Source organism: Heptranchias perlo, chromosome 4 (genome assembly GCF_035084215.1).
Source record: "Heptranchias perlo isolate sHepPer1 chromosome 4, sHepPer1.hap1, whole genome shotgun sequence".
Classification (NCBI taxonomy): Eukaryota; Metazoa; Chordata; class Chondrichthyes; order Hexanchiformes; family Hexanchidae; genus Heptranchias; species Heptranchias perlo.
In genome coordinates this window covers 67,539,286-67,827,643 of record NC_090328.1, presented here as the reverse complement: position 1 = coordinate 67,827,643, position 288,358 = coordinate 67,539,286, and the positions used below count along the sequence as shown (strand labels likewise).

The window sequence follows — 288,358 nt, the reverse complement described above, 5'->3', positions numbered from 1 at the left end:
AGCATGGAGGAGAGGGAGGGAAGAATGAGTGTGTGAAGGGGAGGAAGAAGACATTGGGAAGGGGGGAGGTGGAGAGTAAGGGAAAGAGGGTAGGAATGAAGTGCTGAGGAAGGGCAATTCAGATTAGCAGGGTTAATGGTATTGAGGCATGGAACAGCCAGCCATGGGTGGAGGGGTTTGTGTGGATGGGACATGCAGTCAGGAGGGGTTACTATATAAAGGGAAATGAAGCGAGGTGGCCTTTCGGGGAATTGCAGCCATTGTGTGTGTGTGGGGGGGGGGGGGGCGGGGGGGAGGGGTATGGGAGGTTGGGGGGACAGGGAATGGCAGACATCAGGTGGGTTGCAATGGGAAATGCAGCAAGTGGGTGGAAGGAGGTTGAAATATTGTTCAATGGTGGGAGAGGGAGTCAAAATCTTGTTCCGGAGGGGTTGTGGACAAGATCCTGTTTAGCTGGTGAGGTGGTTCAGGGCTGAGCTGTAGTCTGGGAAGATTGTGGCCTGAAATCTTGCTCAGCAGGGGAGGGGAGGGGAGGGGAAGAGGAGGCCCAAATCTCACTTAGCAGAAGGGAAGGGCAAGGGATTGGGAGACACAGTCTTGCTCGGGAGGGCATCTTGCTCAGTGGGGCAGATGTCTGACACATCTGCTCATTAACAGATTCCTCCTTCTCGCTTGGATAATTTTCAATTCTTGGTACTGTGAATTTTACCTGAAAGCTTGGAATTCCTACATGTTGGACTGTTACGTGCTGTTAGGTCTGCCACAGTTCTAATCAATTGTCAGGTTAAGTTATGCTTACATTATCATCTACAAGTGCAAAACCTTTAGAGTCTTGAGACAGCTAATTTTTTCTATATATGGCATTACATACAGATAGTGAAGGCTAATTTGAATTATTGAGGTCAAGTAGGCTTAGAGAGACGAGGATAATGAAACCAGTGTGTGGAAGCAGGGATAAGGGAAAGCAAAGAAGTAGGAGGTGAATAAGAGAGGGAGATGGGCCAGTGGATAATGAGGAGGGGGAGGGTGAGGTAGGGTTGGGGAAAGGAGGGAGGCAGGTGAGTAGGGGAGGGGAGTGGGGAAGTGATGCGGAGAGGAAGGGAATGCTAAGGAAGAGGAATTCAGATAAGTGGGTTAAGGGGATTATGACATGGAATAGCCAGCCAGCGGGGGGAGAAATACAGCCAGTAGTGGGGGTGGGGGTGGGGGATATGGGTGATGCTATGGATGAGATCTGTAGTTGGGAAGGGTTCACTGTAAAAATGGAAATGATATCCAGTGAAGGGGCAGCTATTCCATTTTGTATGTTTGTTTGCTGTGGGATCTGTGATTCACCATTAAGTGGGTGGAGGGGCGTTACTGTTGCCTGGCAGTTCGAGTATGAAGTTTGCAGTGCTGGAATTTAGACTATGTGCAAGAGAAGATCTGGTTTGCTGTGGAAATTTTATTTCATGGAGGCAGGAGAGATTATGTTCTGCATGAGAGGTGGGGGTTGATCTCAGCTGAGGTTGGGATGTTGGGGTGCAACTTATGGAGATTGTGGGGGTGGTTGGGCAACATAATTCAAGTGCTCCTTTGTATCTTTCTATCTTAACGGTTTTGTTTCCTTGCTATTGTGCTTCCCCACATTAATTAATTCCTCCAGCTCAAAAGCTGCATGATGGTGTTCTTCCATGATGATCACTTTATCCAGGTCATAGTCATCACAGTCTTCTCCGTGATGAATATTTACTACAGCTTCATAGTGCTCGGCGATGCTTCCCCATGATGCTTACCCCAGCTTGAAAGCTGCTTGACAGTTGCTTCAGTATGCATGATACATTGTTCCACTTCTAGTGCTTCCGAACGGTCTTCTGTCTCCAATCATGTTTGCAAGTCAGCCACAGTTGCACTTTCAGTGGATATTTTTTTCCTGCTTTCATTACCTCTCATTTGTGAGACCAGCTTTGTAAGATTCACAGCTACACTTTGAGAGATATGCATTTGTTTTGGCAACTTTAATTTCACTCTGAATTAATGGCTATCAAATTCAGACTGCACACGTTTTTTAATATTGTCTGATGGATTTGATGGCTCCTGGGAAACTACAATCATAGAATCATAGAATCATAGAAGTTACAACATGGAAACAGGCCCTTCGGCCCAACATGTCCATGTCGCCCAGTTTATACCACTAAGCTAGTCCCAATTGCCTGCACTTGGCCCATATCCCTCGATACCCATCTTCCCCATGTAACTGTCCAAATGCTTTTTAAAAGACAAAATTGTACCCGCCTCTACTACTGCCTCTGGCAGCTCGTTCCAGACACTCACCACCCTTTGAGTGAAAAAATTGCCCCTCTGGATCCTTTTGTATCTCTCCCCTCTCACCTTAAATCTGTGCCCCCTCGTTATAGACTCCCCTACCTTTGGGAAAAGATTTTGACTATCGACCTTATCTATGCCCCTCATTATTTTATAGACTTCTATAAGATCACCCCTTAACCTCCTACTCTCCAGGGAATAAAGTCCCAGTCTGTCTAGCCTCTCCCTGTAAGTCAAACCATCAAGTCCCGGTAGCATCCTAGTAAATCTTTTCTGCACTCTTTCTAGTTTAATAATATCCTTTCTATAATAGGGTGACCAGAACTGTACACAGTACTCCAAGTGTGGCCTCACCAATGCCCTGTACAACTTCAACAAGACATCCCAACTCCTGCATTCAATGTTCTGACCAATGAAACCAAGCATGCTGAATGCCTTCTTCACCACCCTATCCACCTGTGACTCCACTTTCAAGGAGCTATGAATCTGTACTCCTAGATCTCTTTGTTCTATAACTCTCCCCAACGCCCTACCATTAACGGAGTAGGTCCTGGCCCGATTCGATCACATTTATCTAAATTAAACTCCATCTGCCATTCATCGGCCCACTGGCCCAATTTATCAAGATCCCGTTGCAATCCTAGATAACCTTCTTCACTGTCCACAATGCCACCAATCTTGGTGTCATCTGCAAACTTACTAACCATGCCTCCTAAATTCTCATCCAAATCATTAATATAAATAACAAATAACAGCGGACCCAGCACCGATCCCTGAGGCACACCGCTGGACACAGGCATCCAGTTTGAAAAACAACCCTCGACAACCACCCTCTGTCTTCTGTCGTCAAGCCAATTTTGTATCCAATTGGCTACCTCACCTTGGATCCCATGAGATTTAACCTTATGTAACAACCTACCATGCGGTACCTTGTCAAATGCTTTGCTGAAGTCCATGTAGACCACGTCTACTGCACAGCCCTCATCTATCTTCTTGGTTACCCCTTCAAAAAACTCAATCAAATTCGTGAGACATGATTTTCCTCTCACAAAACCATGCTGACTGTTCCTAATTAGTCCCTGCCTCTCCAAATGCCTGTAGATTCTGTCCCTCAGAATACCCTCTAACAACTTACCCACTACAGATGTCAGGCTCACTGGTCTGTAGTTCCCAGGCTTTTCCCTGCCGCCCTTCTTAAACAAAGGCACAACATTTGCTACCCTCCAATCTTCAGGCACCTCACCTGCAGCGGTGGATGATTCAAATATCTCTGCTAGGGGACCCGCAATTTCCTCCCTAACCTCCCATAACGTCCTGGGATACATTTCATCAGGTCCCGGAGATTTATCTACCTTGATGCGCGTTAAGACTTCCAGCACCTCCCTCTCTGTAATATGTACACTCCTCAAGACATCACTATTTATTTCCCCAAGTTCCCTAACATCCATGCCTTTCTCAACCGTAAATACCGATGTGAAATATTCATTCAGGATCTCACCCATCTCTTGTGGTTCCGCACATAGATGACCTTGTTGATCCTTAAGAGGCCCTACTCTCTCCCTAGTTACCCTTTTGCCCTTTATGTATTTGTAGAAACTCTTTGGATTCACCTTTGCCTGATCTGCCAAAGCAATCTCATATCCCCTTTTTGCCCTCCTGATTTCTCTCTTAACTCTACTCCGGCAATCTCTATACTCTTCAAGGGATCCACTTGATCCCAGCTGCCTATGCATGTCATATGCCTCCTTCTTATTTTTGACTTGTGCCTCAATCTCCCGAGTCATCCAAGGTTCCCTACTTCTACCAGCCTTGCCCTTCACTTTATAAGGAATGTGCTTACACTGAACCCTGGTTAACACACTTTTGAAAGCCTCCCACTTACCAGACGTCCCTTTGCCTGCCAACAGACTCTCCCAATCAACTTCTGAAAGTTCCTGATGATGCTTTTAAGAAAGGAATACCTGGGGATAATTCAGGGTATAGTTTGAGGCTGTGACATAACGTTAGATGCTACCCCAGTGTCCTCAATTTGTCACATAACGTTATTTTTACAGTACTACCTACAAACTCAGAAGCTTTGGAATCCTGAGACCACTCACCATTTTGAATATAGAATAGATAATAACTGATATTTTTGTTTATAATTGTGTTGATGTCATAATATTTGGCAGTGATTAATACCTGAGAGGAATTAGCACATTGAAGAGAAATGAATAAGCAAAATAATAATGACATTGTTCATCAGTGAACAAATGCTGGAAGATAGAAGAAGATAGAAAGCAAAAATGAAAGCAAGCAAAAAGTTAAAAATTAGTAAACATAAAGGTGGCAGCAAAGAAAGAAATGGGTTTATGGTACATTTGCTGCAAGTACAAAGTTAGAGATTATATCCATTCCATTAATGTACAAAGGATTTAGATTTTTTCAGTATCACATAGTGAAAAGTCTTTCTATGTGACAAGACATTCATGTCACGGACTAATATGCCTGATGACTTCTGTCTCAACAGTACGACACCCCATTTTCAGTAAATTATATAAATAGTACTGCCATCTTCAAAACATAGCTAGTTGCTATCTACCTTTTGAAAGGGATTTTCCACCTGGTGTGAAAGGGAAGTGAACAGTATAAAATTTATCACAAAACTAAAATTGGCAGCTAAAACTGATACAAAGACATTTTAATGCTGTGAAACTATTCAGAATCCTCAAAAGGAAAATCAGGCCTATACTGCAAGGATTGAAAAAAATAGAATGACTTTATTGTGTAACTGTCAGATCATATCCTTAGTGATTTCTACTTCAAAACTGCCAGCTGTCATCATTGTTCCTTGGCTAGTCTGCACAGCCCTAGGCTGTCTTTGCTAGGCTTCATATAGTTTGGCGGGGTATCGTTCCAGTAAGCACTCTGTGGTACTTCATCATATGTACAGCCATTGATGTGGGCACATAAATATAAAGAAACACAATTACATTCAGGAAGCCCTTCATTGTTTACCCAGATTATTAGAACTCAGGGCTACAAAGAGGTAACTGAATTTAGGCCTTTAGGATCCTAAATATTCAACTGCTTCAAAATATTAACATTTCAATCGCAATTCAGCCCAAGTCGCTATTTGATGAGTTCAGTGTGAGCATTTTATGAATTATTGATAATTTTATCATTTTATAAAGATTTGTAAAATTAGATGTTATGACTTTAAATTTGTCATTTGAAGGTTATTCTTCAAACAATATTGTAACTCCTGTTGTATCACATAAACTCTCTGAGAGAAAATAACACAATGACAATTAGTAGAGAAAAAATCAAGCTGGAACTGATCATACTGGTTGCGTTTCTAAAATCAATGCAACAGTGCCTTTGAATCACCTGAACAGCAGCTTCCCTGGAATGTCACACTAAACAGTCTATTGTGCAAACATCTTGCAACAAGATGATTAAATATGGAAGCCTTTAAGGCTCAAAACCTACAGGCGACTGCAGTTAAATGAGTGCTAAATCTGCTTCTAGATTTCCTTGACTGCAGCTAAGGATCTTTATAAGCAACATCCAAAATCTCAGCCTCCCGACTCCTACTGCCCATCTTTGGTGGGAGTGGGAACAGGAACTGGCAGTGATCTGGGGAGCTGAGACAAAAATGGCTATTTTGACCATGATTAACATATATTGCTGAGGCTCGTACTTGTATCTGGCAGGATCGAGGTCTACACAAAACTCGGAATGGGTTGGGCTTTGGCATTAATTTGGCATTTCAACTATATGTGCTATTGTGGTCCCTCTACTGCCCCGTTTTTAAGTGTAAATGGGACGGTAGGGACATGAAAATTGCCCTGAAGTGATTTAGCCCACATGTTAGAACATGAAACTATAAATCATTATAAAACTGACATTTGTGAGTCTGGTATGATCAGGTTGTGTATTTTAATATTTTTATTCAACTCTATGAGCTTCTACATTATCACATTAAATAAAATAATATTATTATCTCTTTTTTATCTATGTTTTGTTCCCACACTTTATTTAATATATCTGCATCTGTCAAGATTGATAACTTTCACATAATCATTATTCAACTATTCAGGTGAAGGAATTTTTCTATGATTCTCAGTTCAATTCTGCGCACTGGCCCAGAAAGAACTGTGCTGTACTGAGGGAGTGCCGCACTGTTGGAGGTGCCATCTTTCAGATGAGATGTTAAATTGAGGTCCTGTCTGCCCTCTCAGGTAGACATAAAAGTTCTCATGGCACCATTCAAAGAAGAGCAGGGGAATTGTCCTGGTGTCCTTGCTAATATTTATCCCTCAACCAACATTACTAAAACAGATTATATGGTCATTATCTCATTGCTGTTTGTGGGACCTTGCTGTGCGCAAATTGGCTGCCGTGTTTCTCGACATTACAACAGTGACTACACTTCAAAAGTACTTAATTGGCTGTAAAGCACTTCGGGAGGTCCTGAGGTCATGAAAGGTGCTATATAAAGGCAACCTGTCCTTAGAATTTACTCCTTTAAGCCCTGGCATTAACCTGGCGAATCTGCACTCTACCCCCTCCAAGGCCAATACATCTTCCCTAAGGTTTGGTGCCCAAAACTGAACATAATACTCCAGATGGATTCTGACCAAGGTTGTGTACAACATAAGCATCACAACCTGACTTTTGTATTCCAAACTCATTGAGATAAAGGCCAACATTCCATTAGCCGTTTTGATTACTTTTTGTACCTGTGGACTAGCTTTCAATGATTTGTGTACATGGACACCTAAATCCATTTGCTCCTCTACAGCTCCTAGTCTCTCACTATTAAGAAAATATTCCAGTTTGTCTTTCTGAGAGCCAAAGTGGATAATCTCATAATTCCTCACAATGAACTCCATCTACCATAGTACTGCACACTCATCTAATCTGTCTGTGTTCCTTTGTAGCTTCCTGTTCCCATTATGCAACTTACTATGTCTCCTAACTTAGTGTCATCGGCAAACTTGGATATACAACTCTCTATTCCTTCATCCAAGACATTGATACATATGGTGAAATGCTGAGACGCCATTACAGATCCTTGGGCAACACCATCTGTCACATCCCACCAATCAGAGAACATTTCCTTTTATTCCTAATCTCTGTCTCCTACCTCCCAACCAATTACCAACTCATGTCACAAGGTTACCTCCAATTCCATGCACTTTCATTTTTGCTAATAATCTCCTGTGTTATCAAATGCCTTCTGAAAATCCATATAGAAAACATCCATAGATATTCCTCTATCCACCATGTCAATGACCTTCTCAAAAAATTCAACCAGCTTAGTCCAACATTAACAATTGTACACAAAAATCCATGCTAACTCTCTTTGATCAGCTTATATTTGTCCAAGTGCTCAGTCATTCTGTCCTTGATGATGGATTCCTGTAACTTCCCCACAACTGATGTTAAACTGACAAGTCTGTAGTTACCAGGTTTCTCCCTCCCTCTCTTAAATAATGGAGTGACATTTGCAATTTTCCAATCTATGGGCATTATTCCTGAATTTAGAGAGCTTTGGAAAGTTTGACCTGCAATTTCCTCACCTATTGCTGTTAATACCCTGGGTGTGAACCATCAGGTCCTAGAGATTTGTCTATCTTAAGTCCCATTATTTTCTCCATTATCATATTTTTATATTAAATCCACTAAGTTCCACCCCTTGACTTATTTTTAGATTCCTATCTACCACTGGTGTTTTGTCCTCTTTCTCCACTGCGAAAGCAGAAACAAAGTCTTTGTTTAACAAGTCTACCATTTCCTTATTGTTCATTATAGTCTTGTCTGCATCTGTTATTGGGACCACATTCCCCTTTACCACTCTCTTTTTCTTAATATATTTATAAAAACTTTTGCTGTTAGTTTTGATACCTCTTGCAAGTTTTTTTCATATTCCTTTTTTGCACCTCATTAATATCTTTGTATCGCTTTGTTGTTTTTATACATGTATGCAATCAATTGAAAAGTGCTATATAAATGCAAGTTTTTTTTCTTTTAACATCACTTTCCATAATCTCAGTCTCAAGTTAAAAAACTGAAACAATTGTGAATATTTCTATTTCCAACATTAGCCACACTGTAGCCTCGCTGAGTAAAGCAACCAGTTTAATACCAAACTAGGGGCAGTTTTGTGTTGTGGGCACATGGCCATTTAAAAAACCCTAGGCTCTTTAGACATAGGACCTTTTATAGCCAACAGATAGAAGAATTGTTTATCCCATTGTTCTGGGTAGGATTTGAACCCAGGCTCGGTGGTAAAAGAGTAGAGTGCTAATGCAATACACAGTCCCATCCCATAACCGATCAACATTGATCATTGGTCAAAATGCACTTCTACCAGTCAATCATTACAAAATATGCAAGGTTTAAAGTTCAGTGTGATGTTCTTGAAAGTGTTGTACTAGAATCATGCAGGAACTAAAATCTTCTGCAAAAATGAACAAGTGTAATCTTCCAGAGTGAATGAGTTAAATGTTTATTATCTTTAACTCTTGTGCTTGCAGAAAATGAAAATATAGGAGAAGGAGAGGAGAAAAATTTGTAACAAGATTTTGACAGTAATACCACAAAATATATGGAAAATGTGTAGCCATTACACTGCAATAGCTCAATGTTTCTTCATGTTTTTTTTTAAATCACTGTAGGTTCCTCTACCTGCTGAGTACTTCATGTTATTAGTACTTACATTTAATAAGTCTTCCAACAGTTTGCTTCTACAAAACATGGTTAGATGTATGTAGACAGAAACAGTGAGTGCATATTATGCACTGCCTTTAGCAAATTATATCCATCAATTCACACCTTGTTCATCATAATTACTTGTAAATCAAATGTTTAAGCTCAACGGAATGACAAGTTTCTAATTTGAGAAAACAGTTAAACTCATTAATTAGGGTTCTTTGTGCATGCAGTTGGCTATGGAAAATTAGTGATTTATCTGTTATTACCCAGTACAAACAAATTGAAATCATGTTGTGCAATAACAGTATTGAAATTATTAATGTATTTGCATGAAATTATTTTGTTAAATTATTTAATAGATGACAAAGGAATTTAATATTGATATATTAATATATTCATTATTAATATTACACTGTATGTTTCCATCCATGTTTTTGTGTTTCCAATAATTATCAGGACCAACTTTGTGAGACAGATGCCTTGTTACAGGTGTTTCCGGCTGTTCCTTGTTATTATGTGACTGCCTTCATACTAACATGACTGACTGAGATTTCATAACTCTGTAGAAAACACTGATTAAGAAATATGGGAAAACGCATTGCCCCTGACATGACTTAAGAAAGAAAAATGAGAAAAGCCCTTTCAGCCCAAAGCATGCTCCTTTCTTGCCCAATCATGGACTTAACCCAATTTATTTACTCTCCTGAGGAAAGATCCTGCCAAAATTCTCCTCGTCTCCAAAAGCAGTCAAGCAAAATTCCAGAATTTCTCTCCAATATTAAAGCCTATGCTATCCATCTATGTCTGGTTGAGTTCCATGGTATAATATTCCCATAATCCCAGTAGCTCAGAATATTTGATCATCATATGTCAAGAATTCTGACAGGTGTGAGCACCTGAGGAAAAACAAGACAAAAAAATTAGCAAGAGAAAAATATAGATAGATTAGAGAAATAATTGTAGTTTGACAGACAAAATATCAGAAATAAACAAGGAAAAATCAATGAAAGCAGAAAAAAACCATTGGAGGACTATTGGCATAGTTTGCCAACTATTTACAAATATGCAATGTAACAAGGTCATTTGAATCACAAAGATATCACTCACATTATAAAAATGTCCTAATGTTGCTTGTTTGCGACATCGTTGCTAATGGTGCTGGGTTCACTGGACTCATTGGAGACGATTTTTATGCCCTCACCGCTCTGGTACTAGACAGGAGCAGTGCACATCTAGTGCTCTGCACCTGTTCAGGCCCAGAAGAAGTAGTATTTCCTGTCTCGGGCAAGTAGCATGGCCTGCCGGCATCGCGGCACAGGCCCATCCCCTGACTGGGCCTAGAACCAGCAAACGAGAGAAAAAAAGTTCAAATAGAACTGCAGGCCTCTCAGGCCTGAAGACCTACACAATAAATTAAGACTTAACTTATCTCTCTAGCCTGCTACAGGACACTGCCCACAAGGACTGGAAAAAGAAGTGGAAGGCCAGGAATGCCTCATCCTGCCTCATTATCATGACATTGTTAGGCGTGCAGGTACAAGCTCAGCTCCATCCTCCCCAGAGAAGCTCTGGAAATCCTAGGGCAACATAAAAGGGTTGCAGACCCAGTGTTATGGATCTCTGCCCCCTTTTTCCTGGTCTTTGCCCTGGGGAAAAAGGTCAGCAAAACTGTTTCTGTTTCCTCCCTAAAATGGTAACAACCTCCTTCAAAAGATAAGAGAAAAGTTAAAGAAAAAGGAAAATAAAATAAATACTGAAGCAAAGAACAGAATAAATGTAAATGAGGAAAAACAATATCTTCATTGTGTCCTGGTTCACAGCCGAATGGTCCATCTGGTTTTATTCTTGTTATTCTTTGCAGTGGTTTGATACAACTGAGTGGCTTGCTGGGCCACTTCAGAGGCAGTTAAGAGTCAACAACATTGGTGTGGGACTGAAATCACATATAGGTCAGGCCGGGTAAGGATAACAGGTTTCCTTCCCTAAAGAACATAAGTGAACCAGTTGAGATTTTTGATAACCTCAACTGGTTCACCAATTTTTGATAATCTGACAACTTTATGGTCACTATTATTAATATCAGCTTTTTATTTCTAAATTTTTTTAAAAACTGAATTCAAATTCTCAAACTAGTACGGTAGGATTTGAACCCATGAGGCATAATTTTTACTCCAAGCCGCGTAACCCAACTGTCCGCAGATATTCACGTGGGAAACCCGGAAGCAAATTGAGCGCGTCGCAATCTGCGATCAAATGAAGGTGAGTGTTTGAGCTCCCGGATTTCCCACTCATCAGGGAACATGATTGACAGGCTGGCTGCCTGTCAGCAGCAAAAGGGGCGGCAAACGGAGAGGGGGTGGGAAGGAGAGGAAGATCATCGGGCTTGGAAAAAATCAGAGGGTTGGAGGGAGTTGGGGGGACATGGATGACATCGAGGTGGGAGATGTCAGCCAGCTTCAGACATTGTCGGGCGTGGGGGGGGGAATCAACCAGCATCGGACATCGTTGTGTGGGGGGGGGGGGGCAGCTAGCATAGGACATGGGGGGGTGGGGGAGGGTCAGCCAGTATCGGACATCGTGATGGTGGGGGGTCAGCCAGCATCGGACATCGTGGAGGTGGGGGGGGGTCAGCCAGCAAAAGAGATTGGGGGGTGGTTCCCAGCATCGGGGTGGGGGGGAGGTTCGGCCAATCGCGGGGGTCCTGTCGGCCAGGTGAGCTTGTTGGGCCTGGATGAAGCACTCCTGCTCTTCCGGGCCCACAAGCAGTGCAATAAAGGCACTCACCTCATGGATCCGGCCTTTCCCGCCTGCTTTCGGCTGACGTGAATCGGAAGCGATGGGAAACCCGAACAGGTGAGGTTAAAATCATTTCAGTTTTCAAATGCTCAAAATATTAAGTACCTCAAGTATCTCAGTGAGGTACATTGCCCTTTTAAGTATCAACCCGCTGGCTTTAAGTGAGGTCGGGACTTCCTGGTGTCTGTTCTCCACACGCAGATAAACCTGCCTGGCTTAAACCCAGAATCAAGCGTGAAGGAGCCAAGATGCGGTCCCGCTCCGAAAACTCCCCACCCACCCCCCAACCCACCCATTCTTGGGGGTTAAAATTTACCCCATGTTCTCTGGATTATTAGTGCAGTACCTTAACCACGTACCCATTATAGGTTGCTTTTTGAGGTAGCTTCACATTTATGTTTTGTGATTATGATTAAAAGAGTAGTAAAGAAATAGGGATTTTGTGCAACTTTACTGATTTATTCTTCAGAACTCTGATGGAAGTATCAAAAAGAAATTGGGATCTAGGGAGTAGAATGATGCACTCTATTAAAAAAATAACTAAGATAAATCTCCCTACCCTAACTATTAGATTTCAACGGTCCTGAATCAGAATCTCTGTAGTCTGTAGGGCTTACAATATAGAAAAGAAATAACAGAAATAGGGTTCAGGATATTTATAATGGACTCAATGAGAGCGTACTGATTAATGGAATCATCTTCCCTCCCACTGAGCTGGAGAAGTGTGCCTGACAAGGATCTCCAATCATCCTGTTGTTGGTTTTTATTCTGTCCCTTGGGTATCTTTCTTCAACTGATAGATTTTGCTCTGTGATGCAGGCTATAACTATTGGAGATAGCCAATGTGAATTCTCAGTATGTTTACAGAAAATATCCTGTTCCTTTGACTCCAGTTTTTGAAGTAATTCAGAATTGTGCATATTTTTCATTCTACATGTTCAGCTGAGATAAAATTATCTGCAGGACCTGCTTTTACTTTCTCATCTTTCTTTCAAATGACCTAGGATATAATTAAATACTTCAGGATTTTAATTCCTCAAAATATGGATATTATTGTTAATACAAGCTGTGAATTTTAATCACTAACACCAAAAATCTCCCTGACAATTAGATATTTATTTTTACTTTCTTATTATGAAGAAAATAAATATTATTTTATAAATAAATTACATTGCATCAAGGTTAAGCATGCCCATTTCTGATAAGATTCTAAAGAGATTAATCATCTTGTGAAGAAACTATTATGGCAGGAAGAGGATGTAATAATGTTAATTAGTATCCATCAATTCTTTCTCTATATAAGGTGACATACCTTTAACAGATTTGAATAACAATTAGACCTACTATTTGCCATAGAGTTAAAATAATGATAAATCTTGCCTTTTGCAAAATCTTGCAGATTTGTGGACGATAATGTTTAGGTCAATGCTTTTGCACTCGGATGGTCACATGCTAAAATAACAAGACCTCTAAAGTGATTCTTGATGACAAAGATAAATTGGTTACTAGAATCTAGACTTCTAGTTTAGATGGCAAGACTGTGGGTCTTCAAAAGCCAAAGTCCAAACAGTAATGTTAAAGTACACCAAGCAAAATGACAGCTGTTTTAACCCATACTCCTCAGTGTAAATGAAATAACTCTTCAGACTCTATCTACGCAGCCTGTGATAAAAATGTACTTTTTGTTTGTGTTGAATGTTTTAACTAGTTCAGGCTTATCACTAGAAACAGTACTGATGGGGTTAACTCAGTTTTCTGTGAGCATTGCACAGAAAATACACATTATATTATTGCAGATGAAGGTCAATTAATATGCATCATATGGTGGCCCCTGAAACATAGGTGTTTTCTCATGTTAATGGAGGTTGGGTATGAGACATTTGGTTCCATTATCACAGATAGGTCAGGGCGAGAGATAAACAGTACTGTCATTGTCAAAGATTGCCTACATTCATTATTGATGAATGGTTATTTGTTCTAATGTAATTATGAGAGATGCAGCCATCTTCCTGCTTTTGTTTCAGGATGGCTGCGGGGGTAGACCCCAGCCACCTGGACACAGATCAAAGGATAGGCCACAGCCAGGGGTGATGGCTTTGATTGACATGTCTGTCTGAGGAGAGGAGTGAGTCCCTGAGTGGCTGAAGTCCTCTGGCAGACAATTTAATGATGTGGAGATGCCGGTGGTGGACTGGGGTGGACAAATGTAAGGAATCTTACAACACCAGGTTATAGTCCAACAGTTTTATTTGAAAATCACAAGCTTTCGGAGGCTTTCTCCTTCGTCAGGTGAGTGTGATGAAGGAGAAAGCCTCTGAAAGCTTGTGATTTTCAAATAAAACTGTTGGACTATAACTGGTGTTGTAAGATTCCTTACATTAGACAATTTAATGGTCTTTCTATTACAGAATTATGTTAGACAGTCCACTGTCATCTTCAGTGTTGCAGTCAAGAGCTACACAGCTGTATATTTTCAAATTCAGTGCCAGACTAGCTAGTGAGTTAGGCTATATCGAGGTATGTAAATAAACCTGTACAAAGTTTATGTTTAGAGAGAAAGTGAGTGACATCTTTATGATTTTATATATTGAGGACAGTAGAGTAATATATATTTCTCTGTATTGTACTCTTTACTGTTTATTCATCTGGCTCACGTAGATAAAACCACTTGTTCATTCAGAAAGCTGAATTTTTGGTCTAGTAAGTGTGAATATCCAGTTGCCTTTTGAAGAGAGGAGAATCAAGTGGCAGCAAATGATACATTCCAGTAGCTGGTGTGCAGAGTAGGATTTTCTGTTACAATCCCTGGATCGCACTATCATTTATATAGACAGTGGGGGGAAAAAAGGTATACTGTAATTGGTGGGGACACAAGGTCTGCTTTTGGGAGGGCCTGGTAAATCTAAGAAAATATGTGGTGAAATAACCCAAAAACATGACACAGCCTCGTGATAGCGGTGTGCCTTATTCATTCTTAGCCGAAGAGGGGGCAGTTAGTCTTATGATGGTAATTCTACTCAAGTTCCAAAGCACCACAAGTGATTTTTATCTATTTTTCTTGGTGCAGGTGAATTTACTCCACAACCTTGTAGATTAAATTAATCTACACTAGAGGATATAAGTTTTTAAAAATCCAATCATTAGAAAATCTAGACTTCTGGTCCTAAATGCTGAAACCTTTGAACACAGTGGATGTCCAAAGGGACTTAGGGTTTCAGGCACATAGATCATTGAAGTGTCATGAACAGGTGCAGAAAATAATCAAGAAGGCTAATGGAATGCTGGGCTTTATATCCAGAGGACTAGAGTACAAGGGGGCAGAAGTTATGCTGCAGCTATACAAAACCCTGGTTAGACCGCACCTGGAGTACTGTGAGCAGTTCTGGGCACCGCACCTTCGGAAGGACATATTGGCCTTGGAGGGAGTGCAGCGTAGGTTTACTAGAATGATACCCGGACTTCAAGGGTTAAGTTACGAGGAGAGATTACACAAATTGGGGTTGTATTCTCTAGAGTTTCGAAGGTTAAGGGGTGATCTGATCGAAGTTTATAAGATATTAAGGGGAACAGATAGAGTGGATAGAGAGAAACTATTTCTGCTGGTTGGGGATTTTAGGAGTAGGGGACACAGTCTAAAAATTAGAGCCAGGCCTTTCAGGAGCGAGATTCGAAAACATTTCTACACACAAAGGGTGGTAGAAGTTTGGAACTCTCTTCCGCAAACGGCAATTGATACTAGCTCAATTGCTAAATTTAAATCTGAGATAGATAGCTTTTTGGCAACCAAAGGTATTAAGGGATATGGGCCTAAGGCAGGCATATGGGGCCCGAGGTTAGCAGGGCTGCGGGTTCTTGGCGGGGGGGCTATCAGGCGCGTGGGTAACGCGCCCGGTGAAATTAGTCAGCTTCCCGCGCGATCATAGCAGACAATTGACTAATTGGATCCACTTACCTGCTCCTCCTGGTTCCCCACTGCTGATCTGCGCATCGGGCGGACTGCGCATGCGCAGTAAGATCTGTCAGCTGGAGGCGCTCTATTTAAAGGGGCAGTCCTCCACTGACAGATACTGCAACAAATAGCAAAAATTACAGCATGGAGCAGCCCAGGGGGAAGGCTGCTCCCAGTTTAATGATGCCTCACTCCAGGTATCAATACATGGGGTGAGGAGGAGGGGGAGGACAGAGATCTTCCTCCTGGTGGGCGGGAGGAAGCGCCCTGCCTCTGCCACCAGGAAGGCCTGGCTCGAGGTGGCAGAGGAGGTCACCAGCACCACCAACATATCGCCCACCTGCATACAGTGCAGGAGGTGCTCCAATGACCTCAGTAGATCAGCCACAGTGAGTACACGTAGTCTTTCCCCTACACTCCGTCTGCCACATCACTGCCCCCACCCCACATCTCCTTCGGCACTGCCAACACTACTCTGACACATCACCCCTCATACCCACTCAAACCTCATCCTCATCTTACCTGCACCTACTCACCTCGCCAGTACTCATCCCGCCACCACCACTCAACCCAATCCTCATACAATCTCATGGCTCTATCTCATACTCACCCCCTCGTGCATCTCTTTCATGGCCAGCCTCACTCAACCTGCCACTACCTGTGCTGCAGCCACAGGGCATGCATCACATATGTGCAGTAGGCAGCGTAAGGCAAATGTGTCGTCAGCATGAAGGGGATGCACAAGGGTGTTTGAGGGTTTGTCATGGGTGTTACTTATATTGAATTTCTGAACAACTCACATTACATATTATATTGGCATCACTACTGCCATGTCTTCACGAATCCTGTCTGGTTCGTGCAATAATGCCCGCTCCTGAGGATCACTATGAGGACCCACAACTGATGCCACCCATTGTGTCACTGCAGAGTGGGTGTAGGTGTATTTGCAGGGCTCTTCTGCGCAGACGACTGGGAGACATCGGCGATGTCCCCGGTTGCACCCTGGAAGGATGCGGAGGAGAAGTTGTTGAGGGCAGTGGTGACGTTGACAGCGACAGGTAAGAAGATGGTGCTCGGGCCAGCCAGGAGCAGCTCGGCATGAAAGAGGCTGCAGATGTCCACAACTACATGTCGAGTGACTCTGGGCCTCCTTGTGCACTGCTGCTCAGAGAGGTCCAGGAGGCTGAGCCTCGGTCTGTGGACCCTGTGGCGAGGGTAGTGCCCTCTGCGATGTATCTCTCTCTGCCGTTGCCCTCCCTCCTGCTGTGCAGGTGGATGTGTCACAGCACTCTGTTGTGGAGCTCCTCGTGTCAGAGGTGGACGGCGTGGATGGCGAGGCTGGTGAGGCTGGTGATGCTGTTCGCCCCCCGAGGAGGTCATGACTGCAGCTACGGTGGCCCCCATCTGCAAGATGTACATCTGAGGGGGTCCGCAAGGTAGGTACATGTCTCCGGACCCCGGGGTAAGTGTGCAGGTTGGTGACTTTGACTGTCAGGAGGAGGGTGGTGGAGGCCAATCTTTGTCCCAAGTGACAGAGTGGCCTCCTGCAATGGGTGAGGGTCTCCCCTCCCCCCCCCCCCACCTGTCAAATGGACCTTTGCAGCTGCCACAGGCTGACAGCTGCAACACGTCCATTTGACCTGGGACTGTTTCCCCCAGTGTGGGAAACAGTCCCACTTTGTACTAAAATCCCACATAATCCCTTAATCAGGTCAGTTAATGACCTGAAATACCTAAATAAATACTGTCAAGTGGCATCCCGCTGGCTTTAATTGCCTGCGGGATTCCCACCAGCGGGGGCTGCGCGCGCACGCCGGCGCGTCAGCGGGGAACCCGGAAGTGCGCGGGTTCGGGGCGGGCTCCGGTACCGCGCCGGGATTCTCCGATTTTCGGAGCCCCCCCGCCAGGAACGCACCCGATAGCGGGTGCTAAAATAGAGCCCATGGAGTTAGATCACAGATCAGCCATGATCTTATCAAATGGCGGAGCAGGCACGAGGGGCTGAATGGCCTACTCCTGTTCCAATGTTCCTATGTTTCCTCCAAGTCTGTGCTTGAAGTTTGAGTTGACCCAATTGTTTATTCCTATTTCTTGTAACCTGTCCCAGAGTGGCACTCCACTGTGCTGCCCTATAATTGGAAATTAATTTATAACAACCAGCTCCTAGCATCCACAGAAAATTGGAAATATCATCGCTCATGTAACAAAGTTTTCAACATTTATACCAGCTAACTGACTAATTCAGCTGTTGGACAAGGATCATCGTTACAGGTGCATCATGTTAACCTGCTAGTTTTTCATTCACTTCTCTTCTGTGGCTAATGTATTTCTGGAGTGTACATCCAGCACTAGGAGAATTTCAGGTTCCTGCCAGTAAGGGGAGACCGGTAATTCTGATGGAACATAATCGCTTCATAGGGGGATTTTGGGGCCCCTTGGAAACACGATGGAAGTTGCTCTTCAGCCCCTTTTATAACGGGGCTGGTAAATACTTCAAAAATGTTTTAAACCTTTGGGGACCCAGATCACAACCCAGGATTGGGGGATGGGGCGGCGGTAGATCCCATATGTGCTAGTTGACAGACTGGAGCACTTGCTTTCACTAGATGTACCGGCCACCGGTGAAATCCCAGGCTGGAAATGATGAAAGTCCGATCTGGACGTCCCCTCCATTGGCCATGTCCCCATCTGACGTAAGTGATCTTATGTGTGGCATTCAGAGGCTCCATCCAAACAAGGCTCTGTGGAAAATGGCGGGGAAGGCTGGGACTTGACTAATTTCTAATACTTTTGTCACACTCCTGCCAGATCTGTGGCAGGAGTGCTCCAGAAGGGCCACAGAGTTTTGGACCCCTCAAATCATGTCTCACGAATTTGATTGAGTTTTTTGAAGGGGTAACCAAGAAGATAGATGAGGGCTGTGCAGTAGACGTGGTCTACATGGACTTCAGCAAAGCCTTTGACAAGGTACCGCATGACAGGTTGTTACATAAGGTTAAATCTCACGGGATCCAAGGTGAGGTAGCCAATTGGATACAAAATTGGATTGACGACAGAAGACAGAGGGTGGTTGTAGAGGGTTGTTTTTCAAACTGGATGCCTGTGTCCAGCGGTGTGCCTCAGGGATCGGTGCTGGGTCCGCTGTTGTTTGTTATTTATATTAATGATTTGGATGAGAATTTAGGAGGCATGGTTAGTAAGTTTGCAGATGACACCAAGATTGGTGGCATTGTTGACAGTGAAGAAGGTTATCTAGGATTGCAACGGGATCTTGATAAATTGGGCCAGTGGGCCGATGAATGGCAGATGGAGTTTAATTTAGATAAATGTGAGGTGATGTATTTTGGTAGATCGAATCGGGCCAGGACCTACTCCGTTAATGGTAGGGCGTTGGGGAGAGTTATAGAACAAAGAGATCTAGGAGTACAGGTTCACAGCTCCTTGAAAGTGGAGTCACAGGTGGATAGGATGGTGAAGAAGGCATTCGGCATGCTTGGTTTCATTGGTCAGAACATTGAATGCAGGAGTTGGGATGTCTTGTTGAAGTTGTACAGGGCATTGGTGAGGCCACACTTGGAATACTGTGTACAGTTCTGGTCACCCTATTATAGAAAGGATATTATTAAACTAGAAAGAGTGCAGAAAAGATTTACCAGGATGCTACCGGGACTTGATGGTTTGACTTATAGGGAGAGGTTAGACAGACTGGGACTTTTTTCCCTGGAGAGTAGGAGGTTAAGGGGTGATCTTATAGAAGTCTATAAAATAATGAGGGGCATAGATAAGGTAGATAGTCAAAATCTTTTCCCAAAGGTAGGGGAGTCTATAACGAGGGGGCATAGATTTAAGGTGAGAGGGGAGAGATACAAAAGGGTCCAGAGGGGCAATTATTTCACTCAAAGGGTGGTGAGTGTCTGGAACGAGCTGCCAGAGGCAGTAGTAGAGGCGGGTACAATTTTGTCTTTTAAAAAGCATTTGGACAGTTACATGGGTAAGATGGGTATAGAGGGATATGGGCCAAGTGCAGGAAATTGGGACTAGCTTAGTGGTATAAACTGGGCGACATGGACATGTTGGGCTGAAGGGCCTGTTTCCATGTTGTAACTTCTATGATTCTATGATTCTATGAAATCTTTTTATTGATCTCTATACATTCTGGTGCTGTTCAGCAGTCAAAGGATTACATTTATTTGTCATTCTTAATATCTTTCACATGCAACAATGCCGGTATCTAAAGTTCAATTGGATTTGGTCAAACTAAATATGACTCATGACAAATTGTAATTGTTTTTAAACTGTCTGAGACATTCTGGAGGTAATTTTAACCCCCAAGAACGGGTGGGTTGGGGGCGGGTGGGCAGTAAAAATAGTGGATTTTTGGAGCGGGACCGCATCCCGGCTCCAACGCTCCCACTTCCGGGTTTAACCCAGGCACGTTTGGATGCTTGTGCGCAACAGAAACACGGAAGTCCCATCCCCACTTAAAGCCGGCGGGCCGATATTTAAAGGGGCAACGTACCTCATTGAACTAGTTAAGGTTCGTAATTTTTTGTGTATTACAAAAGTAAAACAACTTTAACCTTACCTGTTCAGATTTCCAATCACTTCTGATTCCCGTCAGGTGAAATAAGGCAAGAAGGGCCAGATCCATATGGTGAGTGCCTTTATTAAACTGCTTATGAGCCAGGAGTAGGAGCTGTGCTTCATCCAGGCCCAACAAGCTCACCTGGCATGACATGACCAAGCAATCAGTCGACCACCCCCTCCCCCCACAACCTGATGCTAGACCCCCTGATCTTCTGTTGCTGGACATCCCCCCCCCCACCCCGCCCCGATCTTACAATGCTGGACCCCCCGACCTTCCGATGCTGGACCACCCCCGATCTTCCGATGTTGGACCCCTCGATCTTCCAATGCTGGATCCCCCCCCGATCATGGACCTCCCCCCCCCCCGGTGCTGTTCCCCCCCAATCTTATCCAAGGCCCACCTGTGTCGTCCACGTCTCCCAAGACCCCAACACCACCACCCTTCCAATTTCTTACAGGGCCCACGATCCCTCTCTCCCTCCCTCCCCGTTCTCCGATTCATGACCCCTTTCCCTCCCAGCAGGCACCAGCCTCTCAATCTGGCTGCCTGGCGCATGGAGAACCCAGAAGTACAAAGACTTACCTCCAGTTGAGTTGCAATCGCAGATTGCGACGCACTTTGGATTCCGGGTTCCCCATGGGATTATCTAAAGATGGGCTGGGATCCCAGCTCCCAGCTAAAATCATGTCCAGAGTTTACAACCCAGTTCTTGGAGCTCTTGGGTTGATCTTTTAAGGACAATGAATTCAATATTAAACTCAATCAGAATGGATCTGCCACTGTACATATTCCTAATTGCTGCTTGTATCACTGTGACCATTAGGGGTTTAAATGTCAATTAAAACACTGCCCTTAGCCACTAATAAGTACAGTAATAAGTCCCCATACAAAAATGCAACTATAATTTTAAAGTTAAAAGTGTTATTTTGATCCCTTTTCTGATTCTTTTTCAGTCAGCTTCTATTAAAACTGATTAGGGAGATTAGAATAGCCTATAGGATTGGGATACGTGTTGGTCTATTAAAACAGTGAAAAGAAAGTTTAAAAAAACACAACTTTGGTGGAAGTTCACTTCAATAGAAATAAAAATCGGGAGTGATGTGTAACGGGCGGCTGATCCAATATCGCCCATTTTCCACCATCCCCAAAATCAAAATTACCACCAGAGGGTAGGGTATGGGATCAGAGAGGTCTGTATACCGAGTGAGTGTAGCTGACGATATCAGTTCGAAAGCAGTTCCTCAAAGATCAGCACCTTCCCGTTCAGCTTCAGCACCAGTTGTATTCAATCACATGTAGGAAGTTTTCTGTGAGTGATGCAGGGAAGCAAAGTGCAATTAGCAATCATGCTTGTAAAAAAAGGTGGAGGTGGAATTTTTAGTGCAGTGGTCCTGGTGGGTAAGCTCATACGCAAATAACATGCACATTATTTGTGTCCTGACAGTCCTGACCAAGAATGTACAATATTGGCCCAGAAATTACTGTCAAAATAATGGAGAGGCTAACGCACCCACTGTTATTTATGTGCAAATCGCACAGCAACTTCAGGCGATGGCAGATGTGCAGTTAAATGCAGAAATGGAGAAGTTGCTGTCCGAGATGCGCTGCTCCATATTAGCTTTGCGTAAACAGCATCTCATTGTCTGACTCATCATTGAAATGCATTGAAGGGGGTGAAGTTCCTGTATTTGCATGGTAGATACGAACTAAACTCAGCACAGAAAGTTGGGCTTATCCATTTCAGACTAAGTACCCCTTTTTTAACGGCGAGAGAAGTATTGATTACTACCAAACAACCTCTCTGACACTGAAAAATAGCTATTACAAATGTGGAGTCTCGTTTCTTCAGGTTTTAATTTAATCTCTCTCTTAATCCAATCTTTCTTTCCCTGTACATGACTTGACATTGAATTGAATTCACTACTCTAACTTACATTTCCTTGATCAGACTCTGTTCGCTTCATTTAACAATTCTTCAATCTGATTGGTTAAGGAGATACGTAGTTGCTTGCCCTGTTCAGACAGATCCCAGATGCCCTGTAGAGGGCGCCTGGTCGTTTCCATCTTGCACTTTAAGCAACTTCCAGTGCAAAATCTCATGGGAATTAAACAGGCAAGGGTAAGTCTAACTAATGGCGGATGTTGTTCGTTGACTGGCTACAGCAAATTCTGGGCCATTATGGTAAGTTCATCAACATTTAACAAAACCATTTTAAACAATCCTCTGTTTTAGAACAGTGATGGCATGCAACCAAATGACCCATCAAATCCATTCCTTGCACAGATTGACCTGGGTTTCCCTGGACAAACCCACCTGACTTTGAGTTGCATAGATGTGATCTGGCAAGGAAAATGGGCTGGGGATACCTTCCGCTTATACCTGACTCCAAAAAAATGACCGCTGTGATTTTCCTTCGCTGACTGGGTTTTAACCTGGACTGGCCTGCCCTGTGCATGCCCCAACACACGTTGATGAAGGTGGAAAGGCGTCGTTTAGTAGCCCCCTGTATTCCTGTGATTGCACCTAGTTCCTGCCCCGAGAAAGCACTATGGCTCCCCGCAGACCCACCAGCGCAGAGGCACAGAGCACTGGAATTTTATTGAGCGGCTAGATTCTCCCAAGGACAGGGTATCATTGATGCTAACCATGTGACATTAAAGGGACCAAATTACGATGCTCTAAAGTTCATTAAGAGGAAGGGTTTTCATTCTTTGAATGTGCAGCTCATGAGTAATGCTAGTCGTACATTCTGCATGTGAATTCATACTATTCTGAAAGCATCCGTGATTCTTTTGTTCCCCAATAATCAATGATACTTGCATTGTTCAGCCAGAACTGTATGTCAGGATGGTTGCTTGGAGACCAAGGTTAATCTCTTCAACCATGGCTGATGACACCACTGTATCATCCGGAGACTGCGAGCAACAGCACGGTCAATGAAGCCTTGAGTGCTACCTGCATCATTATTGAACAGACCTTCGGTATTCTGAAGTCCTGCTTCCATTGCCTGGTTGGCACAGGGGGACCCCTACAGGACAGCCAACATGGGTTTTAAGAATTATAGTGGCATTCTGCATGTTGCATAATTTTACAGTTAGGAAAGGAATGGACCTTCATTCTGCAGATAAAGATGAAGGCCTTCAATCCCCTCATCATGACGAGGGCACACAGGAGAACGAAGAGAGGGCACAGGACAATCCGTTGTCAGCTGCATGTGAGATTCAGAAGGAAATTAACAACTGTTTTCAGTAGAAAGGATGCACCCGCTCTCCATAGCCCATAATACTATTGAGATTTTGCAATGCTCAAAAATAACCAGAACTCAAAGCTGCTGTACATTTACCATCCTATCAGGGACAGGACACTTACAACCATTCATCAACAAATAAAAAGAGAATCAAAAACCAACATAAAAATAATCCAAAACACACCAATCTGCCACAGATTTCCACATTTACTGATTGTCTCTTCATTACTACCATTCAAGACTGAGATGAGGAGAAATTTCTTCACACAGAGTTTTGTGAATCTTTGGAGTTCTCAACCCCAGAGGGCTGTGGATGCTGAGTTGTTGAGTATATTCAAGGCTGAGATAGATAGATAGATTTTTGGACTCTAGGGGAATCAAGGGATATTGGGATCAGGCAGGAAAGTGGAGTTGAGGTCAAAGATCAGCCATGATCTGATTGATGGCAGAGCAGGCTCGAGGGGCCGTATGGCCTATTCCTGATCCTATTTCTTATGTTCTTATGTACTACTTATATCTATTTCTTCCCGCTGTGCCTACCGCTTGTGCCTAAAACTCGTTTTGCATGTGATCCAAACCTCCAACTCCTACATGGTACTATCTCGATGTGAGGTTGATGGCTTGGACTGTACTGATGGAGCCTTGAGGGCTGAGGTGGCACTAGTCTCAGTGACGTTGATGTCTTTGGAGGACTTCTGATGTGATGTCGCTTGTGCTCCATCCTGTGGTGATATTGGAGGGAGCTGGTTTGATACAGCTGCATTGTTACCGTCATGAGAAATAGAGATATCGACAAACACTCCTTGCAGCCTCTAGCCAAACTGTTCCAGCACAGCTACAACACTGGCATCTACCCGACAATGTGGAAAATTGCCCAGGTATGTCCTGTCCACAAAAAGCAGGACAAATCCAATCCAGCCAATTACCGCCCCATCAGCCTAATCTCAATCATCAGCAAAGTGATGGAAGGTGTTGTCGACAGTGCTATCAAGCGGCACTTACTCACCAATAACCTGCTTACCGATGCTCAGTTTGAGGTCCGTCAGGACCACTCGACTCCAGACCTCATTACAGCCTTGGTACAAACATGGACAAAAGAGCTGAATACCAGAGGAGAGGTGAGAGTCACTGCCCTTGACATCAAGGCAGCATTTGACCGAGTGTGGCACCAAGGGGCCCTAGTAAAATTGAAGACAATGGGAATCAGGGGGAAAATTCTCCAGTGGCTCGAGTCATACCTAGCACAAAGGAAGATGGTAGTGGTTGTTGGAGGCCAATCATCTCAGCCCCAGGACATTGCTGCAGGAGTTCCTCAGGGCAGTGTCCTTGGTCCAATCATCTCCAGCTGCTTCATCAATGACCTTCCCTCCATCATAAGGTCAGAAATGGGGATGTTCGCTGATGATTGCACAGTGTTCAGTTCCATTTGCAACCCCTCAGGTAATGAAGCAGTCCGTGCCCGCATGCAGCAAGACCTGGACAACATCCAGGCTTGGGCTGATAAGCGGCATGTAACATTCGCGCCAGACAAGTGCCAATGACCATCTCCAACAAGAGAGAATCTAACCACCTCCCCTTGACATTCAATGGCATTACCATTGCCGAATCCCTTACCATCAACATCCTGGGGTTCACCATTGACCAGAAACTTAACTGGACCAGCCACATAATTACTGTGGCTACAAGAGCAGATCAGAGGCTGGGTATTCTGTGGCGAGTGACTCACCTCCTGACTCCCCAAATCCTTTCCACCATCTACAAGGCACAAGTCAGGAGTGTGATGGAATAATCTCCACTTGCCTGGATGAGTGCAGCTCCAACAACACTCAAGAAGCTCGACACCATCCAGGACAAAGCAGCCCGCTTGATTGGCACCCCATCCACCACCCTAAACATTTGCTCCCTCCACCACCAGCGCACAGTGGCTGCAGTTTGTGCCATCCACAGGATGCATTGCAGCAACTCGTCAAGGCTTCTTCGACAGTACCTCCCAAACCCATGACCTCTACCACCTAGAAGGACAAGGGCAGCAGGCACGTTCCCCTCCAATTCACACACCATCCTGACTTGGAAATATATCGCAGCTCCTTCATCGTTGCTGGGTCAAAATCCTGGAACTCCCTTCCTAATAGCACTGTGGGAGAACCTTCACCACACGGACTGCAGCGGTTCAAGAAGGCGGCTCACCACCACCTTCTCAAGGGCAATTAGGGATGGGCAATAAATGTTGACTTTGCCAGCGACGCCCACATCCCATGAATGAATTTTTTAAAAGCCCATTTATGTTGGGCATGGGCTCAGTTGGGCTAATGTTCTGTGTGAGAACAAAGCTGCAGATTAGAATAGTATAAATCCTGTCATGAAAGGCCTGAGGTAAGGAGCTCCTGAAGGAATCTATGAAAGCAGTTGTGGTCACCACTCCAGGAGCAGTGATCATCCTTAGAACCTCCTCTAGGCAAACTTTTGCTGCAGAACTCTCCTGGACTGTCACAATCCGGAGATGGTTGTGCATGCCCTGGCATGCCTCCTTCATTGTGTTGAAGGTGTGGGTCATGGATTCGTCCAATCTATTCACTATGTATAACAACTGAGAGGAAATTATCTCCACTAACTGTACATGAAATTTTGAAGGCTGGGCCCATGTGACCTGGGTCCCTATGCTTCTTCCTGAGGCCAGATGTTTCTGCCTCCCCCCCCTACCCCTACCACCCCAGAAGAGATGGTTGGTTGCTCAACATCACCTTTCAGTTCCTCCTGCTCACTGGTCCTCTGTGTTTCGCCCTCTGATATACCCACTGTTTCCCGAGTAGATGTATCTGAGCTAGTTCTTGAATAAGGAATGTGCCATGATGGAGTTGCCATACCACAAGGGGTGCATGTAGAGCCCCTACCTGTCGAAGAGACTGGAGGGTCCGTTAGAAAAGTGGTTGCCTGGTTGCAGGGTGGGTGACGGGTCTCCTAGAAACAACTTACAGGTTCCCCCAGCAACTCCTCATTGAAATATGTTTAAAAAAAATTGGCAGTCCATTTTTCAGGGCCCCAGGCCATGATCCCGGCCTGGAATTCCAGGTGGGCCCCACTTCTGTCATTGGTCAGTCTGGCATGTCTTTCTCTCAACCCTATGCCATGTCCCCCTGAGAACTGGAAATGTGGAAACTCCTGTTGTACTGAATCCCAGTTCACGCCCCCGGCTCCTGGCCCCTACCCTTCTGGCTGGTGGCCTTGGTTAGGCCAGGCAGGGGCTTCTCTCCAACATGCCATGCAATTGTAGGCTGGGACCCAACGCACCGGGTTCCAGCCTAATTTCCAACCCTCCCTGCGCGAAAGGCTGCAAAAGACAGGGTACTACAGGCAAACTGGTTCTATCCTGGGCTGTAGGACAGGAAGAATAGGGATTATTGTTTAGTTGTACTGATTGAACTAAGCGAATCTGATCATACCTATTGTTCTTTACAATTCACCTTACTTTAGAACAAAGCTGCTTTGATTCGAACCAAGCCTCTCCTTATCTTGTGTTAACTTGTCCCCCTCAGAAAGATTAAACAAACACATATGAAAAAGACAAGGGTATCTGGTCCAGATGGCAAGGGGGAGCTATTGTTACATCTCGGGTTATGCTATCAGACAAGTAGATAGATGGCAGTGAGCGTCAACTCCCATAAAAGTAAAACCAGAAAACTTTAAATGCTGAAAATCTGAAACAAAAATAGAAAATTCTGGAAAGACTCAGCAGATCAGTCAACATCTGTGGAGAGAGCAGAGGAATTAACGTTTCAGGCGCAGACTCTTTGGGCATGACTTTTACTTGGAGACGGGAACTCAGCGGTGGATTTGCGAATGGGGAAACCAGAAGTCAAATGTGCGCGATTAAATCTGCAATCACAACTCGATTGCAGGCAATTATCTTCCAGGCTTTGCGTCTCCAAGCTGTGCAGTGGGCCTACTGCACGTCCCAATGATGCGATTTAAAGCCCACTATTTAAAGGGCTAGTCCAAGAATGGATTTTGAAGGAGAAATGGAGTCCAGGAAAGCAAAGGCTGCCCCTAGATTTAATGATGCCTCCCTGGATGTACTACTGGCTGCAGTGAGAGCAAGGAGGGAGGAAATGTTTCCAATGGATGGCAGGAAGAAACCCGGCTCTGTAACCAAAAATTCTTGGCTGGAGGTGGTAGAGGAGCTGAGCAGCAGGAGCACAGTCCCTAGGTCTTGGGTTCAGTGCAGGAAGCATTGTAATGACCTAACCAGTTGTTGATTCACCCACATTTTGTGTTGTTCCAACACCACCCCCCCCCTCCCACCTCCACCACCACCATCACGGGCAGCAATGTGCGCGGCTGCTCTGGCGATGGGTTCCCTATCTTCATTTTCCTCCTCCTCAGGTGTACTGTGGAATAGATCCATTGTGCCCTCCATCCTGAATTTATCAGTTTGAGGGGCTCCAAAATGTAGGTAAATTTGTGTGAACACAAGAATTCTCAGTCTCAACAAAGAAATCTCAGTCTAAACACGAAGAACTGCCAGTCAAACATTTGTCTGAGGGAACTGAGTGCCCAGCTGCAATAACTCACCTTTTATTGAGATGTTTCAATCACTGGTTTAAAGGTCCAAATGAGCTTCTGCTGCAATTCGCCTCCATTTCAATGGCATGTTTCAGAAGTCACGGGAGATATGCTCAGGCAAAATTAAATCTGTTTCTGCTGCAGAATCCACAAAAGGTTAAATACCTAAACTGTTTCAACTACCTGAATTGGCCCTTTAAATATTAGCCCGTCGGTTTTAAGTGGGGATGGGACTTCCGTGTTTCTGTTCCGTGGGTGCATCATAACGCGCCCGGGTTAAACCCGGAAGTGGCTTCATTGGAACCAGGATGTGGTCCCGCTCCAAAAACTAACTATTTTTAATGCCCACCCGCCCCCAACCCACCTGTTCTTGGGGGTTAAAATTACCCCCTTTGTTTTGACTAGGGGTTTGTACCTGAAATGTTATTTTCTCTGTTCTCTCCACAAAGCCTGCCCGGCCTGGTGAGTATTTCCAGCACTTTCTGTTTTGGCTTCCAATAAAAGTAAAAAACTCAGATCATTTATGGGAGTGACTGATGCAACTGGCCCCGAGATGGTATCTGCAGTAGACCCGAGTTTGTAACAATCAGCCTTGAATTTGACTTTATATGCAGTTCATTAAATAGCGCTAAATAAATATTTTTATATACGGACAGAACCTTCAAAATGTATGGCAGTATATTGTACTTTTATATAAACAAAGTTGCTATCTTATAGTGACATTTCTTCCTAAAGACTGTTTCATCAAATATGAAACAAATTTTAGAATGGCAATTCTATTCAAATAAAAATTGCAGGACATCAGCATTTTGAAGGGCAGAAGTTGTAAATCCTTGATAAGTGAATAAGTTGAAGAAAATGAACTGTCATTCATTTAATTTGTTATATCCTTTATCTCTCTACTCTTTTTAGTTCAGCAAGGCTGAGCCAGTGATCCTTTGCTTTATATCAGAGCAGCACAGGTTCTTTTTGTGTCACAGGATAAAATATATGCTGAATGTGTAAGTAAGCCTTTATTGGTGAAATTATAGAATGTACATTCCGATAGTCAATCTGGGAAGTCATCACCCAATCGAGCACTTAACTTTTATTACCATTTGTCTAATGCCATAAGCAGTGGTGATCCTCTGGTTCAGTCAAAGAGTATTTGTAGTCACCCACTGTCCCTTTCACCCCACAACATCACACTGAGATTCAAGTCAGTTAAAATGTTCTTTATTTCCCTAAAATATTGCTTTCTTCTTTGCTGCTGAAAGGCAGAGACTTACAGATACATCTGGGACTCATTCTTTGTCAGCATAATACTGTATCACCAATTTGTATCTGATATTAGTTTTCTTTTGAATGATGTGAAATGTAAGTGTGATAAATGGACACTAAAAGCTAAAGGGCTAGAAACTGGTGTGTGTTGCGTCTGTTTTTCGGGCGTAAATGGGCTCAGTGATGATGAATTTAACAATGCAACGGCCAGTGCCTGATCTACACATCCATTCGGGCCACTGCTAAATTCATCAGGACCTTTTTTATGCAGCCCTTGTGGCCGCCTGAAACCAGCACAAGCCTCATTTCAATAATGGATTCATTAGGACTAGTCAGACTTCACGTTGCAGAAGCTCGGCCTATTTTTTCTGCATCTATAGCAGCCTAACCAGCGGTCCTTAAAAGGTCCACTGGAGGCCATTGAAGAAACTGGCAGGAAAATGTTTTATACTTACCTCAGTATGGAACCAGATGGAGCAGAAGTGGTCCTCCTGCCTCTATATTAATACTGCGGGCAACTGCTGGTCTTTGATCGCAGCTCTCCCATTCTCCTCCACCAGACTTCCCAAGACTTACCTGATGGCCACTGCTGGCAAGGCCCAAATTGATCTGAGCTGACAGCGAGCTGCCTCTGAAGGATCGAAGACCCCGGCCTCTGACCCGATTATTAAGATGAAGCCCCAGGACCAATTTTGGGAGATCCTCAGGGCGGCCTTTTTGTCAGACGCTAACCAATTTCGACTCCTAAAAATCATATTGCAAATATGCTGATATAGCACAGACTGTCCCCACAAGTGAATATTGAAATATTACTGCTGTAACATTTGTTAAGTTCAGTCATGAAGAAACTAGAAGATGTCAGAGCTTAAATATATATATGTTTTCTTCACTGCTCAGCTGTCTTAATGAACTGTATGCAGTTGTCAATCATACAAATATCTCTCAGGTCAGAGGGAAGAGTCAAGGAGCTTCCTGTTCTTGACAATGGAAACAAAGTTACAATGACATCAAAGTCATAGCATCTTATGTGTTCCACCACCAGCCCTGAGAAACCCACTCGGGAGGAAGTAGTTAGAGAATCAGAAGAGTTTGCACTCCGAGCACCAGTGAGCAAGAGGACCTGGGAGTGGAAGAAAAGAAGTGGGTCATTCATCCATCCAGAGTGGAGAAACACCCACCCTTGGCTGAGGAGCCAAGCGAACCAGATCTCAGGGGCCCAGTCTTCAAGAAACCAATGATTCAGGAGCATTGATCTCATGTGCAGGCAGTGGAGATGTTTTTCACACATATAGTTGAGATGATGGATAAGCAGAAGTCCACTGCACACATCTGCAATGGAATGCAGAAAGTTACACGTGCTATGCAGAACACCCTGGAGAATGTGGAAGCCCAGGAGATTTCTGCGACATCAAGGCACCAGGAGGAGGCACTAAGGATATTGGTGACTTCCAGAGTGGCAACTACCATTGCTTCATTAGATGTATTGAGGGTCAGCCTTAACACAAAACTTCTACAGGGCTTCAAAGACTTAATTGGAACTATTTCTCAACTGGTATAATATCAAGAAGAGAGAGGTAAGGGCAGGAAGTCCCATAAGGGAGTGGTGGAAGCTATCTGGAGGGAGGTGATAGAGGCAGTCAATGCAACCTGTACTACCCCAAGAACTGCCACACAGTGCAGGAAGAGGTTTAATGACCTCACAAGGGTGGACAAGGTAAGTCTGTTGCCAAAACACATCCCTTACCATTCACAGAGACTTAACTCAGCTCCTTGCCTATCATACTCTTTGGGGTAGATTCTGAGGCTGTCCGCCTGACAGAAATGTGTCCATGGCAGTCGTCCCCCAGGTCTACCACTGGGCAGTTGTAGGCCGAGTTAAAATGCAAATCGGGGTCATATGACATACATGAGTTCTGATGAAAGGTCATCGACCTGAAATGTTAACTCTGTTTCTCTCTCCAGAGATGCAGCCTGACCTGCTGAGTATTTCCAGCATTTTCTGTTTTTATTTCAGATTTCCAGCGTCCACTGTATTTTACTTTTGACATACGTAAGACCCTGATTGCTATTTTAGGACAGTTCTGGGTGGAGCTTGCTGGTTATCCAGCTGAGGAGCCCACAGGTAAGTCTGTGATTATTTTTATGTGGCCGGGAGGAGCAGGAGTGCTTTTCAAGGCTCCACAAAACCAGCTTGAGCCACTGCCATTGCACACCCCCCCAACCCCCCACCCCCCGGAGGTCCGGCTGGGCTGCACGATATTGCGTTGGCCCAGGGCGCTCGCTTTTCATCTGCAACTGCCAGCCTGATGTTACTGTCACTGTCTCTCTGGAGAGTGTCATTCAGCCTGCTGCCTAAGACACGTGAAGGAGCTTTAGATATGGGCAGGCATGCCTTTTTTTCATTCGTTCATGGGATGTGGGCGTCACTGGCGAGGCCAGCATTTATTGCCCATCCCTAATTGCCCTTGAGAAGGTGGTGGTGAGCCGCCTTCTTGAACCGCTGCAGTCCATGTGGTGACGGTTCTCCCACAGTGCTGTTAGGAAGGGAGTTCCAGGATTTTGACCCAGCGACGATGAAGGAACGGCAATATATTTCCAAGTCGGGATGGTGTGTGACTTGGAGGGGAACGTGCAGGTGGTGTTGTTCCCATGTGCCTGCTGCTCTTGTCCTTCTAGGTGGTAGAGATCGCGGGTTTGGGAGGTGCTGTCGAAGAAGCCTTGGCGAGTTGCTGCATTGCATCCTGTGGATGGTACACACTGCAGCCACAGTGTGCCGGTGGTGAAGGGAGTGAATGTTTAGGGTGGTGGATGGGGTGCCAATCAAGCGGGCTGCTTTATCTTGGATGGTGTCGAGCTTCTTGAGTGTTGTTGGAGCTGCACTCATCCAAGCAAGTGGAGAGTATTCCATCACACTCCTGACTTGTGCCTTGTAGATGGTGGAAAGGCCTTGGGGAGTCCGGAGATGAGTCACTCGCCACAGAATACCCAGCCTCTGACCTGCTCTCGTAGCCACAGTATTTATTTGGCTGGTCCAGTTAAGTTTCTGGTCAATGGTGACCCCCAGGATGTTGATGGTGGAGGATACGGCAATGGTAATGCCATTGAATGTCAAGGGGAGGTGGTTAGACTCTCTCTTGTTGGAGATGGTCATTGCCTGGCACTTATCTGGCACGAATGTTACTTGCCACTTATCAGCCCAAGCCTGGATGTTGTCCAGGTTTTGCTGCATGCGGGCTCGGACTGCTTCATTATTTGAGGGGTTGCGAATGGAACTGAACACTGTGCAATCATCCCCATTTCTGACCTTATGATGGGGGGAAGGTCATTGATGAAGCAGCTGAAGATGGTTGAGCCTAGGGCACTGCCCTGAGGAACTCCTGCAGCATTGTCCTGGGGCTGAGATGATTGGCCTCCAACAACCACTACCATCTTCCTTTGTGCCTTGCACTGTGGGAGAAAGGTATTCGGAAACTGGTTTCTCTGAGACTGCTGTTTCCTTGAGATGACAGTCATTTGAAGCCTTTAAGGCTCCAGGGTAACCATCTCAGCCACCCATTGTTCAATCTCATCTCACTCAGGGAGCACCTCATAAGTGCAATAGATTAGGAGCATGAGCAAGTTGGTTAGCTGACACAAAGGGTAGGCACGTGTTACGATATAGTTGTAGATGGTGATTGGAATTTTTGGCACATTTTGTTGAAAATGTTGTTCTATGAAGTAAACATAACTTCAGGTTTATTTCTGCATATGCTTTCACTTTTGTGGGTTTAGGATGATGGCAGCGGAAGTGTAGACTTCTGTCTTATAAAAGAACTTGGCCGAAGTCTTTGACAGTGAGGGTTTGGGAGGAGAACAGGCAAATGTGAAGTGACTTTATTGGTTCAGTGAACTTTTATTTATTGAAAGTATTGGGCTATCAGCTGCACCTTTCTTTTTCTGGCTGTACTGTCCCACATTCCCTCCTTCTTGTGCACTTGTTTCATGTTGTGGGGAGAGAGGTCCTTCCACCTCCTCTTCATCGCCCATCGCCTTCAGCTTCCTAAAGCAGCAAGCCTTTCCTCATAGCGATAATATGCAGAATGCAGCAAGCTACAATGATTCCAGACACTTGCTGCGATATATTGCAGGACTCTACCAGATTTATCCAGGCACCAAAAATGGGAATTTAGAATTGCTATTGTTTGCTCCAAGACACTTCTTATAGTAGCATGGGCCTCATTATATCTGTTGTCCCCATCTGCCTGTGGGTGCCTTACTGGATTCATTAGCCATGACTGTAGGAGATACACATGATCTTCAATCAACATCTGGAGATGAGGCTCCAAGTCATGAAGGTTGATATGGTGGACGGTCACATGATGAAAGCATCCTGGCAGCTTCCTGGATATCTGGCATTCATGTGCAGGACAAGGTGATTGGCATTGTGCACTAGCTGGACATTAATAGAATGAAAGCTTTTTGTATTCATAAAATCAAAGAGGTTGCATATGGGGTATTGATTGACACATAAGTTCCTTCAATTATGCCTTGCACTTCTGAGAACTCCGTCAGTCTGTAGAACTGGATAGCTCTCTTATTTTTGTTTGTCTGCTCCCATTGGGAAGGATATTAATTCTGAAGCCCTCCTGAATAGATCATCAGTGGCCTTGTTGATTCAGTGGTGAGTAGCTGCCTGCAAAAGTCACCAAACGCTGCCTGGAAGGATCTAGTCACAAATAAACTCAAAGCAGCGGTGACTTTGACTGGTACACACAATGCTGTTCTCTGGTTGCAAGTGGGCTGCAGGTCTTCAGCCAATAGTTGACATATTTGCCCAATAACCTTTGGGGGCAGGGAGAGCACAGCCTTCCGATGCACTAACAGTCCAAAAATTCTAAGTAAGATCTTCTAGGTCTGTAGACCCTGGTGAGTAGGTATGTGCTTGTAGGGCAGAGACACCTTCTGTGATGCCTGACCCTAAGCACCACCAATCTATCCTCTTCCGTGTACTCACCGCCTCCTCATAGCAAAGGATTAGAGAAATTCCCATTGGGAAATCCATGTGCCCAATGCAAAGCAGTATTTTGAGCAAAGCTGAATAAAACTAGCACAAAAAAATTCCAACTGAACTTCCAAACTACTGAAAAGATCAATATGCAAACAAAATAACACCAACCTTCAGGAGCAACATACAAATGGCCTCCTCAATGTGATGTCCACTTCAGGGATACTGTCCTGCAGTGCGTTATTTGAGGCGGGTTTGGAGTGAAAGTTGGGTAAAAACACTGGAGGGGCTAACCACACCCTCTTGACTCTGTTTACATTAAGTGGATTGGACTTCTGCTGGGGACTGACATCCTTTTTGAAAGATGATTCAGGTGGAATTTTTTGGGAAGTAATTTTGAGGCAATAGCCTCTAAGAACCCATTTTACTCCATTTACCAAAAATCCAGACCCAAATGTTATTTTTACCACTCCTGTAACTCTTTTTAAAATGTTGTGGCAGATACAGGGGAGCTACTTCAAATTCTGACACCATGTGGCATTTGTTATTGTCAATAACAAACTAGAAAAGACTTCAGAGCTTAAAAACACTGTTGTTTGTTGCTCAACTGTTTTAACTAACTACATGCAGCTGTCAATCACACATACATCTCCAAGTTGGAGGAAACAGTCAGGAAACTTGACTTTGGATACAAAGCTACAATAATATCGATACAACTGACAGGAACTGAGCTTATCCAAAACTTTCCATTGAGGTGACAATATGAATGGAATATGACTGCATGTCTATTATTAATCAGATTCCCTAAGTACACAATATCCTGAAGTACTGTCAGAGAACCCTGCTTCCATGCCTTTTCAAAATGACATCAAAAGCCTGGGGAGCATGGACTGCTGCAATATAATGAGCAGCAGAGGATTTGTGAATACTATGGTTTGTCATATAAATTTTGTTATGCTTAAAGCTCAAACTTCAGAAAATAATATTCTGTATCACAGACAAGGTAATTGGAAAACAGGAGGTGTGCATATTTGACATATATTGCAGAAAATTTCAGTGAAATTTATCGAATATGAAATATAAATAAAAAAGTGGCACTTACCATTTTTAATCAGTTGGTAATCATAGTTTTAAAACAGTTCCAGCCGTGCTCTTAATAGCCAAACCCATTGAAATGGCTTCAGCATCACTTAAAATGGCTGACTGAAGTGTCTGAAAAAAGTTGCAAGTCAAAGTAAAATGCCAATGAGTGTCTGACAATTATCTTTGCAGTTTCAATCAGTATGTACCCACAGTTGATGCCAGTCTACTAGTCAGATCCATCAGTCAATCATCTCAGTGTATACCAATTAAAAAATGAATCATTATGCAGCTGGAGTGACTGAATAGCAAGCAGGTTCATTTGATGCTTCTTATAAGTGTTGATCCTTAATTAACATTCATGTTTTTTTTTTGTTCGTTCATGGGATGTGGGCGTCGCTGGCGAGGCCAGCATTTATTGCAGATCCCTAATTGCCCTTGAGAAGGTGGTGGTGAGCCACCTTCTTGAACTGCTGCAGTTCGTGTGGTGAAGGTTCTCCTACAGTGCTGTTAGGAAGGGAGTTCCAGGATTTTGACCCAGCGACGATGAAGGAACGGCGATATATTTCCAAGTCGGGATGGTGTGTGACTTGGAGGGGAATGTGCAGGTGGTGTTGTTCCCATGTGCCTGCTGCCCTTGTCCTTCTAGGTGGTAGAGGTCACGGATTTGGGAGGTGCTGTCGAAGAAGCCTTGGCAAGTTGCTGCAGTGCATCCTGTGGATGGTACACACTGCAGCCACAGAGCACCAGTGGTGAAGGGAGTGAATGTTTAGGGTGGTGGATGGGGTGCCAATCAAGCGGGCTGCTTTGTCCCGGATGGTGTCGAGCTTTTTGAGTGTTGTTGGAACTGCATTCATCCAGGCAAGTGGAGAGTATTCCATCACACTCCTGACTTGTGCCTTGTAGATGGTGGAAAGGCTTTGGGGAGTCAGGAGGTGAGTCACTCACCGCAGAATACCCAGCCTCTGACCTGCTCTTGTAGCCACAGTATTTATGTGGCTGGTCCAGTTAAGTTTCTGGTCAATGGTGACCCCCAGGATGTTGATGGTGGGGATTTGGTGATGGTAATGCCATTGAATGTCAAAGGGAGGTGGTTAGACTCTCTCTTGTTGGAGATGGTCATTGCCTAGCACTTGTCTGGCGCGAATGTTACTTGCCACTTATCAGCCCAAGCCTGGATGTTGTCCAGGTCTTGCTGCATGCGGACACGGAGTGCTTCATTATCTGAGGGTTTGCGAATGGAACTGAACACTGTGCAATCAACAGCAAACATCCCCACTTCTGACCTTATGATGGAGGGAAGGTCATTGATGAAGCAGGTATATGGAGTTAGATCACAGATCAGCCATCATCTTATCAAATGGCGGAGCAGGCACGAGGGGCTGAATGGCCTACTCCTGTTCCTATGTTCCTAACTGAAGAAGGTGGGCCTAGGACATTGCCCTGAGGAACTCCTGCAGCAATGTCCTGGGGCTGAGATGATTGGCCTCCAACTACCACTACCATCTTCCTTTGTTCTCGGTATGACTCCAGCCACTGGAGAGTTTTCCCCCTGATTCCCATTGTCTTCAATTTTACTAGGGCTCCTTGGTGCCACACTTGGTCAAATGCTGCCTTGATGTCAAGGGCAGTCACTCTCACCTCACCTCTGGAATTCAGCTCTTTTGTCCATGTTTGGACCAAGGCTGTGATGAGGTCTGAAGCCGAGTGATCCTGGCGGAACCCAAACTGAGCATCAGTGAGTAGGGTATTGGTGAGTAAGTGCCACTTGACAGCACTGTCGACGACACCTTCCATCACTTTGCTGATGATTGAGAGTAGACTGATGGGGCGGTAATTGGCCGGATTGGATTTGTCCTGCTTTTTGTGGACAGGACATATCTGGGCAATTTTCCACATTGTCGGGTAGATGCCAGTGTGGTAGCTGTACTGGAACAGTTTGGCTAGAGGCATGGCTAGTTCTGGAGCACAAGTCTTCAGCACTACAGCTGGGATGTTGTCGGGGCCCATAGCCTTTGCTGTATCCAGTGCACTCAGCCGTTTCTTGATATCACGTGGAGTGAATCGAATTGGCTGAAGACTGGCTTCTGTGATGGTGGGGATATCGGGAGGAGGCCAAGATGGATCATCCACTTGGCACTTCTGGCTGAAGATGGTTGCAAACGCTTCAGCTTTGTCTTTTGCACTCACGTGCTGGACTCCGCCGTCATTGAGGATAGGGATGTTTATAGTGCCTCCTCCTCCCGTTAGTTGTTTAATTGTCCACCACCATTCACAACTGCATGTGGCAGGACTGCAGAGCTTTGATCTGCATTGATGTGCATTATTGTATCCTTACGTTTGTGTTTTACTTTAAAAAAAAGTTTATGGGGTTCTTACTGCTGGACAATATGGCCACAATGGCCCGTGATTTTCCTTAAAAAATCCATACAGTCTGTGTCATCCTGGCATTTGAGATTATTTTACCACTGATCCTGATTATGGCTTATCAGGGAAAGTGTTGACATTTTACTCTTGATCAGAGTATTATAACTTGGTGTAAAAAGCTGCAATTATTAAGTAGCAGTTTAAATGTTGTAAGTCAACAAATTGATTATTTACTGTAAAATCTTCTTAAGGAAATGTTCTTGATACGTTAAACAAGAATTAGAGCTTGGTACTTGGTTATAACCTCTACAGTCCTGAAATTGCAATATGAGCAAAAATAGTGGTGCGCCCTCCCATGGCACACCTGTGTTGGCGGCATGGAGGTTTTGTCTTCTCATATTTTGTGAGATTAGCCCCTCTTCTCATTTTAATAGCCACCCTATGCATGAAAAATAGACAGAGGGCCTAGCCAGCAGTTCAGTTGACTGAGACACAGCTCTTCAAGGGCTGTTTCTCACCCTTAAAGGGCTGGTGCATTTTTGACATGGCAAAACTGTTATGTTTCTGTAATAACTAATGATTGCAGTTTCCAGAGTTTGTATGAATGTATCTTGAGAGAATATATATATGCTCCAATAGTAATAATGTCTACAAAGGTACACTTATACTTTGTACTCCTTCTGATATCAGAAAAGTTCTTCATTTGCTCCCAAAATCTATAGACATGAGAGCCTGCATTCATTCTAATTGCTTCCTCTACTCCGGCAACTTGCACCTCTGAATTCACTTGTTGTTTTCAAGATTGTTGGAAACCTTACCCAAACTTGCAAAATTCAGTGTGATTTAAATATGTAAAGGAGGACTAGTTATGGAACAGAGGAACACAGAAACAGGAGTAGGCCATTCAGTCCCTCAAGCCTATTCCGAATGCTCAAACCATCTCAGAAAATCGAGTGCAGTTAGAAGTGGGCTCATGAGGTCCAGTACTCAACTGTATGACCTTCATCACAGAATACCATAAGCTGCAAATGAATGAAAACACGTTGCTGTAATCTACTAAATTTGTCTAAATTGCTAGTCTTGGCAATGGTAGCAGTAGTAGTGTGACATCTTTATATTTGGCATAGTTTGGGGGGAGGGGGCAGAGGTTTGTAATTTTAGTCTATGTGCCATCAGCCATTCTAAATTAAGATATAGAAACTCTTTTAATGCACTTGTATGCCTGAAATTCTCAAAGCAATATAAATGTAGCCATTGATTCAATTACACAGTAGGAATAACATTGAGAGATTGAATTTCTAACTAGTAAAGTTGAGTGTCTAAACTGTTCATTTAGTGTCTGTTGGTACTATATGAGTAAGTTTGTAACTTCTATCTTGCCAAAATGAAAAGAAAGGATGTTCTATAAGTATCAACAACTGTCCAACAATGGTTCTGAGGCAACCAAATATCTTCTCAACAATTCTTACTCCATATATCAGTTGTCACTTGAAATATAAGATTAGAGTCATAAGAATATTATATTTGGGGGTGGGGGGGGAGGACAGAGAATACTTTAGTACTGCTCAAGTTGAATATTAGCATCAGGCCTTTCCATGTCAGGTGTAACCGAAGGCAGACACAGAGTAAAACTTTCCTAACTCTGTCCCAAGCATATGCCTTAACTCCAATATCAGAAGAACAACCCTGTGAAAAAGTAAAATTTTCACCCAATCATAAGTCAGGACATTTCATACATTGGTTTAAAACAGCTAGAGTTAAAATGCAAGCTGTGTCCCCTCATATAAATTTCAAAATGGAAGCTAGAAGGTAAGCTGTCTACTGGGCCAAGCTACCTTGGTGATTCTGAATACAGGAGCTTTGTTTTAGGTACTAATTCAATTAAATTACATATGATCAAAGTATTAGCAGGTTAATGAGACCTGGATAAGATGTGAACAGCTGCCGCTTAGCATGATATGCAATATTGTTTAACATTCTGTCATTAATGAAGGATGATTAGCAGGTCTAACTTGTATTTGCTTAAGAGTGGGGAATACTCCCATAGGCTTTTGTTCTGGCTGGAATATCTGTGGGCGTACTGGTAATTCACATTATCCACATACACCACTGCATTGTGAAAGTCTGTGAAAGACTGGCTTAGGTTTGGACATAATTGCAAACTAAATATGCCTGATCACAACTTTCAGGAGAGATAGAGCAAGAAACTGGGGATAGGTTGCATTATTAATAAAGGATTCTATCACAGTATTAGCAAGCAAGGATGTTCCAGAGAGTTGTGCTAAGACACAATCCATATAAATAGAGTTAAGGAATAGGAAGGAAAATGGCATAATTCTTGCCATGCATCATAGGCTACTAAAGAGTGAAGATTATATAGAGGGGAGATCTGTAAAAAGTTCAAAGGGATATGTAAAAACAACAGTAATGTCATATTGAGTGATTTTAGCTATCCCAGGACAGAATGGAACAACAGTAATGTATGTAGAGAAAGTGGAGAACAATTTTTAGACTACATCTAGGACTGTTTTTGAGATCAATATATTTCTAGTCCAAAAAGAAAGAAGCATTGCTTGATTTCGTTCTGAGAAATTAAGTGGACCAAATATCTGATGTGAGAGTAGAAGAACAATTGGGAAATAGTGACCACAACATAGTTAGGTTCAATGTAAGCACAGAAAAAGATAATGAAGAGTCAATGATGAGGATGCTGGACTGGAAAAAGACAAAGGGATTTAGCTCAAATTAACTGAGTAGAAAAGTTTGCAGACAGGACAATGGACCAGCAATGTGGAATCTTCAAATATAAGATGCATAGTGTACAAAGTAGATATACTCTTGTAAGGCAAAAAGGAGGTGCATCAAAGAATAGAGTTCCATGGATAAATAGAGAAATTAAAACTGAATTAAAACTTAGAATGTAAGGTGTATGACAAAACTAGGACTAACAACATCTAAGAAATTCATGAGGAGTATAGAAAATGCACTGGGGGGATAAAAAAGGTGATTACAAGGGCTAAAAAGGAATATGAAAACAGGCTAGCAGATATATAAAAGGAAATAATAAAGGCTTTAATAAGCATATTAAAAATAAAAGAATAATTAAAGAGAGGGTTGCACCATTACGGATGAAGGGATAAATCTAGTTGTGGAGCAGGAAGACTTGTAAATACATTTTTTTGGAAAGTTATATAATATAGCTACAGGAAACAGGCTGGCCACAGCTGTAGAATTGTATCTTAAATGCACTACAGAAAGGAGAAACAAATCCCTCCAGTGAAAAAAAATCACAGTATCCTAGAAATTACTGTTGGCAATATTAGCGGATGCACTTTTAACACATTCGGATGACATTCCTTTATACTATTTTAATGAAAGCGTTTGTTTTAAATGAGATAATATCTGCTAAAAAGCAAAAGAATGTCATATGAACAAACTAAATGTTGGCCTGCTAATATTACTAACAGTAATTTCTAGCTGAAGCTGTATTCCCCCACAATATATCCAGCACAGGATTCAGCTGATAGAAGATTTTGCTTGCGTGGGATGTTGAAATGTACCAGTTTTTAAGTAAATGCGAATTCCACTTGGACACTTTTATAAACCAGTAACCCCTTAAATTTTAATTAGCAGTGATTAAAGTTTCAAAAATAATATAATTTGTTCTCACAATAGATAGAATATGATAGAATTTAACATTCACATTCTTTCGTATTTTAGCTTTGCATGGCAAGAAGATGGACCAAATTGAATTTAAGCAAATTGTATTAGATTACCTCAATGAGATGGTCTTATCTGTAGCTTTTCTGAGCTTCCATCTTTCTTCCTATTGTCACCCTATCGAACATAGTGAGGTTCCTGTTACCAAACCTCAGTGCATGCTAAACTTCCAGGAATAGAATGGTATCATACAGTGAGAACCACCTTCATCAGATCATATTAAATATGTTTATAAACACTTGTTATTCTTCAACTTAATTCCCAGAAACTTGAGCAGCCTTCCAAGTTTAAAAAAAAATTCAACAGCTAGGATCAAATTAAATATTAAATTCAATGTCAATAGAACCGGTGTTAGGGCATGGTGACTGGATTATTTTCAATGAAAGAAGGAAGTTTGTCTCTGAAAGAATGAAAGTGTCCAAGATGTCATCCAAAATATTTGTTATAGTACCATCTACCTTTTATGTTTGTATTGGCACAAAAAGCACAATTTCTCCTTCTAGAGCACTTCTGTTAATGCTTGTTAACAATGATGATATTGTGGCTGATGACAAATGCAGCTGTTGCAAGAATGTATTACTTAATATATATGGATCAAATTCCTAGAACATATGCCTCACCCTCATATTAAGGCTTGGAGTCAGAACACTATCTTTCTCACAAATAAGGAATAAACATGCACCTGCTTCAATAGCAATTTCTTCCATTTGTTTCTTATTTGTACTTTAAGGGGGGAATTTTAACTCCCAAGAATAGGTGAGTTGGGGACGGGAGGGAGCTTTTTCGATGGTGACCGCTATCCGACTCCAATGCGCCCACTTCTGTGCATAGTGTGGGGATGCTTGGATGTATGCACGGAACATACTCACTGAAGTCACGTACCCAATTAGTGTTGGCGGACGGGTCGCTAGTGGGGCAATTAGCGTTGTTAGGAGGATTCAAGTGTTTTTTTTTAATTGAATTTAACCTAACTTCAAATTTCATTTCTCCAGCACAGCTTGTTGGGGATTCAGAATCTCACCAGTGAAAATGAGGCGAGAAAGGCAGGATCCAGGAGGTGAGTGCCTTTATTGCGCTGCTTGTGGGCCAGGAGAAGCAGGAGTGTTTCCTCCAAGCCCAACAAGCTTTCCTGCGGTGATTGGACCTCCACGATTGGATGCCACCCCCCGCCCCCCGCCGATGTCCAAGACCCCCCCGCTTCACCTCCGATCACCAACTCTTCCACAGACCCGATCACCAACCCTTCCACCGACCTGCTCACCAACTCTTCCACCGACCCGATCACCAACTCTTCCCCCGGCCCGATCACCAACTCTTCCGCCAAACCCGATCACCAACTCTTCCCCCAAACCCGATCGCCAACTCTTCCCCCGACCCAATCACCAACTCTTCCACCGACCCGATCACCAACTCTTCCGCCAAACCCGATCACCAACTCTTCCCCCGACCCAATCACCAACTCTTCCCCCGACCCAATCACCAACTCTTCCACCGACCCGATCACCAACTCTTCCGCCAAACCCGATCACCAACTCTTCCCCCAAACCCGATCGCCAACTCTTCCACCGACCCAATCACCAACTCTTCCCCCGACCCAATCACCAACTCTTCCACCGACCCGATCACCAACTCTTCCCCCGACCCAATCACCAACTCTTCCACCGACCCGATCACCAACTCTTCCCCCAAACCCGATCACCAACTCTTCCCCCGACCTAATCATCAACTCATCCCCCGACCCGATCACCAACTCTTCCACTGACCCAATCACCAACTCTTCCACCGACCCGATCACCAACTCTTCCCCCAAACCCGATCACCAACTCTTCCCCCGACCTAATCATCAACTCATCCCCCGACCCGATCACCAACTCTTCCCCCGACCCGATCACCAAATCTTCCACTGACCCGATCACCAACTCTTCCACCGGCCCGATCGCCAACTCTTCCCCCAAACCCGATCACCAACTCTTCCGCCAAACCCGATCGCCAACTCTTCCCCCAAACCCGATCACCAACTCTTCCCCCGACCCAATCACCAACTCTTCCCCCGACCCGATCACCAACTCTTCCCCCAAACCCGATCACCAACTCTTCCCCCGACCCGATCACTAACTCTTCCACCGACCCGATCACCAACTCTTCCACCGACCCGATCACTAACTCTTCCACCGACCCGATCACCAACTCTTCCACCGACCCGATCACTAACCCTTCCCCCAAACCCGATCACCAACTCTTCCACCAACCCGATCACTAACTCTTCCCCCAAACCCGATCACCAACTCTTCCCCCGACCCGATCACCAACTCTTCCACCGACCCGATCACTAACTCTTCCCCCAAACCCGATCACCAACTCTTCCCCCAAACCCGATCACCAACTCTTCCCCCGGCCCGATCACCAACTCTTCCCCCGACCCGATCACCAACTCTTCCCCCGACACGATCACCAACTCTTCCCCCAAACCTGATCACCAACTCTTCCCCCGACCCGATCACCAACTCTTCCCCCGACCCGATCACCAACTCTTCCCCCGACCCGATCACCAACTCTTCCCCCAAACCTGATCACCAACTCTTCCCCCGACCCGATCACCAACTCTTCCCCCAAACCCGATCACCAACTCTTCCACCGGCCCGATCATCAACTCTTCCCCCGACCCGATCACCAACTCTTCCCCCGACCCGATCACCAACTCTTCCCCCGACCAGATCACCAACTCTTCCCCCGACCCGATCACCAACTCTTCCCCCGACCAGATCACCAACTCTTCCACCGACCCGATCACCAACTCTTCAACCGACCCGATCGCCAACTCTTCCCCCAAACCCGATCACCAACTCTTCCACTGACCCGATCACCAACTCTTCCCCCGACCCGATCACCAACTCTTCCCCCGACCCGATCACCAACTCTTCCCCCGACCCGATCACCAACTCTTCCACTGACCCGATCACCAACTCTTCCGCCAAACCCGATCGCCAACTCTTCCCCCGACCCGATCACCAACTCTTCCCCCGACCCGATCACCAACTCTTCCCCCGACCTAATCATCAACTCTTCCCCCGACCCGATCACCAACTCTTCCGCCAAACCCGATCGCCAACTCTTCCCCCGACCCGATCACCAACTCTTCCCCCGACCCGATCACCAACTCTTCCCCCGACCCAATCACCAACTCTTCCCCCGACCCGATCGCCAACTCTTCGCCCGACCCGATCACCAACTCTTCCCCCGACCCGATCACCAACTCTTCCCCCGACCCGATCACCAACTCTTCCCCCAAACCCGATCACCAACTCTTCCCCCGACCCGATCACTAACTCTTCCACCGACCCGATCACCAACTCTTCCACCGACCCGATCACTAACTCTTCCACCGACCCGATCACCAACTCTTCCACCGACCCGATCACTAACCCTTCCCCCAAACCCGATCACCAACTCTTCCACCAACCCGATCACTAACTCTTCCCCCAAACCCGATCACCAACTCTTCCCCCGACCCGATCACCAACTCTTCCACCGACCCGATCACTAACTCTTCCCCCAAACCCGATCACCAACTCTTCCCCCAAACCCGATCACCAACTCTTCCCCCGGCCCGATCACCAACTCTTCCCCCGACCCGATCACCAACTCTTCCCCCGACCCGATCACCAACTCTTCCCCCGACCCGATCACCAACTCTTCCCCCGACCCGATCACCAACTCTTCCCCTGACCCGATCACCAACTCTTCCCCCGACCCGATCACCAACTCTTCCACCGACCCGATCACTAACTCTTCCCCCAAACCCGATCACCAACTCTTCCCCCAAACCCGATCACCAACTCTTCCCCCGACCCGATCACCAACTCTTCCCCCGACCCGATCACCAACTCTTCCCCCAAACCTGATCACCAACTCTTCCACCGGCCCGATCACCAACTCTTCCCCCGACCCGATCACCAACTCTTCCCCCGACCCGATCACCAACTCTTCCCCCGACCAGATCACCAACTCTTCCCCCGACCCGATCACCAACTCTTCCCCCGACCAGATCACCAACTCTTCCACCGACCCGATCACCAACTCTTCGACCGACCCGATCGCCAACTCTTCCCCCAAACCCGATCACCAACTCTTCCACTGACCCGATCACCAACTCTTCCCCCGACCCGATCACCAACTCTTCCCCCGACCCGATCACCAACTCTTCCCCCGACCCGATCACCAACTCTTCCCCCGACCCGATCACCAACTCTTCCACTGACCCGATCACCAACTCTTCCCCCGACCCGATCACCAACTCTTCCCCTGACCTAATCACCAACTCTTCCCCCGACCAGATCACCAACTCTTCCCCCGACCCGATCACCAACTCTTCCACCGACCCGATCACTAACTCTTCCCCCGACCCGATCACCAACTCTTCCCCCGACCTCATCACCAACTCTTCCCCTGACCCAATCACCAACTCTTCTCCCGACCGGATCACCAACTCTTCCCCCGACCCGATCACCAACTCTTCCCCCGACCCGATCACCAACTCTTCCCCCGACCCGATCACCAACTCTTCCCCCGACCCGATCACCAACTCTTCCACCGACCCGATCACCAACTCTTCCACCGACCCGATCACCAACTCTTCCCCCGACCCGATCACCAACTCTTCCCCCGACCTGATCACCAACTCTTCCCCCGACCCGATCACCAACTCTTCCCCCGACCTGATCACCAACTCTTCCCCCGACCCGATCACCAACTCTTCCACTGACCCGATCACCAACTCTTCCCCCGACCCGATCACCAACTCTTCCCCCGACCTGATCACCAACTCTTCCCCCGACCCGATCACCAACTCTTCCACTGACCCGATCACCAACTCTTCCCCCGACCCGATCACCAACTCTTCCCCCGACCAGATCACCAACTCTTCCCCCGACCCGATCACCAACTCTTCCCCCGACCCGATCACCAACTCTTCCCCCGACCAGATCACCAACTCTTCCCCCGACCAGATCACCAACTCTTCCCCCGACCCGATCACCAACTCTTCCCCCGACCCGATCACCAACTCTTCCCCCGACCCGATCACCAACTCTTCCCCCGACCCGATCACCAACTCTTCCCCCGACCAGATCACCAACTCTTCCCCCGACCCGATCACCAACTCTTCCACTGACCCGATCACCAACTCTTCCCCCGACCAGATCACCAACTCTTCCCCCGACCCGATCACCAACTCTTCCACTGACCCGATCACCAACTCTTCCCCCGACCCGATCACCAACTCTTCCCCTGACCCGATCACCAACTCTTCCCCCGACCCGATCACCAACTCTTCCCCTGACCCGATCACCAACTCTTCCCCCGACCCGATCACCAAATCTTCCCCCGACCCGATCACCAACTCTTCCCCCGACCCGATCACCAACTCTTCCCCCGACCCGATCACCAACTCTTCCCCCGACCCGATCACCAACTCTTCCCCCGACCCGATCACCAACTCTTCCCCCGACCCGATCACCAACTCTTCCGCCAAACCCGATCACCAACTCTTCCCCCGACCCGATCACCAACTCTTCCCCCGACCCGATCACCAACTCTTCCCCCGACCCGATCACCAACTCTTCCCCCGACCCGATCACCAACTCTTCCCCCGACCAGATCACCAACTCTTCCCCCGACCCGATCAACAACTCTTCCACTGACCCGATCACCAACTCTTCCCCCGACCAGATCACCAACTCTTCCCCCGACCCGATCACCAACTCTTCCACTGACCCGATCACCAACTCTTCCCCCGACCCGATCACCAACTCTTCCCCTGACCCGATCACCAACTCTTCCCCCGACCCGATCACCAACTCTTCCCCAGACCCGATCACCAACTCTTCCCCCGACCCGATCACCAACTCTTCCCCCGACCCGATCACCAACTCTTCCCCCGACCCGATCACCAACTCTTCCCCCGACCCGATCACCAACTCTTCCCCCGACCCGATCACCAACTCTTCCCCCGACCCGATCACCAACTCTTCCGCCAAACCCGATCACCAACTCTTCCCCCAAACCCGATCACCAACTCTTCCACCGACCCGATCACCAACTCTTCCCCCGACCCGATCACCAACTCTTCCCCCGACCCAATCACCAACTCTTCCACCGACCCGATCACCAACTCTTCCCCCAAACCCGATCACCAACTCTTCCCCCAAACCCGATCACCAACTCTTCCCCCGACCCGATCACCAACTCTTCCACCGGCCCGATCGCCAACTCTTCCGCCAAACCCGATCGCCAACTCTTCCCCCGACCCAATCACCAACTCTTCCCCCGACCCAATCACCAACTCTTCCCCCGACCCGATCACCAACTCTTCCCCCAAACCCGATCACCAACTCTTCCCCCGACCCGATCACTAACTCTTCCACCGACCCGATCACCATCTCTTCCACCGACCCGATCACTAACTCTTCCACCGACCCGATCACCAACTCTTCCACCGACCCGATCACTAACCCTTCCCCCAAACCCGATCACCAACTCTTCCACCAACCCGATCACTAACTCTTCCCCCAAACCCGATCACCAACTCTTCCCCCGACCCGATCACCAACTCTTCCCCCGACCAGATCACCAACTCTTCCCCCGACCCGATCACCAACTCTTCCCCCGACCAGATCACCAACTCTTCCACCGACCCGATCACCAACTCTTCGACCGACCCGATCGCCAACTCTTCCCCCAAACCCGATCACCAACTCTTCCACCGACCTAATCATCAACTCTTCCCCCGACCCGATCACCAACTCTTCCCCCGACCCGATCATCAACTCTTCCCCCGACCCGATCACCAACTCTTCCACTGACCCGATCACCAACTCTTCCCCCGACCCGATCACCAACTCTTCCCCTGACCTAATCACCAACTCTTCCCCCGACCAGATCACCAACTCTTCCCCCGACCCGATCACCAACTCTTCCACCGACCCGATCACTAACTCTTCCCCCGACCCGATCACCAACTCTTCCCCCGACCTCATCACCAACTCTTCCCCCGACCCGATCACCAACTCTTCCCCCGACCCGATCACCAACTCTTCCCCCGACCCGATCACCAACTCTTCCCCCGACCCGATCACCAACTCTTCCCCCGACCTGATCACCAACTCTTCCCCCGACCCGATCACCAACTCTTCCACCGACCCGATCGCCAACTCTTCCCCCGACCAGATCACCAACTCTTCCCCCGACCCGATCACCAACTCTTCCCCCGACCAGATCGCCAACTCTTCCCCCGACCCGATCACCAACTCTTCCCCCGACCCGATCACCAATTCTTCCACCGGCCCGATCACCAACTCTTCCACCGGCCCGATCACCAACTCTTCCCCCGACCCGATCACCAAATCTTCCCCCGTCCCGATCACCAACTCTTCCCCCGACCCGATCACCAACTCTTCCACCGACCCGATCACCAACTCTTCCCCCGACCCGATCACCAACTCTTCCCCCGACCCGATCACCAACTCTTCCCCCGACCCGATCACCAACTCTTCCCCCGACCTGATCACCAACTCTTCCCCCGACCCGATCACCAACTCTTCCACCGACCCGATCACCAACTCTTCCCCCGACCCGATCACCAACTCTTCCACCGACCCGATCACCAACTCTTCCCCCGACCCGATCACCAACTCTTCCCCCGACCCGATCATCAACTCTTCCCCCGACCCGATCATCAACTCTTCCCCCGACCCGATCACCAACTCTTCCCCCGACCCGATCACCAACTCTTCCCCCGACCCGATCACCAACTCTTCCCCCGACCCGATCACTAACTCTTCCACTGACCCGATCACCAACTCTTCCCCTGACCCGATCACCAACTCTTCCCCCGACCCGATCACCAACTCTTCCCCCGACCCGATCACCAACTCTTCCCCCGACCCGATCACCAACTCTTCCCCCGACCTGATCACCAACTCTTCCCCCGACCCGATCACCAACTCTTCCACCGACCCGATCGCCAACTCTTCCCCCGACCAGATCGCCAACTCTTCCCCCGACCCGATCACCAGCTCTTCCCCCGACCCGATCACCAACTCTTCCACCGGCCCGATCACCAACTCTTCCCCCGACCCGATCACCAACTCTTCCCCCGTCCCGATCACCAACTCTTCCACCGACCCGATCACCAACTCTTCCCCCGACCAGATCACCAACTCTTCCCCCGACCCGATCACCAATTCTTCCACCGGCCCGATCACCAACTCTTCCACCGGCCCGATCACCAACTCTTCCCCCGTCCCGATCACCAACTCTTCCACCGGCCCGATCACCAACTCTTCCCCCGACCCGATCACCAACTCTTCCCCCGACCCGATCACCAACTCTTCCCCCGACCCGATCACCAACTCTTCCCCCGTCCCGATCACCAACTCTTCCCCCGTCCCGATCACCAACTCTTCCCCCGACCCGATCACCAACTCTTCCCCCGTCCCGATCACCAACTCTTCCCCCGACCCGATCACCAACTCCCCCCCAAACCCGATCACCAACTCTTCCCCCGACCCGATCACCAACTCTTCCCCCGACCCGATCACCAACTCTTCCCCCGTCCCGATCACCAACTCTTCCACCGACCCAATCACCAACTCTTCCCCCGACCAGATCACCAACTCTTCCCCCGACCCGATCACCAACTCTTCCACCGACCCGATCACCAACTCTTCCCCCGACCCGATCACCAACTCTTCCCCCGACCCGATCACCAACTCTTCCCCCGACCCGATCACCAACTCTTCCCCCGAGCCGATCACCAACTCTTCCCCCGACCCGAACACCAACTCTTCCCCCGACCCGATCACCAACTCTTCCACCGACCTAATCATCAACTCTTCCCCCGACCCGATCACCAACTCTTCCCCCGACCCGATCACCAACTCTTCCCCCGACCCGATCACCAACTCTTCCCCCGACCCGATCACCAACTCTTCCCCCGACCTGATCACCAACTCTTCCCCCGACCCGATCACCAACTCTTCCCCCGACCGGATCTCCAACTCTTCCACTGACCCGATCACCAACTCTTCCCCCGACCTGATCACCAACTCTTCCCCCGACCCGATCACCAACTCTTCCCCCGACCCGATCACCAACTCTTCCCCCGACCCGATCACCAACTCTTCCCCCGACCCGAACACCAACTCTTCCCCCGACCCGATCACCAACTCTTCCCCCGACCCGATCACCAACTCTTCCCCCGACCCGATCACCAACTCTTCCCCCGACCCGATCACCAACTCTTCCCCCGACCCGATCACCAACTCTTCCCCCGACCCGATCACCAACTCTTCCCCCGACCCGATCACCAACTCTTCCCCCGACCCGATCACCAACTCTTCCCCCGACCCGATCACCAACTCTTCCCCCGACCCGATCACCAACTCTTCCCCCGACCCGATCACCAACTCTTCCCCCGACCCGATCACCAACTCTTCCACCGACCCAATCATCAACTCTTCCCCCGACCCGATCACCAACTCTTCCCCCGACCCGATCACCAACTCTTCCCCCGACCCGATCACCAACTCTTCCCCCGACCCGATCACCAACTCTTCCCCCGACCCGATCACCAACTCTTCCCCCGACCCGATCACCAACTCTTCCCCCGACCCGATCACCAACTCTTCCCCCGACCCGATCACCAACTCTTCCCCCGACCCGATCACCAACTCTTCTCCCGACCCGATCACCAACTCTTCCACCGACCCGATCACCAACTCTTCCCCGACCTGATCGCCAACTCTTCCACCGACCCAATCGCCAACTCTTCCCCCGACCCGATCGCCAACTCTTCCCCCGACCCAATCGCCAACTCTTCCCCCGACCCGATCACCAACTCTTCCCCCGACCCGATCGCCAACTCTTCCCCCGACCCGATCACCAACTCTTCCCCCGACCCGATCGCCAACTCTTCCCCCGACCCGATCACCAACTCTTCCCCCGACCCGATCGCCAACTCTTCCCCCGACCCGATCGCCAACTCTTCCCCCGACCAGATCACCAACTCTTCCCCCGAACCGATTACCAACTCTTCCACCGACCCGATCACCAACTCTTCCCCCGACCCGATCACCAACTCTTCCCCCGACCCGATCACCAACTCTTCCCCTGACCCGATCACCAACTCTTCCCCCGACCCGATCACCAACTCTTCCCCTGACCCGATCACCAACTCTTCCCCCGACCCGATCACCAACTCTTCCCCCGACCCGATCACCAACTCTTCCCCCGACCCGATCACCAACTCTTCCCCCGACCAGATCACCAACTCTTCCCCCGACCCGATCACCAACTCTTCCCCCGACCAGATCACCAACTCTTCCACCGACCCGATCACCAACTCTTCGACCGACCCGATCGCCAACTCTTCCCCCGACCCGATCACCAACTCTTCCACTGACCCGATCACCAACTCTTCCCCCGACCCGATCACCAACTCTTCCCCCGACCAGATCACCAACTCTTCCCCCGACCTGATCGCCAACTCTTCCACCGACCCGATCGCCAACTCTTCCCCCGACCCGATCACCAACTCTTCCCCCGACCCGATCATCAACTCTTCCCCCGACCCGATCACCAACTCTTCCACCGACCTAATCATCAACTCTTCCCCCAAACCCGATCACCAACTCTTCCCCCGACCCGATCACTAACTCTTCCCCCGACCTAATCATCAACTCTTCCCCCGACCCGATCACCAACTCTTCCACTGACCCGATCACCAACTCTTCCACTGACCCGATCCCCAACTCTTCCCCCGACCTAATCATCAACTCTTCCCCCGACCAGATCACCAACTCTTCCACCAATCTAATCACCAACTCTTCCCCCGACCCGATCACCAACTCTTCCCCCCACCTAAGCACCAACTCTTCCCCTGACCCAATCACCAACTCTTCTCCCGACCGGATCTCCAACTCTTCCCCCAAACCCGATCACCAACTCTTCCACCAATCTAATCACCAACTCTTCGACCGACCCGATCACCAACTCTTCCCCCCACCTAAGCACCAACTCTTCCCCTGACCCAATCACCAACTCTTCTCCCGACCGGATCTCCAACTCTTCCCCCGACCCGATCACCAACTCTTCCCCCGACCCGATCACCAACTCTTCCCCCGACCCGATCACCAACTCTTCCCCCGATCCGATCACCAACTCTTCCACCGACCCAATCACCAACTCTTCCCCCGACCAGATCACCAACTCTTCCCCCGACCCGATCACCAACTCTTCCCCCGACCAGATCACCAACTCTTCCCCCGACCCGATCACCAACTCTTCCACTGACCCGATCACCAACTCTTCCCCTGACCAGATCACCAACTCTTCCCCCGACCAGATCACCAACTCTTCCACCGATCCGATCACCAACTCTTCCCCCGACCCGATCACCAACTCTTCCCCCGACCCGATCACCAACTCTTCCCCCGACCCGATCACCAACTCTTCCCCCGACCCGATCACCAACTCTTCCACCGATCCGATCACCAACTCTTCCCCCGACCCGATCACCAACTCTTCCCCCGACCCGATCACCAACTCTTCCCCTGACCCGATCACCAACTCTTCCCCCGACCCGATCACCAACTCTTCCCCCGACCCGATCACCAACTCTTCCCCCGACCCGATCACCAACTCTTCCCCCGACCCGATCACCAACTCTTCCCCCGACCCGATCACCAACTCTTCCCCCGACCCGATCACCAACTCTTCCCCCGACCCGATCACCAACTCTTCCACCGACCCGATCGCCAACTCTTCCCCCGACCCGATCGCCAACTCTTCCCCCGACCCGATCACCAACTCTTCCCCCGACCCGATCACCAACTCTTCCCCCGAGCCGATCACCAACTCTTCCCCCGACCCGATCACCAACTCTTCCCCCGACCAGATCACCAACTCTTCCCCCGACCCGATCACCAACTCTTCCCCCGACCCGATCACCAACTCTTCCACCGGCCCGATCACCAACTCTTCCCCCGACCCGATCACCAACTCTTCCCCCGACCCGATCACCAACTCTTCCCCCGACCCGATCACCAACTCTTCTCCCGACCCGATCACCAACTCTTCCCCCGACCAGATCACCAACTCTTCCACCGACCCGATCACCAACTCTTCGACCGACCCGATCGCCAACTCTTCCACCGACCTAATCACCAACTCTTCCCCCGACCAGATCACCAACTCTTCCACCGACCCGATCACCAACTCTTCGACCGACCCGATCGCCAACTCTTCCACCGACCTAATCATCAACTCTTCCCCCGACCCGATCACCAACTCTTCCACTGACCCGATCACCAACTCTTCCACTGACCCGATCACCAACTCTTCCCCCGACCCGATCACCAACTCTTCCCCCGACCCGATCACCAACTCTTCCCCCGACCCGATCACCAACTCTTCCACTGACCCGATCACCAACTCTTCCACTGACCCGATCACCAACTCTTCCCCCGACCCGATCACCAACTCTTCCCCTGACCTAATTACCAACTCTTCCCCCAAACCCGATCACCAACTCTTCCACCGATCTAATCACCAACTCTTCCCCCGACCCGATCACCAACTCTTCCCCTGACCTAATTACCAACTCTTCCCCCAAACCCGATCACCAACTCTTCCACCGATCTAATCACCAACTCTTCGACCGACCCGATCGCCAACTCTTCCACCGACCTAATCACCAACTCTTCCCCTGACCCAATCACCAACTCTTCTCCCGACCGGATATCCAACACTTCCTCCGACCCGATCACAATCCCTTCCCCGAACCGATCACCAACTCTTCTCCCAATCCAATCACCTCCCCTCCAATCTTCTCCATGGCACACGATCTCTCCCTCCCTCCCTCCTCTCCGATCACTGGCTGTGGCCTGCGACTGCAGGCCTTCTTGCCCGCTAGCCTGTTAATCAGGCTGGCTGCTGGTTGAAAATCCCGGAAGTAACATTTTTATCCTTCAACTAGGTTGTAATTGTAGACTCCGACCCATCAGATTACTTCCAGGTTTAGCATCCGATAATCTTCCCTCCCGCTCTCTTCCCGGCTCCATGTAAAAATCATGCCCTAAGTATCTGCATTGGTTACAATTTGTAAATGAACTGTCTTAATGCAAACAGTATTTTGCACTAGAGATCAGCATTTGTGGATTACAGCAGAGCTACAGTTCTTAGTGGGGAATGTAACCACAGGTTAACATTTACAAACCGACAACGAGTTTAAATGTGTATCTAAAAAGAATTTTCTGAATTTTGCAAAACTGATTTGAAATCAACTCCAAAACCTTTCATTGTTCAGTGCAATGGGGGAAATAAACAATTGGCAGACAGGGAAGGGGAGATTTTCCTCTCCCATGCACCCAGGCATTGACTGGTTGCCATGTCCAAAGCAAAGGAAGAAAGGGCAGAGACCCATTACACCAGGTTTCTACCTGATTTGTGTTACCCCAGGATTTCTGGGATTTGCCCTAAAGGTGCAGGAGGCTGCGTCCATTCACTTCCAACCTTATTTTGCCCAGGCACACCGGGTGAGCACCCATTGGAAGGTGCTCAGAAGATGCAGACATTTGGCTTTGCCCCCAACTCCTCTCAGATTGGAAGATCTGAGCTGGGCTGTTGTTTTTGGACAGCAGCCAAAAGGCTCAACAGTCAGCAGCCACTATGCTTCTGCAGGCCTGATATTGGACAAGTTGGTTGTTGACCTGAATCTGGAAGTACAGGCAGGTTTAGGTCATCTGTTCTGACGTTGCCACCTTCCACACCAGTGCTCCTGACATGTCTTCCTTTTTCCTCAACCAAGGATTCCCCTCCACCGTGGTTAGCAGGGCCCTCAATCGTATCTGTCCCATTTCCCGCACTTCTGCCCTCATCCTTACCTCTCCCTCCCAGATCCATGATAGGGTCCCTCTTGTTCTCACCTTCCACCCCACCAACCTCCACATTCAGCGTATCATCCTCCGCCATATCTGCCACCTCCAGCGTGATACCACCACCAAGCATATCTTACCCTCCTCTCCCCATTCAGCATTCCAAAGGGACCATTCCCTCTGCGACACCCTGGTCCACTCTTCCATCACTTGAACACCCACTCCCCTTCTCATGGCACCTTCCCATGCAACATCTGCCCTTTCACCTCCTCCCTTCCCACAGTTCAGGGCCCCAAATACTCCTTCCAGGTGAAACATGATTTACTTGTACCTCTTTCAATTTAGTATATTGTATTCACTGCTCATGATGTGGCCTCCTCTACATCGGGGAGACCAAACGCAGATTAAGTGATCACTTTGCTGAACCCTCTGTTCAGTCCGCAAGCTTGACCCTGACCTGCCAGTCGCTTGCCATTTTAATTCTCCGTCTCATTCCTACTCTGACCTCTCTGTCTTCAGCCTCCTACATTGTTCCAATGAAGCTCAACGGAAGCTCGAGGAACAGCACCTCATCTTTCGATTAGGCACTTTACAACCTTCCGGACTCAACATTGATTTCAATAACTTCAGATCATAATCACTGCTCCCACTTTTTTGGACAGCAGGTGATTGTAATTGTTCTGATGTTGCCATTTACAGCTCCTCTAGTCCCATCTTTTGTTTCTTTACTTGTCCCATTACCACCCTCCTTGCCTTGCACCATTATCCCTTTTGTCATTTAATGAGTCCTGCCCTCCACCTTATCGCAAACCTTCCCTTTTGTTCTTCCCCTCCCCCCTTCCCCTCCCCCCCCCCACCCCCGTTCTTCCTTTGGCTCTGTACTTTCTTGTAAACTGTTAAATCTCTAACTTCTTCCCAATCTAATGAAAGGTCATCGACCTAAAACGTTAACTCTGTTTCTTTCTCCACAGATGCTGCCTGACCTCTTGAGTATTTCCAGCGTTTTCTGTTTTCATTCTCCCGACCGGATATCCAACACTTCCTCCGACCCGATCACCAACCCTTCCCCGAACTGATCGAAGGCTTAAGGTTTCAACTAGAATTGCTCAGGCTACAGCTATGCTGTCACTTTTGCAGTGATGTGATGTGGTTGATTTCAACAACTTCAGATCACGACCACTGCTCCCACTGTTTCGGGAAGCAGGTGCTGGTGATGGTTCTGCTGTTGCCATTCACAGCTCCTCTAGACCGATTATGAAATGAGTAAAAAGCATTGAATAATAACCTTGGGAGATTTCAACTAACCCCCCTCAAATAACCTGACAAGAAGAGGTAAGGAATGGGCGATGGAGTTTTGTACAGTGTGTACAGGACTCCTTTCTTACCCAGTATATGAGAAGCCGAACAACAAAGGAATCGCTGCTGGATCTAGTAATGGGAAATGAACCAGAGCAGATAAGAGAAGTAAGTGTAGGGGAACATCTGGGCAATAGTGATTATAACATAATAAGGTTGAAAATAATGATTGAGAAAGAGGTAAGTAGACAATGACCAAGGTAATAGTTTGGAAAAAATCTAATTTTATGGGGATGGGAATGGAACTAGGGAAGGTAAACTGGGAAAAAAAATTGTCAGACAAAGAGATAGAACAGCAGTGGGAAATATTTGAAACGGTGATCAATAGAGTTCAGGAGAAATATATTCCTCTAAAAATCAAGAACAAACTAGCCAATAATGAAACACCATGGATGAATAAAGAGATAAGGGTAAAATTTAAACTAAAGGAAAAGGCATACTCTAAGCACACAGACAATAAAGGAGAAGATGACAAAAGGGAATACGAAGAGGATATGAAAAATGTCAAAAAAACAATCAGGAAGGCAAGGAGAAACTACAAAGTTAAATTATCAAGGAATATAAAAAGAAATAGTAAAGTATTCTACAGACACATAAATAACAAAAGAAAAATCAGGATAAGGATAGGGCCACTAAGGGATGCACAAGATAAACTCACAGATAATGATAGTGAAATGGCAGAAATATTGAAGAGTTACTTTGCCTCAGTATTTTCCAGGGAGATTAAAAAGGTGGGCATGACATTATGGGCATTAAATTGGGCCGTGTAGTGCCCGTTGTTTTGGCGCTACACGGCCTCTCCGACATCCACGATGGCGCCTTGGATGCGCAAGCACATTTCCAGCGTGACGTGCATCAGACGCCATCTTGATATAGGAGTTAGCGCAGGCGCAGATAACGAACGCTGGAATTACGTAAAGTAGGGAGAAAATGGCTTCAGTCAGTGTGCCATGCTGATTTAAAGTGATAGACACCATTTTGGGACTTAACGCTCAACTCAACGCACAGTCTTAACTCCGACCATCTGAACGTGTCTTAGAGTGCCTGGAGAACCCCCAACCAGCGTTATTTAAAGGGACCATGCAGGATTTACTGGTTAGTGGCTGGATTATTGCTTCTGGCTGCCGAGACATTTGTAACTGTTTTTGGAGGACTCCTAGACTTGAATACTAGGACACGGGGACATAGCCTAACATTTAGAGCCAGGGCGTGCTGGAGTGAAGTTAGGAAATGCTTCTACATGCAAAGGATTGGAGACGTTTGGAATGCTCTTCTCAGACAGCAGTTGATGCTAGCTCATTTGTGAATGTTAAATCTGAGATTGATAGATTTCTGTGAACCAAGGGTATTAAGGGATATGGGGCTAAGGCTAGTATATACAGTTAGGTCACAGGTCCACCATGATCTCATTGAATGGCAGAACAGGCTCAAGGGGCTAAATGGCACTGCCATTTGCTATGTGCCACCTTCTCCTGCAAGAAAGCGGGACGTGTGACTGGGTGATGTGCCTGTCATGGTTAAATAGCTGCTAGTGTGTGTGGCCTGTGAGTTGTGGATGAACGGCTTGAAACAGTGGTAATTGTAAGGGTGAGAGGAAGCATCTGGTTGGAAGAGTTGAGTAATGATGGAAAGAGTGAATTTGTTGGCATGTGGGTGATGGGGGGTGTAGTGCGTGATGCAGTGGATAGGAGACGGCACTTGACAGTTGACCTCACTCACCTTGACCACTCATGTCAAAGCATTGAACTTGTTCCTACACTGCATCCGTGTTCATGATGCTGTGCGCCTGGCATTGACTTCATTCCCCGCTGCCTCCCACTGCCTTTTGGATATATGTCTGGAGGGCCTCTTGCCCCCCCCCCCCCTGCGGATATAGGATGCCCCTCCTTCTGTCCACCTCTTGCACCAAGGTCTCTAGTGCCTCAGCAGAGAACCTTGGTGCACGCACTCTCGCAGGCCTGGTACCAACTCAGATCGGCAGATTGGTGAGGTCTGGCGGGCAGATTGGAGGATGTGAGATTTAGTTGTGCGCAACCTTTATTCAATGTTTTAACATAACTCATCAGTGTGTAAACATAGGGATGGGACCTGCATCTGTGTTTTACTTGTGTGATGTCTGGTCTCCGTTCAGACTCAGTGCAGACAGCAGCCTGTTATTTTCAGCAAATAACATGTACCAGCTACCTTTAAGAGATTTCTAAGAAACTTCCTCCATTTAAGAGTTTGAGCTCCCCTGGTGGTGAAAAGTGCAAATTGCACTGATTCCACGTGCAAGGCCGGAATGGAACACTGATTGCAGGTGAGTCCTCAGGTGGGCCGAAACTTGTGTCCTGCCTGCGCAGGGGCCATTGGGTGTGGGGTAATAGCGGATCACGCTACCTACGCCCAAAAATGGCCCCTATCCAATTTTTCCCCCTATATCTTTTTTGACCTCTTCTTCTGAAGACATTTAAGTTGTAAAGGGGGGAGGTAATCAAACTTAGAGAGGATAAAGCCGCTGGTCTGGATGGATTGCATCCGTGCATATTAAAAGAAGTTAGGGAAGAGATAGCAGAGGTACTATTATATATAAATAAAAATTCATTAGAAAAAGGAATAGTGCCAGAGGACTGGCGGATAGCTAATGTGATGCCTATATTTAAAAAGGGAGATAGAACAAGTCCAGGGAACTATAGACCAGTTGTCTTAACGTTGGTGGTAAGAAAGATAATGGAATCTTTACCCGAAGATGGAATAGAAAAACATTCTAGAAAACGAAAATATAATATAGTCAGCACGGATTTCAGAAGGGAAGGTCATGCTTGATCAACCTTATTGAGTTCTTTGAAGAAGTAACTGAAAGGGTAATGCAGTAGATATAATATATTCGGATTTTCAAAAAGCCTTTGATAAGGTACCGCATTGTAGACTCATGACTAGGTCAGAGCATGTGGAGTCAGGGAACAGGTAGCAGAATGGATAGTAAGCAGGCTATAAAACAGAAAACAGAGAGTAGTGGTTAAGGGTAGCTACTCAGATTGGCAAAAGGTTGGAAGTGGTGTACCGTAGGGATCGGTGCTGGAACTACTGTTGTTCATAATTTACGGTAACAATTTGGATTCAGGAATCTAAAATACAATTTCAAAATTTGGGGATGACACTAAATAGGAGGGTGTAATTGATACAAAGGAAGAATGCGATAAAATACAAGAAGACATTAATAAACTTGCAGAATGGGCGAGTAATTGGAAAATGAATTTCAATATAGATAAGTGTGAGGTGGTGCATTTTGGCAGGAAGAATAAGAAGACCACATACTCCTTGAATAGGCTAAATGGGGTAGAGAAGCAAAGGGATCTCGGGCTGCAGATACACAAATCACTAAAAGTAGCGACACAGGTTAATAAGGCCATAAAAAAGGTAAACCAAGCACTGGGGTTCATTTCTAGAGGAATAGAATTGAAAAGCAGAGAAGTTATGTTAAACTTGTACAGAACATTGGTTAGACCACACTTGGAGTACAGTGAACAGTTCTGGTCTCCATATTCTAAAAAGAATATAGAGGCATTGAAGAAGCTGCAAAAAAGATTTACCAGGATGATACCAGAACTGAGAGGTTATACTTATCAGGCAAGATTGAACAGGCTGGGGCTCTTCTCTCTAGAAAAGAGAAGATTGAGGAGTGACCTGATAGAATCTTTAAGATTATGAAAGGGTTTGATAGGGTGGACGTAGAGAAGAGGGGGGTTAAATTGTTTAACCCCCGAATCCAGGTGCGGGCATCATGGTGTGCAATTAACCCACGCCCGGTGGTTCCGATGCAGGCAGCATGAGACATTTGTTCTGCCTCCTCACTTACCTCATCGAAGCGCAGCAATCAGGCCTAGGTACCATGCACCAGCTTCGCACTTCTCACCAGCAAGGGTGGGGGGGAGCCAAATATTGCGTGATTTGCTCGCACCTCTTAAAGGTAGGCTGCACTCCTAAAGGCAGCCTGCACCTCTTAAAGGCAGCCTGCACCTCTTACTTGCAAAAAATAAGATAGGGTCCACATGGAGTCTGAATGGAGATCAGACATTGCACGTGTAAAACATAGATGCCAGTCCTGTCCCTATGTTTACAAACTGTTGAGTTATGTTAAAACATTGAATAAGGGTTGCGCACTACTAAATCCCACATCCTCCAATCCAGACCTCACCAATCTGCCGATCTGAGTTTGTACCAGGCCTGCGAGAGAGCGTGCCCCAAGGTTCTCTAATGAGGCACTAGAGGCCTTGGTGCAAGAGGTGGACAGAAGGAGGGGCATCCTATATGCACAGGGGGTCAAAAGACCCTCCAGACATATGCTCAAGAGACATTGGGAGGCAGTAGGAGACGAAGTTAATGCCAGGTGCATAGCACTACGAACATGGATGCAGCGTAGGAAGAAGTTCACGAGTGGTCAAAGTGAGTGAGGTCAAAGGTCAAGTGGCATCTCCTACCAACTACACCACTAGCCGCATCCACTGCTCAATGCACTACACCCCCCATCACCCACATACCAAGAAACTCTTTCAATCAGTACTCAACTCTCCGAATCAGATGCTTCCTCTCACCCTCACACATTACCACTGTTGCAAGCCGCGCAACCACAACTCACAGGCCGCACATACGGCAGCTGTTCAACCATGACAGGCACATCACCCAGACGTCCTGCAGGAAACTCACCGACACATTTCTCGCTTTCTTGCAGGAGAAAGTGGCACATAACAGGAGGCAGCAAGTGGCAGTGGCATTTAGCCCCTCGAGCCTGTTCCGCCATTCAGTGAAATCATGGTTGATCTGTGACTTAACTCCATACACCCACCTTAGCCCCATATCCCTTAGTACCCTTAGTTCACAGAACTCTATCAATCTCAGATTTAAAATTAACAATTGAGCTGAAATCAATTGCCATTTGCAGAAGAGCGTTTCAAACTTCTACCACCCTTTGCGTGTAGAAGCATTTCCAAATTTCACTCCTGCAAGTCCTGGGTCTAAATGTTAGGCTATGTCCCCTCGTCCTAATATTCAAGTATAGGAGACCTCCAAAAACAGGTACAAATGCATCAGCAGCCAAAAGCTATAATCCATCAACTAACCTGTAAATCCTGCATGGTCCCTTTAAATACCACTGGTTGGGGGTCCTCCAGGTACCCTCAAGACATGTTCAGGTGTTTGTGGTTCAGACAATGCATTGAGTGGAGCGTTGAGTGCCAAAATGATGTCTATGCCTTTAAATCAACGTTGCACACGCATATTCTCTCCTTACTTTACATGCTGCCGGCGTTCGTTATTTGTGCATGCCTGAAACCCTTTACCAAGATGGCATCTGGCACATGTAAAGTTAGAAGCATGCGCATGCATTCCAGACGTCATTTTGGAACTTCGGGAGGCTGTGTAGTGCCTACACAACAGGTGCTACATGGCCCAATGTTTCCACTTGCAGTGGAAACCAGAACTAGGGGCCATAAATTTAAGACAGTCACTAATAAATCCAATAGGTAATTCAAGAGAAATTTCTTTACCTAAAGAGTGGTAAGAATGTGGAACTCGCTACCACAAGGAGTAGTTGAGGCAAATAGCATAGATGCATTTAAGGGGAAGTAGATATGCACACAAGGGAGAAAGTAATAGAAGGATATGCTGATAAGGTTAGATAAAGTAGGGAGGGTGGGGGCATGTGTGGAGCATTCACGCCGGCATAGACCAGTTGGGCTGAATGGCCTGTTCTTGTGCTGTAGACTTCATGTAACTTGATGCTGCTGATGATAATGATGATGGTTTTAGGTGCACATCAACATGAAAGGGACAGTATAACTTTGGAATCAAGTCCAAGACTGGGAATTTTCTTCGAAATTCTCCTGTTCCGCTGCTGTAACTTTACTAGAAGTGCCGCAGAAACTCTGTTTACCTGACAGAAAATTGCCAGCCTTGGTCTAACTCCCATGTACAGTGAAGTCAAGCACTCTTCAGGAGGCCCACACACACCATTCGGGTTTGACACCAAGCGAAGTTTAACTCCAATCCAGTGTGAAACTGGATTTAATAAGTGCTCGACCATTCTGGGCATCTTACAAGCTTGGTATTGAGTCTTGCTGCCTACTCTCTCCTAGCATTAAGAAACAGATGACAGGGAAGCAGAGTTCTGCATATGAAGGTAGGCAGACATTCCTGCATAGCGCTCTCTCCTGGGGTGGATAACCTACAATATACTCCAGTATTACCAGCTGCTCTTCACACTCTACAACTAGCGGTCTCAGACTGGGCATGTGATGTAGCAACAGCCAAAAGTAAAAACAATTTGATACTGTGCTCAGTTCTCATTCCAAGACATGAGGGAAAATCAGACAGAGTAGTCCATTCTGGAAGATAGTTCATCCCTTGTAACAGCTACTTGAACGGAGCATTGGTAGAAGTCTGCGAGAAGGTTCCTACCAGCCAGCTTCACAGCCAAGGTGTGCAGTCAGGCAGACTGAAGAACAAGGATATATTGCAAGCAAAAACAATTACAACGTTTTAAAGAAAATTGCTTCTTTGCTAAAGGTTTTACTCTAGATTCTGATTAGAATGCTGTTGGATTTTGGTTTCGATCTTGCACGTTATACTTTTTGCTGTGTTATTACTGAAACGTACATCTTGTTATAGCGCACAAAATACTTAGCTCCTAAGCATTTTGTTGTAATGAGGCTCTGATATGTTACATTTACAACATCACAATCAGAAGTTTAAGGTGGTTAAATTGGGCCGTGTGGCGCCCATTTTTCAGGGGCTAGATGGCCTCCTAATGCCCTGAAATGGCAGACAGGAAGCGTCCATACACTTCCGACTGGAAGTGCGCCTCCTGCCATATTGGGTAAGGACAAACAAGAAGCGTCCTTTACCCACGCCTGAAGCAGACATTAGCCCCTTTGCATGTGCAAATAAGGGGCCTAACGCCTGCTTCTGGTCCCTGCTGAAACTTTGGTTTGCCCTAAGGCAGCCAGTGCCAGCGTTCAGAGACCAAGAAAAATGAAGAATATAGAAAGTGTACTGGGGAGATAAGCAGGCAATATGAACATACTAGCAGATAATATAAAAGGAAATAAAGTTATTTTATAAGCACATAAAAATTAAAAGAGTAGTCAAAGAGAGGGTAGGACCACTCAAGGATGAGAAAGGGAATCTAATTGTAGAATATCAAAGTATAATCGAGATATTAAACATTTTGGCCTCAAATTTTATTGTGGGGGGGGGTGTGGGGGGTGAGCCCTACCGGAGAATCCATGGACGTGGAGGCCCTGCTGATCCTAATGGCAGAGCCTCATTTAAGTAAAACCTTCAAGCGTCCTACCCAACTCCTGGGCGTCTTCTGGCCAGTCAACTCTTCCCACCATGGTTACAGTGTGAGGGACTCTCCCTGCCTTGACATTAATATTACGCCGCAGCTCCGGAGACGTCATCGGGCCGTGAGTTTTGCATCCTAAGTAGGTCCCGGGCTATTTTTAGCGGCAGCCTGAATCACTACCTTTAATATTACAGCAGACGGGAACATGGCGGGATTTTTAAAGATTTTAACCCGTCACCCAACCCTTTCCTGCCCATTTGGGGAGGGGCGGGGTGGGGCGGTGCGATTTAAATTGTGGCCTTTGCATCACTTTTACAAATGATGGTGAAAGTGAGAATGTAGGTGTACTAGAGGAGGATGTGGAACAATTATTAGCGACAACAGTAGAAAAGGAATTGATTCAGAAAAAAATCAGCAGAGCTCAAGACAAATATGTCACCAGGTACTGATAGCATGCACCCAAAAACTAGAATCTAGGCCATAGTACCTTACAATACAGAAGGAGGCCATTCAGCCCATCATGTCTGTGCCGGCTCTTTGAAAGAGCTATCCAATTAGTCCCACTCCCCTGCTCTTGGCCCATAGCCTTGCAACTTTTTTCCTTTTCAAGTATATATCCAATTCCCTTTTGAAAGTTACTATTGAATCTGCTTCCACCACCTTTTGAGGCAATGCATTCCAGATCATAACAACTCGCTGCGTAAAAAAATTTTAGTCAGAGGATAGGCAGCAGAGCCTCTGGCTACAACTTTTCAGTCCTCATAAAATATGTAAATGATGTGGTGGGACTGGAGAGTAGCCAATCTAACACCCTTGTTCAAGAGAGAGAAGGATAAAACAGGAAACCGTAGATCAGTTAGTCTAAAATCAGTTGTGGGCAAACTCTTAAAATCCATAATTTGAGAAAAAAATTTGTGAGCATTTAGAAATGCATTGATTAATCAAAGAGAGCCAGAACATATTTGTTAAAGAGCAGTCATGTTTGACAAATTTAAGAGTTCTTTGAAGTACTGATTGATTGGATAGATAGAGGAATGCAGTAAATGTAGTGTGTGTTGATTAACAGAAGGTGTTTGATAATATGTCTCACAAGAGGCTTGTTAGAAAAATTCAGGCATATAAGAAAAAATATAGCAGCATGGATAGAAACTTAGTTGCTAAACAGGATTAAATCACTGGGGGAAAAGATGGCCTAGTGAGCGACAGGCCTGTCCAGGAAAGGCAACGGGAGGTCCAGGCATTAAAATTGGCTGAGTCTTATTAACATGCTGCTGGCTGACTTCTCGACCAAAATGACTGGGAAGTAGGCGACAAGCAGCGGAATGTCGGGTGACCCGCCAGGCCTAAAGATGTGTGGGGGAGGGGGGGCGGAGATGGGGTTCTGGGGCGGTCAGTGGTTCAGGAGGAGAGGAAGAGTCTGGGCAGGGGAGGCCTACATTTTCCTTTTAGAGTCCAGAGGAGCATTCCTGCCCCACCTGGCCCCACAAAGGGAAGTTTTAAACTAACCTTACAGGGACTCTCCATTGCTCCGACCAGGTTGATGCGGCCTCTGTGTGCGTCCTGATTCCTTCTGAGTTAGCATGGAATAAGACTCTGATTTGCATGAATGTATGAGGCTTCCGCTTGACTCAGACAGGTGCCTCATATGCCTGAAAAATCAGGTAGGTAAAAATCCCAGCTGAGCGGGAATGGAGTGAATATTTAGCCCAGTCTATTTTATCTGTGCCCCCCCCCTTACCTGGTTTCTGCCAGGTGAAGGGAGCTAAAATTTCCCCCAAAGAGTTCGGATCAATGCCTGTTTCTTGAATTAGAGAAGCATTGAAAGTGCTACCCCACGGGTCAGTGCTGGGTCCACTAATCTTGAAATATATAGATTTGGACTTGGGTAGAGGGAACACAGTCTTGAAATTTGCTGACAATACAAAAGCGGAGAGTTTGGCAAACAGTGAGGAGGACAGGGCAACATAGATAGGTTCACACAATGGATAGACAGGTGGCATAAGCAATTTAATATGGATAAGTATGAGGTAATACAGTTTGGGAGAAAAAAGAAGGAATTGAAGTATGCACTTAATGAAAAGACAATGAAATTCCTCCCCATTTTTTGTGTTACGACATACGACCTAGAATTGGTGCAACACTGGCTGACAAATTGGCCAGAAAATATTTCCGAAGTTTATCGTCCCAAAAGCCATGCACCTGAGTTTCTGATCTTTAGGCTTCAGCATGATCTGCCCACCGAGTCCCCAAGGAGCTGATTTAAATTTATTTAAATGAGGGCCAGTTGCTTTGTTATGCCAAAATCCAGGAGGTCATGCTTGCAATACACTGGGGTAACTTAGAATAGGATACATGAGGATATATGCACTGTGACAAATTTATTAGAGTTTTTTGAGGATGTAACTAGCAGGGTAGATAAAGGGGAACCAGTGGATGTAGTATATTTGGATTTTCAAAAGGCATTTGATAAAGTGTCGCATAAAACGTTGTTACACAGGGTAAGGGCTCATGGGGATGAGGATAATATATTAGTATGGATAGAGGATTGGCTAAAGGACAGAAAACAGAGAGTAGGGATAAACGGGTCATTCTCAGGTTGGCAGACTGTAACTAATGGGGTGCTGCAAGGATCAATGCTTGGGCCTCAGCTATTTACAATCTATACTAATGACTTAGATGAAAGGACCGAGTGTAATGTATCCAAGTCTGCTGATGATACAAAGCCAGGTGGCAAAGCAAGCTGTGAGGACACAAAGAGGCTGCAAAGGGATATAGACAGATTAAGTGAGTGGGCAAGAACGTGGCATATGGAGTATAATGTGGGGAAATGTGAAGTTATTCGCATTTCCCCACATTAGGAAGAATAGAAAAACAGAATATTGTTTAAATGATGAGAAACTATTAAGTGTTGGTGTTCAGTGAGACTTGGATGTCCTCGTACAAGAAACACAAAAAGTTAGCATGCAGGTACATCAGGCAATTAGGAAAGCAAATGACATGGTGGCCTTTATTGCAAGCGGGTTGGAGTACAAGAGTAAGGAAGTCTTACTACAGTTGTACAGGGCTTTAGTGAGACCTCACCTAGAGTACTGCGTACAGTTTTGGTCTCCTTATCTAAGGAAGGATATACTTGCCTTGGAGGCAGTGCTACAAAGGTTCACTAGATTAATTCCTGGAATGAGAGGGTTGTCCTATGAGGGGACGTTGAGTAGAATGGGCCCATACTCTCTGGAGTTTGGAAGAATGAGAGGTGATCTCATTGAAACATATAAGATTATGAGGGGGCTTCACAGGGTAGATGCTGAGAGATTGTTTCCCCTGGCTAAAGAGTCTAGAACTAGGGGGCATAGTCGCAGGATATGGGGTTGGTCATTCAAGACTGAGATGAGGAGGAATTTCTTCACTGAGAGGGTTGTGAATCTTTGGAATTCTCTACCCCAGACAGCTGTGGATGCTGAGTCATTAAGTATATTCAAGGCTGAGATCGATAGATTTTTGGACTCTAGAGGAATCAATGGATATGGGGATCAGGCGGGAAAGTGTGAGGTTGAAGATCAGCCATGATCTGATTGAATGCGGAGCAGGCTCGAGGGGCCGAATGGCCTACTCCTGCTCCTATTTTTAACGTTCTTATGTTCTAATACTTCAAGTGTGTGTCTAATCAAGGTTCTATACAAGTTTAACATAATTTCTTTGCTTTTCAATTCTGTCCCTGTAGAAATGAACCCCAATGCTTGATTTGCCTTTATTATGGCCTTATTAACCTGCATCGCTACTTTTAGTGATTTGTGTATCTGTACCCCTGAATCCCTTTGCTCCTCTATCCTGTTTACACTATTATTATCCAAGGAGTATATGGCCTTATTCTTCCTGCCAAAATGCATCACCTCACACTTATCTATATTGAAATTCATTTGCCAATTAGACGCCCACTTTGCAAGTTCATTAATGTCTTCTTGCATTTTGACGCATTCTTCCTTTGTATTAACTACACCCCCCAATTTGGCGTTGTCTGCAAATTTTGAAATTTACTTCCGATTCCCGAGTCCAAATCATTATTGTAAATTGTGAACAGCAGTGGTCCTGGCACCAATTCCTGTGGAATACCATTTCCCACCTTTTGCCAGTCTGTGTAGCTACCCATAACCCATTAAAGGTTTTATTTGAAATAAATATGAATGAGTTAACTATAAATCTTTTTTTTTTCTCAGAAGAATACATTTTAGACTATAAAATATATTAATAAAAACATATTTGTACACATCACATAATTTGCTTGTGTTGCAAGCTGTATAATAAATTCAGCATTCATAACAGCAATATCTACTGGATAATTACTGTTGGCAAAGCCCTGGATTTGTTACCCCTCTCCATCTTCAAGACCAGAATAAGGCTGTCACTAAATAACACTGCAGATGTTTCAATCTGGTAGTCTGCCATAGTTTCATGAAAGTACAAGAGCATTAAAATGATGGGAAATGTAAACAGTCTTTTTTAACTTTCAAATCAGTTATGAGATGTTCACATGCACAGCAATCTCCCCTAACAAGATGTTCTAACCCTTTCTTTGTACCTCTCTGAGCAAAAGAGACAGATTTGTGTCCAATTGTGTCAAACTGGAGGGCTGTTTTATGCTGTGGATTTATGTCTGAGATTCAGATTGATTAGCTCATGCTAACTAAAAAAAACCTTGATGTGGAGATGCCGGTGATGGACTGGGGTTGACAATTGTAAACAATTTTACAACACCAAGTTATAGTCCAGCAATTTTATTTTAAATTCACAAGCTTTCGGAGACTTCCTCCTTCCTCAGGTAAATGTTTCAGGACCTCCTTGAAGCCTACGCATTTATACATATAGAACAATACATGGTGTTTACAGACTACCGTCGAGCAGAAATTGACAGCCAAGCTCCGCACCCATGAGGACGGCCCCAACCGGGATCCCGGGCCCATGCCACGCCACACGCCACCCCACCAGCGAACAAATGCCACCTGTTTCCAATACAATGGGTCATTTGCTGGCTCTCTCTGCCATCCGGAAAAAAAAAACCTTAACAGCTATCAGAGAGGAGGGGAGAGGAGGCAGAGAGGAGACAGTCTTCTTGTTAATCTGAATGCATTTGCACCATACTTCACAAGTAATAATATTGTATTCTAACACACTTTGCCATCTGGTAATCTATACACAGAAAACTAAAGCCTAATTTCAATTCATATGAGAAATTCATTAGTTATGCAAGTTTTATATCAAAATTGTTTTAAACCAAATGAGAATATGTATAACATCCCTCATTGTAGATCTTATACAGTAATATTTTTTTCTGGAATATTAATAACTGATTTTCAGCATTTTATAATTTGATTACTGTTACACAAATCTCTACTGATCAATAGGAAAGAAGAGTCTAATGCAGTTCATTATGTTAAGAGATGATTCTTAAATTACATTCACACATGCACAAGATTAACAGATTATCCCCTATCTGTTATGGAGACAGTTAGATATGAATCACTTGCAGGCTTCAATTCTAACCAGGTGTTCAATATGAAATAAACAGGAAGCAAAAACAAAGTTTGCCATTTTGATTGTGCATGACAACTTGATTTGGTGCCAAGGATCTAAAATGTGGTTGGTCACCTAATTAGTTATCTGATTAAGATTTACATATCCATTGAAATGGTCAGGATGAGGTTTATCTCAACGTACACATTCTTTGGCTCTTTATAGATGTTTGTTAGAAATTTCCAAATTTATTTGAAGAAAGTACAAGATTGTTTTAAAAATACCATATTTTCACACTGCAGTGTGATAGTGAGCCATATAGACCAGGTAGACACCAAACTGTTTTTGGTTGAGCTAACAGCTCTTAATCTGGGTGCTTTGAGTGACACTGTTGGCCTCAGTGCCCTGGGTTATGGAGGGGATAAATCAGCAGGGTCCTGCTCCTGAATCATATCCAGTGACCCCTCCTGTAAAGCACATATGTATTGATGTTGGTTGCGAGCAGGATTGAGCTTGGCTGTGATGCCCCTCGTGCTATAATTTCCCGCTCACAGTTGTTGTCTAGGCTCGCACATGAAGAGCAGCCATTCAGGTGAGGTCGCAGAGGGCTTCTGTGGAATGGGACCTTAGACTGACTCACCACCTTGAGGAAAGAAGAGGAGAAACTTGGGGAAGAAAAGACAATTTTTGTTACAACATGCGACTTGTTGTCCTTACTCACTTTTCATCCTTCCTTGTTAAATATAATTTATAGTTTCAATATCAATAGAATGAAAATATTTGAATGTAGGAGGCAGCCACCAAGCCTACCATTTCAGACAGACTGACACCAGCACAATTAATCATGATGTCTACTGAGAAAAATTAATAGAAAAAAAGAACTTGCATTTATATTGCGTATTTCATGTCCATCCCAAAGCACTTTACAGCCAATTAATTATTTTTGAACTGTATTCACTGTTGTTTTGTTGGCAAATGTGTCTTCCATTTTGATGCAGAGAAAGGTCCCATGAACAGCAACAAAAGGAATGACCAGTTAATCTTTTTTGCTGGTGATGTTGGTTGAGGGGTGAATGTTGGCCAGGAAACCAAAGTCCCCCACTCTTCCTTGAATAGTGTTGTGGGATCTTTTGGGCTCGATTTTCGCACCCCCCGATTGGGTGCGTTCGTGGCGGGGGGGGGCTGCGAAAATCGGGGATTCCTGGGGCGGGTCTGGAGCACGGCTCCAACCCGTCCCCTTCCGGGTTCCCCAGTGACGCGCTGACATGCGCGCGCAGCCCCCGCATGTGGGACTGCGGCCGGCAATTAAAGCCGGCGGGGTGCCACTTAAAGTATTGATTTAGGTATTTCAGGTCGTTTAGAGACCTGATTAACATGATATTTTAGGAGGGGTGGGATATGCAAACAACTGGGACTGTTTCCCGTACTGGGGGAAACACTCCCAGCTCAAATGGACGTGTTGCAGATATCAGCCTGTGGCAGCTGCAAAGGTCCATTTGACAGGTGGTGGGGGGAGACCCTTACTCATTGCAGGAGGCCACTCTGTCACTTTGGACAAAGTTTGGCCTCCACCACCCTCCTCCTGACAATAAAATTCAACAACTTGCACACTTACCCCGGGGTCCAGACACATGTACCTACCTTGTAGACCCCCTCAGATGTACATCTTCCAGATGGGGGCCGCCGTAGCTGCAGTCATGACCTCCTCGGAGGGCGAACAGCATCACCAGCCTCACCGGCCACGCTGTTTACCTCTGACACGTGGAGCTCCACAACACAGTGCTGTGACACATCCACCTGCACAGCTGGAGGGAGGGCAACCGCAGAGAGAGATGCGTCGCAGAAGGCACTACCCTCGCTACAGGGTCTACAGACCGAGGCTCAGCTTCCTGGATCTCTCTGAGCAGCAGTGCACACGGAGGCTCAGAGTCACTCGACATGTAGTGTTAGACATCTGCAGCCTCCTTCATGCCGAGCTGCTCCCGGCTGGCCCGAGCACCATCTTCTTACCTGTCGCTGTCAAAGTCACCACTGCCCTCAACAACTTCTCCTCTGCATCTTTCGAGGGTGCCAACAGGGACATCGCCGAGGTCTTTCAGTCGTCTGCACAAAAGAGCCCTGCAAATACACCTACACCCACTCTGCAGTGACACAATGGGTGGCATCAGTTGTGGGTCTTCATAGTGATCCTCAGGAAAGGGCATTATTGCACAAACCAGACAAGATTCGCAAAGACGTGGCAGTAGTGGTGACAATATAATATGTTATGTGAGTTGATCAGAAATTAAATATAGGTAAAAACCATGACAAACCCTCAAACACCCTTGTGCATCCCCTTCATGCTCACGACACGTTTGCCTTACGCTTCCTACTGCACATATGTGATGCATGCCCTGTGGCTGCAGCACAGGTAGTGGCAGGTTGAGTGAGGCTGACCGTGAAAGAGATGCATGAGAGGGTGAGTATGAGATAGAGCCATGAGATTGTATGAGGATTGGGTTGAGTGGTAGTGGCGGGATGAGTACTGGCGAGGTGAGTAAGTGCAGGTAAGATGAGGATGATCTTTGAGTGGGTGTGAGGAGTGATGTGATAGAGTAGTGTTGGCAGTGCAGAAGGAGATGTGGGGTGGGGGCGGTGATGTGGCAGACGGAGTGTAGGGGAATGAGTAAGTGTACTCACTTTGGCTGACATACTTAGGTCATTGCAGCGCCTCCTGCACTGTATGCAGGTGGGCGATATGTTGGTGGTGCAGGTGGCCTCTTCTGCCACCTCGAGCCAGGTCTTCCTGGTGGCAAAGGCAGGCCGCTTCCTCCCGCCCGCCGGGGGGAAGATCTCCGTCCTCCCCCTCCTCCTCACCCCATCCAATGATACCTGGAGTGAGGCATCATTAAACTTGGGAACAGCCTTCCCCCTGGGCTGCTCCATGCTGTAATTTTTCCTATTTTCTGCAACATCAGTCAGTGGAGGACTGCCCCTTTAATTAGGGCTCCTCCAGCTGACAGCCTATGCTGCGCATGCGCAGTCCGCCCGCTGCGCAGCTTTCCAGCGTGAAACCCGGAAGCACAGGTAAGTGGCTCCAATTAGCCAGCGATTCCATACAGAGCACCCCGATTTCACTGGGCGCGTTACCCACACACCCAGTTGACCCCCAGCTGCGAACCAGCTGCCCTGCTAATATCGGGCCCTTTATGTCCACCTAAGGCCTCGGTTTAAGATCACATCCAAAAATCTGCATCTCCGACAGTGCATAACTCCCTAGTACTGTACTGAAGCATCAGCCTAGATTATGTGCTTATGTCATGGAGTGAGATAAACCCACAACTGTCTGACTTAGAGGTGAAAGTGCCACCATGAAGCAAAGCTGACACAGTAACTTGGGCTTTTAAAAAAGATATTATTCAGCAGTTGTAATTTTTTGTGTGTACGTATGAGTGTGTGCGTGTATGTGTCTACATTAATAGCGTCTCAGTTCCACGGAAGGAAACAGTGCAGAAATTAATCTAGCTTGGGAATTAGCCAATGTTCCTTATGTTACCGGCTGCTTATCAGCAGTGTATCAAATAGGCATTTTATCCTTTGTACTCAGATTATTTCATTTTTATTTAAAGGTTCCTGTAAATACAACTTCCTGACAACTAGCTAAAGGTGATATTATTAACAATCAAAACAGTCAATATTTTTGGTTTATTGCATTCTGGCCCATTCGCAATGTAAGGCCTAGAAATTCATGTGCACCTATTTTTGGGTGTACGGAGGACGTTAGGGGGGCGGGGGGAGCACAGGCGCAGAGTACGATCCCTGCCCCTGAATGGTGATGCCCAAGGCATCCCTGATATTGGGCATCGGGCCTCATTTCTGTGGAGCCAGCGAGCAGGGCAGAGCTGCCGGTGAATTGTAATTGAAGATTGGGCAGCTGTTGGCATCGCAGCAGCCCTCAGGTAAGTGAGGAGGGGTGGGTGATCAGACCTTAGGCCAGTGTGGGGAGGTGGGTGTGGGGAACGATCAGGCCTTGAGCTGGAGTGATTGGTGACCGGGAAGGGGAGGTGACCAGTGGCCGGGTTGGGGGAGGGGGGTAACGGGGAAGGTCGATCGTTGGCCCGGGGTAAAGGTAATAGTAGACGACTGGGTCGGTAGCGGTGGGCGATCGGGTTGGTAGCAGCGACTGAGATTGGGTGATCGGTGACCACAGGGGGCGGGGGGACGATTGGTAGCCAGGGGGAGACCAACCTGCATTCTTTTAATGTGGGGTTGGGGGAGCACTCCTGTTCCTACCGGCTCCATATTTAGGTAAGTATGGGGGCCTTCCTGCCAGCTAGTGCCACATTGTGCTCTGCGAGATCAGCACGTGGTGAGAAATGCTAGAGTGATCAAAAATCAAAAATGGGTCCTGCAAGACACAGGACCTTAATTTAAATAGTTTTTTTTTTATCCGCTCATGGGATGTGGGCATTGCTGGCAAGGCCAGCATTTATTGCCCATCCCTAATTGCCCTTGAGAAGGTGGTGGTGAGCCGCCTTCTTGAACCGCTGCAGTCCATGTGGTGAAGGTTCTCCCACAGCGCTGTTAGGTAGGGAGTTCCAGGATTTGGACCCAGCGATGATCAAGGAACGGTGATATATTTCCAAGTCAGGATGGTGTGTGACTTGGAGGGGAACGTGCAGGTGGTGTTGTTCCCATGCACCTGCTCCCCTTGTCCTTCTAGGTGGTAGAGGTTGCGGGTTTGGGAGGTGCTGTCGAAGAAGCCTTGGTGAGTTCTGAGATTATGCTGGCCTTTAAATGTTCTCGACGGGCGCTCCTGCTGCCAGGGCATCTACCTTACGAAATGTGTGTATGCTTCTTGCCCACCATATTGGGAGCCTAGTAGGCCATTTAGTGCCCGAAAAACGGGTGATGCATGGCCGAATTTCCGGGGCTAAACATTTAAAAGTGTTGAAATAAAAGTGTTTTCCAAGGAAATTACCTGAGTGTAACAAAGCAATTTTCTATTTGGCAGTATAGCGGGTTCGTTTGTCGTATACAGTGGCAGCCCCTGCATTATAAAAGATAAATGATTACTTTAAAAAAAATGTCATGCCATTACCCGTGGCAGAACTGATGTGCAGATTATAGTGATTCAACTGCAAATCATGGGCCAGATTTCTCTAGCTCAAGAGGTTTCAGTTTAAACAAATTTTATTTTATTCATTCACGGGATGTGGGCATCGCTGGCAAGGCCAGAATTTATTGCCCATCCCTAATTGCCCTTGAGAAGGTGGTGGTGAGCCGCCTTCTTGAACCACTGTGATGAAGGTTCTCCCACAGCGCTGTTAGGTAGAGAGTTCCAGGGTTTTGACCCAGCGACGATGAAGGAACGGCAATATATTTCCAATGAAGGAATGGCGATGTATTGATGAACAGAGTGGGGCTGAGGAAGAGGACTTTAGGAAAGCCTTCGACAAGGTACCACATAAGAGATTACTGGAGACGATTAAGGGGTATGGATTTAAGGGGAGATTAGCTAACCGGATTATAATTTGTTTAGAAGGGAGAAAACAGAGTAGGAGTTAAGGACAGTTTTTCAGAGTGGTTGGAAATGGGTAGATGTGTTCTGCAGCCGCTTCTGATCACTGTGTATATCAATCATTTGTATATAGACCTAGAGGGAGTGGTATCTAAATTTACAGATTATACCAAAACAGGGGGAATAGCTAATTCTTTAAAAGCCCAAAATAAGCTGCAAAGGGCTACTGATAAGATGGGGGAATAGGCTAAAAGTGACGGATGGAATTCACTATCGCAAAGAGTGCGATGATACATTTTGGAAAAAAAGTACCAAGAGTTATACTCTGGATGTAGGCTTGATGCTGTAGAAGAGCAGAGGGATTTGGGGTAAAGGTTGACAGGACAATAAAGGCAGCACCGCTGATTGATAAAGCCATAATAATCAATAATGGATATCTAGGTTTTATCACAAGAGCTATGGAATATAAAAGCCAAAAGATAATGATGAACCTACATAAAAGCTTATTAAGATCTTAGTTAAAATATTGTGCACAGTATTGTGGTCCACGGTATAGGAAGGATATTAAGGCTTTAGAGAAGATACAGTACAGTACAGCACAGATTCACGAGGATGCTGCCTGGTCTGAAGAAATACAAATACAAAGAAAAACTTGTAAGATTTTTTTTCATTAGAATGACGCATTTTAGAGGCAATATGATAGAAGTGTTCAAAATTATAAAAGGATGGGACAGGTTGGATTGAAGTAGATTGCTTCAAGTAGTTGAGGGGTCTAGAATGAGGAGACATAGAGACAAAATTAAATACAAAAGATTTAGAACAGAGAGCAAGAGAAACTTTTTTTCACAGAGTTGTGAGGCTGTGGAATTTACTTCTAGAGCTAATGCTTGAGACAGAAACTATATCAACATTCAAGATTAGATTGGATAGGTGGATGAAGGAAAGGGGAAATAAAGAGATATATAAACAGGCTGGGTAAATGTGATTAGGACTATTTGCTTGTGTTAAGAGTAAATGCTGACATGGACTGCTTAGACTGAATGGCCTGTTTCTGTGTTGTAATTTCTATGTATTTCTATACAGATGAATGACCTTTTCTTCAACTGGGTTACATTGTTACCACCAGTTTTGCACTTTTGGAGGTAGCAGTTTTAGAGCAGTCCATTCAGCATCGTCCAGTTATACTGCCAGCTCGGCATCTTGCTTTGGTCAGGCAAGGCATGAGAACAGCTTCAATGACCACGGTCCAAAAGATGGCAGTGGACTCTAACATTAAAAATTTTTAAAAGTTAACTATTGACATGGGTAGGGATTTGGTTAGGAGGTAGAAGACAGAGAGTAGGGATAATGGGTGTGTACTCAAATTAGCAGGATGTGACTAGTGGTGTCCCTCAGGGATCAGTACTGGGGCCTCAGCTTTCCACTATATTTATAAATGACTTAGATGAAGGAATGGAAAGCCATATATCCAAGTTTGCTGATAACACCAATTTAGGTGGTACAGTAAATACTGTAGATGGGAGCAGGAAATTGCAAAGGGACATTGATAGATTAAGTGAGCGAGCAAAATTGTGGCAGATGGATTTCAATGTGGGGAAGTGTGAGGTCATTCACTTTAGACCTAAGAAAGTTAGATCAGATTATTTTCTAAATGGTGAGAAGCTAGGAACTGTGGAAGAGCAGAGAGATTTTGGAGTCCAAGTACAGAAATCACTAAAAGCTAGTGGACAGGTACAAAAAATAAGTTAAAAGGCTAATGGAATATTGGCCTTTACCTCAAGGGGATTGGAATACAAAGGGGTGGAAGTTATGTTAGTTATATAAAGCTCTGGTTAGACCCCATTTAGAGTACTGCATTCAATTCTGGGCACCGCACCTCAGGAAGGCTATATTGGCTTTGGAGGGGATGCAATGCAGATTCACCAGAATGATACAGAGGCTAAAAGGATTAAATTATGAGGATAGGTTGCACAGACTAGACTTGTAGTCCCTTGAGTATAGAAGATTAAGGGGTGATCTAATTGAGGTGTTTAAGATGATTAAAGGAGTTGATAGAGGAGATAGAGAGAAACTATTTCCTCTGGTGGGGGAGTCCAGAACAAGGGGGCATAACCTTAAAATTAGAGCTCAGCCGTTCAGGGGTGATGTCAGAAAGCACTTCTTCACACAAAGGGTAGTGGAAATCTGGAACTCTCTCCCCCAAAAAGCTGTTGAGGCCAGGTCAATTGAAAATTTCAAAACTGAGATTGATAGATTTTTGTTAGGCAATGGCATTAAGGTGAGAATCCAGAGTGAAAGCTCAAGGTTATGCTCCCAGCATTGGAGTGTAGCAAGGTGATGATGCACAGGAGTCCAGACTCAGAACAGATTGTGGAGGGTTGGTGGAGGAATTAAATTTATGTTGAAACAAATCATTTTAAATAAGATATCCTGTTCCATTAAATGTGAAACCATGATTTGATCAATCTTAAAATATATAAATTAATCATTTCATTGACTGAAAAATAATTGTTTATAAATGTTGGGTTTTACCGTCTAATACGAGTGCGGTTTATAACTGTCACCTGACCCCAGAGATTAGATTTCCGCCTTGAAATCACTTTCTGGTATCATTTTTATTTTCCATAATATATACTGTTTCAGTTGTACGTGGGAATGTTTCATTCACTTTATCCAGGCTTCCTGGTGGCTGTAGCAGCTGTCAGTGAACGCAACGTCCTTGACATGTGACAACATCTACTCATGGGTATTAATGGTCTGTCATGTTATTACTGCAGATTTATTGAGAAATAATCTGAAGTTGATTACAGGGAAACTCTCTGTCAGTATAGATTACAGAACATTAATATCCAGAGAACAAACAAAGGATATTTGTTGGGAAATTGCTGGATACAGAATTTGCTTCCTGACTAGGAGGATTTTTTATCATTTATGATTTGATAATATCCTGTTCAGAAGTGCAAAGAAAAATTGCTATACTCAGTAGGGAAATATGAAAGCAGGGAAATAACCTGGTTATCAACATACTTTCTGTGTAATGAAGCACTGAAAATGAAATGTCACATAGATTGCAAATGCAAATGATAGATTTGTGTGATAACATTTTATTGTAACACATGCATGTGTGACTTTTTAAAAATCACAATCTGTACACCCACTCATTGCATGAAACCAGTTAACAGACAAATCACAACAGTGCATGGTAGCAACTACTAGGCTAGCTTCGGCGGTACGTGGATAATAACTTTTACTATTGTTACAATGTCAATTAACTTTACATTAACACAACAGAGATCTCTTGACAAAAGTATGCAAGTAAAACATTTTTTGTTGTTACATAGGATTTTAACGTCAGCTTTTATTTATCCTTATGCTAACTTTGGGACCAATGCAGTTCACCCATAACCTCCAATCCCCACCAACAGTAATATCCAGAATGTTTTCCCAAATTATTATAATAATTGCAACAATACTTTTAAATCTACTTGCGCAACCACTGTCACAAAGCTTACAAGCATCATATATTGATCTTAAATCTTTAAACGATGACTCTGTTCCTTCACTAAAGAGGAAAACAAACTATAATGTGTTACCATTATCCTTAAGCAGGTGATTTAAAAAAATGTTGCACTCAGATTCAGGCTTCAGTTTTGGCCCAGTTTTAGTGTTCAGATAGATAGAGGCCAGAAGCAGAGTTTCCAGCTTCTAGTTGGTCTTCAAGCATCTTCCTTCGTATGCTCATATTTTCCAGACAGGCATGAACCCTGGAGAGCTTGTTGGTAGTCATGTGTTACTGGACACTTTACATTTAATGGCGGAAAGATGTTAAAGATACCACTCCTGTGAGTTGGTAACACTGGTTGATATTCAATTCTCGGCAGATTTCAGAACTTCTGTTGCTTCTTGGGTTAACCAGAGCTAGGCATTTTCAAACAACTGAGCACTGATGAACAGAATCACCTCCCCTCAAATGAAGAACGCTTAAAAGGGACAAATAAACATCTGTTTTTCTTGGTTACATAACTGACCTTCCACAGAGTCTGTGCAACAAAACCAAGCGGAGAATAATGAGTATAACTTGTAAATAAATATTGGTTGGCAGCTAACATTTATTAATTTTTAATTTATTTTTCATATTTACTTTTTATTACTAAATCTCTAGCTTGTGAGTGACTCACTTGGGGTGGGAGACGGGATTAACTGGGAGGAGGTTTTGGGTGGGCGGGTGGGCGGGGGAGGGGGGACAGGACAAGTATCAAATTCATTTAGCAGCATCAGTTTGAAGCCTGGGCTATTTTAACTCCTGGGCCTCATTTGCATCCCAGCGGCCAGCTGACCACTCTAAACAGGTATAAAGGGGCAGCTAGCCAGCTTTAGGCAGATCAAAATTGCGTGGCCCTGAGACCGCCCGCCAGCATCAAGGTAAGTCATGGATGAGGGGGGAATTGGGTGAAAAGGGGGTTGAGCCTGGGGAAGCAGAGGCCCAGACTTTTGTTGTCGGGTCTGGAGGATTCCTGCTCATTCGAATTGCTCAATCGAAGTGCTCATTCTGGCCTCACTAAGGAAAGTATGTGACTTAGCTTAGAGCACCTCCTCTTCTTCCCTGCTCACTAGGCCTTTAAAATGCCATTGGGGTCCTGATAACATAGGACCTCACTTTGCATAAATTAATGAGGCTCCTGTCTGAATCAGGTGGGCGCTTCAGTTGCCTAAAAAAAAGGGCCCAGTTAAGATAACGGCAAGTGAGAATCAAGCAGGAACGGGGCAGTAGGTTTTGGCATAATTATGTTAACTGCACGTCTACCCTGTCCCCGCTGCTGCCGGGTGGGTTAGAATTCTCTCCAGTGTTTTTATTAATAATGTGCTTTCCAAAAGACCACAAGTTAAAACGGTATGGGGGATAATATGCAGAGCTCTCAATAGTTTCTATCACATAGCAGGCCACTCCTATTTTATTGCTTTTTCTGCTCGGATAGCAAGTCAGGAGGCTTCAGAACATGGAGAACAGCTAAACATGACAGCAGCAGAAATATGCAGAAACTCGAAGGAAAACCAATCCAATCCACAAGTATACCAGCTATGGCACTGAAAGTGAGTTTCCCCAAGACTTCAAAACTTGCCAGAAATGTGTAATGGGTGGCCTGCAAAAAAGAATGGGATATGTGGAAAATATTAACATTTCATCACCATCTGCTATAAAAATATTCTGTATAATATATTAGGAGCATCAACAATGATTTTACAATCTGTGCTTTACAAGAAATATCTATCTATAATATATTAAAAGTCTTGCATCTAGTACAAATCCTTGTTTGTCACTTACTTCCTGTCGTCGCAGTTTTGCTATCATATCTTTCTGTAACATTTTTGCCCTAACACTTTGTTGATTGACTCCAAATCAGAACCCCAGAGGTAGAGAATGGCTAGAAAACTGCCAATAAGAATCTACTAAGGTGTTATGAAAATAACCAACCCCTGTGGTCAGTCCGGAGAACCTACCAATTAAAAAAAAAGGTTATGCCCAAAGGCCAGCTTATCTTATGACATGTACGGTTCCTAGCTCTTCAGTTCTGATTTGCTGCTGCCTTACTTTGAGCTAATCAGCAAAATGTAACAATGAAAGTGTCCTGCAAAAGTGTGATGATAAGAGTATGACAGAAAAAGTGTGACAATCACATCACTAACAGAGCTTTTTGAAAAAATCTCAGCTGCCATTTTTTTCTCAGTAACTGAAATTTCTAGGACAGGATTTCTGCCCGAGTTACACCAGCTCCCCTGCATAACTCCAGCAGAATGTAGTGGGAAATTCTTTGTGAGTCCCTCTGCTGGATCCATGCTTGGCTCCACCATTTATGGAATTTTCTGGTGCAAATATGGGATGGGGGGGGAACCATACAATACTTACACCCAAGTATAAGTGGGTGTATTGTAATGGCTTATAATAGACAGGAAATATATCATCCAACAGATTCCCCATCATTTGCACACTAGCAACACTGAGCACTAGGAATTACTATGTGTTCCTGGCATGCAGGATTGCTATAATGGCAGAGAGGATTTTAAAATTAAAAAGCTGTCTCAATCTAAGCAATTTATCAGGTGGTAATTGACTGCATTGTTTAAGCTGTTATTTTTTTTTAAAATCTAAAAATGTTGTTTTGATTTCAGGGCAGCCTCCAAGCCACCAGCACGCAACCCTACGGGCTGCTCCAACCATTCCCCATCTGCTCCCTGGCTGGAAACATGCAAAATACTTAGACCCTGCAAAATCAGTTGAGGTCAGGGAAGGCCAGTGGGGTGAGCAGAACACCCACCCACGCCAGGATGCGCCAGACTCCATCAGAGCAAAAAATCTTGGCCTCAAGGAGAAGGCTCACCGCCACCTTCTCAGGGCAACTAGAGATGGGCAATAAATGTAGCCTTGTCAGCGACATGCAAAGAACAAATTTTTAAAAATGAACAAAAGGTTTTAAATTAAATTTTAAAAATGACATATTTCTCAATAACATGATTAAATTTACCCATGTATTGTCTTTTAATACCTTTATTAAAGTGCTTATTTGAAGGCCTCAGCCTCTCACAAAATCTTGGGTTTCGACTCGATGGAGCCAATTGTCCTGAACTTTGGCCATTCCTCAGGCACAAAGGTCAGAAAGAAGGGATAGAACAGGGCCTACACCTGCAACAGGTGCAGGCCAAATATTCTCATCTAAATGAAGTTTGAGGCAGCGTACTCAGCTCTCCTGCGGTTCATTCAGTTGGGAACCCAGACACGAGGTGCCAGAAAAAGATGGCAGTGTTCTTGTACTCCTTCAGATCAGAGAGTCTCATGAACCAGGCAGCAAGGTGAAGAAAGCCCAGAAAAGTAAGTGGCCTCCTCGTTTCTTTGCAGGGATCTATTGAATCCAGGCCTGATAGGATGTTTGGCTGCTGTTCTCCAACAGCAATCAGTAAAGCCCAACCTCAGCAGCACCAGAAAAATCAACCCTTATATTTTTTCCCAGAGGTGTAACTCCCTGATATTGCATGCACAGTTTGTACCCTGGATGCATCAGTTACATTTAGATAGTCTAAGCGTTACAATGTTTTTCTCTCAATTTCCAAAAATATCTGTTTGCTTTTTGAAGTTATTTGAAGGAAAGTTCAAAAGCTTTCTTCACTATTTTTAAACAGGGATGTTACGTGTGTGAAAAAGAGGTGAGAACACATTTCCACGTTAAAAATGACCATTGTTTAGAATTCAAACACAGAAAAAAGCTACATTCAATTAATGTCAGAAAGCATGTCAAGCTGAGAGGGAAGAGAGAGTCATGGAGACAGACAATGTCTTTCTTCATCCTAAAGTGAGTTAAGAAAAAAATGAAATGAACTTTCAAAGTTTTGCAGGTAAATAGGCTCTGATAAGCATTGCCTATGTTTTGTTGCTAGAAAATGCAAACATTCTAATTTGTGACAGCTATGAATCAGACCGAGAGAGACAAAGGGCTCGATTTTACCGTCGGGTTTCCTGTGGGTTTCCAGCGGGCGGGCCCCGAAAATCCCGATATCCAGTCACGTGACGGGATCCCGCCACGATCCCACCCACTTCCCGGTTCCCCGATGACGTGCGGGGGTGCGTGAGTGGCCCCCGCTGGTGGGAATCCCGCAGGCAATTAAAGCCAGCGGGATGCCACTTGAGGTTATTTATTTCGCTTGTTCAGGTCATTAACTGAACTGATTAAGGGACTGTGTGTGATTTTGGGGAAACATGGGTCTGTTTCACACACTGGGGGAAACAGTCCTAGTTGAACTGGACGTGTTGCAGCCGTCAGCCTGTGGCAGCTGCAAAGGTCCATTTGACAGGTGGTGGGGGGGGGGGGGGGGGGGGAGTCCCTCACCCATTGCAGGAGGCCGCTCTGTCACTTGGGACGAAGTGTGGCCTCCACTACCCCCCTCCGGACGCTCAAAGTCACCAACCTGCACACTCACCCCGGGGTCCGGAGACATGTGCCTACCTTGCGGACCCCCTCAGATGTACATATTGCGGATGGGGGCCGCCATAGCTGCAGTCATGACCCCCTCGGAGGGCGAACAGCATCACCAGCCTCGCCGGCCACGCCGTCCACCTCTGACACGTGGAGCTCCACAACAGAGTGTTGTGACACATCCACCTGTACAGCAGGAGGGAGGGCTACCACAGAGAGAGACGCGTCACAGAGGGCACTACCCTCGCCACAGGGTCCACAGACCGAGGCGCAGCTCCCCGGACCTCTCCGAGCAGCAGTGCACACGGAGGCGCAGATTCACTCGACATGTAGTCGTGGAGATCTGCAGGCTCTTTCATGCCGAGCTGCTCCTGGCTGGCCCCAGCACCATCTGCTTACCTGTCGCTGCCAAAGTCACCACTGCCCTCCACAACTTCTCCTCCGCATCCTTCCAGGGTGCAGCCGGGTACACCGCCGATGTCTCTCAGTCGTCTGCGCGGAAGAGCCCTGCAAATACACCTGCACCTACTCTGCAGTAACAAAATGGGTGGCATCAGTGGTGGGTCCTCATAGTGATACCCAGGAGCGGGCATTATTGGACACAACAGACAGGATTCGCGGAGACATGGCAGTGGTGGTGCCAATATAATGTGTGATGTTTGTTGCTCTGAAATTCAATATAGGTAACACCCATGGCAAACCCTCAGACACCCTTGTGCATCCCCTTTATGCTCACGACACGTTTGCCGTACGCTGCCTACTGCACATATGCGATGCATGCCCTGTGGCTGCAGCACAGGTGGTGGCAGGTTGAGTGAGGCTGGCCGTGAGAGAGATGCACGAGAGGGTGAGTATGGGATAGAGCCATGAGATTGTATGAGGATTGGGTTGCGTGTACTGGCGAGGTGAGTAGGTGCAGGTAAGATGAGGATGGGGTTTGAGTGGGTACGAGGGGTGATGTGACAGAGTAGTGTTGGCGGTGCCGAAGGAGATGTGGGGTGGGGGCAGTGTTGTGGCAGACGGAGTGTAGGGGAAAGACTACGTGTTCTCACTGTGGCTGACCTACTGAGGTCATTGGAGCGCCTCCTGCACTGTATGCAGGTGGGCGATATGTTGGTGGTGCAGGTGACCCCCTCTGCCAACTCGAGCCAGGCCTTCTTGGTGGCAGAGGCAGGCCGCTTCCTCCCGCCCGCCAGGTGGAAGATCTCTGTCCTCCCCCTCCTCCTCACCCCATCTGATGATACCTGGGGTGAGGCATCATTAAACTGGGAGCAGCCTTCCCCCTGGGCTGCTCCATGCTGTAATTTGTTCCATTGGTTGCAGCATCTGTCAGTGGAGGACTGCCCCTTTAACTAGAGAGCCTCCAGCTGACAGATCGTACTGCGCATGCGCAGCCCGCCCGACGCGCAGACCAGCAGCGCGGACCCCGGAGGAGCAGGTAAGTGATTCCAATTAGTGCATTGCCTGCTACGATCGCGCGGGCAACCCACTAATTTCACCGGGCGCGGAGGCCACGCACCCGAAACCCAACCCGCCGGAAACCCGCAGGCCTGCTAAAATCAGGCCCAGAGAGTCAGATAGAGAGAAAAGACAAACACAGAGAGACACCACTAGGAACAAATCATAAAACATAGAATTCAATTGTTTGCAGAGATTTATCAGAAATTTACAAATCATTGTCAGATGCAGGACCTCCACTCCCCTCAGTACTGTCAGCCCCATGCCCTCCCCTCACTGCTGACACCAAAAATCCACCAATGAGCCAAATCCCTGATTCCATCCCCAGTTCTGCCAAACGTTTACGCTGTCTTTCTGGGGTTTCCGTGTACCTTCTGCTGGCTTTCCTAGAATCCAGCGTTGTTATAGTGTTAATGATGAGAAATACATTGTATGATGTCTTCATGTCAGTAAGGTGTCATTTGAATATGCCCATCCATGTTAGGGCGGACATATTCAATGTCCCTTGTCACATCCAGTGGAAAATCCTATAAACAGCAGGGGGCCATAAGGAGCTGGAAGAATGGCCTTGATGTTAACTTCCTCCCAACCTGCCTGAACGAGGCTGGGAAACCAAATCAACTCCAATGAAAAATCTCCCCTCTAGTTTAAATATTATTTTACAAACGTACCCACGGTAAGTCGTGGATAAAGCAGCTTCTCCCATCAGAATACACAATTCATAAAATATGCCTCTAAAGCACATGGACGTGTACATGCAAATACATAGAAGTTGAAATACGGAACAGGCTGTTCAGCCCAACCAATCCGTGTCACCATTTACCCCCATATACCAATTTGAGAATTTGAATTCAGTCCAAAAAAACTGGAAATAAAAAGCTGGTATCAATAAAAGTAACCATCAAGGTATCAGATTGTTGTAAAACCCCAACTGGTTCATTGATGTTCTTTAGGGAAAGAAACTTGCTATCTTTACCTGGTCTGGCCTATATGTGACTCCAGTTCCACGCCATTGTGGTTGAATTTTAATTGCCCTCCGAAGTGGCCTAGCAAACCATTCAGTTGTTAAGGATGGGCAATAAATGCTGGACTTGCCAGCGACGTCCACATTCGGAAAATTAATTAAAAAAAATTCCACAGCCTCACAACTCTCTATGTAAAGATGTTTCTTCTGCTCTCCGTTCAAAACCTTTAAATTTCTAAATCTCTTACATTTAATCTTGCTGACAGAGCAGCCCATTCAGACAATGCAAGTGTGGCGCAATGGGCCTTAAGTGGGCCCAAATAAAGTGGGTCAGACAAGTGCCAGGCAATGACCATCACCAACAAGAGAGAGTCTAACCACCTCCCCTTGACATTCAACGGCATTACCATCGCAGAATCCCTCACCATCAACATCCTGGGGGTCACCATTGACCAGATACTTAACTGGACCAGCCACATAAATACTGTGGCTACAAGAGCAGGTCAGAGGCTGGGTATTCTGCAGCGAGGACTCACCTCCTGACTCCCCAAAGCCTTTCCACCATCTACACGGCACAGGTCAGGAGTGTGATGGAATACTCTCCACTTGTCTGGATGAGTGCAGCTCCAACAACACTCAAGAAGCTCGACATCATCCAGGACAAAGCAGCCTGCTTGATTGGCACCCCATCCACCACCCTAAACATTCACTCTCTTCACCACCGGCACACCGTGGCTGCAGTGTGTACCATCCACAGGATGCAATGCAGCAATTCGCTAAGGCTATTTCGACAGCACCTCCCAAACCCGCGATGAAGCGATCTCTACCACCTAGAAGGACAAGGGCAGCAGGCACACGGGAACAACACCACCTGCATGTTCCCCTCCAAGTCACATATCATCCCGACTTAGAAGTATATCGCCGTTCCTTCATCGTCGCTGGGTCAAAATCCAGGAACTCCCTACCTAACAGCACTGTGGGAGAACCTTCACCATACGGACTGCAGCGGTTCAAGAAGGCGGCTCACCACCACCTTCTCAAGGGCAATTAGGGATGGGCAATAAATGCTGGCCTTTTCAGCGACGCCCACATCCCATGAACGAATAAAAAAAAATGAAGAGGTGTCTATTCCAAATTGGGGGTACAGGATCATTTGCATGTTTGTGGAGGGTGAATCTGCCCTGGTGGAGGAACAGAATATCGGAGCAGTGCAACGCTGCTCCGGCAACAGAGAGAATTCTTAGGAAGTACCCGACATAGTAGAAAGTTTAAAAAAAAATTTTGCTCCTCAGGGCGCAATCGAGGGTTTTCTTCGAGGTAATCAATCCCCTTTGGGCTCGATTCAATGTGGAAGCAACAGTTGTGAGGCTTTTTCTGGGGCCTCATTGAGACGAAAGTCCTGAAGCCTTTAAAGAGCATTCAGGGCGGATTTTCCCAGGAAAGCCTGGGAACTCTCTCAGACATGCCCCCTTAACAGGGAGAGGGTGAGAGGAAGAATTTACTGGTCTCTTCTCCATGGGGTTGAATCCCCATGGCAGTAGGTTCCACCCCATTTTCTGGCCCACGTCTGGCAGTCATGCCGAAAAAGCACTCAGGGCCCAAAATTTTGTCTCTATGTAGCTTCATGTAAGTCTGTACACCTGTTAATAGTTTTCAAAATACAACAAATAAAATGGTGATGAAAAGCATGGATCATAAATAAAGCAGAAAATCAATCAGAACATCACAAGATTCCATAAAGCCTGAAGGTCAATCCAACATTAAAGTAAATGGCACCTCTCATAAATCAATTTTCTAAAAGAAGACTTGGTTAACTGTACTAAAATATCTTTTAGAAACCTTAAAATTATTTTGGCTGGCATTTATATGGAATTAAAACAATCTCCATTTTAATATCTCAGTTCTTGTAATGATGCTAGAACAATAAAAAAAATTTAAAGGATATTTATTGTTTAATTAGGAGCTGTGCTTTATGAACAAAAAAAGTGATTGATATAAACAATTTGTTTACTTCTGAGTTAAATATAGGCTGCATATTATTTATCTCCACCTAGTGGTACTGCCTCATAATATAATCAACATTAACTCAACTATAAAAATTAGACATGTACCTCTGGTAATGTTTGCTCAAATGTTTGCTCAAATATCTTGACCAGAGATTCAACAAGTAATATTTTCTTGCTTTTTGCCTGTGGTTATTGATCTGTCTCAGTAGATTTATATTTTGCCTGCATAACAACAATAACAGCACTTCAAAAGTAATTTATTGTGTGATGCACTCCTTTCCCAATGACTCAGTTGGTAAGTGCATTGCCCAGTATGGAATTCAGACATACAGACCAAGTAGGTCCCAGGATCAATTCCTTGTTCATTTTGAGTTAGCTGATCTCAGACAGTGTGTTAGTTGGAGTACTACTGGGTTGGAAAGGGGGAAAAAGAAATTACTCAGTTTTCCTGTTCCTGATCATTATCCAGTAATTGGTGATACAAAGTACACCTATATAGATGTTAGCTGAGGACAGGACTGGTCTGTCTGTGATGCTCCCAACAGTCAAATTGATTGCTAGTACTCACTGACTAAGCTCATGCATAAAGAGCACCTTCATCACAATGACTGCAGCAGTTCAAGGAAAAGGCCCTCCAGCACCTACCAACTTTTCAGGGTAACTAGTGAGGGGCAATAATTGTGGCCTTGCCAGCACTGCCCACATCCTAAATCTCATGGCATCAGGATAAAAAAAGACCAAATACACCTCCTACTGCTCCCCTCTCAACTAATGAATCAGTAGAGGTTTATGCTGAGTTGGAAGAAGCACTGAGGGAATCAAGGGCACTCCAGTTGGGGTACTTCAATGTCCACCACCGAGTGGCTTGGTGGTAACACTACAAATCAGGCTAGCCAAGTCCAGAAGGACATAGTTGTCAGACTAGGCCTGTAACCAGGCAACCTATTAGCAAAAAACCCATGTATTAATTTGTTTGAAGACCAGTAAGCAAATGTAACAAATTGCTCAAACAGATTTCCAAATCCTTTCATCTGCCACTTTTTTCTCAGTACCTGAAATTTCCATGTCCAAAATAAGTCTTTAAACAAAATAAAAATATCAAAAAGTTACATGTCACAGTACCATTATTAAATTTAGCCTTAGAACTGTTGTTGTGTCTTTCATTGTCTTTATTAAAGTTTTTACTTGAAAGCTGCAATATCTCTCAAAATCCTAGCCTTGCAGTAGATATTTTTCCTACAGCTATCACAATGGGCCTGGAGGCTGCAGTTGGAGCATGTTGATCAGGATTGTCTTTATGTTTGTTCTCAGGATGTGGGTGATGCTGGCAAGAGCATATTTATTGCCCATCCCTGATTGCCCTGTAAAGGTGGTGCGGGGCCTTCTCTCACTATACAACTTCTTCATGGTACTACAGGATTTGAGAGTTCCTTAACTTACTCCAAATTATTTGAAAATCAGTTGGACATTACAAGAATAACGATGTTAATATTCAAAGTATCACATACCAACCCCAGCCTTGTGGTATAGTGCCAGCTTCGCTCAGTAGTAGCACTCTCACCTCTGAGTCAGGAGACTGTGGGTTCAAGCCCCAATCCAGGAACACAATCTATACGGTTATTTCAGTGCAGTACTGAGGGAATGCTGCATTTTAAGAGATGTCATCATTCAGGTGATCTGATAAACTGAGACCCAGTCTACATGTTCAGGTGAATAAAAAATTCCAATGGTAACATTTGAAGAGCAGGAGAGTTCTCCTGGTCAACGGTTTTCCCTCTATCAATACCAGTTTATGGGACCTTGCTGTGTGCAATTTGGCTGCTGATTTAACATAACCACAATGAGTACACTTTAAAAATTAATTAATTATCTGTAAAATGCTTTGGATCATCCTGAGGACATGAAAGGTGCTATATAACTGCAAGTTCTTTCTTCCTTTAGTAGAATTTGTTTTTTCTATTAAAACCTGATAACTTTTATCTGAGGCAAACTATACAAATTTTCATGATTGACAGCAAATTGGCCATTCACAGCTTGTCAGAAACAAGCTGCAAAATGAAGTTTAAACAATGTCTTCAGTAAAGAATACGTGAGTGAGCATGCCAGCTGTGTTTTCTGTTCAAATTTAGAAGCATGAATAATTATTCTTTACAGAAAATGTATTCATATTTCTTAGTACAATGATGAATTGAGACTTTGCTCAATATAAAACTATTACTGTTTGTTTTTTCTAAGTTTATGAAAACAAGATGAATTTGAGAAGTTTTTAATAACTTATGTTTCATATGAAAGCTTTTATCAACTTATTCTTTTATTTCAGAAACAGAATCTAGCTAAAAGCGACAAACTGACAGGGAAAACATCTGATTTGAGTACCTGTTTTCTGTTTAGTTTTGGAATTCTCAAATCTAAAAAAAAAGCACTATTTACATAAAGATTGTTTTTACAACTGCAGTTGCTAAGGGAAACACAAATTAATTATTTTCCAAATTCTTTTATTCTGGCGATATGTACCTCTCCCCAGCTTCCACTTGACAACAAAACATGGATGTTTCACAAGGTAGTTTTTGATACAAACGCTTTATAAAACAGCCAGTTATTTATATACTGTTAACATGTGGAAACGCCAGTTTATTTATTTTCCAAGAATCAATTAAAAAAGCACTTACTTCAGTATCTCTGGGGAGATCGCTTACAAATTTGTTTTCAAATTCTTCTCCCACCCTGTAAAACTTCAGGACCCTCCCCATATGTTGCCAAATCCTGCAATCCATCCCCAAAACCACCAAAATCTAGGTTTCCCTTCCACAGTGCTGCCAGATCACAGGATCCTTACCTCATTACCATCAAACCGCTGAGCCATTGCCACAATTCTACCAACACAAAGGATTCCCTTCCCCCATGCTTTACCCCAGGATACTACAGCAGTGTTGCTAAACCACAGCATCACCCACTCACTGCCGCTGAACCTCAGGATCCTACTCCCCTGTAAGATAATGGGAGTTTTCCAGCCCCATCTATGAAACAGTCCATTATATTAGAGTTCTTTTCTGCATGCCGACCACTGGCTGTTGAAAAGAGATGACTCTCTTTGGCACAGATTCAGCATCCGATAAAATACAGTGCCTCTCTCTTTCCATTAAGAATCAACATTATAGGTAATAAAGTGACTACATCTGGATGCAATCATAATTTTACACAAAAATCAAATTGATTCTATCTGAGTTGAGGCATATTGGTTACAAATGAAATTTAATGCAATGATTTCAAGATCTATTTTCTTTTTTAAAAAATAAAGATACATACTACTTGAATACATAGAGTATATATTTAGCATCTATATTAAATTATAGGACCAATATCCTGATTGGGGGAATAAGCAGTGCTCCCGGGTATCGAGAGTGGTCTCCCAATCCCTTCAGATTCAGGGGGAGGGGTCAATTCATTTAAGTAATTTTAATACAGCTCCTTGCACATTGTCCAGGTATGCAGGGAGTGCTATAGTGACAGGTGGATGGAAAATGAGAAGTGCAGTAGCTTTAAAAAGGGCTGCTGTCCTTAAAGTACTGCTGATTAATTTTGAATACAGCCTGACTTATTGCGGTTAAGATGATGTCTGGAGCAAGTGCAGCAGAGGAAGGTAGAAATTATCAACTTATTCTTTTATTTCAGAAACAGAATCTAGCTAAAAGCGACAAACTGACAGGGAAAACATCTGATTTGAGTACCTGTTTTCTGTTTAGTTTTGGAATTCTCAAATCTAAAAAAAAAGCACTATTTACATAAAGATTGTTTTTACAACTGCAGTTGCTAAGGGAGAGTGTCTCACCTGAAGCAACGTGCGGGGAGCATGGCAGAAGGTGCCCCGCTATGTTAATACAATCTCCCATGTCTGTAGGTTATAGGAGCAAAAGAGAAAGAAGTTCTCTGGAATGAGAAAGACTGCCAATGTAGCATTGACTAAAGTGTGTCCACTTAAAAGAAAGGAATGCCTGTACTATGCATCCATCAAGCACTCAGCCCACAGCATGGCGCCACATCAGCATTGCAGCTTGGAAAGCACTAGCCCCACTCCTTACATCTCCCGCCCCCCACCCGGTAGCATGTCTTTCAAGCTCAGCTACAACATGGTACTGGCCAAAGAGAAAGGCTTCCTTTGCTTCACAGAACTGTTGCATGTTTTGGCACCAAGTAATTAAAGCTCCTCATAGATACTTGCATGTTCTGTGTTTATCCCTTCACATCTGGTGGAATGTACACTGGTCAGCGTGTTACATCCTAATGCTGAAAGCAACTGTTTGGTCTATTTTGAAAGGAGAAAACTGCCTACAACCATTGAAAGAACCCACACTGCTGGCAGACCAACCAGCCTGTGTCATTTCACTTAATAATTTGGAGGGCCAGCTCCTCATACTGAGGTAGATGCCAAGAGGCATTGGGTGAGGGAGAGCTTAATGGTTTCCCAACAAGAATTCATTTCAACTTTGTCTTCTTGCCAGCTTTTCAAATTCACTCAGGGGATCATACTAATCACATGTACCCATGAACAGCATGACACTGTACTGACCTTGCTACTGTGTGCAAAGCTATTTGCTGCATACCCCATGCTAACACATTCCCTTTCTCTTTGTGTAGGGGGTTCCAAAGACGATGCAGATGGCACCAGGAATGAACAGGAAGCTGAGCATCTGTGAAGCATTCCTTAGCACTCGTGCATCGTCATGGAAAAATCCACCGGTAAACCACCCAGTACCAGTGAGGAGAAGCATGGTGTGATAATAGTTAAACCACAAGAGGAAGAGCTAGGACCATTTGTTCAGTCTGCCGGCTCCTTCAAATAGTGCTGGCACCATGGGCTGATGCTAGATGAAAGCATCATGGCTGTTGACAGGATACCATACATTCACCTGCATTATTCTGTTCTTGTGTTCTGACATCACCTGCAAGCTTATAGAATAATAGTCTGTCCTATTCATATATACCCCTTTTTGTTAGGGGCTTTGATAGCTACAAGTGTGCCATCAATAAGGCTATGTACTTTAGAGAAGCCTGCCATCTGGTAAAAGTGCTGTGCCCTCTAGTGCTGTTGTCTCTTTTCCATGGGGACAGGGGCAAAAATATTGGCAAACAAGGCTTCTGTGACTTCCTTGATGCGTCAATGGACCGAAGTTTGACTAATATGGCAAATGTCACCAGTGATGGCTTGAAAGGATCTGATGGTGTAAAAGTCCATGGGTATTTTCACAACAATCAGCAGGCCGGCCCAGTGTGAGATCTTGTCTACAAGTCAAGCTCCATTAGGCACCATAACTCTGTCTCAGCCTCTTTTGTAATGTGGAGGCATAAAGGCAAGTCTCCTCAGATATGGCATGTAGGTGCACCAAAGTCTGAAAATATGTCACCAGACATGTTAAGTGCAAGCACACCCAACTTTCTTCCCTCCGCCTGAAGTCCTCTTTCTCCTCCAAATCCACAACAGCCACTGGCAAGGGCTGATGGAAGCCTCAAGCTGAAGTTGGCAGGTGGTGGTAGTGACAATACTTTGGCTGCAGATCTGTGCAAAAGGAGTCCGGGTATAGCAGAAAATATGTAGCAAATGCCAGAAAATCTGTTGAACAGGCAATAATGCAGAAACAGCAGTATGGCAAGGCAAATCAACGGCACAAACCAAGCTTTCAAAAACCAACCAGTCCCAGTCCTACAGCAAACAACTTGGATCCGCCCAACACCCATTTTAAATAGACGAGCAATGCAGAAAGAGTGGACCAGCAAGTAAAGATGGGGAATGTGTTGTGGGAAATGCTTACATATATTGAAAGGAGTTTTGGAGCTATAATGAGGCCTGTGCAAGCTTTTAGCACGACTTCAAAAAGATAACCATTAAATTCTTCTGCCGCAGAATTCGGAGTGTGGCACCCCAGACCTACCAAGCTGATTCCACACTGGATGCAAGGCGACACTCCACGCATGTGACATTGGGGAATAAACTCATATTTTTATTAAAATATTATCTGTAGTGCCAGCTTGGCTCAGTTGGGGGCACTCCTGCCTCTGAGTCAGAAGGTTGTAGGTTCAAGCTCCACTATTTGAACACATAATTGTAGGTGCTACCTCAGTGCAATACCGACAGGTGCTGCATTGTTGATAAGTGCTGTCTTTCAAATGAGATGTTAAACTGAGGCCTGGCCATGCTTGCTCAGGTAGACTTAAAAGATCCAAAGCAACATTAGCAGAAGAGCAGAGAGTTGTCTTGGTGAGCTGACCAACATTTCTCCCTCAACCAAAAGCAGATTAACAGGTCATTTATCTGTTTGCAGGATTATGCTGTGCGCAAATTCACTACTTAAAAATGACTACACTTCAAAAAATAATTCATTGGTTGTAAAGCACTTGGGGGTGTCCAGAGGGTGTTCTTTATGTAAATAGTTATTCACCAAAATTAAAATGATTCCCATGGCAGAAGCAGTAATACATATAAAATGTTTCTTTTTGATTACTGCATTGTATATCTGGAGAATGAAATGCAGTTAAAACAAATTGATGTATAAGCAAGTTCATGTCAATACCCTTTTAAAAATATGACAGCACAAATTTACTATTTATTATCTTTATCAATTTATTGGGATCACTTGTAATGAAACTAAGGCATTCAATTTTGAAATTTTCAGACTTTAACTTTGTATTTTAACAGGTATTGGAAACAATCTTAAATACATCAGATCCTATTGATTTCCTTTTCTACACAATACTGGCAGAAGAGTATGTAGCAAAACATTAAACAGACAGGCTTATTACAGCTGCAGGGTTTTGATGAGACATCAATTCTGTTTCTCAAATTTGTGCTCGCAGTGTTTCTCAGTTGTAAAGGACCCATTGGACAGGCTGCCACTAATTGTGGAATATTTTATATACTGAAGTACAGGTGTCCTGGACAACAATTATCCCTCAACCAATCAACAACAACTTGCATTTATATAGCACCTTTAACATAGTAAAACGTCCCACGGCGCTTCACAGAAGTGTTATCAAACAAAATTTGACACTGAGCCATATAAGGAGGTATTAGGACAGGTGGCCAAAAGCTTGGTCAAAGTGGTAGGTTTTAAGGAGCATCTTAAAGGAGGAGAGAGAGGTAGAGAGGAGGAGAGGTTTAGGGAGGGAATTCCAGAGCTTAGGGCCTAGGCAGCTGAAGGCACGATCGCCTATGGTGGAGCGATGAAAATCGGGGATACGCAAGAGGCAAGAATTGGAGGAGCGCAGAGATCTCGAACCACAAAAACAGATTAAGTGGTTATTTATCTCATTGCTGTTTTATGGGACCTTGCTGTGCACAAATTGGTTGCCATATTTGACTACATTACAACAGTATTTACACTCCAAAAAGTATTTAATTGGCTGCAAAGTGCTTTGCGACATCCTAAGAGCACGAAAGGTGGCTATATAAATGGAAGTTTGTTCTTTCTTTACAACAAAATAGAATTGGAATTGTTGAAATTTTATATACGGTAGAAAAGTATAACTTGCTATAACTAATTGGAGTATTTCAAGCTATTAAGATATGAAGTACATTTGGAATTGTGTTCTATTGTCATATTCAACTGAAATTTATGGGTTAAGAATATCAAAGTATTGAACCTTGTCAGTCATGTAAAGTTTTTAATTAAATACATGGAAGCAATTTAAACATCTCTGACATGAGCACCTACTTTTCAAGTTATTTTAATTAACTTTTATTCAACTTATCAGAAATTTCTTAAAATTCTAAACTATTCCAATATTAATATCAATACCCTAAACTAGAATTCTAAAGCCTTGTGAATAAATTGTGATTTATTTTTTACATTTTCATGGAACCGATATGCATAAGTATAGTGGTGTAGAGTTTCCTTTTTGGGCACAATAGGGAAATTGCGCCCAAGGTTATGCTGGTTAGGTTACAGTACATGTTTCCGATAAAAATTATTTGCATAATCAATGTAAAATCTTCCATGAACCAGCACAATCGGGCAGCGTAATAGAACATAATCATTTCTTTTTCTTTCCATTAAAAAGTATTCATTGATGTATTTAAGAGTGGTAACCTGGTCCAGTTTTATTAATATAGCTGAAAATGGGTTTATCACAAAAAATAAGCGTTTTTAATTAGAGTGTCCAGTCCTCCACCTGTAAATAACCTGATTTAAAATCACTGAAAATGACTTAAAAAACTATACTGAACAATTTACTATTTTCATTGGTGCACATTAGTCAGTTTCTTAGTAAATTAAATATTTTTTGATTTGAAAAAACTTTAAAAACATGCCTATTAGTGCCTGTGCTCTTAAGAAAATGAGCACAATTTGAAGAGCCTTCCCTAACCACCGCAATTGGTGGAAACGCGCAATGTTGACCTGGGGGGGCGTGGCTAGTTTTGTGGGCGGGGCCTGATTCGGCTGAACTGATCTTGAACCAGCATAAAAGATCGCGGAAACTCGAGCGTGAATTATTTTGGGCGCAATTCATGTTTAAAATTCCTCGATATTTTGCACTGGTTCGGCCGATTCCGCCCAGATTGCGCTGATATTACTAGCGTAAACAAGCGGAAACTCGGCCCCAGTGTGTTCCACGACTGAATAACCAAACTTTTCATCAGTCATGCAGGTTAAGTAGCAATTTAGCTACTTCAGAAATGTGTACGGAGCATTCTTACAGGTGTATTATGATTAGCTGGTTTTAGAACATAAGAACATAAGAAATAGGAGCAGGAGTAGGCCAATCGGCCCCTCGAGCCTGCTCCGCCATTCAATAAGATCATGGCTGATCTGATCCCAACCACAAATCTAAAGAACACAAGAAGTAGGAGCAGGACCCGGCCACTCAGCCCCTGGGCCCGCTACACCACCCACAGGGCATTGACCGATCCGAACTCAGCTTCATGTCCAATTTCTTGCCCGCTCCCCATAACCCCTAATTCCCTTCACTTCTAGAAAACGGTCTATCTCTGTTTTAAATTTATTTAATGATGTAGCTTCCACAGCTTCCTGGGGCAGCAAATTCCACAGACCTACAACCCTCTGAGTGAAGAAGTTTCTCCTCATCTCAGTTTTGAAAGAGCAGCCCCTTATTCTAAGATTATGCCCCCAAGTTCTAGTTTCACCCATCCTTGGGAACATCCTTACCGCATCCACCCGATCAAGCCCCTTCACAATCTTATATGTTTCAATAAGATCGCCTCTCATTCTTCTGAACTCCAATGAGTAGAGTCCCAATCTACTCAACCTCTCCTCATATGTCCACCCCCTCATCCCCGGGATTAACCGAGTGAACCTTCTTTGTACTGCCTCGAGAGCAAGTATGTCTTTTCTTAAGTGTGGACACCAAAACTGTATGCAGTATTCCAGGTGCGGTCTCACCAATACCTTATATAACTGCAGCAATACCTCCCTGTTTTTATATTCTATCCCCCTAGCAATAAAAGCCAACATTCCGTTGGCTTTCTTGATCACCTGCTGCACCTGCATACCAACTTTTTGATTTTCTTGCACTAGGACCCCCAGATCCCTTTGTACTGCAGTACTTTCCAGTCTCTCGCCATTAAGAAAATAACTTGCTCTCTGATTTTTCCTGCCAAAGTGCATAACCTCACATTTTCCAATATTATATTGCATCTGCCAAATCTCCGCCCACTCACCCAGCCTGTCTATATACCCTTGCAGGTTTTTTATGTCCTCCTCACTCTCTACTTTCCCTCCCATCTTTGTATCATCTGCAAATTTTGATATGTTGCACTCGGTCCCCTCCTCCAAATCGTTAATATAGATTGTAAAGAGTTGGGGACCCAGCACCGACCCCTGTGGAACACCACTGGTTACTGGTTGCCAGTCCGAGAATGAACCATTTATCCCAACTCTCTGCCTCCTGTTCGATAACCAATCCTCCACCCATGCCAGAATATTACCCCCAATCCCGTGATTTTTTATCTTAAGTAATAATCTTTTATGTGGCACCTTGTCGAATGCCTTCTGGAAGTCTAAATACACTACGTCCACTGGTTCCCCTTTATCCACCCTGTACGTTATATCCTCAAAGAACTCAAGCAAATTTGTCAGACATGACTTCCCCTTCATAAAGCCATGCTGACTTTGTCCTATTAAATTATGCTTATCTAAATGTTCCGTTACTGTCTCCTTAATAATAGACTCCAAAATTTTACCCACCACAGATGTTAGGCTAACTGGCCTATAATTTCCAGCCTTCTGCCTACTACCCTTTTTAAATAACGGTGTTACATTAGCAGTTTTCCAATCTGCCGGGACCTCTCCTGAGTCCAGGGAATTTTGGAAAACTATCACCAAAGCATCCACAATCCCTACTGCCACTTCCCTCAAGACCCTAGGATGTAAGCCATCAGGTCCAGGGGATTTATCCACTTTGAGTCCCATTATTTTACTGAGTACCATCTCCTGAGTGATTTTAATCGTATTTAGCTCCTCCCCCCGTAGAGCCCCCTGTTTGTCCAGTGTTGGGATATTCTTAGTGTCCTCTACCGTAAAGACAGAAACAAAATATTTGTTCAGCATTTTTGCCATCTCCATGTTTCCCACCACTAATTTCCCGGTCTCATCCTCTAAGGGACCTACGTTTGCCTTAGCCACCCTTTTTCTTTTTATATAACTATAGAAACTCTTGCTATCTGTTTTTATATTTTTTGCTAATTTATTTTCATAATCTAACTTCCCTTTCTTAATCAATCCTTTAGTTACTTTTTGCTGTCTTTTGAAGACTTCCCGATCTTCTATCCTCCCACTAAGTTTGGCTACCTTATATGTCCTTGTTTTTAGTCAGATACTATCCTTGATTTCTTTACTTAGCCACGGATGGCTGTCATTTCTTTTACACCCTTTTTTCCTCAGTGGAATATATTTATTTTGAAAGTTGTAAAATAACTCCCTAAATGAACACCACTGCTCATGTACCGTCTTACTCTTTAATCTATTTTCCCAGTCCACTTTAATCAATTCTGCTCTCATACCATCATAGTCTCCTTTATTCAAGCTCAGTACGCTTGTTTGAGAATCAACCTTCTCACCCTCTAATTGGATATGGAATTCAATCATGTTGTGGTCGCTCGTTCCAAGGGGATCCTTAACTAGGACATTATTAATTAATCCTGACTCATTACACAGGACCAGGTCCAAGGTTGCCTGCCCCCTTGTAGGATCAGTTACATACTGCTCAAGAAATCCATCCCTGATGCACTCAATGAACTCTTCCTCAAGGCTGCTCTGCCCAATTTGATTTGTCCAGTTAATATGATAGTTAAAATCCCCCATAATTATCGCTGTTCCCTTATTACATGCATTTTCTGTCGTTTCCACCAATGCATTTGTGTTTCACAACATTGACTGCAGGAAAATCTTGCCCAAGCACCATTTTAATTGGCGGCTGGTGAAATCCCCCCAAAAAAGAGGTCAATAACTCTTCCATTTTTCTTCCTATGACCTTTTTCAAAAAAAGAGGAAGCGATCTCCTCACTGAATTAACTGTGGTTAACAAAAAATAACTGCAATGCTCTTTTTATTTTCTTGGCAGAAGTCTGCACACGAAGTACACTGATTAGCATCAACTTACTGCAACAGTAGTTGATTTAGAAAAAAACAACTTACTTATCTGATTATAACTATGTAGGAATTCCTATTATTTCCTAAGCATGGCTCCAGCACTTGAAGAGCTACGTTCGCTGCAGCCCATTAACAGTACTGCGCTGTTATACAATACAAAGAGGAGATGCAAGTCCAATTAGTATTTTTAGTTACATTAATGAATAAGGATTTTTAAATGAAAATGTCAGTGTGACAAATCACTGCTTAATGTTACACATAACACTGGCCATAATTGAACAGAAAGAAACCTCTAAAAGTGACAAAAGGATACTTAATGCTAACAAGATGTTATCTGCTTCTGGTTCAGAGAGAAGAATTCTGCCACAAAGGGCCTTTGGTTTCTATATCAATAGCTCGGTACCATGTGGTGAAAGACTAGGCTGAATTTCTTAAGGCAATTTTTCCTCCACACCTTAATATTCAATTAGCCGGATCAGAATTTAAAAAAAATCTTTTATGCTATTTCACAACTTGGAAAAAAGGATTACGGTTTCCACAAACATGTAACGTATCTCATTGCACTCTTAGCTGAAATGAAATCCTAGTATTCTGTAAGGTTAAGAGTATTCTGGCACTTACTTCAACAAAATTGGTAAAATAAAATGAGAATTTGGTCTGACTAGATCATGTGCTCTGAAGAAGCATAACAAACCTCAATGATAAGAAGCCTTTTTTGATGTGGATAGTAATGAACAATCTATAGTGCATTTTAATTGATCAATTTTCCTGACATTGGATGTTGCAACAAACTTATTCAGGTGAGGGGCTCACTGAGAAGCAAATTATTTCCAATTTATAGTGTTCATTATCAGCTTCAATGAATGGATTTCATCCTGCAATTTAGGCAAAATAAAGTTCTCTATCATAATGAATGTCAAGAGATTTCTGAAATAACATCACTAACATATTTTGTAATGCTACATCTGATCTACCAGTGGCCAGTTTTTAAAATGCCAAAGTGAAGTGTAGTCAGGAACTAATATCCCCATTCCCCACCAATTCAACTGATGTATTTTAAGTAATCCATCCATTAATTCAATGTCTTTTTGATGTATGTTTGACAGGGAGATGTACAGTCAAATGTGAATGAGATTTATGACACTGTTATGCTCAGGTATCATTTGAGACTGGTACCTGCTTAGAGCCACATGGAGCTAACAAACCAGAGGTCCAGATCACTCTGTGGCTAGGGTAAACGGAGCTCATCAATGTCCAACAGGCAGGTATATTTTTAATAATGTAATAGTGAAATATTAACAAATAAATATTAAGCCATTGCCTAGACTACCTTAATTTAGACAGCTAGAAACGAACAAGTTAACACCTATATTAGCAATGGCTTAAACATTTTTTTTATTAACTTGTTGATTTCTGGTTGCCTGTAATTGGAGTTATCTAAGAAATGGCTTAAGAGGGACCATTTGCTCCAGACGCTCTTGTCTACTCTTCCATTACCACCACTTCTGGCTGTCCTTCCCTTCGTATTTTTCCATGAAACCATAACAAATGCAACATCTGATCATTTGCATCTTCCCCCACCATTGTCCAGGGTCCCAAACACTCATTAAATGTGAGCCTGTACAAGGTACAGTTTTGTCTACTCTCACATGGCTGGGATACAGATACCCTGGAGAAGGCCCAAAGAAGAACAACCGGAATAATACCTCGACGTATGGTTCCTAATTGTCAAGGTAGGCTCAGGGCTTTTTCATTAGAGAAACATAGATTTCAAGGGGATATGAGTGAGGTTTTTAAAATTGCAAATAGTTTCTGAGCGAGTAGTTCGTTATATTAGCTTGATAGGAAGGGAAGGATAAGAGGGCATCAGTAGAAAATACACAAACGTAGTTAGGTTAGAAGACAGGAAGTTTTTTTTTAAAAAAGTGTCATCTTTCTCTGGAATAGATTGCCAGAATATACGATGACTCTCCGTTCTCTTCCATCCTTCAAAGGGGAGCTGGATCAGTTCTTAATAGTGGAGGACATCTTGAGTTATAGAAGGTAGGTGGTGGGATAACTGTAATTATTTATATCAGTCACCGTGATCTCCTGGAGCTTACTTGATTGCCTTTGGAGGTTCAGAGAGAAATTTCCCAGAGTTTTTTTCATAAATTGGCCTAAAGTTTTTACTTCTTTATTTGCCTCTCTCAGGAGATTATGAGGCTGGTCCATGAAACTTGTCCAATCTAGACATAGTGCAACCCACTGGGATGCACATAGATTGCACTTTTTCAGGATGGGACAGGTTTGATGGACCAGTTGATCTTTTGCTGTCCTTTTTCAAATGTTTGTCACAGAGGAGATCATCAGTGTGTGAATGTCAATAGGTAAAGAAGGACCAAGGGTGGAGCTAACAAAGGAAACTACCATTATGATTACAAAAACAGTAAAATGGTTTGCATTTTAAAGCAGCAGCTAGCAAAGTATACAGTATATCACCGCTGATCTGAGTGCTTTTGATCTAATTGAACAGCTGTTTTCCAGGTTGGAGGGAAGTATACAGTGCTGTCCCCCAAGGGTCGGTATTGGGACCACTGCTCTTTTAATGACCTGGACTTGGGTATGGGAGGAATAATTTCAAATTTTGCAGATGACACAAAACTTGGAAATGTAGTAGCAGTGAGGAGGATAACAGTAGATGTCAGGAGGACATACAGACTGGTGAAATGGGCAGACAACATGCAGAGAAGTGTGAAGTGAAGCCTATTCTGAGAAAGAATGAGGAGAGGCAATAGGGGGATGCAGGATTAGAGAGATCTGGGGTTCACATGCACAAATCTTTGAAGGTGGCAGGATAAGTCGATAAAGCTGTTAACAAAGCATATGGGATCCTTAGTTTTATAAATAGAAGCCATGATGTGGAGATGCCGGTGATGGACTGGGGTTGACAAATGTAAAGAATCTTACAACACCAGGTTATAGTCCAACAATTTTATTTGAAAATCACAAGCTTTCGGAGGCTTTCTCCTTCGTCAGGTGAATGTGGGAATCCTTGAACGTTTCGCATTTATATTCAGAGAACAATACCTGGCGAATACAGATAATCTTTCCAACTGCCCGTTGTCAAGGCAATCAAAATGTTCAGACAGAGAGGTGTTACCTACAGGACCACCGAATATACAAACGGCCAGAACACAAGACAGAGAGAGAGAGAGAGAAACATCCGAAAGGAAGAGAAAGACAGAGAATGACCCGTTGTATTAAAAACAGATAACTTTTATTCGCTGGTGGGGTTACGTGTAGCGTTACATGAACCTAAGATCCCGGTTGAGGCCGTCCTCATGGGTGCGGAACTTGGCTGTCAATTTCTGCTCGACGATTTTGCGTTGTCGTGTGTCTCGAAGGCCACCTTGGAGAACGCTTACCCGAAGATCGGTGGCTGAATGTCCTTGACTGCTGATGTGTTCCCCGACTGGGAGGGCACCCTCCTGTCTGGCGATTGTTGCGCGGTGTCCGTTCATCCGTTGGCGCAGTGTCTGCATGGTCTCGCCAATGTACCATGCTCCGGGGCATCCTTTCCTGCAACGTATGAGGTAGACAACGTTGGCCGAGTCACAGGAGTATGAACCATGCACCTGGTGGGTGGTGTCCTCTCGTGTGATGGTGGTATCTGTGTCGATGATCTGGCATGTCTTGCAGAGGTTGCCGTTGCAGTCGGGGAACACTTCAGCAGTCAAGGACATTCAGCCACCGATCTTCGGGTAAGCGTTCTCCAAGGCGGCCTTCGAGACACACGACAACGCAAAATCGTCCAGCAGAAATTGATAGCCAAGTTCCGCACCCATGAGGACGGCCTCAACCGGGATCTTGGGTTCATGTCACGCTACACGTAACCCCACCAGCGAAAAAAAGTTATCTGTTTTTAATACAACGGGTCATTCTCTGTCTTTCTCTTCCTTTCGGATGTTTCTCCCTCTCTCTCTCTGTCTTGTGTTCTGGCCGTTTGTATATTCGGTGGTCCTGTAGGTAACACCTCTCTGTCTGAACACTTTGATTACCTTGACAACGGGCAGTTGGAAAGATTATCTGTAATCACCAGGTATTGTTCTCTGAATATAAATGCGAAACGTTCAAGGATTCCCACATTCACCTGACGAAGGAGAAAGCCTCCGAAAGCTTGTGATTTTCAAATAAAATTGTTGGACTATAACCTGGTGTTGTAAGATTCTTTACATTTATAAATAGAGGCATAGAGACCAAAAGCAAAGAGGCTTTGCTAAAACTTTATAAATCATTGGTTAGGCCTCAGCTAGAGTATTGTGTCCAACTTTGGGCACCATACTTTATTAAAGATATCAAGGCCTTGGGGAGGCTGCAGAGATTTACCAGAATGATACCTGGGATGAGGGACTTCAGTTACGTGGAGAGACTAGAAAAGCTAGGATTGTTCTCCTTAAAGCAGAGAAGGTTAAGGGGAGATTTAATAGTGGTGTTCAAAAATATGAGGGAGTAAAATACAGTAACTAAGAAGAAACTGGCGTGTGGTCAGTAATCAGAGGAAACAGATTTAAGATAATTGGCAAAAGAACCAGAGGGGAGATGAGGAGACATATTTTACGCAGTGAGTTATGATCTGGAATGCACTGCCTGACAGGGTGGTGGAAGCAGTTCAATAGTAACTCATTGGGGAATTGGATATGGATTTTAAAAAGTAAAATTGGCAGGACTATGGGGAAAGAGTGGGACTAATTGGGTAGTTCTTTCAAAGAGCTGGCACAGACATAATGGGCCAAATGGCCTCCGTCTGTGCTGTAAGATTCTATGATTCTAGTCTGCATAGATCACTAATACAACTGGGGATGACAGCATTGAAAAGAACACTTCTCATTAGTGTGGGTATTAGCACAATCATTTCTTAGCTTGAATAGCTCAGTTTGAATGCTTTAGGTGGTACTGCATGAAAGAATGCATGGAAGAGCCAACTCTGCCTGAATGACCACACCCACCAAGATTCCACTAACCACTTCTGCAGGCCCTACCTGACAATGACCATAGCAGTCCAATCTTTCAAGGTCTGAGTCATCAGAGAAGCAAATGCAAACCTTGCCATATGGTGAAAGGATGCCTGTGGCTAATATGTACGATTGATGTAGCACATTTGGACTGTAAGTCATTTGTGACCTGAAACTTAGCTGTACCTCCTTGCAGGTATGCTGCACTGATGACCTAGGGGAGTATCGAGGAGTGGTACAAAGGCTGCCCTCCTCATAAGCAACTTGTGCAGCACCACTTTGACTTCAAAAGCCATCAAACAGAGGGCCAGGTGCTGGGATGCTCCATCACATCGCCTACATAATTTGGCCTGTTAGTTCTTAATCTCCTGCTCCTTCAGCCTCGTCTAATGGGTTGAGATGCTTTTTGAGGCACTCCTTATGCTTTCTGAATTTGTATCCTCCCTATTGTGACACTCCACTTTATTTGACCCCATCCCTTTAAATTTATCTTAGACGGCACTGTCACCTTCCACCACTAGTGTGTATCCTGGACCTGTTTGAGTCTGCACCTGGTGCTGTGAATAATAATGCAAATGAACTTACACTAGAGAATTGAGAACTATTAGCACTTGACCTTTTAGGCAAGCTTTGAACTAGTCCTTAACCATTTTGACGAAATATATTTGATATTCTATAGAGTACTTCAAATTCTCAGCAATCACGCGTGAGTCCTAACAAATTACTATTTTTTTTTATTCATTCATGGGATGTGGGCGTCGCTGGCAAGGCCAGCATTTCTTGCCCATCCCTAATTGTCCTTAGCTGTATTTGGTCCCAACTGGTTTGAAGCACTCTACTGTACTATTTTTTTCTTTATTAACCTTGGTGCAACAACAGAACTGTACATATTTATGTTGTTAGGTGGTTAATGAGCATCAGTACTATCTATTTTAGTTTGCAGAAATACCAGTTACAGTTTGCATTTGTGTAGCAATGTCAATCTTGATGAAACATGCACTATTAAATTATAATAGCTACTGCTCGCAGAAGTGGTGAGCTAGAAATTATTTCAAATGACTTGTAGTAATTCTGCCACAATCATTAACCTACATGGCGAACACCCATTGCTGTACAGAAAGTGAATCAGCTGAGTAAAATTAAAACCACATGTTAGAGAATCAAAATAGGATACCAAAGAGTGATTTTAAAAGTGTAATTTAATCTGTAAGTTCACATTACTTATAACATAATGAGATCGCCTGAATCTGTCGACGAGATTACTGCCAGATATCACTACAGCTACTGAGCAACACCTGACATCACTAGTGGAACATGTGACGATGGCAATTAGGTTTCAAAGTTCCAAGCCACAGATGTTGTGGTATCATGGCTGGCATGGAGCTGCACCAAATTTAAAACAACAACCATTTATTTCAACGTTTTGCAAATTTTGCCTCCCCGTATCCTGCTACCATCTCACATTTGCCAATGAACATGATTTCAACCGAGTTTGGGTTGTCTGGGTCTGTGCTTGTTATCAGAAAACAGTACTGGTTATGGAATGTCATCATAACCATTTTTAACCCCTTAACTGCACCATAGAATATTTCTGTTTTGATGTATTAAAGGGTCAAGATTGTTTTTCGCACAACATACTGGTAATAACATCAGGCCAGTGGTCACCAGCTGCATTTTAAACTAAAACTTGCTAAACATACAACACTGGAAGCCTACACTCAAACCAAACCTTCAATTCAATTCCTTAATGGCAAGATAAAATGTAAATAGCAACATCTGCCCACAGCACTGTGACTGCGCTGTACTGTAACAGTATCCTATACAACTGTGACCACGGCTCCCAGTTTCTCCTCATGCTCTCTTGTCTCTCTGCCACCGTTGACACCACTGACTACTCTACCCTTCTCAAACATTTCTTTTCTGCAGTCTCTGCGGCACTACTCCCTCTTGGTTTGATTCATGTCTATCACAATGCAGACATTGAGTCACCTCCAATTGTTTTTTGCCTTCTACACAGTCTCTTCTGGTGTACCTCATGCAGTCTACATGTGCCCCGACTTCTTCTTCACTCACATGATGCTCCTTGGTAATATTATCCAGAAGCATTGGGTCAGCTCCCACATGTAGGCTGATGACATCCAGCTTTACCTCCTTTGTCAGTCCAAAGGATGTTGCCACATTTTCCAACTGCATGTCTGACATTAAGACCTAGATGAACCAAAATTTCCTTCAGGTTATTGTTGGTAAAGCCAAAGCCAAATCCATCTTCTTCTGGCCCTTGACATCACCTTTAGTCATGACTCCATCAACCTCCACAGCTGCCAACTCACAGTCAGCAGATGCAGAACCTTGGGATACTGTTGGACCCTAAATTGAACTTTCTCCCAAAATCCACTCCATTACCAAGACAGTTTTCTTCCAGCAATACTGCCCACCTCCATCCCCTCTTCTCTCCCAATGCCACCTCAACCTTAGGCCATACCTTCATCACCTTGAGGCTCGGTTTCTCTACTGCTCTCCTAGCCAGCCTCTCTGCCTCAGTACTCCACAAGTTACAACTTATTCAAAATGCCACAGTCTGTGTCCTCACAATAACCCAATCTGAAGATTTACCTCAGCCTTGGTCCAAGCTCTGAACAGATTTCAAACCGATCCAGATAGGGATCACATTCCAGGTGGCACATGCAAACCTGCATCAATGTGTTTTCTTTTGCAGGTGAATATAAATGAGAAAATGTTTTTCCACTGATCAGTGAGAGTTCGATCAGTCTTGAGTCCTAGCAATATCACTTTGCTGAATATGTCATCCTGTTAGTTGTGAACTGCAATCTCTATCAGGTAAAGACTTAGGGACTAGATCCGGAGAGAAAATTCTTCCATGCATCACATAATCCATCATTTGTAACACTGCAACAAATATGATTTTCATCAGCTGGCAGTCTTTGTAGCTGCAGAGACAAATTTTGCAGTTCTGTACATCCAAATCTAATGTACATTGTGAACCCTCCCAGCCACTTGAACCAACTCCAGATTCAGATGTAATGTGAAGTATCAGGGTACATCAACTCCACATCAGTATACAATGCATTTCTAGCATGGCAAAATTGGTGTTCATTTGGGATTTGCTGCATCATGCATGTGGTGCAGGCCAGTTTTCATTCTGTGACCTTGCACATGCGTGCCTGTTACTATCAGCAAACATTGTACTACATTCAATTATATTAATTCAAATTTCCCGCTCCACATTTGTGATGTTACAAATTTCCTTTGGCATAAATGTACACATATTAGGGTAGAAATTACTGTCAGAGATATAATCATACCAAATTCCTCTTCGCTATTTTCAAAGAGGCATTAATCATTTAAAATAAACGGGTTAATGTCTTCATTCGAACAGCAGAGAGAAGAATGCCAACAGTAATTTCTACCTACTAATATTTGTGTTATAAAGTTTCAATTATCTGCCAGGTGCAAAGCAATAGGAATGTACAGTATACATTTGGAACATGTCCATATATTTCCGTGCACAAATGTTGAGACACTAGGGGAATGGGAGCGGGAGGAAAATTTCTGAGTTAAATCCTCAATGCTTCCATAGCAGGTTGCTCTCGGTAAAAAGAAAAAGGCCATGACTGTCAACAGGAATTTACAATTATGCGATGCAAATAAATTCTGATGCAGGTGCCCCAGGAATAAATGTTTCTTTCTCTAGCAATAACCAATATTATATGATATGAGCAATCACATATTGCACTTTATCTAAGAATTCAAATCTGCTGGGGTCTCATTAATAAATACCTTACATGATGCAACAGCTCACGCTACCAGGAGAATAAACTGGCACCTAAGCCAGAAGGGATTATGTGAGAACAATACGCATCATTCATTGTAAAACAATTTGGAAAATGGAAAATTCTCAATTTCATAAGGTACGGCTTCTGTAGAACAATACTACATGCACTTCATCTTGCTTCTTATTTCATAGTAGACAGGGGAATGCGAGCCTGCATGAATACATTTAAGTCACATAATAAAGGCTTTCAGCCATTTTTAAACCCTATTGTGGTCAACTTTTTCAAAATTCTTTGATTTCCTTTATGACACTCCAATTTAAGCAATTTGACCACTTTAGGACTTGACTTCTTAAAGGTTTCTCGGTGAGGTTTACTGATCAAGAAAGCCAAACATCTGAAACAGGTTAATTCTGTAACTCACGGTCTTTTACCTCGGTTTGGCATCTAAATTTTAAAAATCATTTATCTGAAACAGTAGACAACCAAACAAAATCTATTTCTCTCACTCAGCACATAAAATCTTTTATGCTCACCAGCTCCTTCCCTCTCACTGTCACATGTCAATGCAAGATACACTGGAAATTGTTACAACAACAACTTGCATTTATATAGCGCCGTTAACATAGTAAAACATCCCAAGGTGCTTCACAGGAGTGTTATCAAACAAAATTTGACATCGAGCCACATAAGGAGGTATTAGGTCAGGTGATCAAAAGCTTGGTCATAGAGGTAGGTTTTAAGGAGCGCCTTAAAGGAGGGGAGAGGTGGGGGAGTTTAGGGAGGAAAATCCAGAGCTTAAGGCCTAGGCAGCTGAAGGAACGGCTGCAAATGGTGTAACGACTAAAATTGGGGATGCACAAGAAACCAGAATTGGAGGAGCACAGAGATCGCGGAGAGTTGTAGGGCTGGAGGAGATTAGAAATAGGGAGGGGCATGGCCATGGAGGAATTTGAAAACAAGGATGAGAATTTTAAAATCAAGGCGATAAATTCATCCTTCAGGGAAGAAAATCATTTTAACAGATGGTTTGTGTGTGAGATTCAGACTCCGGACAACAATTTCCGTTCTCTCACCCTAACCACTGTGCACATGACCAGCTGAGGAATGCTTTAAAAAAAACACTTCAGTTTCTTAATGCATCTGTGTGCGCATACAAACATAATACTAGTGCATAAATAGTTTAATTTTTAATTTTGTGAATGCACAGCAACTTTATAAACTTCCAGGCTTGAAGGGAGCATTAGCATAATGGGAGGGAAAGAATTTGTAGGAGGCAAAGTGACAATATCTTTTCCCCCTAGCTGCTGGCTACTAAATACACCATGATAGAAAGCAGAAGGGTGTACTAAATGGAAAGAACTCTGACAGAGAGATGGGTGACTTGTAATGTTTGCCAAGAATCTGTTCTGTACTGGATTATGATCCAGCAACAATGAAAGAACAGCGATATATGTCCAGGTCAGGATGGTGTGTGATTTGAAGGTGATGGTGTTCTTATTGTACAAGATCACTGGGGCACATTGCCCCTAAGAGGCAGGCCACTGGTGTGGGCATCCCAACCTGAAACTTTTAGTGGGGTTATTATCCATGGGAATAGGGATTAGGCTTTGTCACCCACAAGCCATCTCCTAAAATGATTTTCTTCCCTGGAGAGTTCGGGGAGAGCTGAATTTCGAAGGATGAATGTATTGCGACAGTTTCCAGTGTATCTTGCATTGGCAGGTGGGATCCTTTGCACGTTGTCACACACAATCTGTATATTCAGGGCGTGGAAGCCCTTCCTGTTGAAGTAGTCGAGGGGATTTTCTGTAGGAGCTCACAAAGCTCACCATTTATTGCACCTTGAACCTTGAGAAAGTCAACAATCCCATCAAATTGGATGGCCCTATCAGTTGCTGCATTGTTGTGATGACAAAAGTCTTGAATTTCCCTGCTCTCCTGTAAAGTGCATCTGGCCACCTAGCTGAGGTTACAGAGAACCCCCCGGGGTTGCCTAAAATAACTCTGTGCCATAAAAGTTGAGTGCAGTCGTAACCACGGACAGCAGTGCGAGCAGATAGCTGCAGGTCCTCATACAGTAAGTGGTAGAGCTTTCCTATTGCATCTCTGGTGAAGGGCACTCTTCTCATACAAATCTCCTCACTAATACATTCAATAAAGATTTGACTTCAAGACTTCAGCGTCTTTCAAAAGCTTAGGTTTAGATTTGATATTTTTGCCCAGAGAAGTGACATTGATTGTGCAGACTGAACATGTGCAGTTTATCTAATTTCCCAGGATGCACGAGTATCATTCAGTCAGCGAAGATGAGGAATACTTTTTGTTTAGCTTCTAGCAGTTTCTGCTCAAACACTTTTCAAAATTAGAGGATAAATTTCAAAAGCTTTACTAAACAGAAACTGTGTATGCGTCTTGTGAGAGAAAAAAAACAAATACACCTGCTGTAGGCTTTGTTTTCTGTTCTATAAATTTTATAAAGAGAAAGATAGACTGGGGTCAGAGACAAAGGGCATGAGAGAGAGGGTTGAGGGGGAGAAAGAATGTATAATGTTAGTTCAATTAAAAAAAAACACCAGTTGAATTTTGAAGCCAACAAGTTATCCTATAATTATCCTGTTCTATTGACAGTTAGAAAAAGTCAATGCTAATTGCGTACATCCGTGAGACAGAGGTGTGGAAATTCCTGTGCCCTGCTCCATCAGCGTAAGTGTGGCGGAGTACAACTCCTACCCAACTTTGCTCAAGGCCGGTGACCGTGTCTCAAATTATGGTGATGGGGTCATTTGCACTACTTCCCAAGGTCAAAATGGGATGAAGAAAAAAATATATATTTTTCAACCTCTTAGGCTCTCATTGGAGTGACTCCAACACAGAAGGTGATCAATCCCTTCCAGGATCAATTACCTTACTCTAATAAAAGTTTGAGGGACATGCCAGGCCTCCACTGGCATGTGTTTCTTGAGGCCTTTCAAGGGCATAAAGGCAGGACATTCCTGAGGAAGCCTGAGAAACTGATCCAATGTGTCCACTTGACATAGGGAGGGGAGGCAGGCAGAGGATCATGGTTCATTTGTAATATAGTGGAATACAAGCAGTCAAGATCCAGCCAATAATCCAGGCCCCCTCTGGTGTAACTGCTATATATGCCTTTTCCAGCCCCAGGAATTATGGTTCCAGAGATTCTTATTTTTAATTGGTCCACCAGTGTGGCAGCTGCTCCAGAGGGCTCCCGTGAACTTTCAAAATCATCAACAAGCATCAAGGTGCACGGCCAAAGAAAGTTTAGACAATAAATAGTGTGTTGTGGAACAGCTCCACTCCAGAAGGAATCCCACAATCCTAAAGTTCAAACTAAAGAGTTTTAGCACTGCCAGATAAGCTTAAAATATGGAGCTTGATTCTCCAAAGCCTCCAGAAACCATGAAGTTTCCACAACCAGATATAATAACGGGGAGCAGGCAAGAAAAACGGTTCAATAACTCTAGGTATTTTCTTAAAGTCAGTACAGGCAGAAGTAGACTTAAAAGGGACAGCACTTGAAAAGTCAAAAGTCAAAGGGGTGCAATGAAGAGAAACTGAGGAGAAAGAGAACACTTGTGAGAAGATGATAAAAGGGACCACTCATAACAACCCAAAATAAATAATAACTGAGGAAAGTAAAACGCAAAACAAAACATCCTTGGGAAGTAAAAATTAAAAATGGGAAACCAGATAGAAGTTAAAAAAAGCCGAGCCAAAATGGGGGCAGAGAGAAATATAACAAGAAAGTGAAATAGTCTGGATAAGTATCACTAAGATGAACACCATGGGCCCGATATTACCAGGGCAGTGGGTTCGCGGCGGGGGGGCGATTTGGCGCGTGGGTAACACGCCCGGTGAAATCAGTCTGCCCCGAATGCAATTGCAGGCTAATTGGATCCACTTACCTCTTGTTCCAGGTTCCCCACTGCTGATCTGCGCTTCGGGCGGACTGCGCATGCGCAGTAAGCTCTGTCAGCTGGAGGAGCTCAATTTAAAGGGGCAGTCCTCCACTGACTGATGCTGCAAGAAATAGGAAAAAGTACAGCATGGAGCAGCCCAGGGGGAAGGCTGCTCCCAGGTTTAACGATGCCTCACTCCAGGTATCATTGGATGGGGTGAGGAGGAGGGGGGAGGACAGAGATCATCCCCCCGGCTGGCGGGAGGAAGCGGCCTGCCTCTGCCACCAAGGCCTGGCTCAAGGTGGCAGAGGAGGTCACCTGCATCACCAACGTATCACCCACCTGCATACAGTGCAGGAGGCACTGCAATGACCTAAGTAGGTCAGCCAAAGTGAGTACACTTACTCATTCCCCTACACTCCGTCTGCCACATCACCGCCCCCACCCCACATCTCCTTCTGCACTGCCAACACTATTCTATCACATCACCCCTCACACCCACTCAAAGCTCATCCTCATCTTACCTGCACTTATTCACCTCGCCAGTACTCATCCCGCCACTACCACTCAACCGAATCCTCATACAATCTCATGGCTCTATCTCATACTCACCCTCTCATGCATCTCTTTCACGGTCAACCTGCCACTACCTGTGCTGCAGCCACAGGGCATGCATCACATACGTGCAATGGAAGCGTAAGGCAAACATGTCGTGAGCATGAAGGGGATGCACAAGGGTGTTTGAGGATTTGTCATGGTTTTTACTTATATTTAATTTCTGACCAACTCACATAACATATTATATTGGCACCACTACTGCCACGTCTTTGCGAATCTTGTCTGGTTTGTGCAATAATGCCCTTTCCTGAGGATCACTATGAAGACCCACAACTGATGCCACCCATTGTGTCACTGCAGAGTGGGTGTAGGTGTATTTGCAGGGCTCTTTTGTGCAGACGACAGAGAGACGTAGGCGATGTCCACGGTGACAACCTGGTAGGATGCGGAGGAGAAGTTGTTGAGGGCAGTGGTGACTTTGACAGCGACAGGTAAGAAGATGGTGCTCGGGCCAGCCGGGAGCAGCTCGGCATGAAGGAGGCTGCAGATGTTCACGACTACGTGTCGAGTGACTCTGAGCCTTCGTGCGCACTGCTGCTCAGAGAGGTCCAGGAAGCTGAGCCTCAGTCTGTGGACCCTGTGGCGAGGGTAGTGCCCTCTGCGACGCATCTCTCTCTGCGGTTGCCCTCCCTCCTGCTGTGCAGGTGGATGTGTCACAGCTCTCTGTTGTGGAGCTCCACGTGTCAGAGGTGGATGGCGTGGCTGGCGAGGCTGGTGATGCTGTTCGCCCTCCGAGGAGGTCATGACTGCAGCTACGGTGGCCCCCATCCGGAAGATGTACATCTGAGGGGGTCCGCAAGGTAGGTACATGTGTCTGGACACCGGGGTAAGTGTGCAAGTTGGTGAATTTTATTGTTAAGAGGAGGGTGGTGGAGGCCAAACTTTGTCCAAAGTGACAGAGTGGCCTCCTGCAATGAGTGAGGGTATCCCCCTCCCACCTGTCAAATGGACCTTTGCAGCTGCCACAGGCTGCAGCACGTCCATTTGAAGTGGGAGTGTTTCCCCCAGTACGGGAAACAGTCCCAGTTATTTGTAAAATCCTACCCCATCTAAAATATCTCGTTAATCAGGTCTGTAAATGACCTGAAATACCAAAATAAATAGCTTTAGTGGCACGCCGCCAGCTTTAATTGCCGGCGGGTGTCCCACATGCAGGGGCTACACGCGCATGTCAGCGCGTCAGTGGGAAACCCGGAAGTGGGCGGGTTGGAGCCGGACTCCCGCCCCGCCTCGGGAATCCCCGATTTTTAGAGCTCCCCCGCCAGGAACGCACCCGATCGCAGGTGCTAAAATCGACCCCCATGAGGTGTGTTTGCTGTGAGATACTCATGAATGTGAAAGCCAGATACAATAGAGAGATGAAGAGATGTGAAAACTATCTGTTAATCAGTAAGTGTAAAGAAAGACTTATGGCCTTAGAGAGCAAGGTACAATAAAGGGGAGATGTAGGAAAGGGCTCTTTCAGGCCAAAAGGCAATCCTGGAGACTCCAATGAGGGAGGTACATCAGGACTACCCCATACACGGGAACAGGCTGTGATACGGTGCAGCACTCAAACTGCCAGCACAGGGCATAGTTAATCTCTCATATGTTGAAATGGTGCAGCCCACCACAAATGATAAATGGGAGACGGACATTAGCAAAGATGAAACCTGTTCCATTCAAACGCAAGAATGCAAGGGGCAAGCGGAGATCCAGTCCGAACACTCACAAGTTGCACAGCCCAATAATAGAACAGACAATAAATAGACCTGCCCCCCACCACTTGACAGACCATTACATGAACTTCAATCCATTAATAGAGAACCTGTTATTGCAGACAGAAACCAATATCTGGCGATTGGATTTCAGTACGTGGGCATGGAGCAGTTGAAACACATAATTGGGATAAAATAGCAGCCATTATTATGTGAATGCCTCCCACAGATGAACCCCATCAGATCAACGGGTCACATTTGCTTACAATGCAAATGTCCTTTCTCTAAAAGGTGCTACAACAGCCTGACCTGTGATTTCTTTCTGTTTGCCTCGTAACTCAGCTGTTTGCTGTGGAAGGTCTTGTGTCTTTCTTACCCTCGCCTTCCTTTCCTTCTACTCGGAAACTTCCCCGTGATTACCCAATCCATAAGAAGGTTTACAACCCAACCTTCCACCTAAAGTTGTTGGACTCTCATCTGTCATTTTCAGAGTTCAATAAACAGTTTTTAGTCAATTTATCCATCACCTTGAAAGCTCTACTGATGCTTTTAAATCGTTGATAAAGATCGTGAAAAACAATGGTCCTTCCACCCATCCCCGAATGACTCCATCACTGGACAGCACCCACTCAGACCTTCTACTGTTAATAACCACCTTCTGTCTACACAAATACAATCAGTTACTTATCTAATCTAAAATCCACCCATCAATCTCCAAGACTCAACGTTATTTAATAGGCTTTGTCAAAGGCTTTTTGAAAGTCTAGATACACAATGTTAATCAGGCTTCCAACATCCACCAACTGTGCAACTTCCTCAAAAAAATTCAACCAAGTTGGTTGACCTTTCTTTTCCAGAAGCCATGTTGAGATTCCCCTAAGAACCCCTTCTCTTTCAAGTTGGTCATACAGTGCATCTCTCATGATCCCTTATAGCAACTTATTTATAAGCGAAGTCAAACTAATGAGCCTATAGTTTCCTGGTTCTGACTTATTACCCTTTTTAAATATTGGTACCACATGGGCTTCTCTCTAATCCAAACCCTAGCGAGCTATAAAAGCAAGTGACCAACAGAAAACAGCACCCATTTCTTTCAGTACTTTAAGGTGAATGCCATCAGGACCAGCAGCTCAAACTGTTTTAAGATCACTAATTGTAGCAGGCCTATAACCACATCTAATTTAACACAGTCAATAACAGCACCAATCTTATGTTGTATTATCAGTAGTAAAGATTGTTGCAAAGTAGCCATTTAAACCTCTGCCATATCTTGGAACTCCACCTGAATCTGCCCTGTGGAATCCTTCAATGGCCCATACGGTCTTTAAAGGCACTCTGATTTCTACCATAGTTGAAAAAACCTTGCTATTACTACCACAGCTAGTCGCTCTCGCTACAGAGGAGCATAATCCAACATAAAATTGACACCGAGCCAAAGGAGACATTGGGACAGCTTGGTCAAGGAGGTAGGTTTTAAGGAATGTCTTAAAGGAGGAGAGAGGTGAAGAGGCAGAGAGGTTTAGGGAGGGAATTCCAGAGCTTAGGGCCTCGACAGCTGAAGGCATGGCCGCCAATGATGAGGCGAAGGATGTCAGGGATGCACAAGAGGCCAGAATTGGAGGAACACAGAGATCTTGGAGGGTTGTAGGGCTGCAGCAGGTTACAGAGATAGGGAGGGGCGAGGGCATGGAGGGATTTGAACACAAGGATGAGAATTTTAAATTTGAGGCGTTGGTGAACCAGGAGCCAATGTAGGTCATCGAGCACAGGGGTGATGGGTGAAACTCAAGCCTTTAATATTGCACTTTTTTGCACGATGAGCCTTGACCCTTTACTTTGGTTTCTCAATTTGAAAAAGAATAGTTCTATAAGTTACTGTAAAACCATATGACTGAAAAGCAAGCATTTTACCAAATTTTGGACAATTAAGTAACCATGAAGGATTTGATTCCTCATAACATGATCTTAAAGTAAGGGTAAGTTTTTTTCTCATTAAAAAGCCAATTTGTTTTCATGAGGAAACCGTGTGAATTAAACAGACTGACTGCATTGCGATTCTCAACGTTCACCTGGTGAACAGCATTTCTGTTCCAAAAAATCCTGTAAAATTGCACACGTCTGTAAATTGTATCGCATAGAATATGCATATAGCATAGAAATACATCCCTAGGATTTTTAAATCTATGCGTCAAAAGCTATAAATAAAAATAAAAGTGCTGGAAACAGAAAAAAGGAAAAGACAAAATATAATGGCAGTAGTATAAGGTACATTAAGAAGTGGCTGCATCTGACAGTGGTTGTAGAAAATGGGCATTTGTACAGCAAAACTTGATGGCAATGGGAAAGATACAAACGCAGATGGTAAAGCTCTTGAACAACCCTCTACACCCGCCCCCCTACCCAAAAGAGCTGCAATTTTTGCAAAATAGACAGCTGGGGTGTATATATCATTTGAGATTCAAATCAAGTGGATTATGGCCTTTTCCAAATCGGTCAGCTGTGCAACTTTAAATAGGCTTTTATTTTTAACAACCTGTTCTTATAACAGGGCAAATTGGCATTGATGTTTATGACAGAGAAAAATTGGAACAATAAAAATAATAGTTTGATCTAAAGAGTATGTCTCAAGGACCAGATGTCTCGTTAAGAGTAATGAGAATCGCCTACTCTAAATTTTACATGTAGGGAAACCTAACTGACACTGAAATACTATATCAGGTTGGTAAAATAATGACCATGTCACAAAAGTACACCAATTTTACCTGTATTCTTTCCTTGGCCTTCTGGGTGCACAGCATCATGATACTAAATGTCAATGTTGTTATCAATCCGCTGAGAAAATGCTGTAAAATAATACTTAGCACAGCTGCACCTAGGACAAATACAAAATAAATTGAAATTGAAACTTTCTGACATCTTATTGATGTGTTGCGACATAACAAGGGGAAGAAGCATGATAAGAAACCGCTCTACTGTGGTACATTAAAAAAATATAGTCAGGAATATTGCCTCGAAGCAAACACCTGCTTCTGCTTTGAGCAGAAGTTCAAAAATATTCAAATCTGGAATTTCTGCTGCTGCCGTTCAAAAACAAAAATACACTATAATTTCATTACAAAACTGGGAATTGATTCAGGAATTTATCCAATTAAATTCAAACTATAATAAAGGTCTGATTAACATTGTCATACATGGGGAAGGGATTACGTTTCATGAAAACCTGAATGCCCAGCAGCAGCATTTCTGTCATGTCATTTAAAATGGAAACTTTTAAAAGAAAATGTAACAAATATTTCCATTGTTGTCTTACAATTATCTTAACTTATGATTAGAGAAATTGAGTGACAAACTTAATCTGGTATTAATCATTACATCACACTAACCATATGGAATTTCCAATTAATTGGCGGGGGAGTGGGGCTAGCTGGATTGCTCTTGCATAGAGCCGGTGCGGACTTGATGGGCCGAATGGCCTCCTTCCGTGCTGTAACCTTTCTTTCCATTCTATAATAACTTATTTTTATTAATATTTTACATTGCTATCAAACATTACAGGACTATTTTCCAGGTGGCAGGTACAAAGGTCTTTTTTCTGAAGTTTAGACTATTTTAAGGGAAATTGGTTAGTCGAATTAAGATATCTAACTGTACAATGACAGCAAGAATCACGGTTAAACACCACAGAGCTGGAAGGCAGACATCTGAACTCCATAAAGACGGGTTGATATTTTCTGTCAACCTCCTAGTTGGAAAATTGGACAGAGAGGCCTAGAGATTCCCATGAAGTTGCAATGGTGGGCAGGACTTTCACCTGTCTCTTGGTTGCCCCCTTAACTCTGACCCATTTTCTGCTGTCAGGGGGCACCGGGGCTATTTACAGCACCACTGGGGCTGTATGCTTCTGAGGGGAGGAGGGAAATCACTGTGGCAAGGCAGTAAGTTGGTCCGCAGTTCCAGTCAGAGATTTTTTTTTAAACTGAAAAATTTGTCTATTTACAAATACGGTGGTTTCCCTAATGCGATCGATTGATCTTTGCTAGATTGTGTAAGGGAAACTAGCCATTTAAAATTCAATCACCAACTCTGTATGGCCCATAACAACGCAAGGTGCCAGGGATACATCGGTATCTCTTGCACCCAGTATCGCTAGCATGCAAATAACAGAAAATACATCATATAACATATTCCCACCATTTACGTCCCAGAAAATGTCAACCCATATTCGGGTGAATATGTTATAAACCAACATCACTTCTGGCAAAAAATTTCAGAAGTGCTGTCAGGGTTCAGGCTGCTGGCAGAATTTTCCTCCCCTGCTCAGCCAGGTGACTGGCATAATGAGACAGGAAATTTGGGGTTAGAATGTCTAAATCACTGCAGAAGTCAGGTGGACTGTAATTTTTGGCTAATCAAAGAGTGAAATGATTAATGTCAGATTGTTCCATCGTAGCATTGCAATATTTTGAGCATGAGAAATCTATTGGCCCATGCAGCCTCAAATTAGCTCAAAAATGTAGACTGATTCTGCTAGAGGGGTCAGGGTAAGTTCACGTGATTCCAAAACTGATGGCACTGTTCCAAGAGAATACTGAGCCTTTGGAGGACTGAATGACATTGTGTCATAACCTCAAATGCCCAGGTATAGAAAGAAACAAGGTGGAGATTAGTAGTCATTATAACACCACATCTAATAGCAAAGAAAATAATTGTGTTCAACAGAAGCAACAGATTAGAAGTAAAACAAGTGGGCCACAGATCTAAAAACTATTTAGCAGCAGGAACCAAAGTCTTCAACTTTTCTGTTAAAACAATCCATGTGTTGGAAACCTTCAAAACAGGTTACCTCTATAACTCTTGATATGTTTTTCAACATTTTTTATATTTGTAAGGTGGTATTTAGGCTTTTTTTGTTGAAAGGCAAGGAATACAGTACATATTTGTATTAATTAGAACAGTTTCTATTTATCTGTCAAAATAGGAAATGTTTAAGTTAGATACCCTCCTAATTTTCAGATTTCCTTCTCTCCACAAATACATTGGACCTTCGCAAGTTAAAAACTATTGAATCACTCATCATCCCAGACTTTCAGGTCAAGTGATATGGCTTAGTGAAAACATACAAACTGCTTCAAGTATGTGTATCAAGAGAAACCTGATGGGCTTTCCCATGGTCTGCTGGATTATTGTAAAAACCCAACTGTTTTACTAATGTGGACTGGCCTACATGTGAATCCAGTCCCACACTACATGGATGACTCTTAATGCCCTATGGGCAACAATGGATCAGCAACAAATGCAGCTTTGCCAGCTTCAACTACCTTAAAAAAAAGTTGTCGTCAATGACTATTAATACTCACATGAAAGACTACAAAACACCTTAATCTAAGCAAACTCACGCTTCACAGTCAATTAAGTATTTTTGAAGTATTGAGAAACACAATAGTCATTTGCATACATCAAGGTCCCACAAACAGTAATGAGATAAATGACCAGATAATCTGTTTTTAGTAATGTTGATTGAGGGATAAATATGGGCCAGGACACCAGGTTAACTCCCTCGCTGTTCTTTGAATAGTGGCTTGGGATCACACCCGAGAGGGCAGATGGGAGTTTACTTTAACGTTTCATCCAAAAGACATCATCTCTGACTGCGCAGCATTCTCTCAGTACTTCACTGAAGTGTCAGCCTAGATAATGTGCTCAAGTACTGGAGTAGAGTTTGAACCCACCATCTACTGACTCAGAGGCAATAGTGCTACTACTGAGCCAAGGCTGACACAAATATTATATCACAGAAACAGAACATCAATAGCAGCACATTCCCTAATGCAGGTGGTCCAGCCTCCCTCTAAGCCTCCAAATCAGACGGAATAATATAGATAGTAGGATTGAAATTATAGTAATCTGTCACTTCCAACAGCAAAAGTCATTACTGTTTATTTTTTGTGTATTATATTGTACTTTACAGGTTACTAAGCAATTTAAGCACCATTCTTTACTTGAATGCACCAAATTTTGTCAAACAGTGCACAGGTTGAACATTAATAACAGCATCTTCAATTAATTTGTTTTGTTGGAAAATCTTACTGCACTTTGAAGAGATCCACTGGCAGACAGATATGGAAGGAGAGTGAGGAACAGAATGACAAAAACCAGTCTGAAGCTCTTTTTTTAAAGTGTTATTTTCTTCTCACCCTTCCTGCCAGTGCTGATTCATGCTGGGAAATGGTTCCACGATGCCAGGTGTCCTCTCGCTAACTCTCACAATTGGCTATTCTTCATGTATGAGCCCAGATAATGAGGACCAACAGGCTATTTGACAGAGGAGGGCAAGACAGCTGAACCTGATCCTGTCCTCACCCAATGTCCACACGCATGCACTTTCCAGTAGTGGATATTGGATAGAAGTCAGGAGTGGGAACCCTGGATGATTTCCTCCCCCCACTCCTTTGCTAAACCAGGGGTATTGAGGGCAGTTGTTGAGCATCTATCACATTCTAATTGAGATCAGAAAATTCAAACATTGAGGATCAAAACTCCATGGCCTAGAAATTCAAGCGGGCTCATTGTGGGCACACTGGGGGGCACAGGGAACGATCCCTGCGCCTGAATGATGAGGGCCGTGATGCAGCTGATATTGGGCCTCGGGCCTCATTATCAATGAGCCGGTGAGCTGCGGACACCTAATAGGCATCTGTAGCTCGCCAAGCGCGGGGGGGGGTGGGGGGGAGGGAACGGCCCACATGCTTTGAATGTGTGGTCTGTATATTTTAAAATCTTACTTTGATGGTTGCAGCTTAACAGGCGGCCCCTTTAAGGACTGCCTGCCAGGTCGCCTGTAGACCTGGCTTTCCTAAGCGCCGTCTGTCTGAGGGCAAACGAATCTTGCAGAGGGGCCTCAAACAAGCATTAGACCCCTTATTTTGCACATGCAAGTACATAACACTTGTTTCACTGGTTTCAGTGGACACTGCACGTCGATTTTTTGGCCTTTAACAATATGGTGGGCGGCACTTTTCCAGCTCGTAATAAGCGTGAACTTCCTGCCCGCCAGATTGGAGGCTTCGGAGGCAGTGTGCTGAGCGGACGAATTTCTAGGCCAAAATCTGTTTAAACTGTAAAGCTGTATCAATTTTGATACAGATCTACTGTGAGTACATTGGTAACAGTTAGGATGTGAAGACTTAGTTATGCATTTCTAAACATAATGCACTGACCTAATTTTCTAGATTAAAAAAAGGCAACAAACGAGACACTACAATGATTTGAAAAGTCTTTTTTAAAATCTATTATCAAACACAAAGAATGGAAGTCTCTTCATCACCTAGCAGCATTTATTTAGATTTGTATTCCGTTTCACTCTGTAACAGATATTTTAATCCACAGTACATAACATGAATGATTCACACCCTAGCTATGTAATTGCCTCTTTTAACCAGTCCAAAATTCATGCAATTTCTTCAAAAGGTTTTGAGATGAAGCATCTATACTAGTTTTATTTTCTATTAAGATAAAATTAAAAAATGAGTGGCAGAGCCACAGAGCCCAAGAAGGTCGCAGGTTGATCCCTGGTCAGTGCTAGGTTAGCTGATCTCATCTGGAGTGGCAGGAGGTGTGCTACTCATGGCCTTAGTGCAGCTGGGTTACAAAGCAGAAAATTGGCCAGAGTTCCCATTCCAGTGACACTGCTGGATGTACACGTGTGTGGACGTCGGTCACAGACAACAGACTTGGTTGTAATGCCTCTTGTGATTGAGCAGCATGCTGTCATTCACTGTTGAGGCACGCATGAATAATGGCCACTTGAGTGAGGTTCCAGAGGCCACCAGAACCCACTGAACTATAGCCCAGCTGGGAGTGATTTTCGTCTGCCTTGTTCACACTGAAAAACATGGTCAAGCTTCATCATCATTGAATAAGTGAGCTGCCAGCACTAATCACACTACTTATAGGCATCTCACCATTTGGGAAGGCAAAAAATTCAGAGGGACAATGATTGTGGGATTGCAGTAGCACTTTAAAGGGGAGAGCTGGAAAGATTAGGGAGTTAACGGAGCAGCTTATTTCAACATCAGAGAAATATAAAGAGCCTATCCAGCAGCAAGAAGTTGAAGTTAAGGAAACCTTAAGGCTTTAAACTGCCAAAAGAATCAAGGAAAAATGTCTTCCAGACATTCTTTCTGCTTTCCCTTACTGTAGCTAATGATCCCTTTAAGTAGCACTAGAAATCTGTATCAGCCATGATTTGTGGCCGGGTTGAGGAAGTGGCATTGGCAGTGCTGATTGACATGAAAATTGCATTGAGGTCTTAACTTTGTCATTTGATCCCTTTCAAAAGGCGTTTGATAAAGTACGACATAATAGACTTGTTAGCAAAATTGAAGCCCATGGGATTAAAGGGGCAGTGGCTGCATGGATATAGAGTCATACAGCACGGATAGAGGCCCTTCGGCCCATCGTGAATATGTAATTGGCTAAGGGACAGAAAGCAGAGAGTAGTGGTGAGCGGTTGTTTTTCAGACTGGGAAGTATGCAGTGGTGTCCCCCAGGGGTCGGTGTTGAGACCATTACTCTTTTTGATATATATTAATGACCTGGACTTGGGTATACATGGCATAATTTCAAAGTCTGCAGATGACACGAAACTCGGAAATATAGTAAACAGTGAGGAGAATAATAACAGCCTCAAGGGGCATGATTTTAGCTTGGAGCTGGGAACCCAGCGCGTCCATTGATATTCGCGTGGGGAACCCGGAAGACAAATGAGTCTGTTGCAATTTGCGATCGCAAATCAATTGAAGGTATTTGTGCTTCCGGGTTTCCCATGCGCCAGGCAGCCAGATTGACAGGCTGGCTGCCTGTCAGAAGTGAAAGGAGCCGTGAACCGGAGAAGGGGGAGGGAGGGAGGAATCGTGAGCTGTGGAATAAATCAGAGGGCTGGGGGGACATGGACGACATCGGGTGGCCTTTAGAGAAGATTGGGCGTCCAGCATCAGTAGTAGGGTGTAGAAATAGAACAGCTCGTATACAGGGACTAAAGTATTTGGTGGAACTCAGATCTGGCAGGTTTCTGCTCCATTTACACTCAATCAGAAATTCCGATCTGGGAGAGGGAGAAGAGTAGGCAAGTCTTCCATCTGTACCCTCTATGTCCACAGCAAGTTTTGGGGAGTGTTTGGGGACATTCCTGAGCTATCCTAGAACTCCATTCAGTTTATCTGATTGGCCCAATGGAGCCCACCACAGTTGAAAGCAGGCGTGGATTCCGCACTGGGTCTTCCGAAGACCTTAAAGATATTAAAGAACAAAGGTAATCGATCCTGGAGGAGATTGATAACCTCTCTTCGATCGATTAAGCGTCCCATCTATTGCAGAGAGCCACTTCGGTCTTCAACTGGCAACTCAGGGTGGATCCTCTGTTGTGGCTCTACAGACAAGGGCCACTACCTGAACATTGGGATGGGATAAAAGGCCTAAACAGTCAACGAATGGAAGTACTGCTACATCGCACTTCTGGCGGTGAAGCAGGATCCCAGAAATTTTGGGCTTTTTCTACTCTGGATTTTCCTGCCGCCATACCTTACAACACTCTTGACTCCCTATGCCTTTAAAGGTATATTCAGTAGCCTTGATATCTAGATAAGTTTTTGATAATGTAGTCAGGATAACCTTTCTGTTAATTATTTTAGCTACAGAATTTATACTATGCCTGTTACATTTTGGGGTTTTACACTATATGTTTCTCATGGGTTCAGCATCCTCAACCACTCCAGTAAACGGCTTTTGTGACCCCCACGATCCAGTGTGCTTTTACCTGCCCAATATCAAGGTAAACAACAGTGAGACCCAGGAATCAAATTGCCACTGTATGCCAGCTTACTGGAATGTACTATGCCCAGCCATGTCATGCTCCTCATTTTTGTTAGGCAGTTTGGATATACACTCGACCCGGCTGGCAATCAGGCTATAAGTCTACAATTTACTTCACACTAGATGATTTCCTGTGACGTTGCACATGGGGAGCCAAGATCAAGTGCAGTATTCTAACCAATCAGGGTTAGAGAGCGGGGCATAACTGGATCAAAGTGGGGAAAGGGGGATCCAAGATAAGGGAGGGGAGAGTGGATGAGGAGGAGCTGGGAGATTAAGAAAGAATGTCAGGGATGCAGAGAGCAGAGGATGGGGGAAATGGATCAGTGAAGTAGAACAGGGTAGGGAGTTGGGGATGAGGGAAAAGGGGACAGGCTGGGGACCACGTACAACTTAGCGAGGGATTATGGGGCCAGCAAATAGGATTAGCGGGGAGTGTGAACCATGGCTACTGGAGTCTCTAAACCGTCAAGGCCAAAGAAGCTGGGGCATGGGACCAAAAACATAACTCAACGAGGTGGGGGAAGGGAAAGAACGTAAATCATCTGTTACTGTTAGGCTGGTGGCGGTCTATCGTTGAAAGCGTTATTCAGCAGCAATTTCCATCTGTATACCAGGGGAGGGGCGGCGTTACGCCAACTCCTGGGGATAGCTTTCATGGGCATAAACGGTTTCAGCTACTCGGCAGTCAGTGGACCAATTAACACCATGCCCAAGGGCATTTTTAATGTCAAGTGCAGGGAGACTCCATGTTGTTATACCGTATAAGCTGAGAGGTGCAGTTCCATTGAGCAGGCAAGAAATTGGGGGCAGGATCTCGGCTTGCAATTATTAACTAATGTCAGCACATCATAAAGTAAAGGTGTATATGGAAAAAAATGATCCTAGTTTAAAAAAATAGAATATTGTATTGTTTACATTTTTGAAATTTCACAATAGCCCAGTCAAAAATCAAATGGAGATGGAAATATACAAATCATTAGCTATAACCCACATTTTCGTTAATATTTCAAACATACAAACTCCTTTGAGCACGCACTTACCTTCTGTATGCTATACAGGAAGTGAATAAAAACTTGTCAAAATTCTGACGATTGCTTAAGGGGTGTCACATCTCTTTTGACAAAGCTATTGAAATAAATAGCACATTTACTGCCAGTCATGACATGAAAGATCAAACCGTTTTTCTGATCTTGTTTATCATCCTTGGCATCAACTTTGATGCTTTGTATGACCTATTGGAGTTGTCTGCAAATAAGAGCAGCTTCTTGATACTCTTACATTAAATCCTTCTCCCAAGTCAAATTGTAACCATTTTTTTGACATTTGTGTTTCAAAGTCTTTCTTTAGCCACCTTATTTGCAAAACAAATAGATTAAAGAAGTCTTTCAACTGGCTTTTGCACAGACAGCAAACAAACAAAAACAACAGGATAAGTCTCAGGAGTAAAAGCTGTAGTGAAAGAGGTCTGTGCAAAACAGGACACTATCTTTTTGTCAAGGTTCCTAGGCTGTATGTCCATCAATGACAATTCAATTCAGGGACACATAGCAGATCTGTGCTTTTTAAAAAAAAAATTTAAAGATATTGTTTACAGCCCGATTAATGCTGTGCATCTGTGAACATTTTTTAACGTTTCAAATACTTTTTGTCACCTGCAATTTTTGGTACATAACTTTATTTTTATACCATTGCATTTACTGCAGTGAATTTATGAATCTTGTTTGTCAGTGTGAGAGTTATTTAGTAACATTCCTCAACCTTCTCCAACTCAATCCCTTGCTTACTCATCCTCCCATTCATTCACTCTGTTCTCTTTCTTCGGGTCTGTCCTCTCATTCTAGCAGAACTTGTTTCTCTTTCTCTCCTCCTACCTATTGCTGGGACCCAAAATCACTGTTGGAGCTTCAATTAACAGCAGCACCAATATTACAAAATCAACCCAAGAGCCCAGAATTGCTGTTGATGTAAAGGTTTATGCCGACGGCAGTTGTGCAATAGTAGTCAGCAGTGTCAAAATTGCTGAATGTAACTTTGAAGTGTGGACACTAATACGCTCAAATCATCCATGGGGGTAATTCAGCTGTAGATTGGGTACTTAAGAGGAAAGCGCCCCATATTGCAACAGTAATGCATCACTGGTGCAAAGTGTTCATCTTGCACAAATGAAACAGGTTTTGCATTATAGAATCATAGAATCATAGAATCATAGAAGTTACAACATGGAAACAGGCCCTTCGGCCCAACATGTCCATGTCGCCCAGTTTATACCACTAAGCTAGTCCCAATTGCCTGCACTTGGCCCATATCCCTCGATACCCATCTTCCCCATGTAACTGTCCAAATGCTTTTTAAAAGACAAAATTGTACCCGCCTCTACTACTGCCTCTGGCAGCTCGTTCCAGACACTCACCACCCTTTGAGTGAAAAAATTGCCCCTCTGGATCCTTTTGTATCTCTCCCCTCTCACCTTAAATCTGTGCCCCCTCGTTATAGACTCCCCTACCTTTGGGAAAAGATTTTGACTATCGACCTTATCTATGCCCCTCATTATTTTATAGACTTCTATAAGATCACCCCTTAACCTCCTACTCTCCAGGGAATAAAGTCCCAGTCTGTCTAACCTCTCCCTGTAAGTCAAACCATCAAGTCCCGGTAGCATCCTAGTAAATCTTTTCTGCACTCTTTCTAGTTTAATAATATCCTTTCTATAATAGGGTGACCAGAACTGTACACAGTACTCCAAGTGTGGCCTCACCAATGCCCTGTACAACTTCAACAAGACATCCCAACTCCTGCATTCAATGTTCTGACCAATGAAACCAAGCATGCTGAATGCCTTCTTCACCACCCTATCCACCTGTGACTCCACTTTCAAGGAGCTATGAATCTGTACTCCTAGATCTCTTTGTTCTATAACTCTCCCCAACGCCCTACCATTAACGGAGTAGGTCCTGGCCCGATTCGATCTACCAAAATGCATCACCTCACATTTATCTAAATTAAACTCCATCTGCCATTCATCGGCCCACTGGCCCAATTTATCAAGATCCCGTTGCAATCCTAGATAACCTTCTTCACTGTCCACAATGCCACCAATCTTGGTGTCATCTGCAAACTTACTAACCATGCCTCCTAAATTCTCATCCAAATCATTAATATAAATAACAAATAACAGCGGACCCAGCACCGATCCCTGAGGCACACCGCTGGACACAGGCATCCAGTTTGAAAAACAACCCTCGACAACCACCCTCTGTCTTCTGTCGTCAAGCCAATTTTGTATCCAATTGGCTACCTCACCTTGGATCCCATGAGATTTAACCTTATGTAACAACCTACCATGCGGTACCTTGTCAAATGCTTTGCTGAAGTCCATGTAGACCACGTCTACTGCACAGCCCTCATCTATCTTCTTGGTTACCCCTTCAAAAAACTCAATCAAATTCGTGAGACATGATTTTCCTCTCACAAAACCATGCTGACTGTTCCTAATTAGTCCCTGCCTCTCCAAATGCCTGTAGATTCTGTCCCTCAGAATACCCTCTAACAACTTACCCACTACAGATGTCAGGCTCACTGGTCTGTAGTTCCCAGGCTTTTCCCTGCCGCCCTTCTTAAACAAAGGCACAACATTTGCTACCCTCCAATCTTCAGGCACCTCACCTGTAGCGGTGGATGATTCAAATATCTCTGCTAGGGGACCCGCAATTTCCTCCCTAACCTCCCATAACGTCCTGGGATACATTTCATCAGGTCCCGGAGATTTATCTACCTTGATGCGCGTTAAGACTTCCAGCACCTCCCTCTCTGTAATATGTACACTCCTCAAGACATCACTATTTATTTCCCCAAGTTCCCTAACATCCATGCCTTTCTCAACCGTAAATACCGATGTGAAATATTCATTCAGGATCTCACCCATCTCTTGTGGTTCCGCACATAGATGACCTTGTTGATCCTTAAGAGGCCCTACTCTCTCCCTTGTTACCCTTTTGCCCTTTATGTATTTGTAGAAGCTCTTTGGATTCACCTTTGCCTGATCTGCCAAAGCAATCTCATATCCCCTTTTTGCCCTCCTGATTTCTCTCTTAACTCTACTCCGGCAATCTCTATACTCTTCAAGGGATCCACTTGATCCCAGCTGCCTATGCATGTCATATGCCTCCTTCTTATTTTTGACTAGTGCCTCAATCTCCCGAGTCATCCAAGGTTCCCTACTTCTACCAGCCTTGCCCTTCACTTTATAAGGAATGTGCTTACACTGAACCCTGGTTAACACACTTTTGAAAGCCTCCCACTTACCAGACGTCCCTTTGCCTGCCAACAGACTCTCCCAATCAACTTCTGAAAGTTCCTGTCTAATACCATCAAAATTGGCCTTTCCCCAATTTAGAATTTTAACTTTTGGGCCAGACCTATCCTTCTCCATAGCTATCTTAAAACTAATGGAATTATGATCACTGGTCCCAAAGTGATCCCTCACTAACACTTCTGTCACCTGCCCTTCCTTATTTCCCAAGAGGAGGTCAAGTTTTGCCCCCTCTCTAGTCGGGCCATCCACATACTGAATGAGAAATTCCTCCTGAATACACTCAACAAATTTCTCTCCATCCAAGCCCCTAATGCTATGGCTGTCCCAGTCAATGTTGGGAAAGTTAAAGTCCCCTACTATTACCACCCTATTTTTCTTGCAGCTGTCTGTAATCTCCTTACATATTTGCTCCTCAATTTCCCGTTGACTATTTGGGGGTCTGTAGTACAATCCTATCAAAGTGATCTCTCCCTTCTTATTTTTCAGTTCTACCCATATGGACTCAGTGGGCGAACCCTCGGATATATCCCCTCTCACTACTGCCGTGATGTTCTCCCTAATCAAGAACGCAACTCCCCCTCCTCTCTTACCTCCTGCTCTATCTTTCCTATAGCATCTGTACCCTGGAACATTGAGCTGCCAGTCCTGCCCCTCCCTTAGCCATGTTTCATTGATCTTTATTATTTTCTAGGTTTGGTAGGACTTGGGGTCTACTTTCAGCATCGTTACAGTCAAACATCTTACATTAAGTATAACAAATACGTCAAAAGCATTAATATTTGTCAAGCTCAAAATGCTTGCTACTTCAATGAATAGCAGGCAAGCAAAGCCACTCAGCAACATTAGTCAAACAGCAGGTCCTCGTCCTTTTCTTCTTCAAGTATCAATGGAATTGGAAGAAGAGGGCCAGCAAGATTTGTGTCATCTGCAAATTTTGAAACTGTGCCCTGTACACCCAAGTCCAAGTCATTAAAGTATATCAACAAAAAGCAGTGGTCCTAGTACCGACTCCTGCGGAACACCACTGTATACCTCCCTCCAGTCCAAAAAAACAACTGTTCACCACTACTCTGTTTCCTGTCACATAGCCACTTTCACATCCATGCTGCCTCTGCCCCTTTTATTCCATGGGCTTCAATTTTGCTGACAAGCCTATTATGTGGCACTTTATCATACACCTTTTGAAAGTTCATATACACATCAAACCTCTCTGTTACCTCATCAAAAAACTCAATCAGGTTAGTTAAACATGATTTGCCTTTAACAAATCTATGCTACCTTTCCTTTATTAATCCATACTTGTCCAAGTGACTATTAATTTTGTCCCGGATTATCGTTTCTAAAAGCTTCCCCACCACCGAGGTTAAACTGACTGGTCTATAGTTGCTGGGTTTATCCTTACATTCTTTTTTGAACAAGGGTGTAACATTTGCAATTCTCCAGTCCTCTGGCACCACCTCCGTATCTAAGGAGGATTGAAAGATTATGACCAGCACCTCTGCAATTTCCACCCTTATTTCCTTCAGCAACCAAGGATGCATCCCATCTGGACCGGCTAACTTATCTACTTTAAGTACAGCCAGCCTTTCTAGTACCCCTTCTTTATCAATTTTTAGCCCATCTAGTATCTCAACTACCTCCTCTTTTATGGTGACTTTGGCAGCATCTTCTTCCTTGGTAAAAACAGATGCAATATACTCATTTAGTACCTCAGCCATGCCCTCTGCTTCCATGCGTAAATCTCCTTTTTGGCCCCTAATGACCCCCATCTCCCCCCCTCAATCTAACACTTACCTGATCATGTCCTCTTCCTGGTTCTTCTCCTGTCCGACTGAAAGCCAGCCTGTCAATTAGGCTGGCCTGACCGTCGGGAAACCGGCAAAAAAGAAAAAAACAACATCCTTACGTCAAAATCGTAAGGATGTCCGGGAAACCCATACTTCCGGGTCCCCGTCAGAAATTCCAAATCCCCCCCCAACCCCACCCCCGGGCTAAAATCAGGTCCAATATAAATTAAATTATTATAATAAAGTTCTGATTTCCATTATGAATCTATTTTGACCTTTAATGATGCCAGACCACACACTGTTGAGTGGGGAAGGGTTTATATAAAAGAACTGGTTCACATATTGCCAGATTAACTAGTTACAGAATGTAGCACCTCCCCCTAAAACAAATAATATATCTAAATATTCAAGTTGTTGTTAATAATGTGCTTCAGATTAAGTAAATATGTTCAATACTAAATTGATTCAACATACCTTTCATTGTCAAGGATTCACTTTGAAACAGAAGGAGAAGTAACATCTGGAAACTCAAATTTGCAATGCGCAGGAAGAACAGGATCATAATAAGTGAAAATGCACTGTAATTAAAAACAAATTACATCCAAGTAAATATACTTTGATCTTGCTGTTTGAAGAAGACACCTAATTTCATACAACAGATTCTGTACAAGGAACTCAAACATATATAAGCTGAATTGTGTTTACATTTATAATGAAGTTTTTATATGTTGAGAAATGGGAAAGAAAATAGTTTCACCACTGCATCACAAAAAGTCACATAAAGTGATGTCATTAACATTTATGATGAATTTACATTATTATAGTGCAATTTTATCGACCTTGCACTAGTTAAATCTGTAATTGTACGAGTGGAAATAGAGATAAATTTTAATTCAAGTCTGGTCTGGGTAGACTAAAAAAAAAATCGAGGCTGTTTCTTCCGCACCCATCAACATATGAAATAATGTTCCTGGCAGCTCATTAGAGCTAGTTGGAGATTTTTATTTTGTAGCAGACTTGACAAAGACCTTGAAAATGTGATTAGCCAAAGAATCCAAAAGTGCAATAGCATAGGTTATGCTGGCTTCCTCTGCACAGATCCACTGAGGTCAGGGATAGTATTAACTAAAAATGGGACTTGTCCACTTTTTGTTCAACTGTTAAAGCAACTTTGGGATTTGGAAGAAATATGAATCCTCCAGTAGAAGGAAATTAAAAGCATTTTTATTTTCTCACCAGAACCTCCTGTTGATGGTTTTCGTGTTTTATAGAGAACAAAAAAAATCATTATTTAACTTTCTTGGAAACTAGCCACAAGTTGAGGTGAAACATAAGCTATCCCAGCATTACTTCAGCTAATTGATTCCTTGGAAGCATAGTACATCCTCTGGGATGTGTCTCTTAATAATCAGTCCCTCAACAAGATAGGGAGCACAAGTGGTTAGTAATTAATAGCCAGTAAATGTTTTATTTACAGTTTACAAATCTGCACTTGCTTCCTCAGAAGCATCACCTTAGATAAGTTCTGATAGCTCTAAACAGGAAAAGCACTGTGGGAAGTATACAAGTCTGTAGGCAGAATGCAAAGACTGGCTCTAGTTTGGGGGTACAAATTAAAGAACTGAAATATTTTGTTACACGAGAGAAATTTTGTATAAAAGGGAGGTCAGTGGTTAATTGGTGAAGCATATCAAATTGTGCTGGATCCTTGTCCAAATTTGCTTTTAGAAGCATGAAACTTAATGAAATTAAGAAAGAGCAAGAAACTCTATCTACTAAAAAGAGTTAAACTAAGGTGAATGGACTGGGCTTCAGTTAAGTAGCTTAAGAAACTGTAACCCAAAATTTTCAGTGCAATGCTGATAAAACTACTAAAGGTAAAACAGTAGGCTGTCTCAGCAAAGTAACTAAATGAATATTTCTGTGAAATGAGGACTGGAATGTTTTCTTTCCACACCCATACCATTAGTTTTTGTTACTTTTCAAATGTAAATTACTTCTTTAAAAATTCATTCTCGGGATATCGTCGCCTCTGGCAAGGGCACCATTTATTGCCCATCCCTGTTAAGGAGTGGATGTTTAAGTTGGAGGATGGGGAGCTGATCAAGTGGACTGTGATGATGGGGACCTCAGGAGGAGGAAGCAGAGTAGGATCATCCACTGTTCTTCCAGGAGGTGTTCATGGAGCCTCCTCCTCCTATTCATTGCTTAATTGTCCACTACCATTTGTGACTGGATGTGGCTGATCTGTTGGTTGTGGGATCGCTTACCTCTCTATAGCATACTGTTTAGCATGCATGCAGTTCTGTGTCTTAGCTCCACCAGGTTGGCACCTCATTTTCAGGTAAGCCTGGTGCTGCTGCCGCATGCTGTTCTGCACTCCTCATTGAACCAGTGTTGGTCATCTAGCTTGATGGTGATGGAGGAGTGAGGGATATGCCGGGCCATGAGGCTATAGATTGTGGTGGAATAGAATTCTGCTGCTGCTGATGGCCTGCAGCGTCTCATGGGTGTCCAGTTTTGAGCTGCTTGATCTGTTTTTAATCTATCCCACTTAGTACAGTGGTAGTGCCACATGTCACGATGGAAGGTGTCCGCAGTGTGAAGACGGGACTTGGTCTCCACAAAGACTGTGTGGTTGTCACTCCTACCAAGGACAGATGCATCTGCAACAAGTAAATTGGGGAGGACGAGGTGATAGAATCATAGGTTACAGCATGGAAGGAGGCCATTTGGTCCATTGAGTCTGTGCCGGCTCTATGCATGAGCAATCCAGCTAGTCTCACTGCTCTGCCCTATCCCCGTACCCCTGCACATTTTTTTGTTTCACGTACTTAACCAGTTCCCTTTTGAAGGTCATGATTGAATCTGCCTCCACCACTCCCTCGGGCAGTCCCATTCCAGATCCTAACCACTCGCTGTGTAAAAAAGCTTTTCCTCATATCACTTTTGGTTCTTTTGTCAATCACCTTAAATCTATGTCCTCTGGTTCTTGACCCTTCCGCCAATGGGAACAGTTTCTCTCTATCCACTCTGTCTAGATCCTTCATGATTTTGAATACCTCTATCAAATCTCCTCTCAACCGTCTCTGTTCCAAGGAGAACAATTCCAGCTTCTCCACGTAATTTAAGTCCCTCATCCCTGGAATCATTCTAGTAAATCTCCTCTGCATCCTCTTTAAGGCCTTCATGTCTTTCCTAAAGTGAGTTGCACAGAACTGGACACAATACTCCAGTTGTGGCCGAACCAGTGTTTTACAAAGGTTCATCATGACTTCCTTGCTTTTGTACTCTATGCCTCTATTTATAAAGCCCAGGACCCCGTATGCTTTTTTAACCGCTTTCTCAACCAGCCCTGCCATCTTCAACGATTTGTGCACATATACCCCCAGATCCCCCTGTTCCTCCATCCCTTTCAGAATTGTGCCCTCTAGTTTATATTGCCTTCCTCATTTTTCCTACCGAAATGCATCACCTCACATTTTTCCACGTTAAACTTCATCTGCCACTTGTCCGCCCATGCCACCAGAGTGTCTATATCCTCTTGAAGTCTATCGCTATGCTCCTCACTGTTCACTACCCTTCCAAGTTTTGTGTCATCCACAAATTTTGAAATTGTGCCCTGTACTCCCAAGTTCAAGTCATTAATATATATCAAGAAAAGCAGTGGTCCCAGCACCAACCCATGGGGAACACCATTGCACACCTCCCTCCAGTCCGAAAAATAACCGCTCACCACTACTCTCTGTTTCCTGTCATTTAGATAATTCTGTATCCATGTTGCTATTGCCCCCTTTATTCCATGGGCCGCAATCTTAATAGCAAGCCTACCATGTGGCACTTTATCAAACATTTTTGAAAATCCATATACAGCACATCAACTGAATTGCCCTCATCCACCCTCTCTGTTACCTCATCAACAAACTCTATCAAGTTGGTTAAACACGTTTTGCCTTTAACAAATCCGTTCTGGCTTTCCCTAATCAATCCACACTTGTCCAAGTGACTGTTAATTCTGTCCCGGATTATCATTTCCAAAAGTTGCCCCACCACCGAGGTTAAACTGACTGGCCTATGGTTGCTGGGTTTATCTTTACACCCTTTTTTGAACAAGGGTGTAACTTTTGCGATTCTCCAGTCCACTGGCACCACCCATGTATCTAAGGATGTCTGGAAGATTATGGCCAGTACTTCCGCAATTTCCCCCTTACTTCCCTCAGTATCCTAGGATGCATCCCATCCAGACCAGGTGACTTATCTATTTTAAGGACAGCTAGCCTTTCTAGTACCTCTTCTTTCTCAATTTTTAGCCCATCCAGTATCTTAACTATATCTTCCTTTACAGAGACTCTGGCAGCATCTTCTTCCTTGGTAAAGACCGATGCAAAGTACTCATTTAATACCTCAGCCATGCCCACTGCCTCCATGAGCAGCTGTCCTTTATGGTTCCTAATCGGCCCCACCCTTCCTCTTACTACCCGTTTACTGTTATCATGTCTGTAGAAGACATTTCGATTCCCTTTTATGTTGGCCGCCAGTCTATTCTCGTACTCTCTCTTTGCCCCTCTTATTTCCTTTTTCACTTCCCCTTTGAACTTTCTATATTCTGCCTGATTCTCACTTGTGTTATCAACCTGACAGCTGTCATATGTCGCTTTTTTCTGCTTCATCTTACTCTCTATCTCCTTTGTCATCCAGGGAGCTCTGGCTTTAGTTGCCCTATCTTGTCTTCACCCGAATCATCTCCTCTTTAAAGGCCGCTGTTCAATTACAGTTTTCCCTGCCAATCTTTGATTCCAATTTACCCGGGCCAGATCGGTTCTCATCCCACTGAAATTGACCCTCCTCCAAATGAGTATTTTTACTTTAGAGTGGTCAGTGTCCTTTTCCATAACTATTCTAAACCTTATGATACTAGGATCGCTGCTCGCCAAATGCTCTCCCACTGACACTTGCTCCACTTGGCCCGTCCCATTCCCTAGAACCAAGTCCAGCAATGCCTCCTTCCTCGTTGGGCTGGAAACATACTGGTCGAGAAAGTTATCCTGAACACATTTCAAAAATTCCTCTCCTCCTTTGTCCCTTATATTATTGTTATCCCCAATCCATATTAGGATAGTTGACATCCCCCTTCATCACTACTCTATGGCTTTTGCACCTCTCTGTAATTTCCCTGCAAATTTGCTCCTCTATATCCTTCCCACTAGTTGGTGGTCTATAGAATACACCCAGTAATGTAATGGCATCTCTGTTGTTCCTTAACTCTAGCCAAATAGATTCTGTCCTTGACCCCTCCAGGACATCCTCTCTCTCCAGCACTGCAATATTCTCCTTAAATCAATACTGCCACAGCCCCCCTCCTACCTTTCCTGAACACCTTGTATCCAGGAATATCTAGTACCCAATCCTGTCCTTTTTTGAGCCAGGTCTCCGTTATTGTCACAGCATCATATTCCCATGTGGCTATTTGTGCCTGCAGCTCACCAACCTTGTTTACCACGCTTCATGTGATCACACACATGCACCGCAAACCCGTCTTAGACTTTCTTGTACTCTCTCTTGGTCTGACCCCATCTAATACCATACTATTTTTTACTCTAGGGCTATCCTTCTCTCCTGATCTTTTGTGCCCCTTGTTTCCCGTTTCCAATGCTACATCCTGGTGCCCATCCGCTGCCAAATCAGTTTAAACCCCCACCCACAGAACTAGCGAACCTCCCCGCGAGGACATTGGTTCCAGCTCCGTTGAGGTGCAACCCATCCGGCCTGTATAGGTCCCACTTCCCCAAGAACTGGTCCCAATGCCCCAGGAATTAGTGGTATAAACTGGGCGACATGGACATGTTGGGCCGAAGGGCCTGTTTCCATGTTGTAAACTTCTATGATTCTATGATTCTATGAATCTGAAGCCCTCCCTCTTGCACCATCTCTTCAGCCACGCATTCATCTGCTCTATCCTCCTATTTCTATACTCGCTAGCGCGTGGCACCGGGAGTAATCCGGAGATTACTACCTTTGAGGTCCTGCTTATTAAACACTTTCCTAACTCCTTAAACTCTGCCTGCAGGACCTCATCCCTCTTCCTACCAATGTCATTGGTACTGATATGGTCCACACCTCTGACTGTTCACTCTCCCCCTCCAGAATGTTCTGCAGCCACTCAATGATATCCTTGACCCTGGCACCAGGGAGGCAACATAACATCCTGGAATAACATCTGCAGCCGCAGAAACACCTGTCTGCTCCCCTAACTATGGAATCCCCTATCACTATTGCTCTCCTGACCTTTCTCCTCCACCCCTGGTGCTATGGTCAAGTAGGTTATTCCCTTCTGTTGGTTCTCTCACCATTTGCTGCTTGCCCAGTCTGGCAGCTGTATCCTGCAGGACTCAGCCAGCTCAATCAGTGCTGGTACTACCGAGCCATTCATGGTGATGGACATTGAAGCCCCCCACCCAGAGTATATTCTGTGCCTTGCCACCCTCAATGCTTCCTCCAAGTGGTGTTCAACATGAAGCAGTATTGTTTCACCTGAAGCCATGAGCCTTCATGCAGTCCGGAGTTAATGTTGAGAACTCCCAGGACTACAACCATTCGACTGTACACCAATGTGCCCCCACCTCTGGTGGGTCTGTCCTGCTAGTGGGACAGGACATACCAAAGAATGATGATAGAGGAGTACTGAGGAAGTGATGCAGAGTCAGAGGTGCTGTCTTTTGGACGAGACATCAAACCGAGGCCCCATCTGCCCTCTCGGGTAGACGTAAAAGATCCCATGGCATTATTCGAAGAAGAGCAAGGAGAGTTCTCCCAGTGTTCCAACCAACATTCCTCCCTCAACCAGCAGCACTATAACAGATTATCTGGTCATTTATCTCATTACTGTTTGTGGCTCTCGCTGCATACAAATTGGCTGCCATGTTTGCCTACGTATCAACAATGACTACACATCAAAATAATGCACTGGCTGTGAAGTGTTTCGGTGCGTCCTGAGGATCTGAAAGGCACTACATAAATGCAAGTTGTTATCTTTATCTTATGGATAGGTTCCTAATTATAAAACAATACTTACTGCATCACAGACAAGTTGATATCTGGATATGATCAGATAGCTTGGTCCGTGATGAGATAACTGTCCAATGGTAGTGAGTCTCAGTTTGATGTGAGAAAATCACGTCAAAAGACCGCCCTGGTCATGCAACCTTGTTACAACAACAACAACTTATATTTATATAGCACCTTTAACATAGTAAAACGGCCCAAGGCACTTCACAGGAGTGTTAACAAACAAAATTTGAAAACGAATCACATAAGGAGGTATTAGGACAGGTGACCAAAAGCTTGGTCAAAGAGGTAGGTTTTAAGGAGTGTCTAAAAGGAGGAGCGAGAGTTAGAGAAGCAAATAGGTTTAGGGAGGGAATTCTAGAGCTTAGGGCCTAGGCAGCTGAAGGCATGACCACCAGTGGTGGAGTGATTAAAATCGGTAATGCACAAGAGGCCAGAATTGGAGGAGCAGAGATCACAGAGGATTGTAGGGCTGGAGAAGGTTACAGAGAAAGGGAGGGGCGAGGATATGGAGGGATTTGAAAACAAGGATGAGAATTTTAAAATCAAGACGTTGCCAGACCAGGAGCCAATGTAGGTCAGCGGGCATTGGGATGATGGGTGAATGGGATTTTGTGCGAGTTAGGATACGGGCAGAATTTTGGATGAGCTCAAGTTTATGCCAGGTCTTTAAAGCCAGTTATCAGCTAATCAGATGCCAATTTCTTTGGATGTGACCCCCACCTCCAATGTAGGACCCAGGAGGTAGTGAAAAACAGGTCAGTGATTTAAAGGTAGTTGTTTTTTTAAAAAAAAAGACAGAATAAGTTATATTTACTAGGAAGAAAAGCACAAAAAGTTAAAATAAAAATAGAGGAAAAGCACAGATTGGAGAAGATAAGACAGCAAGAACATAAATGTTAAAAAAAAAAGTTTTAACATTAATTTCAGTAATATAACGATAATAATATAGTTCAGGCCTTAATTTACACTGTACATGTTCAATGTCGGAGTGAAGTTGAAGTTGCTTCGCGTCAATATTAAACCTGTAGTTTATGTGTACCCTTCAACACCAGCATGAGTTGCAAATTTTAAAAATCAGCCAATCCATACTGCCTGCAATTTCTCTGGACTTGACAGCACTCCTAGGGTTGAGAGTATTTTAGTAGCTCGAGAAATCCTGTTGAAGCTACATTGTGATGTCACTTTATCACTGAGATGTTGCACCAATCATGAAATTATAATTTTAACTTCTGGTATTTCCTCGAGTGTAATACGGTTTACACAATGAGGACAGTGGGAGAAGAAAGATGGCCCAAAAACTAAGGAATGGTCAGAACTTTGAGTGGCAGCCTCAAAAAGAAAAGTCTGAGAGGACACCTCATTGAGGAGCATCAGATAGTTAATGAGACAAAGAAAGGAAACCTGGAACAATATTTTCAGATATACCAGAGCAGTAGGATAAGAGAGCACAAGTTCAGAGTTGTGAAGGGCAGATTTAGGACAGGTATAAGGAAGTATTTACATAGAGGGTGATCAACAGGTGGCACAAGTTGCCTGGAAGACTGGTTGAGGCCAGAACATTGGACTCTTAAGAAACAACTAGATGCAGTAATAGGAAGCCAGTACAGTTGGTATTCTGGAAGGGTCATATGAAATGGGCTGAAATGCTTCTTCATCTGAATTTGTCATGTGATCTAGAGCAGATTCCATGGCTCCTCATCATGTTTTTAGTTTATATCACACATGAATTAAAATTAAAAATGATTGAAGTTGGATGTAAATTTGTAAAAAAAACTAAAATAATTTGAATGTTGCAGAACGGATCTGCTGACAGCACTGTGAAACTTTTCTCCTCCCTCAAGTGCTGTCACTTCTCGGTTGTGACACCATTTTCAAAAATAGAAGTGTATAATATAAAGTTACAAACTAGATAACTTCTCAAAAGAAAGATTTACATTTGTGAATTATAGGATGTGAAACATTTTGGCTACAACACACCTAGAAATTTAAGTAAATGTTCTCCAGGTAAACATTGCCAATAAATAAAACAGGACTCTGTAGTAAACAGGTTATTGGCAAATGTCTACATAATGATTATGTCGCTGGTGGGACCGTTGTTCTTTAGGTGCTGTGTGCGCTTGCAATGCAACAAGCTAACCTCACGTTAAAATATAATGAGCTCATTAACAAGTTGGTGCCATGCGTGAAGCACGGTACATAATTCACTGGCAGTGTACCAGGGACAAGGGGGCAGATTACCCAGTGCCAGCAGCACTTAGGTTGTCCCTAAAGCTGACCTGATACTGTAGAGTTGAAATGACTGCAGCAAGGACATGAATCAAAAATGTTCCATTCCTGAAAGCAGTATCAAAAGACCTATAAATAGTGAACCATTTTTGGCATTGAAAGCCATCCGTCAACCAAGAGTAGCACTCTTTGGATGGAGGAGGCTGAAAGAGTGCATACATTCTCTCATGTGCCTTTAACCTGGGCCCAGGTGAGGAAGACATTTGCTGGTCTCAGGAAGGTTGCCACATTTTCCTTAATTCTATAATGTTGCCTTTCACTACATCTTACCTGCACTTGACTATAAGCTTGGTACAGTATCACAGAGGGGAAATGATAACAGTTCATCTGCTTTCCAAAAGCACATGGATGTCTGTGTTTCCCCAAGGTACTCTCTACTGCCGCAATGTCAACGTATTTGCCCTGAGGCCCATTAAATGTGGCCAGCATCAAGCATGCTGCCAACATAAGGTGCAACATGTCCACAGACTCACATATTGGGCCGATGGACTGGTTGAGACACATCTTCCCTCATATTCTTTTTCTAACATATGTCCCTTTACTAATATAATATAAAATAAAAACAGAAAATGCTGGAAAAGCTCAGCAAGTCAGGCAGCATCTGTGGAGAAAGAAACAGAGTTGAAGATCAGTACACAGTTCTGACGGAAGGTCTTCAACCTGAAACGTTAACTCTGTTTCTTTCTCTACAGATGCTGCCTCACTTGCTGAGCTTTTCCGCATTTTCTGTTTTCATTTCAGATTTCCAGCATCTGCAGTATTTTGCTTTTGATTTAATGTCCCTTTACTATATACTTGCAGGAGAATTCTTCATATAACATGCGGCATTGCATGCTAACCAGAGGGAGTGCGCTAATCTACAACCCTTAACTCCTCTTGAGTAGAGGGTCCTGGTTGCAGAGGCAATAGAGAGAGAGTGTGGAGAGATGCAAGAGGCTGGATTCTTCCAAGGAATTATTGGTGACATTTGCCATATCACTCAGTTTTCAGTCCACTGATGCATAAAACAAGCATCGGAAGCCTAGATTGCCAGAGGAAATACTTTCATTAGTTTCCCCAAATACAATCGCACCTGCCTTTCCTCCCTCTGCATGAACTCCGCCTTCAAATCCACCACCAGCATTGGAGTGCCCAATGGAATCGCCATGCAGAACACTATGCTTGATGCTAATAAAATCACTGAAATTGGTAACTGTGCTGTGGGAAAAAGATATCTGCAAAAGGAGGCTTGCAATGCAAAAATGCAGCAGCAAATGTCAATGGTAAGTAATGCACCAAAGATAATGAAGATACAGCTATGTGAAAGTAAATTAAAAACCAGAGCCCCAAAATTCCTGGGCCCTGGTGATGCAAAGTCATTGTTATCCAAGTAGGCAGGGAAGGAATTTGGGGTCAGACCGGTTATGCTGGGGCTCTACCTGTTTTTTGACCCATTTAAAATTCTTCCAAAGTAGCTGTAGGCTCTTTCTGCGTCCAGTTCCTTCCATGGAGACATCACAGGAAGAGGCCAGGCTTGCGGGATGATGTCACCGCTGAAAATCCCGCCAGTACTGCCTTACTTGCCCCCAACATTATGTACACCAGAAGCAGGAATGCTGGTGATCCTGGCTGAATTGTGGCCAAAGTTTCTTTCTAAGGCACAGCAATTGATTGGCATTGGGAAAGCAGCAAATTTGAATTGTTGCTACTTTTTAAACTTTTTTAAAGTCTTCAGCAAGCACAGCTGATCCACTTATGCTGTAGTAAAGTGCTGCAGTGAAATTCCCCTCCTTCCCAAGGGGAGCACCCCAGTAACCGGCAAATGGTGTCACAGGATTTGCGATGTAGTCAGGGTTGCACCAGGGGGTGGGTGGTAGGTCTGCCCCCAAAAGGCCTATCCACAAATTTTTCAGCTCAAATTTTTAAACACAATGCTAAACCAGCATTTAAAAGTCAAATGATTGAAGGCCAGAACAGCAAATCTCAGCTGCATCCATTTAAGTAGGTACGCAGTATAGAAAGAATGAACAGGTGAAAAAGATTTTGGAGTGGGACCAATTCATATACAATTGCCTAAAATTAAGAGATTAAAAGACTTGCATTTATATAGCTCCTTTCATGACCTCATGTTATCCCAAAGCACGTTATGGCCAATGAAGTATTTTTGAAGTGTAGTCACTGTTATAATGTATTCTCTGCACAAAGCCTTCAAAAACTAGAAAATTTTGCAACCTGCTGAATTTAATGAAGTGCAATACACATTTAGGCCTACTTGCATGATTCAGTGAGCCATGCTCTGTGCGCACAACATCAATAAATTGAAACTCAAAACATCTACCAGGGTAGCAGCATAAATGTGCTATTCTGGTAGTTGCTTTGAGGGCCAGTTTATTGATGGGTCAAAAAACAGCTAGAGACCCAGCATAACCAGTCTGACCCTAAATTCCTTCCCTGCCTGCTTGGATAACAATCATAGAGTGAAACCCTTATCTGTTCATGAAAAGTGGCACTGGCCACATATGTGACATCAATAATACCTTGCACATTAAGCAATTCAACTTGCCAGAAAAAGTGCACAGTTCTTTTGTGTTGCTAGCTGTTTTTCATAGGGAATTCATAAATTTCTTTGGTCTGGACAAACAAGGCATCTGTTACCTGCATGATGCAACTGTACACTGCAGGTTGTAAAATTTGGCAGATAGCTCCTGCTGTTGCTTGAATGAACTCAGTAGCATAAATATTCAAGGTAAGGCGCCTTGGCATTGAAAATGCATTGTGGAGCCATCAGGTCATACATGTATATAATGGACCTTAATGATCCTGGCACATGCCTAATGTTCAAGCTCTCAGCACCACAGTTACCTCCCCAGTAGATTGTGCCATGTTATGTGCAACAGGGTATGCCACAGCCCTTATGCCCAATGATATGAATCTTCTGCAACCAATGCGCAATGGGTACACAGCATCACATGATTGGCTTCATGATATTGCTTATGTATGACCCCGCTCCAGTTTCTTTTTTTTGCTTATCAACGTTATCCCTTCCCCTCTGCTCTCCTAAAGGTGTCAGCTCCTTGCTGGAGTCATACTTCGGTTTGTAGTCATTCTTCATGTGTGAATATAAACAGTGAGCATCAGCAGGCTATTTGGGGCCATCACTGCCAAGCATGTCAGTACTGATGACCACATGCGTGCACACTTCCAGCTGGGGTTTTCCCTTTCTTAAGGCCAATTGTAACACGCCTACTGCAGCCCCAGCTGACAGCAGCTAATTCAGCAAGACCACAGAGAGAACCTGGGACCTTCCTGACCTGTACAGCTCAACTACCTATGGCCGTAACTAGCTGAGCCTTCTGACAGCTGTCTCTCCTCTTTTGAATTTAATTCAATAAGTCAATTCAAAAATGCCTCTAATTAAACTGAAAAAAGCCGAGCAAAGTCCATTAGTGCAAACTATTCTCACCTTTATTTTATCAGTATTTTTTTAAGTCTAAATGTCACTCAAGCAGATGCAGATTTCAACCCCATTTTCTAAACCCTTAGAACATATAAAGTGTTTGGCAGCTCCTAGCAGGATAAAACAACACCATTCTCCTGGTCATCCAATTTTCTCAGACTAGAGACAGTTATTAGTTTGTAGGCAGCATAAAGGAACTTCTCATCTCAAACCTGCTAGCCTTAATGTGCTGTTAATGATTAGCATTCTTAAAGAACCAAGAACACAAACAGGGAGAGAGAAAAAAAACTGCAAGTTACAGATGGACAACTGCAATTATAATTTTTGCCATAAAATTCAGATGCATTTATTAAACAGCTGAAGTTTACAACTCGCAAAAATAGAATATCCTTCATCATAGAGCCGAGAATGAAAACACATGCACACCATGCTTCACTTTAGTCTGAAAACCGCCATGTATCGTTCTATCCCTGTACAGCAGGGACAAAATAAAGAATTGAACAATATTCAATACTTTTATCAGAATAGCTAATCACTTTCCCCAATTTATAATTTTGGGTAAGAACTGAATATGCAGATGTGGAGATTTTGGCAGCCTTATAATATCAGATCAAAGGCTTTATATGCACTGGAATTTCATTTCAACTTAACTTGTCACACTACATCGTAAGAATAAAATCTGAATCTAATATTGCTGGAAAGTAAGGTATTTATTTTACGTCAATCAAATGCTGCAGCTAGCAAAGTTGAAAGTCAAACGTAGCTTTACAAGAGATGAAATGTATTGAACACTAACATGAATAATATAGCAAGGGTGCAGCACTTTCTAATTCTTCAAGTGAGATGATAGCTAATAAAACAAGGCATAGGAGTAGTACCGTACAACCTACTGATCTAAAAAGGACTCATTTTCAGGAATCTGTGACCCACTTTTGCAGCACTCCCATAATCAGTTTGCCACTCAATGATATTTGACATGTCCCACAGGTTTACGGGGAGTGCCAGATGCCAAGTCTGTCCTTCCGTCCGATTGCAATGCCAAGCTGAAATAACATTTTTTCCTGTTGCAGTTTACTGTTCTCTCAGCAGGTTTTACACTTTTCATGATACAAAGGTATAAAAGAACTACTGTACCTGCTAGGAGGTCAGAATAAATTTTGATGTCAATCCAGCAATTGGCTCATTGCAGAGATCGGGGAAGTGTGGACTTGACACCTGACACTCTTGTCATCAGAACACAAGAAATGTTCAGGAGCAGATAAAGGTCATTAGATCCAGCTAGCTTGTAACTTTCTATGCCACAATTTAATATTGTTGTGATATGAAAATGAGTGCAGCAACAGTATAAGGGGTATCATGATATCAATACACAGGAGGGCCATTTAAAGATTTAATACATTTGGTAAGTTTACAGATTTTTTTTAAGGAACTAGCAAATACTAAAGTAATGCACAGAGATACAATTTTCTGCCAGTTATGGCTCAAATTATTGAAACCTTGGAATTGTCTTTATTTCCTTCATTGAATCCTTTCCACTGTCTATATTTTTGCAACAGTACAGTCTCCACAATTGAATACAACGCAAAAATATAGACAGTGGAAGGATTCAAAGAAGTAAATATTCCTCGTGCGCTCTCACTAGTCATTATACAGTATATCATTTCTATTTGAATTATGAATCTACCTATACACCCAAACATTTTATTTGCCTCTCCAGCTGTCCTACACTGTGATGATACTTTCAACGTCTGATTAATTATTCTGCCTTGATTTATTTCTTGACTAGATTTTTAAATATCCATATTCACTGTCATTTGTGATATATTTGCCATGTTGCAAAATCACTGCGGATTTTTTTAATGAATGAAATTTTATTGCAGATTGGATATTCAGGCCAACATACATAGCATCAACATTACAAAGTATGGTAAAATGTTCCAATGTGACTAACTTATTCCCCCACACCTCCTTCCTCTGCGCAATCACACAAAAAAACGAACCCATAAATAAATTATCTTTTTAAAATCTTTAGCAAGGCTACTTATAAACATTATGATGAACAGCAAAGTGTATCGATCTTAAGACTAGTTGCAGGCACACAATTAGTACTACTACATCTTATCACTACCCTTTTATATAGCAAATAACTTACAGTTTTCCTTTTCATCCCATAAGCTTTCACATTGAGGTGAAGACTCTTGAGGCATCTTAACAATTGTCCTTTTAAAGTATGGAGATATAACATGCTCTATATTACAATAATCCACCAATTCTATTATATTCGTAAAGAATTCCAAATGCAAAAATTCCCAAATTGATATTTTATTAACATTAATTAATGAATTTTAAGACAGGTGACACAATATGTGAATAAAGATTATATATTATTTTTCTTGTGTTTACTCATGAATAAAATTATTAATTCGATGAACTTACTTATACTTAGGCATTAATAAGCCACCAAGGCATGATCCAAAAATAGAAAATCCCATCGCAACTATCCCATTCCAGAGGCCCAGCTCTGCCGGAGAGAAACTGTTCTCCAGTAAAAACATTGGAAACATGCTCACAGCACCCTGTTCTCCTGAAAATAGAGAACAAAGTTGATGCACAAATCAATAAAATAACATAGTACTTTGACAATGTAAATGAGAATGTGTTATGGCATGAGGGAAAGTATTCTAACATGTTAAAACATTGGTTACAACCTGGATCCTAGAATTCATTACTGTTCTGAGATTGCGGACGTATATATTATTTCCTAATGAGATTTTTGAGTCATCTTTTTTGCCTTTGCAGTTTAAACTGTGTGTTCATTGGGGTGGGGGTGATATCTAAAGCTACCAGCCAATCAGAACCTTCTTTTTCATAATCTAACGAGAAAAGAACAACAGATGCTAGTGTGGCCAGCCTGTAGTTTCCACATTTGTGTTCCCTGAATGTCCATATATTCTTGGCTAGCTCTGTATCCCATATTGTTCTGTCAACCATGATTACAGTTATTGATCTTTATTTGAACTCTGCCAATTTTTCGCTCAGTCTTAAATAAAAATACTGGGAACAATTTAACTTCACACAGAAGAGAAAAGTAAATTGCTAGATCAAGTACAATTGTGAAGTGTAACAATTATCTCCATAGAACAAGTGCAGAGTTTCTTTTTTTTCCATGCTAATTTTTGTGAATTTTATGCACATCAAGATAAAGGATCATAATGCTGAGGCATGGTACAATGTCACATTTTGGGCACACAGCATCAAGCATCCACAAATGAAGTTCCCTCTAATTCACCACAACCTTAGAAAAAACATCCCTATCGTAGTGTGTCATTTTCCATTTCAACAGTATTTTCTTTTATGGAATAAGATGGTAATGGAACTTGTATCAGAGCTGGCATAACAATAAATCAGTATAAAATGAAAGTATCAAAAAATTAAATATAGTTTAAATTAAGTTAATTATACTCTCTTCCAAAATTCTGTCGAATTCTGGTTTTCTGGCAAACCGAGTTATTAGGGCGGTTGAAAAGGCTTTAAACTAAATAGAGGGGGGGGGGGGGGGGGGGGAGGGTTCAGATGGGGTGAAGTTTAGATTGATAAAAAGAAAAGACAAGGAAGTAGTACAGGAAAGTGATGGGGGTAATGATAAACAGTGTGTGTCAGGAAGGGACAGAGCATACAAACATAAGAGTGCACTAGCAAATGGGACCAGGGTAGGAAGGAATGGTAAAAAGACAAAACTAAAGGATCTTTACCTGAATGTGCGCAGCATTCGTAATAAGATAGATGAATTGATGGCATAAATAGAAACAAATGGGTATGATGTCATGGCCATTACAGAGACACAGTTGCAAGGTGACCAAGGTTGGGAGCTAAATATTCAGGGTTATTTAACATTTCTGAAGGATAGGAAAAAAGGTAAAGGTGGTGGGGTAGCTCTGTTAATAAAGGATGAAATTGGTAAAATAGTGAGAAATGATCTTAGCTCAGAAGATCATGATGTCGAATCAATTTGGGTGAAGGTAAGAAATAGCAAGGGAAAGAAATCACTGGTGGGAGTAGTATATCAGTCCCCCTAACAGTAGCTACACTGTGGGGCAAAATATAAATCAGGAAATAAGGGGGGTTGGTAAAAAAAAGGTAATGCAATAATCATGGGCGATTTTAACTTTCACATAGATTAGGCAAATCAAATTGGCAAAAATAGCCCTGAGGAGGAGTTCATGGAGTGTATTCGGCTCTGTTTCTTAGACCAATATGTCGGGGAACCAACCAGGGAACAGGCAATGGGTAATAAAGCAGGAATAATTAATGATCTCAAAGTAAAGGATCCCTTGGGAAGCCGTGATCATAACATGATAGAATTTCACATCATCCAGTTTGAGAGCAAGGGTCTTGGGTCTGAAACTACTGTATTCAACTTAAATAAGGGAAATTATAAAGGAATGAGGGAGGAATTGGCTAAAGTGGACTGGGTAAACAGATTAGATGGTATGATGGTGGATAAGCAGTGGCAAACATTTAAAAAGATATTTTATGACTCGCAACAAAAATATATCCCTGTGAGAAGGAAAAACTCTACAAAAAGGGCGAACCAACCATGGATAACTAAGGAAGTCAAGGATGGTATCAGGTTAAAAGAAAAAGCATACAACATAGCAAAGATTACTGGTAAGCCTGAAGATTGGGAAAACTTTAAAAACCAGCAAAGGATGACTAAAAGAATAATAAAAGGGAGAAAATAAATTATGAGAGTAAACTAGCAAGAAATATAAAAAACTGACAGTAAAAGCTTCTACAAGTATATAAAAAGGAAGAGGGTAGTTAAAGTAAACATTGGTCCCTTAGAGGATGAGACTGGGGAAATAATAATGGAAAACAAGGAAATGGCAGAGGAATTGAACAGATATTTTGGGCCCGATATTAGGAGGGAGGCGGGTTGGCGCGCCCAATCAATTCGGGGTGCTCTGCACGCAATCGCAGCCTGATTGAAGGTACTTACGCGTGCTTCCGGGTTTCCCATTCCAGACCTGCGCAGCGGGCGCACTGCACACCCGCAGCACAGGCTGTCAGCAGGAGAGCCCTATTTAAAGGGGCAGTCCTCCAATGCTCCTCCTGCAGCAAAGAACCAATTTTGAATCATGGAGCAGCCCAGAGGCAAGGCTGCTCCAAGGTTCTCTGACTCCTCACTCCAGGTGCTGCTCGATGGGGTGAAGAGGAGGAGGGAATTTTTTTTTCCATCGGATGGGAGAAGGTGGCCTCCCTCTGCCACCAAGAGGGCCTGTTGGAAGTGGCCGAGGAGGTCAGCAGCAGCGGCAATGTGTGCCGAACCTGGGTCCAGTGCAGGAAGCGATTTAATGACCTAACCAGGTCATCCAAAGTGAGTACACTCCATCTTCCACATCACCTCCACCACCACACAACTCCTTCTGCATTGCCACCACACGCTCTCGCATCACTCCTCACATCCACTCAACCATCATCCTCACCCAGCCTGCACTTACTCACCGCTGCAGTTCCCATTCGAACACTACCATGCCACCCAATCCTCATACAATCTCATGGCTATGTCTCACACGCACCCTCCCATGCATCTCCCACACCAACTCATGCAGCAGGTCGCCATGCAACCATCACTCAATCACGCCTCTCTGTATTTTGCCTTGATAGAAGAGATGCCAGAATGCCCGGGGGAGGGCAAGGACCTGGAGGGGGCCCGCCACACCAGGTGGTCTTAACAGAAGCGGAGCAGCAGGCACTTGAAATAAGCCAGACGCTGGAGTGCCTGTCTGTGGCAGACGCCGAGACTGGGAGTGCACAAGCGGCTGGTCACAAAAATCTAAAACTCAGCAGTCATGATAGCGAATGATCTTAGCATCACTTGGCATCTGCAGCACCTCAACATCTGTCCACATGCTTAATATTGCTTTCTGTTCTTTTGCAGGGCCATCTGCGAGCGCCGTGACGGCGGAGGGCAATTCCTCAGAGGACCTGCTGGCCTCTGAGGGTGCATCGTCACATCTGAGCCAGCCATCCACCAGCGCAGATACACACACCTCGGTGGGTCCCCGTCCTCACTTAGTTGGGCTTGCACATGATAAGTCACCACATACATGTGAGCACAAGCAGACCCTGGTGGAAGGGGCAGCCGTGGAAAGTCTGTGCCGGTGGGGGCACTCTTCTCCAGGCTCTGCTCAGCTGGCTCCAGATGCTGAACCCTGGGGGCCAGCCATGAAAAGGAGAGTCATCGAGGGCCAGCAGCACATTGCCGAGGTACTGAACAGTTGCCACGCGCACTCTCCACAATCGCGCAGAGGATGGAGGAGTCCAAATCCTGCATGAGTGGAATGGTGGCACAGGTACAGGAGGGTATCTCCGAGATAGCGTCACAGGGAGGTGAAGGCATCTCTGAGATAGTGTCGGGGGTAGATGCGGGAATGTCTGCAATGGAGGATAGGCTAGCCTCCATCGAGCTTCAAGTACGGCTCAACAATGAGTCCATTCAGGCCCTGACAACGGCCATTTGGATTCAGGGTGTGCAACATTCTGCCGCCTTAAACAGGCTGACAGATACCTTACAACTGGCCTTCCAAGGCTTCACACAAGTCCTCCAAACTGTCGTCCAGCAGGGTGAAAGGAGTGATGAGGGCTTGGGCCAGGAGAGGGATGATGGTGAAAGGGGACATGGAAGTGGGGATGCCACTCAAAGCGCTCCCACGTCTCACCCGTTGCCCCCCTCTCAACCAGTACCCGCAATGCTGCCCCTTCTCCAGGTGGCTGAGTCTGCCCCTGCACAGGTGCAGGTGGAGCAGTCTTTGGAGGTGCCCTCACGGGCACCGAAACCCAGAGGGCAAAGCATCTCATCGGTCACGGCATGGACAAGAGCAACCTGCCACTATCTCTGCTGAAGCCACAGGGGTAGCACCACGTAGGGATTCCCGTAAACGTAAGATGAAGGTTTTTTGAGCACAAAGGGTGCACAAGGGTATAAGACAAAATGTCATGTTTTTGATTTACTTTTGTTTGTTTTGCAAAAAAACAAAAATTTGTTATCACCACTACTGCCACATCTTTGCAAATCTTGTCTGGTTTGTGCAATAATTCCCTTTCCTGAGGATCACCATGAGGACCCACATCTGATGCCACCCATTGTGTCACTGCAGAGTGGATGTAGATATATTTAGAGCTCTTTTGTGCAGACGACTGAGAGACGTCGGCGATGTCCCCGGTGGCATCCTGGAAGGATGCGGAGGGGAAGTTGTTGAGGGCAGTGGTGACTTTGACAGCAGCAGGTAAGAAGATGGTGCCCTGGCCAGCTGGGAGCAGCTCGGCATCAAGGAGGCTGCAGATGTCCACGACCTCATGTCGAGTGACTCTGAGCCTCCGTGTGCACTGCTCCTCAGAGAGGTCCAGGAAGCTGAGCCTCAGTCTGTAGACCCTGTGGCGAGGGTAGTGCCTTCTGCGACGCATCTCTCTCTGCGGTTGCCCTCCCTCCTGCTGTGCAGGTGGATGTGTCACAGCACTGTGTTGTGGAGCTCCACGTGTCAGAGGTAGACGGCGTGGCCGGCGAGGCTGGTGATGCTGTTCGTCCTCTAAGGAGGTCACAACTGCAGCTATGGTGGCCCCCATCCGGAAGATGTACATTTGAGGGGGTCCGCAAGGTAGGTAAATGTGTTTGCACACCGGGGTTGAGGTTGCAAGTTTGTGATTTTTTTGTGTTAGGAGGAGGGTGGCGCAGGCCAAACTTTGTCCAAAGTGACAGACTGGCCTTCTGCAATGAGTGAGGATCTCCCTCCCACTCCCAACCTATCAAATGGACCTTTGCAGTTACCACAGGCTGGGGGCTGCAACACGTTCATTTCAACTGGGAGTGTTTCCCCCAGTACGGGAAAAACACTCAGTTTACATGAAAATCCCACCCCTCCTAAAATATCCTCCAAATCAGGTCTCCTAACGACCTGAAGGATCCAATTAATTGATTTAAGTGGGATCTCGCCGGCTTTAATTGCCAGCGGGAGTCCCGCATGCGGGGGCTGCACGCGTATCTAAGCGCGTCATTGGGGAACCTGGAAGTGGGCGGGTTGGAGCCAGGCTCCAGACCTGCCCCGGGAATCCCCAATTTTCGGAGCCCCCACCCCCACCACGAACTCGCCACTTCCGAAAATCGAGCCCTTTGTATCTGTCTTCACAGTAGAAGACAATAATAACATACCAATAATAGTAGAAAATCAAGGGGCAAAAGGGAGGCAGGAACTAAAAACAATCATTATCACTAGAGAAAAAGTACTAGGTAAACTAATGGGTCTAAAGGCTGACAAGTCCCCTGGACCTGATGGCTTGCATCCGGGGGTCTTAAAGGAAGTGGCAACAGAGATAGAGGATGCGTTAGTTGTGATCTTCCAGAATTCACTAGATTCTGGAAAGGTACCAGTAGATTATTCAAGAAGGGAGTGAGACAGAAAGCAGGTAACTATAGATCAGTTAGCCTAACATCTGACATTGGGAAAATGTTAGAATCCATTATTAAGGAAGTAGCAGCAGGACATTTGAAGACTCAAAATACAATCAAGGAGAGTCAACATTGTTTTATGAAGGGGAAATCGTGTCTGACAAATTTATTAGAGTTATTTGAGGAAGTAAGTTCTTTGAGGGCAGGGTGGATAAAGGGGAACCAATGGATGCAGTATATTTGGAGTTCCAAAAGGCATTCGATAAGGTGCCACATAAAAGGTTACTGTACAAGATAAGAGCTCATGGTGTTGGCGGTAATATATTGGCACGGATAGAGGATTGGCTAACGAACAGAAAACAAAGAATCAGGATAAAAGGGTCATTTTCAAAATGGCAATCTGTAACTGGTGGGATGCCGCAGGGATCAGTGCTGGGGCCTCAACTATTTATATATCAATGACTTGGATGAAGGAACAGAGTGTCTTGTGGCCAAATTTGCTGATGATACAAAGATAGGTGGAAAAGCAAGTTGTGAGGAGGACACAATGGGGGTGATTTTAAACCCCAAGAACGGGTGGGTTGGGGGTGGGTGGGAGTTGAAAATAGTTGGTTTTTTGGGATCGCAACCGCAAAATTTTCAGACTTTGCATTCCCAGTGGGAAGCCGGTACTTTTCCGCGCCGACGTTAAACCCGGAAATAAAGCCAGGTTGCTGTCGCGACCCAAAAAACAACTATTTTCAACTCCCACCCACCCCCAACCCATCCGTTCTTGGGGTTTAAAATCACCCCCAAAGCATCTGCAAACACATATTGACAAGTTAAGCGAAAGGGCAAAAATTTGGCAGGCAGAATATAATGTGGGAAAATGTGAAGTCATCCACTTTAGAAGGAAAAATAAAAAAGCAAAATATTATTTGAATGGAGAAATATTACAAAATGTTGCGGTACAGAGGGATCTGGGTGTCCCCGTACATGAAATTTAAAAAATCAACAAACAGGTGCAGCAAGTAATCCAGAAGACAAACAGAATATTGGCCTTTATTTCTAGGGGGATGGAGTATAAAAGCGGGGAAGTCATGCTACAACTGTACAGGGTGCTGGTCAGACCGCACCTGGAGTACTACGTACAGTTCTGGTGCCCTTATTCAAGGAAGGATGTACTTGCATTGCAGGCAGTTCAGAGAAGGTTCACAAGGTTGATCCCTGGTATGGAAGGGTTGTCTTATCAGGAAAAATTGAACAGGTTGGATCTACACTCATTGGAGTTTAGAAGAATGAGAGGAGATCTTATTGAAACATATAAGATTCTGAGGGGACTCGATAGGGTAGATGCTGAGAGGATGTTACCCCTCATGGGGGAATTTAAAACCAGGGGACATAGTCTCAGAATAAGGGGTCACCCATTTAAGAAGGAAATGAGGAGGAATTTCTTCTCCCAGAGGGTCGTGAATCTTTGGAATTCTTTACCCCAAAAAGCTGTGGAGGCTGAGTCATTGAATACGTTCAAGGCTGAGTTAGACAAATTTTTGATCAGCAAGGGAGTCAAAGGATATGGGGAAAAGGCGGGAAAGTGGAGGTGAGGTAAAAATCAGATCAGCCATGATCTCATTAAATGGCGGAGCAGGCTTGCAGGGCCAAATGGCCTACTCCTGCTCCTATTTCTAAAGGACTTATGCAACTATCAATATAAACACCATCAAAAACAGTCATTGACAATTCATCCCTTCTTGACTCGGAAACACAAAACTCTAGCATCACATTGGTAAGAAGTATTTAGTTCATTTATTTATACCGCTATATCTATATGTAATTGGAGGGCTCAGCAACACTTGTAGCATAATTGAATCTTGCTATTGTGACATAAAAGCATAAGAATTTTAATGGAGTAAAAGGCAATGAGGCCAGATAAAATCATCTCTTTTTGATAAATCAACCCCACCTAACCACTTTCTCAATGACTCATTCACTTTTTTCCAGAAAGGTATCTCTAATTGCTTCTTGAACTCATTTCAATTGTTCAAGTTAAATGACTTTCTTTGTAATTTACTCACAACTCCGTAGCCCTTTGTGTAAAAAAATTCTATCCGACTTCTCTTATTCCTAACTTAAAAAGGGTACGGTAGCATAGTGGTTATGTTACTAGTAATCCAGAGGCCTGGACTAATAATCCAGAGTCATGAGCTCAAATCCCACCATGGCAGCTGGGGGAATTTAAATTCAATTAATTGTATAAAATCTAGAATTGAAAAAAAACTAGTATCAGTAATAGTGGCCATGCAACTACCAGACTGTCGTAAAAACCCATCTGGTTCACGAATGTCCTTTAGGGAAGGAAAACTGCCGTCCTTACCCGGTCTGGCCTATGCTGTGGGTCTGGAGTCACATAATTTGGTTGATTCTTAATCGCCCTCTGAAATGGCCTAGCAAGCCACTCAGTTGTCAAGAAGGTGGCTCACCACCACCTTCTCAAGGGCAATTAAGGGGTGGGCAATAAATGCTGGCCTTGCCAGCGACACCCACATCCCATGAACGAATAAAAAAAAACTTCCTATTTTTAAAAATTTGTATTTCCTGGTATTTGAATGCTTCATCATAATGAACTACTCCATTTCTTTCAGAATCTTGAAATTCTCCAACTTCACTGTCACAATACAACAACTAGATACAGATTAAAATATCATATGTGCATTAATACTGCTAAATCACAACACCACCTAAATCAGTACTCTTTATATGCATTCCACTGACTCAGCTCTAGGTATCTTACAAAAATATTACTATAACTATCATAATAGCCATTTCACTATAACATCCTTAAGGCACATACAACATAAGTGGATGTAAACATGTTGCTAAGTATCATTTGGTGGATAGATCACAACTGTATGTTGGGGAAAAAGTAAAAACCTACTCCTTAAATTTCCTTAAATGCTGGCAATTTTGTAAATGCAGTCAGTAATCCAGACAGATTACCTGCTGGGAGACTATTTTTAGTAATCCGTCTGGTGTTGTTGTAATTGTGGATTTTTGGATTACTGCAAAATTCTGGCCCCATTGGTGCACTGAAGCTGCAATTGGGACTTGTAATATGGTACTACGATACAGTACATTAACTGTGCGAGACATAAAGAAAAAGTAATCCCTACACAGTAATCCCCTTCTGGTACCTTACTCTTATTATGGTCTAATGATGGAAAATTACTTCACTCAACTAAGATTTACTATAATCAGTTTCTGTGTATTTTACTGTTACACATTATTCTCAAAAGCAGATTAGCCAGTCACACCTCTTTAAATCTTCCCTCAAATACATTACATTCTTTATTAATGCCAAAGCTAAGACAGATTTATTTTTCTGTGTCATAATAGCTTCACCTAGTGGACCAGCAATGAACTTCAGGCTTGAGAATTTCCTATTTCATGCTTCGGTCTTTACTGCCCTTATTAGACTTAACTTTTTAATGACATATTTGCATCACTTTTGGGACAAATGTAGCATTAGAAAGCAAGTGGTGATCTGAAATACAGTACATTTGCATTGTGCTCATTTCTGGCCTTAACATGAGCTAACACAGTGCCCCAGGATCTACAGTGTCATAACATTATGAAGCACATCAACATCGCTATTTCCACCAACCTATCAATGTGAATCAGACTCTCCAGGTGGACAATGTGCCAGTAGGCAAATATAAATTTGTCCGGCCAGGTTATGCTAGCTACAAACACTGAATGCCTGCAAATATATAGTGGGGTCATGAGCTTTAGAGGAAGGAGATGCACTCAGATCATTCAGTCACAACAATCTAAGCACAGTGAAGAATGTTTTGTAATGTCACATTCCCCGGCCTCCCAGGAGTCAGAACTTACACTAGGAGGCAAGTATAAACACATTGGTCCAAATCTTTCTGGAAGAATAACGGCGAGTTTACGATGCATGCCATTATTAATGCGCAAATCAGCCAGCAAGTTCAGGCGAAGAAGAGATACGCCGTTAGTTGCGAATTGACATAACTTACTGGTCGATTTACGTCGCTCCACTGTTTGCCTCGCACAAATAGTATCTTGCCCTTAGCTGCCACGTTATTTTTAAGAATTTGCTGGGTTTGCACATTAAACTCAAATTAAAAACTCATCACTGAAAGTTAGAGCTGGAACTTAACAGCATAAGTACCCTCTTATCGACATGATAATTGTTAATGCAATGGCAATCAGGGTCTGCGGCCCAGAATGGGAATTATTTAAACTGTTGAGTCTCATTCCTGCATGTAGTAAATACTTCTTAGAGATTTAAAAAATTTAAATGTTTTCAATTTTTTCTTATTGTTCCTTTGTCTCTTCTTTCTCTCTCTCTTAATCCAATCTTTCTTTCCCTCTTCTAATTTCTCATTTTGTACCTGATTTGACTTTAATTCACCTACTCTAATTCATCCTCCTTCTCAATTGTTCCTTTGTTTCATTCTCAATCTTTAAATAAAATTGGCTAAGGAGATAGACTGTTGGCCTGTCATTCACTAAGGTCCCAGATGCCCCATTGCCCTCGCCGTTAGCCCAGGTTTTGCTGGAGTGGGGCATCTTGCACGTGCCCCGTTAGTTAAACTTTTTCCCTCACCCTTCAGCTCGAAAAATTTTTGCCCTGCAAGTTGCTGGAAATGCAAGCTGATAACGTGGGCTACAGGGCATCTGGGATCTTGGTGAATGACGGGACAAACAGTCTATCTCCTTAATCAATGAGATTTAAGGATTGAGAAAGAAAAAGAGGAACGACAAAGAAGGAAATAAGATAAATTAGTGCCAAATCAGGTACACAAAGAGAAATAAAGAGAGGGAAAGAAAGATTGGATTAAGAGAAAAAAAGAGATGGAAAGGAAAAGTAAGAAAAAAATTAAAAACATTTTAAATTTAAAAAATCTCTAACAACAATTTAGGAATGGGACTCCACAGTTTAAATTGTTCCCTTTATGGGGCAGAGAGGTTGAGTGGCATTGCAGGAACATAAATCTCTTCATTAAAAAGGTATTTACACTGTTAAGTTCCAACCGTAACTTTCTGTGGCGAGTTTAATTGGCAATTAATGCGCAAATGCAGCAATTTCATGAAGCTCACTGAGAGATTGAGGGCAAGCTGCCATTTTTGCAAGGCTAACGGTGGAGCGGTTCAAATTGTCGAGCAACTTGTGGAGAATCGCAATTCACAGGGTATCTCTTCCTTGCCACAAGTTGCTGGACCATTTGCACATTAATAACGGCGCGCGCATTAAACTCACCGTGCTAGGGGAGTGGACCACACATTGGCAAATGACGTTTAATTTAGATAAAAGTAGTGTCATACATGTTGGTAGGGCCAACATGGAATACATATATCATTTGCAGGGAACAATACTGAAAGAGGTTGAGAGAGAAAAAGATCTGGGTTATTGTGCACAGATCACTAAAGGTTTATGACCAATGTAGAGAAACTATAGATAAAGCTAACAGAGTATTGGGTTATATTGATAAAACCATTCAACATAAATCAAAAGGCACCAATTTGACATTATGCTGGTCAGACCACATCTCGAGAACAGTGCCCAGTTTTGGTCTCCTCACATGGTAGGTGATATAGTGTCCTTGGTAAAGGTCCAGAGGAGAGTTACAAGAATGATTCCTAGCTTAAAGAACCTCAGCTACTCAGATAGGCTCAAGGATCTTGGTCTATTTACTTTAGAGCAGTGCAGACTTAAGAGGTGACCCCATAGAGGTCTATAAAATAACTAAAGGGCTGGATAGCATTCCTATTGATAGAACCCCAATGGCGACAGCTTGGGAGGTAGATGGCTGCTGAACTTCCATTGAGGACACTTCAGATGGCCGTGGTGGGCGACCTTGAGCAGCTCTAGGCCTTGAGAGCACGGCTGCAGATTGCAGCATCTGGACGTGGGCCGAAGCAGTCTGGGCCAGCTGGGTGTGTGGCAATAATAAGGCCAGTGGCAGAGTCGGTGGTGTGGGAGCAGCCATTCTGTCATCCTGAGAGAGAACAGTAAGTGCCTCTCCCATGGAGCCAAGGCCACTCTCCTGGAGCTGCACTTCAGCACTTCTTCGGGTCTGTGTGAGTACAGGAGTGAGTAAGGAAATCCCCGTCAACAGTGGTCCCCAAATCAAAGATAGCATCTGTCTGAGCTTTCATGGGCAACTGTGAGAGCTGTCACGAGAGGCTCCACGACGGTGGGCTCCACTGTTGTGTTGATAGAGCTGACCGCTCAGCCCATGTTAAACAGGATGGTTTCCATGCTCTGCGCGAAGTCTTGACACAAGTTGGAGCTGGACTCCTCCATGCTCTTCGATATTGTGTGCAAGCTCACTGACATGCTGCCCAGTGCACATAGTATTTCCTGGTACATGCCCTTCAGGTTTCTTCGGTAGGCTTGGCTCGAGTGAGTCCTCTGCAGCAGAGCTAGTGTGCATTCTCACCCTCCGGTGAGCTGGCACCTATTCCCCTGCCCTAGCTCCTATACACTTGTGCCCACTAAGTCATCATGTAAAGACTCCTCCTCTAGCCAAGCCACTAAAATGCGTGTGGTGCCAGTATCTGAGTTGGTGCTTGCGAGAGTGAGATTGAGTAACGTTGCATCATCAGGAAGACTGGCCTCCTTTTCCTGAAATGGCAGAGGTATGTCGACGTCTTCAGCACCTGAAATGAAAGAGGGACAAGGGAGGAAAGGGAGAGCAGAGAGAGAAGTGGCCGGTGAAAGCATCTGCATTTTGTCATGCAGAGTGTGTAGGGTGAGATAGAAGTAATAAAGGAAAAAGAGGATAAGGCGTGAAGAGATCCTGGCTCGACGTCTCCTCCAGCATTGCCAGTCACCACAGCCATGACTCAGCCCCTGCCCATGATGGCCAACTGCTTTCTTCAAGGTGGAGAAGTGTGTGCAGGTGGGCTCGGTCTTCTCCGCTGGCAGCGTGCTGTCTGGAGTTGTGGGTGACTTTCTTTTGAAAGAATGAAGTGTGTTAGTGACAGTCTTGAGGTATTTCGAGAATGTGCTTGTTATGGTAGAACAGTTGATATGCAGTGTGTCAGATGTGAGGGTTGCAATAATGGTGAGTGCGTGAATATGAGGAGAAAGAGGTGTAGTGAAGTGTGGTGCAGTGATTGTAGGAGTGAAGGGAAGCAGGTGAGAGGAGTATTGAGGCTGGAGGTGGTGAAGGTGTGGCCAGAGACTAAGAGAGTAGTATTACTAACTTGTCGACTCTGGTAAGCTCATTGAACTTCTTTCCGCATTGCAGCCATGTCTTGGGAGCTAAGCTCCTGGCATTGACTTCCTCTGCAATGTCTTCGCACTGGCGGCAGTGTTGTTGCCTGAAGGGCTTTCTGCCACCTGGGAGGAAGAGGACTTCCCTCCTCTTGTCCATTGCCTACACCAGGGCCTTCAACTGCAAAACTTTGTTGCCCTCTCAGACTTGTTGCCCTGTTGCAGCCATTTATCTATTCATAAGTGTTTCCCTATTGTCTGCAGCCAGAGTGCACTTCCCCTTTTATGAGATGCTAGCTTCCTTTAAGTGGCATTACAGACGCCCGATATTCAGCCCCCCAAACAAGATTGAATATTACATGCTGCCTGGGACGACACTATCAGGCGCGTATAGTGCACGCCCTGACCATGCACACGCATTTTTGGGAGCAATTGAATTTCTTGGCTGGCAACTTTGAATCTTTGGGACATTAGGTTAGGATTAATCCTTTTAGTTATTGGCTCTTTGACCTCACATTTATTTCTATCAAATCACTGAACTTATTGTACTTTGACAAACTATTGCCAATACCATACCTTTTAGCTTGGGAACCATCACAAAATTAGATCTCATTGTTTGATCTTATTACTGAAAATGGATCTATTTATTTGAGGAAGAGGCAATTATTTAATTTCTACAGTGCTTTTTATTTACATTGATAACTAACAGCTTCTAAACACTGCTATTACACACACAGTAGGTGTAAATCTATTTGGCCTAAAGTTAATACACTTAAATAAAAAGGTAGTATTGTAAAATGAAGAGAAAATTAATTGAAATACTTCAAATAGCAAAGTTGTAGCCTTTTTAAACAGGTTGCCCTACTATAAACTGCTAGTTGAAAATACAATCATATTAGGTACCTGAAGTAGGTCTGACATGTTTATTGAGTCCTATTGGTTTAAGATTGATTACCTGTATCCTCTAGTGTTCTTTTTAAACTTTTTCCACTTCAGAGCCCAGGAACAGCATGTTGAGAATGAAACACTCATTGCAGCTTAAGTGTTGTAAGTCTTGTTTGTGAACTATCTACCCAGAATTTTCTGGGTGACAACCACAGGTCCAATTATCGATTAACCATGATGTTGATAGAGTCATAGAGTCATAGAGTTATACAGCACGGATAGAGGCCCTTCGGCCCATCGTGTCCGCGCCGGCCATCAAGCCCTGTCTACTCTAATCCCATATTCCAGCATTTGGTCCGTAGCCTTGTATGCTATGGCATTTCAAGTGCTCATTCAAATGCTTCTTGAATGTTGTGAGGGTTCCTGCCTCCACAACCCTTTCAGACAGTGAGTTCCAGACTCCAACCACCCTCTGGGTGAAAAAGTTCTTTTTCAAATCCCCTCTAAACCTCCCGCCTTTTACCTTGAATCTATGTCCCCTTGTTATAGAACCCTCAACGAAGGGAAAAAGCTCCTTAGTATCCATCCTATCTGTGCCCCTCATAATTTTGTACACCTCAATCATGTCCCCCCTCAGCCTCCTCTGCTCCAAGGAAAACAAACCCAATCTTCCCAGTCTCTCTTCATAGCTGAAGCGCTCCAGCCCTGGTAACATCCTGGTGAATCTCCTCTGCACCCTCTCCAAAGCGATCACATCCTTCCTGTAGTGTGGCGACCAGAACTGCACACAGTACTCCAGCTGTGGCCTAACCAGTGTTAATGATCAATCAGTAAATGCACCAATATACACACTTAATCCCACAAAGGTTCGGCACTCATTCTTTTTCTTGTATGAAGCACCTTGGGATGTTTTTCTACATTATATAAGTGGAATTTATTATTGTTGGAGAGGGATTATATCCATTCCTCACTGCCAGTCTAAGGCAATGAAACTACTCCAGTGCCCAGAACCCATTGTCTGGAGCCTGCTTCACTTGGAGCCGGTTTAAAGCAGCACAAAACTAACTGGGAGGGGGATAAATTACACTGGCAATGTAACGCCAGCTCTGCACTGCATGAAAATATTGACACAGACTTTTCTCCTCACCACCTTTGCTCAGTTCCTACATAATTTAGATAAGGTAAAATCTAACGTTTTCTCACATGCTTTCTACATCCGTTTCAATAATCTATCAGCTTGGCTCTGTTGGTAGCACTCTGACCTGGGAGTTATAAGATTGTGAGTTCGAGTCCACCGCAGGACTTTAACACGTAAACTAGACTGACCATCCCGTACAATACTGAGGGAGTACTGTATCTTCAGAGGTGTGGTCCTTCATTAAACCAAGGATGACGGCTCACGTGGGTAGTAGAGATCCTATGCCACTATTTGAAGAGGAGCAGAGAGTTCTCCCAGCGTCCTGGCCAGCAATCCCCCACAACCGACACCGCCAAAGCTATTAATTGGCCATTCATCTCAATGCTATTTGTGCCATCTTGCTGTGTGCAAAATGGCCATATATTTGCCTACATAATAGTACTTCAAAGTAATTAATTGCACTCAAAATATTTTGAGACATTTCTGAGAGACATGATGAGGTGTAATATAAGTGTAAGTTTTTCTTCTTTCATTGTTATTAAATTGACATATTAATTTTTATGCTAATATTTCACCCAGTATCCAGAAACTATCTGACCATGCACCATTTGCTCTGTTCAAAACAAACAGCGATGAGCATGAGTAAAATTATTCACCAGACGGTAAAATTGGATTGCATGACCTTTAATTGAAGTTGTCATGTTCTGTTATTTTAACTGTGCTACGTCAATAACGTTTGGATGGTAGCTATTGATTTAGTCTGGATCAGAAATAAGTACCTGAAATCAAATTTTCCTACTGGGTAGTTTGTGATGTTAAGATTTTTTTTTTAAAGGGGATGTGTGCATTTTCATAAGAACATAAGAAATAGGAGCAGGAGTTGGCTATACAGCCTCTTGAGCCTGCTCCGCCATTCGATAAGATCATAAAGAAAGGTTTGCATTTATATAGCACCTTTCACGACCGTAGGACATCCCAAAGCACTTTACAACCAATGAAGTACTAGATCATGGCTGATCTTCTACCTCAACTCCACTTTCCTGCCCTATCCCTATATCCCTTGATTCCCTTAGTGTCCAAAAATCAATCAATCACAATATACTCAATGACTGATCAGCCACAGTCCTCTGAGGTAGAGAATTCCAAAATTCACAACCCTCTGAGTGAAGAAATCTTTCCTCATCTCGGTCCTAAATGGCCGACCTCTGATCTTGTGACTATGACCCCTAGTTCTAGATTCTCCAGCCAGAGGAAACAGCCTCTCAGCATCAACCCTGTCAAACCCTCTAAGAATTGTATACGTTTCAATGAGATCACCTCTCATTCTTCTAAACTCCAGAGAATATAGGCCCATTCTACTCAATCTTTCCTCATAGGACAACCCTCTCATCCCAGGAATCAATCTAGTGAACCTTCATTGCACCCCCTCTAAGGCAAGTATATCCTTCCTTAGATAAGGAGATCAAAACTGGACACAGTACTCCAGGTGTGGTCTCACCAGAGCCCCATATAATTGCAGCAAGACCTCCTTCTACTCCAATCCCCTTGCAATGAAGGCTAACATACCATTTGCCTTCCTAATTGCTAGCTGTACCTGCACATTAACTTTCTGTGATTCGTGTACAAGGACATTCAAATCCCTCTGAATACCAACATTTCTTAGTCTCTCACCTTTTAAAAAATATTTTGCTTTTCTATTCTTCCTACCAAAGTGGATAATTTTACATTTCCCCACATTATACTCCATCTGCCACCTTCTCGCCCACTCGCTTAACCTGTCTATGTCCCTTTGGAGCCTTTTTGCGTCCTCCTCACAGCTTACTTTCCCACCTAGTTTTCAATCGTCAGCAAACTCAAATACATTACACTCGTTTCCCTCATCTAAGTTATTGATATATATTATAAACAGCTGAGGCCCAAGCACTGATCCTTGCAGCATCCCACTAGTTACAGCCTGCCAACCCGAAAATGAGCCGTTCATTCCTACTCTCTGTTTTCTGTCCATTAACCAATCCTCAATCCACGCTAATATATTACCCCCAATCCCTTGAGCTCTAATCTTGTGTAACAACCTCTTATGTGGCACCTTATCGAATGCCTTTTGAAATTCCAAATATGCTACATCCACTGGTTCTCCCTGATCTATCCTGCCAGTCACACCCTCAAAAAGCTCTAACAGACCCGTTGTATTGCTTTTATATTCCTTCACATCATACTTGGGGGGTTTTCCAGTATGGCAAGTCTGCTGCAACCTAAAATCACTGTCAACATTCATGAAACCAAAAGCACCCCAAATTCCTAATTGTAACAAATATAGCATCGTATATTGCAATTACGCAGCACGGAAATCGCTATGCAATTAGGGGAAAGAAAGAAAAATTATATTACTGTTCAAAACTGTCCTCAAGGGTTTGGGGTGTTGCGATTGAAACATTGCCTCCATAGATGCAAATTTTTGTTTGGGGGGGGGGGGGGGGCGGTGTGAGGAAGATGGACACAGATATCAGGCCACTTGAGAGCATCAAAGCAATGCCTCAAAAAATAAGGTACGTTCTTATTTGATGTATGACTCTCCAGTGGTTCACATGAAGTAATGGTAAGGGATTATCCAAATAGTCACTTTTTTCAGCATCCGCAGCACATCTTCACAAGAGCTGTGTCCAAAAGGACAACTCCTTCCAAACACATGAAACCCAAATCAGTAAGAAATACCTTGTCAACTGATTTGAAATCACTGATGGCAAATAGTAAGGCACTTGGCTTATAGATCTATCCATAGGCTCTAATTGAAGTCTGGACTTTCCTAATTCTGTTCAGTTGCTCAGAAACTGAGATTTTGTTTCTGTGAATGTTGTGCTCATCAAGGGATGTTAGTGTTGGGGGAATGAAACACAATCCAATTTTGAGCACACAGTGTTAGAATAATGACTTCCAGGTCAGGTATAAAAGAAATATATATAACGCCTTTCACATTCTTAAAAGTGCTTCACAGCCAATTTATTATTTTTGAAGTGTAGTCACTGTTGTTATGCAGGCAAACATACTAACCAATTTGCACACAGCAAGATCCCACAAAGAGTAATGAGATAAAGGACCAGTTAATCTGAATGTTGGTTGAGGGATGATAATTGGCCATGACATCAGAGAACTCCCTGCTCTTCTTGAAATAGTCATAGGATCTTTTGCATCCAACAGGCAGATGGAGGCTTAGTTCAACATCTTTTCCTAAAGATGAATGTAGCATGTGTAAATGCAGTGTTAATCTCCACTGAAATAAAAACAGAAAATGTTGGAAATACTCAGCAAGTCAGGCAGCATCTGTGGATGCTACTCCACAGATGCTGCCTGACTTGCTGAGTATTTCCATCATTTTCTGTTTTTATTTCAGAATTCCAGCATCCGCAGTATTTTGCTGTGCCCAACAATGTGCTTAGAAACTGTGATTTGAATGTATCTTAGAATGAAGAAATGAAGTAACAAACAAAACAAAAAAACTAGAGATGAACAGCCTCAGAAACATGGTTTATTCTTAAACAAAATAGGATATATCAAGCTACAGAAATTGGATTAATGGTGACAAAATTCAGATTTCAGATTCATTGCCCATCCCCTGTCACTGTAAATTTTAGAAATATATAGAACCCCGTAACAAATTATAGACTGCTGCATCCACCTGACAGAAGTAGAATTTCTGATCCTACATGCTACTTTTGAATCTAAAACAAAAGCCAAATAATGCGGACACTGGAAATCTGAAATAAAGACAGAAAATGCTGCTAAAAATCTGCAGGTCAGGCAGCATCTGTGGAGAGAGTAACAGTTAACATTTCAAGTCAGTGACCTTTCATCAGAACTAGATGTTCGAGATGAACAGCTTTTAAGCAAGTACAAAGCCAGGGAAAAGCAGGAGTGGGGGAGAAGGAAACGAACAAAAGGGATAGGTCCGTGATAGGGTGATCGGCAGGAGTGATTAAATGACATCTTCCAGTTCTGATGAAAGGTCATCGACCTGAAACATTAACTCTGTTTCTCACTTACTGCCTGACCTGCTTAGTATTTCCAACATTTTCTGTTTTTATTGTTACTTTTGACTGCTAGTCTTGGACAGCACTACTTTTGGAGTGATGTATAAAAGAGAGTAATATAATATATTGAAATTAAAAACATTTCAGGTTGGGAGGGTTAAACCAAGAGCACTTTTGGTACTATTCTGAACATTTGGGATGGCCCCTTGAAATAGTTGTGTATTACTGGCCATTTTAAAATACAGATCCTATTCTTGGATAATGAATTAAATCAAAATTTCTAACTTTTGCTAGAAGAGATGAGCATTGTAGGCATGATTTTTAAGCACTATTTTAATGCAAGTGTAAAAGTGTAGTTTTCAGTGAAAGACAAAAATTGGTCAATCGCCAGTCTATAGGGTGGATTCAGACTGAGCTAAGGATATTGTCAAATATTATGCACTGCTTTATGATGATATTTTGCTTGTTTGTATCTGGTTAAAATATACTGGTATGGTTTTGTTACTGCTGTTTGCTTTGATTTGTAAATTTGGAATGAAGTTATGAAAAAAAAATGCCTTATTGCTGACTGGTTCAATGGGTGTCCTGAAAGCTGCCAGTTATCGTTAAAGGGCACTACAATTTGAGGATACTCATTCATAACAGCTTATAACTCACACCACTTAACATCCTCCACAGCATTGATAATGGCATAGACCCCTACACATGCAGGATGGAAACTCAAAAATGCACGTACACAGTTAACTCCTGTTAAGTTTGTCGTGTAACAGCAATGCAGACAAAGGACAGACAAGGTCACTTTTTTTTTTAATATCTATCTATGACTATCAGATCAGTAACTGGAATCCTGAAATATTATAAAATTAGAATCATAGAACTTTATGGCACAGAAGGAGGCCATTCAGCCCATTGTGTCAGTGCTGGCTGAAAAAGAGCTATCCAGCCTAATCCCATTTTCCAGCTCTTGGTCCATAGCTTTGTAGGTTACGGCACTTCAAGTACATATCAAAGTACTTTTTAAATGTGGTGAGGGTTTCAGCCTCTACCATCCTTTCAGGCAGTGAGTTCCAGGCCCCCACCACCCTCTGGGTGAAAAAAATTCTCCTCAACTCCCCTCTAATCCTTCTACCAATTACTTTAAATCTATGCCCCCCGGTTACTGACCTCTCTGCTAAGGTGTGGAGATGCCGGTGATGGACTGGGGTTAACAATTGTAAACAATTTTACAACACCAAGTTATAGTCCAACGATTTTATTTTTAATCCCACAAGCTTTCGGGGGCTTTCCCCTTCCTCAGGCAGTGTGGAAAAGACAATTTCGAATCCTTTGCATTTTAAGATCACAGAACAAAGCCTGGTGATTACTGCCCGTTGCCAAGGCAATCACAGTGAGCAGACAGAAAGGTGTCATCTAAAAGGCCACTGAATATACAACCCCCCAAAAAAAAGAGAGAGAGAGAGATAAGGAAGACAGTCAATTATTATCTCTCTCTCTCTTTTTTTTTGGGGGGTTGTATATTCAGTGGCCTTTTAGATGACACCTTTCTGTCTGCTCACTGTGATTGCCTTGGCAACGGGCAGTAATCACCAGGCTTTGTTCTGTGATCTTAAAATGCAAAGGATTCGAAATTGTCTTTTCCACACTGCCTGAGGAAGGGGAAAGCCCCCGAAAGCTTGTGGGATTAAAAATAAAATCGTTGGACTATAACTTGGTGTTGTAAAATTGTTTACAATTCTCTGCTAAGGGAAATAGGTCCTTCCTATCCGCTTTATCTAGGCCCCTCATAATTTTATACACCTCAATTAAATCTCCCTTCAGCCTCCTCTGTTCCAAAGAAAACAAACCCAGCCTATCCAATCTTTCCTCATAGCTAAAATTCTCCAGTCCTGGCAACATCCTCGTGAATCTCCTCTGTACCCTCTCTAGTGCAATCCCATCTTTCCTGTAATGTGGTGACCAGAACTATACACAGTACTCTAGCTGTGGACTAACGAGTGTTTTATACCACTCTAGCATAACCTCCCTGCTCTTATATTCTATGCCTTGGCTATTAAAGGAAAGTATTCCATATGCCTTCTTAACCACCTTATCTACCTGTCCTGCTACCTTCAGGGATCTGTGGACATGCACTCCAAGGTCCCTCTGTTCCTCTACATTTCTCAGTATTCTCCCATTTATTATGAACTCCCTTGCCTTGTTTGGCCTCCCCAATTGCATTACCTCACACTTCTCCGAATTGAATTCCATTTGCCACTTTTCTGCCCACCTGACCAGTCCATTGATATCTTCCTGCAGTCTTCAACTTTCTTCCCATCAACCACATGGCCAATTTTTGTATCATCTGCAAACTTCTTAAATCATGCCCCCTACATTTAAGTCTAAATCATTGATGTATACCACAAAAAGCAAGGGACCTAGTACTGAGCCCTGCGGAACTCCACTGGAATCAGCCTTCCAATCACAAAAACACCCTTCAACCATTACCCTTTGCTTCCTACCACTGAGCCAATTCTGGATCCAACTTGCCAATTTCCCTTGAATCCCATGAGCTTTTACTTTTCTGACCAGCCTGCCATGTGGGACCTTGTCAAAATCCTTGCTAAAATCCATGTAGACTACATCAAACACGTTACCCTCATCGACCCTCCTTGTTATCTCCTCAAAAAAAATCAAGTTAGTCAGACACGACCTTCCCTTAAAAAATCCATGCTAACTGTCCCTTGATTAATCCATGTTCAAAAAAGGGTGCAAGGATAAACCCAGCAACTATAGACCAGTCAGTTTAACCTCGGTGGTGGGGAAACTTGTAGAAACGATAATCCAGGACAGAATTAACAGTCACTTGGACGAGTGTGGATTGATTAGGGAAAGCCAGCATGGATTTTCTAAAGGCAAATCATGTTTAACTAACTTGATAGAGTATTTTGATGAGGTAATAGAGAGGGTAGATGAGGGCAATGGAGCTGATGTGGTGTATGTGGACATTCAAAAGGCGTTTCATAAAGTGCCGCAAGGTAGGCTTGTCATCAAGATTGCGGTCCATAGAATAAAGGGGGCAGTTGCAATATGGATACAGAATTGGCTAAGTGACAGGAAACAGAGTAGTGGTAAACGGTTGTTTTTCGGACTGGAGGGAGGTGTACAATGGTGTTCCCCAGGGGTCGGTGCTGGGATCACTGCTTTTCTTGATATATATTAATGACTTGGACTTGGATGTACAGAGCACAATTTCAAAATCTGCAGATGACACGAAACCTGGAAGGGTAGTGAACAGTGAGGAGGATAGTGATAGACTTCAAGAGGATATAGACAGGCTGGTGGCATGGGCGAACACATGGCAGATAAAATTTAACGCATAAAAATGCGAAGTGATACATTTCAGTAGGAAGAACGAGGTGAGACAATATAAATAAGAGGGCACAATTCTAAAAAGGGTACAGGAACAGAGAGATCTGGGGGTATATGTGCACAAATCAATGAAGGTGGCAGGGCAGGTTGAGAAAGCAGTTAAAAAAGCATACGGGATCCTGGGCTTTATAAATAGAGGCATAGAGTACAAAAGTAAGGAAGTCATGATGAACCTTTATAGAACACTGGTTCGGCCACAACTGGAGTATTGTGTCCAATTCTGGGCACCGCACTTTAGGAAAGATGTGAAGGCCTTAGAGAGGGTGCAGAAGAGATTTAGTAGAATGATTCAGGGATGAGGGACTTAAATTACGTGGATAGACTGGAAAAGTTGGGGTTGTTCTCTTTGGAACAGAGAAGGTTGAGAGAAGATTTGATAGAGGTATTCAAAATCATGAAGGGTCCAGACAGAGTAGATAGAGAGAAACTGTTCCCATTGGCAGAAGGGTCAAGAACCAGAGGGCATAGATTTAAGATGATTGGCAAAAGAACCAAAGGTGACATGAAGAAAAACTTTTTTTACACAGCGAATGGTCAGGATCTGGAATGCACTGCCCGATGGAGTGGTGGAGGCAGATTCAATCATGACCTTCAAAAGGCAACTGGATAAGTACTTGAAAGAAAAAAATTTGCAGGGCTACGGGGATTCGGCGGAGGAGTGGGATTAGCTGGATTGCTCTTGCATAGTGCCAGTGGCGACTTGAGGGGCAAATGGCCTCCTTCCATGCTGTAACCTTTCTATGATTCTATGATTCATTGGTACCGATATGGACCATGACTTCTGGCTGTTTACCCTCCCCCCTCAGAATATTCTGGGATTATCTTCATTAATGGTAAATTCCTACTCTTCAACATATATTCCTTACATATTCCACCAGAGGGAGCTTCACAACTGATTACTTACAAGACTAAACCAAACGTATTCCACCAGAGGGAGCAGACACACACACACACACACAGCATAAACAAAGCCATGAATCTGTCCCACTAGACGGGACCCCCACAGCATGCACAGTTCATTATTTTTCAATATTAATTTACAGTTTCAAAAAAATTAATGATTCTGAAAATACTGCTATTGTCTCCAGATTAGTAAAGTACTAACACTGTTAATGACAATTATGTCAGAAAATGAATTGCTAAAACCAACAAAATCCAGTTCCTCTCATGATTCAGTTGCTAAATTCAGCATCTAGAGTGAAAATGAGCCATCCTAAGTCAGGTTCAATCCCCTGAGTTACTTAATTTCAGCAGTGGCAGCAGTAATTGGGGTGTACAATTTGCCTTAGCATCTCTAGGTTAGGGGATGAGGGGGGGAAATCAGCCAGGATTCCTACTCCTGATTGCTATGTAGTGAGTGATGTCAGTCAACACTCAATGTCCAGAGAGCTTTGTATGAAGCCAGTATTGTAATGTATCATTTTTTAAATTTCTTCCCCCTAATAATTTAACAAGAAACACTCTTCATACTTTCAAAAGCTAAATACTACGGATGCTGGAAATCTGAAATAAAAAAACAGAAAATGCTGAAGAAGCTCAGCAAATCAGGCAGCAGCTGTGGAGAAAGAAACAGGGTTTCAGGTCGAAGACCTCTCATTAGAACTCTTCATACTTTATTTATTTTCACAAGTGCCAAAGGCAGTTAGCCAGTGCAGGGTACAGTTAGGTCTCTGTGTACATGTACTTTCTGGCATGCATTGCTCAAGTCGTGACTTAGCTGGACGAGCTATGAACTATGGGAGGAGGGTATGCCTGAGAGCAGGATGTTCATGAGCCTCGACAGGGTGGGTCAGGATGTGCAAAAATCTTGGAGCAATTGGAAAAAGGTTGGGTAAGGTTGTGACCTTTTTCTCTATTGTTGAATTTTTTTATATATATGTTATGTAATGAATTTTATTTTTAAGTGAATACAGTGAGGTGGATGAGGAACTGTTGTGCTGGCTGTATCATAGGGATTTTTTTCCTGAATTCGGTTTATCTGTTGCGATTGAGCTAAATTTTTGTTGTCATCTGACTGGGGAGGTTTTTTTTTGGTGGAACGTGATGCAGGGGGGTGGGGTGGGAATTTTTTGGGGCAGAGTTTTTTTATGAAGTATGATTGGTGAGGTAACTGAAGTTAAAAATAACCATGAGAAAACAGAAAAACATAAAGACTGCACACAATTAAGTGACAAAGTAGAAAATTGACAAATCTCAATGATAGAAAAAAAACTTTGGAAGAACAATTAAATATCAAGAATATTGATCCCTTAATCTAGCCAGTCCAACCTCTGTTGGCCTCTCAGTTAGAATGCAACACATTAATGACCCTATCACATCTACCCCTGTATCATGTGCTGTCAGGAAATGGGGTCAGAACATAAGTAAGCAGCTCTGGCAAGGTAACATTGTCCTACTTGTAATTAAATATAGAAAATATTTTATTTAGCAGGTTGTTAGCAGCTCCAAAGGAAAATTAAGATAGATCAATGGTGTTCGCTCTCCATAGTTTATATTTTGAAAACTGTGCAATTCAGCAATTTTCAATTAAAGGCCAATACAGCTGCACTATAATAGTAAAAATGTCTGGCTTGGTTCAGTGATAACAATCTCGCCTCTGAGTAAGACATTTGTGGGTTCAAGTCTCACTCCAGAGACTTGAGCACATAATTTAGACTGACACGCCATGTTTCCTACATTACAATAGTGACTACACTTCAGAAGTACTTCTATGGCTGTAAAGTGCTTTGGAATGTCCTGAAATCGTGAAAGGTGCTATGTAAATGTTCTTTCTTTCTCAATCATCTGGGCCTGGATTTCCCTCCCGTTGGCAGGTTAGCAACAGAGCAAGAATACCGCCCGACAATGTGAATCCACCACTAACCCATAGCATTTTCCTCCAAAGGCCCTCATTTGCGGTGTACGTTGGTGTTTGAGCACCTGATAACCACCGTTAGGCAGGAGAGAAATACAGTTCTAGTGCAACCTTTGAAAAACTGCAACCAGTTAAAGGGCAACAACACTTTCCGAGAAGCAGCAACATCACAGGGGTAAGGGGAAGAGGAAAGTCATCAGCTACAATGGCACCCAGATTCTCAGTGGATCTCTGGAAGTGTTGCAGGCTAAAGTGAGGAGGAGAGGCTAGGTAGGCAATGAGGGCAAGAAGCCCCATTAAAGGGTGATAACATATATTAATGTTATCATTAAAATTTCATATACAAGTACCATGGCTGGAAACATATCCAATATGCTCCAGCTACAATATTGTTGGTGCAATACCCAGGCTACAGAAATGTTGGGAATGCTGACAAACTTGGAACTTGACCCATTGTTACATTTTGGGATTTTTGACCATTTTGCCACAGAAGAGTCTTAGTGTGATTTTTTTCAAACTAGTTGCTCTCCCGTGGCTTTGCACATGGGGAGTCAAGACCAAAGGTAGTCTTCAAGTAAAATGGAGTAAAAGGGGAAGGCATAATTAGATCAGGGCATACAAACATAATCCAGTCACCATTTTCAAGTCATAAATTCTGTCCTTATTTTGTGTAATATTTTCATTTTATATTATTATATATAGTTAAATAGCAAAACATATGGCAATTTGGGAAGCTGAGAAGTAGGGTTGTTGCAGCATTAGAGTTTCTCTGCAGTACAGGCTGGGAAACTAGGAGATTCAAAACTGAGGCATTATAGCATGACCCTACCCCTGTGACGTGCTGCTTCTTCCTGCTGCTCAGAAAGTGTTGTTGCCCTTTAATAATGTGACAAGCTTATATAGGCAGGTGCCGTTATAAATGTAGACACAGGAATTTATAATGGGAAAAGTTGACAACAGAAAGTAAGGTTTTGTTAGACAGGACATGTGCACAGCCATAAGATTTTTAACAGATTACTAGTTGCACACAGGGACTCAAGACCAAGTACAGTTTTCAGCTGAGCTGTGTTAGAAGGCAAGGATAATTGGACCAGACATGCAGATGTAATTCAGCTGCCATTTTAAAGTCATAAATTCTGTCCATATTTTTATATTCTCAATATAAATTCTTATGTCCACATCTATAGTCGAAACTAATTAAATCCTTCCGCCAGTGGTGGTACTTCAGCGTCTCCACTGGTGGAAAAGTGTAATTATAGCTTGACAAGTTTACATAGGCAGCTTTCATTATAAATGTGGGCATAGGAATTTATAATGGAAAAAGTTGACTGGAAGTATGCACAGGCTTATATCATACAGATAAACAGATATTACATTAAGTTCAATTGTGATCTCAAGGGGTCAGATTCGCAGGACAGCCACATGCTGGGAATGTGGATCAGAAGTCAGACAAAGTGTCAATCTAAAATGCCTGACACAATGAAGATTTTTTTTAAAAATCCCAGTAAACATTCACATTGGAATATCTTATCCTTTTGGGCTCACAGGAACTAGTTTCAAGGACCGCACACCTGGGCAAGGGTAATCGCTGATTTATTTAGCAGCTCCACTGACCAATCCCTGGGCAGTGAAGAGGTCGAATGTCAAGCTTTCAACTTCAGTGAGGGGACAAAAGAATGGGGAAACATAAGTGAGAGTTTAGTTGGAAAGTTTTGCTGCGATTGGAAGGTAATCGCCTAGGTCAGTCTCCCGTAAGAAGAGAGCCCTGAGCAAGACTATCAGTGGATAGGGCTAACTCGAAAAAAAGTGTTACCTTCGTCACTAGCAAGGACAGTGTGGTACAGTTAATTCTTTTTATTACACGCAGGCACTGAAATTAAGTTAAAGTAAAGTGAGGTTTGCTACCCGTTACTCTGTTCACTTACTGACGCATGTCTTGTCTTGCCCCACTAAAGTTTTAATAAGTCCGCCTCACAGAAGATTGGAGAAGCAATTGATGAATATTTCGTTTGTATAACAAGGGAATCTCATTGTTATTGTCCTGCATCACACTATCGCAAGACTCTATATTGGACAGTACAGGTGAACTTCCAATCTTAAGGGATGCAAGCTCCATTTACTTGAGAAGCTAGTGACACTGAACCTTAGAAAAACGTCTAGGACAGATCCGAAATTTGTAACACCCGTATTCACTGGAACACAAAATGTGTATTATTTCCAGACCAATTGATTTATAAGCTAGAATGCTATATGTATTGTTAAAAGAGCAATGTTATATTGAAAAACAAAATTGCATAGGGCCAAATTAGAAGTATCAAATATAACAGCACTTATAAAGTGCACCATCATTTCCATTCTTTTTTTTCCAATTTCAACCATGCACTGTGAAATTATCACTCCCTGATAATTAAAACCAAACAGCAGAGTAACTAAAAATACAGTGACCAATTCAACTTTGAATTCTGATTTTCATAGGTTTGCACATTTCACATAGCCTACTTATCTTTCAGGTCTAATATAGTCATGATCTGGAGTCTGAGCACACTAGATTTAGATGAACTACAATTGCTGTGCCATGGTCCACTTGATAGTTCACAATGTCTTTTTCTAGAGACCTGATCCTAGACTTTAGTGAAGAAGGCTGTCTATTTAATTTTAACCAACAGACAGGAGTACCACACAGTGTACAATGCATCAGCAGCATAGATATCCACCTGCAGTAACACAATATCACATTAAGACAATATCATAACACACTAATGTAGTATTTGTAAACATTTTTGACTGAATTAGAATTTGACTAGATTGCCTCCAAAAGGTTTTCTCACGTAACAAACATTTTAACATTAATAACAAAAACAGAAAATGCTGGAAATACAATTCAGGTCACTCAGCACCTGCAGCAAGAAAAGACAAGTTAAGTTTTTTGGTAGAGCCCTACTTCAGAACTGAAAACTGAAGGATAAACATGAATTTTAGAAGAACTGGGGGAAAAAAATGGGGTGAAACAACAAATGCACTAATCACTGAGAGGAAGTTAATTTTAACAATCATTATCGAATTATTATTATACAAGATAGACTCACCTAATTTGTAAATGATGACATAAATTAGAGTCCAAACCGTTCCAGGCACTCGAAGTACTTCTCCCAATATTTCACGGGGATTCAGCACAGGCAACCTAATTTTTGTTTCAGAGGTTCTTTCAGGTTCAGGAGTGAAACAGGCAAAAATTATAGCTACAACATAAATAACAGCAAACATTATAAAAAGCATATCCCACTCAATCTGGTCCATCACTGTCAAAAGCCCTGCTCCTGCAATGAGAGCACCCATTTTGTAACCCACAACCTGGATGGTGTTGCCGTAGCCAACTTCCTCATTGCTGAGCAATCTAACAGCTATGCCATCAACAGCAATATCTTGAATTGAAGCAAAGAAGTTCATCAGCAGCAAGGTGAAGGCCATAGCTAGGAAATCCGTCTTTGGAGGCAGTCTAGAAATTATTAAACAACATATAATCAGTCCACACATGCTAGACAGCAGCCATTTCTGTTTTGTCCCATATTGATCCACAAATGGAGCCCAGAGTATCTTAAGTAGCCATGGAAAATATAATAATTTGGTCAAACTAATTTTGGTAAATGAAAGTCCAACAGTTCTGAGGTAAATCGGTAATAAACTGGACTGTAATCCATACGGCAGTCCCTGTACAAAGTACAGCAAGCCAAATAATTTCAGTTTGAAGGTCGCCATTTCAATTGGGTGTCATCTCGGGTAAAACAAACCCTTCCATGTAAATCAGTGATGAATTCAATATCTGCAACAAAAAGACATTGATTCTTCAAAAACTGCACTAATATTTTTATATCATATCTAAAGTAGTAGTATTTTCATCTGGCTCAGACAAAAGTGTTTTTAGGTGTTAATTTTAGTGGTGTAGGGTTAATATTACAATAATAAAACATCCTAGTAATCAAGTAGATTTATTGGTGTAATATTGGTATTCATCCTGTCACTATGCGTGAGCTGAAAAACAACCAGTCGGCTCAGAAAGACCAGAGTTTCCTTGAACCTGCAGTAGCCTAAAGGTTAAGTAACCTTTCCAGTCTACACCATTGTTCATGTAATCACATTTTTACCAATAAAAATAAAATTCCAAGATCCAAATGTGAACTCTTTTAACAATTCAGTTTATGTTAACCACCACCACCAAAACAGATTAACTGGTTCTTTATCTCATTTGCTGTTTGTGGGACCATATTGTATGCAAATCAGCTGTTGTTATGTAGGCAAACACAGCAGTGACTACACTTCAAAAATAACTAATTGGCTGTGAAGAACTTTGGGAGATCCTGAGGATATGAAAGGCACTAGATGAAAGCAAGTTTTTTTTCCCTTTCCTGCACATTCACTGTAAAACGTAACTGCTTGGAGTTAAATTTAATATTTGGGGGAAAGCTGTCAACTTTGGATGTGAGATTTATGATCAAAATAGTGAAACATATTGAAAGTCATTTAAATATATGGAGTCCCATTCACTTTTCATTATAATGTTACATTAAAATAGATGAGGAAATATTTCTTCAGAGAGTTGTGAATCTTTGGAATTCTCTACCCCAGAGCGCTGTTGATGCTCAGTCGTTGAGTATATTCAAGACTGAGGTCGATAATTTTTGGATGCTAAAGGGAATCAAGGGCTATGGGGATATGACAGGAAAGTGGAGTTGAGGTCGAAGATCAGCCATGATCTTATTGAATGGCACAGAAAGCTCGAGGGGCCGTATGGCCTACTCCTGTTTCTATTTCTTATGTTCTTAATAGGTTACATTTCAAAATCAAAGAGATTTGAAAGATCTGGATTTCATTTCAATGGTTAAGTGAAGGGTGGGGGTTGCACAGAAGACCAGGTGTCAAGAGAACGGAGCATTTGTGGGGGGATTACTGAGTTGAAGGAGGTTGCAGAGATATGGTGAGATGAAGGGCTGTGTAGATAAGGACAAGGATCTTAAAGCTGATCTATTGGGGCACAGAGGCCAATGCAAAGACAGGGTAAAGGACAGAGACGCAGTGCTGGATGCAGAGGGGTTCAGGACAAGTTGGAGTTTATTGAGGGTGAAAGATGGCAAGCCAACCAGGAAGGCATTGGAAAAGTTGAATCTAGAGGTGACATAGGCAGGGCATATGAGTTAGGGGCAGAGGTGGGAATAAATGTTAATAAATGCATAAAGACAATGCCTCTTTAAGTAGTGCCTGCACAAGGCTGTTAAAATGAATCCCTTTTATCCTGAACCACAGCTCTTCATTGTACTCTCTCTCTCTCTCTCGATGTGGAGATGCCGGTGATGGACTGGGGTTGACAATTGTAAACAATTTTACAACACCAAGTTATAGTCCAGCAATTTTATCTGACATTTACCTGACGAAGGAGGAAGCCTCCGAAAGCTTGTGAATTTAAAATAAAATTGCTGGACTATAACTTGGTGTTGTAAAATTGTTTACAATTCTCTCTCTCTCGACAGATGGTTCATTCTTTGATTGTCCATTATTGCTTGTTTTTTTACACTTTCAAAACATTGTCCGCAGCGATAACTGAAATATACAATAATGCTCCGCCCGTACTAACTTGTTCAAGGACTCGGACGGGGGGGTGGTGAAGTTGCTCTGTACGAGTTTGGTTTTATTTCATCCTTAAGTGTAGTTCCATTAACAAAATAAACGGGAACGCCGGCTCCTCTCAGTCACTGGAACGCGCGCTGAAAATGGACAATCGTAGAACGTCCGGGGACAATGAGAAGGAAGATTGGGACATTGTAACATTGGGACAGTACTCGGCAGAGAGCGCCTGGACTCCCCACACACTCACACACACACACACCAGGACAAGGGACACAGGGAGGAGACGTTCACAAACCGCGCGTTTCTTTACCTCTTGGGATGCAGGCCACACTTTCACGCTCATATTTCTATAGTCGTCCACCTGCCAGTTAAACTGACGCGCGTTTATGAGTCAACAAACCGAGCCTTTGAGTAACAGAAAGGCGGCATCTGCAAGCTGGGAAGTGAAAGCTTTTACTGGCAGAATGCTCCTGGAGATTTTGGAATATTTTATACAGAGAAAGTTACAACAGGGAAACAGGCCATTCGACCCGACCGTGTCGCGTTTACCCGCCCTGTTCTTTAGATCCCCTTCAGGCCTTTTTTGAATTAATTGTTTTACTCCACTTACCAGCTCTCCCCCCCTTCAGGTCACAACTGGTACAGTAACTGCAGGGATAAGCGGTACATCCAACCCTTTCTCGGGGACAGGAGGTTATGAGAACAAAGTATCCCAATCGTCAGTTTTCACCTCAGGCCACAAGTCTTTACGAAACATCCCCAATATTGAAGCCAATGAAAGTTTTGTTAACTGACATCGCACTATGGGTTCAGTGTGGACACTAGGGTCGATTTTCGCATATAGCGTTACTCAGGCAGGGAGTGTGCTGTGCTTTGGATAGACAGACATCTTCCTTGGATAGGCTACATCTGCTTTGAAGATTTTAATCGCTCCATCATTGGCGGCGTCCCTTCAGCTGTCGAAGCCCTAAGCATTGGCATTCCCTCTCTACCTCTCCCCCTTTAAATGTAAGGAATCTTACAACACCAGGTTATAGTCCAACAGTTTTATTTGAAAATCACAAGCTTTCGGAGGCTTTCTCCTTCGTCCACCCCAGTCCATCACCGGCATCTCCCCCTTTAATTCATTCCTCAAAACCTACCTCTTTGACCGAGCTTTTGGTCACCTGTCCTAATATCTCTATATGGCTAGGTGTCAAATTTTGTCTGATTATGCTTGTGTGAAACACCTTAGGACATCTTACTAAGTTAAAGGCACTATATAAATGCAAGTTATTGTTGAGAAGTAGACATCCATTTTGGACAGATTGGTGGAGTAAGTGGGTAGGGGCTTTCAAGAAATCACTCATCTTCTGTAATCTACGCTCCTGCAGGTCAGTGGAAGTAATGAGACCCAGCCCCGTGGGAGTGGCACATGTTTGCTCACTCAGTTCCCCTTCAGCCAATACTAAGTACAATGCTAGAAAGCCAGCTGGTCCATGCTGCTCCGGCAGAAGCCAAAGCTCAGCAGTCTGCAGCCAGGCCCTCTCGAGCATCCAGGAGTTGCCGGCCACGATCTTCTCAAGGGTCCCCATATGAGGAAAAGCAGCCTTCCACCAGCTATGCTGAAGCCACTGGGGGAAGCACCTCGGAGGGGTAATAGTGAGAAAACCTTCTGTTAAGAAAAGCACTAGGGGTTGAGTATCATAGTAGGTATGGCACAGGAGGAGGCCATTCGGCCTATCGTGCCTGCTCTTTGAAAGAGCTATCCAATTAGTCCCACTCCACTACTCTTTCCCCATAGCTCTCTAATTTTTTTCCCTTCAATTATTTATCCAATTCAATTTTGAAAGTTACTATTGATTCTGCTTCCACCACCCTTTCAGGCAGTGCATTCCAAATCGTTACAACTCACTGCGTAAAAAAATGTTTCCTCAAGTCACCTCTGGCTCTTTTGCCAATCACCTTAAATCTGTGTCCTCTGGTTACTGACCCTTCTGCCACTGGAAACAGATTCTCCTTATTTACTCTATCAAATCTCCCCTTAACCTTCTCTGCTCTAAGGAGTACAACCCCAGTTTCTCTAATCTCTCCACGTAACTGAAGTCTTTCATCCCTGGTACCATTCTTGTCAATCTCTTCTGCACCCTCTCTAAGGCCTTGACATCCTTCCTAAAGTATGGTGCCCAGAATTGAACACAATACTCCAGCTGAGGCCTAACCAGTGTTTTATTAAGGTTTAGCATAACTTCCTTGCTTTTATACTGTATTAATAAAGCCCAGGATCCCATATGCTTTTTTAATAGCCTTCTCAAATTGTCCTGCTACCTTCAAAAATTTGTGTATTCCCAGGCCTCTCTGTTCCTGAACCTGCTTTAAAATTGTACCATTTTGTTTATATTGCCTCTCATTCTTCCTACCAAAATGTATCACTTCACACTTGTTAAATTTCATCTGCCTTGTGTCTACCCATTTCACCAGTCTGTCTTTTTTTTTTATTCGTTCACGGGATGTGGGCGTCGCTGGCAAGGCCGGCATTTATTGCCCATCCCTAATTGCCCTCGAGAAGGTGGTGGTGAGCCGCCTTCTTGAACCGCTGCAGTCCGTGTGGTGACGGTTCTCCCACAGTGCTGTTAGGAAGGGAGTTCCAGGATTTTGACCCAGCGACAATGAAGGAACGGCGATATATTTCCAAGTCGGGATGGTGTGTGACTTGGAGGGGAACGTGCAGGTGGTGTTGTTCCCATGCGCCTGCTGCCCTTGTCCTTCTAGGTGGTAGAGGTCGCGGGTTTGGGAGGTGCTGTCGAAGAAGCCTTGGCGAGTTGCTGCAGTGCATCCTGTGGATGGTACACACTGCAGCCACAGTGCACCGGTGGTGAAGGGAGTGAATGTTTAGGGTGGTGAATGGGGTGCCAATCAAGCGGTCTACTTTATCTTGGATGGTGTCAAGCTTCTTGAGTGTTGTTGGAGCTGCACTCATCCAGGCAAGTGGAGAGTATTCCATCACACTCCTGACTTGTGCCTTGTAGATGGTGGAAAGGCTTTGGGGAGTCAGGAGGTGAGTCACTCGCCGCAGAATACCCAGCCTCTGACCTGCTCTCGTAGCCACAGTATTTATATGGCTGGTCCAGTTAAGTTTCTGGTCAATGGTGACCCCCAGGATGTTGATGGTGGGGGATTCGGCGATGGTAATGCCGTTGAATGTCAAGGGGAGGTGGTTAGACTCTCTCTTGTTGGAGATGGTCATTGCCTGGCACTTATCTGGCGCGAATGTTACTTGCCACTTATCAGCCCAAGCCTGGATGTTGTCCAGGTCTTGCTGCATGCGGGCACGGACTGCTTCATTATCTGAGGGGTTGCGAATGGAACTGAACACTGTGCAGTCATCAGCGAACAACCCCATTTCTGACCTTATGATGGAGGGAAGGTCATTGATGAAGCAGCTGAAGATGGTTGGGCCTAGGACACTGCCCTGAGGAACTCCTGCAGCAATGCCCTGGGGCTGAGATGCTTGGCCTCCAACAACCACTACCATCTTCCTTTGTGCTAGGTATGACTCCAGCCACTGGAGAGTTTTCCCCGATTCCCATTGACTTCAATTTTACTAGGGCTCCTTGGTGCCACACTCGGTCAAATGCTGCCTTGATGTCAAGGGCAGTCACTCTCACCTCACCTCTGGAATTCAGCTCTTTTGTCCATGTTTGGACCAAGGCTGTAATGAGGTCTGGAGCAGAGTGGTCCTGGCAGAACCCAAACTGAGCATCGGTGAGCAGGTTATTGGTGAGTAAGTGCCGCTTGATAGCACTGTCGACGACACCTTCCATCACTTTGCTGATGATTGAGAGTAGACTGATGGGGCGGTAATTGGCCGGATTGGATTTGTCCTGCTTTTTGTGGACAGGACATACCTGGGCAATTTTCCACATTGTCGGGTGGATGCCAGTGTTGTAGCTGTACACTACATGCATTTATGCATATGCATTCACTCATCTTAGTCTGCCTTGCATTTGCCCCTGTCCAATCCCCATTTCTAAATTCTTCCTTACTCTATTTGTCCCTCTCAGCCCTCACTAATGTTCCATCCTGGTGCCTATCCCCCCTACCAAATTAGTTTAAACCCTCCCTTGGATTTTGGATGTTTGTCAATCTTGTGTTTGTAAGTAAATTCCTGACTCACCTGACTAAGGAGGTAAGCTCCGAAAGCTTGTGATTTTCAAATAAAACTGTTGGACTATAACCTGGTGTTGTAAGATTCCTTACATTTGTCCACCCCAGTCCATCACCGGCATCTCCACCTCCTGCTTTGAACAGGGGTGTAATATTTACAATCCCCCAGTCCTCTGGTACATTGCAAATGTTACACCCCAGTTCAAAGCAGGAGGGGCAGTCAGCCTGAGTGGTGGGGAAACAAAATAATCTGGGACAAAACTAATTGGCATTGGAAAAATATTGGTTAATAAATGAAAGTCAGCACAGATTTGTTAAGGCAAATAGTGTTTTACTAACTTGTTTGGGTTCTTTGAAGGAATGGAGAGGGTTGATGAGAGGCAATGCAGATGAAATTTAATGGACATGTGAAGTGATTCATTGGTAGGAAGAATGAGGAGGCATAAATTAAAATGATCAATTTTACAGGAGGTGCACATACACAAGTCTTTGAAGGTGGCAGGAATGCTTGGGATGGCTGTTAAAAACATAGGGGATCCTTGACTTTATGAATAAGGCAGAATACAAAAGCAAGGAAGCTTGACTAAACTTTTATATATACTAAAAAAAAATCACTGGTTAGGCCTCAGCTGGAGTATTATGTCCAATTCTGGGCACCACACTTTAGGAAGGATGTCAAAGTCTTGGAGGGTGCTGAGGAGATTTACTAGAATGATACCAGGGATGAAAGTCTTCAGTTATGTGGGGAGACCAGAGAAACTGAGGTTATTCTCCTTAGAACAGAGAATGAGGAGATGTGATAGGTGATCAAAATCATGAAGGTTTAGATAGAGTAAATAAAGAGAAATGGTTGCCAATGATAGAAGGGTCAGTAACCAAGAGGACAGATTTAAGGTAATGAGAAAAAAATATTATGCAGCAAGTTATGATCTGAATGTACTGCCTGAAAGGGTGGTGGAAGCATATCCAATAACAGGAATGAGATATATTTGAAGTGGCAACACATTCTCATCCTCCATCTAGTCACATTTTCCAACAGAAGCCACCCCCCCAAACCTCCTAGCCCAAGTGTAGAAGCAAATTGTCTGACTGGCTTAGTATTGTTCTGGGTAGGAAATCAGGATAATACATCTTAGATTTTTGAAATGCACTAAACTTCAATCAAATAAATACTTGAAACAACTATTGACATTAGCTACAGATGTATGTTAACTCTTCAAAATGGTTCAGCCTGTTTAATCCTTTTAAGTTCTATAAGAATCTTTCCTTGAAGTTTGACTCCATCCCCCACCACTGGCTGATTGTTCATCTGTTACTGTTCTCAGTTGACCCCATTATATTTCCTGTAATGATTTGCAGTCATCCATAGAGCATCAAGGCCCTTTCCTCAGCCCACTCCAATTGTTGAACATGTTGGAGATGGGAAGCAACAAGAGAAAGTTTAACCACCAAACCTTGACATTCAATATCATCTGAATCCCCCACCATCATCCTGGTCACCATTGACCAGAAGCTTAACTTGACCAGTCACATAAAGGTCATGCCCACCAGAGCATGACAGAGGCTGGGTATTCTGTGATGAGCTCACTTCTGGACTCCCAAAGCCTTTCCCACCACCTACAAGGCACAAGTCAGGCGTGATAGAATACTCTCCACTTGCCTGAATGGGTGCAGTTGCAACACCCTGGATGTGCACAGCTACAACACCACAAGCTTGCCACCATCCAGGACAAAGCAGTCTGCTTGATTGGAAGCCCAGTCACCACCTTAAACAGCCACTCCTAGTGTACTGTGGCTGCTGTATGTACTATCTACAGGATGCACTCCTGCAACTCACCAAGGTTTATTGGACAGTACCTCCCAAACCTGTGATCTCCCACCATGCAGGTGGGAAAGGGTAGCAGGTACATGGGACCACCACCTCCAAGTTACACACCATCCTGACTTAGGTCATCATTCTTAGTCAAAATCCTGGAACTTAACAGCATTGCTAGTGTACCTTCACATGGACTGCAGCACTTCAAGGTGGCTCACCATCACCCTCGGTGAATGAGATGGGCAATAAATACTGGCCTTGCTAGTGATGCCCATATCCCAAGAATGAATAAAACAAAAACGATAGGAACAGGAGTAGGCCATTTAGCCCCTCGTGCCTACTCTGCCATTTGATAAGATCATGGCTGATCTGTGATCTAACTCCATATACCTGCCTTTGGCCCATATCCCTTAATACCTTTGGTTGCCAAAAAGTGATCTCATTTAAATTTAGCAATTGAGCTAGTATCAATTGCTGTTTACAGAAGAGTTCCAAACTTCTACCACCCTTTGTGTGTAGAAATGTTTTCTAATCTCACTCCTGAAAGGTCTGGCTCCAATTTTTAGACTGTGCCCCCTACTCCCACAATCCCCAACCTGCAGAAATAGTTTCTCTATCCACCCTCTGTTCCCCTTAATATCTTATAAACTTCGATCAGATTACCCCTTAACCTTCGAAACTCGAGAATACAATCCCATTTTGTGTAATCTCCCCTCGTAACTTAACCCTCGAAGTCCAGGTATCATTCTAGTAAACCTACGCTGCACTCCCTCCAAAGCCAATATGTCCTTCCAAAGGTGCAGTGCCCAGAACTGCTCACAGTACTCCAGGTGCGGTCTAACCAGGGTTTGTATAGCTGCAGCATAACTTCTATCCCCTTGTACTCTAGATATAAAGGGCAGCATTCCATTAGCCTTATTGATTATTTTCTGCACCTGTTCATGACACTTCAATGAAGTATGCACCTGTACCCCTAGGTCCCTTTGGGCATCCACTGTTTTTAACTACCATTTAGAAAGTATCCTGTTCTATCTTTTTTGATCCAAAGTGGATGACCTCATGTCTACATTGGGCAAAACTGTGTCAAATGGAATTCATTCACCTAATCTATCAATATTGCTTTGTAATTCTATGTTTTCATCTACACTGCTTACAATGCCACCAATCTTTGTGTCATTGGCAAACTTAGATGAGACTTTTATGCCTTCATTTAAGTCATTAATAAAGTGAATAATTGAGGCCCCAAGACAGATCCCTGTGGGACTCCACTAGGGACATCCTGCCAATGTGAGTACCTACCCATTATCCCTACTCTGTTGCCTTTTGCTCAGCCAACTTCCTAATCAAGTTCTTACTTTCCCCACAATTCCATGGGCTTCTTTCTTAGCTAAGTCTCATGTGGGACCTTATCAAATGCCTTCTGGAAGTCCATATAAATAACATCCATTGACAGTCCCCTGTCCACTACTTTAGTCACCTCTTCAAAGAATTCAATCAGGTTTGTCAGGCACAACCTACCTTTCACAAATCCATGCTGGCTCTCTGATTAACTGAAAATTCAAGATGTTCAGTCACCCTATCCTTTAGACTCCAGTATGATCTGTAAACATAGCAGGTTGGTGTTGATCCTAATTCTACATCTTGCCATCACCCTTGACTTCATAGGATTGCTCATTGCATCAAGTTTGAAAAAGTTGTGACATCCAAACTCGTTAGCAATATTATAACCATCCTGTTTTGGTTGGAACCAAAAGAACTCTACTCAAGTCAACCCTAATTCCCTTACTTGCTGCTCACTCAGACTGAATCAGATGGTGCATAGCCTCAGGTGAGCTTGAAATCTCATCCCATCAAAGCAAGTTACTTCAACTCATCTTCCATTTTAGCCCTTACTTCCCTCCCACTGAAACCCAAATCTATACTTCAGTTATCAAACTCAATTTTACAAAGCTCTCCTTGAAAGCTTCAAGCTCCCATCTAAAGTTTTGATATTTACAATTTGTAATTAAATCCTATTTCCCATCCCCTCCACCACATCCTTTCCAATGTCCCATTGACTCCAATCTGGAAATTCAAAATCAAATCCTCCAATCCCCACTCTGCAACCTATGGCCCAGGCTTTAGTCTCCAATCTGATACCTTGTCCAGTCCCCCTCCATCCACTGAGAGCACCTACAGGTATCTTGGGCCCTACTCTGACATGCTCCCTAAATCTCACCAGCCCCATCCCCCTGCCAAAATCTATCCTTTAGCCACACTAAGTCAGCTCCCCTAAACTCATCTGCTGCTCAGTTTCTCTGAAGCACCTTGGACATTCCATGTTAAAAGTAATTATGTAACTAAGTTATGTACTGAATGAAAATTTTATAATTGGTTTATGACAATAGAAATAGCATGATTAACTTCATTTCAGGAAGACAGTGAACAGAAATTCAGATTAACATTTTATTTGCACAAGTATGAACTGGATATTCATTGTTGCTAATAATTTCATGACTCAACTACTTTAAATTTAGCATCATTGCATTTTTAATCTTTACAATTTCACTGCAAATGAACAGTACAGATGCATTGGGTCAGCATGTGTTAATCACTCATTGCTTCCACATAGAGCCAGCAGGATTTTCTCATAATCTCCCTTGGTGTCATCCTGTGTGGAAAGACAAGAAAAACTAAGGTTGGTGCCATAATACACAAGAATTTTGCTTTTGAATACAGGCTGCATCAAGTTTGAATCATTTTTTAAAAAGATTGTTTTCTCAAATGGACCAAGGAACAGTATTACAGCTAATGATATTCTACATATTTAAAGAATTGACAAGGTTAGGGGCCTGGCCAAATACAGCACTTATTGGTCTTTGCTTCAAATCCAGCCCAGACTGGGGTGAAAACAAAGAGCAATACACCAGAGATGCTGGAAATCTGAAAATGCTAGATACTTCTGCAGGTCAGACAACATCTGTTGAGAAAGGTAGGGTTAATGTGTTTCTGGTCATGGATTCTGATGAAAGGCATCAACCTGAAGTGTTCCTCTCTGCAGATGTTGCCTGACCAGAGATTTAAGAGACATTCAAAATCATGAATTATTTTGATGAGTAAATAATGAGACATTGTTTCCAGTGGCAGAAGGGTTGGTAACCAAAGGACACAGATTTAAAGAGCCAGGTGAGATTAGGAGAAATGTTTTTGGACAGCAGGTTATGATCTGGAAAACACTGGCTGAAAGGGTATTAGAAGCAGATTCACTAGTACATTTCAAACAGGAACTGGATAAATACTAGGAGAAAATTAGGAGGCTATGGGGAAAGAGCAGGGAGTGGGACTAATTAAATAGCTGTCAAAAAGCCAGTTCAGGTGAAGGGCAATGCTGCAAGATTATGAAAATGGAGGGATTTTATTCTTGTCTCAACCATGTTCAATTTCTCAAGAGTAGTTTAGTGGTCTTGTGCTGTTCTCCAAGGGTGCCCAGATTCATAAAAAGTAGCTGATCAAGTCAAAATTTTTTTGGATATTGCTTCTTGTATGTTCATTTCAACTCTATGGAAGAAACAGGTGGTCCAAGAAAAGCCTTCATTACAAATATAATAAATGACTAATTTTGGCTATATAACTAGAGGTAAATGCAAGTTCAGTTAAGAAATTGAAATTTTAAACAAGCTTTTTGAAAAGGTGGGGAAAAGAGGCATTAGACCCAACAAGCCTACTTTTTCCCCCTGTATCAAGCTCACCTTACCATGCCCCTCAACAAGCTTAGCCAATGGTATTCAACCTTGAAACATACTTCAACTGATTCCACAACTACTATCCTTGAAAACTTACTGCATGGGTTTTCTTACTCCTAAGGAGTAAGATGCCTCCAATATTGAAGATTTGAGCAACCCATGCATGGTCAGTATTAGATGGAATTTTAAAAAGGCTTACTATATAGTTAGCTGAGTTACATCTGCTGTAATGGAATTCATGGCTAACATTGTAGAATCAATTTCATGCAAAGTTTGACACATTAGGCTAGACAACTCAACTGCAATGATGTTGCACTCTTCAGTTGCAATAAATTGTATTCCATTAGAAAATTAACCATATTTTATTAAGTCATCTTAATTTAAAGTAACCTAAACAAGCGTTTACCAAAAAATTGTCCACGTGAATTACCAGATACAAGTTCATGGTCAGATTAAATTTAACATACCATGAAAGTTATTTTGTACTTTAATGCTTCAACAGCCTTCTGCTTTGACAATAGTACAGTCTATTCACTGAATACTGCTGTCCTTCAAGGACTGCAATGTTCAGTGAATAATATGGGACTTTAGAATGCCTAATCCTCATTGGATGTATTTTTTTAAAATACAAGGCTCCAAGACAGTTTTAGATTTGGATTAGAGCTCAGCCAGTCATTGCTGATATACAGGCATCAGTGTACAAAAAAAAGCAATGCAGAAATCATCCTGTTTTCATGGGATGTTCAAAAATTAAGAAAAGGAATGTTCAAGGTTTCTCAATGGATCAGGCAGTTATATATATGAAGTAGCTAAACTATAGATAGAAGGCAGGTTTGGTCACTAATCTATGCATAATAAAAGGATGAGTAGAGGTACTGTAGTTGCTTCACCCAAAAATGCCACTAGCACTGGTTCCAATTTGCTACCCTGTGACACCCTGCTTGGCATTTATGAATGTCTATAGTACAAAATCAAATAACTCAACTGAATAGCTGTTGAAAATACTCAAAATGCCCTCAAGTAAGGTATTAAAGTAATGACACCTGTAGAACTATAGCTAGTCAACACCTTAAGCATTAGAGAAAAAATTAAATTGAAAAGGTTTCAACCTCAAGATATTAGTGAATGCTCAATAAAAATTGCCTTTACTTTTGTAAAGCAGAACCAGACTTAAGCTCTAGTTAATGAGGGCAATCTTACCAGGATGGCTTTGTAAAGGGTTTTTCCATATTTAGCTTTGTATTCTATTTTGATGTCCTTCATATCCACTTCAGAGCGGGAAACCATAATTCTGATCAATATCTTATCTTTGGTGCCAAAGTCCTGTTAAATATACAAAGTAGTATCATTGATAATTACGATCCTAAACTATATTTTTCACTGCCCTCAATCATAGCTGAGGCCAAGCAATCTACTCCAACTTCTACCAATGCAATTGATCAGGACAATCAAAAGCATCCTGGTGAGAACTCCATTTGACAACCTCCCAGTCTGACATCTAGGTCATCTGCTCAGCACGAGTCAGACTGGGAATGTAGTAGTTTTAAAAAAAAAAGATTGTTCATGGGATGTGGGAATTACTGGCAAGGCCAGCATTTATTGCCCATCCCTAATTGCCCTAGAGAAGGTGGTGAGCTGCTGCTGTCTGTGGTGAAGGTTCTCCTAGTGCTGTTAGGTAGGGAGTTCTAGGATTTTGACCCAGTGACATATTTCCAAGTCAGGATGGTGTGAGACTTGGAGGGGGAACATGCAGGTGGTGGTGTTCTTGTGCCTGCTACCCTTGTCCTTCTAGGTGGTACAGGTCACTGGTTTGGGAGGTGCTGTTGAAGCAGCCTTGGCGAGTTGCTGCAGTGCATCCTGTAGATTGTACACTGCAGCTACAGTGCACTGGTGCTGAAGGGAGTGATGTTTAGGGTGGTGGATGGGGTGCCAATCAAACGGCCTGGTTTGTCCTGGATGGTGTCGAGCTCCCTGAGTGTTGTTGGAGCTGCACTCATCCAGGCAAGTGGAGTGAATTCCATCACACTCCTGACTTGTGCCTTGTAGATGTGAATAGGCTTTGGGGAGTCAGGTAGTGAGTCACTTGCTGCAGAATACCCAGCCTCTGACCTGCTCTTTTAGCCATAGTATTTATATGGCTTGTCCAGTCAAGTTTCTGGTCAATGGTGACCCCCTGGATGTTGGTGGGGGATTTGGCATTTGAATGTCAAGTGGAGGTGGTTAGACACAGATGGTCACTGCATGGCACTTGTCTGGCATGACTGTTACTGGCCACTTAATCAGTCCAAGCCTGGATGTTGTCCAGGTCCTGCTGCACATGGGCACAGACTGCTTCATTATCTGAGGGGTTGCAAATGGAACTGAACACTGCAATCATCAGAGAACATCCCCATTTCTGACCTTATGATGGAGGAAAGGGCATTGCTGAAGCAGCTGAAAGTGGTTGGATCAAACTTTTATCTTCCACTATATGTTGTAGTAACAGACTTAACCTTTATATCCATTCTCTGCATGTGGGCCAAAAGGTGTAAATATGAAATGATCCAAGCCTTTGACCAAAAGTTAATGATCCTTTGATATAGCAAGATTTGAGGTTCAAGCAGGGTATATGTTTCAAAGTCAGTTGCATAATTTAACTTTACAGTATGTTAAGAAACAAAGCAAATTTACAACCTCAGCTTATGGATAAGTTTGAAGCTAGCTCATTAACAAATCCCACAACAACTAAATAACTGGAAACAGCAAGGATAGTTTCAGTTAGAAAGTTTCATTGAACACAACAGGGGCTAACAGCTAATTTGAAGGAGGAGCAGTCTGAAATTGGCTGTTGATATTCATGAATTCTTACAGAAAACAGTACTAGTGGTTATGTTACTGGACTAGTAAACAAGGTAGCAAGTTTAAAATCTGAATTCAATAAATCTGATTTATATGCTGCTACAAGCAAATGAAGACAGTGAAAGCTATTGGATTGTCAAAAACAAATTGGTTCACTAATATGTCTTTAATGGAAATGTTAGCCCCACCCACAAGTCCCACTTTACATAGTTGACCATTTGAAGTGGCTTGCTAGGCTAGTTATAAAAAAACCTCCCCAGCCTGACCACTCCAACAACTAGTACCTATTGCTTACTCTGTCAATCCCATATTCACCTCCAGGCTTGAAGCAACTGTTGCTTTAAGCTCATGCATCAGCCTTTCTGGAAGTCTAGATTAAAAACAGGACTTGTTTGAGGAAGTGATGGACCAAGAGCACAATTGGTCAAACAGGATCTCCTTCTAAACCAACCAAATTATGTACAATACACTCACCTTCATTGAATTATTCAGCTTCTCAGCAAAGTAGGCTGGTTTGTTTCCTATGCATTTTACTGTGCCAAAGAGATAAGTCAGTGAAAATTCATGCATTTACTATATAATTTCTTAATTCTGTATTCAATTCTTTTGTTGGCACAAGGAATTCTGCTACAGGAGTGTAAGCCTTCAGGGGGAAGTAGTGGTGTATTTGTACAATGGAGTTCCCAAGTCCACTAATGTGATAAGGGAAAAAAAAACTGGAGACTGCAGCACAAGCTAAAATAGGATAAATTTAATGAACAAACCTGGATATTATCCAAGTTCTCTACTAGGTAGAACATTTTGCATAATTTTATTTGATGCCTGTTGAAGCTACATTAACTTTGTCACTGCCACCAACTATGCCACATTGCATCATGCAATAAGGTAAATATTTGGACCCAGTGCTATTCCAAGAGTTTAAAGTTCACAGTCTCATCTGGTCACATGAATAGCAGCACAAACAGTTGTGGAAAAAATGTGCTATTCATTTGCTGCCAGTTTAAAATATTTTCCATAAGGCTGCAAAGTAAACCACAGGAATGTTTTCTTTGGAGACTGATTTCAATTAGACAAGCTTCTCCCCCAACAGCAGAGCATGTAAAATATAGCCTGAATCCAGAGTCAGGGCCCAGCAACACTTCATTTCAGAGTGAGCCAGGCTTTGTCACCAGATTTACAGTCCAACAGAGTATCTGTGCAAAGTAATTTGGCTTTGTACAGACAATAAACTTGTCATTTTTTTTGTTCTCTGCACTTGGTTGATGCTTGCAAGGTCCCATTCCTATGTGTGAGCCATTTCATTGGACTGCTGCAGTCATTGTGGGAATGCACCTTGAAACAAAATTAAACATTTCAGCACTTATTTTCAGAAGGGTTTTTTTTTTAATTTGTTCATGGGATGTGGGTGTCACTGGCAAGACCAGCATTTATTACCCATCCCTAATTGCCCTCGAGAAGGTGGTGAGCTGCCTTCTTGAACCGCTGCAGTCCATGTGGAGAAGGTTCTCCCAGTGCTGTTAGGTAGGGAGTTCCAGGATTTTGACCCAGCGATGAAGGAACAGCAATATATTTCCAAGTCAGGATGGTGTGACGGGGGGGGGGGGGGGGGGGGGGAAGAGAAAGAGAAACATGCAGGTGGTGTTCCCATGTGCCTGCTGCCCTTGTAGGTGATAGAAGTCATGGGTTTGTGAGGTGCTGTCAAAGCAGCCTTGGCTGCAGTGCATCCTGTTGATGGTACACACTGCAACCACTGCACTGGTGAAGGGAGTGAATGGGGTGCCAATCAAGGGGGCTGCTTTGTCCTGGATGGTGTCAAGCTTCTCAAGTGTTGTTGGAGCTGCACTCATCCAGGCAAGTAGAGAGTATTCATCACTCTTGACTTGTGCCTTGTAGATAGTGGAAAGGCTTTGGGGAGTCAGGAGGTGAGTCACTTGCTGCAGAATACCCAGCCTCTGACCTGCTCTTGTAGCCACAGTATCTGTGGCTGGTCCAGTTAAGTTTCTGGTCAATGGTGACCCCTGGGATGTTGATGAGGATTCAGCAATGGTAATGCTGCTGAATGTCAAGGGAGGTGGTTAGACTGTTGGAGATGGTCATTGTCTGGTATGAATGTTACTTGCCACTTATCAGCCCAAGCCTGGATGTTGTCCAGGTCTTAATGAAGCAGTCCATGCCTGCATGCAGAATCAGAGATTGTGAATGGAACTGAACACTGGTTGCACTGTAACACTACCTAGCCCAAAGATACCACAGGTTCTTAATTGTACAAGACTGAATCTCAAACTGGTTTCCAATGAGTTCTGTAGATTCCATAGTTTTGGCATTTGCTGAATTTAAACAAGCACATTAAGTGTAAAGAACAGAATTTATGAGCAGATTGACACCCTGACAAGCATGCCACTTTCATTGTTAATGTACAATAACATTTGGACTTAAATCTGAAGTCAATTTACCAAGATACTTAACAAGGAATTTTAAAGTGTTAAAAAAGCTATTGGAATATGAAATTCACTATGGCCACAAGATTGTGTGGAAGGAAAGTTAAATTTCCACTACCAGGGCCACCATTTCCAATGTAGCCTGCAGCTGACCCTATTTACATAGTACCCATGGAATAAGGACAGATGAAAATCTATCTGCATTTGTGTAGTACAGCAACAATGTTTAGTAACCTCTATTGCAGGGGTGGCCAATCTTTCAACAGGAAAAAACTAAATAAAACAAACAGGTACTACAATGCTCACTGATAAGTAATGGATTTTAAAACCCAATATAGCAATGTGACAGAAAATGCTTTGTTTCCAACCATTGTCTTTGAAATTCAAAACATATTATCCAAGTTCTCTACAAGTTACTTTATGCTTTCACTATGTTCAATTACCAGCAGGTTTAACTCATACTTTGGAACATGATCACCATTCCACTTTGGCACCTGGCTTCCATAGAGACTAGCAGCATACCATTTGCATTTGTAGTAGCAATGCTACCTATTTGCTCTAAAACTAATGTGTCAATCTCAAAAGAACCATGTGATGCTTAAGGGGCACCAACTGACCAACCCTGCTCTACAGATGAGGTATCACCATCTTAATTTTGCACTATTTTGAATTTAAATATAAACTGAAGATTAATGTTGATAATATTTCACATACCTAAAGATATTAGAACATTTTCTATGTCACCATTCAGTTCAAGATCCAAGGCCTTGTCAACATCATGTTTACTGTACTTGGTGTACCTCTCAAACACTAGAATAGAATACAGGGCAATTATCAACCATGAATTTCTCAATGACATGATTAGACTAACTTGCAATTCATACTTCATTATACAATGAACATTTAGTTTAATTACATAGCATGAAGATTTTTTTCCATGTTTAATTTTGTAAAGTCTCAACTAACTTCAAGTTGGGTGCAAAACCCCCCAGTCTGGTTGGAGAAAGAAGCAGGCTCTTCAGATGACTCCTTTAAAAATTGGACCACTCAGATAGCAATACTAATATCTTTTACATGTTCCCCATTGTAATGTTAAATCAGAATGGTTCAGTTGTAATAAATGTGTACACCACTCATTCTGGAGTTACTGTGGGGTCAGTAAAACTGATTTTTTTTAAATTTTAAAAAAGTTAGCCACCCAACTGCTCCAGCAGCTTATCAGTCAAGTGAAAAGTCTAAAAAAAGAGAAACAGGAAGCCTTTTTCCCCCAAAAACCAACTCTGGTTGATCTCACCCCACATACACTAATCTCCTTTCCAACAGTCTTAAGCCCATTTAAAGCAATAGACTAATTTTCAAAACTTAATTTAACCCATTCCTTACTGTATTTTGTATCCCCTCAAATCCCAAGAATTATCCCAATTGAATGCTTCCTTGCATCATTTCTAGTGTGTTCAAGAACCAGAATGTTTAAGAACATCTGTTCAGACAGGATCAATCCACAAATGCTCTGTCAGGAGAGCAGTCATAATGGACAGAGGAATACAGTGTAAATGAAATTCAAGAGGGCTAAACAGTTTATAAAATCTGAACCTCTTGCAGTGTGCACTAGTTAGAAAAAACTGGATGGGTTTAACAAGTTTTGCCAGCTAAGCTCATAGAAAAGCAAGCCCATTTGGAGTGACAGCTAAAGCAAGCAAGAGCAAGTGTGCCATTCAGCCCTTTGAACATGCTCAATTATTTTCTTGATAGCTCTCATCCAAATTCCTTTATCTTTCTCCATATCTGTACTTGGAAAATAGGGGCAGTATCTCCTTTTAAATAATCAACTGACTATCTGTGGCCTTGTATTCAAAATTCAGTCTTTTGTATGAAGAAATGTAAATTTGCTATTAGCCAGGTTAGTTTGAAATTGGGATTCCTCCAGCAAGGACTCATTCACCATCTACTCTTTAAAAAAAAATTAGTTTAGGACTTCAAAATCAACCCTTAACTGACATCTCCAAGATTAGAACCAGTGTTCACCCAGTCCCTTCATCCAAGTGAAGAGCCAATGCAATGTCTCCAATGCAAGTACATCTTTCCTAAGGCAAGGTTTCCAAAACACAAGGATAGAAGAATATAGTGCAAAATTGTTTGGATAAAGAAAGAATTAGTTAAGTCTGAAGATAGGAAGCTACTTAAACTCTCAATTGAGAGGATATGATTTATTTTTCTGGATCAATTGATTGCTTTGGCAGATAAGGCAAAGGAGAATCCAAAGAGCTTCTACAAATACATAAAGGGCAAAAGAGTAACTAGGGAGAGAGTAGGGCCTCCTAAGGATCAACAAGGTCATCTATGTGCAGGACCACAAGAGATGGGTGAGATCCTAAATGAATATTTCACATCGGTATTTACAGTTGAGAAAGGCATGGATGTTAGGGAACTTGGAGAAATAAATAGTGATGTCTTGAGGAGTGTACATATTACAGAGAGGGAGGTGCTGGAAGTCTTAACGCGCATCAAGGTAGATAAATCTCCGGGACCTGATGAAATGTATCCCAGGACGTTATGGGAGGTTAGGGAGGAAATTGCGGGTCCCCTAGCAGAGATATTTGAATCATCAACAGCTACAGGTGAGGTGCCTGAAGATTGGAGGGTAGCAAATGTTGTGCCTTTGTGAAGGGCGGCAGGGAAAAGCCTGGGAACTACAGACTGGTGAGCCTGACATCTGTAGTGGGTAAGTTGTTAGAGGGTATTCTGAGACAGGAGCTACAGGCATTTGGAGAGGCAGGGACTGATTAGGAACAGTCAGCATGGTTTTGAGAGAGGAAAATCATGTCTCATTAATTTGAATTTTTTGAAGGGGTAACCAAGAAGATAGATGAGGGCTGTGCAGTAGACGTGGTCTACATGGACTTCAGCAAAGCCTTTGACAAAGTACCGCATGGTAGGTTGTTACATAAGGTTAAATCTCACAGGATCCAAGGTGAGGTAGCCAATTGATACAAAATTGGCTTGACAGAAGGTGGTTGTAGAGGGTTGTTTTTCAAACTGGAGGCCTGTGTCCAGCGGTGTGCCTCAGGGATCGGTGCTGGGTCCGCTGTTATTTGTTATTTATATTAATGATTTGGATGAGAATTTAGGAGGCATGGTTAGTAAGTTTGCAGATGACAAAGATTGGTGGCATTGTGGACAGTGAAGAAGGTTATCTAGGATTGCAACGGCATCTTGATAAATTGGGCCGATGAATGGCAGATGGAGTTTAATTTAGATAAATGTGAGGTGATGCATTTTGGTAGATCGAATCGGGCCAGGACCTACTCCGTTAATGGTAGGGCGTTGGGGAGAGTTATAGAACAAAGATCTAGGAGTACAGGTTCATAGCTCCTTGAAAGGGGAGTCACAGGTGGATAGGGTGGTGAAGGCATTCGGCATGCTTGGTTTCATTGGTCAGAACATTGAATACAGGAGTTGGGATGTCTTGTTGAAGTTGTACAAGACATTAGTAAGGCCACACTTTGAATACTGTGTACAGTTCTGGTCACCCTATTATAGAAAGGATATTATTAAACTAGAAAGAGTGCAGAAAAGATTTACTAGGATGCTACCGGGACTTGATGGTTTGACTTATAGGGAGAGGTTAGACAGACTGGGACTTTTTTCCCCCTGGAGAGTCGGAGGTTAAGGGGTGATCTTATAGAAGTCTATAAAATCATGAGGGGCATAGATAAGGTAGAGAGTCAAAATCTTTTCCCAAAGGTAGGGGAGTCTATAACGAGGGGGCATAGATTTAAGGTGGGGAGAGATACAAAAGGGTCCAGAGGGGCAATTTTTTCGCTCAAAGGGTGGTGAGTGTCTGGAACGAGCTGCCAGAGGCAGTAGTAGAGGCGGGTACAATTTTGTCTTTTAAAAAGCATTTGGACAGTTACATGGGTAAGATGGGTATAGAGGGATATGGGCCAAGTGCAGGCAATTGGGACGAGCTTAGTGGTATAAACTGGGCGACATGGACATGTTGGGCCGAAGGGCCTGTTTCCATGTTGTAACCTATGATTCTATGACAGCACTTCTAACTGAAGATTGCATACTATGAGTCATAGCCACACCCAAATTGTTACTGTTGACTCTTGAATAACTAGATCTAATATACTGATAACAATTTGGGTTAAGAATTAGGTTATCTAATCAATTTAGATTGAAAGTGTTAATAGAACTCAGCTATCAGTGATTGTGCAGTTGAGTCAAGCCTTGTTAAGTGTTACAAGATGGCAGTCTTCACTTAGAGTATTGAAGATTTGGTGAACTCTTACCTTTTTGCAAGTGTGGAAAGTTTCTGCTTGTGAGAATATTAATGAATGCATCAACATCAGTCCCTTTTCTTTTTTCACCAGCTTCATACAAAGCCTAGATTAAATATACAAAATGTGCTAAAATAGTTTTTTTTGGCTGAGAATGCATAGGAGTTTGGAGAAAGTGATCAACTCACCCTTGCATCGTCATCAGCAAGATCATAATCCACTGTACAACCTTCATCTCGGGATGCCTAGTAATGGACAAGAGGATTAATATGTGCCAGTCATGTTTAGATGTGGTTTTAAAAAGTGGTACCACCACAGTTCAGTAAATACAGCTTCTGCATTACATTTTTCACTTCAACTGACATTTTCTGCATTGCTCAAGTGAAGATACAAATTTATGGCAAGGATTATTTTTAAATCTTCCAAGAATACATTGTTATAAACTAAATTTCCCATTTCCTTTTAACATCCTGAATGTGGCAATTCAGGCTAGGGATGGGGAAAGATGGAGGGGGAAAAAAAATCAGTTCCAATGATGCAAGCAACCCTTCAATAGCTAAGCCTATGCATCAGTGCTACCAGATTTGATATGAGGCATGACAGCCAAGCCAGTGTCCACTCATCTGATATTCACATATCCTTTCCAGCAGTCACTAAATATAGTGATCAGAAGCAAGAACTTTAGCTGCATTGTCTTTTCCAATTGTATAATGTCTACTGCCACCCTAATTGAGATCGGTTAACTCCAAACACCAGGTATTGAATTGAAGACTAACCACTTTCTGCATGCCTAAAACTAGTCCATTTAGTAATTGACTTGTTGGGTCAGTTCCAGACAGAAGATCCCATAGCACTGTTTTGAAGTGCAGGGATGTTCTCCCCAGGTTGTGACCAGCACTATATAGTGCAAGTCTTTTTTCCTATTCTGGAATCTGTTTCATGGAGCACTGTTGTGTTAACAGCCAATGTTATTCCCACTGGTTGTGTGCAATGCAAATCAGTTAACTGCAGAATTGTGCAGTCAACGCAGTAATTTCATTCCTCATCCCTCCAAGCAGGAAATGAGCTGCTTGACTTGCATCAGGACACATTTATAATTGGTTTTGTTGTTCCTCAGGAACAACTGGTATACACCATTCTCTCCTTTAAACCTTTAGGGTTGAGTGTCATTGTTGCATGTTGGGCTTTGCTGTGTAATACTAAATACCTGGAGTGAACACACAGGGGACCAACTATTCATGTTTATTTTTGTAAAACAGCCTTAATCTCAGGCATACGTTTTAGATTTACACAAAAATCCCTGTTTATATGGAAGATTGTAGTCAGACAATGCCTCAAAAAGGCAAAATAATTTATCCAATTGTACAGAATGCAAAAGTTAGTTTTCAAACTACAAAATGGCTAATATTCAAAATGGGTGAATTGATATCCTGAAATTAACCTGAATTTGGGTTTCAGAATCAGACCATGAACAGAGGGCAAGGGAGCCTTCATTTTGAAGCTCAATTTTACTCTTTCCCATGTCATTGACTTAAGACTGAAATGAGGAAAAATTTATTTGCCGAGGGTTATGAATCTTTGGAATGCACTACCCCATTGGACTGTGGATGTTCAAATATATTCAAGATTGAGTGATAGATTTTTGGACACCAAGGGATTATGGGGATAGTGAGAAAGTGGAGTTGAGGTAGACGATCAGCCATGATCTTATTAAAAGGCACAGCAGGCTCAAAGTGGCCTACTCCTATTTATGATTCGAAGAACCATAATGTCTGGTTGTGTTCTCCAAAATCTTGGATCTATTTTGTAATAACCCTTCACCCTGGCACCTGGAAGGCAATACACCATTAGGGACTTAATTGTGGCTACAAAAGCACTCATCTATTCCCTACTATGGGATCCCTATTACTGTGTTTCTGCACCTTGTTTGTCCCCTTTAGCAATCATTTTCTCCATGGTGGTCTGATTTTGCTAGTGGTTGCCTTCTGAGTCATCATAGCAACAGGTTAATACTTTATCAATTCAGCATTCAGGGATTCCAGCATGGACTCCTGTATCTTCTTCCTACCTAGGAGAGGTCACTTACTTCCCCAGTCTGTCTAAGGGTTGACTACCTCCTGAAGTATGAATTGTCATGCATCATCTGCTTGCCTCAAGCAGTTATTTCCCATGTGACCATCCCAGATACACAAGATCCAGATCCTCCCATCAAGTGATTAACCAAAGTATAAATTTTAGGCCAACTGCATCACTGCATTCCTGTTGATGCAGTGTCTGGCTGTTTGTTGCTAATCTCAAATTTATACATCAACTTACACAATAGTGCCAACTGCCACAGGAAAAACAAGTAGCCAAAGATCAGCTAATCAGGCTACCCTAATCAAATTAACCCCTTATTGGCTCAAATCACAAATAAAGTAGCCCAGTTTCAACAGTAAAATTGAAGCTCAGTACTTGTACCCCAATCACTCCTGTACACAGGCTAAACTTCACTTTCTCCTAACCCTTCACATTGCACTGGTCTGTTACTGCTAAAGACCATTCACTAAATATCAAGCATTGCTGGCCTGAAATAATCAAATTATTTGATACAGATTCAAGTTAACAATAGAGACAAGTTAATGTCAAATTATAAAGCTTCCCTATGCCAGAATGGACATTACATGTAGTACTCAATTATGTCAATTCAGGAGTTATGTCTCAAACTCAGCCCCCATGACCTGTAAATCTTCCACTGCTTTTGTTCGTGTTCTGCCAAGTTTCAAAACTTGGCCAATTCATGCAGCTAACTGGAGAAACTGGGAGGATGTATATGAAAATTGAGCTTGAACCTGACTATCAGTCCTAAAAACACCCTTAAGAATTTTTGTTCATTTGCCTTTCTGCTTTTAGGATTGGATCAAGGCACTAGAAATGGATTTTTAGGTCAATGTACTTGTCTTTGTACCAATCTTTTTGGTAGGGACAAAATAAAGGACAATATTCCCCATAAGCAGTCACTGCTGTGTTTAGCATGCTTCACTTACATACCTGGCAAAGTGAATCAGTAGCATTAATGTTAAGTCTTTTGAATAGTTCAGTGTTAGTAAACTGCTGTACCTTAAGTAGTGCAATTAAAGCTTTCTGGAATCCCCCAGATGTATCAGACTTGATCTGTTCCTCCAGGCCACAGTTGAACTCTAAGAATAAAATTATAGAATAAAGTTGGATGTATTTAGTGATCTATTGAGTGGTGACCCATGTGCTTTTCCACAATCCCATAGTAGATTATTAGAGATCATGAATACATTACCTTCTTTGTAAGCTTTAATAATCTCCTTTATCTCTTTGTTGCTCCTAGATACCAGTATTTCTATCAGACAGTCTTCATCAGTACCTAAACCCTTTCAATATACAAATTGAAAATCAATAACCTTTATTACATATTAGTCTGAATTAAAATTATGCAGCTGAGTTGAAAGAAGGAATCTATCAAATTGGAAACCAGAGTACAATATAGTCACTGTGCAATTCAATCCCTCTCCCTAGCTACTGTCTCAGTCTGAACTAGACAGTTTGCAACTTGTCCTATTTGCCCCCCAGCTGAGCTTCTGACCCATATCCTCACCATCAAAGACCACCTACCTCAGCCTTTCTGCTACTGAAACACTCATCCATAATTTGGTTACCTTCAGACTTGACTATGCCCATATTCTCTTGTCTGGAGAGCCATCTTTCACACTCAAACTTCAGCTCATTCAAAACTCTGCTGCCATTATCCTAACTGGTAGGAAGTCCTGTTCACCCATTACACCTATGCTTGACAAATTACATTAGCTCCCAAACACCTAAATTAAGATTCTCATCCTGGTCTTCAAATCCCTCCATGACTTAACCCCTCCTTATCCATTTTAGTCTGGTTATGCTCCCAAGTAGCACCTTGGGGTATTTCACTACATTAAAGAGTAACTATATAAATAGCCTTGTTTCTCTTTCCACCAACCCCCCCTGCCAGCAATGGGTATTCAGTTAACTGTTCATCTGGAGGCCATTCATACAATGGAAATATCTGCTTCTAAAATTTGTTAGAAGCATGTTATTGGTTTTAATCTGTTCACTATGTTTGGTTGCAGAAAGTTGGGGCCTACAGATCAAGTGTTCAATTCAGATTTCAGTGATTGTAGAAATGCAAGTACACTATAGTTCATTACTGCAGAAGAATTTGGACAGTTTGGTGGTTGGAAATACAAAAACTGAGTCAGTTAATGCCATGAGACAATAGCCCTACCAATACACTGAGTGCAATGGAGCACAGTGAACAGCTGAGAGTTTGGTGAAGTTGGGCGGGGGGGGGGGGGGGGAGGGAAGGAGGTGCTGCTTTGCCTTGCTTTTCCTAACTTTTTCTGCAGAGTGGCAGTGACCTGAGCAGCAGAAGACAGAGCAGGGATAAAAGCAGCAGCAGACCTGCAACAAGAGAAAACTACTGTCAACATCACAGGAGAGTCAGGTGAATGCAGGGTAAAGCTAAGGCAAGTCATGGCAGCACAGCTCACTTGTGATATGCTCTTCCTGTACAATGTGGGAAGTCATGGACACTACCAGTGTCCCTGGTGACCATGTGTGCAGGAAGTGTGTCCAGCTACTGGCTAACCATATTTCAGAGCTGGAGCTGCAGGTGGATTCACCGGAGCATCTGTGATGCTGAGACTATCGTGGATAGCACGTTCAGTGAGGTGGTCACACTGCAGGTGAAGATTACACAGGCAGAAAGGAAATGGGTGACCACCAGTCAGAGTAAAAGGACGAGGCAGGTAGAGCAGGAGTCTGCTGGGGCCATCTCCCTCAAACAGATACCACTTTGGATACTAGTTCTGGGGAAGTGGGACCTGTACAAATGGGTTGGGTTCACCCGAGCAGGACCGGGACTGATGTCCTTGCGGGGGTGTTTGTTAGTGCTGTTGGTTGGGGGGGGGGGGGGGGGGGAAAGGAGGTTTAAACTAGAATGGCAGAGGGAATGGGTAGTTGAGCAGGGAGACAGGGGAGGGGGAATAAGTATAGAAACAAGACAGAAAGGGAAGAAGCAATAGTGGAAGGCAGAGAAAACAAGGGCAAAAACAAATAGGGTCATAGTGCAAAATACAACTAAGATGACAAGCAATCTTAAAAAAGACAAGTCTAAAGGCATTGTGTCTTAATGCACAGAGCATTTTCAATAGGTAGATGAATTAACAGTGCAGATAGATATTAATGGGTATGATTATAGTTGTGATTATAGAGACATGGCTGCAGGGTGACCAAGGATGGGAACTGAACATCCAGGGGTATTCAATATTTAGGAAGGACATGCAAAAAGGAGGTGGGGCAGCATTGTTAGTAAAGGAGGAAATCAATGCAATAGTGAGGAAGGATATTGGCTTGGAAAAAAAAAATCACAATGTGGAATCTGTATGGTGGAGCTAAGAAACACCAAGGGGCAGAAAACATTGGTGGGGGTTGTCTATAGGCCCCCCAAATAGTTGGAGATGTAAGGGAGGGCATTAAACAGGAAATTAGAGATGCATGCAAGAAGGGTACAACTATAATCATGGTGACTAATTTACATAGATTGGTCAAACCAAATTCGCAATACTGTGTGTGTGGGGGGGGGGGGGGGGGGGGAGGAATTCCTGTAGTGTGTATGTGATGGCTTTCTAGACCAATATGTTGAGGAACCAACTTGAGAACTGGTGATCCTAGACTAGGTATTGTGCAATGAGAAAGGATTAATTAACAATCTTGTTGTGCAGGGTCCCTTAGGGAAGAGTGACCATAACATGAATTCTACATTAAGATGGAGTGAAGTAGTTGAATCCAAAACTAGCATTCTGAATCTAAATAAAGGAATTCAGAAAGTATGAGGTGCAAGTTGGCTATGATAGATTGGGGAACTTTACTGAAAGGGATGACAGTGGATAGGCAATGGCTAATAGTTAAAGAACGTGTGCAAGAATTACAACAATTATTCATTCCTGTCTGGTGCAAAAATAAAACAGGAAAGGTGGCTCAACAGTGGCTTACAAAAGAAATTAGGGATAATATTAGATCCAAAGAGGAGACACAAAATTACATAAGAACATAAGAAATAGGAGCAGGAGTAGGCCAATCAGCCCCTCGAGCCTGCTCCGCCATTCAATAAGATCATGGCTGATCTGGTCCTAACCTCAAATCATGTCCAATTTCCTGCCCGCTCCCCGTAACCCCCAATTCCCTTTACTTCGAGAAAACTGTCTATTTCTGTTTTAAATTTATTTAATGTAGCTTCCACAGCTTCCTGGGGCAGCAAATTCCACAGACCTACCACCCTCTGAGTGAAGAAGTTTCTCCTCATCTCAGTTTTGAAAGAGCAGCCCCTTATTCTAAGATTATACCCCCTCGTTCTAGTTTCACCCATCCTTGGGAACATCCTTACCGCATCCACCCGATCAAGCCCCTTCACAATCTTATATGTTTCAATAAGATCGCCTCTTATTCTTCTGAGCTCCAATGAGTAGAGTCCCAATCTACTCAACCTCTCCTCATATGTCCACCCCCTCATCCCCGGGATTAACCGAGTGAACCTTCTTTGTACTGCCTCGAGAGCAAGTATGTCTTTTCTTAAGTATGGACACCAAAACTGTATGCAGTATTCCAGGTGCAGTCTCACTAATACCTTATATAACTGCAGCAATACCTCCCTGTTTTTAATATTCTATCCCCCTAGCAATAAAAGCCAACATTCTGTTGGCCTTCTTTATCACCTGCTGCACCTGCATACTAACCTTTTGATTTTCTTGTACTAGGACCCCCAGATCCCTTTGTACTGCAGTACTTTCCAGTTTCTCGCCATTGAGATAAAATCGGAGAGCAAGTTATTTCCTGCTAAAGTGCATAACCTCACATTTTCCAACATTGTATTGCATCTGCCAAATCTCCGCCCACTCACCCAGCCTGTCTATATCCCCTTGTAGGTTTTTTATGTCCTCCTCACTACTTTCCCTCCCATCTTTGTATCATCTGCAAACTTTGCCAGAAAAGCAGCAAGCCTGAGGATTGGGAGCAGTTTAGAATTCAGCAAATAAAGACAAAGATTGATTAAGGAGGGGAAAAACCCCCAAGTATGAGTCTAAACTAACAGGGAACATACAAAACTGAAAGTTTCTATAAATATAGAAAGAGGAAAAGATTTGTGAACACAAATGTAGGTCCCTTACAGTCAGAAAGGGGGAAATTGTAATGGGGAACAAAGAAATGGCAGAACAATTAAACACATATTCTGTCTTCACAAAGGAAGACAAAGTCACAAATAACCTCCTGGAAATGTTAGGGAACCAAGGGTCTAGAGAGGGAGGAACTGAAGGAAACCAGTATAGTAAAAAAGGTGCTATGGAAATTAATGGGGCTAAAGGCTGACAAATCCCCAGGGCCTGATAATCTACATCCCAGAGTACTAAAGGAAGTGGCCCTGGAAATTGTGGATGCATTGGTGGTCATCTTCCAAAATTCTATAGACTCTGGAACAGTTCCTACAGATTGGAGGGTGGCAAATGTAACCCCACTATTTAAAAAAGGGAGAGAAAAAACAGGGAATTACAGACCAGTTAGCCTAACATCCGTAGTGAGGAAAATGCTAGAGTCTATTATAAAACATGCAATAACAGAACCCTTGGAGGGCATTAATGGGATTGGACAAAGTCAACATGGGTTTATGAAAGGGAACTCAGGCTTGACAAATCTACTGGAGTTTTGAGGAGATAACTAGTAGGATAGAGGAGAACTAGTGGATGTGGTGTACTTGGATTTTCAGAAGGCTTTTGATAAGGTCCCACACAAGAGGTTAGTGTGCAAAATTAAAGCACATGGGATTGGGGGAATATACTGGCATGGATTGAGAACTGGTTGACAGACAGGAAACAGTAGGAATACACAGGTCTTTTTCCAGGTGGCAGGCATGACTAGTGGGGTATCACAGGGATCAGTGCTTGGGCTCCAGCTATTCACAATATATCAATGATTTGGATAAGGGAACTAAATGTAACATTTCCAAGTTTGCAGATGACACAAAGCTGAGATGGAATGTGAGCTGTGAGGAGGATGCAAAGAGGCTCCAATGTGATTTAGACAAGTTGGGTGAGTGGGCAAGAACATGACAGATGCAGTATAATGTGGATAAATGTGAGGTTATCCACTTTGGTTGTAAAAACAGAAAGGCAGATTATCTGAATGGTGATAGATTGGGAAAAGGGGAGGTGCAACAAGACCTGGGTGTCCTTGTACACCAGTCGCTGAAAGCGAGCACTCAGGTGCAGCAAGCAGTTAGGAAGGTGAATGGTATGTTGGTGTTCACGGCAAAAGGATTTGAGTAAAGGAACAGGGATGTCTTACTGCAGTTGTACAGGGCCTTGGAGAGACCACATCTGGAGTATTGTGTGCAGTTTTGGTCTCTATCTGAGGAAGGATGTTCTTGCCATGGAGGGAGTACAACGAAGGTTTACCAGACTGATTCCTGGGATGGCAGGACTGACGTACGAGGAGAGATTGGGTCGACTAGGCCTATATTCACTAGAGTTTAGAAGAATGAGAGGTGATCTCATAGAAACATAAAATTCTAACAGGACTAGACAGACTAGATGCAGGGAGGATGTTCCTGATAGATGGGGAATCCATAACCAGGGGTCACAGTCTCAGGATATGGGGTATGCCATTTAGAATGGAGGTTGAGAAATTTCTTCACTTGGTGGTGAACCTGTGGAATTCTCTACCACAGAAGGCAGTGGAGGCCAAGTCATTCGATGTATTCAAGGAGATAGATATTTCTTAATGCTAAAGGGATATGGGGAAAAAGCAGGAACAGGGTACTGAGTTAGATGATCATTTTGAATGGCGGAGCAGGCCCGAAGGGCCTAATGGCCTACTCTTGCTCCTATTTTCTATGATTTTAAGATTCTACTAGGCAGCAGATCCTAGGGTTGAAGTAGAGACAGAAATATTCTGGAATTCTGCTCAATTCCTTTTTGGGTCAGAATATTAATGTAGAATACAGTTGCAGAATTGGAGTGATATGGTAGTTTGTGTATGGTCTGGCAGAAAAGCAGGCTTGACTGATCATAAGAAAAAATCCTACATCTACACACTGCTTGTGTCAACTTTTTCCATTATAAATCCCCATATCTATTTATATGGGAACTGCCCATTTAAACTAGTCAACCTGTGACTACACCTTCCTGCCAGGGGTGACATTGTAGCACTCTAGTCTGTAGTGCCGATACTGCCAACAGCTGAAAGTTGATTATATAATGCATGGCTAAAGGCAAACTGAATTACAGTTGGACACCCTGGTCGGATTATCTCCTGTTCTTTAACCTGAAGTCCACATTTAGTTGATCTCTTGTGGCATTGCACATGGAGTGAAAAATCTCATTTGTTGAGATAGTTAAGGATCAACAGGATGGACAGAAGGAGGGTGCATTAGAGTCAAATCATGTACGAAGGGGTGGGGTAGAAAGATTGGATTGAGAGCCAATGGAAAACAAATATTTCACTTAAATCTAACTTACACTACCTGAAGGAATGAGACGCCACTTTAAATTGTTCATTTTCTGGGCCAGAGATTGATTGTCATTAACAGCCATTGATACTTACACTCAATTACAAGACTTAACTTCCTATGGCAAGTTTAATGGTCAATTAATGTGCAAATCCTGCAAGTTCTTAAAACAGGGAGGGCAAGGGCAAGATGCTGTTTGTGCAAACAGTGGATTGACAAATCAACCAGCAAGTTCTGGAGATTTGCAACTCAGTGTTTCAATCCCCTGAACTTGCTGGCCAATTTGTACATTAACATGTTTAGTTCACATTTTTCCAGCAAATTCCAGCCTATGCTATTTACTGCTTCAACAACTGAGTTATGTGTACTATATTAGAAGGTAATCTAGTGTTATCTATGTTCAAGCTTTTATTCTTCCCTTTCTCTCTCTACATAGGGGCAGGAAACATGAATGCAGAAAATACCATTTATTGTTAGTGTATCATAAAAGTATCAAATACTTTGATTAGCAATAGTTGTATAAACATGATTACCTTTGTAGCATAATACAGCTGATTTGCATCAAACTGGGCTGGAGTTTGCAGCAGGTCGAGGACCACAGTCTCCAGTTTACTAGACAGTTTGCTCTTCAAGACATCTTTCAGTTGCTGACAGAGAAATGAAAGTACTCAAACAAATGCATTTTTAAAAAAAATCTTCACCATAAATTTAAAATAGTTAGTTAATGTCCTCTATGTTATGTTCACATTAGGAATCAAGAATTTTATCTATAGTTTTATGAGTTACCTTCTCCAAACATAAGACCAGCTTATTAAGCATTTCCAACTGTAGATTGAAGGAAATTGCACCACAGAATCAGTAACTGACCTTTCCTGCACTCTGTTGATAATCCTGCGCTATTTGTTGTCGCTGCCAATTGGTCCGTGTTGTCAAAATGTGAATGATTGATTCTTCATCTACACCTGTTAAAATTGGGATAAACAAACCATCCATAGCTATTAGGATTAACAAACATTAGATCAGCATTCCACAGACAGATCACAATTAAATAACTTAATAAAAATGTGAACTTGTGTTTAGAAGTCAATTACACAGCTATCCAGACATAAATTTGTACAAAATGCAAGTGATACTCCTCCTGTTCTTCAAATAGTGCCATGGGATCTTTATGTCCATCTGAGGGGGCAGACAGGGCCTTGGTTCAACATTTCATCCAAAAGACAGCTCCTCCAACAGTGCAGCACTGGAGTGTCAATCTGTGCTTAAGTCTGGAGTGTTTAAGGAGGCACAGTTAGGAGAGGGGAAGTCCAAAGGGAGATCAGAGATTGAGGCATTGGAACACCAGAATGAGAATTTTTTGAAAAAAGGCATTGCTGGGCCAGAAACAATGCAAGTCAGTAAGCAGGGGTGATGGGTGAATGGACAGTTAGTATATGGCCAGCAGAGCTTTGGATGAGCTTAAGTTTATGGAGGGTGAAAGATGGGCAGTTGGCTGGGAGAGCATTGGAATAGTTTAATTTGGAGGCATGGATGAGGGCTTCAGCAGTAGATGGGCTGAGGCAGGGGCAGAGACAGAATCTTCAGGGTGGAAGTAAGCAGACTTTATGGTGGTAGAGGATATGGGGTCAGGTGCTCAACTCAGCATCCTATTTGATCCTGAGGTTGCAAACAGACTTTCAGCCAGAGACAGTGGCCAAGGGGGATGGAATCAGTGGCTAGGGAACAGAATTTGTTCCAGAAACTGAAGACAATGGCTTCAGTCATCCCAATGTTTACATAGAGGAAATTTCAGACTGGATGTCAGACAAGCAGTTTGACAGTACAAAAGCAATAGAGGGGTTTGAGATAGTAGGGGAGGTAGAACTGGGTGTTGTCAGCATATATGTAGAACCTGGTGTTTTTGGATGATGTTGCCCAAGTGGCAGCATGTAGATGAGAAATAGGAGTGGGCCAAGCATAGATCAGTTGAGAGTTTGAAAATGCCATTGTAAATAACAGAATTTTTCCATAAGGGCAGACACATAAAAGTGGGACGAGAGATACCTCAAGTCGCCAATTCATGAGCCTGAACAGAGCATCAGTGTCAATTAGTGGGTTGGAAAATAAGTTAATGGTAGAAACCAGTCTCAATCTTGTCCTCACCCAATAATTATGCTTGCACACTTGCATCAGGGATCAACTGATTGTCCTGGGGGGCAGGGAAGATAACAGACAGCCCAAATGCAGTGACTGACCATTGGCCTGGCTACAAAATCAGGTAGTCAGCATATGCCAAGAATTGAACCGGAGACCTTCTGATTATAGCTCAATACATGATATGGTGCATCTATTTTGGGGGGGGTGGGAGCAGGAAGCTCTTTCTAACTGGCCGATTGAAATTTTGGCCCTATAATACCAAGGCCCCACACCACCAGCAGGGTTTTGGAAAAAAAGTTAAATGCAAACACTTCGAGTGGCTCCATGAACTACTGCAGCTGTCCCTGTAACTATGTACCATTTCCCTAAATTTCCAGTTAAACATTTCTGTACTTAAATATTGCAGTTCAAAACTGATTAGACTTAATGTATAAAAGCTACTCCACTAAACAGAAGATACACATGACCACTGAATATCCAAAACCACAATAGCAGTCAAACTACAACCAGACCAACTCATGGCACCAATAATAACACTTGATTTTTGCTTAAACTTCAAACTACATTGTTTATTAATTAAACCCACCCCAGAAGAGATAAAATTTCCTGCTCACCTTTGGCATTGATTGCCTTGTTTAATGCAACAGCATCTGCACTTGCATCAAAGTTAGGAAATGGAGTAACTGTTGGTCCACTGGTGGAAGGGGACTAAAGGCAGGGTGGGGGAAGGGAGTAGAAAGAAAGTCAAGTGTTTTAGGATCAGGATAACATCTAGTTTTGTCCATAATTGGACTGAATGTCTATATACAAAAAATTAAAATCTAAATAAAATTGCTGTACCTACATGGTACAGCTTTTTTTTGGCAAGATTAATATTTAAGATGTCTTCAGCTCACCAAGCAGAGCAATAGTTACTTAAAGCAGATGGTTAGGTTTGTATATCTTAGTTGGTCTGAAATCTGTTCTAGGAAGATAGAGTTATAGGGAATAATTAGATATACCAGATTCACTCCATTGTTTATCCCTTTACATGAATAGTAGCTTGTAAAGGTTAATTTATGGTGTGGATGAGATTTTGAAATGTGTGGCAGTTATTAGATATAATAGTGGCACAACCACAAAGTTAGAGAAGCAAGAAGGACATCAGGGACAATTCCAAGATGTGCAGCAAAGGATACAGGGGAAATGTAAGCCAGAAAAAAAAAGAATGGGAAGAAAAAATAAGTCTCCCTGTGGCCCATTTTCCTGGCCAGTACAGCCAGGAAACAGAACTAAGGAAAAGGGGCAGGGATCTGGCATCACTAGTCTTTCCCATTTTACATTCCCCTGGGATATCCAGGGCTTTGCTACAAGTGCAGCACAGCTATCACAATCACAGGCAAAGTGCAGGCATAATAATGATGTGGGGAGTCATTTCCAGCCCTCCCACCTCATTTCACTTAAGGTTGTCAGACACAAGTGCAAAAAAATTGGAGGTAGGCCTTGAACTCTGGCCCCCTCAGATTAAAAAGGGAGTCAGGTAACAGAAGGCCTTCTTTTTTCCTTCCCCCTTCTCTAGTGGCTGCTCCAAGCAGTGATTAGACTTAGAGGTGCAATTTAGGATGGAAGAGATCAAAGTCCAAAAGAATACACGAAGTCAAAGTCTCACCCAGAGTTTTTCAATATTTTGGTTTTATTTTTACTTATCAGCTAATGTGACATTTGATTACCATTCATTTATGATTTGTAACATACCAGCCAATCATTTAGCCTTCAGATAAAAAAAAAGCAAATATCTAATTTTCAGGTTGGCAATTAAAAACAACCAACTAGAACTTGGTTAGAATAGGAAAAGCTATACTACTGGGCTGGATTTTGCTGTGAGCAGCAAATGAATAACACTAGCCAGTCATTAGACTTGCACTTGCCCATAGATTATGGATTTTTGCATAGGAAGTGGCTATCAATGGGAGTGCCAAATGGCATGGTGCCCCCTACAGGGTATCTGGAACCTGTATCCTTAACCAATCAGATTGAAGAATTGTTAATAAGCAGTGTAAGTTAGAATAGTAAATTCAATGTCAAATCAGATACAGTGAGCAAAATAAAGATTGGATTAAGAGACAGAAAAACATTTAATATCCAACAATTAATACCTGAAGAAATGAGACTCTACACTTGTAAAAGTTAATATCCAGTGCTAGAGAGAGTGTTTGGCAGTAATTAAGACTTACCATGCCATTAAAATGGTACTTACATCAGACTAGACAAGCCCTAACTTTTTTTTGCATGTTTAGTCTGAGGCAAGTACAGAAACTTCATGTGGGAGCCAGACAGCAAGATGCTGTTTTCACAGCTTTGTAAGGAGCAGGGTCTCAGAGCAACTTGTGTTTAACTGTGCATGTGTGGTTGCTGTACATTACTGTCCAATTTGCATATTAACAGGTGAGTGCTATTAGCCTCACTATTTTTACAGCAAAATCTGGCCCAATGTAAAGTGTTCAAAGAGGCTGTGAAGGAATTTCTTTAAGATGCAGGTGGCATCACTTTATGGCAGGTTTGTGGGGAGCAGCCCTTGAGGAAATCACTTCATGGCCCTCACCCTGAAGTGAGGAATTTTAATGCTGTTGCAGCTTTTGCATGTTTAGGGAAATATAAAGACCACACAACTTATTTTTTTAAAAAATTGTACATACCAGGTACTGGAAGCAGGAGATAATAAGACTCCTAAAATGTTATTTTTGGCACCTATTTACCCCCCCCCCCCCATGGCTCCAAAGGTCACCCCACAAACCCCCAGTGAACCATATGTAGAAATCTTGCCATTACTGATGAGCAAACATAATTTGACCTAATATGACAGCTTCTAGTATCTTATGTGCAAAAAGTAATTCTGCAAAGTATAAATCTTACATTAGATCTGTACTCAGCTTGCTGCAGCAATGCACTGACCAGATTCAATGCCATTTTGTATGGTGCTTCTCTGTTGAGAAAAAAGATTTAAATCAGATCCTCTCAAGCTGTCCAAAACAGATACATTGTAACAATATAGATCTGAACTTTTGGGCACTGGACAAAGCCTTGGTGATGCTCAGTTGTCAGTGACATTTTCACCAAAAAGAGTTTGGATTTATAAAAACAATGTCCCTTAATTGTTTGAGCAGGTTTAATTGGCTTCTTCATTAGCTAATAGGCTCATTGCTACAATTAAGTAAATTTATTAACCTGCTTAAAAGTTACTTCATCCCTCATCCTCTCCTGAAGGCAGTGACTTTTGCTGGAGTACATTCTTATGGGCACCCTCCATTATCTCACTCAAGTGCACATTCTTTGTACACAATACATCTCATTTCTTGTCCAGGAGTGAAGACAACTGTAGTCCCCCTCATGAAAAGCAAGTTGAGTGTCTCAAAATAAAATTGTTTTATTAATGTAATTAAGTCCCTTGTTTGCTTTTAGTTTTAGCACTGTTCCAAAGTCATGGGGGGGGGGGGGGGGGGGAATTTGAGCCATTGTCATCACTAAAACTCGAATCTAAAAAACCCTGTTTTTTCTTTTAAAAAAAATTAGCAGTAAAAAAATTTATAAATGACTCATGAGAAAAGGATAAACAGACTTGACAGGCCAAATGGTTCATCTGTGCTGTAACATTCTTTATTCTGAATCATGTGAAAGATTCAAGGATCACAAAAAACATTTGACCAATAGCTATGCTGCTATTGCTAATTAACACTACACAATATACCATACCACCAAAAAAATTAAAGGGACATTGATGCCATCCCTGGAACAACCATCTCATGCTGCACAGTGACAAAACATTTGCAGCAGTAAACATTTATAGCATTCTCCTGGTTTAGAATTGGCAAGATATCTTACAGGATGCACAGCCAGGCAAAAAAAAAATGCCTTTATAAAGTAAAAATACAAAAGCATTGGATATGTCCATGAAAGACACCACTGCAGTGCTCAAGTTAATCTGTTCATATCAGTAATTGTTAATGGAGTCTATCAATGCAAATTGTTGGGTTTAAATTTATAACAGGATACCACCTTGATTAGGAATTTGAATTGTAGCTGTAGACCTCTATTTACAGTTTTAAATAGATAATTAATACATGCCCATTCTACTCAGATAATAAATGTAATGCACTCAAGTCACGTTACTTCATTATTGAAGTGGCACACCTAAATTCTGAGGGTCAGATTTCAGAGCCTGCTAGGAACAATGTAAAAAAATGCAGCAAAACCTATAGATTGCAAACCTGTTGTAGCTGATTGTCTTTTTTGGAATTGCCTACATTCATTATATACACCAGATGAGGATATGCTGCTGAGATTCTGCAGGAAGGGATTACTTTTTAAAAAAAATGTTTGGTTTACATTTTAGAATTTACAGAAAGCCCATTCAAAAATAGGAATGTCTAGACTAAAGCCAAACAAGGAGCAATTGAATCAGAATAACTTAGTTGTTTTAACATGCATCAATCACCTATGTATTGATATTCCTCTTAACCCTTCAGACTTAATGCATAGATATTAGATTAGCATATCATGCCTTGAAGTTAAGTATTCATAACATGAATTTTTCTGTCTACCATTTTAATGGAAGCATTAGCAGATAATGTTTAAGTCATATTAATACCACTACAGGTATAGTGGACAGAGGAATTTCATTTATTTTTAAAATAATCACTCAGGATTTAGGTATAGCTGGCAAAACCAGCATTTATTGCCCAATCCTAGTTGCCCAGAGAAGTGCTGGTGAGCCTTTCTTGAACTGTAGTGGTTTGATAAAACCAAGTAGCTGGCAAGGCCACTTCAAAGGCTAGTAAGTGGACAGTTAAGAATCAACCACAAAAAAGGTGTGGGACTAGTCATAGGTCAGACCAGGTAAGGAGAGCAGATTTCCTTCCCTAAAAATGGACATACATATACCAGCTTTATTTTAAAAAAAATCAAATTCTCAAACTGCCCAAGGTGGGATTTGAACTTATTATCTGGATTACTAGTCCAGTAATAGCCAATGCACTATTATACTCTGCACAGACAAATGCATTAACATTCTAGACTGTTTCCAATTTTTGGATATTAAAGATAATGGAAAGGTAGACTGAAATAAGTTTTAAAATCTAGGTCATTTTTAAAAATGAATCACTCAGGATGTGGGTATCACTGGCAAGGCCAGCTTTTATTGCCCACCCCTAGTTGCCCTTGAGAAGGTGATAATCAGCCTCCTTGAACTACTGGATGTGGTGAAGGCCTACTGTTGGGTAGAGAATTCCAGGATTTTGACCCAGTGACAATGAAGGAACAGCAATACATGGCCAAGTCAGGATGGTGTGTCACTTGGAAGACAATGCAACAACATTTAAAATCTTATGGCATTAAGCAATCATACAGTATAAACATTAAGCTATTTCTGCTTGGAAATAAGAAAGTCAATAGGTATTTAACTTTTTTTTTAAAAAGAAAATGCATTTAAATTAGAGTGGGGTGGAACAGGGGGAAATTGGAGATTAGAGAGCTTTCAGATTTAGGGTTAAACCAAATGGCTATTCCACTTCCCCCAAAAAAATTACAAAATTGAAGATTAAACTTGATTAAAAAACCTAGCTCAACAGAAACATTCCATATTTAGTATGAGATTCACAGTAGCTTTCCTCAGTTGGTGCAGAGAGCATGCCATCTTCTTTGTACCAACTCCACCTCATTGAAGGTATGTTCTGTTTCAACTACCAGGCATATTTAGACAACTGAATAAAATACCATTGGAGGGGTTGGTGGAGAAGAGATGAGGATACACATCAGCTCCTTTTAGTACAACACTTAAAGTAGTTTTTTTTTAAAAAGTCCCAAATGAAATACAAAAATCAGAAGACCTAAAAATTAAAATGCACACTATTATCCCATCCATACAGCTAATTAATAGAAAAAAACTTCAGATCAGCAGGGGTTAATGTTGTACTAGACAATTCCTCTTGCCAATAATCTTGTCACACAAGATTCCTCATTTCCCCCCCCCCAGTTATTGTTATGATGCTCTGCATCACACAATCTAGTTTTTCCTAAGATTTCAAACAACCAGTGATTTACTTCACTAGAATAAACTTCAAATCCAAATCAAATGGACATACAGAAATGCAGCATATTACAGATACTTGAAACAGTCCAGTTTACACAAGAATTAGCTGTAAGCTTGCTTCAGTAAAATAATGCATATAGTCACAAATAAAAATTTGTACATCAAAAGTCTACATCCTTCCAGCCTGTCACTCCTTAATAGTGCTAGGCACAAATCAAATTAAATTAAAACTGAGCTGTAACATTAAAAATAGAACTTACCAACAGCTTAGTTAAACCCTATCAGCAACAAACTACAGCCTCAGAGGACTAAAGAAAATCCCAACTACTAACTAACTAGTTCTTTGGGATTGCATTTATACCCTTGCCACTCCCAATGAGGTAATTTGTGACTGGCCCACCATCTGATTGACTGAGCACTGCAGGCTACGATCAGCCAATCAACTACCAGATGTTACAAGCCATACAAAAACTATAGCCAGCTGCAGTGAACTAACTGAAGGTCTGCACAGAGACAGGAAATGACTTTCAGGTCACGACGCAACCTTTTGCAAACAAAAACCACGTGGGAATTACATCAGTCCAATCCTCCAAGAAGAGAGGGAGGGGGGAATGAAGAGGATGAGGAGGGGAAAAGAGGAGTGGAATGAAGAGGAGGGGTAGAGGGGAATGAAGAGGATGAGGAGGGGGAATGAAGAGGATGAGGAGGGGGAATGAAGAGGATGAGGAGGGGGAATGAAGAGGGGTGGGGGGGAATGAAGAGGGGTGGGGGGAATAAAGCTGAGTGGGGGAAGGGAATGAAGAGGGAGGAGAGGCGAGGGTGAATGAAGGAGAGGGGAGGGGGAAAGGGGAGAGGGAATGAAGAGGAGGCAGAAAGGAAGAGGAGGAGAGGGGGAATGAAGGGCAGGAGGGAATGAAGGGGAGGGGAGAGAGAGGGGATGAAGAGGAAGCAGAGGGGGGGAATGAAGATGAGGGGGAGGGAGAATGAAGAGGAGGGGGGGATGAAGAGAGGCGGATGGGGGAATGAAGGGCAGGAGGGAATGAAGAGGAGGGGAGAGAGAGGTGAATGAAGGGGAGGGGAGGGGGGAATGGGGAGGGAGGGGGAATGAAGAGGAGGAGGCGGAAAGGAAGAGGAGGAGAGGGAGGAATGGAGGGGAGGGGAGGGGAGGGGGAATGAAGAGGAGGGGAGGGAGGGGGGAATGAAGAGGAGAGGGGGAATGAAGTGGTGGGGAGGGGTGAATGAAGGTGAGGTGGGAATAAAAAGAAGTGGGGGAATGAAGAGGAGGGGAGGGGGGGTTGGAGGGTAAAATAAAGAGGAGGAGAGGGGGAATGAAGAGGAGGGTAGGGGGAATGAAGAGGAAGGGAAGGGGAATGGAGGGGAGGGGGAATAAAGAGGAAGGGGGGATGGTGGAATAAAGTGGAGGGGAGGGGGTAATGGAGAGAAGGGGAAGGGAAGGGTGTAATGAAGGGGAGGTGGGCGTTGTAGAGAGCGTGCTGCTGTAAGTCTGTTGGAGCTCCTCCATGTTTGTCCGGTGCCTAATTTGGGGAGGAGCCTCTGCTTGCCCCACCCAAGAGCAGCAGTGTAGGAAAGGGCATAGTTAGGAATGGAGTTTCCTCATCCCCAGCCTGGCAGAAGAGTGCCGAGCTGGGACACTGAGTGAGAGGAGACTTACTGGTCCCCTGTCCGGCAGAAGAAGAGTCCACCTGGGAGTGCAAACCTGGCCAACGGTCTAGATGCCCGATTAAAAAATGTTATGCTTATTTTTTGGCCCGGATTATTTAGGTTAGCTGATCTCGCCCTGACCCTGCGGGATCATTGGCACAGGGATTTTGGAGGCCTAAGTCTCTGCAGAACAAATAACTGGAAAAGCACATCAGGGAACTATGCTTATAAACAGACTTTAAGTTTATAATTTGAAAAACAAATTAAGTTTTGAGTTTTTCAGCAAGTTCATGAGTACGCTCTCCTGGTTTGAATGATTTAGTCTTTACATAAATGCCACGTACACTTAGAACCAGAGTTTAATGAACTGCAAATGTCTGGAGTGCTGTAGCCTTTTTAGTTTTTCTTGGAGTGAAATCCACTGACTGAACAAAATCACAAACAGATGGTGCAATCGAGGAGAAAAATCAGTCCTAAAACATACCAAAATGTTTAATTTAAAAACAAATTAAATACACTTCAATTGTAGAGACGCAATAGAAGGAGCATCCCTAGAGTGGGTGATAACTTTCTTTCAGATGAATGTAAAAGTATAGTAATGTAAGTTTTAAAAGATGGGGAAGTCAGTGTGATTTCAAAATCTGTCTGAGTTTCAACACTTGTGTCCATGGCTACACAAAAATGACTCTGTTTTATATCACTGAAATAAATTGCTAATGACTCATTATACATTGTGGAAACATCAGGCTGGGTTAAATGTACCTTCCCCAAGTGACTCATTTATTGAAAATTAAAGAGTATGGAAACAAATTCAGACCGTAGAAAACTTTGGCTTTGGTTTCCGAAAGCAGTTCAGGAATGTTTAGAAATTGTATCGGAATCAACAGCAATTCATGAATGGTATATAGTTTAGACAAGGAGTGAGCTTTTTGGCTCAGTGTAGCAATCCCTCCTCTAATTCAGAAGGTGAAGGGATTGAGTCCCACTGCAGGCAGTCCCAATGAGTGAAGACTAGAACGATGGCCTAGAAATTCGATTGCTGGAGAAAATGGATGCGCAAGGGGTGAGGCGTGCCTTCTGTTCACGTGGTTGCAGGCAGCACATTAAATTTGTGCTGGGATCTCATTAAAATGATTCAGTTGTACATCCAGTGCCAATTGCACTATTCATTGGCTGCATGCCTGTTGGGGTGGGGTGGGGAGGGTGGAATCAGCGTCTCTGACACAAATTAAAGGCAGCCAGCACCTTGGTAAAGACTACTAACCAAGATTAAATTATTGAGTATCCAAAGTATAATTTGGTGTTGGATAAAGAAGTGATTGAAAGAGAGAAAGCAGCAGGCATTAGTTAGGAGAATGAGATCAAACTGGGGAAATGCACTGAGTGGAGTTTCTAATCTACATAAATGACAGAATTTATGCACTTGAAGTGCTGTAACCTACAAGGCTACGGACCAAGAGCTGGAAAGTGGGATTAGGCTGGATAGTTCTTTTTTGGCTGGCACAGACACGATGGGCCGAATGGCCTCCTGTGTCGTTAATTTCTATGATTCAATGAGAGGTGCACTCTGGCTGCCGATATAAGGGCTAAAATGGGGAAGGACACACTGTTCCCCTTGGGGGGTGGGTGGGAGCAGAAAGCCCTCCAGCAATACCTTTGCACAGTGGGAAGAGGTCGCAGAGGAGGTCAATGCTAAGAGTTTAGCTCAAGGACATGGTTACAATGCTATAAAAAGTTCAAGGATTTCACCAGAGTTGTCAAAGTAACTGCTCATACCTCCACCACCTCCAGCCTCACTATTCACAATAATCCCCTCCCCCGCTTCCCTTCACTCTCCTCACAATCACTGCACCACACTTCACTCCACCTCCTTCTCCCCCTACTCACACACTCACCGCTATTGCAACCCTCACTTTCCCACACTTCACATCTTACATACTGCATTCCAACTATTCCCCAGGACAGCACATTCTCTAAATACCTCACAAGACTGTCACTAACACACTCCTTTCTTGCAGGAGAAGGTGGCGCATAACCTGAGACAGGAGGCTGCTGCCGGAGGAGGCTAAGCCCATCTGCACACCTTTCTCCTGTGGAAAAAAGCATGCTGGCCATCATGGGCACAGGGAGAGTCATGGCAGTGACAAGTGGCACTGGAGCCAACTGATTTCCCTTCCCTCCAATTGGTGAGCTGCTCCAAAAGCACGAGCAGCTCGCCAATGGAATTCAAATGAGGCCCAACCACGAAAACGGTTCATGCTTTCAACCGCTTCCATTGGATAGGCAGTGGGCTCGCTCCACCCGCCTCCATCCTGCCCAATGGAAGTGGTCACTTCAAAATCGGCCCCAGAGATCTTTTTATTTATCCATTATCTGGGTACTGTTTGTTGGCTTTGGCTGCAACAAGGTTGCTAGTGGTGGCACAGGACAGAAAGAGGGAATCAGGATTAGTGGTTGGAATGTGTATCATATTCATGGGCGCTACAATATATTTGCTTTCATAGCACAACAGGTCAACAGGCTGCAAGAAAAAGCAGCAAAAAATGGAGGCTCTGCAAATATGCAAGCTATTAATTGAACCAGTTCCCCAAAACTGTGCAAAAAGCGGCAATCTGTAGCTAAATTTAACCTTACATTAAGTGATTTAATGATGTGGGCTAGGCTGAGAAATGTTCAGTTTTTATGGGTAAGGTTTGTTGTAGCAGATCCCGACGTGATGCCAATTGGTAATCAATGTCTCATTTATTAATAATCAAATCAAACATGTAAAGGTATCAAATATTTAGACAACAAAGATCAAAACAATAGTACCCCGTTCGATCTCTGGGCAGAGGTTGTAATTAAGTTGGCGAAGTGGTTGTTTCAAGTTTTCCGACAGTGAGGTAGTCTTCTGATAGTCAGGTGTCCTTCTGATTGTGGCGTTGTCTTCAGACAGTTAAGGGTTCTTTCGACAGCTGGTGGTCTCCGCTGATTCCTCTGGTCTGAACTCAAAAGACATGTTTTTATGTCCACCCCTGGCAGGAATCTTACTCCATATATGGAACAATACTCATAAGACTCTTATAGATTAACAAAGTTGTTTTTCAAAGAATTCAAGATGGTCAGCTTGTTTTAACATTACTCATTTAACTACAAGACCCTTTTGAAATGTCATTCTTCAAAGAATTCAAGATGGCCAGTTTGTTTTAACATTACTCTTTTTTTATATTCGTTCATGGGATGTGGGCGTCGCTGACGAGGCTGGCATTTATTGCCCATCCCTAATTGCCCTTGAGAAGGTGGTGGTGAGCCGCCTTCTTGAACCGCTGCAGTCCGTGTGGTGAAGGTTCTCCCACAGTGCTGTTAGGAAGGGAGTTCCAGGATTTTGACCCAGTGACGATGAAGGAACAGCGATATATTTCCAAGTCGGGATGATGTGTGACTTGGAGGGGAATGTGCAGGTGGTGTTGTTCCCATGTGCCTGCTGCTCTTGTCCTTCTAGGTGGTAGAGGTCGTGGGTTTGGGAGGTGCTGTCGAAGAAGCCTTGGCGAGTTGCTGCAGTGCATCCTGTGGATGGTACACACTGCAGCCACAGTGCACCTGTGGTGAAGGGAGTGAATGTTTAGGGTGGTGGATGGGGTGCCAATCAAGCGGGCTGCTTTGTCCTGGATGGTGTCGAGCTTCTTCAGTATTGTTGGAGCTGCACTCATCCAGGCAAGTGGAGAGTATTCCATCACACTCCTGACTTGTGCCTTGTAGATGGTGGAAAGGCTTTGGGGAGTCAGGAGGTGAGTCACTCGCCGCAAAACACCCAGCCTCTGACCTGCTCTCATAGCCACAGTATTTATATGGCTGGTCCAGTTAAGTTTCTGGTCAATGGTGACCCCCAGGATGTTGATGGTGGGGGATTCAGCGATGGTAATGCCGTTGAATGACAAGGGGAGGTGGTTAGACTCTCTCTTGTTGGAGATGGTCATTGCCTGGCACTTGTCTGGCGCGAATGTTACTTGCCACTTATGAGCCCAAGCCTGGATGTTGTCCAGGTCTTGCTGCATGCGAGCTCGGAATGCTTCATTATTTGGGAGGTTGCGAATGGAACTGAACACTATGCAATCATCAGTGAACATCCCCATTTCTGACCTTATGATGGAAGGAAGGTCATTGTTGAAGCAGCTGAAGATGGTTGGGCCTAGGACACTGCCCTGAAGAACTCCTGCAGCAACGTCCTGGGGCTGAGATGATTGGCCTCCAACAATCACTACCATCTTCCTTTGTGCTAGGTATGACTCCAGCCACTGGAGACTTTTCCCCCTGATTCCCATTGACTTAAATTTTACAAGGGCTCCTTGGTGCCACACTCGGTCAAATGCTGCCTTGATGTCAAGGGCAGTCACTCTCACCTCACCTCTGGAATTCAGCTCTTTTGTCCATGTTTGGACCAAGGCTGTAATGAGGTCTGGAGCCGAGTGATCCTGGCAGAACCCAAACTGAGCATCGGTGAGCAGGTTATTGGTGAGTAAGTGCCACTTGATAGCACTGTCGACGACACCTTCCACTACTTTGCTGATGATTGAGAGTAGACTGATGGGGCAGTAATTGGCTGGATTGGATTTGTTCTGCTTTTTGTGGACAGGACATACCTGGGCAATTTTCCACATTGTCGGGTAATTGCCAGTGTACAGGAACAGTTTGGTTAGAGGCGCAGCTAGTTCTGGAGCAGAAGTCTTCAGCACTACAGCTGGGATGTTGTCAGGGCCCATAGCCTTTGCTGTATCTAGTGCACTCAGCCGTTTCTCGATATCACGTGGAGCGAATCGAATTGGCTGAAGCTGGCTTCCGTTATGGTGGGGATATCGGGAGGAGGCCGAGATGGATCGTCCACTCGGCACTTCTGGCTGAAGATGGTTGCAAATGCTTCAGCCTTGTCATTTGCACTCACGTGCTGGACTCCACCATCATTGAGAATGGCGATGTTTGCAGAGCCTCCTCCTCCCGTTAGTTGTTTAATTGTCCACCACCATTCACGACTGGATGTGGCAGGACTGCAGAGCTTTGATGTGATCCGTTGGTTGTGGATTTACTTAGCTCTGGCTATAGCATGTTTCTTCTGCTGTTTAGCATGCAAGTAATCCTGTGTTGTAGCTTCACCAGGTTGGCACCTCATTTTTCGGTACGCCTGGTGCTGCTCCTGGCATTCTCTTCTACACTCCTCATTGAACCAGGGTTGATCCCCTGGCTTATTGGTAATGGTAGAGTGAGGAATATGCCCGGCCATGAGGTTACAGATTGTGCTGGAATACAATTCTGCTGATGGCCCACAGCGCCTCATGGATGCCCAGTTTTGAGCTGCTAGATCTGTTCTGAATCTATGCCATTTAGCGCGGTGATAGTGCCACACAACACGTTGGATGGTGTCCTCAGTACGAAGGCGCGACTTCGTCTCCACGAGGACTGTGCGGTGTTCACTCCTACCAATATTGTCATGGACAGATGCATCTGCAACAGGTAGATTGGTGAGGACGAGGTCAAGTAAGCTTTTCCCTCGTGTTGGTTCGCTCACCACCTACCGCAGGCCCAGTCTGGCAGTTATGTCCTTCAGGACTCGGCCAGCTCGGTCAGTCGTAGTGCTACCGAGCCACTTTTGGTGATGGACATTGAAGTCACCCACCCAGAGTACATTCTGTGCCCTTGCTACCCTCAGTGCTCCCTCCAACTGGTGTTCAACATGGAGGAGGACTGATTCATCAGCTGAGGGAGGGCGGTAGGTGGTAATCAGCAAGAGGTTTCCTTGCCCATATTTGACCTGATGCCATGAGATTTCATGGGGTCCAGAGTCAATGTTGTGGATTCCCAGGGCCACTCCCTCCTGACTGTATATCACTGTACCGCCACCTCTGGTGAGTCTGTCCTGCCGGTGGGACAGGACATACCCGAGGATGGTGATGGAAGAGTCTGGGACGTTGGCTGAAAGGTATGATTCAGTGAGTATGGCTATGTAAGGCTGTTGCTTGACTAGTCTGTGGGACAGCTCTCCCAATTTTGGCACAAGTCACCAGATGTTAGTGAGGAGGACTTTGCAGGGTGGACTGGGCTTGGTTTGCCTTTGTCGTGTCCGGTATCTAGTGGTCCGATGCCGGGTGGTTCGTCCGTTTTTTTTCTTATTATGACTTTTTTTAGTGAGATTGTACAACTGAGTGGCTTGCTTCAAGACCCTTTTCAAGGTAGCTTTTCCAGGTGCTCAGCTTGTAAGACCACATCATCTCGCTATCTAGCCATGGTCCAGGTCTTATTGCCTCCTTTGGATTATTGTTCCGATTTTTTGGGTCATTGTTACTCTTTTATCACATAGCTGCAATGTCTAGCAAGGAAGGTGACAAGGGTCTGTCACTAGTCAAAAGTTAACAGTTTACAATCCAGCAAAATAAGCTGCGCACTCTGCAAAGTACACAGCACAGCCAGCAGAGCATGATGGTTAGCAGCATTTAAGAAAAAGATGTCAAATTTTCCCTATTTCCAATATTCTTACACTGTGCTGTGGACAAATCCGTGCCCAACATCTAGAAATTCAGCATCAGACCTCATTTGTATAAGTTAGGCATGTCAAGTAGGCTTTTGCATGCTTGCAGTGAAGCTGTTGTAGATAGTCAGAAAATCGGGCGTGGGGCAAAAGTGGCATGGTTGACGATCCGATTTCCCGAACGTACCCACTGTCAGCAAGTCCCTGCACTGTAGCAGCATCTGGGATAATCAAGGTTACTGTTTACTATTTTACGGGAAAAGTTCTCAGTTGCTTCAATCAAAGTTCTTCTTACTAGGAATAGTGTAGTGTGTGAGGTAGGAGACAGAATAATGCAGCTGAGTGCGACTAGTAGTGGGGAATTTGTGAGGCCTATGGTTTCTGTCACATATTCTTTGTATTACATTTGTAAGATAATTAACAAATAAATGAATGATCTCTTCATACTTCTTTTGGCAACATAGTGCCCAACCCTTTTGCAAAAGGCCTAAGGCTAATGTGAAGTATTTCCACCATCATTTCCACCATCCGCCCGACGAAGGAGGAAGCCTCCGAAAGCTTGTGGAATTTAATTTAAAATAAACTTGTTGGACTATAACTTGGTGTTGTAAAATTGTTTACAATTGTCAACCCCAGTCCATCACTGGCATCTCCACATAATGTGAAGTAAGCAGCAGAAAGGAACTGTGGAGTATTTACAAATCTTTTTCTTTAACTCGCTTTCTTTCGGGGCTTATTCTTGCTCACCAAGATATGGGAAACTAGTGCTGTGAAATATAACACTTCCCATTTCAGGCACATTAGGGTAAACTTTCTACCGAGTGTCTATTGACACCACTGTGTCAGCCAATCCAAACAGTAAATTTTACAACCAACAAAGCAAACAACAAAGCATACCAGGTCTATTTATAGCCTATTTACATAGAATTATATAGAATGTATAACATAGAACACCGGCATGGACCTGTTGGGCCGAATGGCCATTCGGCCCAACAGGTCCATGCCGGTGTTTATGCTCCACACGAGCCTCCTCCCTCCCTACTTCATCTAACCCTATCAGCATATCCTTCTATTCCTTTCTCCCTCATGTATTTATCTAGCTTCCTGTTAAATGCATCTATGTTAGTTGCCTCAACTATTCCTTGTGGTAGCGAATCCCACATTCTAACCACTCTCTGGGCAAAGAGGTTTCTCCTGAATTCCCTATTGCATTTATTAGTGACTGTCTTATATTTATGGCCCTTAGTTCTGGTCTCCCCTGCAATTGGAAACATCTTCTCCACATCTACCCTATCAAACCCTTTCATTATCTTAAAGACCTCTATCTGGTCACCCCTCAGTCTTCTCTTTGCTGGAGAAAAGAGCCCCAGTCTGCTCAATCTGTCCTGTTAGGTATAATCTCTCAGTTCTGTCATCATCCTAATAAATCATTTTTGCACTTTCTCCAGTGCCTCTATATTCTTTTTATAGTATGGTGACCAGAACTGTTCATAGTACTCCAAGTGTGGTCTGACCAAGGTTCTATACAAGTTTAAAATAACTGCTCTGCTTTTCAATTCTGTCCCTCTAGAAATGAACCCCAGAGCTTGGTTTGCTTTTTATATAGCCTTATTAATCTGCATCGCTACTTTTAGTGATTTGTGTATCTGTACCCCTAGTGCCCACTGCTTCTCTACCCCTTTTAGACTCTTATTTTCCAAGCAGTATGTGGCCTGATTATTCTTCCTACCAAAATGCACCACCTCACAATTATCTATATTGAAATTCATTTGCCAATTACATGCCCATTCTGCAAGTTTATCAATGTCTTTGTGTATTTTGTTGCAGTCCTCCTCAGTAGTAACTATACCCCCAATTTGGTGTGGTCCGCAAATTTTGAAGTTGGACTTCCAATTCCCGAGTCCAAATCATTTATGTAAATGGTGATCAACAGTGGTCCCAGTGCCGATCCTTGTGGAACACCACTTCCCACCTTTTGCCAGTCTGAGTAACTACCTTTACCCCCTACTCTCTTTTTTCTGTTTTGTAGCCAATTTGCTATCCATTGTACTACTTGTCCCCTGACTCCACATATGCTGACCTTAGTCATGAGTCTACTATGCAGTACCTTATCAAAGGCCTTTAGAAAATCCAAACATATTATATCTACTACATTACCTTTGTCTACCCTTTCTGTTACTTCTTCAAAGAATTCCATAAGGCTGACCTTCCCTTTTAAAATCTGTGCTGACTATTCTTTAGTAAGAATTCCATTGTCTTTTCTACCACCGATGTTTAGATAACTGGTCTTTAGTTCCCTGAACTTGTTCTATCTCCCTTTTCAAATGTAGGAATCAGATTAGCTGTACACAGTCCTCTGGCACTATTCTCTGTTCTACTGAGTTTTTATATATATGTAATAGTGCCCCTGCTATCTCTTCCCTAACTTCTTTTAAGATGCATGGATGCAATCCATCCGGACCAGGGGTTTTATCCTCCCTAAATTTGATTAGTTTATCAGTTATCTCCCCCCCTTTCTATCTTAAATGTCTTTATATCTTTTTTGATCTCTTCTTCTAATGTCATGCCCACCATGTAAGTCTCCCTGGTAAATGCTGAGGCAAAGTAATTATTTAATATTTCTGCCATTTCACTGCCATTACTTTGAGTTTATCATGTGTATCCTTTAGAGGCCCTATCCCTATCCTGATTTTTCTTTTGTTATCGATGTGTCTGTAGAATACTTTTTTTAATATTCCTTGATAATTGAATTTCATAGTTTCTCTTTGCCTTCCTAATTATTTTTTAAACTTTTTTCCTAACCTTTTTGTATTCCTTTTGTCATTCTCTCCTTTGTTTTCTATGTACTTAGTGTATGCCTTTTTCTTTAGTTTCAATTTTGCCCTTATTTCTTGATTCATCCATGGTGTCTCATTACTGGCTAGTTTGTTCTTGCTTTTTAGTGGGATATATTTCTCCTGGACTCTATTGATCACCTTTTTAAATGTTTCCCACTGCTGTTCTATTTCTTTGTTTATCAGTAAATTTTTCCATTTTATTTTTCTTGGTTCCATTCTCATCCGCTTAAAATCAGCTTTTTTCCAATTTATTACTTTGGTCTTTATCTTACTTATGTCCTTCTAAATCTTTATCTTAAACCATATTATGTGTGATCGCTATTGCCTAGATGTTTCCCTACACTTACTTCTCTTATCTGTTCTCGTTCTTTTCCCATTACTAGATCAGGCAATGCTACCTCCCTTGTTGGGCTTTTTACATACTGGGTAAGAAAGGAATCCAACACACATTGTTAAAACTCCATTCCCTGTACCCCTTTACCTACCTCTTCTTGCCAGTTTATTTGGGGGTAGTTAAAATCTCCCATGATTATTATTCTATGTCCTTTACTCATTTCACATATTTGTTTACATATTTCTTCCTCCACCTCCTTTCCATTATTAGGTGGTCTGTAATATACCCCTTTTAACGTATCAATCCCTTCTTATCTTTTATTCCAATCCATACGGATTCTGTTTCTATCCTTCTGTTAGTTATGTCCCTTTTTTTCTACTGCCATTATGTTATCTCTAATTAGTACAGCTACTCCCCTCCCTCCCTTCTTCCTTCCCTATCCTTTCTGATTATGTTATAACCTGCAATATTTGGTTGCCAGTCCTGTTCTTTATGTAGCCATGTTTCAGTTATTCCTACTACATCTGGCTCCTCGCTATGGATTATTGCCTCCAGTTCCCCCATTTCATTTTGAACATTGTGTACATTTATCCTTATTTAAAAAGATTCACTATGAACTGCAACCAACAGAACTCATGTGTGTAAAATCAATCCCAGTCACTTACAGCAATGCGGTGTCCAGACATGATTGACGGGGGAATTACCCAATCATCTCCATTCTGGCCGTGAATATTGGTGTCACTATGTACAGTCAACTTTCAGAGGCTCATTAGTGGTGTGGAGCCTCGCAGGTGGAGTGAGGAAATCAGGCCCATGGCCATGAAAGCCCTATTCACACTATATCTGATTTCTCTGACTGGCATCTTTGCTGTGAAATTGAGGCTACATTACTAGCATGTGTGAGCCTCATTCTCATTGAATAATTACTTAAATGTGGTACCTCACTGAAATTCCTAACTGCAAGTGTGGAACCTCCCACTGCAAGCTACTTACCCAGTTGAAATGGGTGCATCGGGATCCTGGGGCCTGGCCTGCTCAAGCAGGTTTCTTATATGTGCAATCGGCTGTTAAAGTGTTAGGTCCCAAAAATCTGCACGCCATTTTCACAAACTCCTGGAATAAGTCATTCGGGAGTGCAGCACTCACAATGGGGAAATTGGCCAGGACCTGGGTACCCAGGGTCTTAGCCTCTGGTACCATTTTCCAGGGTGCTCTTTGGGGTGGATCCTCTGTCCGCCTCAAATATGATCCCTGAGGTTAAAGGGGGTCGGACTCAGGGAAGGGATCGTCCCCAGCTTGTTCTTTGCCACATGTCGAGTATGCCACGATCAATCAAGTGTACTACTTGCAGGGGCCTAAGCGAGACCCATCTGGAAGTCCAGGCCTAGGTTCTAGCCTATATCTCCAAAGAAAAGTGCCTCAGTTGCAGTAAATTTGGCCCCGTGGCGGGTTCCCAAGATGCACCCATGGTGGTGCAGGTGCCCACCGGTGATATGTAGATTGGATGGTCTCCTCAACCCTGGAAGGTCAGGAACAAAAGTCACTGGCAGGTAGTCGTTGGCACTTATGTTAGTAGAGCAGTCCCATGGATTGTTGGGACCTTAATGTGTACAAAAGTGAGGAGCACACTCACCTTTGCCTTCCTCCTGATACCAGCAAACCTCTTCCTCATTTGGAGCCAGGTACGAGGGAGTGGGCGACTGAATTGATTCGGTCAGCAACCTCCCTTCGAGCCACTGGCACTATTGCTTTTACTGGAGTTTAAAGTTACCTGGGCTTACTGCCCATCCCCTGACCATGCCTGCTCTTTGTTTTCATCAGCGAGCACTGGATCTTCGCTCAAATTTGGCTTCCAAATTCCTGGACTTCTCTGCCGTCAAGACCACGCTACTCCATTAGACTAGACTGCAATACTCAAGCGCTGTGACTACGATCTGCTATTCAATTGCTCAAGTTTTAAGGTAACTTTGTCTAGCCTACAGTCTATCCAGCTGTTACCTGCTGAGCTTATGTTTGTTCCACTGGTCCTACTGGTTTCTCCGGTCTATTTTGCTGGCCAGAAATTCACTCAGCTCGGCCGTAGTCCATTTCTCCACCACTTCTGGATGTTATACAGACTTCCAACTTCACCACCATTTTTCTGCCCCGTGATCAATTCAGCTCACCTCCTGGCTTTTCATTCTGACGGAAGTACCTCCAGCAATTCGTCCTCTGATATTCTACCCTTCAAATAACGTTTGGAATCACTCGCCCTCCACACCTGTCTCCGAACCTGGACATCAGTTCTTCAATGCTCCACGCAGACGCCATCCTATCTATATCAGCTGTACCTCTGACTTTAGCCTTGGACTCCCTCCTATTGTCTCCTCTCCATTCCAAGTTTATTACCAGGACATATCTTTCCCAATCTTGCTATATAACCACACCTATGTAACTTGAGTTTGCCTGTGTCCATTCGCGTGCGCATTTTGGCTGCCGTTCTGGACCCGAGCCCATCGCTTCTGTTTCCCCTTTTTATCTTCTTTTCCCTTTACCCCTCCTAGGCCCCTCTTTCCTGTCGCCATGTCTCCTTTCATTTCTCCCCTCTTTTCTCCCATCTTGGGTACATTCCCCACCAAATCCATACCCCAATCCTGCAGCACTCCTCAACCTTCCCACTCTCCTGCTGCCATCCCAGGCTTCACTCTGTCTTGGATAAGCCTGCAGCTTCTCTCTGTGCCTCCATTGGTATCCTCAGAAGTGCCCATCGAGGCAATCATCGCTGCCTCCTTATGAGCAGCAACCTCAACTGCCCCATCGTACTTTCTCACCGACTTTCCCATGCAGTGCGCCCGATGGGGGCAAATCTTGCCAATCTCCTTCTCGTCCCACTCACCCCTCCCAGCGCTGACCCCGTGGACTCTACCAGCGGATCAGCTATTACCGCCCCTCTCCGCATCTCCCTCCAGAATGTACGATCACTTGTGAATAAGGCCCTTGCCATCCATGAGCTTATTGTGGATGATTGCATCGAGATCATGGCCTTGACAGAAACCTGGCTCAGTGCCCACCACTGTCACCTCCTGAGTCAAGATAACTGAAAACATCCTGGATTGCAATTGGAAACACCATCACATGATCTGATCCTGTTGAGCTCGTTTAGTTTTCTCTATTGTATTTTTTTCTGTGACTTAACTCTTTATTCTCTGGATGCCTGTCCCCTCCCAACCCTCAGCCTACCTGGTACTTGCTCCCTCACAGGCTCCAGACCACTCTCTTCCTCCCAGGCCCCTATCCTACATTGGTTCCATTTGAGGCTCCAGGCCCAGGCACCTCAGTACCGGGACCAATACCAGCCCCAGGCTGACTGGTGCCTTTTCAACAATGGTGACCTGCTCCTTCCAAGCTAGCTTCTATTCTCTCTCAGCCTCAGACCCACCCTTCGGTTTCTCTCTCACCCAGGAATGTTGCTCTCTGCCACTGGTTTTTCAACTGCTTGGCACTGCAAGCTTACTTGGAACAGTTCAATAAAGTAGGCATCGGAACTGGGACCAGAACTGGGACTACGACTAGGATCAGGATGGTGATGGTGGTGATATCCTGGTATATAATTGGACCGAAATGTTCCTGGGGTGGTCAGATTCTTCCAAAAGGGGTTTGTGGATTAGCCATATGCTCGAAAAGAGAGGCGTAGCTTACCTCTGCAGTGTAAGTGGTTTGCCTTGGTGGTTCGAATCACCCCCTCCTTACACAGTTCTAGACAAAGGGAATTACGGTGAACAGAATTGACTCACAGGCAAGTTTCTCAGACTCAACCGTACAGTGTTTATTAAGGTTAACACACACCACCGTCTTCAATATATCAAAAAAAGCGGTGGCGTAAGACAATACAGTACACTACGTCACTACCCAGAGTAGAGTATACGCTATACCCCACACGCAGAACCTTCCCACTAAACCACTATGGCTTGGTTGGGACACACAACACCCCTTCACACAATACCGATGGTCTTAAGGATGTGGACTTGGACAATGCTCACCCCGATTGTCCCTTGACTTTCTCGCTGTTTCCCCTTGTAGAAAACGTGTCTCCTGGTTCCGTATCGCTGACGCAGTATTCAAGTCTCAGTTTGAAGTTCGTCCATACAGTTAAAGAGCGAGGCTCTGCTTCTCGTGGTGGTTTCTTCTCTCCGCCCCAGGCGGAGTGCTCGGTTCTTGTTTGAAGGTGAGGACAATCGAAGACGAGAGCAGGCGAGGAAGAAAGAGAGCGAAAAGTTCCAAAACTGCCTCCTCTTATACCCCACAAGGTTCCAAACTTCTTTGCGCCAAAAAAATGAAACGTTCCTTTTCCTGCGGTGCTGTTTTTGCAGCCTGCTGTTTTTGTGTAGTCAGTAATCTTACAGTGATCTCCTTTTGCTTCCAACCAGTCTGGGATTTTGATGGCCCTCCTTTGTTTGGTTTCTCGCCCTTCGGGGTTACCTCATCTAGGCAGTGGTGGTAACGGCTGATAGTGGGTTTCACTTCGCACCTGGTCCTGGGTTAAGTGGTTTAACATTGATTAACAATGGTGTCTCCATATGGGGAAAAGGCGGGAAAGTTGAGTTGAGGTAAAAATCAGATCAGCCATGATCGCATTGAATGGCGGAGCAGGCTCGAGGGGCCAAATGGCCTACTCCTGCTCCTATCTCTTTTGGTCTTATGATCTTATGGTCCATCTCCTGCCAATTACTGTATGCATTGCCCTTCCTGGCTCATTGTGTTCCCAGAGAAACTCTGTCCGCTCAGACATTTCCCTTAATTGGCTTAGGTGTCTGGTTGGAATCCCTTGTCCATTACACACACCTGGGCCACACCCACTTTTCAAATGGGCTGCTATTTTTTTCAGCAGAAAAATCTTAAAACACAAAAGTCCACAAAATGTCTGTTTGTACATCCCTGGGGCCTGCACCGATGCTCATAGACCCCGCTTTGATATTTCAATGTCCATACTGGAATATCAAGCATCCGTGTACCTTCCACTGTGGAAAGCATCGTGGCCCCCAACCAAACCGTTTATTACTTTTTACAACTCCAGGTTCTGTTCTTCAATCACAAAATAACACACTTCCAACATATTTACAAAGAACAAAACCCCTGGTTACCCTTTAGTCAGGGCCTCCGGATGACTTCGGAATGTTTTGTTTCACTTTTTACAGGACAGCCGTAACAAATACAATACAACCAAACCCTGTATAATTAATTACCAGAGCATGCCAAATTATACAGATCCACGGAGGGACCTCGACCCTTAATCCAATGTCCCACCAGGGCGGGGAAACCAATTCCCTTATCTCCCTCCCCGCCTCCTGGTTTTGCTGTTCGAGTGTGCAAAAATATTTTTGCGAGAGCTCAACGGCTTTTAGTAACTCTGTGAGGTGTTTGGGCAGAGGAGGTATCTCGTACCTGAACCTTGTAACATACTGCTGCAGGTTCTGTACCGTGTTGTTTACCGTGAGTTGCACTGTAGATGGCTCTGGAATGGGAATGATGTGCTCCCGCCCCACCTGAACCTCTGTGTGGAGTTTGAAGCAGAAAGTCGTGTCGGTGACCGGGCACCAAGTGTCGTTGTGTACCCGGTACGCAATACGTCCCGTTACCTGCATATGCTACCTGAGGTGGAACATGGCTCTGGGCCATCACCTCTATGGTGCAATTAATGGGCTCCGCACTCTCAGATTCAAACCCACACTCCGGTCGATCGAACGTGTTCAGGCACCAGGGATACAACATCACGTGTGCGCCCCTGCTCTGGCACCCCTTTAGGTCAGTGCTGGCCATGGCGTGCTCCCCCTTTACGACAAATGGTGGGGCCCCATGATGTCGGATATGCACCCTGTCCCTTAAAACGCCAATGTTCTCTACCCGGTACACCGGCGCTGGCCGCGGTGACCCGCCCATTACCGGCATACGCAGTACAATCCCCATAACCGTGTGGTTGGACCGACCGCAATCAACTGGGATGGGGTAGGCTTCGGAAGCTAATCAGAGCTGACACAGACTCATCGAATTATCATATGGGCTGAGCGCTGTGAGGTGCCAGTTACTAACCCACGACGGGACGCGACCTTGTTGCAGGTCCTCCAAATTACTGCGTCCCTCATTCAGCAACCACGCACCGTACAACACACACGCGTCATTTCTGGCTGCCTGTGTGCCGAGGCATTCCTATCCTCCCGTATTAAACTGTTAATCGTTTTGGTGTGTGTTTCCAGCTCAGTAATGATCTCTTTTAAGTGAATGGTCATTGCCTGGACTTCCTTTAGCTCCGAACCTTCCACCTCATTCCCTTCCTCCAGTATCTTTCGCAGTTGGTCCCTGGGCCTGGTGTGTTGGCGGGACACCTAGCCTCTGTTCCCTGTACCTGTGGGGCTTTGGGCAGGGGCTTCCTCTCCTGTGCTACAAGTTCTGTGGCATTTATTGTGTTGGGAGGATCTGGGATCACGCAGGAGGCCATACTCCGATGATCCCATTCGATCCCGGCCCCGGAATCCTGCCATCGCCGCAAAAAGGCAATCGACACACCCGCGGGGCAGATCCATTCCGACCCCTGCACACACACGGAAATGCCCTGCTCCTCCTTCCACCAATTGTTCCAGCACACTTCCACGCCCCCCTTTATCCCTGTAATCTGTCGGTACGTGTCGTCCCCCAGTCTCTCCCAGTCCGTGGATGTGTTATCCTTGGCCTGGTCCAACTTCCTCAACTGCCACCACCGTCCCTAGGGACTGTGTCCCTTACATCTCAAGCACACGTACTCACCCTCGGTCACCCCAACCCGTGTGGCCGTAATCTCCATCTGGGGACAGGGGACGGAAGCCTCCCCGTACGTGAACCCGCCGTGACTGGAGTATCTCGTTGAATTCGACCCCAGCCACCCTGGCCGCCTTCTCTCGTGGAAAATAGGCTGCCCTACCACCCGTGTCCCCCCTCCCACCCCCCTTAGTCACGGTGGGTCCGCTCCTCCCCATACAGCCGTAGATGAGGGACAACTTGGTGTCCCCTGTCCTACTGTGCCCCGTCCCAGCCAACATTAAGATCACGCTCAGTCTCAGGGCCGTCTCCATTCTGTCCTCGGCCGCCTATAAAATAAAAGTGACAATCTTTTGCTGTGAGAAGGTCTTACCTCCACAGGTCTGGCTTCGTTATATACAACAGTAAAACTGCGTACAGTACCATCCGTACTGCCGGGTGCCTCCGCTAATGCTCCTCTCGCCGGGGCCCTTTTCGATTCACGGCCAGCGTGTAAGGAGGTGTCCACAGCGCCCTCAGCCGTGGGACCCTATCGCTCCTCCATACTGCCCCAGCCATTGGGTCATCGTCGTCCCAAATCATGGGAGGAAGACCCGCGTCCACCATGCTTATGACTGTGCCTTGGCGTCTTTTTACTTTTGTTACTCTCTCCCCGGGGTTAAACAGCTTGCACTGGTTGATATGGAACCACTTTGTGCGTTTTGGGAGTTTAACTCCGTACACCATGGGGCTTGCCATGTCCACTGTACTATACGGCCCCATTAATAGTGGCTCGAATGCCCCTACACGGGCATAATTCCGTACCATTACTTGGTCTCCCACCTTCCACTCGTAGGTTCTCTGGGGCTTGAGCAGCAACTGGTTTTTCCGGTGCTGACTCCCCATGTTACTGGCTGCCTGTCAATGAATCTGATTCAACCGCTCGTACAGGTTCTGCACAAACTGTCCCGGTTCACTTCCCTGGCTTGGGCTTCGGTGAGGACCGGAGCCAAAACATGGGTGGGGATGCGCATGACCCTCCCTGTCATGAGCTCATGCGGGGAACACCCTGTTCTTTTCTGGAGATGCTGGCCTGGACACCCATTAAGACTAGAGTCAAGACCTCATCCCATCTCTGCGGTAACGGGCTTATCTCCTTGCTCAGTCTTTCCTTCAGTGTTCGGTTCATACCCTCCACAATTCCCGATGACTGGGGCTTGTGGGCCACATGCCACTTCCCGTGTATTCCCAACAGTTTTAAGGTGGCCTGCATCACCTGCCCCATAAAATGACTCCTTTGGCCGATCTCCATGACCTGGGGCAGTCCCCACCGGGAGAACATTTCCTTTACCAAAATTCTTGCCGTTGCCAATGCTGTGGCTGCACATCCACCAGGACCAGGCAGTATTTGTTGCCTCCCTTAGTTGTGGGTCGTGGTCCGACCTGCAGGGACTGCCCTGGTCCATCTATTTTCCTGGTATGTCCCATGGGGACTTTCCTATGCTGGGGATCGGAGTTCATAGAATCATAGAATCATAGAAGTTACAACATGGAAACAGGCCCTTCGGCCCAACATGTCCATGTCGCCCAGTTTATACCACTAAGCTAGTCCCAATTGCCTGCACTTGGCCCATATCCCTCGATACCCATCTTCCCCATGTAACTGTCCAAATGCTTTTTAAAAGACAAAATTGTACCCGCCTCTACTACTGCCTCTGGCAGCTCGTTCCAGACACTCACCACCCTTTGAGTGAAAAAATTGCCCCTCTGGATCCTTTTGTATCTCTCCCCTCTCACCTTAAATCTGTGCCCCCTCGTTATAGACTCCCCTACCTTTGGGAAAAGATTTTGACTATCGACCTTATCTATGCCCCTCATTATTTTATAGACTTCTATAAGATCACCCCTTAACCTCCTACTCTCCAGGGAATAAAGTCCCAGTCTGTCTAACCTCTCCCTGTAAGTCAAACCATCAAGTCCCGGTAGCATCCTAGTAAATCTTTTCTGCACTCTTTCTAGTTTAATAATATCCTTTCTATAATAGGGTGACCAGAACTGTACACAGTACTCCAAGTGTGGCCTCACCAATGCCCTGTACAACTTCAACAAGACATCCCAACTCCTGCATTCAATGTTCTGACCAATGAAACCAAGCATGCTGAATGCCTTCTTCACCACCCTATCCACCTGTGACTCCACTTTCAAGGAGCTATGAATCTGTACTCCTAGATCTCTTTGTTCTATAACTCTCCCCAACGCCCTACCATTAACGGAGTAGGTCCTGGCCCGATTCGATCTACCAAAATGCATCACCTCACATTTATCTAAATTAAACTCCATCTGCCATTTATCGGCCCACTGGCCCAATTTATCAAGATCCCGTTGCAATCCTAGATAACCTTCTTCACTGTCCACAATGCCACCAATCTTGGTGTCGTCTGCAAACTTACTAACCATGCCTTCTAAATTCTCATCCAAATCATTAATATAAATAACAAATAACAGCGGACCCAGCACCGATCCCTGAGGCACACCGCTGGACACAGGCATCCAGTTTGAAAAACAACCCTCGACAACCACCCTCTGTCTTCTGTCGTCAAGCCAATTTTGTATCCAATTGGCTACCTCACCTTGGATCCCATGAGATTTAACCTTATGTAACAACCTACCATGCGGTACCTTGTCAAATGCTTTGCTGAAGTCCATGTAGACCACGTCTACTGCACAGCCCTCATCTATCTTCTTGGTTACCCCTTCAAAAAACTCAATCAAATTCGTGAGACATGATTTTCCTCTCACAAAACCATGCTGACTGTTCCTAATTAGTCCCTGCCTCTCCAAATGCCTGTAGATCCTGCGCACACCAGGCAAAAGTCGCAGGCATCCTCCATGACTTGCGGCCACCACCCTGCCTGCTCTACCCTCTGCCAGGTAGTTTCCGGCCCTGGGTATCCTGCTCCTGGGCCCCCGTGGGCCAACTGGAGGAATTCCCTCCGGTCCAGCTCAGGAACGATCCACCGATCCCCTTTGAACAGCATCCCTTCTTTAACGGTAATGTCCGTTGCCCCGAATGGACCCTCCACCTGCTCGCCCTCGCCTTTCTTCCCCAGGATGGCCCTAAGGACTGGGTCCTGTTCTTGGACTTGTTTTAAGTCCGGGGCCAAAGCTACCCCCGTGTTCCTCCCTTGTCCCGGATTGCTGCTACCGGGCCTGCTTCGTAAGGATCCCAGAACTCTCCTTCCCCGGCCCCCTGCTTGGTCAACTCGTCTGTCCTTTGGATACCTTCCCCTCTGGGCTCTGTCTTAGAATGGGCCTTGACCTTGTGGATGTAATGATTCCCCCTTCATGCCCGCGACCTCTAGGATTCTCCCTAGCAATGGTGCTGTTGCTAAGGGTTTCCCATCTGCGGATTTAAAACTGCACTGGGCCCAGATGGCCAGGTACTCGATGCACGTATTACATGTAAACATGGAATCCGAGCAGATGGTAAACGGGGTGGGGAACTCACCGGGGTGGGTAACCACTTATGCCACCACCGGCAGTTTGATGTGCTGAGCGTTCAGGGTGCCGGGGAGTTTAATGGCCTTCGCTATACTAGCTGTAGGGTCATAAATCCTGCACCCGGTGAGACGCTCCCCGTCTACTACCGAACTGGACCCATCTACATAAATCTCCTGGCCCGTCGGGTGTATCCCGGCTCGGAATCCCACGTCTATGACCCACACCCCTTCCACCGTACACTTGTGGGCCATCCCTGGGTAGATCATGTTTACGGCCAACTTGGACTCAGTCAAACCCTATACTCTCAGGTTCATCTGCGAGAGCAATAAAGTCCAACGAGCAATGCAAGCACTGCTCACTGTTCCATCCTTTATCCTCCCGTCTAACAACATCTGAGTGGGGGTGTGGTGAGTTAGTAAAGTTATCAGCTCAGCTGGGAGCGCTTTACGGCCCAATGCGTGGCCAGGAGATGCCGTTCGCAATTGGAGTTCCACATCGTTGAGAACCCTTGAGGAGTAGACCATGGGTCGCAGCCTGCCGTGCCGTTCCTGGAGCAGCACTGCACTCAGACTGTCCCCACTGGCTGCTACCTCCAAAAAGAATTCCTCCCCACCATTTATGGCTCCCAGTGCGGGTGCCATCTGCAGATCCTCTTTAAGGCAAGTAAACGCTTCCTTGCAGCTCTGGCCCCACTCCCACCCCACTCCCTTGCGGAGGAGGCGAAGCAGAGGGCCTGCTGTGACTGCATAACCCTCAATAAAGTCTCTGCATCCGTGAGTCCCAGAAAAGATCTTACCCCATCACACTCTTGGGGGCCAGTAACTCCTGCACTGCCTTTCTTTTTGCCTCATCTATGGCCTGCGCCCCAGCCCTTACGGTCAGCCCGAGGAATATGACTTCCTTCTGACCGATCTGAGCTTTCTTTGGGTTCACTTTAAACTCTGTCTCATGCAGCAGCTTGAGCAGTTCGGCCAGCAATGGTCCTTGGTCCTCCTCCACGGCGGAGAACAAAAGCAAGTTGTCCACAGATTGGACTAGCTGCTGAGGTCTGCTGAAACCTTTTAAAGCGTCTGCCATACACTGGTGGAATATGGAAGGGCTGTTATGAAATCCCTGGGAAGGCATGTCCATGTGTACTGTTGCCTTTTAAAAGTAAATGCAAATTTGTACTGGTCTTCCCATTTAAGGGGAATCAGCCAGAACCCATTGGAGATATCCAGCACCGTGAAAGTGGTTGCGGTCACTGGAATGCTCCCTATGAGGTCAGCAACAGCCGTGAACTGTGGGCACGCAGGCTGGGATGTTTTTATTGAGCACACGATAGTCCACCGTGGCTCTCCACGACTGGTCGGGCTTCTTGACCGGCCAAAGTGATGAGTTTACGTGGGTGGCTATCGGCCTCAACACCCCCTGTTCTACGAGGGATTCCAGTGCCGTCTTTAAGTCGGCTTCTGCCTCTCTGGGGAAACTGTACTGTTTCTGTGGTTGTGACATGGGGTCCCCTTATACCCTGACTTCTACCCCTGTCACCCTGCCACAGTCGTGTTTATGGGTGGCGAATGCGTGAGGTTGTCCTGGACATTCGCCTGATACTGGGCTGGGGTATTACTGACCAAAAGTTCCAAGCCGTAACTCCCCTTAGGCTTCACGATGCACACGCTACCCCTTCCTTCCCCTTCCTTTGGGATTACTTTGATTTCCCTTTCCTTATCGGAACCCACTGCTCCCCAAAGGCAGTGATTCTTCAAATCCACGATTATCCGGTGGGCTAACATGAAGTCAGCCCCGACGACTCGTGACCCTGACTGTTCCCATTTTATTAGGACGCATTTCCATCTAGTGTGGAGGGATCCTAACTCTATGGCCAAGGGTCTGGACATCGCTCCCGCCTGCTTGTTCCCCGTGAACCCCATGAGACTGAATGGGGCCCTGTTAGGCCAGGGTGAACTGATTGGGTCACTTGCGTGGATCACCGTGCTCGAAGCTTCGGTGTCCACCAAGTACACCGTTTCCACCCCCATCTTTATAAGATATTAAGGGGAACAGATAGGGTGGATAGAGAGAAACTATTTCCGCTGGTTGGGGATTTTAGGAGTAGGGGGCACAGTCTAAGAATTGGAGCCAGACCTTTCAGGAGCGAGATTAGAAAACATTTCTACACACAAAGGGTTGTAGAAGTTTGGAACTCTCTTCCGCAAACGGCAATTGATACTAGCTCAATTGCTAAATTTAAATCTGAGATAGATGGCTTTTTGGCAACCAAAGGTATTAAGGGATATGGGCCAAAGGCAGGTATATGGAGTTAGATCACAGATCAGCCATGATCTTATCAAATGGCGGAGCAGGCACGAGGGGCTGAATGGCCTACTCCTGTTCCAATGTTCCTATGTTCACACAAGATCTGCCCCACTCATCCTACGTGAGCGGACACAGGTACTCAGGCTGGGCGCGCGCTAGTCAGGATGATGGGCATACGGGAACAGTCGGGATCATACTGTTCACGGCAGCGTCTACCCTCCCTTTCTCCTTTTTTAAAATTTTTTTATTCGTTCACGGGATGTGGGTGTCGCTGGCGAGGCCAGCATTTTATTGCCCATCCCTAATTGCCCTTGAGAAGGTGGTGGTGAGCCGCCTTCTTGAACCGCTGCAGCCCGTGTGGTGACGGTTCTCCCACAGTGCTGTTAGGAAGGGAGTTCCAGGATTTTGACCCAGCGACAATGAAGGAACGGCGATATATTTCCAAGTCGGGATGGTGTGTGACTTGGAGGGGAACGTGCAGGTGGTGTTGTTTCCATTCGCCTGCTGCTCTTGTCCTTCTAGGTGGTAGAGGTCGTGGGTTTGGGAGGTGCTGTCGAAGAAGCCTTGGCGAGTTGCTGCAGTGCATCCTGTGGATGGTGCACACTGCAGCCACAGTGCGCCGGTGGTGAAGGGAGTGAATGTTTAGGGAGGTGGATGGGGTGCCAATCAAGCGGGCTGCTTTATCTTGAATGGTGTCGAGCTTCTTGAGTGTTGTTGGAGCTGCACTCATCCAGGCAAGTGGAGAGTATTCCATCACAATCCTGACTTGTGCCTTGTAGATGGTGGAAATGCTTTGGGGAGTCAGGAGGTGAGTCACTCGCCGCAGAATACCCAGCCTCTGACCTGCTCTCGTAGCCACAGTATTTATATGGCTGGTCCAGTTCAGTTTCTGGTCAATGGTGACCCCCAGGATGTTGATGGTGGGGGATTCGGCGATGGTAATGCCGTTGAATGTCAAGGGGAGGTGGTTAGACTCTCTCTTGTTGGAGATGGTCATTGCCTGGCACTTATCTGGCGCGAATGTTACTTGCCACTTATGAGCCCAAGCCTGGATGTTGTCCAGGTCTTGCTGCATGCGGGCTCGGACTGCTTCATTATCTGAGGGGTTGCGAATGGAACTGAACACTGTGCAGTCATCAGCGAACATCCCCATTTCTGACCTTATGATGGAGGGAAGGTCATTGATGAAGCAGCTGAAGATGGTTGGGCCTAGGACACTGCCCTGAGGAACTCCTGCAGCAATGCCCTGGGGCTGAGATGATTGGCCTCCAACAACCACTACCATCTTCCTTTGTGCTAGGTATGACTCCAGCCACTGGAGAGTTTTCCCCCTGATTCCCATGGACTTCAATTTTACTAGGGCTCCTTGGTGCCACACTCGGTCAAATGCTGCCTTGATGTCAAGGGCAGTCACTCTCACCTCACCTCTGGAATTCAGCTCTTTTGTCCATGTTTGGACCAAGGCTGTAATGAGGTCTGGAGCCGAGTGGTCCTGGCGGAACCCAAACTGAGCATCGGTGAGCAGGTTATTGGTGAGTAAGTGCCGCTTGATAGCACTGTCGACGACACCTTCCATCACTTTGCTGATGATTGAGAGTAGACTGATGGGGCGGTAATTGGCCGGATTGGATTTGTCCTGCTTTTTGTAGACAGGACATACCTGGGCAATTTTCCACATTGTCGGGTAGATGCCAGTGTTGTAGCTGTACTGGCACAGCTTGGCTAGAGGCGCAGCTAGTTCTGGAGCACAAGTCTTCAGCACTACAGCCGGGATGTTGTCGGGGCCCATAGCCTTTGCTGTATCCAGTGCACTCAGCCGTTTCTCGATATCACGTGGAGTGAATCGAATTGGCCGAAGACTGGCTTCCGTGATGGTGGGGATATCGGGAGGAGGCTGAGATGGATCATCCACTCGGCACTTCTGGCTGAAGATGGTTGCAAACGCTTCAGCCTTGTCTTTTGCACTCACGTGCTGGACTCCGCCATCATTGAGAGCCTCCTCCTCCCGTTAGTTGTTTAATTGTCCACCACCATTCACGACTGGATGTGGCAGGACTGCAGAGCTTTGATCTGATCCATTGGTTGTGGAATCGCTTAGCTCTGTCTATAGCATGTTGCTTCCGCTGTTTGCATGCATGTAGTCCTGAGTTGTATCTTCACCAGGTTGGTACCTCATTTTTAGGTACGCCTGGTGCTGCTCCTGGCATGCTCTTCTACACTCCTCATTGAACCAGGGTTGATCCCCTGGCTTGTTGGTAATGGTAGAGTGAGGAATATGCCGGACCATGAGGTTACAGATTGTGCTGGAATACAATTCTGCTGCTGCTGATGGCCCACAGCGCCTCATGGATGCCCAATTTTGAGCTGCTAGATCTGTTCTGAATCTATCCCATTTAGCACGGTGGTAGTGCCACACAACATGTTGGATGGTGTCCTCAGTGCGAAGACGGGACTTCATCTCCACGAGGACTGTGCGGTGGTCACTCCTACCAATACTGTCATGGACAGATGCATTTGTGACAGGTAGATTGGTGAGGACGAGGTCAAGTAAGTTTTTCCCTCGTGTTGGTTCGCTCACCACCTGCCGCAGGCCCAGTCTGGCAGCTATGTCCTACAGGACTCGGCCAGCTCGGTCAGTAGTGGTGCTACCGAGCCACTCTTGGTGATGGACATTGAAGTCCCCCACCCAGAGTACATTTTGTGCCCTTGCTACCCTCAGTGCTTCCTCCAAGTGGTGCTCAACATGGAGGAGGACTGATTCTTCAGCTGAGGGAGGACGGTAGGTGGTAATCAGCAGGAGGTTTCCTTGCCCATGTTTGACCTGATGCCATGAGATTTCATGTTGTCCAGAGTCAATGTTGAGGACTCCCAGGGCCACTCCCTCCTGACTGTATATCACTGTACCGCCACCTCTGGTGGGTCTGTCCTGCCGGTGGGACAGGACATACCCAGGGATGGTGATGGAAGAGTCTGGGACGTTGGCTGAAAGATATGATTCTGTAAGTATGGCTATGTCAGGCTGTTGCTTGACTAGTCTGTGGGACAGCTCTCCCAATTTTGGCACAAGTCCCCAGATGTAAGTAAGGAGGACCTTGCAGGGTCGACTGGGCTTGGTGTTTTGCCGTTGTCGTGTCCGGTGCCTAGTGGTCCGATGCCGGGTGGTCCGTCCGGTTTTATTCTTATTATGACTTTTCGTAGCGAGATTTTACAACTGAGTGGCATGCTGGGCCATTTCAGAGGGCAATTAAGAATCAACCACATTGCTGTGGGTCTGGAGTCACATATAGGCCAGACCGGGTAAGGACGGCAGGTTTCCTTCCCTAAAGGACATTAGTGAACCAGATGGGTTTTTATGACAATCCGGTAGTTTCATGGCCATCATTACTGATACTAGTATTTTAATTCCAGATTTTTATTTAAGTAATTGAATTTTTAATTAATTGAATTTAATTTCGCCAGCTGCCGTGGCGGGATTTGAACTCATGACTCTGGATTTTTAGTCCAGGCCTCTGGATTACTAGCCCAGTAACATAACCACTATGCTACCGTACCACAAAACCGTGCGAAGGGCAGCTCCCAGAACATCAAACGGTTTCCTGGTCACCCCCTTTGCTTCAACGGCTTGTGTCTTTTGCACTGGAGGTTCCCCTCGGCCTGGCCCTTTCTTCTGGGCCGGGCACTCTCGCCTCCAGTGTCCCGTCTTCCCACACCCGAAACATGTCCCTGCCTTTTCTGCACTATCTCCTTCCTGACGCCATTTCTTCTTGCTACTCCCACTGGCCTTCATCTCATGCACTTTGACCTTATTTGGTTTGACCTCCTCCTCTGAACCGGTTTCAAAGGCTAGGTTCATCTTATGGAGCAGGCCGGCCTCCGTATTCGCGAGATCTTTGGAGTCAAATCAGGCTTCTGCCTTAGCCCTTATTCTTGGCAAACTGTTTGCCATGAGGGTCCTGAGCCAGTGATTCCTGGGCTCCCCTAGCAACTGTAGCCTGTCCAGCACCCCACCCGTGGCCTTTTCATATACAGGCCTTAGCCTGTCTGCGAATGCCTGTGGTGCTTCACCCGCCAGCTGCAGCGTTCTCTCCACTCGAGAGAATGGACTACCCTGGGTATGCCCCATAGCTCTCGGGATTTCTTCCTTTAAACCTTCCGTGGTTCGCTGTCCCAGCTTAGTGGCTGCGGACAGGGCCTGGTACAATTTTCTGCCCAGGGAAAACAGTAACAGCTTGTGAGCCTTGCTCTCACTACACCCATTGATCCCCCCGACTTGCTCTACTTCCATGAAGTGAATGGAGGGGTCCCCTTCCTTCTTGAGCTTGGGCATGCTCGCTACCATGGCCTGCAGTTGTGGGGTGGTGAATGGGACCACGTAATCGCTCTGCAGCGGGCCCTGCGTATCGTTTGGTGCGAGCGGACTGTACTTTTACTGCCGCAGAGGACATATCGGTCCCGATGGCGCTTCCGACACCGGTCAGGCCTCCCTATCCCGGACCCAATCCTCAGTCTGCAGTCCTTCATCTTCCCAGTCTACCCGAGCTTCCCCCGGGGTAACTAAGTAAACCATCCCTCTGGCTTTGGACAAGGCCTGTTTTAAACTGTGGATCTTTTCCTCTCAGGGTCCATGGTCTAAATCCTCGCGCCCCCTGCTTCTGGCCACCCAGTAGGCTATTTTCATGTCTTTCAGCTGACCCTCTAACCCGTCAACTTCACCCGCTAAATGTGTGTTTTCTATCCTTACAGCCTGCTCATTGAGCTTGGCCTCGGTGACCTGGCACTGCAGGTACTCCCTGGTGTTACGGGAGGTTTCTTCTTGCGCACGACTTTCCTGCCTTTCCTCGCGCAATTCCTCTATCAACCTGTTACACACAATCCCCCTTTTTACGAGCCAATATCCTTCCTCCCTAACTGCTTGCTGCACCTGAATGCTCGCTTTCAGCGACTGGTGTACAAAGACACCCAGGTCTCGTTGCACCTCCCCTTTTCCCAATCTATCACGATTCAGATAATAATCTCTTTCTATTTTTACAACCAAAGTGGATAACCGCACATTAATCCACGTTATACTGCATCTGTCATGTTCTTGGCCACTCACCCAACTTGTCTAAATCACATTGGAGCCTCTTTACATCCTCCTCCCAGCTTTGTGTCATCTGCAAACTTGGAAATGTTACATTTAGTTCCCTCATCCAAATCATTGATATATTGTTAATAGCTGGAGCCCAAGCACTGATTCCTGCGGTACCCCACTGGTCACTGCCTGCCACCTGGAAAAAGACCCGTTTATTCCTACTCTCTGTTTCCTGTCTATCAACCAATTCTCAATCCATGTCAGTATATTCCCCCAATCCCATGTGCTTTAATTTTGCACACTAACCTCTTGTGTGGGACCTTATCAAAAGCCTTCTGAAAATCCAAGTACACCACATCCACTGGTTCTCCCCTATCTATTCTACTAGTTACCTCCTCAAAAAACTCCAGGAGATTTGTTAAGCATGATTTCCCTTTCATAAACCCGTGCTGACTTTGTCCAATCCCGTTAATGCCTTCCAAGTGTTCTGTTATCACATCCTTTAGAATAGACTCTAGCATTTTCCCCACTACTGATGTTAGGCTAACTGGTCTGTAATTCCCGTTTTTTTCTCTCCCTCTTTTAAATAGTGGGGTTACATTTGCCGTCCTCCAATCTGTAGGAACTGTTCCAGAGTCTATAGAATTTTGGAAGATGACTACCAATGCATCCACAATTTCCAGGGCCTCTTCCTTTAGTATTCTGGGATGTAGATTATCAGGCCCTGGGGATTTGTTAGCCTTTAGCCCCATTAATTTCCTGAGCACTATTTTTTTACTAATACTGATTTCTTTCAGTTCTTCCCTCTCACTCGACCCTTGGTTCCCTAAAATTTCCAGGAAGTTATTTGTGTCCTCCTTTGTGAAGACAGAACCAAAGTATGTGTTTAATTGTTCTGCCATTTCTTTGTTCCCCATTATAATTTCTCCCATTTCTGACTGTAAGGGACCTACATTTGTCTTCACTAATCTTTTTCTCTTGACATATTTATAGAAGCTTTTACAGTCAGTTTTTATGTTCCCAGCTAGTTCACTCTCATATTCTATTTTTCCCTTCTTAATCAATCTCTTTGTCTTCCTTTGCTGAATTCTAAACTGCTTCCAATCCACAGGCTTGCCGCCTTTTCTGGCAATTTTGTGTCTCCTCTTTGGATCTAATACTATCCCTAATTTCTTTTGTAAGCCACGGTTGAGCCACCTTTCCTGTTTTATTTTTGCGCCAGACAGGAATGGATAATTGTTGTAATTCCTGCACACGTTCTTTAAATATTAGCCATTGCCTATCCACCGTCATCCCTTTTAGTAAAGTTCCCCAATCTATCCTAGCCAACTTGCACCTCATACTTTCGTAATCTCCTTTATTTAGATTCAGGACCCTAGTTTCGGATTCAACTACTTCATTCTCCATCTTAATGAGGAATTCTATCATGTTTTGGTCGCTCTTGCCTTAGGGACCCGGCACAACAAAATTGTTAATTAATCCTTTCTCATTGCACAATACTCAGCCTAGGATCGCCTGTTCTCTAGTTTGTTCCTCAACATATTGGTCTAGAAATCCATCACATACACTCTCCAGGAATTCCTCCCCCACAGTATTATTGCTAATTTGGTTTGACCAATCTATATGTAAATTAAAGTCACCCATGATTATAGTTGTACCCTTCTTGCATGCGTCTCTAATTTCCTGTTTAATGCTCTCCCCTACATCTCCACTACTGTTTGGGGGCCGATAGACAACCCCCACCAACATTTTCTGCGCCTTGGTGTTTCTTAGCTCCACCCATACAGATTCCACATCGTGATTTTTACGAGCCAATATCCTTCCTCCCTATTGCATTGATTTCCTCCTTTACTAACAACGCTACCCCACCTCCTTTCCCTTTTTGCCTGTCCTTCCTAAATATTGAATACCCCGGATGTTCAGTTCCCATCCTTGGTCACCCTGCAGCCATGTCTCTGTAATCGCAACTATATCATACCCGTTAATATCTATCTGTGCTGTTAATTCATCTAGCTTATTGCGAATGCTCCGTGCATTAAGACACAATGCCTTTAGACTTGTCTTTTTAAGATTGCTAGTCATCTTAGTATTATTTTGCACTATGGCCCTATTTGTTTTTTGCCCTTGTTTTCTCTGCCTTCCACTATTGCTTCTTCTCTTTCTGTCTTTTGTTTCTATCCTTGTTTCCCCCTCCTCTGTCTCCCTGCTCAGGTTCCCATCCCCCTGCCATTCTAGTTTAAACCTTCCCCAACAGCACTAGCAAACACCCCCGCGAGGACATCGGTCCCGGTCCTGCTCGGGTGTAACCCGTCCCGCTTGTACAGGTCCCACCTTCCCCAGAACCTGTCCCAATGTCCCAGGAATCTAAATCCCTCCCTCCTACACCATCCCTGCAGCCACGCATTCATCCGGTCTATTCTCCTGTCCCTATACTCACTAGCACGTGGCACTGGTAGTAATCCTGAGATCACTACCTTTGAGGTCCTGCTTTTTAATTTATCTCCTAACTCCTTAAATTCACCTTGCAGGACCTCATCCCTTTTGGTACCGATATGGACCACGACTACTGGCCTCCCCCTCCAGAATGCCTTGCAGCCGCTCCGTGACATCCTTGACCCTAGCACCAGGGAGGCAATATACCATCCTGGAGTCACGTTTGTGGCTGCAGAAACGCCTGTCTTTTCCCCTTACAATTGAATCCCCGATCACTATAGCCCTGCCACTCTTCTTCCTCCCCTCCTGTGCAGCAGAGCCACCCGTGGTGGCCCAAACTTGGCTTTTGCTGCTTTCCCCTGATAAGTCATCTTCCCCAATAGTATCCAAAGCAGTATATCTACTTGAGAGGGAGATGGCCCCAGGGGACTCCTGCTCTACCTGCCTAGTCCTTTTACTCTGCCTGGTGGTCACCCATTTCCTTTCTGCCTGGGTCATCTTTACCTGCGGTGTGGCCACCTCACTGAACATGCTATTCATGATAGTCTCAGCTTCGTGGATGCTCCACAGTGAATCCACCCACAGCTCTAGCTCCGAAATACGGTTAGCCAGTAGCTGCAGCTGGACACACTTCCTGCATACGGTCGCCAGGAACACTGGTAGTGTCCATGACTTCCCACATAGTGCTGGAGGAGCATATCACGGGTGCGAGCTATGCTGCCATGACTTGCCTTAAATTTACACTGTGCTCACCTCTCAGACTCTCCTCCCGCTCTCAGACTCTCCTGCCTCACCTGTGACGTCGCACAGTAGTTTTCTCTTGTTGCAGGTCTGCTGCTGCTTTTATCCCCACTCTCAGTCTTCTGCTGTTCAGCTCCGCCGCCACTCTGCGGAAAAAGTTAGGAAAAGCAAGGCAAAGCAGCACCTCCTTCCCCCACTTCACCGAACTCCCACACTCACCAAACTCTCAGCTGATCACTCTGTCCTCATTGCACTCACTACCATCTGGGGACTTGTGCCAAAATTGGGAGAACTGTCCCACAGACTAGTCAAGCAACAGCCTGACATAGCCATACTCACAGAATCATACCTTTCAGCCAACGTCCCTGTTTCTTGCATCACCATCCCTGCCTATGTCCTGTCCCACCGGCAGGAAGGAGTGAGCCTGGGAATCCTCAAAATTGACTCTGGACCCCATGAAATCTCATGGCATCAGGTCAAACATGGGCATGGAACCCTCCTGCTGATTACCACCTACCGCCCTCACTCAGCTGATGAATCAGTCCTCCTCCATGTTGAACATCACTTGGAGGAAGCACTGAGGGTAGCAAGGGCACAGAATGTACTCTGGGTGGGGGACTTCAATGTCCATCACCAAGAGTGGCTCAGTAGCACCACTACTGACCGAGGTGGCTGAGTCCTGAAGGACATAGCTGCCAGACCGAGCATGCGGCAGGTGGTGAGCGAACCAACACGAGGGAAAAACTTACTTGATCTCGTCCTCACCAATCTACCTGTCGCAGATGCATCAGTCCATGGCAGTATTGGTAGGAATGACCACGGCACAGTCCTCGTGGAGACGAAGTCCCATCTTCGCACTGAGGACACCATCCAACGTGTTGTGAGGTACTATCACAGTGCTAAATGGGATAGATTCAGAAAAGATCTAGTAGCTCAAAACTGGACATCCATGAGGTGCTGTGGGCCATCAGCAGCAGCAGAATTGTATTCCAGCACAATCTATAACCTCATGGCCCAGCATATTCACTCTACCATTACCAACAAGGAGTGTAGAAGAGCATGCCAGGAGCAGCACCAGGCGTACCGAAAAATGAGGTGCCAACCTGGTGAAGCTACAACTCAGGACTACATGCATGCTAAACAGCGGAAGCAACATGCTATAGACAGAGCAAAGCAATTCCACAACTAACGGATCAGATCAAAGCTCTGCTGTCCTGCCACATCCAGTCGTGAACGGTGGTGGACAATTAAACAACTAACGGAAGGAGGAGGCTCTGTAAACATCCCCATCCTCAATGATGGCGGAGTCCAGCAAGTGAGTGCGAAACACAAGGCTGAAGCAACCATCTTCAGCCAGAAGTGCCGAGTGGATGATCCATCTCGGCCTCCTCCCGATATCCCCACCATCACAGAAGCCAGTCATCAGCCAATTCGATTCACTCCACGTGATATCGAGAAATGGCTGAGTGCACTAGATACAGCAAAGGCTATGGGCCCCGAAAACATCCAAGCTGTAGTGCTGAAGAATTGTGCTCCAGAACTAGCTGCGCCTCTAGCCAAGCTGTTCCAGTACAGCTACAACACTGGCATCTACCCGACAATATGGAAAATTGCCCAGGTATGTCCTGTCCACAAAAAGCAGGACAAATCCAATCCGACCAATTACCGCCAATCAGTCTACTCTCAATCATCAGCAAAGTGATGGAAGGTGTTGTTGACAGTGCTATCAAGCGGCACTTCCTCACCAATAACCTGCTCACCGATGCTCAGTTTGGGTTCTGCCAGGACCACTCGGCTCCAGATCTCATTACAACCTTGGTCCAAACATGGACAAAAAAGCTGAACTCCAGAGGTGAGGTGAGAGTGACTCCCCTTGACATCAAGGCAGCATTTGACCGAGTGTGGCACCAAGGAGCCCTAGTAAAATTGAAGTCAATGGGAATCAGGGGGAAAAGTCTCCAGTGGCTGGAGTCATACGTAGCACAAAGGAAGATCGTAGTGGTTGTTGGAGGCCAATCATCTCAGCCCCAGGACATTGCAGCAGGAGTTCCTCAAGGCAGTATCCTAGGCCCAACCATCTATAGCTGCTTCATCAATGACCTTCCCTCCATCATAAGGTCAGAAATGGGGATGTTCGCTGATGATTGTACAGTGTTCAGTTCCATTCGCAACCCCTCAGATAATGAAGCAGTCCGAGCCTGCATGCAGCAAGACCTGGACAACATCCAGGCTTGGGCTGATAAGTGGCAAGTAACATTTGCACCAGACAAGTGCCAGGCAATGACCATCTCCAACAAGAGAGAGTCTAACCACCTCCCCTTGACATTCAACAGCATTACCATCACCAAATCCCCCACAATGAACATCCTGGGGGTCACCACTGACCAGAAACTTAACTGGACCAGCTACATAAATACTGTGGCTACAAGAGCAGGTCATAGGCTGGGTATTCTGCAGCGAGTGACTCACCTCTTGACTCCCCAAAGCCTTTCTACCATCTACAAGGCACAAGTCAGGAGTGTGATGGAATACTCTCCACTTGCCTGGATGAGTGCAGCTCCAACAACACTCAAGAAGCTTGACACCATCCAGGACAAAGCAGCCCGCTTGATTGGCACCCCATCCACCACCCTAAACAGTCACTCCCTTCACCACCGGCGCACTGTGGCTGCAGTGTGTACCATCCACAGGATGCACTGCAGCAACTCGCCAAGGCTTCTTCGACAGCACCTCCCAAACCCGTGACCTCTACCACCTGGAAGGACAAGAGCAGCAGGCACATGGGAACAACACCACCTGCACATTTCCCTCCATGTCACACATCATCCCGACTTAGAAATATATCGCCGTTCCTTCATTGTCGCTGGGTCAAAATCCTGGAACTCCCTTCCTAACAGCACTGTGGGAGAACCTTCACCACACGGACTGCAGTGGTTCAAGAAGGCGGCTCACCACCACCTTCTCAATGGCAATTAGGGATGGGCAATAAATACCGGCCTCGCCAGTGACGCCCACCATCCCATGAACAAATAAAAAAAAAGAAACATATCAAGTATATTTTGGAATATAACATTGTTTTTCCAGAATAAGAATACCTTGTTTAGCTCACCAATATTATCCATCCTACACAAGTTTCTCTGTAAAAATGAGTTGAATATTTTTTGTGTCTGAATACTTTCACATTATTTCATTTTTTTTTAGTGCACTGGAGCAGAAATAAAAGGACATTGTTCAATTCAAGTATGAAGTCATGGTTGTATACAGACAACAGATCATGTCAGGACACAGAACTGCCCAACCAACTCCTGATATACATTCCAGCACTCAAATCATCAATTATTCATGAATAAGATCTTACAGGGGGAGGATTATTCTTTCAAAGCTCCTATTACTTGTATTCAAGAGCTCTGTAAAAGGAATATCCATGAACAGGGACTTTTATTTACTGATTGGAACTTATATAATGGACGTTCTAAGCTGAATGAGTAAAGTTGCATTTTGGAAGGATATGAAAAGCACATTTTAATCCTGTAATAAACTGATGGGTGCAAGATTTGTTTTTGCTAAATATATGAAATTTTTGTTAGTTTACCAGATTTAAGAGGTCAGCCAAAGATAAAATTACAGTAGAATATAATTTGTAGCAATATTACCAATCTGCTTTATTGATATACTGGCTGGACATGAAAGTAATTTGTGCTACACAGAGACTCTGTTGTATTCTCGTCACAAGTTTTTGTTCTTTTTTTAGTCCCATTACACTTATCTTTCTCCTCCCCATTTTGGTCCCTTGGCATCATTCACAGACAATGTTCTTCCAGGCCTCTGTCAATGTTACTCTTGCTTCAGTGACTAAGATATATGCAAGAGTGACTCACAGTATGAATCACAAATTGATTTATTTTCTTCCATCTGAGGAAGCCTAGCTGCTGCTTGATGCCTCCTCTTGATGCCAAGCCTGAGATTAGGAGTAAAATAACAGCAGTCTCCATTCATACAGTGCTTTAAACATATTAAATGTCCCTAGGTGTTTCAAAGAGAAAAAACGGTGATTAGTAGAAGGAAAAGAGTTCGGACATCTGGCTGATTGTGTGGTAAAAGAAGCCAGTTTTAGGAGTCTCTGTAAGGTGGGGAAAGAGCCAGAAAGGTGATAAAGCTTAGGGAGAGAGTTCCAGAGAGTAGAACAAGATGGCTGATGGCTCTGTCACTGATGGTGGAGGCAAGTGGCGGGGGGAGGGAGAGAAATGAGCAGAAAAACCAGAATGCATGACTTAGGATATAGGGCTGGAAGAGGTTGGATAGGTAGGGTGGGGCTAATCGGTTGAAGCATTGTAAATGAAGATGAAGATTGCGGAATAGTAAGCCAGTGAAAGCAATGGAACCAGATGGAAAACTCGTGTCAGACTGGATGTGGGGGCAGTTTTTGTGCGTTAGACCTTGAGAAGCCGATGAAGAAAGTGTTGGAGAAGTCAAACCTGGAGATAACAAAAGTGTAGATAACATTTTCAGCAGTGGTCGGGTGAGTTAAGGTGGGGACGGGTTCATCCGATGGTTCATCAGTTCTTTCATCTCTCAAACTGGAGTTCGAAAGCAGCCCTGACTGATGAGATGAGAGATTTCTCTCTCTACTGAGTGTAAAAGTCCTATGTGAAATGAGTTTGGGCAGTATTGGCCTAATTTCCAGTGGCGGGGGGGGGGAGGGGGGGATGGTCCCACTGTACAAAATTGTCCTTAATCTGGCTCTAATTTAGCAATCACACTCAAAAGGTCATAAGGATCGCTGGTATAGAAAAAGAAAAATATCACATTGATGCAATCTGCAGTTTTCTGATATTGGGACCAAGATATATTGAACGGGTAGGGTAGGGTCTATCCAAAAAGTATACATACTGAGATGTGGTGGTAGTGATGCTGAAAATGTGTACAAAAGCATACAGGGATGAAAGGCTGTCCAATTGTTTAAATGGATTATCCCCTCCCCTGAAATATCAGAGAGAAATTTCAGATGACCACATGAAGCATTTGAATACTATTATCCCATGGTGTAATTTCAGGGCCAACTTTTGTGAATGTAATTATCTTTATTTAGAAGGGTTCCTTGTGTGGAGGAATTGGCCAAAGTAATTGGCCATATAATTTGGGGCAGGGTCTCTTAAAAGTGTTTAATTAGCAATGGTGGAGTGATTGGACTTTTATCATGCATACTTTACAGCGGGCGGGGGGAAGGGGGCGTGGAGGGGGGCAGATGAACAATGCAGCTGGCTACAATATATCTGAGTGCTTAATGTCAACACTGATACTTGAAATGAGAAAGTGCTCCATTGCCTCCAACACAACCATTCCTCAGCTTGCTTAGAGCAAAAATTACTTTTAAAAAGAAAATAAAGATGCTTTTCCCATACATTGTTCGTTATGTGCTCAAACTTTTTAGTTAACTAAAGTCAAGTGATTCATTAACAATTAAGGTTGTAAATTAGGATAATGCTATCTAATATACAATTGGATGATTTAAAATACCTCGTTGATAATGATCACACATAAATAGAAATGATAGTATTCTTCTGAATCAGTATGTTCAACATGCATGTTTACAGTTAAGAGTACCTCATGTGCCTCCACAGATAGAAGTCTGTGATTCATGTCTGGTTTGGATAAATGGCTAACTACTGACGGTAGCATATATTGTATGTACTGAAGAAAGAATTAAGTGCCTAATTGGTTTTGCATTTTACTTGTACAGACTTGCCCTGAGCATTCACTGTTAACTGACATACAGCATAAGCTCATTTATCAAACAATGAGCTGTGAATGAAATCCAAGGTCAGTGGTTATCATAATGTTGATAATAATGTTACTGACGACAGCAAAACTTCTGTGCACCTACCTGCTGCCAGATATGGATTTACTAAGTGTAAACTTCTTAAAATCTGCTACCTCTTGTCTTGCATATTTATATGTGGATTTGCTGAAGGAGGAGCCATGTTGTGGTATATCTGTCCTGTGAGGGGGTAGGGGATAGTTACTTATATTTGTCGCTAATATAACTTACTTTGTTTAGGAAAGATGGAAACAGCTATTTCTAATTTAGCTGTGAGATGAGACAAAGTATTATTATTTCCCTCACCACAACTTTGAACATCTTGACCACTTAGTGATTTAGCTTTACAAACTTAGTATGTGCTTATCGCAATATTCAGTTACAGAGTAAATAAAATTGTGAAAGCTTCCTTAATGAAAAGATGCACAAAGCAAATAACACAGTATAAGACTTATTGTACCATTGGGAGCTACATACATATGCTGTGTATGAAATCTTAAATGACTTACAATTGAGGCATCCGCAGAGAAATAATAGGAGGTCCCAACTGTAAAACAGTTTTTATTGTATAAGTGACCCAAAAGTTGTTAAAAACAAATTTTGAAAATACAGAACAGTTTGCAATGAAGATTCCAGCAACAGATAAAGTGGCCTTATTGAATAATTCTCTCAGAATAACAAAAAATAGTGCCTGCAAATGCAAAGATCCTCACACAATATCCTCTACGATCCCAACTTTTCTAGAATTCCATAGAAAATGTGTGGTATTTGTGGCACTGGTGCATAATGTCCTACAAAAAATTGTCAAAGTTGACACCCACTGCAATTAACAATGTACAGCAATAACAACAAAACACAAGTGGCATATGTTAATATAGATAAAATTTTATTATATTGCTAAGTAAACTGTTGTTTTTAGTATGTCCTTTTTAACATACAAAGTTGTCTGCCTCTTTAGAGACTGAAATAGAAGCCCCATTAGGAGCTGTTATCATATCTCCTGGTAAATGAATATTACATGACACCAACAAAGGAAAGAACTGGAGCTCACCTACACAGCACAGTTACCTGTAAGAATACTTTCAGAGCTCCAGAGGACCTTTCATTTGATGGTTCCTTCAGTATGTCGTGACTCTAAAAAAGCAACGAATGTAAGTAGGAGAATGTTTAATTGGTGATACGCTGAGGTATTTGAAGAGCCATTTAATCAAGGAAGGAAGGGGACAGGGAAAGTAAAAGCCATCAGAAAGATCAAGTAAAGAAGTTAGAAATAGATGATGTAAATGTACAAATAAAAAATAATTCAGTAAAAAGAAAGCACGCAGAAGGAATAAAGGGAATAGAGAAGAAAAATCACTTCGACCAATTATAAGTAGGGAAAACTCTACGATAAAGAATGAGGTGTTAGTTTGGATTAAAAAAATCAAATGAAAAGGGGATCAAATTACTAAATATCTAGATGAGGAGAAAATAAATAGAAGCAGATAACACAGATTTCAGACAGGAAGATCATGTGTGACAAACCTGACTACGCTCTTTGAGGAGGTGACATATATGGTGCACTGCATTTGATACACATATACCCCGATATTTACTCGGAGCTGGGAAGAGAGTTGGGGGGGGGGGGAAGATTTTTGGACACAAAACTCGGAAGTGAGGTTAGTGGAACAGGTTCGGTGATCTCAACTTGATTGAACAATTAAACATGTTTTCTTCCTGGTTTTGCATCTCCAAGCTGCGCAGCATGCATAATGCACACCCACATCATGCAACCTGAAGTCCACTATTTAAAGGGCCAATACAAAATGGAATTTGGAGGAACCAGGAGGAATTTAACCACGGATTCACAAAGAGCAAGGTCAGGACTCAGATTCCCTGCTTCCCTTGAAGAACTGCCGGGTGCAGCGAGGAACATGAGGGACATAATTTACCCCAGCAATGGGAGGAAGAAACCTGCTTCTGTTACCAAGAAGGCATGGCTGGAGATGGCTGAGGAGGTGAGCAGCAGGAACAATGTGGCCTGTTCTTCGATGCAGCGCAGGAAGCGCTTTAATGACCTAATCAGGTCAGGAAAAGTGAGTACAGCTGCTGATTCACCTACATTTTGTGGTGTATAACACTCCCTCCTCACTTTGTCTTGCCAAGCCTAGTCCATCACATCACTCCTCACACTCATTTAAATTTCAGCTGCACTCATCTTTCAGTTTCTATGCACTTGCTCAACTCCCTATGTATCCATCCACCGCTGCCACTCACCCCAATCCTTATGTGATGCATCTGTCTGATAGTCAGCCTCACCCAATGTACTGCATCCATTGCGTGAATACGTCACCTTCAGTCACTCACAGGTCTGTTCTTTCGCCCCTTGTAGGAGAAGAGAGCGCAAAACGTAAGGGAGAGGACTGGAGGTGGCCCTCCTCAAACAGAGTCTGAAACTCACTGCTTGAAAGGGTGGTAGAGGCAGAAACCCTCATCTATAGTGCAGCTAACTGATGCAGAGGAGGAGGCAATGGAGATAAGTGGCACATCTGCGTCCCTCTCAATCGGAGATGGAGAGGCTGGGAACCCTCAGATGCCTGGTGACAGAAATTAAAACATCTTTCACACACATGCTGACATTATGGTTAGTAAGTTTGCAGATGACACCAAGATTGGTGGCGTTGTGGGCAGTGAAGAAGGTTATCTAGGATTGCAACGGGATCTTGATAAATTGGGCCAGTGGGCCGATGAATGGCAGATGGAGTTTAATTTAGATAAATGTGAGGTGATGCATTTTGGTAGATCAAATCGGGCCAGGACCTACTCCGTTAATGGTAGGGTGTTGGGGAGAGTTATAGAACAAAGAGATCTGGGAGTACAGGTTCATAGCTCCTTGAAAGTGGAGTCACAGGTGGATAGGGTAGTGAAGAAGGCATTCAGCATGCTTGGTTTCATTGGTCAGAACATTGAATACAGGAGTTGGGATGTCTTGTTGAAGTTGTACAAGACATTAGTAAGGCCACACTTGGAATACTGTGTACAGTTCTGGTCACCCTATTACAGAAAGGATATTATTAAACTAGAAAGAGTGCAGAAAAGATTTACTAGGATGCTACCGGGACTTGATGGTTTGACTTATAGGGAGAGGTTGGATAGGCTGAGACTTTTTTCCCTGGAGAGTAGGAGGTTTCGGGGGGATCTTATAGAAGTCTATAAAATAATGAGGGGCATAGATAAGGTAGATAGTCAAAATCTTTTCCCAAAGGTAGGGGAGTCTATAACGAGGGGGCATAGATTTAAGTTGAGAGGGGAGAGATACAAGAGGGTCCAGAGGAGCAATTTTTTCACTCAAAGGGTGGTGAGTGCCTGGAACGAGCTGCCAGAGGCAGTAGTAGAGGCGGGTACAATTTTGTCTTTTAAAAAGCATTTGGACAGTTACATGGGTAAGAAGGGTATAGAGGGATATGGGCCAAGTGCAGGCAATTGGGACTAGCTTAGTGGTATAAACTGGGCGACATGGACATGTTGGGCCGAAGGGCCTGTTTCCATGTTGTAAACTTCTATGATTCTATGATTCTAATGACTGAACTATGAGATGCCTCAGTATGGTGATTGGCAAGATTGTTACTCTGCCAGGACTAATTCATATTGTTTTCTTTGTCTTCCAGGACCTTCATGCATACATCAAGTTTCTGCGGAGGTGCATGACAATGATTCCTCAGAGGACCTCATTCCTTCTGAGGGTGCACTGTCACAGGACATACAGCCATGCACCAGCGCAAATACTCGCACTTCAGTAGGTCCTGTTACACAGTTAGTTGTGATTCACCACTCACAAGTGTGCACGAGCAGACACTGGTGGAAGGGGCAGCTGTGGAGAGTCCGCATCGGAGGGTGCACTCCTCTCCAAGCTCTGCTCAGCTGGACAAAGATGCTGAACCCCGGGGGCTATCGTTGAGAATGAGAATGATTGAGGCATAGCTGCAACTTTGTGAGGTACTGGCAAACGTGCCACACGCTCTCCACAATAGCGGAGAGAATGGAGGAGTCCAACTCCACCGCTAGTGAATTGATGTCCCGGGTGATTGTGAGAATGTCTGCCATGGAGTGGCCTCCTCCATGGAGCTTCAAGCATGGCTTTCAAATGAGGCCATAACCACAGCCGTGCAGGAGATGTCTGCTGCCTTAAACAGGATGACAGATACCTTATCCGTGGCCTTACAATGTGTCACTGATGTGCACCAAGCTGCTCTCCAGCAGAGTGGTAGAAGTGATGTGGCGCTGGCTCAGGAGAGGGATGATAGCGAAAGGGGACATGGAAGTGGGAACTCCACTCAAAGTACTCCCACATCTCTCCCGTTGCCCCCCCTCAACCAGTACCCGCAATGCTGCCTCATCTCCCAATGGCCGTGTCTGCCCCTGCACAGATACAGGTGGAGCAGTCTTTGGCGGGGCCCTCACAGGCTCCAGAGATCATAGGCCAAAAGCATCTCTGCAGCCTGCCTCTACCTCTGCTAAAGCCTCAGGGGATGCACCATGTGGAAGTGGTAGGAAATGTATGTTCAAGCAATTGTGATTCACCAAGGGTATGCACAAGGGTGATTGAAGAAATGAAATGTTATGAAGTTTCCTTTTTTTATATTGGCACATAAAATTTATTGATTAGCACCACTTCCACGTTTTGACCATTATTGTGTCCCGAGTACCAACTCACCCTTTCATTTACTTTCTGATGAACGTCAACACATGACGGGATCCATTGGGTGGATGTGCAATGGGTGTACACCTGGTTGAAGGACTGTTGTGCAAAAGAGGTGGGTGGGGGGGTTGGTGGTGGTGTGAGTGAGCCGGAGTATTTCAATATTTCTTTTTCCCACTCTGACTAACGAAGGCAACAATGTACACGGCTGGTCTGGCGATGGGTGCTCCATCTTCATATTGCTCATCCTCCTCCTTCTTCTCCTCTTCTTCAATGTTCTTATTATCAGCGGATGATTAACAAGCGCCTTCGTCCTCTTCCACCTCTAATCCTCTCTGCTGCGCCATATTGTGCAGGATGCAGCACACCACTATGATTCTGGAGTCGCTCGCTGGCGTGTACTGAAGGATGCCTCCAGACCTATCCAGGCACCTGAAATGCACCTTGAACATGCCGATGGCTTGCTCAGTACACACTTCATGGTCATGTGGCTCTGGTTGTATCACTCTTGCGCCTCATTGGTGGGGTTCCTCACAGGTATCATGAGCCAAGTTTGAAGGGGGTAACCTTTGTTTCCAACGAGCCAGCCCTTAAGTTTGTCTCCTGGTAGGAAGAGGTCTGGAATGTTGGACTGTTGCAGTATAAAAGCATCATGACAGCTGCCAGGGAATCTGGCACACACCTGCAAGAACCTCTTCATGTGGATTCACACCAGCGGTTGATAAAAGCTCCTGGTTCATGTGGTGGACCTCGGATTGCCATGTGTGTGCAATCGATGGCACTCTGCACCAGCCAGAGAGGCAAAACCGACTGCCCACACATTCTGGCTATTGTTGTCGCAGGTGAAGTTCACAAAGGTGGAATCACTGGCAAACAACCCTTTTACATTTATGTGCAGCCGACTGAGATAATCTGGAGATGTCTCCGGTGTGCACTGGAAGGAGCCAGAGGCAAAGAAATTGAGGGCAGTGGTGACATTTACAGCAATGGGCAATGCGTGGCCACCAGGTCCACAAGAAGCAGCTCTTCTTGAAGGAGTCTGCAGATGTCTGCGACCACCTGCTGGCTCAATCTGTGCCTGCGTAGGCACTGCTCATCAGAGAGGTCCAGGAAGCTCAGCCTCTGTCTGTAGACCCTCTCACGTGGGTAGTGGCTCCTTCAACCTTGGCCCCTCTGTTACTCCCCTCTCTGCTGTTCTCCACTCAGCTCTTCTCTCTGCTGTTCTCCAGGTCTGTGTTGTGTACCATTCTCTCGTGCACCTGCAGATCCCAACACAGTACGGCATCACTGCTGTGGATGGTGATTGTCTTCCTCCTCCGATGTCCTATTGAATACATCCATGGTGCCCCCCATCCTGATCTTGTCTGTTTGAAAACCTCAAGTTCTGAGAAAGCTGTATCAAAACAAGAACTCTCTGCCAAACGTTTGCCAGAGGGAACTGAGACATCAGCTACAATCACTGAACTTTTATTCACCCGGGCAATCAGAACTTTAAAGACCCCCCCATGAACTGCAGCTCAATCGCGCCTTCGTTTCACCACCGAGTTTCATGAGAAACCCGTGCTGGAGACGTTAAATTCGAAGGTCTGGTAAATTCAATTTTAAATCACCTAATTAAATCTCATAATCAGGTAAATTGCTTCGATAAGCACCCGCCTGCCTATACTAATTATCGACCCATCTCCGGCGAGTAGGTTACTCAAACGCAGCCGAACGCGCCTCCGTTAAACCCGGAAGTGGGCATGTTGTGGCCGGGTTGTGGTCGCACTGGAAAAATCTATTATTTTAACTTCCTACCCGCCCCCAACCCACCTGTTCTTGAGGGTTAAAATTCGTGTCATAGACTTTCAGAAAGTCTTTGACAAAGTAATGATTAGGAGACTATTGGAGAAGATTAAGGGGTATGGATTTAGGGAAAGGATAACAAATTGGAACAAAAACTAGTTAGAAGGAAGGAAACAGGGAGCAGAAGTTAAGGGCAGTTTCTCAGAGCGGCTGGAAATGAGTAGCAATGTCCTACAAGGTTCTGCTCTGGGATGGCTTCTGTTCGTTATGTACATTAATGATTTGGATATAGGACTAGAGGGAGTGGTGTCCAAATTTGCAGACAGTACTAGAATAGAAGGCACAGGCTGTGGCTTCTGCTGCACTTCCAGTGAAGTAATGCAGGTGGAGCGGGGGCAGCTCCAAGGGATTTCCTGACCATTGTAGGTAATTCTGGTGATCAAAGGAAGCTGCAAGGGGGAAATTGATACGATTGTGGAATGGGCAAAATACTGTCAGATAGAATTTAATATCAGTAAATGTGAAGTCTCATAACTGTGAAAAAGTCTCCACCCCACAAACGTATTAGCGGATCTTCCTCAAGCCCAGCTGGGTACGACATCTTCAGTTGCTGCACCCTCACCCTACTACATGTAAATGACAATGGGTGGGAGTGGTTTGCTGCCCTGTGACCACTGATGGTAGAGAACACCTCAGGGAAAGTAGTTTTGGGACCTGCTCCATACTCGTTTTGTAGTTTCAGTAAGTTTTTTTGTAGAAGTAATGAAGGATTCTTTCAAGTATATTTAAAGTATTTTAAAGTAGATTTAAAAAGTTTTAATTTTATTTTTAAGTATTTAAAACATTTTTTTATATTGTTTTAAGTTTTAAGGTTAAAGATTAGAACTCTGATTTTAACTGGGGTGAGGGGCAAGTATCAGGATCACACCAGCTCGCTGACACGAGGCCCGGACCACTTTAACTCCCGGGCCTCATTTAAATATACCAAGCCTGATTCCCGCCCGAACCCAGTGTCAATGGCATCACGCTGGCAGGTGTGAGTTGGACGAGCGGAACAAGAGGCCACAGCCGGGAGAATGGTCCCCAGCAGTCAGATAAGTGGGGAGCAGGTACGTAATTGTGGTCAGGGACGGGAAGCCCATAAGGAAACCATCAAAAAAAAAGTACTTATTTTTTCAACCACCTTCTGAACCTGCTGCTCCTTCACGCCGTGTGTTCCTTGCACGTCCGGCACCAGGCGCTAAACGTGACTGCCAAGGGATAAAATATAGTCGGTGTGTGAATGACGTCATCAGATCTCAACTGTTGAATTTCAATGAGACCCTTGCCTGCTTGGTGTGAGGGACTCACTGGATCCGATCACTGTCTTGCACCCTTACTGAAATTCCTTCTTTCTACTGCTGCAATGTGTCTTTTATCAATATTCCTACTCCCCCTTCATTCCTATTTTCCCTGATCTTTCTAAAGATCCTACAGCCTGGAATATTTAGCTCCTAATCATGCTCAGGTTGTAGCCAGGTCTCTGTAATGGCTACAACATCATACCCTTTAAAATGAATTTGTGCTTCTAACTTACTTGCTTTATTTCTTTTGATATATGCATTTGTGTACAAAACTCTTATTTGAGTAACTGTCCCACCCTGTCTATATGTCCTGCTGTTTTCTTTCTACACACTTTTTGTCTTAGGTGTGTGTTTTCGCCACCCACCCTCCTAACTAGTTTAAATCTTCCCCACTGCCCTATTTACCCTTTCCACAAGGACACAGATGCCTCTCCGGTTTAGGTGAAGGCCATCCCATCATTACAGGCTTCTCTGGCCCGAAATGTGGTCCCAATGCCCCAGGATTGTGAAACCCTCCCTCATGTGTCAGAGACTCAGTTATGCTTTTGTCTCATTGGAGATCATTGCCTGGTATTTCTACAAGGGTTGTCCATTGGGAGGTCAGCAGACACACCCCACCCCCCATCTGAACAAATGGTATAAATGGCTAAAAGTGGCCATTTATGCCATTACTCCGGGGGCTCTGCCAATCCCCTGCCAAAGTTACAGGGGATTGGGAAAACCCCATTTAATTCAGGGCCTATGTTTCTAAGTACAGAAAACATAGTTGGATAAAGACAGTAACTTTTATAAGCATATGTTTATTTTATAAATATATCTGTATCCATCATTCTAATTATTAAAAGATGACAAGTTGTACTTCTGAACATTTTGGGTGTATCATTGTTCAGTCTGTGGAAGATAAGATGTCATGTCAGGCATTTAGAACACATTCAGACTGCTGTCAAGGGTAGTCTTTAATTCGGTAGCTTAGTTCATATCCCACAAAGCAACTATGATTGCAAGCTCCCTTTATCACTTCCTCCCTCCTACCAATATAAGCAGAAATGGGGGCATAATGTTTTAATACAATTTTAGAAGGAATAGAAAGATCCAGATTAAGCCCCACATCTTATTGTAATTAATTTAATTTTGAGCTTTAGATGATTTAAAAACTCAGTGTTAGGATTTTAATATTCTTTATGTTCTTTCTTACAATTCCTGGATAGAGCCTCAATCAGAAGTGGCCTCGGTATCTCTTGTTTTTGCACATCTCAGGATCAAAGTAGATAAGTCACTCGATCCGGATGGGATGCATCCTAGATTGCTAAGGGGAGTAAGGGTGGAATTGCGGAGATACTGGCCATAATCTTCCAAATATCCGTAGGTATGGGGGTGGTGCCAGAGGATTGGAGAATTGCAAATGTTACATCCCTGTTCAAAAAAAGGGTGTAAGGTTAAACCCAACAACTAAAGGCCAGTCAGTTTAACCTCAGTGGTGGGGAAACTTTTAGAAACGATAATCAGGGACAGAATTAACAGTCACTTGGACAAATGTGGATTGATTAGGGAAAGCCAGCACAGATTTGTTAAAGGCAAATTGAGTTTTTTAAAATTCGTTCATGGCATATGGCCCTCGCTGGCAAGGCCAGCATTTATTGCCCATCCCTAATTGCCCTTGAGAAGGTGGTGGTGAGCCGCCTTCTTAAACCGCTGCAGTCCATGTGGTAAAGGTTCTCCCACAGTGTTGCTAGGTAGGGAATTCAGGATTTTGACCCAGCGACAATGAAGGAACGGCGATATATTTCCAAGTTGGGATGGTGTGTGACTTGGTGGGGAATGTGCAGGTGGTATTGTTCCCATATGCCTGCTGCCCTTGTCCTTCTAGGTGGTAGAGGTCGCGGGTTTGGGAGGTGTTGTCAATGAAGCCTTGGCGAGTTGCTGCAGTGCATCCTGTGGACGGTACACACTGCAGCCACGAGGCGCTGCTGGTGAAGGGAGTGAATGTTTAGGGTGGTGGATGGGGTGCCAATCAAGCGGGTTGCTTTGTCCTGGATGGTGTCAAGCTTCTTGAGTGTTGTTGGAGCTGCACTCATCCAGGTAAGTGGAGAGTATTTCATCACACTCCTGACTTGTGTCTTGTGGATAGTGGAAAGGCTTTGGGGAGTCAGGAGGTGAGTCACTCGCCGCAGAATACCCAGCCTCTGACCTGCTATTGTAGCCACAGTATTTATGTGGCTGGTCCAGTTAAGTTTCTGGTCAATGATGACCCCCAGGATGTTGATGGTGGGGGATTCGGTGATGGTAATGCCGTTGAATGTCAAGGGGAGGTGGTTAGACTCTCTCTTGTTGGAGATGGTCATTGCCTGGCACTTGTCTGGAGCGAATGTTACTTGCCACTTATCAGCCCAATCCTGGATATTGTCCAGGTTTTGCTGCATGCGTTCAAGGACTGCTTCATTATCTGAGGGGTTGCGAATGGTACTGAACACTGTGCAATCATCAGCGAACATCCCCATTTCTGACTTTATGATGGAGGAAAGGTCATTGATGAAGCAACTGAAGATGGTTGGGCCTAGGACACTGCCCTGAGGAACTCCTGCAGCAATGTCCTGGGGCTGAGATGATTGGCCTCCAACAACCACTGCCATCTTCCTTTGTGCTAGGTATGACTCGAGCCACTGGAGAATTTTCCCCCTGATTCCCATTGACTTCAATTTTACTAGGGCTCCTAGGTGCCACACTCAGTCAAATGCTGCCTTGATGTCAAGGGCAGTCACTCTCACCACACCTTTGGAATTCAGCTCTTTTGTCCATGTTTGGACCAAGGCTGTTATGAGATCTGATGACGAGGGGTCATGGAGAAACCCAAACTGAGCATCGGTGAGCAGGTTATTGGTGAGTAAGTGCCGCTTGATAGCACTGTCGACGACACCTTCCATCACTTTGCTGATAATTGAGAGTACACTGACGGGGCGGTAATTGGCTGGATTAGATTTGTCCTGCTTTTTGTGGACAGGACATACCTGGGCAATTTTCCACATTGTTGGGTAGATACCAGTGTTGTAGCTGTACTGGAACAGTTTGGCTAGAGGCACGGCCAGTTCTGGAGCACAAGACTTCAGCAGTACAGCCGGGATGTTGTCGGGGCCCAAAGCCTTTGTTGTATCCAGTGCACTCAGCTGTTTCTTGATATCATGTGGATTGAATCGAAATTGGCTGATGACTGGCTTCTGTGATGGTGGGGATATCGGAGGAGGCTGAGACGGATCATCCACTCGGCACTTCTAGCTGAAGGTGGTTGCAAACGCTTTTGCACTCACATGCTAGACTCTGCCATCATTAAGGATGGGGATGTTCACAGAGCCTCCTCTTCCCATTAGTTGTTTAATTGTCCACCACCATTCATGACTGGATGTGGCAGGACTGCAGAGCTTTGTTCTGATCCGTTGGTTGTGGAATCGATTAGCTCTGTCTATTGCATGTTGCTTCCGCTGTTTAGCATGCATGTAGTCCTGAGTTGCAGCTTCACCAGGTTGGCACCTCATTTTTCGGTACGCCTGGTGCTGCTCCTGGCATGCTCTTCTACACTCCTCATTGAACCAGGGTTGATCCCCTGGCTTGTTGGTAATGGTAGAGTGAGGAATATGCCGGGCCATTAGGTTACAGATTGTGCTGGAATACAATTCTGCTGCTGCTGATGGCCTACAATGCCTCATGGATGCCCAGTTTTGAGCTGCTAGATCTGTTCTGAATCTATCCCATTTAGCACAGTGATTGTGCCACACAACAAGTTGGATCCTCAGTGTGAAGACGGGACTTCGTCTCCACAAGGACTGTGCGGTGGTTAGTCCTACCAATACTGTCATGGACAGATGCTTTGTGACAGGTAGATTGGTGAGGACGAATTCAAGTAGGTTTCTCCCTCGTGTTGGTTTGCTCACCACCTGCCGCAGGCCTAGTCTGGCAGCTATGTCCTTCAATACTTGGCCAGCTCGGCTAGTAGTGGTGCTACCGAGCCACTCTTGGTGATGGACATTGAAATCCCCCACCCAGAGTACATCCTGTGCCCTTGCTACCCTCAGAGCTTGCTCCAAGTGGTGCTCAACATTGAGGAGGCCTCATTCATCAGCTGAGGGAAGGCGGTAGGTGGTAATCAGCAGGAGGTTTCCTTACCCATATTTGACCTGATGCCATGAGATTTCATGGGGTCCAGAGTCAATGTTGAGGACTCCCAGGGCCTCTCCCTCCTGACTGTATATCACTGTACCATCACCTCTGGTGGGTCTGTCCTGCCGGTGGGACAGGACTATACCCAGGGATCGTGATGGAAGAGTCTGGGACGTTGGCTGAAAGGTATGATTCTGTGAGTATGGCTATGTCAGGCTGTTGCTGGAGTGAGGGAGCACAGAGTAACAGCGATCAACAGAGTCTGGTTTCGACAGGGTCTATAATTGTGAATTTGGTGAGTGAGGGGATTTTTAAGGGTTGATCTTTATCTAAAATTTGAATAAGTTTGGCATCAAGCATTTAACTTAAATTTAATCTCAACTTGCTTTTTTCAGTTAGTGGTAAACAAGCAGCCTGAAGTGGCAGTTGGTCACCTAGTTAATTAGGTGCCTGGTTAGAACTGGTAATCTACTGTCAGCTGGGGCTGACTCAGGTGATTGGCATTCTAGCTAGCATAAATTCAGAAGGTTTTATTAATGCTCAGAGTGGGGGAGCATGGAGTAGTATTTATTGATATTGTCTGGTTTTGACAGAGGCTATAAATTGGGAATTTGGAGGGGAGGGAGTGGATTTGGTGCACTTTAGACAGCAGAGTGGAGTGTACTGAGAGCAGGTCACAGCAACAACACAACACAACACAACAAAACAAAACTGCAGTGATGTCACAGGTAAGGCAGGTTGGTGGTGAGTATCTCTTCTGTTTTCCTCTTTCTTTGGACTGTGTGCAAAGTAACTTATAGCATAAAACTAAATTTTTAAAATAAAGCTAAACTTAATTTAATAAATTAACCAAGGCCAGTACTTGGTTCACCCTAAAAATAATTTGATTGGCATTGTAGTAATCAATTAAATAATTAAAATAGTTATGACAGGGCAGGAGATGTGTGGCAGCTGCAATATGTGGGAGCTACTGGACAATTTTGTCCAGGGCAACTACATCTGTGGTAAGTGTCTGTAGCTTGAGGAACTTTACCTCTGAGTTGATGAGCTGGAGTCTGAGCTGCAGACATTGTGAGGCATCAGGGAGGGAGAAAGTTACCTGGACACTTTGATCCAGGAGGCAGTCATGCCCCTTAGACTAAATACTGTAGAATTGGCATGTGGTCAGGGACAGGAGGGTGTGACTGCAAATGAGGTAGGTATGGGGATCCAGGAGGGAGCATTGCAGGAGCCTCAGCCTCTGCACTTGTCCAATAGATATGTGGTTCTTGCAGCCCTTGTGGACGAGTGCAGGGACTGCAGGGAGGATGAGCAAACTGGCCATGGCACCGTCATTCAGGGGGCCATTCAAGTGGGTGGAGTAAAAAGGAATATGGTTGTAGTGGGCGACAGTATCGTTAGAGGGATAGATACTGTTCTCTGCAGCCAAGAGCGAGAGTCCTGAAGGCTGTGTTGCCTACCTGGTGCCATGGTTAAGGATATCTACTCAGGGCTGGAGAGAAACTTGGAGTGGGAGGGGGAGGATCCAGTTGTCGTGGTCCACGTAGGTACCAATGACATAGGTAGGACTAGGAAAGAGGATCTGTTGAGGGAGTTTGAGCAGCTAGGGACTAAATTAAAAAGCAGAACCACAAAGGGGATAATCTCCAGATTATTACCTGAGCCACAACCAAATTGGCACAGGGTAAATCAGATCAGAGAGATGAATGTGTGGCTCAAAGATTGGTGTGGGAGAAGTTGGTTTTGATTCATGGGGCACTGGTACCAGTACTGGGGAAAGAGGGAGCTGTTTCATTGGGACGGGCTTCACCTGAACCATGCAGGGGCCAGTGTTCTGGCAAACCGAATAACTAGAGTGGTAGAGAAGGCTTTAAACTAAATAGGGGGGAGGGGGGGGGAGGGGGGGGAGGGCTCAGATGGGGTGAAGTTTAGATTGATAAAGAGAAAAGACAAGGAAGTAGTACAGGAAAGTGATGGGGGTAATGATAAACAGTGTGTGTGTCAGGAAGGGACAGAGCATGCAAATATAAGAGTGCACTTGCAAATGGGGCTAGGGTAGGAAAGAATGGTAAAAAGACAAAATTAAAGGTACTTTACCTGAATGTGCGCAGCATTCTTAAGGTAGATGAATTGATGGCCCAAATAGAAACAAATGGGTATGATCTCGTGGCCATTGGCGATGTGGTTGCAAGGTGACCAAGGTTGGGAGCTAAATATTCAGGGTTATTTAACATTTTGGAAGGATAGGAAAAATGGGAAAGGTGGTGGGGTAGCTCTGTCAATAAAGGTTGAAATTGGTATAATAGTGAGAAATGATCTTGGCTCAGAAGATCAAGATGTCGAATCAATTTGGGTGAAGGTAAGAAATAACAAGGGAAAGAAATCACTGGTGGGAGTAGTATATAGCCCCCCCCCCCCAACAGTAACTACACTGTAGGGCAAAATATAAATCAGGAAATAAGGGGGGCTTGTTTTTTAAAAAAAAAGGTAATGCAACAATCATGGGTGATTTTAACTTTCACATAGATTGGACAAATCAAATTGGCAAAAATAGCCCTGAGGAGGAGTTCATAGAGTGTATTAGGGACTGTTTCTTAGACCAATATGTTGGGGAACCAGCCTGGGAACAGGCCATTTTGGATCTGGTAATGGGTAACGAAACAGGATTAATTAATGATCTCAAAGTAAAGAGATCCTAACATGATAGAATTTCACATCCAGTTTGAGAGTGAGGATCTTGGGTCTGAAACTGCTGTATTAAACTTAAATAAAGGCAATTATAAAGGAATGAGGGTGAAATTGGCTAAAGTGGACTGGGTAAACAGATTAGATGGTATGATGGTGGATAAGCAGTGGTAAACATTTAAAAAGATATTTTATGACTCGCAACAAAAATATATCCCTGTGAGGAGGAAAGACTCCACAAAAAGGGTGAACCAACTATGGCTAACTAAGGAAGTCAAGGATGCTATCAGGTTAAAAGAAAAAGCATACAACATGGCAAAGATTACTGATAAGCCTGAAGATTGGGAAAACTTTAAAAACCAGCAAAGGATGACTAAAAGAATAATAGAGGGAGAAAATAAATTGAGAGTAAACTAGCAAGGAAAATAAAAACTGACAGTAAAAGCTTCTACAAGTATATAAAAAGGAAGAGGGTAGCTAAAGTAAACATTGGTCCCTTCAAGGATGAGACTGGGGAAATAATAATGGAAAACAAGGAAACGGCAGAGGAATTGAACAGATATTTTGTATCTGTCTTCACAGTAGAAGACACTAATAACATACCAATAATAGAAAATCAAAGGGCAAAGGGGAGGGAGGAACTAAAAAAATCACTATCACTAGAGGAAAAAGTACTAGATAAACTAATGGGTCTAAAGGCTGACAAGTCCCCTGGACCTGATGGCTTGTATCCAAGGGTCTTGGAGGAAGTGGCTACAGAGATAGTGGATGCATTGGTGGTAATCTTCCAGAATTCACTAGATTCTGGAAAGGTCCCAGCGGATTGGAAAACCGCCAACATAACCCTCCTATTCAAGAAGGGAGTGAGACAGAAAGCAGGTAATTATAGACCAGTTAGCCTAACATCTGTCATTGGGAAAATGCTAGAATCCATTATTAAGGAAGTAGTAGCAGGACATTTGGAGACTCATAATACAATCAAGGAGAGTCAACATGGTTTTATGAAGGGGAAATCGTGTCTGACAAATTTATTAGACTTCTTTGAGGAAGTAATGGGCAGAGTGGATAAAGGGGAACAAATGGATGCAGTATATTTGGATTTCCAAAAAGCTTTCGATAAGGTGCCACATAAAAGATTACTGCACAAGATAAGAGCTCATGGTGTTGGGCGTAATATACTGACATGGATAGAGGATTGGCTAACTAACAGTAAACAAACAGTCGGGATAAAAGGGTCATTTTCAGGATGGCAATCTGTAACTAGTGGGGTGCCGCAGGGATCAGTGCTGGGGCCTCAACTATTTAAAATATATATCAATGACTTTGATGAAGGGACAGAGTGTCTTATGGCCAAATTTGCTAATGATACAAAAATAGGTGGAAAAGCAAGTTGTGATGACACAATGTCTGCAAAGGGATATTGACAGGTTAAGTGAATGGGCAAAAATTTGGCAGATGGAATATAATGTGGAAAATTGAAGTCATCCACTTTGGGAGGGGAAAAATGAAAAAGCAAAATATTATTTGAATGAAGAAATACTATAAAATGCTGCGATACAGAGGGATCTGGGTGTCCTCGTACATGAAACACAGTCAACATACAGGTGTAGCAGGTAATCCGGAAGGCAAATGGAATATTGGCCTTTATTTCTAGGGGGATGGAGTATAAAAGCAGGGAAGTCATGCTACAACTGTACAGGGTGCTGGTGAGACCACACCTGGAGTACTGCGTACAGTTCTGGTGCCCTTATTTAAGGAAGGACATACTTGCATTGGAGGCAGTTCAGAGAAGGTTCACTAGGTTGATTCTGGGTATGGAAGGGTTGTCTTATGAGGAAAGATTGAACCGGTTGGGGCTGTACTCCATTGGCGTTTAGAAGAATGAGGGGCAATCTTATTGAAACATACAAGATTCTGAGGGGTCTCGATAGGGTAGATGCTGAGAGGATGTTACCCCTCATGGGGGAATCTAAAACTAGGGGGCATAGTCTCAGAATAAGGGGTCGCCCGTTTAAGACGGAAATGAGGAGGAATTTCTTCTCCCAGAGGGTCGTGAATCTTTGGAATTCTTTACCCCAAAAAGCTGTGGTAGCTGAGTCATTGAATACATTCAAGGCTGAGTTAGACAAATTTTTGATCCACAAGGGAGTCAAAGGGTTTGGCGGGAGGGGGGGGTGGAGAAAGGCAGGAAAGTGGAGTTGAGGTAAAAATCAGATCAGCCATGACCTCATTGAATGGTGGAGCAGGCTTGAGGAGCCGAATGGCTTATTCCAGCTCCTATCTCTTATGGTCTTATGCTTGACTAGTCTGTGGGACAGCTCTCCCAATTTTGGTACAAGTCCCCAGATGTTAGTGAGGAGGACTTTGCAGGGCCGACTGGGATTGGTTTGCCTTTTTCGTGTCCGGTGCCTGGTGGTCTGATGCCGGGTAGTCAGTCCGGTTTTATTCTTCTTGTTATCCCTTTTTTTTTGTAGTGAGATTGTACCGTTGTACAATTTCCATTTCAGAGGGCGATTAAGAATCAACCACATTGTTGTGGGCCTGGAGTCACATTTAGGACAGACTAGGTAAAGATGGCAGGTTTCCTTCCCTAAAGGAACTACCTGATAGTGTTTTTGATGTGATAACAGAGAGGGTAGATGAGGGCAATGATGTGGTGTGTATGGACTTTCAAAAGGCATTTGATAAAGTGCCACATGGTAGGCTTATCAAGATTGCAGCCCATGGAATAAAGGGGGCAGTAGCAATATGGTTACATAATTGGCTAAGGGACAGGAAACCGAGTAGTGGTGAACAGTTGTTTTTCGGCCTGGAGGGAGGTGTATAGTGGTGTTGCTCAGGGGTCAGTGCTGAGACCACTGCTTTGCTTGATATATATTAATGACTTGTACTTAGGTGTACAGGGCATAATTTCAAAATTTGCAAATGACACAAAACTTGGAAGGGTAGTAAACAGTGAGGCGGACAGTGATCGACTTCAAGAAGATATAGACAGGCTAGTGGCATGGGCTGACACGTGGCAGATGAAATTCACTTTGCATTTTTCTGCATTTAATACATTTCGGTAGGAAGAACAAGGAGATGCAATATAAACTAAAGGCACAACTCTAAAAGGGGTACAGGAACAGAGATCTGGGAGTATATGTGCACAAATCGTTGAAAGTGGCAGGGCAGTTTGAGAAAGCAGCTTAAAAAAGCATATGGGATTCTGGCCTTTATAAATAGAGGCATAGAGTACAAAAGTATGGAAGTCATGATGAACCTTTATAAAACACTGGTTTGGCCACAACTGGAGTATTGTGTCCAGTTCTAGGCACCAGACTTTAGGGAAGATGTGAAGGCCTTATAGAGGGTGCAGAAGAGATTTACTAGAATGATTCCAGGGATGAGGGACTTTAGTTACATGGATAGACTGGAGAAGCTGGGGTTGTTCTCCTTGGAACAGAGGAGGTTGCAAGGAGATTTGATAGAGGTATTCAAAATCATGAAGGGTCTAGATAGAGATGGGAGATGTTCCCACTGGCGGAAGGGTCAAGAACCGGAGGACATAGATTTAAGGTGATTGGCAAAAGAACTGAAGGTGACATAAGGAAAAGCTTTTTTACACAGTAATTGGTGAGGATCTGGAATGCACTGCCCGAGGGGGTGGTGGAGGCAGATTCAATCATGGCCTTAAAAAGGGAACTGGATTAGTACTTGAAAGGATAAAATTTGAGGGGCTACGGGGATAAGGTGGGGGAGTGGGTCTAGCTGGATTACTCTTGCATAGAGCTGGCACGGACTCGCTGGACCGACTGGCCTCCTTCTGTGCTGTAACCTTTATGATTCTATTCTAAAGTAAGGTGCATACACTTGAAGGCAGCCATTTTAGTGTGTTGATGTAACGTGGGCATGAAATTATATTTCAGTAATTTAATGATGCATCGGTTAGTCTGATTACCAAAGACCTGCAAAACTAATAATGTGTTTTCTTACTGGTTTTCACAATAGCTGCATAAGAAACCACAACAGAGAACAAGTAAAAATGAAGAAAATCACTAAAATGAGTGACAGCGACAGTAAGTTTGATGTTAAACTCTCATCACATATATGCCACTGGCAAAGTAAGGCATCAGTTCAAAATATGGACAAAGCTTGGATGAAACTTCATAAATATTAAACTTTGGGTGTTTCCTGTACTTGCATTGTTCAATCACTAGTGTTACACTTTTGAACATTAACTTATACAAAGTATAATTCTATGTTTATTGCCATAGAAATGAATAATTACTGTATCTTGAGGTGTCCGTGATACAGCTGGAGAAATTGAGTGAAAATGTAATTGCACTCTTGACGTACCCCTACCACAGTGTTTTATTAACTTTTCCAAATCTGAAACAATCACGTTCGAACCCAGTTTGCTATTTTAGCAAAACAGAATTACAAAAGAGCTGAATTCCAGAGGTGAGAGTGACTGCCCTTGACATGAAGGCAGCATTTGACCGAGTGTGGCACCAAGGAGCCCTAGTAAAATTGAAGTCAATGGGAATCCGGGGGAAAACTCTCCAGTAGCTGGAGTCATACTTAGCACAAAGGAAGATGGTCGTGGTTGTTGGAGGCCAATCATCTCAGCCCCAGGACATTGCTGCAGGAGTTCCTTAGGGAAGTGTCCTAAGCCCAACCATCTTCAGCTGCTTCATCAATGACCTTCCCTCCATTGTAAGGTCAGAAATGGGGATGTTCGCTGATGATTGCACAGTGTTCAGTTCCATTCGCAACCCCTCAGATAATGAAGTAGTTCTTGTCCGCATGCAGCAAGACCTGGACAACATCCAGGCTTGGGCTGATAAGTGGCAAGTCACATTGCACCAGACAATGACCATCTCCAACAATGTTGTGGAGATGCCGGTGTTGGACTGGGGTGGACAAATGTAAGAAATCTTACAACACCAGGTTATAGTCCAACAGTTTTATTTGAAAATCACAAGCTTTCGGAGATTATCTCCATCAGGTGAGTGAGTTCATCTCCAACAAGAGAGAGTCTAACCACCTCCCCTTCACATTCAACGGCATTACCATTGCCAAATCTCCCACAATCAACATCCTGGAGGTCACCATTGACCAGAAACTTTTGTAATATTTAACAACAACAAGAACTTGCATTTATATAACGCCATTAAAATATCAAGACGCTTCACAGGAGCGTTATCAAACAAAATTTGCCACCAAATCACATTTTTTTTATTATTTGTTCATGGGATGTGGTCGTCGCTGGCGAGGCCAGCATTTATTGCCCATTCCTAATTGCCCTTGAGAAGGTGGTGGTGAGCCGCCTTCTTGAACCGCTGCAGTCCGTGTGGTGAAGGTTCTCCCACAGTGCTGTTAGGAAGGGAGTTCCAGGATTTTGACTCAGCGACGATGAAGGAACGGCGATATATTTGCAAGTCGGGATGGTGTGTGACTTGGAGGGGAATGTGCAGGTGGTGTTGTTCCCATCCATCTGCTGCTCTTGTCCTTCTAGGTGGTAGAGGTCTCGGATTTGGGAGGTGTTGTCGAAGAAGCCTTGGCGAGTTGCTGCAGTGCATCCTGTGGATGGTACACACTGCAGTCACAGTGCACCAGTGGTGAAGGGAGTGAATGTTTAGGGTGGTGGATGGGGTGCCAATCAAGCGGGCTGCTTTGTCCTGGATGGTGTCAAGCTTCTTGAGTATTGTTGGAACTGCACTCATCCAGGCAAGTGGAGAGTATTCCATCACACTCCTGACTTGTGCCTTGTAGATGGTAGAAAGGCTTTGGGGAGTCAGGAGGGGAGTCACTCGCCGCAGAAAACCTAGCCTCTGACCTGCTCTTGTAGCCACAGTATTTATAGGGCTGGTCCAGTTAAGTATCTGGTCAATGGTTACCCCCAGGATGTTGATGGTGGGGGATTCGGCAATGGTAATGCCATTGAATGTCAAGGGGAGGTGGTTAGGCTCTCTTGTAGGAGATGGTCATTGCCTGGCACTATGGAGGGATTTGAAAACAAGGATGAGAATTTTAAAACTGAGGCATTCCCGGACCTGGAGCCACTGTAGATCAGTGAGCACAGGGGTAATGGGTGAACAGGATTTGGTGAGAGTTAGGACGTGGGCAGCAGAGTTTTGGATGAGCTTAGGTTTATAGATGGTGGAAAATGGGAGGCCGGCCAAGAGACCATTGGAATAGTCAAGTCTAGAAGTAATAAAGGCATGGACGAGGGTTCCAGCAGCAGATGAGCTGAGGCAGGGGCAGAGACTGGCAATGTGGAAGTAAGTGGATTTGGTGATGGAGCAGATGTGGTTTGAAGCTCATCTCAGGGTCAAATAGGATGCCAAGGTTGCAAATGGTCTGGTTCAGCCTCAGACAATGTTTTAAAACTGTGAACCTGCACAGCTTGTTCTGACTCCGAAAGGACACTGCAGTACTTTTTTTTTAGGGTGCAGTTAATGTTCAGTGCAAATGTAGACTATTTCACGTTAGAAATGACCAAACTCCACCCTTGGTAACTACAGGAGACCAAGGATAGAAGGATTGATTTTAACTCTCCCCGCCTGGCAGTTAAAATGGAGTGGGGGACTTACCTGCTCATTACACGTCCTAATCTGGCCAACTGCAACTTTAAATTGGAGGCGGCAAGCTGGTGGAATCCTCTATAAATATGCAGATTGGGTTCTGATGATATCATTGAGGCCTGATCTGCTATTTTAGCCTGAGGTTTTAGCAGGGGAGCAGTGATAGCTACCCCTCTGCCCACCCACCAAAGGCCAAACTTGCCAGGAACAGCAGCCAGGGCCAGAAGAGGCCCAGCAAGGTTAGATCTTTACATTTCTTTTTAGTTTCCTTGTGGACGAGGAGGAGCAAGAGCGGGCCCCACAGGAAACCTTAGGCCTCCCCTGCCCTGGTATTGCCCCACTCCCCTGACCGGGATACCCCTCCTGGAACACTTGCTCTGTGACGTGTCTGTTTCCCTGGGTCCCCGGCGGCAGAATCCTACAACCTGAATTTAACAGCCGGACAGCCAATTAGGTACATATTAACAGGAATAAGCGATTGAGCCCCTCAAACCTGTTCTACTGTTCAATCAGATCATGGCTGATCTGTACCACAACTCCATTTAGCCACCTTTGATCCCGATAAAAATTTATCAATCTCAGTCTTGAAAATTTCAATTGATCCAGCATCTACAGCCTTTTGGGGAAAAGAGTTACACATTTCTACACAATTTGTGTGAAAAAGTGCCCGCTTATTCTGGATTTCCATCAGAGGAAATAGTTTCTCTCAATCTACCCCATTGAATCCTTTTGTCATTTTTAACACCTCAATTAGATCGTTCTTTAATCTTCTAAACTTAAGAGAATACAAGCCGAGTTTATGGAATCTGTCCTTATAATTTAACTAAGTCCCAGTAACATTCTGGTGAATCTGCACTGCACCCCCTTCAAGGCCAACATATCCTTCCTGAGGTGCAGTGCCCAGAACTGAACACAGTACTCCAGATGGGGTCTGACCAAGACTCTGTACAACAGAAGGATAACTTCCTCCCATTTGTATTCCAGCCCCCTTGAGCTAAAGGCCAACATTCCATTAGCCTTTTTTGATTACTTTTTGTACCTGTCCACTACCTTTAAATGATCTGATGTGTGTGCATGGACACCCAAACTTCTTTGCTCTTTCACAGTTCCTAGTTTCTGACCGTTAAGAAAATATTCCAATTTGTATTTTGTGGATCCAAGTGGATAAGCTCACACTTCCCCACATTAAACTCCATTTACCACTGTTTATCCCACTCACTTAATCTGTCTATGTCCCTTTGTAACATCCTGCTCCCATCTGCACAACTTATTGTGTCTCTTTATTTAGTGTCATCTGAAAACCTGGGGAACACCACTTGTCATATCTCAATCACAGTACGTTCCCCTTATTCCTACTCTCTGTCTCCTATCTCCCAACCAATTTCCAACTCATGTCGCAAAGTTGCCTCCATTTCCATGAGTTTCAATTTTTGCTAATAATCTCTTGTGCGGAACCTTATCAGATGTCTTCGAGAAATTCATATGGATAACGTCCATAGATACTCCCTTATCCACCATTTTAGTGGCTTCCTCAAAAAATTCAATGAGATTAATCAGACATGACCTATCCTTTACAAATCTATGCTGACCCTCTCTAATCACTTCATACTTGTCCAAGTGTTCAGTCACTCCGTGCCTGACGACAGATTCTAGTAACTTCCCCAGTGGATGTTAATCTGATAGGTCTGTAATTACACGGTTTCACTTTCCTTCCCTTCTTAAATAATGGAGTGACATGTGCAATTTTCCAATCTGACGGCATAATTCCCAAATCAAGAGAGATTTGAAAAATGATAACTGCACGTCCACAATTTCCTCATCTATTTCTTTTAATATTCTGAATATGTTCATAAAAACTTTTGCTGTTAGCTTTGATATACTTTTTTTTCATATTGCCTTTATACACCTTTTAATATTTTCTTTGTATCCCTCTGCTGCTTTTTATAGATCACCCAGTTAGCTGGATTTTGCCTTTTCTTTTAGCTTGATACTATATCTTACCTCATTTATTGATCGTGGTTGCTTCACTACACAAGTGGAGCTTTTGCCTTTTAGGGGGTATGGACTGTACCAAATACTTCTTTGAATACTTCACTGATTACCTCCTCCCAATACAAGCAGAAATGGGATCCCAGTGTTTTACTACAATTCAGAAAGATTCTTCAATTACCACCAACTTCCCAGCCATTCTGATCGGCAAGCGATATGTTAATGATGACCAGCCGTTAGTCAGCCTGGTCTCCCTACAACCACTCCCGACATGCCCACCGCTTGCTTTGCTGTGTTCCCGTCCGGAAGTTAAATCGAGCCCAGAGAGATGAGATTGGAAATGGGGTGGGGGGTTAAAGTGGTGAGCTACAGGGAGCACAGTGTCGCACTTGTGGACAGATCAGAGTATTCAGCAAAGTGGTTACATAATCTACATTTGACCTTGCAATATAGAGGAGACCACATAGGGAGCAGTGAATACTGTTCAGTAGATGACGTAGTACATGTGAATTGTTGTTTCACATGGGAGGAGTGCTTGGGGGTCCTGGAAAATGGTGTAGGAGGAGGTTAATAGGTCTCCTGTGTTTGCACAGGAAAATGTTAGGAAAAGGGCACTGTCGTGGTTGAGAGACATGATGTGGAGATGCCGGTGATGGACTGGGGTTGACAATTGTAAACAATTTTACAACACCAAGTTATAGTCCAGCAATTTTATTTTAAATTCACAAGCTTTCGGAGGCTTCCTCCTTCCTCAGGTAAATGTCAGATAAAATTGCTGGACTATAACTTGGTGTTGTAAAATTGTTTACAGTGGTTGAGAGAGTAGAGGGATGGGTGAGAGTAGAGGCACAGGACATGTGGCAGAGCTGGCCAAGAGTTCTAATCACCACAGTGAAAAGGAAACCTCAGCTGAGAAAAAAGAGGACATTTCAGAAACTCTGATGCAGAAGCTAGAATCATTGGAACAGATGCGATGCAGATGGACAAAAAACTGGAGTCTCTCCAGGATGCAGTGTGGGAAGAAGCATACTCCAGGTAGTTGTGAGCAGTCCAGGAGCGAGGAGAAGTGTCAAAGATGGATCACTTCCTTTGAGCTTGACACACATTTTCTAGGCAATCCCTTGCATGGGCTGGAAGTTATCCACCTAAAATAGGTGCTGCGTTTCGTGGGGTGACATAAGGCCTTCTATTTAATTTTCCTGGGTCTCTGCCCATTGTCCCCAGCATAGAAAACTGTCCAAAAGAAGCAGGCAGTACAGGCTGTAGGACTGTCCCTTCAGGTCAGGGAACAAAGGAACTTATGAGAATTGTTTTTATGCAGAGGGTTGTTAGGACATGGAATGGTCTAGCAGAAACATTGGTGGATGCTGAATCTATAAAGGCTTTTAAAAGGGAAGTGGATAAATATTTGAAAAAAATTTGAAAAAGCTATGAGAAAGGCAGAGTAATGGGATTAAATGGATAGTTCTTTCAGACAGAGTTGGCATGGGCCGAATGGCTTCTTTCTATAATTCAGTGATTCTATTTATGAAAGTGCTGCCAGCAACCTCCTGGTAAGTATGGAACTTTCTTTACATGGCGTAGCAAAGCTCCTCTGTGGGGATAAAAGCCAACTGGCTATTATTTTTGGAAGCAGCCAGCAGGCCCAAAAACCACCAGATTTGGGCTTAGTACTGGGATCACTACTGTTTCTAATTTACAGCAATGAATTGTATTCAAAAACTCAATGCAAATTGGAAGATGATACCAAAATCAGAGGGGCAATGGAATAAAATGAGGCAGCCCAGAAATTACAGAATGAGTTAAATAAAATGTGAGGGCTGGACAATGGCAGATGAAATTAATTGCAGACTCAACATGTCCAATCAATACAGAGCAGCAGTTAACAAAGCCAATAGAATGTTGAACCATACACCAAAATAGTAGAATACAATCAGAAGAAGTCATGCTCATACTTAACAGCATTCTGGTCAGACCACACCTTGTGGTCTGTGTCCAGTTCTGGTTGTTGAGAAACAATGGATACTTTCAAGCATTGGAGGCAGTGCAGATAAGAGCTATGAGGATGACCCCTAGTGTTGGATACTGAGTTATGAAGAAAGGCTGGAGAAACTTGAACATTTCAGCTTGGAAAGGAGGCCTCAAGGTGGTGATCTTATTGGGGTATGCAAGAAAGTAAATGGTATGGAAAAGTTTAATCCAGACTACTACTTTAAAACAAACAGTGGGAGTAGGACAAGGGGACACAGGTTCAAATGAGTAAGAGGTAACTTTAGGACTAATATCAGGAGGTTCTTCTTCATGCAAAAAATGACCAACATGTGGAATCCAAGCAGAGTGGTGGAGGCAAAAACCCTGGAATCATTTAAACAATTAAATGTAGCATTGTGGGGAGTGCAGGGTTGTTTTGGATGGATGAATTAAGATGGACTGAATGGCTTCCTTATCCGTACATATCTTGCTATATATTTTTAATTCATTCATGGGATGTGGGTGTCGCTGGTGAGGTCAGCATTTATTGCCCATCCCGAATTTCCCTTGAGAAGGTGGTGGTGAGCCGCCTTCTTGAACCACTGCAGTCCGTGTGGTGAAGGTTCTCCCACAGTGCTGTAAGGGAGTTCCTGGATTTTGACCCAGCGACGATGAAGGAACGGCGATATATTTGCAAGTCGGGATGGTGTGTGACTTGGAGGGGAACATGCAGGTGGTGGTGTTCCCATGTGCCTGCTGCCCTTGTCCTTCTAGGTAGCAGAGATCGCAGGTTTGGGAGGTGCAGTCGAAGAAGCCTTGGCAAATTGCTGCAGTGCATCCCTGTGGATGATACACACTGCAGTCACAGTGCACCAGTGGTGAAGGGAGTGAATGTTTGGATGGGGTGCCAATCAAGCAGGCTGCTTTATCCTGGATGGTATCGAGCATCTGGAGTGTTGTTGGAGCTGCACTCATCCAGGCAAGTGGAGAGTATTCCATCACACTCCTGACTTGTGCCTTGTAGATGGTGGAAAGGCTTTGGGGAGTCAGGAGGTGAGTCACTCGCTGCAGAATACCCAGCCTCTGACCTGCTCTTGTAGCCACAGTATTTATATGGCTGGTCCAGTTAAGTTTCTGGTCAATGGTGACCCCCAGGATGTTGATGGTGGGGGATTCGGCGATGGTAATGCCGTTGAATGTCAAGGGGAGGTGGTTAGACTCTCTCTTGTTGGAGATGGTCATTGCCTGGCATTTGTCTGACACGAATGTTACTTGCCACTTATCAGCCCAATCCTGGATGTTGTCCAGGTCTTGCTGCTTGCTGGCTCAGACTGCTTCATTATCTGAGGGGTTGCAAATGGAACTGAACACTGTGCAATCATCAGCAAACATCCCCATTTCTGACCTTATGATGGAGGGAAGGTCATTGATGAAGCAGCTGAAGATGGTTGGGCCTAGGACACTGCCTTGAGGATCTCCTGCTGCAATGTCCTGGGGCTGAGATGATTGGCCTCCAACAACCATTACCATCTTCCTTTGTGCTAGGTATGACTCCAGCCACTGGAGAGTTTTCCCCCTGGTTCCCATTGACTTCAATTTTACTAGGGCTTCTTGGTGCCACATTCAGTCAAATGCTGCCTTGATGTCAAGGGCAGTCACTCTCACCTCACCTCTGGAATTCAGCTCTTTTGTCCATGTTGGACCAAGGCTGTAATGAGGTCTGGAGCCGAGTGGTCCTGGCAGAACCCAAACTGAGCATCGGTGAGCAGGTTATTGGTAAGTAAGTGCCGCTCGATTGCACTTTCGACGACACCTTCCATCACTTTGCTGATGATTGAGAGTAGACTGATGGGGCGGTAACTGGCCGGATTGGATTCGTCCTGCTTTTTGTGGACAGGACATACTTGGGCAATTTTCCACATTGTCGGGTAGATGCCAGTGTTGTAACTGTATTGCAACAGCTTGGCTAGAGGCGCAACTCGTTCTGGAGCACAAGACTTCAGCACTACAGCCGGGATGTTGTTGGGGCCCATAGCCTTTGCTGTATCCAGCGCACTCAGCCATTTCTTGATGTCACGTGGAGTGAATCGAATTGGCTGAAGACTGGCTTCTGTGATGGTGGGCATATCGGGAGCAGGCCTTGTCTTTTGCACTCACGTGCTGGACTCCACCATCATTGAGGGTCAGAATGTTTACAGAGCCTCCTCCTCCCGTTAGTTGTTTAATTGTCCACCACCATTCATGACTGGATGTGGTAGGACCGCAGAGCTTTGATCTGATCCGTTGGTTGTGGAATCGCTTAGCTCTGTCTATAGCATGTTGCTTCCACTGTTCAGCATGCATGTAGTCCTGTGTTGTTGCTTCACCAGGTATGCACCTAATTTTTCGGTACGCCTGGTGCTGCTTCTGGCACGCTCTTCTACACTCCTCATTGAACCAGGGTTAATCCCCTGGCTTGTTGGTAATGGTAGAGTGAGGAATATGCTGGGCCATGAGGTTACAGATTGTGCTGGAATACAATTCTGCTGCCGATGGCCCAGAGCGCCTCGTGGATGCCCAGTTTTGAGCTGCTAGATCTGTTCTGAATCTATCCCATTTAGCACGGTGGTAGTGCCACACAACACGTTGGATGTTATCCTCAGTGCAAAGACGGGACTCTGTCTCCACCAGGACTGTGCGGTGGTCACTCCTACCCATACTGTCATGGACAGATGCATTTGTGACAGGTAGATTGGTGAGCACGAGGTCAAGTAAGTTTTTCCCTCGTGTTGGTTTGCTCACCACCTGCCGCAGGCCCAGTCTGGCAGCTATGTCCTTCAGGGCTCGGTCAGTAGTGGTGCTACCGAGCCACTCTCTGTGATGGACATCGAAGTCCCCCACCCAGAGTACCTTCTGTGCCCTTGCTACCCTCAGTGCTTCCTCCAAGTGGTGCTCAAGAGGACTGATTCATCAGCTGAGGGAGGACGGTAGGTGGTAATCAGCAGGAGGTTTCCTGGCCCATGTTTGACCTGATGCCATGAGATTTCATGGGGTCCGGAGTCAATGTTGGGGACTCCCAGGGCCTCTCCCTCCTGACTGTATATCACTGTACCGCCACCTCTGTTGGGTCTGTCCTCCCGGAGGAACATGACTTACCCAGGGATGGTGTTGGAAGAGTCTGGGACGTTGGCTGAAAGTTATGGTTCAGTGAGTATGGCTATGTCAGGCTGTTGCTTGACTAGTCTGTGGGACAGCTCTCCCAATTTTGGCACATCCCCAGATATTAGGGAGGAGGACTTTGCAGGGTCGACTGGGCTTGGTTTGCCTTTGTCGTATCCTGTGCCTAGTGGCCCGATGCCGGGTGGTCCGTCTGGTTTTATTCTTCTTGTGACTTTTTTTAGTGAGATTGTACAACAGAGTGGCTTGCTAGGCCTTTTCAGAAGGCAATTAAGAATCAACCACATTGCTGTGGGTTTGGAATCACATATAGGCCAGACCAAGTAAGGACGGCAGGTTTCCTTCCCTAAAGGACATTAGTGAACCAGATGGGTTTTTATGACAATCTGGTAGTTTCATGGCCACCATTACTGATACGAGTTTTTTTTTAAATTCTAGGTTTTAATTCCATCTTCCATGCTTTTGTACTCTATGCTTCCATTTATAAAGCCCAGGATCCCGTATGCTTTTTTAACCTCTCTCTCAACCTATCTTGCCACCTTCAAAGATTTGTCCGCATATACCCCAGTTCTCTCTTTTCCTGCATCCCCTTTAGATTTGTACCATTTAGCTTATATTGCCTCTCCTCATTCTTCCTGCCAAAATGTATCACTTTGCACTTCTCTGTTAAATTTCATCTGTCATGTGTCCGCCCATTCCACCAGCCTGTTGAAGCCCTCCTCTTGAAGACCATTACTATCCTCCTCACTGTTTACTATACTTCCAAGTTTTGTGTCATCTGCAAATTTTGAAATTGCACCCTGTACACCCAAGTCCAAGTCATTGATATATATCCACAAAAGCAGTGATCCTAATACCGACCCCTGGGGAACACCACTTTATACCTTCCTCCAGTCTTAAACAACCGTTCACCACTACTCTGTTTCCTGTCACTTAGCCAATTTTGTATCCATGCTGCCACTGCCCCTTTTATTCCATGGGCTTTAATTTTGCTGACAAGCCTATTATGTGGTACTTTATCAAACGCCTTTTGAAAGTTCATATACACAACATCAACCGCATTGCCCTCCTCAACCCTCTCTGTTACCTCATCAAAAAACTCAATCAAGTTAGTTAAACACAATTTGCCTTTAACAAATCCATGCTGGCTTTCCTTTATTAATCCACACTTGTCCAAGTAACTATTAATTTTGTCCCAAATTATCGTTTCTAAACTGACTGGCCTGTAATTGCTGGATTTATTCTTACACCCTTGTTCAAAAAAAGGGGTGTAACATTTGCAATTCTCCAGTCTTCTGGCACCACCCCCATATCTAATCTATCTTTATTAAATTTCATTCACGTTAATTATGTTCCAATCTTGCTCAAGTGACAGACAAATATTGATATACAGAATCATTAAGGCTTCACAAAATAGCTGTACAATTCCAAATTGTATTTATTAATTTATTTTTAGCAATATTAGATGTTAAAACATCAGTGTTCAAGTACAACAAATTGTTCCATCTGGGCCCGTTTTTGAGTAGTGTAAAAAATAGTTTGCTGACGTTTGCCGTCTAGGCTCACACACAAAGAATGGTCATTTGGGCAAGGTATCCAAAAGCTGTTGGTACCCATGACATTGTATTCCATTATGAGTTCATGCCTTCAGGAAAGGGAGGCGGGGGGTAGAAAACTGGGGAAAATGTCAAATAGGTTGATCTTTAGGCCAATTCATTTTAGCTAGCCTGCTAGAGTTCTATTACATGATATTCTGTGTAGGTGGAAAATCAAACCAGACATGAACAGTTGAAACTGAGATGTGAATCAAACTTTTCTTTTTTTATTATTTGTGCTTTATACAGGTGTTTACCCTAGCACGTCTTCTGGTGAGCATATAACATTGTCTTCAAGGTTTTGGATGTGGAAGAAAACCCCCGTATCTCCTACATCTGAAAGCCCTGTGCAAATAGGTGAGAGACATTTATAAAACAAAATTAACCTATTTTTATCGCACACTGGAAGAAAGAGTTTGAAATAGAACCACAGTTGAAAAAACTGAGTTTAAAGTTTTGTCAGCCCATGAAAGGAACATTTATAAATCATGGCAGTTTAATGGATTTTTTTTTTTGTTCTGTTTTTTTGCTAACAATATTTCATTGAAGATTTTTAGTAATTACACAGAAAAGGATGGGACATCAGGGGTATGATTTTTACCTGGAGCCGGGAAGAGAGCAGGAGGGAAGATATTCAGACCCAAAACCCAGAAGTAATGTTGACTGGTTGGAATTGGTGACCTAATTGAATAATTCCAATTTTACTTCCTGATCTGCTCACCAGAAGTGGGTCCCACAGCACTTAAATAAAGCAGGGGGCGTGGCCAAGTGCTCCTCAGATATACTGCATTTCTGCCCACTTACCACTCCTGAAAATTAACACCACTGTAAAAGTGACAGTGCTGAGCCTTTATTGTGCCCCCCAGGTGGGAAGAGATCATGAAGGTGAAAGGTCACACAGGAGGATGATTTTGCAATACTATTTTGGTTTAACATCACTTTCACTACATTGAAACCAGTTTCTGAGCATTTAAAGCTACTTCACCCCACAGGGTCTACAGACCACGGAGACCTATCTGAATTTTTCCTTTCAGCAGTGTATGGGAATGCTGCAGTTTCATTTGACACCATTAGAGATATGCCAGCTGTTGGAACCTGACTTTCAGCCATTTTCCATCATGGCATTGCCTTGCCTGTGGCTGTGAAGGTGACAAATGCATCTGGATGCTTCCAGGTAGCCTCTAGTTCCTTGCTGCATTAGACACATCACAGATGCCATTGATGCCACCCATGTGGCTATGAAGACCCTATTTAAAAGTCCCATCAACTTCAACAGGAATGTCCAGATAGTGAGTGCTGCTAACCACCTCATTATGCATGTCAATGCCTGCTACCCAGGGAGTAGCCAGGGTTAATTTATTTTCAGGCATTGCAGGATAATTGCATTTCTCATCCACAGCGCCATGACAGGGTGGCTGATCATTCAGGGGTATCCACTTTTGACTTGGCTGATGACACTTCTTTTGGAATCCAAGGTCAGAGGCTGAAAATAGGTTCTACCAGGAATTATTGAGGAACAGACCATTGGAATTCCTGTGCATTGACATTCGTTGAGTGTATTCAAGGCTGAGATCTATAGATTTTTGGACTCTAAGGGGATCAGGCGGGAAAGTGGAGTTGAGGTTGAAGATCAGCCATGATCTTATTAAATGGCGGAGCAGGCTCAAGGGACCGTATGGCCTACTCCGACTCCTATTTCTTATGTTCTTGTGACAGGTCAGGGAAAGCCCTGCAACATAGTTCAGCAGTGGTTTCCACAATTGTAGTGGCTTGCTGCATGCCCCATATTTTGGCCATTACAAAAGGACTGTGCCTTCCAACCACAGAAGTTGAAAAGGAAGAAGATGCTGAGGCCAATCCACAGCTCATGACAGAAGCACTGGAGTGTGAGGAGCTGTTGCCTTGACACCTTGCTGACAGCAGCATATGCCATCATCTTCCTGCTTATAAAAAAAAAAGGTGCCCTCCATCTGCATGACCAGTAAAGCCCTTAATAATAGTCTTGCTCTCCGGTAACCATTCAGTTAATCTGTAAAACCTCTCTTAACCTCTCTGGGAGAGGAAAGTTACAAACATTAATCATCATACAAGAAGGCTATCAGGAGGTCTCCCTGGCAAAAATAGACAAACACACCAAATTACTAGAAATCTATTAGTTTACTACCATTTAGTCCCTTCATTTTTTTGATATATATTAATAACTTGTAAACAATTTTACAACACCAAGTTATAGTCCAGCAATTTTATTTTAAATTCACAAGCTTTCGGAGATTTCCTCCTTCCTCAGGCAAATGTTTCAAGAGCTCCTTGAAGCCTACGCATTTATACATATAGAACAATACATGGTGTTTACAGACTGCCCCTGCAACTGCCCGTTGCCAAGGCAATCACCGTGTTCAGACAGAGAGGTGTCACCTGCAGAACCCCCGAATACACATTCAACAAAAAAACAAACAGGGAAAAAAAAGAGAAAAAAAACAGAGAGAGGCAGAAACATCCGGAAGGCAGAGAGAGCCAGCAAATGACCCATTATATTAAAAACAGATAACATTTGTTCGCTGGTGGGGTAACGTGTAGCGTGACATGAACCCAAGATCCCGGTTGAGGCCGTCCTCATGGGTGCGGAACTTGGCTATCAATTTCTGCTCGACGATTTTGCGTTGTCGTGTGTCTCGAAGGCCGCCTTGGAGTACGCTTACCCGAAGGTCGGTGGATGAATGTCCATGACTGCTGAAGTGTTCCCCGACTGGGAGGGAACCCTCCTGTTTGGCGATTGTTGCGCGGTGTCCGTTCATCCGTTGTCGCAGCGTCTGCATGGTCTCGCCAATGTACCATGCTCTGGGGCATCCTTTCCTGCAACGTATGAGGTAGACAACGTTGGCCGAGTCACAGGAGTATGAACCATGCACCTGGTGGGTGGTGTCCTCTCGTGTGATGGTGGTATCTGTGTCGATGATCTGGCATGTCTTGCAGAGGTTACCGTGGCAGGGTTGTGTGGCGTCGTGGACGCTGTTCTCTTGAAAGCTAGGTAGTTTGCTGCGAACGATGGTCTGTTTGAGGTTGGGTGGCTGTTTAAAGGCGAGTAGTGGAGGTGTGGGGATGGCCATAGCGAGGTGTTTGTCCTCATTGATGACATGTTGAAGGCTGCGGAGAACATGGCGTAGTTTCTCCGCTCCGGGGAAGTACTGGACGACAAAGGGTACTCTGTTGGTTGCGTCCCGTGTTAGTCTCCTGAGGAGGTCTATGCGATTTTTTGCTGTGGCCCGTCGGAACTGTCGATCGATGAGTCGAGCGTCATATCCCGTTCTTACTAGGGCATCTTTCAGCGTCTGTAGGTGTCCATCGCGTTCCTCCTCGTCTGAGCAGACCCTGTGTATTCGCAGGGCCTGTCCATAGGGGATGGCCTCTTTGACGTGGTTAGGGTGGAAGCTGGAAAAGTGGAGCATCGTGAGGTTGTCCGTGGGCTTGCGGTAGAGTGAGGTGCTGGGGTGCCCGTCTTTGATGGAGATTCGTGTGTCCAAGAAAGAAACTGATTCTGAGGAGTAGTCCATGGTGAGCTTGATGGTGGGATGGAACTTGTTGATGTTATCGTGTAGTCTCTTTAGTGATTCTTCGCCATGGGTCCATAGAAAGAAAATGTCGTCGATGTATCTGGTGTATAGCGTTGGTTGGAGGTCCTGTGCAGTGAAGAAGTCCTGCTCGAACTTGTGCATGAAAATGTTGGCGTATTGGGGTGCGAATTTGGTCCCCATGGCTGTTCCGTGTGTTTGGGTAAAGAACTGGTTATCGAAGGTGAAGACATTGTGATCCAGGAGGAAGCGGATGAGTTGTAGGATGGCTTCCGGAGATTGGCTGTTGTTGGTGTTGAGTATGCTCCACTTTTCCAGCTTCCACCCTAACCACGTCAAAGAGGCCATCCCCTATGGACAGGCCCTGCGAATACACAGGGTCTGCTCAGACGAGGAGGAACGCGATGGACACCTACAGACGCTGAAAGATGCCCTAGTAAGAACGGGATATGACGCTCGACTCATCGATCGACAGTTCCGACGGGCCACAGCAAAAAATCGCATAGACCTCCTCAGGAGACTAACACGGGACGCAACCAACAGAGTACCCTTTGTCGTCCAGTACTTCCCCGGAGCGGAGAAACTACGCCATGTTCTCCGCAGCCTTCAACATGTCATCAATGAGGACAAACACCTCGCTATGGCCATCCCCACACCTCCACTACTCGCCTTTAAACAGCCACCCAACCTCAAACAGACCATCGTTCGCAGCAAACTACCTAGCTTTCAAGAGAACAGCGTCCACGACGCCACACAACCCTGCCACGGTAACCTCTGCAAGACATGCCAGATCATCGACACAGATACCACCATCACACGAGAGGACACCACCCACCAGGTGCATGGTTCATACTCCTGTGACTCGGCCAACGTTGTCTACCTCATACGTTGCAGGAAAGGATGCCCCAGAGCATGGTACATTGGCGAGACCATGCAGACGCTGCGACAACGGATGAACGGACACCGCGCAACAATCGCCAAACAGGAGGGTTCCCTCCCAGTCGGGGAACACTTCAGCAGTCATGGACATTCATCCACCGACCTTCGGGTAAGCGTACTCCAAGGCGGCCTTCGAGACACACGACAACGCAAAATCGTCGAGCAGAAATTGATAGCCAAGTTCCGCACCCATGAGGACGGCCTCAACCGGGATCTTGGGTTCATGTCACGCTACACGTTACCCCACCAGCGAACAAATGTTATCTGTTTTTAATATAATGGGTCATTTGCTGGCTCTCTCTGCCTTCCGGATGTTTCTGCCTCTCTCTGTTTTTTTTCTCTTTTTTTTCCCTGTTTGTTTTTTTGTTGAATGTGTATTCGGGGGTTCTGCAGGTGACACCTCTCTGTCTGAACACGGTGATTGCCTTGGCAACGGGCAGTTGCAGGGGCAGTCTGTAAACACCATGTATTGTTCTATATGTATAAATGCGTAGGCTTCAAGGAGCTCTTGAAACATTTGCCTGAGGAAGGAGGAAATCTCCGAAAGCTTGTGAATTTAAAATAAAATTGCTGGACTATAACTTGGTGTTGTAAAATTGTTTACAATTGTCAACCCCAGTCCATCACCGGCATCTCCACATCATTAATAACTTGGACTTGGGTGTACAGGGCACAATTTCAAAATTTGATGACACAAAACTTGGAAGTGTAGTAAACAGTAAGGAGGATAGTGATGGGCTTCAAGAGGACAAAGACAGACTGGTGGATTGGGTGGACACATGGCAGATGAAATTTAATGCTGAGAAGTGCGAAGTGATACATTTTGACAGGAAGAATGAGGAGAGGCAATATAAACTAAATAGTACAATTCTAAAGGGGAAGCAGGAACAGAGAGACCTCAGGGTTTATGTGCACAAATCTTTGGTGGCAGGACAGATGAGAAAGCAGTTAAAAAAGCATACAGGATCCTGGGCTTTACAACTAGAGGCATAGAATGCAAAAGCAAGGAAACTTTATGTTGAACCTTTTTTAAAACACTGGATCGGCCACAACTGGAGTATTGTGTCCAATTCTGGGCACCGCACTTTAGGAAGGATGTGAAGGCCTTAGAGAGGGTGCAGAAAAGATTTACTAGAATGACTCCATGGATGAGGGACTTCAGCTACATGGATAGACTGGAAAAGCTGGGATTGTTTTCCTTAGAGCAGAGACGGTTGAGAGGAGATTTGATAGAAGTGTTCAAAATCATGTTTAGATAAAGTAAATAAAGAAAAACTGTTCCCATTGGCGGAAGGATCGAGAGCCAGAGGACACAGATTTAAGGTGATTGGCAAAAGAAACAAAGGCGACATGAGGAAAAACTTTTTTCTGCAGCGAGTAGTTATGATGTAGAATGCACTGCCTGTGGAAGCAGATTCAATCATAGCTTTCAAAAAGGAATCTGATGAATACTTGAAGAGAGAAAATTTGCAGGGTTACGGGGAAGAGCGGGGGAATAGGACTAACTGGATTGCTCGGATAAAGAGCTGGCTCGAGCTCAATGGGCTGACTGGCCTCCTTCTGTGCTGTAATAATTTTATGATTCATTATGCCTCACTACTACTGCTACCTCCTATCACCATGATTACCCCTTGTGCTTAAAACTCTTTTTCACTCACTACCCTAACCTTTTACAGCTATGTGGTGCTACCTCAGGTTGTGGTACTCAGTACCTCAGGTACTGAAGTTTGTGGCTGGGATTGTACCGATGGAGCCCTTGAGAATAGAGGTGGTAACCATTTTAGTGAAGCCAATGTCCTTGAAGGACCTACCTCCTGTGTCATGATGCTTCTTCATCCAATGCCTACCAGGCCTAGACCAAAAGATCCTTTCTATGCTGGTATTGCAACGGGCTGCATTGATGCTGGCACATTGTCCCTGCCACGAGAAACAGCAACATCTGTGACCACTCCTGGCAGCTCACGAGTGCTGGGTCTGGGCTCTGTTAGGTTTAATGGTCTACATGAGAATAGGTTGAATCGTCCTAAATAAGTCCCAACAGCTCTAGGCTGCTCTTCAGGTCAATCGTTATTGCCAGTCTGGAAGTGACAAAAGCTCTTGGAGCCTCTACCTGAGGCTGCATTGATCTCCTGGACTGCCACAGTCACCAGGATGTTCCTCATGTCATGCCATACCTCCTGCATTGTGTTACAAATATGGGATGTGGACTCCTATAATGTTCCCCACCTTCACCACATAAGAGGAGATTGTCTCCATTGCCTACCATGTGTTCAGTACCTGTAAAGGAAAAAATAAATGACATTAGTTTTAGGAAAGTGTTCTCGGATTTGTGAATGAGAAGATACGAGTGATCAATAACCGATGACCTTTCTAGTCATCAGAATGTCTGCAGACATCAAAAACTCACAGTTGTGTAAGTGCTTCATCCTATTACCAGCCTGAACCTGACAGTTC

At 44.2% G+C, this 288,358-nt stretch overlaps 2 protein-coding genes and 1 long non-coding RNA gene across 4 annotated transcripts in view; 1 reads left to right on the top strand and 2 right to left on the bottom strand.

The window, feature by feature from the left end:
- Positions 1–78,270: 78,270 nt before the first annotated feature.
- Positions 78,271–177,120, bottom strand: mfsd3 (major facilitator superfamily domain containing 3). Of its 2 annotated transcripts, none has more exons than XM_067983078.1 (6): positions 176,865–177,120; positions 174,022–174,755; positions 145,388–145,535; positions 130,636–130,739; positions 116,952–117,061; positions 78,271–80,315 (listed from the first exon to the last, which is right to left on the bottom strand). In XM_067983078.1, the coding sequence occupies exons 2-6, from the start codon at positions 174,689–174,691 to the stop codon at positions 80,127–80,129; spliced, it is 1,221 nt and encodes a 406-aa protein (XP_067839179.1). In that variant the 5' UTR covers positions 174,692–174,755; positions 176,865–177,120; the 3' UTR covers positions 78,271–80,126. The 2 variants fall into 2 exon arrangements, with proteins under 2 accessions (XP_067839179.1, XP_067839178.1); XM_067983077.1 differs by lacking the exon at positions 176,865–177,120 and adding an exon at positions 176,562–176,717.
- Positions 177,121–185,021: 7,901 nt separating this feature from the next.
- anxa1a (annexin A1a) lies at positions 185,022–213,905 on the bottom strand. Its single transcript, XM_067983076.1, has 13 exons — positions 213,799–213,905; positions 210,367–210,436; positions 208,089–208,182; positions 206,206–206,300; positions 205,872–205,985; positions 199,090–199,180; positions 198,897–198,976; positions 195,986–196,042; positions 195,810–195,903; positions 192,229–192,324; positions 189,551–189,609; positions 187,439–187,561; positions 185,022–185,166 (listed from the first exon to the last, which is right to left on the bottom strand). Exons 2-13 carry the CDS (start codon positions 210,418–210,420, stop codon positions 185,107–185,109), a joined length of 1,017 nt encoding a protein of 338 aa, XP_067839177.1. The 5' UTR covers positions 210,421–210,436; positions 213,799–213,905; the 3' UTR covers positions 185,022–185,106.
- Positions 213,906–270,104: 56,199 nt separating this feature from the next.
- The window catches only part of LOC137320511 (uncharacterized), an 18,949-nt gene continuing 695 nt past the window's right edge, over positions 270,105–288,358 (top strand). Inside the window, exons 1-2 of the long non-coding RNA XR_010962565.1 lie at positions 270,105–270,174; positions 281,646–281,753. This is a non-coding gene — a long non-coding RNA (uncharacterized lncRNA). The remainder of the gene's footprint in view (positions 270,175–281,645; positions 281,754–288,358) is intronic.

Coding starts and splice junctions, on each gene's coding strand:
- mfsd3 (XM_067983078.1), bottom strand. CDS start 174,691: ATGGCGACCTTCAAACTGAAATTATTTGGCTTGCTGTACTTTGTACAG. Junction 145,536..174,021: donor TGTCATCATTTACAAATTAG/GTGAGTCTATCT, acceptor CTCTATTTTCAG/GAGAACAGGGTGCTGTGAGC. Junction 117,062..130,635: donor TGAATCCTTGACAATGAAAG/GTATGTTGAATC, acceptor TATTTGTCCTAG/GTGCAGCTGTGCTAAGTATT.
- anxa1a (XM_067983076.1), bottom strand. CDS start 210,420: ATGGCATTGAATCTGGTCAGTGCATTGCTGCAGCAAGCTGAGTACAGA. Junction 206,301..208,088: donor CAAGGCAATCAATGCCAAAG/GTGAGCAGGAAA, acceptor CAATTTTAACAG/GTGTAGATGAAGAATCAATC. Junction 192,325..195,809: donor CTTTCCACACTTGCAAAAAG/GTAAGAGTTCAC, acceptor ATTCTATTCTAG/TGTTTGAGAGGTACACCAAG.